The following is a 284,312-nucleotide window of genomic DNA, read 5'->3' as shown; positions in this document are numbered from 1 at the left end:
TCCCCAACTAGCGTAATTCATGTGTGCATTTCTCTAAACTATATTACACATACAGTTAGTGTGAACAAATAATTTAAAACTGATTCTACCAAGCCAGGACTGAATGATACCCAGGTCCTGAAATCTGTGATGTTCCCACAAGTTACCTTTTGATTAATGTGCGCCCGGCTGTTTCTCTGTTTCATATTCATATCTAATCTCATGGCCCATAAACTAATAACAAAAGGCTCGTATTATTTCATCTGCCAGACTGCCAGGAAAAACTGCTGTTTGTGACATATCCCTGATTTATGAAGTTAAAAAAGTTCCTGATTGAAATATTTTATTCCCCCTCTTAATGATTTTCCCTAGCGCTTAATATTTGTACAGGAGATGGATATTAATTTATGTATTTATTATCGTGATATGTTTGGTAAAGTAGGGGTTCCTACTTTATTTGGTCTTTTAAAATAAATATCCCTGCAGTAGACTACTTCATATGGACACGTCTATGTATGTTATAATCATGTCCACTTATGAAAAACTGGTATATTATTTTATCAGTAAGTATGTTATCGCTATTAACAGACAGGGGAATTAGTTGCAGGTCAACATCTATAAATACATTATTGCTTGTGGTTAAGAAAAGTACAAATCACAGGGGGGGAAAAGGGCAAAAAATGCTTAATGTACTTAAAATGAATTGAATCTCTTTTCCGGTTGCGAGGAGAGAAAACATAAAATCGAATTGAATTGAAAGAAAGTGAAGACGTAAGAAAACAAGTGATGGGGTGAGTGGGTTGTGTGTTTGGAGTCCATGTGGTCAACTGGTCAATTTTCAAAGGCCATCCAGCAGAAATCATATAAAAAGGTTATATGGGATAAAATAATTTATATAGCGGGTAGTCACAATATGGCATAGTGTGTACATTAGGCACATATCCTGTACGAGGGTCAATTAAGCAATTAAGATCAATCAACTTTGTGTTTGTTATATATGCTACAGTTCTTATTGGTCGGTGTATTTTCCATTGTCTAACCTACCGATGAAGCACAAGACTGACCTTGAAAACAGGAGAGCAATAACACAGGAGCCCCACATTTTATTACATTTATTGAGGGACGCATTGCCTGTCTCCAATTAAACGGATATAAGCCATGCTGCTGTTAATGGCCGTTTTAAATTAATATTATGATTTCAGCATTATTAATTAGAAGAGATACACACGTGACTTAAACGTATAATATTGTAAATATTATTAAAATATTAAGTATGCACTGACACGTATATTCATCGTGATCTCCACATGTTTCTATTTGGAAATATATACAAATCAATAAAGGAAAAAAAGTAGTTCAAACAGGGCTTAACTGCGGTGGCTACCTGTGCCTTAAAATGTGAAAGACTTCATTTTAATCCAACCATTGTTTATATTCAAACTTTTATTTTTTAATATACTTATTATTTTTGTTCTGCCCGTTTTCATAATGAAACGTGAACTATTGAACTGACACATGGAAGAAAATATGACTTGGTAAAATCAGTTAAATACAATATATCGTCATTTTCTAGTAGGTGTCTAATAAGGGTGCATTTTAAACATAGTCTAAGACTTTAATGTATTTAGTATAAATGTTTGAATTGTACGGTATCCATTGTCAAATGATCAGAAAGCAGAAACACATCTGAGCAGAAAATTCAGGAGATTAATGGTGCCGGACAATATATAGCGCCATAAAAAAAGACTGATTGAACGGTATGTCCGCACACTGCCAATCATTATTACACAATAATAAAACAGTGTAGTGCGCTCTGCACTGCTGTGATGATGCTCTCAGAATTGATCAGAGAAACAGTGTCAAAGATTATTTCACAAACTGTGCAAACACAGTGATGCCAATCCGGGCCAAATTACAACGGCATCGGCAAAAAACCTGTCACAATGTGTCAACACAATACAGGCGCCAAATGAACAAGGAGGGCGAATATACTGATTCTACAGCACAGAGACTGACTACTTAAAATACTACCCTCCTTTACTGGCTGCACAGTTTCAATTTCAGCTGTCCAAAAACTATATATTTATATTTGTTTTTTGTGTGGAATGCACAAACTACAAAACTACAAAATATACTATCTAAATCTATTTATCTATATATTTATACATAGACACACACACACACACACACACACACACACACACACAGGCATACATACATAAATACATATATACATATTTAAATTGAGACTACAGCACTAGTATTTGTATATATATGAGAGAGAGAGAGAGAGAGAGAGAGAGAGAGAGAGAGAGAGAGAGAGAGAGAGAGAGAGAGAGATTGTATCTACTACAATTGGTGTAAGTGTGGAAAAATTGATTAAGAAACATTATGGGACAGCTTACATGAAACTGAGGATTTTATTGTGCTTACTTTTTAGAAATGTACCTTGTGTCATCCCATTTTCTCCTGCACGGGTGACGGTGGGAATATCATTTTTTTTTTAATTGCACACATACACATGAAAAAGTTAAAGTGACTTAGGTTGAGATGGTGAATGGACTCAGACATCAAGCGGTTCAGTTCCCAAAATTATACTATACATCTCCCAAAATAGGTGGACTCTGAAATACTATGGAGATGTCTGTATCCCCATGAAATGACATATCCCCTGTTGTTGACACAAGGGACTGCAACTTCCTTGACCCAAAGTTGCCTTCATTTGTCCTCATCTTTAGGAGAATCAATAACAATATATGATCCACATTACAGAGAACATAACAATATATTTGCATGAACTGAAAACACTGATTCAAAGCTGTTTACGTGTCTAATAAGCTTTCTTTGTAACCAGAATTCTGTTCAGCTTATTTTCTTCAAGTTGATATTGTAATATAAAGATAAGTTTCACCACCAGAGGGGGATGCACAATATTAAGGTGGAAATCAGTCAGGAACAAATGTATAGCAGCATGAGGATAACACCACATGGATTAGAAGAGAAAAATGTAAGTAGATGGATTTTGAATAGTCCTAGAATGTCTTTTTCAAAATATATTTCCTTCGTCAGTGTTCAAATATTCAATATAATGTTAAGGAGTTCAATCTGTCAGTTTTGTGAATCAGAGTTCAATACAAGACGGGAAGATTTTAAACCAGAAAGATATGTTACAGAGTAATAATTGATATACTGCTCACATTTGCAAATTAAGTTTATCTGGATTGTACTTTACATGAAGAAACTGTATTGAAATAGTTCGTTTTCATCTAACATTCAGGATGCCCTGGTATTTTATTTCACAGCACAAACATCTAATCCGTCTGACGGTGGCCCGGGTGGAATCCACGGCTTGTAGGGGCCTGGCATTCCAGTCGGGTCGCTTTTGCACGGCGAGCCCGAGAAACCTTGGCCGACTTTGAGCCCACCCAGTGACAGTGGTGCTCCATTAATTGTTCCCCGATCCTTAGGGAATTGGTGCCACAGTTGCCTAATGACACAGCCCAGAATTCAAGCAGCAATCTCTGGACTGTAGGGCCCAATCTGCTGTCCAACTGGAGGCCTTTACTAATTGAACCACCCGGGACTCTCGTGCTCTGGCAATTGCAAAGGTGCCCAGTGAACGCGTGGTCCAAGACAGTGATGTAGCACACAGTACCACTGCGAGGGCCTCTACCATTCACTTACAATCTGTATTGTATATGGATTACAGTCTTATAGTGTAACACTTGCAATGTAGTGAAATATATATAGATGTATATTTTTCGTTTGTTTGCAATTACAATATTGTATGTTCTGGAGCCCGGATTTTTAAGAAATATAGGAAATATATACATGTCAGACACTCAGAGAAGACTTGGTGTGAATAGGATAGTTACTGTTAATATAGATATTTTTTTATTAAATGCTACTCAGTAGACCTTTAATATGATATGCCGCTTCTGGTACTAACAAAAAACAAACAAAACAAAACAGACAAGAATCACTTTCATAATAACTAATGTAAGAGTAAGACTTACTATTGAATTAAACCAAACGGAAATATAATAGATAGGTTGCCAGAATATTTTGTATTCATTCAACTAAAGCAAGATCAATTATTGAGCAGAACAAGAGAACAGGTACAACCTGAACTGGGAGACCGAGTACAATATCTGTCAAAGCAGGAAGACACAACAGTTGAGAAGTCTGCAAAACTCTTACACTGACAGCCAAGGAACCACAGAACAGCCTGACAGAACTCAGAACATGGTTTCATTAGATGTTCCCTGAAAAAGCACGGCAGCAATGGCGCCACACGGGCGCCACATGGGCGGTTATTCTGGAGTTTATCTGTCCTAAAACCTGGGCTGAATGTATCAGCAAGCAGCACTGAGAGATGATGTATCTGAGCTTTAGGTTACAGCGAGAGAAATTAGAAAAAGCTAGACAAAAGTCATAGTTGTTCTGTGAAATGTATTTAATCCCTTGATACACTTACATTGTGTAAATGCGCTTGATTTCCTCTGATTATTAATTGAGACCAGATGGGCTTAATAAGGAGCACATCTGTTCAACTGGGGTGTAGTATACACTGGTGGTCACAATGATGGGGCCACCTGTATGTGTAACTGAGTTCCTACTGTGAAGTGGAAAATTGCACGTAAACAGTGCTGTATGGATGTTTATTAACCATTTAAAAAGCACTATATGCACTACTTAGGTGTGAAGAGTGTGAAGAGCTGTGTAAAATGGGCCCCACTAAGCCAGTCTCTGCACAAAGCATACTTTTTAATTCGGGGTGAGCTGAGTGGAAGTGGAACAGAGCAGAAAAGGGGGCAAGTTTAATAGAAACTCAACTGTTATTTTAAAAGAAAGGCATCTGCTGTAAATCCTTACTGCTGATTGGCTATTAAATGTATGAATCACTACTGATTGGCTATTGGCTATACAGCGACACAACGCACTGTGCGAGGAATGGAATTCTGAACGTTCTATCATTGTTTTCAATCAAATATAAATCAATCATTATTGATCATATCCATACAAAATAGACTAGGTGTCACGGTGGATCGCCGTATGAAATTTGTTGTTCTGCAAGAACTGTAGGAGGAGTTAGTGTTGATCAGAAGGCAAGATAACAATGAAGATCTTGCAAGAGAACAAGACTCGACATGTTCTCACATGATGACTAATTAATTATGACAGTTCATTATATGCATTCATAATTTTAAAAATATATAAAAACAAACCAACAAATACAACAAATAATTTCAGTTCTTATATTTGACTCATACCATTTTGATTGACAAAAGTAAAAACTGAAATCAGTTCTTCTGCCATCGACTTCCCAATTCCCAATGGAAATGCTAGAAAAACAGAAACCTACTAGATATGTTATTTGTGTTATCTTCAATAACCACAGTCTAGGAGGGAATTTTGCAATATATATGGAGAAAGTATATTTCCATGGGCCTGATTTTCCAAATCTTGGAAATGATTTACTAATGAGTAAAAGTAGTATCTTTATTAAGAGTTACTGTAACATACGTATAGCTTATATTTTCACTCAAAATGGTTGACAAAAGCCCCCATAAATGATAATTTTAAAATCTACGAAATGTAATAAATTAAATACAAACTGCTGGCCTTACTCAAGAGTAAGTCATTTTGCAACTTTGGAAAATCAGGCCTCAAGTGTATTGTAATGTGTTTAATTTCTGTAAGCAATGTGTGAATGGGCAGATAACCAGTCCACAACATCACTAAACATTTCTCAGTTTACCCAAAGTTTATGACAAAGACTAGCACAACATCAGGAATACCTCAGCAATTTAGAAAAAGCCATAAACAATCAATTTGAAGGTTCTTGTTCCATCCAAGTTGCTGAACTAAATAAAAATGTTAAGTACTGTGAAATAAACACCTGTAAGTGCAGATGTAGCAGTACAAAGTGTGAAGTATAGTGTGTAAAACTGATACTGTGGGCTAATGTTAACTGTGGCATCAGAAGAATCATTGTATTTTGTAGTAGATACCATAATTGCAATTCATGTCCACAAAAAATACAGCTGTAAGCTACTACACCTTCAAAGGCAATCCAACGGTATTTTAATGTTAACAACCAAGATGGCAGGGTTTGTACAAATTCATTATTAACTTGGTTTCCAGGTGGCATGTGCTTAAATAACTGAGGTTTAGGCCATACATGCTCAGAGAGAATCAAGCCACACTAACTGGTTGTAACCTGTGGTCTACTTTCAGACTCCCTTTGGGGCAGTGATGCTCAGAAGAGAGTTACAACAGAACCAAGGGGACAGCCTGTTGGAAGATTGCCTACAATTGCCTACAAAGTTCATCTGTTAAATCCTCTAAAGTGTTTTCAGCAAGAAATTCAATGTGCATTTGTATGTTGATCATGTTTTGCCTGCTGACAGATTTTGTAACTGGAGTCTTTGAAATCCTGGCTAGAAAAAAGGTGTCTTGTAAGGTTAAGATATTGGCATTTTTTGCACAATGGCTAATATATATAAATAAATATATACATATAAACGTCACCTTCAAGGGACTTCTTTATCATAATTTCTTAAAAATAATAAAAATAATTTGACACCTCTCTGAATTACACCACCTACTTTTATCCTTAACAAACCAGAAAAGGTGTCATACAAGATTTTAAAAATTAAACCAACCCACCCCTTTTCATGTAACATTCTTTAAATCTCAGAACCGTACAGAGACATGGTTTCCTCTGAAACTGTAATGGGCGTTTTTTTTCTTTAGTCAAAAATAATGGATAAAAAGTGACAAGCTATCTGGAGAATCTGAATGCATAATTGATAGGGGGCATAAATTAATATGATTATGCCTTAACTGGGTGCCATTGCTGCCAAACTTACAAAAGTGCCGTGGAATGAAACATGGCTCTATACTTTGAGCTGATAGGCATCAATATGTAATGTATATTATCCAAGTCTTCTCATGTAGACTGCTTATGACAGGTCTCAATGTAATTTGAATTCCTCCTCTCTCTTGCAAAGACATTTTGACTACAGGCAAGGGAAGTGGTCCAGAATTCTAACTGGGCAAGACTGGGTCTTCTCATATGGTCAGAAAGACAGCAATTATTCATGACCCTTCACTGAGTCTATCTTTGTTTTCTCCTGCTGAGAGAATCTGCGAGAGCCGGTAAAATGTTGAAAATGTTTTCATTGGTACTTTCTTTCTGCAGGCTGCCCATAGATTATATCTGAATAAACAGCATCATTCACAAATCATGATACACAGCCATGGGATTGTATACATGTGCAGCAGTAAATTGTTAAAATATAGCAGAGAAATAGTAGAGAACCAGAAACAAAATACGTATTGTTACTGTGCAATGACAATTAAATCATTCTTTTCCACTGTACATGACTGTGTCCACGTCATTGTGCCATCAGGCATGAAGGGGTGTGACACAATTAAAAAAAAGAGAAAAATAAAATAATAAAATAGTAATTAACAGTGAATAGATATTGCTTATTGTTTTATATCAATATGTTACCATCCTACCTTAAAAAAAAAACAAAATCTTTACTTCATACAGAGATAAAAATGCCCAAATACTAATCACAATCATTCAGTCCTACCTTAATCTGTATTGGAAAATAAAACCAGGTGTGTATTTTAATGTTTGGGAAACTCAACTGTTTTACACAATTTCTGCTTTGATTAGAATACCCTCTCCTGCACAAAAGTCTACAAAAATCCACAAAAAGATTGAAACCACATGTTAATTAACATGCTCTAGTTTCCTGAACTATTTTGTGGTTTGTTAGAACTGGTAAAAGGGTTAAATCCATCTATTTAAGAGCTCAGCCAGAGTAGAGTTGTGGTTCCAGACCCTGTCCCTTCTCCCAACACAAGGACGTGGTCATGTCTGAGTTCAGCACGTACCCTGCAACCTCCTCACTCAGACCTAGCAATGCAGGACGGATCTGAAATCCACTCCCCTGTTCCTCCTCTGCGATGTTCTTCACAGCTCCGTCCTGCATGTCACAGTTAAACCCTCAATATTTCCTACCATGTGGACCCTAGTGGTCTGCCCTTTTGTCTGCTGGCCAATGTTACGTTGAGTCACATGAAACAATTATGGTAATAACACAAAAAATAATTCTCACATAAAACCAATACCCTCCCGAGTCCCGGTATCCTTCAGAAAATGACTGGATATAATTCTGGGGTCGATAAGCTACTAAAACCAAACGAGCGAGAGGAATGTGAAGGTGATTTTCTAAATGTAAATGTCATTCTTTCTCATGCCCCAAAGATAAGTCTGTTTGTTAGGGTGGTGAATATGGCAGAGGCTTCAGTGAGAGTGAGATTATACAACAAATAATCATTTCAATATTTTTTTTAATTATGTAAAATGCCATTATTCTTCTAAAACTGTGGGTCGCCTTGGTCTTGCAAGGCTGATCCCTTCAGGGTTTGCAGGTCTCCACCTGCACACAATTTGTGTTTACAAAATGTTACACATAAGATATATTGTTTGCTTACTATCACATTTAAACCAATCTGAATACAACCCTTTTTGTTTTAATACTAATATCGATTTGTTCACAATGACTTTAGAATATGATTTTCATGGGAGTAATGGATATGGATATAAAGCTCACCAGGATTGGTGTGTGTTGGATGTATCTGATGTAAAGAAACATCAATCCACACATAAATTGGAGTGTGGGAAAGTGGAAAGTATTAAATGTACATATTCATAATTTAAAGACTTTGTCGGAGATGTAATCTCCACTGATAGTTAACATAAATAAAATATTATTATCATCATATGGCCATTATGCCATTGTGTTTCAGTTGTTTAAATAATGTCTCCACTGCCAAGCGAAAAGTGTTATGAAATTGTTAAGAAAACATTTGACAGCAGACTGGGATTTGTTTCATTCTAAAAAGTGTGAGGACTGTTCCAATGAATAGACAAAGACAAATAAAGTAGATCTATACTTAGTTCCCTCGAGGTCCCCCAAAACCAGAGCTGTTGCAGTTCCTAGCTTTTAAAGTGATGCTGCACAATCTTCACCAGCCAACACTCTACCCTGACTCCTACTGTCTTCACTGAGTTGCTCTTTTAATTAATTGAACTGTATGAAGTTCTTTTAGGTTTTACATTTTGTATTATTTGTTGCATTTGTGAGTTTGTTCGGTTTGCACAACGTTTCCTATAACCAATTAGGAGTTTAAGAGGTGATTGCAACAAAGATTCCCCTTCATTAAAATTCCACTATAACTGAAGTATGAAAAAAAAGTGTTTAATCAGAGTCCTAGAACATTCAAACTGCATCCAACTTTGTACCAGCCAGCAGCAGCAGCACTGTTGGGCTTGTTAAAGCCTTTGTAAACACTTTCCCTTTGGCCCTTCAAATCACAGCTTCTTCATTAACTCAGTTAGTTTCCCTAACAAGAAGCAAGCATTCCACATGGGCCCATTGAATTAATTAATTAGCCCATTGTTGTGAGTGTCAGTCCAAGTTCCTTTGACAGGGGAATTCTGTCCCTCTCTGGTTGCGATTCCAGCTTGTATACAGAACTGCTTACTTTGCCAGTTAAGCCCAAGCATTTAGAAATACAGAACTAACAGGCAGGGTGTGGAGTGATTTTCTGTAATTACTTGTCAGGAGTCGGATGAAAGAAAGCAACGCAGGGCCCATAGTTAACATTTGTTTTGATGGGCCTCTATTCCCAGTATGCTAAGAAACCATACCATTAACAAAATATTCCCTGCATTTGCAATTTATAATAATGTTAAAATACATTTCCAATACAGAAAAATAATTGATTGTAGGGTAACTGTAGGTCTGTCACATGCATTTATTTTTCCAGAACAATCTACTATATAGTTACGTTTACAGTTTCAATATTTATTTTCAGCATTTATTAAATAACTGTTCTTAGAAACAAATGGTAAATAATTGTATTTATTTTATGCTTGACAAATGTATCCTACAATGTTATTCTCATTCTTTATAATAAATCTTATTCTCAAAATTATACATCTGATAAATCTGAATTTTGTATATTACAAAAGCTGCCCAAACAAATCGGAAGGTCGAACAAATTGTTATAATGTAATGGACTGAAACATTTGCCTCTTTTCACTATTTCACTATTGAGCACTCCTTTGCACTTTTTGAAGATTTTTTTCAGAATAGAAATAATGTGCGCGGATAGTAGTGAATCTTTCTTAAAACTGAATAAATAATATAACCCAGATCAATTCAAGAAGATAGTTTCACACAGCAATCTCAACAACACAGCAACACTCTCTATGTTTTAATTCATGAAACTGTTAGTGATACTCCTTAACATTGTAAAATTAACAGCTTAAATATATTACTACATTGATTTTCAGATTTCAGTATTTTTTTAGTTCTTCTAAAATAATAGAACAAGCAAAACTCTTCTGATGAGAAATTGTATGGGTTCCTGTTCAATTTATTCTACACCGATCAGCCATAACATTATGACCACTGACAGCTGAAGTGAAAAACACTGATAATCTCGTTATCATGGCACCTGTCAGTGGGTGGGATATATTAGGCAGCAAGTGAACATTTTGTCCTCAAAGTTGATGTGTTAGAAGCAGGAAAAAGGGGCAGCGTAAGGATCTGAGCGACTTTGACAAGGGCCAAATGATGGCTAGACGACTGGGTCAGAGCATCTCCAAAACTGCAGCTCTTGTGGGGTGTTCCCAGTCTGCAGTGGTCAGTACCTATCAAAAGTGGTCCAAGGAAGGAAAAGCGGTGAACCGGTGACAGGCTCATGGGCGGCCAAGGCTCATTGATGCACGTGGGGAGCGAAGGCTGGCCCGTGTGGTCCGATCCAACAGACGAGCTACTGTAGCTCAAATTTCTGAAAAAGTGAATGCTGGTTCTGACAGAAAGGTGTCAGAACACACAGTGCATCGCAGTTTGTTGCGTATGGGGCTGCGCAGCCGCAGACCAGTCAGGGTGCCCATGCTGACCCCTGTCCACTAATGAAAGCACCTACAATGGGCACGTGAGCATCAGAACTGGACCACGGAGCAATGGAAGAAGGTGGCCTGGTCTGATGAATCACAAGTTCAAGGTGTTGACTAGATCTCCTAGACTAGAGAAATTCCCTAGATCTCAATCCAATCGAGCATCTGTGGGATGTGCTGGACAAACAAGTCCGATCTATGGAGGCCCCTCCTCACAACTTACAGGACTTAAAGTATCTGCTGCCAACGTCTTGGTGTCAGATACCACAGCACACCTTCAGAGGTCTAGTGGAGTCCATGCCTCAACGGGTCAGGGCTGTTTTGGCAGCAAAATGGGGACCCTGTCAGAGGCTTCTTCCTTCTACTCTTCAATCACTGGGTTTGTAATATACAACTGTTGGGTGGGTAGAAGTTTTGATTAAATTGTGTATTTTCTCAATCCCATCATTCAATCAAACATATAAGTTGAAACAACAGTGATGTCACAAAAAAAATGTAAGATCTGAAACATGACTGGTGTGCCTTGGTAAGGTTTTGGCATCATGACTTTCCTGTTTGTGATGTCACTGTCCTCTCCAGGGCACAAGCCTCCTGCATGGAAAGTGAAAGATGAAACCCAGGGAGGGGCAGGAGAGCAGCAGTGCAATGCAGACAAAAGCTTGGTCTTTTTCCAAAGTTTATGGGCACAGGATTAATAGATATTGACGAAGGAACTGTCAATGCTCTCACTGCTCAATTAGGTCAAGACTTTTACTAAGAACTTCTCCACACTTTTATAGATCTGAAATAAATAAATACATAAATAATTATACGGTCCTATACATTAAAAACGTGCATTCATAACACCTGCAAAACCACCCCCAAGCTTTATCATTGGCCACAGTAAGTTAATTTAGTTAGTTTAGTTTAGTTATATATGACATTGATTTATTTTCTAAGAAAGACTAATAGAACACAGTAATGAGTTCATGTGTGTAAATATTCCATCAAATTAGTTTATGTGTTTAAATGTGAAACACCTGTCATTTTCACCCATCTGTTTTAAGATGTTTCACTATTCTGGGGATAAAATGAGTTGGGGAAAAAAACGGCGTAGCAACAGATGCAGATGAAAGAGAATTGCTTCTGTTCTGCTTTGCTCTGAGTTTTTGTAGCAGTGGTTCCACATGGCCTTTAAAACATCATCACTCCTCTATCAGTGGAACTATTCGGAGGCAGATTAATTTTTTATAAAGAAACAAGCAGTATTAAAATCTGCAGCACAGTTCCTCCTGTTTACCTTTTTTTTAACAAACTCGAGCTTTGAAGCTTTATCTTTTGCTTTTTCATGTTTATGAAACAGGCAGGCTTTAAAGTGGGTGCAAAGGTATTACATTTTGTAATTATCAGGAAACCAAGCTGTGCCTCAAATTATTACTTGTAACAATAGAAGTGCAAATTGCAAACAGTAAATAAATTAATAAGTAGAAATGCACATCTAAATTACTAGAGGTACAATTGGCTGTACCGACGGCTGTTTTATCTCACTTGCACATGCGTCCAAAATGGGGAAAAAGAAAGAAAAAATAAGAAGACACAGTAAATATTATGAAGAGTTATGAATTACCTTTTCCAGCCTCACATAAGATCCCCCCATCCATTAGGTTATCAGAGATGTAGACATTAAAGATTAAACCACAAGAGGAAAATATATATTGGTTGGGAGTGTTGGAGATCTCAGAATGTAAATTGCATATTAGAAGCTTATGCTGCTATCAGATTATATTGTGAAATGTAAACATTTCTTCATTTTAATTGAACGGAGTTTCATAATAGGGTGCTGGGGGGGGGTATTTTAGGGGATCTGCTACTACACTTTGTTACTGTGTTGTTCTACAATGCTCCAGGAGCATATAGGCTTTGTGGGCACCAAATGTGTGTCTGTTGGTATAACCGAGGTCGCCCAATCTGGAGCACGTTAACCATCTGTCCATGCTTACTGTTGGTTGGCACAGGGCCAAGGGCGGGATAGCTTGGCGTAGGGCTTCAATACTGAGTGCTCACCTGCAAAACCAAGGTTGCTGTTAGGAACTTAGAGATCAGAAATGTCTAGGGATACACTGAGCTGTTGAGTGTTAAACTGCTGAATTAAGTCTCTGAAAAGTGTGTTCAATAAACTGGGAATTCAAGAACTGAAAATGGCTATATTCCCTACAATATTTAGGATAATATAATGAATAAAAGCAATATTGAAAAACTATTGCAATGGATTGTGATGCTTTTCCAGTAATGTACAGAATTACAGAGCATATACTACCACTTTTCTGTACAACATACATATTAAACCAGTTTTTGACAAAATAAAGGCAGATGTGAGAGAAAAGAAGATCTAGACTTCCATAGGAAGAGAGCAGTTTTCTCCTAAGATCGTACCTGTCAAGTCCAGTCTCAAGAGTGCACAGCATGTAGTGATGAAGGCTTTGGACCGAGAAGTTACTGAGCATGTGATCACCAATCGCAAATCCTCATTTTCATGTTCTCTTCATCTGCTCCTAGACTTGGATGTGTGCTTTGGATTGTAATCCTGTTCCAACTCATTCTGTGCCTAAACTTGAGCTTCTTAGACAGTGAGTACAAAGGTTTTTGGTACAACATATCCTGCCATGCTTTGAAATCCATCCATCCCTCAATTCTAACATGGGCACTGGGGCTGAAGAAGACAAAGCAAAACAGTCCTGTGTCATCATGCTTCATGGAGGTAAAGATGTTTGTGTCGATATGACATTCACCTTTTTGTTTTGTATTTCATTCAGCGTGGAGAATTTCCAGATGCTGTTTGGTGACCACATGTCTCTCCTTTTTTATGTTGAAAGTCTTTCTTTACCAGAAAGAGTTAGGGGGGTGCAATTCCAGAACCAGAAACACCTCTGTCCCTCAAGGGCTGGCATTACCACCCACTGGAACTGTTATGATGAAGATGGCAACAGCAAAACTGGCACTACTTCCATTTGCTAGAAGAACGTCCCTACAGGCAGACACATCCGCTGTGTATCACTGGTCACCCAATCACATCTCACTACACCGCTGCCTCACAGCACAGGTGGACAGCATCGTCACTAATATCGTCTAATCAGGTCTGACTGATTGGAATGGATGTGGTTTACATCACATTTATATAGCTTAGATACAGGGTGATATGTGTAACCTGCTTAGACAATGAGGTCATTAAGGGCATCGGGGTATGCATGATTATCTAGGATTTGTCATGGATTTCAGGCAAGATGCCATCGAAGAGGCAGGGAGTCGACCTCTTCACATTACAGCCAGTCGCCCCTTTACTTTAAGGAGATGCAAGAGTCCAAAAGACTGTCCGCCAAATTCACTTGCTGCCAAATGTAGCAGATGCTATGGATACCATTGCAACTTAAATCAATGCTATTTATATGATACTGACATATGTAAAGCAAGCGAGCAAAGCATCTACTGAATACAAGAGTCTCTGCTTCCATTTGTCAATGTGTTTCTTTGCTGCTACAGCCATCCTTGGAGATACTTATTTTGGGCAAGAAACAAAATTTCCAACAACTCTAACTAACAAACAAATGAACTGGAAGATAACATTCTGAAGATTGTGCAGAAACAAACTATCCTGTTATGCCCAGTGACTGTAAATACACATTTTACATCTACTTCTAACATCATCATTCCAAGATCGACTGCTTTTGCAAGTGCATATCGATGAATGATCACAGTTGGGCCTCAGTTGACTTGTGATTGACTTTATCGAGTGTTCATTTATAAATCAACGGCATATTATTAAGCTCTTATCGAAGATTCTATCATAACAGTCTACGTTTGCTTGTACAACAATGGACAGGGGAGGCTCAACTATGTTTTTTAAGAAATATTTTTCAACACACCTTTCACTGCATTGTCGTAGTCCTTGCTGCAGCACTGTCGTACTGCTGTTTGTGCTGTGGACTCAGAGTTTTGAAGACACACATTTTGGGGGACAAGTATATCGGTCAATATCCACCCTGGGTTAGTACAGGGATTTTAATGGCGTGCTGCATTTTCCGTCCCTAACAGGGAGGATAGGAAATAAAAGGAATAATTGCAGACTGGATTTAAAAATAAACTCAAATTCAAATAAAATCCTGAAAATGGCCATACACAGGCTTGGCACTCAATCTACTTTTTTGGCGAGGTTAGACTTCAACTTCAATATCATCCATGAAATCCGAATGCAACCCATAATTTCATAGTGAAATCGAACAAAATCAGATTTAGCCGAGCTCTATTTTGATGAAATCACATGAAATCACTCTGGACAAGTATCCAATCAGAAAGCAAGACAGAGTCACATGACAACATCTATTATGCCACAGGGTGGCTTTACTGGCTTACGTTGATACCTCAGTTCTTTCTGGTGCATTTACATAGCGGTAGCTGACCAATAGTATTTACATTTCACTCACACAAGCACACCATATTATATGAAATAATTTTTTGTAACATATTTTAAGAACATATCCAATAGATTAGAATGTTTTGAATTAACATAAATCTTCCGAAAAACAAAAATGAACGGGGTAGTAAATAAAAATACTGGACAGTCCGGTAAAATGCCGGCCGAGTGGCAACCCTGGTAGTCTCGCTCCCAAACACCCTTTATATAGTGTGTGATTGCATCACAGATGATTTCATCTGATTTCACCTGATGAAATCCAGCAATTCCACAGAATCGGATTCCATGCAATCCAACGAAATCAAACACAATTGGATTGCATGGAAATGTCATAGTGTATCACGGCCATTAGAACTCTTCTTGACCAGCAGGGGAAATAGTGGCTCCTCACATCGGACTCAGGTGTGCTGCACTGGAACAGGTAGTACAACTATCATGTTCTAATTTTAAGAAATAATCCCCCCTGTGTATTTTGAGGTTAAAAAAAAAAAGATCAATATTTGTTGTCAGCTAAGGACAAAGATTTACTTGTTGGCATGGCTTTATTCCTCTAAACCCAGCATCGCTCACTAGACTACACTCTGCATTCAGATACACCTGCATCAAATTGTTCTGTACACGCGCTCCATACGCTCAACTCCTGCCCCTGCTCCCAAGCAAAAAGGAGAACTTGCTGACATCTGGATTTGGCTCTTTGCCTTTTGTATTTGCAAGCAACCTCACAGTAGCATCAGAAAGGGTATTTAGGGGTTGATACATGAGTTGTCAAGAGCGGTTTGATAGGCCTGACGTTGGGCGACAGGGAAATGTCAATAGGGTTTAAGAATAAAAAATACAACTTTTCTTTTTTATTGAGCTCCTGTTATGCAACGGGGAAGCCTGAAGGATACCAATTTAATAAGGCCGGTTTTCTTTCTCTCTTGTTACATTCGTCCGTATTCGGAGCGAGGAGCTTGGCGCCGTTCAGATGTGCTGTACGCGTTGGGCTCGCATTCCCACGGGGACCGGCCAGACAGACTTACTCAAGCTTCACTTGAACACAGAAATGAAAATCAATAAACAATTTGAACTTCTCAGAAAATAATTTTTCTCCTCTAATGAATATACAAGCTTGGTTACAGCTTGATTTAAAGGTTGAATTTACTGTGTATATGTTTTTCTGTTCCGTTACAGCACAGAAATAACACATATTGCTGGAGACAAGGCAGTGAATAAAAGGGAAGGTTATTAAAACACATGGCGATATTGAGAGACATAGGCAAATCTTAAAATATGACCACATATGTGAGGGGTACAGACTTCCAAGGTATGGTTATCAAGATGGAGTCATTGTCTTAAGTGTAAGGAGTAAAAATAAATATTAAAATGAACAATATATGTGTGTGTGTTACTTAGAGGTGTGTGAGTAGATATGAGACAACAGATGAAGCCTTTATTCCTCCTCAAAACTGTCTTGTGCCTTTTCAGTATAAGACATGGCCAGGGAGTGTCCGGCTGCATCACAGGGCCTTGCTTTGTCTCACTGACTGCAGGGAAAGTCAGAACAGGTGGGGTCTTCTCCAAGTCCAAATCCTACTAATATAACCAGTGTCGTGAGAAGACAGAACTGCCTGTGAGATGTTAGTTCCTATCTATTTCTAAGCAGCTGTGATGAGGGAAGTCTGGAGACACTGAGCTGTTCTCTCAGTGTAATCTGTCTAAACCTCTTAACTTTACTTTTAGGGCCTTCTGTCTTTGTAAATTCGCACAACTCCAGAATGGGGGATCAACTAAACAAGTAGCTTAGCCGAAGGGAGAGTGGGAAAAAGCAGTAGGCAATATAGCTGATAGATGTGTAATGACAGATCTTTGTGCTACTTTTCGCTGTGCGCAGGTACAACAAAAGAAGGAAGCCTCCTCACAGCACTTTACAATCAGGGTAATTCAACATGATTTAATTTTAATGAATCTAATTCTAATTCTAATTCTAATGAAAACACCGTACTGACAGGTATAAGACTCAAGGGAGAAAATCTGTAAATACTGCACAGAGGTAGAACAAATACATGGATACATTTCCAATGTGCAATGAATTTTTAAAGCACCCTATGGCTCTGCAACTTTGTTGTGTGCCAGGTTGTGTTTCACACCTCAAGGCAGAGTAACATTGAAAGAGTAAAATCCCTTTTAATGCCTGTGTAACACACATTTTTTTTGTTTTTGTTTTTCAGTAATGCCATACAAAATGGAATGGTTGCGCAAAGAAGCTTAATGACACTTCATATTTTATAGGTTAATTGTGCTTTGTTTTCACATTTCAGTTATTCCCTTGTCTTCAGCTGGACCACGTTTCTCTTATTATTTTTTATTATAAGTGTCAACATAATCTTACAGCATTTCCTCTTAGTTTCTGCCTGTTCCGATACTTTTCTTTCTGCTATATTTCATCCTCAGGCTGAAAGGGAGGCAGTTTGAAGGAAGGCTTTTGGCTCTCAAACACTTCGGCTGATGGCCTTCAGAGCACTGTTAACTGCAGACACTCCACACTTCCTCATAATCAGCTTACAGGGAGCTTTGCGGTTGGTAAATTGCACCTGGCAGGCCCAGACTGGGTCACAGAAAAAAACAGAAACCAAACATGACAAACCGGGACTTGTGAAATATTGTAAAATATGGGCTTTTAGTGGACTATACAGTATATAACTTTGAAAAGGTGATGATGCATGATTTAGAAAATTGTGCCTGTTCAGAGAACAAAAGCAGATCAATACTGGTGCCAAGCTGCTATCCACCGGAGAACACTTGAGCTCTGCTTTTGCTTGACTTCAGATAGCACAGGCACTGGGAAGCTAAGCAGACCCGGCCCAATTACCCTCAACAGTGAGAGAGCACCCAAGTCAAAGTCACCATCTTTGTTAGCTGTACAGGCCACCTTACACCAGAGTGCCCCCTTACCTCATCAGGATGCAACTGTAGGTTTGAATTAAATAACAGCAACAATATCAGAGAATTGATGCAGCTGCGGCCCCCTAGAGAGCCACAGGAGCCACTGTTGTGCCACAAGCTTAGGAAACCCTAACAGACTAAAGCCCTCCCACCCCTGGCCATGCTCAGCCAATTGCATGGCTCCTAATCTGTATCATGGCCGTGATTGGCTGTCACGTTGCCCAGGAATGAACCAGTAATATCTGGACACCTGTGCTGCAAGGATTTAAAGGTTGAGCTACAGATACAGAATTGCCCATATTTATATATTTCTCTGTATTTTGATCATTTATGGGGAACTTGGGGGGCATGTTTCTTTAATTTTCTTTCATGTTTTTAAAAATTGCATTTCCTAGGGGGAGGGTTAGCCTTTACACTTTAAAACCTGCAATGGATATTGTTTAATCATCTTTATTTCCTAATTAAGACACAGATAATCTAATCACCAAGCAGCTTAAATGTTTAGCTAATAACCTAAGACTGCTCTCGGTATGCAGAGTGTTTTGGCTGACTGAACTGCCCGATTCATTCGAGAAATGCTCAAAACACACTGAAGGCAAAAGTTCAAATACAAAAACATATTTTGCAAAAATACATGAATGATTCTGAACAATTTGGATGGGTGCTAAAAAAGGGTGCTACTATGGAACAAAACACGATTCTTTCTATTTGGCACCTAATAGTATTTGAAGGCTCTTGAACATCACAAGTAGCCACACAAGTTGGCACATAAGCCATAAGGTAGGTAGAAGTGTCACAAGTAGCAACAGAAAAGGCACTGCTCTATACTACAGCCCTATTAGCTAAAAATAGCTAATCTGTCTTTCATGCTTTATGAAAATATTTGTGTTTCACAAAAAGTTCCCTGAGTGATGTGTTTAAAAAGGGGGGGAAGGAGCTTTAACGCTGAATACAGGCATTCCCTCTATTATTTTATGATTTATAAGAAGACATTCCCCTCACAGAACTTCATCTATTTAGTGCTATTGCAAAGGCAACTCAAAACAAACAGGTTTAAATCGAATAAGAGAAACTCAGCCTACCTGATTCTCTCACCGCATGTCACTCACTGATGGACCAACTTTAAATGGATTGGCATTTCTCTTTTGAGGAGGAAAAAAAAAGAAAATTGATAGAAATTTGATGCGGCCCTTTGACCCCAAGTAAGCACATGTATCTTCTTCTGTTACATAACATACTAGCACTTGCTTACTTTTCAGCAAAGACTATTGATTTTGCTTATTGGCTGCAGTCGAGTCCATAAAGAACAAATTACAAAGTCATAGGTCTGGTCTTGGTAATTGCTGGCGTGGTCATGTGCTTTCCTTTCACAGACACAGGCGGCATTGAGATGAAAACATGGAACCAACGTGTTATGTGTCAGCGAATATTGTTATTAATATATATTATTTGTGTATACAGTAAGGTCAATACATTTTTAGACAGTGACACAATTGTCATCATTTTGCCTCTGTACGCCACCACAATGGATTTGAAAGGAAACAATCAAGATGTGCTTTAAGTGTAGACTTTCATCTATAATTTGAGTTACATCCAAATTGGGTGACCGGTGTAGGAATTACACACATTTTTATATGTGGTCCCCCAATTTTAGGGTCTCAAAAGTATTTGGACAAACTAACATAATCATGAATTAAATTGTGAGCTTCAATACTTGGTTGCAAATCCTTTGCAGTCAATGACTGCCTGAAGTCTGGAACCCATAGACATCACCAGATATTGGGTTTCTTCCCTGGTGATGCTCTGCCAGGCCTGCACTGCAGCTGTCTTTAGTTCCTGCTTGTTCTTGGGGTGATTTGCCTTCAGTTTTGCCTTCAGCAAGTGAAATGCTGCTCAATTGGATTCAGGTCAGGTGATTGACTTGGCCATTCCACTTCTTTGCCTTAAAAAATTTTGGGTTGCTTTCGCAGTATGCTTCGGGTCATTGTCCATCTGCACTGTGAAGCGCCATCCAATGAGTTTTGAAGCATTTGGCTGAATCTGAGCAGATAATATAGCCTTCAACACTTCAGAATTCATCCTGCTGCTTTTATCAGCAGTCACATCAATAAATACAAGGGAACCAGTTCCCTTGGCAGCCATACATGCCCATGACATAACATGCTTCACAGATGAGGTGGTCTGCTTCGGATCATGAGCAGTTCCTTCCCTTCTCCATACTCTTCTCTTCCCATCATTCTGGTACAAGTTGATCTTTGCAAACTCTGATCTGGTCTTCCTGTTTCCTGTTTACATCTTGTGGTAAACCCTCTGTATTTACTCTGGTGAAGTCTTCTCTTGATTGTTGACTTTGACAGATACTCTACCTCCTGGAGGGTGTTCTTCATCTGGCAAACTGTTGTGAAGTGTTTTTTCTTCACCAGTGAAATAATTCTTCTGTCGTCCACCACAGTTGTTTTCCGTGGTCTTCCAGGCCTTTTGGTGTTCCTGAGCTCACCAGTGCGTTATTTCTTTTTAAGAATTTACCAAATAGTTGATTTGGACACACCTAATGTTTTTGCTATCTCTCTGATTGGTTTGTTTTGATTTCTAAGGCAAAACTGAAGGCAAAACGCCCCAAGAACAAGCAGGAACTAAAGACAGCTGCAGTGCAGGCCTGGCAGAGCATCACCAGGGAAGAAACCCAGCATCTGGTGATGTCTATGGGTTCCAGACTTCAGGCAGACATTGACTGCAAAGGATTTGCAACCAAATATTTTAGTTTTAATTTTCACTTTTGAGACCTTAAAATTGGGGGGTCCACATATAAAAATGTGTGTAATTTCTACACCGTTCACCCAATTTGGATGCAACTACCCTCAAATTAAAAGTCTACACTTAAAGCACATCTTGATCGTTTCCTTTCAGATCCATTGTGGTGGAGTACAGAGACAAAATTATGACAATTATGACCTAACTGTATATAGTAAGAAGAAAACTTGTATGCATTAGTCCTGGGGTGCAATCTAAAGGTGCAAGTCTTTCTTCTAGAGGTAATATGGCAGCTTTGCCTGTGGTTCTTCACACTTTGGAAGGTGACATGTACACTTTAGAGATATTAGAGATATTTTTTTGTCCATTGCTGGTGATTGGTATAAATTTCTTTATGTGGAGCAGCTGTGAAGGGATTTTACAAAAGTGTTGCATGAAGTGTCAGCGTAGTGTGGCCCAGCTTCTGGCACCGAAAGCACGGGGACAGATCACATAACCATAGTAACTGCCAGCCGGCCTCACATTTCTACGGGCGAACAGAAAAGTGCTGAAGCAACAACAATCCAGGCACCTTGTGGATTCTTGCACATGTGGATTGGGAGTCCATGTCCCTGTTTTGTGTCCTATTTAAGGTATCACTGCAAGGCCTTCATGCTAAAGCTCAAGAAGGCACCTCAGAAAGACAGAATGGCCCAAATGCTATAGAAGATATTAAAAGATTGCAAGACTTTAACACTTTCATACTTTGTGTCAAACAGTTCCCATGGTTTGGGTCTTAAGAGTCCATCCCACAAAGATCTTACATGTTATATGGGCTCGGAAAGAAACAGCTCAACATTTTTAAATGGGTGTAAAGTGGGTCATCTGGTCAAAAGTCAGTACAGAGACAGGAGTTATAAAAGTTCTCCTTTAAGTTTAATCACAATGCATCTTCATAATTTATATGAAACTGAAATTGTTAAAGAATGTTGATCATATTATTACAGTCCTGCACCTGTTAAGATAATAAACCTATTCTAAGATGGGAAATTCAACAAAATTCAATAGAAAGAAGCAACACATGTTCAAAATATACTTTTTACTTGTTTACAATCATGTCACTCACATGACTGGATAGGCAACACTTATTATATGAAACAAGTAATACAACTAATTATCCATGTCCACTTTACAAACATACAAACAGAATGATTCAAAAAGCTCTGATTTATTTTATTTTGGTTATTAATTTGGATAGAAATCAATGGAAGTGGAAAGACATTTTTTTAATTGCACATTAAAGGAGGATCTCTAATTACTGCTAAGATCCTTTGGGGCAAAATGTCCACGAGCCATGATATAAAAGGCTGTGGTGCAATGGTGAATGTTGATGTGTATTTCTATTTTTCAGACTAGCGTATGTTGTTCGGAGATATGAAAATGCCCAAACTGAGGGAAATAACTGAATTGGGAAGGAGCTTGGAAAGAACTGCAAATGTCCCAGGGTACCACTGGAAAAATACATTACATTTGCAAGGTACACACTCAACTGCCCTAATTCTTAAAGAGAATACTTCAAATATTAGATTATACAATATTATTTACATAACAAGGTAAAATATAAAATAAAAATAATCTTTAAAAGAATAGCCTTATTCAGATATTTACTGATCTCTATGAATAGTGAACAACTGGAAGTAAATAAATCCATCTTGTCGCATCAGTCAGTTAGGAGATATTGGTTTGTAAGGATGCAAAGAAATACTTCAAACTTTGGTTGTTTTTATGATATAGTGCACTTGTACCAAGTAGAGAATGGGAAAAGGAATAAGACTCAGACCAAAGCTGCTTTGAAAAGACTTAAGGATGTGTATGCATCTACCATGTGTCAGGTTCGATGGATCTAACTTTATGGTCATTGAATTATGAGTTAGTGACAAATTCTTCTAAAACCAACGCAAACACACTGGAAAATATTTGGATTTTTATTTCTACAACTTTTGAAGTTTTGCCGTAAAGCAGCTTGTAAGCATCTTAAGCAGTCATTCAAGGTGGAAATCAAACAATATATTGAACCAAGTTTTTACTTTCAGTGCAAATATTCTTTATATTTTCAGGATTTTTCTGTGTTATACTTATTTCTCAGCATTATGGTCAAGCCATTGCGTAAATGTATTGTTCAGTGTAATTTGAATAAAGCATGAAAGAATTACATTTCTATATATAGAAATGTCTCTTTCTGTGTGTCTCTCTCTCATTCTCTCTCTCTATATGTAAGTCTTTCAAATTCTGCTTTATATTAACCTTGAACCAATGGTTTCATTCAGATATATTTGGAGAGGACATATATATATATATATATATATATATATATATATATATATATATATATATATATATATATATATATCACATTCTTTATTACTTCAAAGGGCACACACAGCTGGGGTCCATCTGATTTCAAGTTGGAGTAAAAGTCAGACTAAAGTTCTCTTGGTGTCATGTATGGTTTAATAGGGTTGGATAACTGATCTTCACATCAAGTTGGCTCTAACCCAGCTTTACCTTCATATGGAAGTTTAAACATAGCCTTTGTGCAACGATGTGGATCACCCTCCGCCATTCCCGTTCTCGGGCCAGAAGAAAGTTACTGGGACGCTGGATCCAGGTGGAAGCAATGATCTTCAGCTACAATCTGCACGTCAGCTGAACCAGAACAAGGTCTTTTAATAAGGAGTTACTGACTTCTCATATGCCCAGCAGGCATTCGCAAATTAAAAAAAACAATCTCAGCCTTTCACTCAGGCCTACTATTTCTGTCTTCTCGTGTCTCCTCCAAAAATCCATTAGATATTTATATAATTGTGATTTCATTTCTATTTCACCCTAACACTGCCTTGGTCTGCATATTCGTCACACAGGCCTAAATACAACCGTGAAGTACAAATATAAATGAATGACCATTAATACACTGTAAATGAAAGAGTCTACAGATCACACCTGACACATTTTTCTTTCTTTTTCTTTCTTAATGCATCTTAAAACGTGTCAGATTAGAGCTCTCCTCGGCAAGGTGTGACACTTTTCTTCCAGGGTCTACTGCAGAGGACGGTGAGGACAAAAGTAGCTATGGATACCTCTCAGCAGCCAATGGTGGGTGAGCAGGCAAATGTATCCTCTACAGAATCAAATAAGTCCCAAGGGACCCGACCCCTGACCCGGTGACTGGGATGTGCGGGGGGGGGGGGGCGGGATGCAGCATTTCACTGGTAGACAGACATGATGGAGATATCAGAACCCAAAGGCTCTCTTTAGGGATTTCTCCCCCAGTAGTGTTTGCCTTAATGACACACAGGATCACATGCGCTGTGCTTGCATATCTGAATCGATACCATGTACAGTGCCCTTTTCCCAAAGAACACAAGAAAGGTTACGAAGGAGAGGTCATCCCTGGAGTCGTACATGTCTTATACTCGCGATGCGACTGTTCCCCGTACTTAGAGCAGCTCTTCCAAAGGAGACTCTGTGAGTGATATAATTTGTTCCATACCCTCTCACTGCTTTGCCTCCTAATTCCTGGATCTCCTTACATTTAAAACATTACCCATGTGTCCCCAGGTAACAGTGACCCCCTTGGCTTTCCTGACACCTGTTAGCCTTCCCTGTTGTCAATGGGTAGTCCTGCCTGCTGCAGTAAGGCTCTAGGTCTGCCGTTGTCTCTAGTCGTGACTGCCTGACAGGAAACAGTTTAAACTTGGACCCACCCATTGTCTTAATGTCTCTCGTGCCAGTATGAGGGCCACGACGTTACACGGACAATTCTCAACCAGACATCCAGCAAGAACTGTCATCTGTCTAGACCCCAATTTATGGATAGCAGTGTGAATGACTATTTCTCTTTTTGTCAATGTTCAATTAATCCCCACGTGGTGCAGCCACGCTGGGTGTGTATTGGACCTCATTGGCGAGGGGGAGACTATCACGTTGCTCCCCAGCATGACGTCAACTTGGCCCAATGCTGACACACAACCATGGCACAAATCTCAGGTGTTACACATGGCGCTTGAAGTCTTGTTCAGATCTATTAACACAGTCATCCAGTCAACCAGGAGCAGTTTCTGATCTTTAAGGGATGCAAATTCTGAAAAATAATTACTTAGGTGCTATAATTCAGCTGAAGGCCTCTGCGACCCTTGAAGCTGAGACTTGTCCAGCTTTGTTGGGTTTGTTTTACCAGGTTACTGAACCCGACTTCTGTTTGTAATGTGATTTCCATAAAGCCAGTTTTGCTGACATATATCATTCAGAAAAGATCTGAATGGTACGATCCAGAGAATAACATGACCAGACTTGGTTTAAAATTATATTGAGTGATGAAATGCACATCTGGCTCATTCTGACAGTGTACATTGTACAAAAAGGGGAGAGAAAAACATACGAGCAAATAAATAAATAAGAGAAACCAAGAAACAAAGATTTTTGCCTTTTTTACATTAACTGACAGGTCCGATATGTTTATTTTGTTTGCTTTTTAAGAGTTTAATTTAAAAAAAAATCCACACACCTAGCAATTCATCACCATGTTCTAAGTGCGGAAATTGTATTTTAGATTTTTGTGGTAACCTGCTATTCGCAATTATAAAAATATTTCATACAGTTAAAAATGACTTAGCCAAGAAGAAGTCACAGTCAGATCGAGAAAATGTCCCGAAATAAACAAAATTGAGCAGTTTCCTTATTTCACAGCTATAAGGTTTGATTCCACACTTCAGAACACATCCCCCCCGCATCTACCTGGCGATATTAATATATTATTACTCGCAGATTAAATTTTCAACATGCAGAGGGTGATTTCAAGCTGGCCACTATCTGATGACAGGCAGGGCTGGTGGAGAGCCTTTCAAAAATCCATACTGGCCTCACCTCCATCCAAGTGCTATTGACAGTTGTCACTCTGGATGTGCTATCACATAAACATTTTCCGATTTCTATCTCAGGTTTCCATAGCTGGGTGAAATCCTGTTAACTTCTGACACAATCATCTTTCAGACACCAATACAGCGATGTTCATCCCTGACTCCTGGCAGATTTTCAGAAATGACAGAGCTTTATTTGCAGCACAGCCGCTTGTGAAATAAAAAGAAACAAACAAACAAACAACACAATTCGCATTAAAGAAATGTTGAAAGAGATGGATACTAAAAGTGAAAGAAGGCTAAAGTTTGCAACAGGAAAATAAATGTGACTTTTTTTATAAGTTTTTTTTTTATAGAGAATTCATTTCAGAATTAAATACTTGCTATATAGTAATAAAACAAGAAGCTGATTCCCCCACCCAATGTAAAATATTCAAATACATGACAGCAGCTGTTTGCGTGACAAGAGTGTCACTCTGCCTAATGCAAGGACTGTTTAAATCTGCAGTTAGTGGGTAGGCTGATGTTCTTAGTTGGTCTGGGCTGTATATATACATAAATGTAACAGGAATCAACTCCCCCACTAGTGGCAGGAGGACTGGAAATTGTATAATGCTTTTTTTTTAAGTAACAAAACAAAATATGTGGTTGGCGGTGCATTAATATTGAAATCAGTTCCGAGCTACATGAAAAACATTCCTCCTCCTTGATAGCTTACAGACCTTAGCTAACCAATCAATTAATTCATGAATTAAATGTTATTTGTGAAAAGTTGTTACTAAAACTCAAAAGTATTTATATTTAGACAAACATATATGAAATACAAATTACTGTGGTATTGCTAAAATGTCAGTAGTTTTAAGATAATAATAATAATAATAATAATAATAATAATAATAATAATCATAATCATAATCATAATCATAATCATAATCATCATCTTCGAACTCTGATAAAAAGCTTTTTCCGATTAGGGCACATATTGTTACAAGGCTTGGAACAGAACAGCAAATTGGCGCTCAACTCAACTGTGTGATTGTGTGTGTGCGTATGTGTGTGTATGTGTGTGATTGTGTGTTTCAACCTCCGGAAACACCTCCAACCCTGGTGTTGCTTGTGCCCGCTGTGCTCGAGAGACTGACGTGGGCCAAGACAACGCAGCTCCCAAAACCATGACCTCTAATTAATACTCTTGGCAAAGTGGCCCTTCATAAAAAATTAAAGTGATACATGTGCTACAACACCCACGTAGCCCCAAGCTCAGTTTTGCTCTGGCACCCATCAGGGATAGTTTCCCAGGGGACAGAGGAAAGGGGGGTTGTGTGTGGTTGCCTAACATAGGAAACCAGGACTGGTGATGAAACAGCTAAGACGTCGCTGCCATAGCAAAGTCCTGGGGATCACTGTTCCCCTGCCTCTTGTCAGATCCCATCTTTCTCCATGGCACTCAGAAGATAAGTGTGAAGTGATGGAACGTGTTGATCAGCCAGACAGTGAGAAGACAGCCGTACAAGGATGAAGGGTCTTTTAAGCAGGATACAGCCGTCCCAAAGCTCTTTATCCCAGCCAATGAGCTTTGGCAGAAGGAAAGATTCACGTGGAATAACAATGAGTCTCTGCTCTGATTTTTCTCTCTCTTTCTTTCTTCTTGACTCCTTTATTTATTGTAATTCTGCAGAATTACAGGAATGAGGCAGTCCCTCCACACGAGTGAGTGTAGGCAGGAATTAGTCATAATCACCGCTGTTGGAAAATACATTTTAATACGTGATTGTGCCGCAAAAAAAATCAATGACCATTAGTAAGATGAGAATGAAGAGGGGGGTGGGGGCAGGATTTTAAGGCAGCTTTATTGAATTTAATACAATACAGAAAAAAGACATTTAGAAGTAGCCCTGCTGTAAATCATACATTAGCGGGATAGAGATCTGATCATGGAATAGCTGTCTTGTGATGCTGTTGTCTTAATATGATCACACTAGACTATGTTTCAGCACAGGCTTAAATGAGTGCACTACATCTTACTTTCCTGTATTCAAACCAGCTGCAATGTCTGATGAAAAGATGCAAAGTTTGCCTGAGACTTGCCTTTACACATCTTTGTTTTTTTGATGACTGAATAAAATACAAATATAATGCAGAACAGCATGAAGGCTCACAATTTGTTGATTTTTTATTATTTGTGAAGGTTGGGTTGACTTCTTTACTTGTATGAAACGGTAACACTTTACATGAAATGTCCCTAATTACTGTGTATTTACACTGTAATTACTTGGTAACTACCAGTGTAATTATGCCTATTTACACTGTATTTACACTCTAATTGTGCATGGTTACAATGTTTTTACTGTGCTAGAGTACCACTTCACATTTAGTGTCCCTAAGTACTTTGTATTTACTTGGTAACTACCACTGTAATTGTGCTTATTTACACTGTAACAAGTAATTACAGTGTAAATACATGGTAATTAGGGAAACTTAATGTAAAGTGTTAGCGATTAAACTGTCTACTAAAGACATAACAAATCTACATTGATCTTTGATGAAATCAGAATATGCAGAACTAGAAAACAAAACCATGCCTTTAACTAAGACTAGGCCAGACATGTTGACATCAGGAGAACTTTACAGCACTGTTTCGAAGTGATGACACATTTCTGTGGCTCTCCACATATTTGTCAGTCATATCATCAGTAGACCACCTCACCTCCTGCACCAGTTTATTAAGGGATGCAAAACATGTGAATGTATTCTCTGCAGTAATGGAGTGCAACAATACAGGCAAGTGCATCATTTGGTTTTAGGCAAAAACATGCTAGGGACTCGTAGCTATATTTTGTAGACCAGATAATTGTATTATATTGCAGTAGAAGCATAAAATATTGAAGGGAATAACAGCCACCTCTGGACGTGCCTCCTGCCTGCCGTGCGATTGTGAAAGTGCAGTCCCTGCATGTGAAAGCGAGGTTGCTCTAAGCGCTGCTCAAAGAACACAACAGATGCGGATGGGGGGTTAAATAAGAGAATAAATGTACTTCAAACCACTGACTGAAAAGTTCCCTATCAACATCTGACAACAGGGAACAAACATCCCAAAAAAAGAGCAAAGGAGTACAGCACGTAGTGGCCGACGGGATGTAACGCAAACATGTAATCAGGGGGATGCCAGGAAACTTGAACCTGTCCAAAGAGATCTGCAGCTCTTGGTGTCTAATTGCTCTTGATGGTTGCTGGTCACTCATGCATGGCAATGCGAGTGTCGCGCTGTTTCCTGCCTGCCTTCATTGCTGTCATTTTTAACTCCAGGTGATGAGGACTACATTTGCAGACTGGGTCGGGAGGAAAATGCCTCCCAGACACAATCAAGTATGCACCCAAACAGACGCCAACGCAACAAAAGGACGGTATCACTGCAACGAGAGGCCCTGCAGCCGTCTGCTCCTAATTTGTCACATAGAGCTTCTTTGCTACTCTCTGAAGTTCTGATGGGTATGACAAACTTTGCTTGTCCATTATTGATCGCTCCCAAAGCAAAGCACACTGGATTGCAGTTGGAGGGAGGGTCTGGGGGTGGCATTTTAGTGCATGAGACACTGCTAGCCCCCAGGTCTGCATGAGCAATGCAATGTGTAGACCCCAACGGAAGAGTGGTCCGTTAACAACAGCTGTACCTATTGAAGATGTCCTTCAAAAAGCCTGCTCTGCATTCATTCTGACAGCCGACGTTAGCACAGAATAACATTTCAACGTGGAAAACGAAAGTGATGGCAAAACGATAATTCCTGATGTCATCTGGCATTGAAGTGAAGAAATTTACATTCATATGGATTTTATTTGAGGTTTCTGCAGGATCTTTATACTGTTCCATAATTCCCTTTCTGTGAGACTATATCACATACTGAATTATCTTTTGAAATCCTGCCCCTCCAGATTAAAATAAATAAATAAATAAATTACATAATAAATGACTTATTCAATGTTGGCGATCTTAAACTTACTTTCAACACCAACTTTATATTTTTGAATGAAAGACCTCAGATAACAGGACTGATGTGCAGACATATCTCCGGCTCATGAATTACCTTACAGTAGCTAATGGAAAACAAAACCCATTTTTACCCTAATTAGCATAGCACTAAAAACAAACTGGGGAGGATCACACTAAATCACTGGATTACTCATTCCACTGCAGGCTTTTAATGAATTGTTAAATACAAATGGACAACATACAAGAGACATATCACACACGGCACGGAATAAACGTGGTGAGTGGTGAGGAGACACTGCGCTGGGATATTTCTAAAGGTACGATTCAGCCTTCATTAATTAAGAATATTATCTCTTAATTAGCCTTTGGGATTAAATTAATACTTATAGAGAAGGGGAAACATGCTGGGCCTATGTAAAGAGTATGCAAATTCACAATCCTGACAGCTTTATAGTTAACCGTAAATGGCAAATGTGGAGGAACCTGGAAAATGTGTTAATTTGTACTGATTAAGAAATGAAATGGTCTAGTTAAATAAACTGAAGCTAATCCAGTAGAATGGGAGTCAGACCAGTACCCAGGAAGTATGTCAGCAGATGTGCAATAGCAAACTTCAATCAAACAACAGCAGGGACAATAGGGTTCAATACTATGTGGTAAAAATGTGGAAAAAACAGCTGTGGGAAGTACAGAGAAACACTCCAGAACAACAGCAACAGCAGAAGTTTGACACATGTGCACTGCAGTCACCAGTTTGCATTACATCTGTGTAAATGCACCAAACGGTACACATTTATAATGGTCTCCACAACGTTTTCTGTTTTTTGCACGTGTGTATATTCAGAGCACAATTGTGAGTGTGATTATGCGAAAACTTAACTGTAACCGACTGTTCCCTTTTGCAGAGTGCAGGGATGGTTCATTTCCGATGTGATTTCATGGCTCTAAAGCATCTGCTCGTTTAATGATGACATGACTGTACATGTGCCGAGCCCACGGAGAACCTTTCCACTGTGCTTCCCGATCCCCCTCCAGGCAAAGGGCTGCGTTGACTCGGCTTCCTCGTAAGAGAGAGGCATCGGTGGCGCCTGTAGTGGCTCACCTTCTCCCAGCATTAGTATTCATCACATTTGTAAGACTGAAACCTCTGGAAGCCAGGGCCTTCTAATTAGTTGCAATTGGTTTGGATTCCTTAAGGGCCTTGTGTTTGACTGTGTAACTGTTGCTCACTCCATAGCCTCCAAACGTCCCTGTCAGCTCTCACTTAGGTAACGTGGGCCATTCTCATCAAATCTCTTGTGAAAGAAAGGCTTGAAGATTCAAGGGCCCAAACAACCAGCCCCCAGCTACACTGCACAGCGAACAAAGGCAAGGAAAGGCTATGCCTATTTTTAATTTCATTTTCATTTTTTTTGTGAGAAGTTCGTGGTTTCTGGTCACCTCATCCCCAGGTCAAGGTGAAGTTTTGCCCTCTACTAAAATCTTAAGGCCGAAGGGAAGAGGGAAAACAGACCATGGAAAATGTGGATCGCGATAAAAGATAGGCTTGTCCTTGCTTCAGCACTAGACTTCACCACAATCTACATCAAATTGATCTGCCCGGGAGGAAAAAGAGTCTGTAACATCATGCCATTATATACTGTATACAAACACACACACATATATATATATCCAGCAGAGGATCGATAAAGGCTATATTGCAAGCAAACAAATACTTATGCACAAACCTATAATATTAAAATGAAACATAATCACCTCTAGACAGAAATGTACTGGCTTGATGCTAATCAAATGAGTCCATTCTAATTACTACTTTTTTAAACTAAAATAGCCAATTTCATACGTTTTGAAATATATATTTGGAGAGGAGGTGAGTGTACTCTATGGAGCAACTGTTTTCCTTAATAGAGGGATTACATGTTTGTGTACTGTAAGTGTACTGTCCTGTGCAGATTGTATAGGGGATATATAATGTGAGGTAGACAAGGACATACAGCATTGGCTATTTCAACTGAGATGAAACCCCATAATTCACTGGTACCAAATGCAGTCGGTGAGTTATAGCAATGTCAAATAAGTGAGGGGCAATGCCTGTTTTAAAGTCACTAGTGCGGTAATGTATTTATTTACAAAAAACTCCAATTTAAATCATCAGAGTTAAAAATGAATTTATATATGAATGACAAAGTGATTTATAGGAATATTCAGAACTTGGCGTAATATATTGGTGAGGTGGGTCATAAGTCAGGCTGCGGTTACAAAGCACCTTGTGATACCGGTGGTTTAAATTGCAAAAAATAGATATAAAAAATAAATTAAAAATGTAAGTCCTGGGGAAAAGCCTGGTTAACCCTCCCTAAATTGGCTGTGAAATTCTTTAGATGTCCACAAAATACTATAAACATTTCAGTGTAATTTTTACAAAAACAGATATACTATTAGACAAGGTTTTACTGCAAAGAATAACATCACTGTCTTTTGTAAAATGTCCCATTTGGAATTAGCCAGTTTTCTTGTAATGTGGAAAATACATTGTTTACTGTTCCTGTGCAACTGTAGAGCTCTGTAACTTTGCAGTACCTAATTCAGACAAGCTCAATGAAGCCGTACCAATCCCTTCTGAAACCCTTGTCACAGTGAAAGAAGAGATTAAGTCAGCGGTGCACGACTACACTGGTCTACGATGCTCTTACAAAATTCCCCTCCAGCCCATTGGTCTAAACCTTTAGTACCATCACAGCACAGAAACAGCCAGGTATCTCTCTATAGTGGTGGATGTGCCACCTTTAAAATTCCCTCAGATCCAAATGTCTTTGCCATTCCCTGCTCGCCACACATCTATCACACAGATGCACTCATTGGCTGTCAGATACAAAAACATCCCCGCCTGTGATTTGTGAGCCAGAATCCACATAATACGACGTGTATTCAGGTCAGGAGTAATTAAAGCGTGTCAGTGGTCAAGGAGTGAAAGATATTGTTGTCAAGCGAAGCCCAAACTCAGACACGAAAGTATTTTACTGTTGCATCCTCTTAGGCATATCGGGTCTTATAAATATTAATTTAGAGTACCAACAAGGACAGTAAACAGATTTGGGCATAAAATATCCAGACGGCAGTGATTTATGCCTAATAAAATGCAAAAGTCAGGTGGGAAAGAAATGTGCTTGGCTTACTTTATGACAGGCTATGAAACGAGGGTTTTGGAGAGGCCTGCCTTTGTCGAATACAAGGATGAAAGGGTTTAATACGGTGGGGTGGATTTCGTGAATGAGTGTCGCTGTCACGTTGTCTTTTCTAATGAATGTGTTGGAGGGAATGGCAGGGTTACAATTAATGACAAAGTCTGGCCACAAAAACAAACAAATGGGGGAAAAATGAAAAAACAACTTGAAAATAAGCCAAATACTGACCCACTCCAAAGAGACAGCTGCTTTACATTTTAATAAATATAAAAGATACATAATTGGGTGTGAATTTATTTTTTACTTTTATTGGGAGGACGGTGGGGTAAAATATACAGTTTTAGATTCAAGTATTCACACCCTACTTTTGAAACACGTATTAGTTCAACACTGTGCTCTGATCAGAAACTTTTTCCCCTCAAAACTGTATTATTCCCACCAGCAACTGAATTTTCTTATTTTTTTCCCTGATAGTGAAATTTGTCAACTTGCATAGTGAAAGTAAAATCAAATTAAATTATATAATGAAGTCAATATGCAATTTATCCCTTAATTTTATGGAGTTCTCAAGAATATTGTCCTGCAGACAACACATCCCCGGGACATTGTTTCACTATTGTTCAGCATGATTCAGTTTGCAATTGTTAAAGCATGAAATGAGCTCAGGCCTGGAAATAGGCAATTTCATTGAGATGTTTCTCATTTGCGCTCGCTTTTAATATTAATAATATTTTTTTTATCATGGAGTGTTTGTAATTATGGTCTTACAAAAACCCATTGAGGATCAAGTGAAATCCTCAACTTTGATCTTTTATTAATGTAGCTATCCATTTACATGAAAAACACGGAGGACAAGGTGGAGGCTTGCAAGCATTGTGTTACTGCACTCCACCCCATTTTGCAGTAATGCAGGGGAAAAATGTGAACAACTTTTTGAAGACCCAAAACACACAATCTCCCACACATTCAGACACAGTTTGAACATTGTGCAGCAGTGGGCTAGAGAACATATAAGTGTTTCTGCACAAAGGTGTGAGTTTTGTCCTCTGGCTGTTGTTCAGGCCGTGACAGAGTCTCTATATTGTCTCTATATTGTTGTCGGTGCTGTTGTTTTCCTCTCACAGAACCATTACAAACGCAAATGTTTATAAATCAGTCCCCAGGCCTCATGACAAGATCTTGTCCCCCAGACCGTTTCCGTTCTCATGAATAGCTTGTCCGTACCTGTGCCGCACTCACAACATAAAACCACTCTGGTGGTATTTGTACTCCCTGTGCAGCTTTACTACACCTATGAAACTCAGTAATCTTTAAATGTTCACACTGTTAACATCTGCTCAAAGTTTATTGGTCCCAGCATTCCAGAAAAAAGAAGGAAGCTGCATAAGAATTACATTTAATGGTGTAGTTAATGTTAACAGCGTAATCGGGGGAACCTAACTGAAAATGTCCGCAACTTAAACATTTTCTAGTTTCATTCCTGATACACAGTGTTTGCTGAAATATGATATGTAGAAGAATTCAAAAATATATTTCAAATAGAACTCTCCCAATTGTTTGAAAATTCAAATAAAAAACTAAATAAACGAATCTGGTATATATATATATTTTTTAATATTCTTGTTAGCATTTAAAAAACATATTGTACATATTTTATTACACCAATGTGCAACCTAGTACTAAGTTTATATGCAACTTCTATACTGCTCCTCACAGCACTAACTATAACAGTATAAACTGAATTTAATGTTTCCCATTTGTGTCGTGATTTCATTGATATGTATCAGTTTGAATGCTTTAATCAAAAACAAATGCGTTGTAATTTACCAACGAGCAAAGGTTCAAATTCAATGATTATAACATTGGAAGGTTTAGTGATGTATAGATGGCAAGTGCAAATGGATGTACATTTGTCCTCTCCTATTGTGCAATTTTAATTAAATTATATATATATATATATATATATATATATATATATATATATATATATATATATATATATATATGCATTTTATTGGCACAGCTGTGTGTACAATCTATATAACAGCTGTAAACCTGAATAAATCAGTACAGTTCAACCAAGCATTGCTGTAAGGCTCCAATGTCTACACACAAATGCTACATTATTTTTTTACCTTCTACACAAAAGATTCTCCTCATTTGCTGAATATTTTTGTGTATGCATTACTACTGTACCGTGTAATTATATTTTGTGTACACAATCCATTAACTGCAAGAAAAGACCAGTGTAGAAACACACACCATAAAACTGCTTTTAATATTCTGCATTTTTCTCAAAGTTCTCTGGAAAGAAAAATACATCTGTTACTGAACTGCTTTGTATTAAATGTACATGTGAGTTCGTAGTTTTGCCTGGAAGAAGGTGTGTGGCGTGTGTTGACAGCGGGGGGACAGGAAAGAGAGGGGAGGCCAAGAGGTAAGAAGCAAAGAGGAACACGGGGGGCGCAGTGCTGTGAGCGCCTCCTCCCTACTTGCCCATGGGGGAGCGAGGGAAAATCTGGCAGCACATTTGTGACCATGTCAACGCTGTCAGTGCCACCTGGCATGAAATGGGTGATTGCCAAGCATTACAGAAAGATGAAAGTGAAGAAAAACTGGAAAAAAAAAATAGGTACAATCTCAAATCTGAGGATATTGTGTTTTCCATAGTCCTTACTGGTGGTGATCAACTGATCAAAGTCTATATACTCCTCAGCAGGACAGATGCATCATCAGCCCAATACGGAATTTGGTTTCTGATTTACCGACTCAAATTATTATTAACAAAATATCCAGTCTAAATTGTCAGATTTCTCAACACCTTCCAATCCTACAACCCCAACTAACAGCTGCTATACGAGTCTGAACCCGAAGTGTGAAAGAATTACAGCTGCACTGGCAATAAGCAGTCACTGAGTGTCATCTTGCCTGCCTTGTGTGTACAAATCATCCCTTCTTTCTGATACTGCACTGTTATACAGCGCGGTACACACCGAGACAATTAGGTCTCGAGTACAGCAGTGAGTTCGAGAAGTGGCCTGGACTCTTCTGCCATCAGCGGGAACACATTAAAGACACACAACGACCCCATGGGGATTTCCGTCAGTGATGCATTGCTGATGGGCACTTGCAGCTAAACAATTATAGCTGGTCATTATAATACCTGCCATTGAGGTTTATTTATGCGTGTATGTATTTAAAATCACAGTGTACTAGCTCATTAGACAGCAGGTCTAATCAGATACATATTCGAGTTCTACTGTAGCCTTAAAATATCTTTAGAAGTAGTAATGTTCCCAAGAAAGTCACCAATTGACAAATCATGAGTATTTGCACTGAATTTCTTATTTTGATTAGCTTTCCTTTCATATAATAAGAAACTAAGTTTTAGTACACCTGTCCATCAAAAAAATGAAAAAACATATACATTTTGTTTAGGTTTATATGTTCTGCTTGTGGCCATAATGGATGCTTTATTGATACCTGCGACTCACCTTGCCAAACTTGCTACTTGAAGTTTATGGTTTCATTCAGATCCATGGGCTCATTCTTAAAGAGCTGTTACCAAAGTTACCCTTTTCAACTTCCCAACATGCATTGCAATGACAGACCCCTTAAGAGTCAGGTATTCAGAGGATCAGGTCTTAGTTTTAACTTGCATAAAAAGCAGACTCATAACGGAAGTTGAATTAAATTGCATAAATTGTCCACATGCCTATCGATTTCAGTCTGGAATGAAATATTGACTTGGTGTCAAGCAATATAACTTCAGATCCTTGGCAAAACTGAATCTGTGAATTAACATGATTTCAAAATCACATGTTACAAATAAGTATTGACCCCAATACCAGATACCAGACAGTTTGGTCAGATATTCTGGCAGCACTGAGGGCAGACCGGAAGAGACCAGCCTAAAATGTCATCTATTGGAGTGGTGTCTTCAACAGAGTCTGATTCAAGCTGGTTGAGCCCTGGTGTTATCGGTGTATACTTTTCAATATGGTATCTTGTAGCTGCCAAATTTTAACCAGAACCTTCCTGGAGTTTCTCTGTATTGCTTTATTTTTTAGTGAAGGGAGATCAAATGCATTTCAATATTGGTCAGTGACTTAGTATCTTAACTGAAACAGTTAACTGCTGCTTTCCAAGTAAGTACTCCAGTCCTTATCAAGCTGAAATAAATATAATTTGGAAGGTCAGTATTACACAAGTGTGTGTTTGTCATTTTCTGTAGGGAACCATCTTAACAAAATCCCTTTTTACCCCATCATTGTCATTTCTGGAACACTTTCAAACAAGCTTGCCACAGTTAATCTGTTAATCCAATTATGGTTTACCCACAATATTCCTCTGCACCTTTTCTCACCCTCCCAAATACAGTGACATCCCACAGCTTATCAATTAAACCATTACAAATATAGAAAAAGTCATATTTTAAAGATAATGAAAGACACCGGTCCCTCAAGACACCGGTCCCTCAAGACACCGGTCCCTCAAGACACCGGTCCCTCAAGACACCGGTCCCTCAAGACACCGGTCCCTCAAGACACCGGTCCCTCAAGACACCGGTCCCTCACTTGTTCAACACATTCACTTGCCTCCCTGAGTCCAAAGTGACCTGACCAAGCAAACCCGAGCTCTGCCTTTTATATGTCTCGAGCCATTTTCCTGAGTGTCTGATTGGCTGATTGACAGTCCAATGAGAGCAAAGAACAAAACTGCATTTTCATGCCAGCCAGTCAGGCAGTCTTGTCAGTCAGTCAACCCAGCTCCTTACTGGTCAATCAATGTTCCTCCTACCAATGTAATTACACACACCTTACTATAAGTCTCATTCAATGTTTTCTATATCATTTTTAAAAGCATGTATGCCATGTTAAAGAATGCAAACAAACAGATAGCAGTGCTACTCCTTTACTATAACAGTGTTTATAAACAAGGCATGGTTCAGATGACTTTTTGACCAGAGGGAATTATATTTTTAATTACATTATTATTACATTACACAATTACATTATTATTATTATTTTAATTACATTAACATATCTTGATCGGCACTTTCCCCTCACATTTTCGAATGTACTTGATAATTGAAAACAAATTATACACTACCAGTCAAATGTTTTAGAACACCCCCATTTTTCCAGTTTGTATTGAAATTTAAGCAGTTCAAGTCCAGTGAATAACTTTACAAAAGGTAAGCGGAAAACTGACAGAGGATAAAAAAAAGTTTAGGTTACGAAAAACTGAAAAATAAAGTAAATTTCATAGTTATAAAAGAAGGCCTTTTTCAGGGAACAAGTAATGGGTTAAGAAATTACAGCTGTCCTGCAGCAATGGAAGTAAATTAAGCCTTGAAAGTTGATGCTAACAATTCTTACAGGTGTCACAACCTTTGCGTTACGTACAAACCCTCTGTCTGTATAAAAGCAGTGTTGGGACAGACTGTTACTACACCCTCTGGTAGGGTTCATCCTACAGCAAGATAATGGCCAGAAACATACCTCCAGGTTATGCCAGAACTACCTTAGATGAAAAGAACAAGATGGTAGGCTTCAAATCACTGTCTCCAGACTTAAACCTCAAGGAGCTGGTTTGGGATGAACTGGACAGAAGGGTGAAAGCGAAGCAACCTACAAGTGCAACACATTTGTGGGAACTTCTGCAACAGTATCTAAAAAAGATTACTACTTTGAGTAAAAAATTTAGATTAAATAATAAAAAAAAATGATTCCATGATTTATTTTTATCTCCAATTGTTTATTTGTTCTATGGTTTAATTACATAGAGCCATTAAACTTTCAAAAATTGAGTTTTTTTTTACCAGTAGTGTATCTTTTGTGTCAATGTGAATGTTATGCACTATTCTGCACAACATTTAAACTATACATTGAAATAAACATGAAACTGGCCAGTACAAAAACTGTGTCAGGGCATTTCTGCAGACTGCTGAACATTCACAGCATTTTGTATCAATGGTTCTGGTACGCTGAGGACAAATGCAATACAATCCCCACAAACTCCACTATACACTACTTGGAATGTACACTGTAAAAACCAAAAAAAAAAACCAGCCAATCCAGGGAAGACACTCACAATATGTAACATAGGTCCAAGGCCTCCCTCCCTCCTTGGGTTCGCTGGTGTCCTAGTTTCATTCCTTTCAAGGATGGAGGTTAGCGTCACATATTGAATCGCTCTGTATGGACTTTGGGGGATATCTTAAGAAAGTAAACTGGCCTCATTCCCCATTATGTCCCATGGTGAGGATTTCTACCATATGGCAGGATACATACTCCAGCAGTTGTATGGAGCAATGGCAGGCACAGTGTCACACCAACAAAGCAGCACATATTTCTTGGATTCTTACTGAATCACCTTGCACAAACTGATAACAGATTTTAATTTACATGTATTAATGTTAGCCCTGCCCATACTGTATCAATATAGTCTGCAAAATGTAGCAAAGTGAGAGTAATCACAAAAAAGCACCATATTGTATGTAAGAAAAAAATAAGTAAACAGAAAATTGTGAAAGCTAAAATCTGTACATTTGTCAGTTGTGTAATTCACTCACCAAAAAGCAATCTGCTTTTCAATGAGCTGTACACAAATAATGCGTAAAAATAAAATATAAAAAGGTCAATTGCCAGTTGACATTATTTATTTAGTTACATTATTGCATTAAGAAACTGTCACAGAGAATATCTTCCAGGGTTTCCTATTGGCTGATTGAACGTGCAATGAGAATAACAGGGGCACAGGGGAACGTCCATCCCCAAAACTGGACCCTTTTTATATCATTAAAACACATGGAATATATTTGTAGTCCTTAATCCATACATTAATGATATTTGTTGAAGATATATGATAGAAATTAACCTCACCATATAATTTGAAACATATAATCTTGACTGAAATCCATTTAAAACTCATCCCTTGTGTTTAGATATATGAAAAAGGGTCCAATTTTGGTAAATGAAAAATGTAGGGCTCAAACACCATCTACCATACATTCAACATACATGTTTGTTCCTTATGGGGATGGGGGGGTGGGGCACACAGTCATATGTGGGGTGATGGCAGCAGCAGCTGTGGCATTCAAAACTCCACGTTTGGGCTGAGTCTGCCAACACAGCATGCCAGTCTCATCTGCCAAGCAGCTTGCGTCTTCCTACGATGAGGAGCTGTGATATGATTAATGAAGGAATGTCAGAGCGCTCATTTTTAGTAATGTGCAATGGTACTGCGTGGTTCTTTCCAATGGTGTGTGTGTGTGTGTGTGTGTGTGTGTATAGGTGGTGTAGGTTCAATCTGAGGGGGGAGGTGCTTTTATTTTTTTGTGATATGCTGCACTGGAGGAGCCATCCGATCTTCCAGCCTTGTAAATAGCGGCACAGATGTTGACAGCAAAATGCTTCCTTAATTACCATACAAACTGCTTTACTTGAGTGAACCGTTTAAAGCAGTCTCTGAAGGAAGCTCACTCAAGCAATTCGGCAGATTACCACTAATGAACAATATTTCTCCGTTCCTATTTAGTGCTCATTAAAATGTAAAAGCCTTTCATTTCCAACAGGCACACCATAAATATTCCTTTCCATTGAGTGAATTGTGTAAAGTGGGGCAAATAAGTGGTTTGAGGAGTCCTGGCCAATTTATTATCCCCTGCCTATCAGATGACTTATCGCCGTATGTCTTTTAAAAACAAGTCCTGCAAGTTTCATCAGTGCTGTGGCTCAGAAAACAGAGTAGAGAGGTAAAAAAAGGGATAAGGATTATCTAAAGATTTTCAGGCCAAAGCCAGTCCATATGCAACCAAAAGACAATCAATTACACTTCTGGCAGAGCTTTAGTTAAAGGATTCTAAATCACTAATTGAGTAAACAACCCATTTGTACGTTAATTTATACAACATTGATATGTTGATACTACAAGTTTTCATTTCCAGTCTAATTAGTCTAATTAACAGTTGGAAATTACCGCATTTCAGATGACATTGTCTTCCTTTTTTGGTGGTGTAAGCATTTCTAAACACATTTGTTATGTTTTATTCTGCTTTTCTCTTCCCACAAAAGTACACTTCAAAAAGATTATTATTATTATTATTATTATTATTATTATTATTATTATTATTATTATTATTATGTCGTTTTGGTTGCTAGTAGCTTTTTGATTTGGAGACCCCATTCAGGTGCTTTCTGAAGCATCCTAATCCATCACCTTCCACAGTGTGATAAGGTGGTTTTTTTCCCCACACCCACAACTCTTTGTGTAAAGAAAAGCTTCTAATTTCTTCATTCATCTTAAAGTCATTGTTTAGCTTAACTGTGTCAGATCCCTTTTGGATTTTGAATATCTGAATAACATCTAGACAACTTCTTCTCTATTCAGGGCTAGAAGGGAGACGAGTGCTTTCAAACTATTAGGTATGATACAACTTTAAGTATAAGTTATATAACTATGGCTCTCCAAAATGAACATGGATCTCTAAATGTGTGAGTATTTAACTTACACACAATCTATTTTAAACACTGCCTTTCCTCAAACTTGTTCAGAAGAGGATATTCTTCCATGTTCATATCTTCGATTGCATGTCAGCTCCACTTGGGAATAGCAGAAGTGCGCTGATTTGTATTCCTCTGCTTTGCAGTCAGATTAACCAGACTCCGTTTGTTCATTTGCAGAAGACAAACAGTCTAGCTAGTTCGACCGATTTACCTAACGACCCTCAATTAATATGCCTGGGAAACCCTTGTAACTTCCCACGGTATCTGAATACTTTGGGCAGCCATGAGTTCTATATGTGCCCATTACTGCCCTAAACAGAATAATAACCATGAAACTATAGATCAAGTGGCCAGGATATTTCACACTTGATACTGGGAACTAAGCACAGAAACTTATGGGCCATTATCAAGACTACAATGATAATAACCCAACTGTAACATTGTTATTGTTGCTGCTGCTGCTTTTAGTAGGAGGAGCAGAATGGAAAAAAAATACCGTTCTTGTTCTTGTTCTTAATAATATTTTAACGGGAGTTACACATCCCTGGCAGTCCACTTGTCCTTGTCCTTCTTCCCCCTCGAAACAAAATCAGATTAAGCAGAGACGACTTGTGTAAGATATTAAGAGATGGAAACTGTACAATTTGTTTGTCATAGATTTGTAACAGAGCAAGCAGGCTGGACCGAAATAGGATGTGAGCAAACCGTATTATCATAATCAAACAGACCCAGCGGTAAAGTGCGCTGTGTTCCTTCCTTTCTGATGTTGGGTTTCAAACTGAATTAATTTTGTGATCTCATAAAAAAAAACTTCAGATTTGAAAGGTCTGAGTTCATTTATTTGGAATCCCTAATGCAATAGCATCTAATACTGATGTTTACAGCTGACGTTGTAACATAACACAAACTGTGAAACTTTGAGATGTTGTCTTATTACATTTAGAGGGAAACTGGATTGAATTTGCTTTTGCTTGGTTTTGATAAGGTATGGAGAATACTTTTATGCGCTGCTGTGTTTCCCTGTAAAAGCTGGAAGCCTTCCTTGCACTGTGAAATCTTAGGTGAGAATATTGGAAAGAGCAAAGCAAAATCACATCGCCATTGTCAGTGCAGTAAACAGAGCTACCTTACCTGACACTTCAGTGCATCGAAGCCTGTGCTGTAAATTGTGAACGGTCTCACCTTCCGCTGCCCCTGACTCACCCCACAGCGCTGCTACAGTACAGAAACTGGGCCAAACCATACTCCTTTACCCAGGCCTCTCATTTTTAAAATTTAAACCGAACACAAACAATGTCACCCAGAATTGCCATGTGTAAAAATCATTAGCTCCTAGTGATTGAATAGTGTAGTTGTCCACGTTGTGCCAGTTGCTCTGTTCTTTCCTTGGGCATCTCCTGCTGTCACCACACTTCAGAATGTATTAAAAGTCTAAAAACGAGCAACTGTAAATACCTATTGCCTTGAGATGCGTCTTGAAGGCAGAGCTTTCTAAAATCACTTTGCGCGGCGTACGTGCACTTGACAAACACAACCTGTCAGGAGCTTAATGATAATTTACAGAGAGCAGTAGAAAGTAAATAATCATCATCTTAAATGGGCCATGATGAATACATATGGCAGAGCATACTTTTTGTTGTTGTTGTTGTCGCTCTTGTTGAATTGTTTTCCTTGAATGTTTGACCGTAAATTAAATGTGCTGCTAGTCACACGTCTTTTAGGCAGGAAAATAATGTGGTGCCTTATTTGTAAAATACATATAAACTGAGGCATCTGTTATGGTGAAATCTTACATCTGTTAATCACTCCTATGTCGCAATGTTGAAGCTTTTAAAGTGGTTACATTCTAGCCTATCATTTATACTGTTCTATTCATGTACGAGAATAAATGGAGCCAACTTTTAATATTTTTTCAGATGTTTTCTACATGTCCTCATGCATTCACAATATAGAGTTCCATATTATTTCTTGCTTTCCCTTTCAGGTGTGTTAAACATTTATTATGCATGTAATTCACTTAACAAACCACTTTCTCTTAAATGCATGTATTTGGCATGTTTTGAATAGTTCCTTTTCTTTTTTCTTCTTATACTCCCTTTGCCACAGATAAATTACTAACAAAGCAATAACAACTGCAACACAGAAATAAATAATCAACTCACACTTGATTTTAAGTGACTTTAAAACAATATAATTTATCTGTGATTCTTTGAGGTTAAAGCATCATAGGTAATTTAATGTTATGTGGTGGCTATCCATGATCATGTGTTCATAGGTGAGCAAAAGAAGGTGCCTAAAATAAAGCCATAAAAAGTTTGGATAGATAGATAGATTTTTAAGGTGGAAGTGATATTTTGTTAATTGCTTCCTTTAACATAAAAATATCTTAATGACACCACAAAAACTAAATTGTATATGTTATTTTATTGAAATCCTTTTAAAATATATTTCCTACTAATATATATACATACATATATACATATACATATACATATATATATATATATATATATATATATATATAATTTCTGGACTGCCCCTACTACTATTATTATTATTATTAAGCATAGATTTATATATTAAGCATAGTGATATACAAAGATCATTAACTTTTTTATTTTTTATTTGTATTTATAATTATAAGAACTCGAAGAGCAAAGGCAAAGACGTCACTCAATGAATTGATTATGATTGCAGAAACATTGAGTTGTACACTAGATAATATAACTGACAATGTGTATGTTGTTTAATAAAATATACATTCAAGGTTTAAACATTCCTAAAAATAGCATCATTTAAAATGAAGCGTCTAATCATTTTTCTATTCAGAGACTTAGCTGTAAATGCAGTACCTGGATGTACGAACCCTCTTGTTTAGCTTATAATCTATCCTCTTTTTAATTTATATGGGGTTGCATATAAAAACTATACAGTATTAGGACAATGGCAGGTTTTGTTCTAAATGGGGCCAACTTCATAAGATTTGTGATCATACTGCCCATCACAACTTAATTAAACACACCAAAACCTGATTAAGGACATAGTAGTCTATTGCATTGTATTTTTTCCCATAAACTATAAGATTCCAGATATTTAAGGTGTGTACACAACAAACAGCGGGGCTTTCATTTCTCAGTAAAGCAAGATGACTAATTGACATATTTCCTGACGACGTCTGTGACATCTAAATCATCCACAAAACAGACCAACTGCTGAGGGTGTATTAACAAGCATTTGAAAGTTTGCATAGCTGAGCTCCACTTGACGAGCCATAAACTGTAGTTTCTGGAGCATGTTTGAAAAGGCCAGTGCATGGGTCATTGGGATGAACATCGATAAAAGGTACAATATTGCCAAGAAATGTGTGTCTGTGAATGGGGAGGTGGGGGGGGGGGCTAGAGAAACAAACATGGCAAGTGAAAAAATTGCAATCCTCACTGTCAATTCGTAGCAGTCTCAAGAGGAGACATCTCCCCTGTCCTCGGGAGAATGTGGATGGAGGATGTTTAAGGGAAGAGCCGGAGTTCGTGTTGCCTTTAGTGGTAGGATGCTGAGGATGGCAGTCCATCACGCATCAGACTGCCTCGCCTGCATATGAACAACAGATTTGTCAGCATGTGACAGCTTGACAGCCAGGCTTCCAGCAGCTTGTCCACTGTTATTAAATCAGTACCTCGTCTAAGTGTATAGCAAAGAGGCAATCTACTTCCTCCCTCTTTGTACAGGGAGGTTTCCAGTTAAAGCCCGCACAATTACCTTTGGGGTGCAATGCCAGCATGCCGCAGAAGGGACGCCATCACGAGCTTCTCCTACCACTCTGGGCTACAGCTCCTCCTGTCTGCTCTGACGGCTCTCTGACTATCTCGCTTATTTGTCTGGTGGCAAGGATGTCTTCCATAGGTTAGCTGGTAATAGACACCTCCAGAGGACTCCGGTTAAGAGAGGACTCTGCCGCCGGTTCAAAGGGACGTCATTGTCACGGACTGTCCCGCTCCGAAACGGTCAAACGGGCAGGGGGACTGGCAGGGGCGATGCTCCACCCCACCTGTGCTACAGTAACCAGATGAAAATCAAAGCAGGCAGATCTTTTAATTTTTATTTCATCATTACATACTTTTTATTTCATTTAAAATATTTGAATTTCATATTTGTTTACTTTTGGTTTGGATTTCCATGCTTTCCAACCAGGTATAAAGAACAACAACGACTTGTCACAAGACAAAGATGGCTGTACTTTATGGTAGTTAAATCACTTTGATTTACAATTGGGGCCAAATCCCTGTAGTATGCCAGGTGCCGTTGTTATAAGTGTAAGCCATGTAACCTTTGATAGACTATTCTGTCCATTTAAGTGAGAGTTTAATCTGAAGTTAATCGAATAGAAGCTCGGTGGCAATTAGATTAGGACTAATTTTATAATTTACCCGGGCAGACAGGCATTCGTCTTACGTATCTATTTATTTAATCATTCTCTTTTTTGCAACAAATATCTTTTCTTTTCCCCCCAAATTAATATGACTGTACTGTGATTCTGTCACATCGGATCAGTAAAGAAATACATAATAAATTCAGATGTGAAATGCAATAAAACATTATTGATTGTAGTGTTGCTGCTTAACACCATTTTGACCGACTGGATGCGCCGCATTCGAGCCTGGGAGACAGTTTTTGGCTTCATTTCTTCATTGATAGAATGAAAAATGAAACAAAGCAGTTTCTGGTTTGTCATATTATGTCTATTAAAAAAAGAAAAAGAAAAATGTGCCCCCTTATGTGAGAGTATGAGCTGCTTTTTTTCTAGTAATTAGTTAATGTCAAAGTTCAGTCTGGGCTATATTATTTTGCAATACCCAGTGTGAAAATGTTAATTGCACTTATTTTTTAAATTTGTTTTCTCTGTTGTAGAGGGAAATGTGAGTCACAGTCATCGTTGCCTTGTATTTTCTTACCACAATTCACGTAATTTTAACATGTTTCACAGACTCAAGCATCTTGCAATCTGTTGAGATTTTTTTGCGTCTCTGGAACACAGCAAGTATCAATCCATGTCTTTGCTGTGTGTTGGGAAATGTCAAACAGGATGCTTTTTAAAAAAATTCTGGTTAATCTTTTCAATTTGTACTTCTAAACTTGGACTAAACCATTTTGTTCATTTGGAGTTGTAGACTATAATTCAAAGGTGATCCTCTCGTCGTTTATTAGACCAAAAGTATAAAACGCATCACAAGTCAAAGGTCTGAAACTGAAGTTTAGTGTCTAAATAGCAGTCTATGATTTGATTGCTTGGCACTTTTGCATGTCGCCCACATTCGATCACAGGAGACAGAGGTGACGTGAACACCTGTCACTGTGCCAAAAGTAGAGAGATTTTCTGGAAGTCTTTTGTTATGCAAAGCAGGTTAATTGAACACACAGGTAGGGATAAAATCTGCATATCACTACAAACATAATACTGTATCAAAAACTTGTATCCATGCCTGTATTACAGTCTGCGAACCACTATTGCTGGATGTAGATGTGGACTTTTCATTGAATTTGTCTTAATTGAATACGACGAAGTCTCCGCTTCAATATAAACATAATATGTTGGGGTGCCTTTAAACTAGTCCACAATTGCAATCTATTTGTCAGGGTGTTTACCTTTAGGTTTTAAATGTGAATAACAGAACTGTCTGCAGTTATAGGCCAAGCAGAAATCGCCTACTTCTTAACACTAGGAACATCATATTAATTATCGATGCTCATTTAATTGTCACATGCTCATTTAAGAGAAGGCTTTACTTAAAAACAGACTGCATAGTTTCACTGCCCATGCGATAAAAATGTTGGTCTTTCCTACAATCAGACATAATCTGCCATTTCTGCTGTTCCCTGCTCTGCGATAGAAGCAAGCAAATGCTAATGGGCTGGAAAGTAAGTGAAATTAGTGGATTTGAGCAATGAATATTCTTTTACCTTCTTAATTCAAGTGAAACTAGCTTTGGCTGAAGGGAGAGCTTCACTGTGATATGCACACACAGACGACTGTGGAGCTAAGATGATGAGAGCCTGCGTGTACAATATATTAACGGCTTTTAAAAAGAAACGGAAATTGTGTTAATCCGTACACATGTAATAATCCCTTTAAGCGGTGCTGTTTTTGTGTAATAGACTAAATTAGAACCTGATCTCATATGGGTAGAACATGCCCAATTGCATTTTGGCATGTTAAAGGTCCTTCACTTAGACTTAAATGGAAGCAGGAAGAGGGTGAAATTGTCTTTGTGGGAGTTAAGAAGAAATTCATTGCAGGCAATCATCATTTAATATCCAGCCCAGACTTTTGGAACATGTGCTTTCTCGAAATGATAAATCGAATGAGTTCACACCAGCAATAACCTCTCAGAATGCAAATGAGAAATGAAGGAGCATTAAGACAAAAGAAACATTAGTGGAGGCTTGTTCAAACCCTCAAAGACACACACTCACACTCTCACTCCCACGGCAGGTTTGAAATGTAATCTGAATGTATGCTTTTTGATAACCTTGTCCAGACCTTCTAGACCATGTTCCTGTCATTGTCCAGAGCACTGAAACTGTACAGTTATTCTGTTGAATAGCGTTGTGGTGCCTTACACCAGAATGTGAAAAATTAATATAAAAATAACACCAAAGTTACTGTCACGAACAACTGGCTTGACTTCCAGTCCAGTTGACATGCCACATTGGGGGAGATGAATCAATCAACAGTTCTGTGATATTCTTCATCTATTTACAGTCTTTTTCATTAGCAGTGTGAAGGTTTGTGACTCTGATCAAATATGTAGTTTAATTTACAGTAAATCAAGCTCAGTCAAAGACGATGAAGGCCAAATGTAGTTATAACCCAAAATTTAGACTCAAGTGAGACTCAAGTGAAAATCTCAAATTTGTGAATTCAAATGAAGAAAACTATCATCCTGGATCTTCATTTGCTTACACATTTGCGTCAATTGTGCATAATGTAATTATTAAAAATGATATTAAAAAAGCATCCAGGACTCATAAATGGCTAAGCATCAGATACCAGAAGCTGATGATCTGCCGTTTATATGGAGCAATCAACCAGGACATCTGATTGACCCATGCAATGACAATATGGAATTAAACTACATCGTCATGCAAGTCAGTCTGAGGCCGGTACACAATTTTTTTTTTTTTTTTTAATTTGTAATTGAACTTTGAACCTTTGTTGTGTATTTCAGTGAGGATCTCAAAGTGACCAGCCAATCAGTATTACTGACGTGAACACAACATACCATTACAAATTAGAGGGACATTTAATTATTTAATAGATCGTGCTACAGAAAAGAAGATTAAGATGCATGTGTTTCCCCCCCCCCTCAAAGTTATATTGTTTTAAAGTAAATTAATTAAATAATTAAGCCACACTATCAGTCTACAGAGGGCTAAGACCTAATTTGTATTTACAAAGATTTGTAAATGTTAAGCTTTCAGGAGAGAAACACTGCTTTTTGAAGGTTTATGCATATCACATAATTACATACTTTTTATATTGATCACAAATACAATTATTACAGAATCATATTAGAAGAACCCCTGCCACCATATTCAAATAATTATATTGTGTACCCATAGAGGTCTTTGATGCATTTCTTTCAACATAACACTCCAGTATATTTTGATTATTGTTAATCAGTCAGTTAATATTTCTATACAGATCTAAACAAATATATGGGGTAGAATTTGTAGTATTTCACCAAACAGTAAACATTTTCAACACATTTTCATCCTGTAATTCCAATCCCAATCTTGACATCCAAACATGGAAAGTGTTCTTGGTTGAGGAAGGAAATACAGAAATTATGTAATGAGTGACTGAACAGACAAACAATCATTGTACTCCTATCAAACGTATCGAGTAGACCTTGTTTAACTTTCAGCACTGCACCGTATCTATTAATCCTGATTGATTTGTAAATTGCCTGCACCCAAAACAGTAATACATCCAAGAAAACCAACTGCGGCAACAACAACAAAATTAACTCGAACTCTGATGCATCAAGGTCTGTTCACAGTAACACGAACATTGTCACTGATGCCAAAACTTCACCCACAAACGCAACAATTTTTAGCTCCTGCCCTGCTGAGTGCATTGCCACTAATTGGTAATTAAGTCTAGACTCTCATTATCAAATTATTTATGTATAAAATGTCAGCTACACAAAGTATTACAGGAATCCAGTAGTCTGTGATGAGTCTTGCGTATTCTCGTTGCATAACTTCAGTGACTGTAGACTGTGTTGCTTGTAACACTGTGGCACTGGGGATACCCAACAAACTATCGCTACACACTTCTCTATACCGCGTTTGTTTTGTACTTAACAAACATATACAATATTACATCCTAAATATAATACCTATAATATTAATAATATTATTAATAATAAAAAAATCTCAGTCTGTAATGTGATTTAAATTTTTTTAAATCAAGACGGCCATCATAAACATTTTTGCAGAAATACATGAATAAAAAACAAACACACACACACACACACACAAACCTGTCTGCTCTTGCTAACACAAAGGGTCTGAACTGAACCTCTTCCAGTCAACTCTATGAATTTTAAGAAGCTAAAGATAATATTCAATCTCATCACCACACGTTCTTCACAATAAATCAGGACAGTGACAGAAATAAAGTTGGAGATTTACAACTCATAATGCGAGTAACCCTGAAACATAAAGGTGGCCCAACCTTTTGCCTCCAGTTGTTTTTCTGCATATCCCGTGACCCTTTTGGTTAGTATAATCGCACAAAGGGCAATAAATAACTAAATTGAGATTTGCTTTTAAGATAATCACAATCTATGAAATCCAATCCTATATCCTATTTACGGGGAGTGTTAGCTATTCGAAATTAAAATGAGTCTTTCATCCGTGAGTATCATAAATGGGTATTTATCAGGATTATAGGATTTTGCAGCCCATCTGAACATATAAACCCGGCTGCATTTCCTCTTTCCCTTTTTTTCCTCTCTTTTTTTTTTCTTTCTCTCCGCTAGGTAATTACCATGCAACGGTAACAAAAGTGACATGTTTGAAGAACAGATAAAAAGACATAAATTGGCCGGTAATGGTGATATTTCCTCATCTTCAGAAAAACCCATTTATTCTCCCTCTCAACAAATCAAGGCACTGTCATTCGCACTCATCTCGTGGCCAGAGGGGCCTCAACAATTTCTAGATGTAAGTGAATACTGGAATGCAGATGAAGCCTACTAACTAAGGCATCTGGTCTTTGGTTTCCACAATTTCTAAATCATCTATAATGGGGGCAGAACCTCCAGAGCACTAAAAAGAGCATGCAGACATGCTGGACAAACTGTTAATTTTTTCCTGAAGAAGCAGCTATATCGCACATCTGTCACTGCTGTGCAGACAATTACTCACATAGCAGAAAAAAAAACATGAAAAAAAAAAACACAGGAATTCCGCTGCCTGTTTCTCGTGCCGTTGTTAACAAAGCTACGCGGGAATGATTGCTTCCTCTGAGCTGGATGCTTCTGTCAGTATTTATTGACTCCTAATTGTTCATTCATTTATCCGGTTGTGTTTGTGTTTGTGGAGTAATTAAAAGCTATCATGGCTTTTACCCCATACCATTCGTAATTAATACACTAACAACTGAGAAATCTGAATTCAACAATTAACTGTTTCTCTCTCTCTCTCTCTCTGTTAGTGAATGTGGTGTTCATGCTTCATTCCTGTTTCTGAAGCCACATTATTCTTCAACTAACACAAAGTTCTCCCTCTCTATCTCATGGTGGTAGAAGTCTCCTACTGAAATGAACATCTTTTTAACCTGACCCCAAAGGTATGGGTGACGTTTTCACTACTGAATTGTACCAAACCCGTTTAAAAGACATTTTAATAATGGTCTGCTTTGTGTTTGACATATATCTAGCACACACCAGAAACCAATGTGTCAAATAAGACAAACAATTATTTATTTAGATTGATAAGTAACTTATGATTAAACATCAGCAAAATATACTCAAATATATCAGGGTATATAATAATATTATTTATTTATGTATTTAAAGACACTCATGGTGTATGAAAGACACTTTAATATTTTAGAATGTGATTTAAAGTGAAATATTTATTCTTGTGGTTTCAATCCAACATCATCTAAATCTTGTTTTGAGAGTAATTTGTAATCTTTTCCAGTTACAAATCTCATATCTGATCCCCCTCAGAACGGTTCACGACTCCACAAAATGGCGCAGTGGACTCCAAGTGTCTGTATTTACATATCATCCACTTTCTTTGTTTCTTTTTAATATATAAACGAAAGCTTCCACCCCCACCACTTCTGCGGGATGTACAGGTTAATGACACTAGAGAAAACCATAAGTTGCCCAAATATTGACCTAATGATTCTCACCTCACAATTACAGCTGAGCTCCATTAAGACCCATTATATAGCTTTTCAATATTAGCATTATGTCAAACACGAATGGGTCTGGCAGGCCACACATGAATGGGTTTTGCAGTGCTTGATTAGTACTAGTCTAGGATTAAGGCCTTTGAATACGTGCCGAACATCTTAGTCAAGAAAATAGAAAAAAAACAAAGAAGGCCTGGCTCGTGTGATGTTCCGTAAATGAGTAGTGCGGCTATATTTATTTAATAAGTATAGTATATTTACATCTTCATAAACTTTACTAACCCATTAATTTGGCCATGCAAGTAGCAGCCAAGATTCAGGGGGTGCCAATACTTATGTCTGCAAATCCACATAGATAGAAATATGGTCTGTCCTCTGAACGGCAATTTATCTGGAATTGAATTTGTTCATTAGCGTTTTGAACCTTGACTGTCTGCTGATTTTCTGCTGCTGACACCACGAGTTCTCTCCTGAAGCACGGTATGATGTGAATGACAAAATGTAAAGATTGGGTTGGTTAAAAAAAAATAAAAAATTGTAATACTATATGAGGATGAATTTGAGGTGAATTTAGATCTACTGTTACCTTCATGACAAATGTAGTTGATTCATATCTTCGGATAATCTGCATTTGGTTTAATTCTATTTTATTAAGCATTACGTGAAGGAATCTGATTGTTTAATACAGTAATTGGCCAGCTTTCCGATCTACCATGGTCCAGCTAATCACAATCCAGTGTGTGTGCATTACCCGGTTGTCTTGAAGAACCTGGCCTAAGTTGAAGGTTAGGTGAAGCTTTTTCTAAACACTCCCATTGAAATAGTGCTGCCTGACCAGAGGAAAAAATTCAGCTACACTAAGTATGTCAGGTGTGCAAAAGTAAATGAGCCTTCTCGCAGTTGGAGACCGGCAGAAGGCGCTTTCATGGTCCACTTGTCAGTTGCATATCTATTACAGCAAATCAGTAAAATAAATGAGTGGTTAAAACTTGAAGTTCCAACAGAATGCCAAATCTCTCTAGGCTAATTCTTGTAGACTCATCTCCGAGCTCATCAAATATGCACAGTTGATTATTATTACGAAAAAGGGACAGGAAGACATGAGCATTCAGAGCCCGGTCTCTCGGCGTCACGCAGGGTTGACGGAGTGCTTTTCCTTCTCGGCTGCTGCCACGTCTCTTCCCGGTGACATTCAGAGGCGAGACGTGCGCTGAGCAGGCAGATAATTAAGTGTTTGGGACAATATTTGATCTGCAATCATTTTTGGGAGATAATTAAACTTTCAAATAAGGTGGTGTGATTCCTCTTGAATTAATATATGAATACCACAGGATTAACACATGAATATGTCATGCACTGCATCTAGGTTTTGATGTCAATCACATGTATAGGAGGGTTAGAGTTCATGTGCTCAACATCAGAAGTCAGATGATGTGCATGAGGTATTGATATTTTAATCATGTGGTATTATATATTAATTCATGAGGAATAACACCACCTTATTTTAAAGTGTTACCAAAAAAGATAGGCGAGCAAATCCTACTCTTCACAATTGGAGACCAAACTTAAGGCACTGGCCTAAACACGTTGTCAATGTTTTGGTGTGTATTTGCTTCCAGAGCACATTTCAAGGGTCCTTTGTGACCCTTTGGTGTCATTGCTGAGCATTAATCATGCTAAATAAGCAATCCAGCGTTAATATAAACCCCAGCCAAAATAAAATGGAATGGCCCAAAGAAATATGCAAATCTCCTGCACCCATGGTGTAATGTCTGCCTTTGGCCTGATCATCTGTATCAGGTCCTGTTCAGATATGGATGGCTTGCATCTGGTCCATATTCCTCTTTGTTGCTGCTAAATTACATCTAGGTATAAGGCTGCTCATCTCTGGGCCTTCGGAAATACTTCTCAAAATAAAAGTTTGAGAAGAAACCCTAAGGAGAAGGGATGTCATGATGTCGTAGGTTGTTCATTTTCTAAGAGACTCTGAGCATTGTTTTTAGCCTTGACTGCTGCTGAAATAGTTACCTAGTAGGCGTAAAGTCCACCCTCACAACGAAGAATGCGCTGAACAAACCGAATAAGAAGACAGGAGCCAACGAGACGAGCTACATCTGTAAGCATCTCTTGGTTGCTCCGCCAAAGAGGGGGATAGATTTGGAAGCGGAGAGAGCTTAGGGGCAGTGATGCTCCCTGCGTCCAAACCACCTTGAATGAATTATCTACCCGTAACTGTCCACAGATAAATTACACTCCACATTTTTTTCGGCGGACAATTTTTTGTATTGGCCTGCAGCTGTATTTGTCGTCATTTTTTTCCTTAATTTGTTCTGGGTGAGTGAACCCCAAAAGTTTCCATGTACGTCAATGAGCATCGCCCCTTTTAATCTCCTCTGCATGCTCCTGCTAGTGAGGGGTCAGCTACACCTCTTCGAACAAAGGAATGGAAAGCTCTCCCTGTATCCAGTATGTCGCTGCTCTTCAAACATGAGTTAATAATGCAAAACACTACGTCTCTGACGGCTCCGATAAATCTGGGCTCCAGCCTCCCGTGATGTCTCGCTTTTAAGTGCACGGAGATTGTCGCGCAAGCCGAAACGCCAAGACAGCGCTGTCAAAATAAAGCACTTAGCACAAATAAAAAATAAAATCGGCCCAAGGAATTGTTGTATACGAGTTTAAAATTAGTTTCATTTCTGTTGATGGGTCTCATAAAATCATAAGTGTATACAGAGGCAATAAAAACAAAATACATTACCTTTTCAGTAGGGATAATTTATACCCCCTTTTTTTTTTTTTTTTTTTTTTATCAGCACAAAGAATTTAGTGCCAAGTCTATCTTGGTGTATCTCAGAGTGACAGGTGATTAATGGCGGTAAATAATGGAATATGAGGCACAATTTTTCTTCCCCACACCTGCCTGCAGTGTGACATATGCAGATCTGACTTGGAAGAAGGGACAACTGTTCCCTGCTCCATCACCCAGGGATGCGCTTACATTTTACACCTGCAGTGGGAGGCTTTGCTAAAAGGTCTCCTGCTTGATTTCGCATTGTATTTGTGGGAAACAATGAAAAATAATGGTTTAAAAAAGCATAACACAGAAAAATTAAGTTTGCAGTCTGTATTCTGAACCCTTAATGTTCCTGATAGAATTCAGACCCTTCTATGGCAAAACAGGGGCTTCAGTTGTTACCATTTTAAACACTGGCTCTTAAAAACGGTGTGTAGAAATTAGGCTAAGAGATAATAATTCGACTTTTTGTCTTTTTCCAAAAGGCACACACTGGCGTCAGCATCAACCATGTCCAGTTACTCTTTGACTTGAATCAGTTCAGCCATTCTCAGCCAACTGGACTTAGAATAAGCTGATAAATGTAAAAAGTAATTTACATTTGCAGTAATAAACCTTAAATTAAATGGACATGATTTATCAGTTTCCAGTCATAGCTTGAAATACAGATGGGCTGCTCCGGTGGAAAAAAAAAGTGCCCAACATCCATTCATTTGTTGATTCTGTAGTATTCGATGTAAAATGAATGGCACACATTACTTTACCTCTTGCATAACTACTGATAAACCTTTACTGTTTTATGCCTATCAAATAAGGTCCTAAAAATATGTTGTTACCAATGAGTTAAGGTCACCCAGACAGAAGACTGCAGAAAAATAATGAATTTAAACTGTAATACAAGTGTAGAGTGTAAAAGTATTTTAGGAATCTGCCTCTGGTAACATAACTGACATCTGACCTAGAATTTAGCGCTTAATTGAACTGCTGTTGTAAATGAACAATGTTTTTTCTCTAGTCAATTTTCTTGAGTCAAATGTCATCAATCACTAGCCAGGAAAGTAGGGAAAGAGAAGTATGGCTCATGAATATCCGTCTGCATTTTGAGACCCACAGACACCAGCTATATTTCTATCCCTCTTAATGACTTACATTAATGAATCATTGAAGAATGCAAATGATTACTTTAAAAGGAGACATTACTCATTTTTAAAAATGTGTTATTATTATTGATATTATTTATTGTTTTTAATGCAGCACTTGATTTTTGGATAGGATTACACCCCACCCACGCCTCTCACTTCAGAACCATGGCTGGTCAACAATACATTTTCATTTTCTTGCAACATTTCATAACTTGTTCCTTGCAGGAAAATACTCTTAATTCTGGTATTGGTATCAGATTTCTCCATTTGTTTTCCCAAATTATAAAGCTACAAGAATCCTTGGGGTAAGACCTAAACAAAGTACAATGTGCACAACAAAATACCACAAAATAAACTAACAATTAAACAAAACAGGAAGTTGAAATATTTAAACACTCAGTTTATATGTCAGTTTGTCTGAAATACAAATGTTTTAATTACAGATGTCAATGGTTGATATACAGAATAAACTAAAGATTACAGCTGATGGAACAGAGTTAAAACAGGCTGTATGAACCTTTGCGATTGACTTCTGTAGGGTGTAGAGTCCAATATTCACAATCCCCTGTTCGTGATGTCTGTCTTTTTCAATATATTTTCTTTCCATTGGTCAGCTAAACAAAGACAGAGGTCAAATAGTGCAGCTAGTATAAACATATAATTCACTGAGAAGACTCAATGCACCCACCTTTGTTAGGTTTGGGACTATTCCTCTCTGCTGATCCTCAAAAGACCGGAGGGGATGGACGTTTAATATTTTAAATGGATACGGAAAATACTTCATACTTAGTTTATATTAAATGCTCCTGCCATAAATATAATTGTGCATAATGTTAAGTGGGATGGTACTCTTCAAAGTTTGTTCCTGCTGTCATTTCCACGTTCATGTCTGCTGAATTATGCCACTGCACTCTGACTGACTAGTTAATTACTCGAACAGGTGCCTGGCTCGCTATCACCTGATTACAATTCAGACAGTGTCCTTTTAATGGAAAGGGAATATTAAAAATGGCGTGATTGGTCATCAGGTCTGTGTGATTTAATTGAGAAATGGACATGGATTAACAATGCTAATAAGAGCTCTGAAGGCAGGTAGGAGCAGCAGAAATAAACATGGACAAATGTCAGGCCTGTTTATGGAATAGGTGCGCTGTTTGTGTCTCATAATGTAAAATCAAAACAATATACTCGTTAACCAATTTAAACAAAATGTACATCACTAAGTATGATGTCTAGGATTAAGCTTTGTTTTCTCTGCAGTAGTGTGGATCTATATACACATTAAAATCAGCCACACTTGCATACAAACACTGATTACAAGTTGGTTCAATTCAACTTGCTGTTCGAGTCAAAAAGGAGCTGTTCAAACAGACATTATTGCATTTTTTGGTTAAAATCGGAGACATACTGTTCATAAGCACATATATCAAGTGGCTGAAAAAGCACACACAACACCAGCCTGTAGCACATGTGTTTGGATCTGTACCCCAGCCTGGCTGTTCTTAAGTGATAGTGGTTACTTTTTACATTCATTAACATCCACAAATCAAAACTATTCAAACATTTGTACTGAAACAACAAAAACAACAACAACGTCGTCATTACAATCCTGTGGAGTATTGCATGTTATGAAATGCTACAGACGGTCTGTACTGTCTTTCTGTGTTCATCAAAAGTCTCTGATGAGCAAGGAGGTAGCAAATTAAAAAGTCGATAAAAATAAAATGTGCTTGGTGACAGACAGCCAAAAAAGCAGGAAATAAAATAAAAATATCCTTGTGTTTTTATTATTATTTATTTATTTATTTATTATTTTATTATTATTATTATTATTAGGAAAACATTTATTCGTTATTAAATTCAAGATGATAGGTATTGCACTACTGCACTATTATATTTCTCTCCCCCTTAATCTTGAGACAGAGGGTGATTTTGTACTGGGGTTCACCAGCTCTGCCCCTCTCTGGGACGGCCATATGGCATGCATGACAACAGGAAGTACTAGTGACAGTAAACTTCACGTGTGGTGTACAATTTAATATTGTGTTTCTTTCTTCATTCACATTTCTGATTTCAAAATCAAAACAAAACAATAAACACCACTGCCTACGTATCATATTTGGCATGGTTTCTAAGTTGGCAAATGTCTGTCAGCAACATCTTTTTGTGTCATCTTAATACTCCGATAAAAGCAGTCCTTAAAGACAGTTCTGACAGGGGCTTGGTTTGTAACTGAAATGAAACATTAAATCCACTGACTAATAATTACAATATAGCTGGAAGGGTGGAAAAATAATTGTGATGGATAACATGGTTTGTTATTTATTTGCTGTGGGGATTTTATTGAATTGTATTACTAATGTATTAAAAAAAAAAAGAAATAAAAACTTACCTAAATTCTACACTGTAATTGAATAAAAACCCTGGCTTACTGGAGTTCAATAGATCCCAAATAAGCATGGACAAAGGTGCTCAGGGGGGAAAAAATAGGGAGTAATCAAGACTACAGACAATTAAATGGGTGCATACAGTTGCTACAGGATGACTGGTTTTTGTGTGTGAACCCCCACCCCCAGTCCTATGATAAGAATTCATTCTATGTTTTTCCATATTCCAAGGTCTTATTTCATGACTCCATGATTAAAAGTTATCCCCCCACTCTCTGATATTGTCGCATCAAACCGAGGAGACCCAAGACACCTTGATCTCCGTGGAACAGCTGGTGAGCAGAGACAGTGTAAGTTTTGTGTTTCGAGGTTCACAATCCAACTTGCCGGGGCCGCCACAGTTCTCAGTTAAAGCCGAGCCCCGCCCCCTTCGGCCTCTGCAGGGCTCGAATTGGCTCCGAGATCCCTTTGCCATCTGGGCCCAGTCCCGAGCCCGGAGCCCAGCCCATGCTCTGAAGCATCCGGTTTCCGATGTTGTTCTCCGGGATCGGCAGAGCGTTTTCACCTACAAACCCTGGGATTAAAGAGAGACACAGAGGTTTAATCAGCAGGGGCCTCGTGGTAAGGGAATGGGATAATCTCAATTAAGGTCTAAAGCTCTGTAATTCTCTTAATTCACCTAATGGGTTGTGAGAACAGGCTGTCTCGTCATATTGTGACCTCATGGCCAGACGTGACCTACTCCCGGTGAGGAGGTGTGGAGTTTGGAACCAAGCGGAAGGAAAATAAACACAAATATAGCCGGACACTTGTGAAAATAGGGGGCAAAATCCCTGAATTAAGGGCAGGGGTGAATTTGGGGGGAGGGGGAGCAGGGAAACCTGGTACACCTCAGTCACGACCACAGAGATTTACATGATGGCTGGAGTATTTTCATATGAGTCTCAACTGATACATTTCAAAGGAGGTTAAGCTGCTGAGCTGTAGAACAGTTTACAGCCCAACAGCCAGCTACACAAGTTGACACTCTTTCCAGGAGTGTCGTAGGAGCTGACCACCCAGCGGCCGCACATGCCGCACAAAAGTTAAGTGCCACGCAAGGTCAGGGTACGGGGTAATGTTCTCACGAACACGACGGAAATGAGCTAATTATTCTACTGACAGATGGGACTTTGAAAAGCTTGCGTAATTGTTCCCTTGAAACAGACAGATTTCCAAGAACGGCGAACAGAAATAATTGCTCCTTGAGGATTATTTGTTCAGTGCGATTGTTTGCCGTGCATAGGCAAGAATACATAAAAAAATTTCTCATCTGAAATAGTTCTCTATTCTTTCAGCTGACTTCTGTTTAGATAACATTTCCAGGATTGTGTCCTAGAAGGAAGATTTATTGCAGAAGAGGAATGAATTTAACCCAAGCAGGGGTCACTTCTTATTGGCACCATACAGTGAGTTTATTTAATTAGAATTTATGTATTTCAATTTAAATTGACCACGGCATTAACCACATCCAGATCAGCAGAGACACACAGACCGGGGGACACAAAAGGAAATTGGCTTAAGGCATTCAAGACAGAAAACAGGAGACAAACTCCCCAGCGATGTGGTTGAAGCTGACAATTTGTGAACATTTAAAAATAGACTGGATAGGATCCTTGGATCACTCCGTTATTAATGACACCAAACGAGCACCATGGGTCGACTGGCCTCCTCTCATTTGTGAACATTTTGTTCTTAAATGAGGAAATAGAACTTTGTCAAAATGTTCCTTTAACTTTACTTTAACAAAACCAGAGGAGCTTTTCCAGATCAGCAGGGACACACGCACCCGGGGACACAAATGGAAATTGGGCTTCAAGGCATTCAAAACGGAAAACAGGAAACACTTCTTTACACAGAGAGTCGTCACAATCTGGAATAAACTACCCAGCGATGTGGTAGAAGCTGAAAGTTTGGGAACATTTAAAAATAGACTGGATAGGATCCTTGGATCACTTAGATATTAATGGACACCAAACGAGCATGATGGGTCGAATGGCCTCCTCTCGTTTGTAAACTTTCTTATTTGAGCAACAATTTTACAAAAGTACACTTAACTTCATAGCAAAAAAAAAAAAACTTTATGTTGGACCTCAACTTTCTTTATCAAGACCTAGGTCCATTGCGTTTTCTTACTCAAAGAGGAACTTTTCTCCTCACTGCTAAATTAAATATGAACAAGTCTTGCCTTTCTGTGCTTGAAAGGGACACCGTATCAACTTGCAATATTCCTTTGTACAGTTTAGCACATTTTTCCAGGTTCCAGTTCCTTCATTCTGTTTCTTTCATTCTTCAGTATCATTCCTCATGAACTAGTGTGAATGGACACAGTTTTTTTCTTGAAAGACTCTAATTTGTGCCACCCCCTCCTATTGCTCTGATAGGAAAGTGTCCGTGTCTTTAGCTTCCCAGCGCCATATCAATCTTCCAGTGCCCTCCTAACAAACACGAAGGTTCTGCTGAGGGTCACGCTAGCCAATGAAGCCTCTTTCTTGTACTTTTGTATTCTCCATCGCCCGGCGGTGAGCCCAGCATGCAAGTGCAGAGCGAAGCGCATTCCTATGTGAGACTAATATGCAGAGAGAAAATGCCCTTGTCTAGGACATTGTCTAGGGCACCGGTCTGCACCTCTGGGTTCCAGTTTGACGTTGGCCAGGGGATTAACTTCTAGGATCTGAGCAACGTTGCTGCCCACCAGGTGAGGACACGGCAGAACAATAAGAATGGAGGGAGCAGAGGATACGAGTCACTTAGTGGTCTTCTTCTTTAAAAAAAAAAAAAAAAAAAGATTAGACCTGGAATACATCTTGGTTTGGGGCATACATCACTTGCTACAGTAATGCCATCTCACTTAGCATAAAACAAAATAGCAGGGGCCATCAGGTCAGGGTGGAAGAGAGCCTGCAGGGCAACGCGAGGGGGAACATGTGATCAGGTGGCCGTATGCCTAGTTCTTGTCTGTGCATGCGTCATCGTCCCTCTGCTCTGCTTCCACATGAGCTCACTATATATCTTCTTGTATTGGACAACTAGATCTTCCAGGTAAGGCAAAGAAACGGGCTCCAATTACGACATTTAAAATAAGAATCATAATAACAACAATACATTGTTTTTATGGGGTAAAACCACTAGTTTTGCAAGTTTCTTTCTGTCAAAGTGGGGTCATGCTTTATTCATGGGCACATGGTTTGGAGCGAATGTCAGTGCAGAAGAGGAAAAGAGAAAGAAATGACCTTGAGAAGTATTAATATACATTTGAATGTAGTTGTTTTGATGTATACATATTTGAATATAATAGTTTGAATATTAAAAATGTTTGCATAATCTTATAATGATATATGAATATATGAAAGTATTTGTTGTTTTTTACAGATGTATAGATTTTTTAATAGTGAAATGTGATTAGTTTGGGGGGGAAAAACACAGCAGAAGGTGTAATTTGTAATTGATGAAAAAGCTAATGAGTACAAGGGGTTAACCTGCTTTGCGATCAGGATAATGACTAGGCTTTAATTACGGTTTGCTAGAGTTACATATTTGAAAATAGCTGACTATTTCTGCAGTTTTTTTTTTTTAATAATAATCACATTATGGAATCTGAATCAGTGTGTATTACGTTATCTAAATAGCTGAGTGTGGATTGTTGCTCTTTAGATACTGACCCATGTTACATTCCAACAGAGATGTGAAAAACTTTTTTAAAAGTCACCTTTTTTCATGACCTTCCCAGCAATCCTTTGGGGGTGTGCCCCACATTTTTGGGAACCTCTGACCCCACCTGTCTGATAAGTAACATATGCTGGACCTGTCCTGTGTCCTTTTTAAATATGTGCGTTGGTCAGAAATGGAACAGAAACTCGTTCAGAAGGTGGATTTCAAATGATTGTCCCAAAATACATTTAATTCCTTCCACAAGCTGGAAGTAGATCAGAGGTCTGGAGCTGCTAGGGGCAACACATCTGTTTAATCATCCTGATGTAAAACAGCTTGAAGAACAGATTTTTAAATTACTCACTATTAGAAAAGGACTTAAAAAAATTGCAGGGTGTTACTTCCTCTTTTTTTGTATACTTAGTGTTTTTTTATGAATTCTGATAAAATGCTCATAAGGAGCTTTATATATTCAACAAGCATAAGTGTTTTTACTATAAATAAAAAATGGATTTAAAGCTTTGCTGGTCAATTGTACACACACAGTGATGGCTGACATGAAGGGGACCTGTCAGTGGTGCTTAAGTGAGGCAGCGTTTTATTTTCCAGTGGTTTTACTGCAGAATTTATAATTTATAAGTGACACTGCATGCTTTTTACAACGCAGCTATATCATATGATTGGGCATGCTATGTGTATATACAAAGAACATAAGAAAAGTAGCTAAACTACAACACGGTAAAGGCTATTTCTTCATCAGATCCCAACAACTCTATGTGTAAAGAAATGCCTCCTCTTTTTCAGTCCTTAATACAACAAGCTTAAAATATGTTAAACTGTCTATTATGCCATTTATCTATTTTTTTGTTTTTTGACATGGTGACCAAAAACACAATGTTCTAAATTAGGTTCCACAAAGGAATTTTAGAATGTTATAATAACGATTTCCTTTGATTTGAATTCTAATCTATTGTCTAGTCTTCAAAATTGTTTACACTTTATCTAATTATGCTCACTTTGTAGGCAGCACTAAATGTTCAGCGTATACAGACCTGAAAAACAAGTGAACTCACTCTTAACGTAAACCATAATTTTCTTAAGTCATTTATAACTCAGTTAGTATAAAATACATGGTAACACTTTACATTAAGTGTCCCTAAATACTGAGTATTTACACTGTAATTACTTGGTAACTACCAGTGTAATTATGCCTATTTAAACTATATTGACGTTGTAATTGTACATGGTTACAATGTTTTACTGTGCTAGGTTAACACTTTACATTTAGTGTCCCTAATTGCTGTGTATTTACTTACTATAATACTGTAATTATGCATTTATACAAGTAATTACAGTGTAAATACACAGTAATTAGGGACACTTAATATCAAGTGTTACCAAATACATTAAAACATGAATAAATAAACTAACAAACAAACAAATAGACAGCAAACCATTTAGCTTCCCATGACCAGGATTACAGACATTTTGTCTGGATGAAGACGATGATGGACCAACATTGGTTCAAGTTAAGCCTCACATGTTTTACATTAATAATACAAACATCTGCTACCTCCAGCAAATCTAAGAAGAAGGCCGGACCAGATCCTATTGTCTTGGACTCCCTTCATTCAGCCTCTGCAGCCACCGTCCTCACCGATATCGATATCGATGTTGCTGATGCAATTCACTAAGCATGGCAACGGGCATCCATCCCAAATATCAACACACTGCACATCTGGCCACTTATATTAACAATACAAGTGTGCAAAGTTTTCAACTCAAGTCTGTTCTGGAGAAGAGCCAAAACCAGGGCAAGGGTGTGCTTTTCCTGAAATAAATTGGATTGATAAATGGCTTCCCGGTTCAACCAGCTACAGTGTGTGAAAGTGCTGGTCCGGCTGGGGACGGAGATATGACACACATGCACGTTGTTGTGGTTAGCTTGTACATCTAGGCCAGTTGTTAGATGGATGATGTACCACGGGGATAACATTGTGGTTTAACACCTGAAGTTTCCAGTGGCTCTGTATCTTATCCTCCAAGCTGGTGGCCGTAGCAGGGAAAGACAGAAACCACTGTGCCACTGGGTTCACAAAAATGCCTGCCTATGCCATTGTGGATCATACAACAACAACAAGCAATGAACTCAGCAGCAAGTTAATGATTATCACTCGTCCCATTAGTCTCATTAGTAGCGCAGGGTATGAACTACTGGTGGCTACAGATCTTAAGCCTCCAACAGCAGACAACAGTAACTGTGCAATTTATCTAGACAGACATGACCATATCTTCTGGGACACGGAGAAATCTTTCTCAGTCGGTTTTCAAGGTCTGGTGGGTCATTGTCATGTTAATTTCATATTAATTTAAAAAGGCTGCCAAAGACTGTAATTATATACATGTACACACACATATGCACATTAGTATATAACATACACATGCATGTGCACTCGGAGCCTAGTTTACATACATAGCGACTGAATTTACAAAGTTAATGGGACAACAGAGCAAAACCAGAAGACAGATATTCACAATGTACTTAATAATGTACCCTCACTCTTAATGGCATCCAGTTCCTCCCAGATGTGCTCCATGGAACTGAGATCAGCACTAAGCAGTATGTATATATATATATATATATGTTGTAACAAAGTAATAATCAGAATGCTAGCGTGACCGCATAGTCTATGACAAACCTGTTATTTAATTTTACATCACTCCTGGCTGGTCTAAATCCCTTAAAGCTCCTTCCTAGAAAGATCTCTTTACTCTGGTCATTTGTGTGTGTGTGTGTGTGTGTGTGTGTGTGTGTGTGTGTGACCTCTTCACCCCACACCCCCTACACTGCCTCCTTGCCTCAGCAACAACGTTCTCCTTTCCATCCCTTGAAATATCTTCCCGGCTCTCTAAGGAAGGTAATTCACTTGTGTAATTGGCTCAAGAGATGAAAATCTAGTATCGGCCTCTCTAGCCACTAATCTATCCAGCTGACTGCAAGCCTAATTGGCAGCTTGTTTAGTAATTTGGATCCTAAAGTGGTTTTATTGATGTTGCATAAACAGCTACATAAAGGGAGGCCATACATGCAGCTTTTGTTCAACGGCTGATGCATTTTTTTAAATGTATTTGTTTCAAACTGTATCATAAAAATGCTCAAGCTAAGGCAACTACATTTGAGCTCTATAATTCTTGATTGGAAATGTATAAAAAAAACTAAAGGAGGTTTCTCATTTTGTGAATCAAAAAAGGATCCTTCTTTAACCGCCTCAACCGCTTGCCGTTATAAACCTATTAATTGAAATATATATATATATATATATATATATATATAAATACATTTGAATGATCCAGCATTTCATTGGACATAAAAACAAACATGACATCAATGAAAGGTGGAGACTATTGGATGTAACATGCCCCAAGATCGAACTAATATACTCTGTATAACTTGGAAATAAAAGCTGGACTAGAATGGACAAAAGTGGAGATTGGGGACAGCTGTAACACAGCCTTGAAAATAAGAGGACTTTACACAAAGCGTTGCAGGTGCATGCAACAATCTACCTGGTTAGGTTGTGAGAGACAGTGTAAGTAGTTCCTTCAACCTCGAGGTTATTGGAATTAAAAAAGAAAAAAAAGAAAAAACATGTGAACATCAAATAGTTAAAAGTCACTGTCTGCTGGAAGTTTTGACAACTGCGACTCATCAGCCCACATTACGTACACAGCGAAGCAGAACTGATCCTTTAGGTGAGAAGGAGTTGATTTGCATATCAGATTTCACATACGGAGTCTTAATGTCTCCACCTCACTGACCAATTAGGCCTGGTTAAATGTATTTGAAATAATGAGAACTGCAGGCAAATTTCTAATAAGGCACACCTACCAACTGTGCTCAGTTTTGAAGGAATATGTTGTGGCTGGTGCAAAATATGTGAAGGAAAAATTATGAATTTCTTATCAAATTTTTGAGGTCATATTTAATTGAATGGCATTACAATCATATTTAAAACCAAAAAATTCGCAACGGGGCTACACTATTTTCACTTCAGGTATAACTCCACTTCTCGACACAAATAATCAGTTTTCTTTTTGTTGCCATTTCTGTTAAAACAACTCATTGCTTCTTGGGCAACAGATTGTTATGCCGACTATAAAAAATGAAAGCACTGCAACACCACATCACGTTAAAACTTGAACACAATGCCAATGGATTTATAGCGACACATTTGTCGCACACTCACAACAAAAGGTATGCGCTGTCATGAGCCTATAAGGTACACCACTAAATTAATTAATTGATTCACGCATGGATCATCAGCACCATCTCTGAATGGCTCCGAGTGGTAATTATAGCAGATGGAAGTGCTAGAAATATTAATTTGTGTTTTCAATTCACAAATCATTAATTTCTATCCATATTTCTACCCAATAAACAGAATTCCAGTGGGTGTCTGAAGTTGTATGTACTTACATGTTTTTTTCCTCATAATATTTCCCCACCCAGATCCATACAGTTAAAATAATTATTGTGGTCCCATTATATTTTAAATTTAAAACCTCTTTACAAATAAACTGTAAACATGTAGGAAGCCAATACATATGTATAATACCAACCCAGTGTAATCTGTTGTACTACATCGGCTGTAGCACGAGGCACTTGATAAGGCATTTCCTGATAAGTGAACTCATTCAACATTAAGTTGGGTTCTCTGAAAAGATGTGCATCAGGTAATCCTACACACACACATACACACACACACGTGTTTACAGCTACAGTAACAAAATTGATTGATTGATTGATTTTGAAATCGACTCTAGCAATATTCATTTTATTTAATCGACACAGTCAATTTAGCAGTGCCATAATGACCCGGGTGACAAAACGCTGGCAGTATTCTACAGGAAACCCACATATATACTTTTTTCCTCCCCTTTCAAGAACACATACAATGATGTTATTCCTGAATGATTGTAGAGTAGTGAGCATCAGCTTAAGGGTATGAGATGGAATTTATGGGGAACAAAACAAAGCAAAAATATCACGACAGCCATATCTTCCATATGTTCAGAGGACCAGCAAACCTAACACCACCATCAACAATGGATAAAGCTGTTCAGATTGAATCAACATTTTGACTCACATCCTTTTGGTAAATTGTCATTAAGGCCTACCAACCACTACACTGAGATTATGAAATTGATACAGTTGGACAAAAAAAAAAAAAAAACTTTAATCCAAAAGTACATTTTCTGAGCACAAAACCATCCAGGATGTCTTTAAAAAAGGACACAAGGTGATTTATCAGGTAACACATTCAACATCTTCAGCTGAACTGTAGACTTGAGGTAATATTGTGGGCAAACAATGTCGACAAACTGCGGCACCTGAAATTGTGTGCAGTGGGAGTGGCTTTGAAAGTAGCAGACCTGATTGTATCTGATTGACGTATTCTGGGTGGGGTGGGGGATGATGCATTGCCCGTTTGTCCACAATACCTTATAAACTATATTTTTCTTAAATCGGCAAAGGTTGGAGTAATGTAAACACATGCTTAACGAGACCATTCCAAGCAAATTAATGTGCTTCACGAAATGCGGACTTTAAATGCGAATGTTTTCTTGTTTTGCCTGGGAAAGAGGTGCGTGTCAATGACTCATATTTAGAGATGCATGAATTTAACACAAGGAAAAAAAAAAGAAAAAAGGAAAGAAAAGGGAAAAATCCTTTTAGTAAGTGATTTATAGAAGAGTGATGGGGGAAACATAGATCACTGAAGAAGGCTGACAGCAGCTGATGGGCCATATTAGGAGCACTAATGGCGTCAGAACAAAATGTAACCAATCTTTGAACGCCTTCAACCATGCAATATGCCTAATAGAAACTCAAAAACTATCTGCCTGTCAGGAAAGGGAGGAGAGAGAGAAAAAAAAATCATCAAAAGGTGGATGTCAGTTATAAATTTACCTGTGGTTGTGCATCCCCCTAAAGGTGCCGCCTTCCTCCGTCTCTTGATGTCCCCTGTACAGAGCGAGCCGAGGTGTACGCTTGTTTGTCTGCAAATTAATTTGTAAAAGGAACTATTAGCGCAGGGGGAGAGGACGACAGTGCGCACACAGGCGGTGCCAGCACAATCCGAGCTTAAATCACAGCACAGTCAATGAAGACAGTGCGGCATAATAAAGCCACCAATCTTGTTTATATCAAAACATAATTATGTTGGCTGACAAGTGCTCAGCGTCCGAACCCCCAGCATCATAAATTGTTACCCGCGTGAAAAATATAAAAGGAATGCTTTTTAATTTTCAAATCTGGCAATCTCCCCTGCCTCATAAAAAATCAAGACTGTCACTTTTGACAGGGAAATGGTTAAGATTAATTATCTAAAGAGTCGACAAAACAGTCAGTGAAAATATCAATAGGTTACTAATGCCTCACTGTCAACGGCACCTCGGCGGGACCATCACGGCCTGCTTCTTCACAGGAACATCATGAAAAATCACTCATAAACAAACCCAACACAGAGAGCCCAGAAGCTAAAATAATGTCCCATCAAATAAGCAAAATGCAATTGCTCACGATAATATTCAGTACAAGAAAGAGTGGCTTTAGTCGATCATGTCAGCAAGTGTACATTACATTGATGTCTATGCAAATTCAAAATCTATATAGAAATGTTATGAAAGTAGCCCATCATTTACTACTATTCAGCTGCAAAGATATTGATGTTGGCCTCAAACCCTCAGTGCTTTTATAATCAACCTTATTAAACCAACACACTTTTTGTTTTCTTCCAAATACATCCTATGGTTCTTCTTGAACATAATTGTATCACTCCGAATAATCAAATATCTATGCTTTGTCAGAAAAGCAAGTGTGCAACACATAGTAAGAATAATTAATAATGAAACACAATACGTAATACAAGAAATAAATGAGCACAGTATGGATGTGTAAAATGCCCCGGTCTGTATACGCCGTCAGTAAATAGCTCTTCTACTTATTTCGTCCGCTGAGCATTTTGGATCCTGAGAGGTGTACGCTCTCAAGTAATGGCCTTCATTGTGCAGGCATTGTAATACAGCACAATCTATCATACATCTGAAACCTCGACGGAAATAAAAAAATAAAGCATAGCATGTTGATTGGTTTGTAATTCAGTAAGTCGGCTTCTTCAGAGATCCCATTTATGCCTACTGTATTTATGTAGGCATTTATTTATTCTGATAGGAAGAAGGGAGTTGTGTGCCTCCATTAGTGTGTTACTGCAGTTGTTGACCCCCCCCAAATAAAACAACAGAGGCAAGCAAACAAAAAAATAGCATATGAAACAAACAAAACAAGAAGCTACTACACCAACAAATACATATTGCTGTTGGCTTGCATCCCTTTGTGTATTGGCAGACGTTCGACAAAAGACAACAAAAAATTATTTTTGGCTCATAGACAATAATACAACGATATTTAAGTTAATTCAGGGTTGATGAGTCCCAACCACTCAATGAACACCCAGTTCCCATACATTAGCCATGACATTTAAAGTCTGAAGAACAGTGGGGACCTGGTGCTGGGGGCTGGATGGAGTAGACATCCCTACCGATTACTCCAGACACCCACTTGGAGGATGGGTGTGCAAGAGGTTGACTATATCCCCCAAAGGGAGCTACACACAGCTGTGGCAAAGTGTGGAGATGAACCTGGAACCTCCTGGCTGTGAGGCTATCTTCCATGCTGAGAAGAAACTGGGTGAACCTCTTGGGAGCCCCCCAGTGGGCAGTTCTTATCCCAAGCCAAGGAGGAAGTCTGGTATCTTGCCGCCTGTAATCCTGTTTCACACGAGGCCTAAATCATCCCCATGAAACGGCCCTGGCTTTCCCACAGAAGTCTGTTTCTCCACAACAGAAGTTACCAAATTAAAAAGCAAATCCAGAAATTAAATAAAAGTCAGAGCAAACGGACAGGGAGTTTTGCTCAAGTCATTTGACACAGAATCGATTATCTGTTATGCTGCATTGAGATATCTACCCTATTGATCAGCAAGATTAAGGTACTCAAGCGGGCCCCCTCCCCTTCCCAGTACGAGAGGGAGTTGCAACAAACAGCACTAAGTAAGGACTACTTTGTTATTGTTGTCACCCTCCATGTAGCACACAGCAGTTACTTTTTAATTTAAAATCAATGACAGTCTGAAAGGCAGCCTTGTTCCATCAGCATAAATGAACCATTCGTCTTTGCAAAGAGCAACACTTTGATCAGCAGCCAAGGTGAGAGCTGGATCCCTCCCCCCCCCTCTTCTTCATAAAGCAAAGACTTCAACATCACATGCTGGAAAAAAATATATGGCCTGAGCTTAGGGAAAAGGCTTTTGTGAGAAATGTACATATAAAAAAGAAAAAGAAAAAGCAACACTGGCTGACAAGTCTGAAGGCCAGAAATATCCTGGAGGACCAGAAGGAATCAGGTTTAAAGCTTTTTCTACTTTACTGATCCTGATTAATAAAGGCACCCTTAAAAACAAGGAAAGACTTTTACCCACAGTTTCTAAACACAGATTTCTGATAAAATACATTCAAATGGGGGTAAATCAACAACTTCACAACTTAACACACTACTTGCATGATATCTTGTAATTAAAATCAAATTGTCTCAGCCCATTGTTCTAAATGCAATGTTGTAACTTTATTTCTGACTAAACTTTTTCACTCTTTTAATGATCAAGAAGCTACCTGGTGTATAAACTCTGAGTTTACATGTGGGGCAAATTCATATAATCGTCTTCCTAGAAACATTACAGATGGTAAAAAAAAACTGTTTCTTGCTTGGTGGAGAGTTGTGCTTTATAGATGATATGGTTTGGCTTTTGCCTATGAATTACCTGTATTTGCTTCCTTAACAAAGTCTCAATAGTTCTTGGTTGCAGGATGTGTTTTTTATTAGTTAATATTGTAGTATTTCACAGCCAATGAACTTAACAGTGATACAGTAGTGCTTCTCTCCCTCTGTGGCTTTGGGGTGTCTAGGTTTTTCATGATGAACAAATGTTAACATCTGAAATAACAAATATTGCTCTTTCACTGAAGTCAAAGGACCCCCCCCCCCCGCCTCACCTTCCACTTGACATATTTAGACAGACAACCACAAGACTAGAGAAATTGACAGGTATGGCACCAGGGACCTAAACACTAGACATATTTATTTTTCTGTCAATTTCTGACATATCTATTTCAAGTGTATTACTTATGTGTCTTGTGTGTCGAAGACTACTATGCATGACAGCAGCAAATGGTGCATCAGAAAAAGGTTATATGTTCATGGGTGTTGCATAGCTTCTGGGGGGGGTATGCTTTCAGGTACGGGAGAGAAGCCGACCCATAAAGGCTATGGAGGACAGGACTGAAATGAGTTTTATTCAAAAGGGGTCATAAGCTAAACAAAATTGACCGAGAAGATTTACATACAACAAATGCATAAGCACTAGTATATCATCCGATTCCACGTTGAAAGCATAAAACACTAAGCAATAATATTCAAAAACATCTCCGGCTACTTAGAAGGGCTTATTTCAAAGGCTTATATGCCACTGGCGAAAATGTGGACAAAACGTATATAGTATAGTGAAAAATAGGAAATACAGGCTACAATGTTTAGTCTAGGCTTTGTGTGAGAACATTGTATAAAAAACACTGCTTTCACGTTTTATTACCGATAAAAAATAGTTCCTTCAAAAATCAAATACACAAACATAAATAATAATAATAATAAATTTACAGACAACACAAAATATTACTTTTAACATCATACATGACTCTGATGAATATGGTAATCAAACAACAATGTTGGGATAAAAAGCAAACTTCCTTCACTTGGTCCCAAATGCTCTGCTTTGTATTGTTACCAGTGAATCGATGCTAACCCTGTCAACGATGGGAGTGCACAGGAAGGTCGTGCGATTCCAGGAAAAGCACACATGTATTTTTCATACAACATTGTCCATTTTTAAAACCAAGTGGTCTGACCTCTCAGGGTGTGCTCCAGTTGTCCCCATGCGAAACAATATAATTCTGGTTCCATTACTGTAAATATTCAGCGTTTTACACATGGGAGTGAAAGGGCAGGAGATCAACTCAGTAGTGCTCAGTGTGTACGAAGCCGTGCATCTCTCATTTAAAACGGGGGTGTGAACTAACCCTGGAGGTAAGGTTAGATACCTTGGCAACCACCAGTTTGAGAGAGAAAAAAAGATGAAGAAAAAACTACAAAAAAAATTATAAAATTAATGTCAAAATCCTGTCACACACATACGAGTAGGGCAACAATGCCAGACACAGCACTGGAAAAACAAAGGAAAAAAACAAAACATATTTAGACCTCCAGTCAGATAATATAGTCTTTCTGTAGATTATTAAAATGTATGGGCAAGGCTGACCCTTAATTACTCATTAGGTCAGCAATATGTTTCTTCCAATTTATACAGAGCAACAAAAAATTACCACTGGCAGCTTTTTTTCTTTTTCTTCCCCTCAATGTTTTCAGTATATTAGGATCTTGCTACAAGCCAGCATATATAAATAGTCTGTAGATAGCTCACTTGAAAGACCTGGTATTTAAAAAAGATAATAATGATAATGGAAAGAAAAAAAAGTAGCTAAGACTGCATTGCCTGAAAACTTGGCTTTTGACGCAGTGGTGACAAGGACTGAAGCTACTGATGTCAATTGGGATAATGCTGAAAGAAAGACAACAGGTACTTGTTTCCCGGTCAGACGGGTTTACAAAGAGAAGCCTGTCAGTGTATCAGGCCTACTCACAGCCACCCTCTGGTTATAAGCTGTTCCCAAGCAGCCTCCGATGAGCCGAGGAGACGAACAGATGTGACTATGGTTCCTAGCGTTTGGCAAGAACACTCATCGTCAAGGAGAAACATATAGGCCTGGACAGGGCATCAGCTGTACGACGGTGCAAGAGCCCCGCGCGTGTCAAAACAGCAGAAAGTTGCGAAGGGGAGAGGGGGGGGGGAATAAAGAAGGAGAGCCAGACTGGTGTGATCACGCACTAGCTGGCCAAGACCTCCTGCTGTCAGAACCGATTAAAACCCAAAGGGAAACTGGAAATGCACAACAAGGGAAAGCGAAGTGAAGCTAAGTGGTTGCATAGCTGCTGTAAATACGCATTTAGTTTAGGTTTCATCTGTTCCAGCTTAAGATGTGATTTGTATGACCAGATCTTGACAATCCACCTCTCCGACCCCACTCCCACAAACACACACACAAAGGACAACTCCAACACCTTTAAACGGAGCGGCACAAGACTGCAGTAGCACCAATGGTGAAACTGCAGTCACCTCTCCTCACAAAAACAAATATATACATGAAATTAAATATTTAAATGAAATAAACACACTTTGCTTATGGATTCAACTTTTTTCATCTCGATTAACAGAATTCTATATCCCCAATTCTGATTCAACACGTACAGATTTTACAAATAAAAAGTAACCATCCCGACAATACTTTCAGTGCAAATGTCTACAAAGCTCAGTATTTATTATTATTATTGATATAATTTTTGGTGTGGTAGTTCTCAAAGAGCTAGTTCAAAGTAGCAAGCAGTCTATAGAAATAATCAGACGTTTTCTCGGCTTGACACTTTGTTGTTTTGGAGGGAGGTGAGTGAACCTTTATAGAAATCCGCAGTTTTGCCACACCAGATTGTCACCGACTTACATTAATCTTCATTACAAGACCAATGGCACAACTTGTGACCCTTGAAATCCTTGTTACCTTGTTTAGACTACAATATATATATATATTTCAAAGTGCTCTTTGAACACTGGTTTTCCTCTACCTCAGAAAAAAAAAAAAGGGATGATTTATATTATTTATTGATTTAAAAAGAAATGTTACGAATGTAATTATTTAATACAGGGTGTTTTTGCATATTGTGACTATAAACAAAGTAATGTGGGTTTGAGCAAATGTAGTAAATGTGTGTTGCTAAAGTGGCCAAACACCAGTGATTGAATATACCTTTGATTTCTGTCTAGGCTCACTAGAGTAGGTACTGGAGAAATGGTGTGAAATGAAGCCAACAAAATGTTCACTCCTCAACCCACGGGAATAACGTGCCAATGAAATCACCTCCCCCTGCAGCTCCAGAACACATAGCAAGGCATATCACGACAACAGAATTCATGTATGTTTATGTGGTACTGAGCGTCACCAACTATTGTAAATGCAGTTTCTGTGGTTTTTTAAACTTGCATGGTGACCGAATGCAGTTTGTGCAGGTAGACCGAAAAGCAAACAAAAACATTCTGCAGAATCAATAATGAACTAAATCAAGTGGCACACTGCCCAGGATCTTGGACTTCTGCAATAGTGTTTCACATTCAAAACACAATTGCTTCTGAAGGATATGTGTACCATGTGTAATATTCGTTCAGCAGAAGAAGAAGAAATCAACACAACACAACACATGGCTATATTGCACTAGGGTGAATAATGAGCACAAGCTTCTCCTCAGTGGAGACACACAATTCTCAGCTATTCTCTCCCGGCTGCATCATGCTCTACATGTATTAAGTCTCTTCCCCTTTTAAGACAATGCCGAGCTAAATGTGTTGTGGTTGATGTGACACGGGGAGCAAAAGTTCTCTGTATTGCAGACAAATAAGGAGGCTTTTTCTAAACAGTAAGTGACACTCGGGGGAGACGGGGAGCTGGTAGGATCTGTGCACATCTTTGTCTCTTTTGAAGATCACATAAAGAGGAGCTGTAATTTCATTTGTCACTTTGGTGTAATAAAACACAGTGATTTGTATCAGCAGATGAACACCAAAGAGAGCTATTCAGATGTAAATGAAACTCCTGCTCTGTGCCTCTCATAGGCTGATGGCTCCAAACGGGCAAAAACACAAAGTTCATGCCTTACAAATCACAAATGTATTACAATTGAAGTCCCAGTCAGTTATGAAATCACCACATGAAAACTGATGCCATTTGCACACAGTCTTGTATATTATTGTGTGATGCTTTAAGATATATAGCAGTGCTGGTGAATTCTGTAATCTATCACACACACACTACACACACACCACAAAAGACATTTGCAATCTGACACCCTTAAACAGTCCCTTTACTAAATGAAATGTGAAATATACTTTGTCATTAGAAGTTAAAAAAAAAAAAAAAAAAAAAAACTATAGGATCCAAACGTATTTTGTAAAATGAAAATATCTATTATAGATATATAGGTGCAACACCATCCAAGAGGACAGAGATTTGATATATTGACCAAGATGGAGGGGGGGAAAAAAGGCAGTAGGCCCGGCACAAATAGGAGGAAAACTTTTCAGATTCTGAACCTCACAACAGTAGGTTATGAAACAGACATCATAAAGACACTACTTTACGGATCTCTGCGGTCCTATAGTGTTGTCATCAATACATTTAATAAAGGGATGCAATAAAAAGGCAGTGAGGCACAGAGGGTGGCATACAAATAGCGAGACAAACAGTATTTACCTGCTGGCAGTTTTTAATGAGCAGCTCTTCTTGTGCCCTCTGTCTGTTCGAGCGTCCCACAGAAGCTACAGAGAAACAAAATCATCACAGTGTAAAGCAATGGCTGGCCCAGCTTCAAGGCTCCAGTAAGTCCCTACCGGAAGAGCTACTATTAGGTGGCTAGGTCCTCCATATGTATGCTTATTATTAGAGCACTACACCCGATACAAAAGGAGTTAAGATGTGATGGACATGATTTTGGCAGCTAATACCTCCCTAAACAAAACTGCTACTTGTGATTTACATGTGTCTGACTGAGACAAATGTCAAATGCAGTTCTTGTTCTACATTTCTTTATGGTTTGATGTTTAATGTTCTGTTTTCCAGTGTAGCGGCATTTAAAAAAATACTTGTCTGCAAATGAGCATCACAGGAATGTTACAAAAAGGTCGAGTCCATAACACATGACATAACACTTCCTAGCTATTACTAATCACTTTCAGTGAGATTGCATTCTTTATCTTAACTTTCCATGCAGAAACTTTAAAGGGGAATTCGGAAAGCAAAAACATATTTGAATGGCTATATAGATAACTGCATATGCATGTATAAGACATATGCGGTATTTAAAAATTACTACCGTGAATAAAAAGGCAGACTTGTTCTTGATCAAATTATTGTTTTTTTTTGTTAAAGTGCTTGATTTGACACATTAGTGGCTAGTCTGAAGGATAATGCAAAATGGTTGCACTATAACTTCACCAGATACAAATACAGTGAGGGAAAAAAGTATTTGATCCCCTGCTGTATTTGTACGTTTGCCCACTGACAAAGAAATGATCAGTCTATAATTTTAATGGTAGGTGTATTTTAACAGTGAGAGACAGAATAACAAAAAAAAAATCCAGAAAAATGCATTTAAAAAAACGTATAAATTGATTTGCATGTTAATGAGGGAAATAAGTATTTGACCCCTTCAACTTAGTACTTCGTGGCAAAACCCTTGTTGGCAATCAAAGAGGTCAGACGTTTCTTGTAGTTGGCCACCAGGTTTGCACACATCTCAGGAGGGATTTTGTCCCACTCCTCTTTGCAGATCCTCTCCAAGTCATTAAGGTTTCGAGGCTGACGTTTGGCAACTCGAACCTTCAGCTCCCTCCACAGATTTTCTATGGGATTAAGGTCTGGAGACGGGCTAGGCCACTCCAGGACCTTAATGTGCTTCTTCTTGAGCCACTCCTTTGTTGCCTTGGCTGTGTGTTTTGGGTCATGAGACGGACAGTTATTTTGTGTTTCTTCCTTTTGCGAATAATCGCACCAACTGCTGTCACCTTCTCACCAAGCTGCTTGGCGATGGTCTTGTAGCCCATTCCAGCCTTGTGTAGGTCTACAATCTTGTCCCTGACATCCTTGGACAGCTCTTTGGTCTTGGCCATGGTGGAGAGTTTGGAATCTGATTGATTGATTGATTGATTGCTTCTGTGGACAGGTGTCTTTTATACAGGTAACGAGCTGAGATTAGGAGCACTCCCTTTAAGAGACTGCTCCTAATCTCAGCTCGTTACCTGTATAAAAGACACCTGGGAGCCATAAATCTTGCTGATTGATAGGGGATCAAATACTTATTTCCCTCATTAACATGCAAATCAATTTATAACTTTTTTGAAATGCGTTTTTCTGGATTTGTTTGCTGTTATTCTGTCTCTCACTGTTAAAATACACCTACCATTAAAATTATAGACTGATCATTTCTTTATCAGTGGGCAAACGTACAAAATCAGCAGGGGATCAAATACTTTTTTCCCTCACTGTACATGCTTCTGAGAAAGTGAGAATTGTGCCTCCCAAAGTGGTTAGAGGTACAGTATCTCAAAACTACAATCAGGTAACAGAGGAAAAGAAAGAAAAAACACACAATGCTGATAATATGAGGTGTGGCTTAATTTTCTCTGGCTATGTAGAGGTACTTTTTTAAAATTAGTTTTAATGTCTATACTAAAATGAATACTAATAATTTCTTATGACTTGTAAGCCCATCAATACACAGTGAATAACATTTTAAAATGTATCATTTAAGATTGTTTTTCTGCACCATTCTGTTGCACATTACATTACCTAAATGAAAACTCACAGGATTTTCCCTTATACAAACACCCTTTCAAACCTAACTCTTGTTCTGGGTTTTTTCTTTTCCTATTATTAATTCTTATCCTCTTCAGTTGCATAAGGCAGCTCAACCCTTTATGAAGAATGTTGTTTAATTCTCAATATTCACAGCACAAACAAATAATGTACATCAGGTTTGTTTGAGGTCATCTGGACATTTTTTTTAAAGCAGTAAAGTGAATACCAACCATAGCAAGTGAATACCAATGTGTTCTAGTGTTGCATGCAGTGTTGTAATTGTTGTAATTATGACATTAAGTTATAAAAGTATTTCACCGCTCGTCAGTAGGGATGGCAGGCTTTACATTTTTTCCTCTGAATTGAATTGGATGAGACAACAAAGATCTAAAGAACATTAACAATGGCTTCTCCTCTGCACCAAAATTCACTAAAGGTCCCCTCACCCTGTGACCTTGTGCACTTGACCCTGTAGCCATGACAACAACGGACATGCCACGCCACTTGGGGCTACTCCTCAGAGCTCATACTGCTGGGGCCCAACTGGACACAAAGTCATTTTGATCGAATTCAGGCTTCATTCCCTTTCAGGTAGACGAAACTAATGGCAACCCAATGCCCAAGGACTAAACACGAGGCAAGGGCAGTGCCCCCTGCAAGAATAGCCACCCAAACCCATGGAGCCAGGCTCTGTGAGGAAAACCACACAGCAGCATGGGAAATGTCAGAAAAGGGAGCTCAGTGGAAACATGGTGCAGAACCAGCACATGTGTGGTGCTCCACTGAGCCCTTTAGGTGCAGGTTGACCTCCTGCTCTGTAAGTCTCTGCAATAGCTTTAGGAACGCCAGAGTAAATGTCAATGTGTTAAATGAGTCGGAGGCCTGCTTCCACCATGCCAAGATGCTGTCAAGAGCAAGAGTTGTGAAAAGTCACCGCTGGCATCATGGATGCAGGGTGAGGGGTCAAGGGTCACCACAGCTTGAGTGAGCTATGGCACAACATTACCATCACAATTCTGGGCTACACAGAGGAGAACCTATTGGTAAAAGTCCCCAAGCTGAGAGAGAAACACTACTGTGATGACCAACAGATCATCTCAATCAGGCTGGCTTCTGCTTCTCTTCTTGACTGGGCAAATGGAGCCAAATAAAACCATCCCTGGGGAGGACAGGATTCAGAGTCCTGCCTTCACACCCCCTACTACTCAGTGGACCTGAAACAAATGTGGTTTCCTACCTGAGAATGGTCCTTCCTGACTCCATGGCTGAACCAGGGACTATTTCAGAAACAAGACAGATATTCACAGTATTAGGGAGGTGTATGGAGTTTTGCATGAGAAGTTGTTTTTGGTCCACAGAAAACTACAGATTCCTTTTTAAATCAGGACAGGTGGGTCACATTTTTTTTTTTGCTTTAGGAAGGCAGCTAGATTAGGTAAAATATGTTCAGCACTCTGAAGGTTAAACATGTTACTAGTCTGTCTCTACACCTGCTCTCAGCCCTCGAGGGAGCAACACTAGTACAGTCACATCTTGTGTCACACTCCAGATATACTTTGAAGAGACCAGTTAAGTGTTGCATATGTGGTACCAAAGCAGGGCACTGCTTAGAAGTCATCCTGTTCTCTCAGCTGGAGGGTAAAAATCTCTCTCTCTTCTTACATGTCCATTTAGAATGAGAGCGTGTGAACAGGCTTCTGAGAAAATGAAGCTGTTAAGACTAGTTAATTAAGTCACTTTATGAGGTCCCCCATGCCAGTGAAATATCATGCAGATTGGACCAAACTGTTACAGGCAAACAAAATCTGTTCTTGTTGTTAAAACAAGACATAAAACAAACCTAAACAATAAAACAAACTTTTTAAGGACAAAAAATATTACAAAAAAAAAAAGAGAGACATTTCATTATAAACCACTGTTATACCCAAATCTACATCAAATCAATTAAATCAGTAGAAAAGTAGAAAAGACTTAACCTTAACAAAAGCTTGGGTTTTAAGGGGACTCGAACCCAAATCCTAGCCCAGGCCCATGCAAGTCTTATGACATGACCCTCATGTCATTGATACATTTTAATTTAGTGCATAATTTTGTTAAATCAATCAAAATAATGCTCACTAAACAACCTATATGTTACCATTAGAATGTTCCTCTTAATCTAATTCCAAATTCAGCTTGGTAATCACCATATTATTATTATTTAGCTGAGATTTATTTTCAATATAATTGTGATGTATTGCTAACTAAGCATAAGTACTCTTAGGGCCAGATTTAAAGATCCATATTGACACTAGTCTTGGACTGTCCAATGTTATTTTAGATATAGAAGTCCAAGACTAGAGCCAGTCAAAGTCTATGAAACCAGTTATAGTTAAATCCTATTCTGATATCTTACTTAACTCCTCCCTCTGTGTTGTGATGTGCATTAACACTCCCCCAAGTTCTATATTTCAGTTTTTTCTGCCCTATCACAGCAGTTGTCTCTCGTTGTCATTGTTGCCCTAGTGGCAGCAGCTGAGCCGTCCCCACATTTACTATCTAGCGCCCATTATGTCCAACGCTTTTCGGTTTTGCAAGCTCATAGTTGGGTCTTATTTCGTCGTCGTCTTCTTATTCTATATAAATACACAGGCACACAAACACAGTAAATCTCGGGGAGCTGTCCACCTTGTTGCTGCCATGTGCAGAAGAACCCGGTGGGCTCCCAGGGAAATCACAGCCCAGGAGTGGAGATAATAAATAAGATGGAGCAGTGGTAATGATGAGGGATCATTGATGTAAATGATACTCACTCGTGATGATGGGGATCCTGGGAGAACCGGGCCAGTCTCTCATTACAGCCTGGCCCAGGAGTGCTAATCTGGGGGAGAAGAGAAAGGAGAGGGAGAAAACAAATCACTGCGAGGCGACCATGATGTATGCAGAGCTGTCAGAGAGGAAGATACAGTGTGGTCTTCCAAGGGGAGGCGAGATCCCACCTACTGTGGCGAATATAGAGATATGGTTGTAATGAAGAGCTTCAGTAGGGGAATACACATACACCTGCAAAATGGATACCATAATGTGAGTCTACATCACTATTTAAAAAAAGTAGATATCGTAAATTGCAGACAACCCTGAAACATCACCAAACAAACACCTTTTTCTTGAGGAAACCATGCATTTTTTATTTTAATGCATTTCACCTATTACTAATATTACATTAATTTGTCATTTACCACAAATTAAATTCTGTTTCTGAAACACGGAGCACCATTAAACCAGTGAGAGACTGTATTGCTTTAGCCTTGTAAATGTGCACGGAGACACTTCACACCCTTGCAGTTTTCTTGTCCTACAAAAGTTTACTCATGCGTTGGGTTGTAGAGCTTAATCTTATGCTGATCTCAGTAGAGGGTTTTTAATGGTATTGCAGTGCATCGCTGGGATACAGTAATCCATTCTCTACAGGTTGGTGGTTAGAAAGACAGACTGTGCTTATGTCATGCTGCGTTACATGGGTTCATGATCACATTATCTCTTGGTGGACCTGACAGTTTTATTCAGTTTACAGTATTCTCCGTTTGCTGGCAACTTATTTCCTATAGCTCAGGCTGCCGGCAAACCTTTCCATACCATATTAATCTTGTTTACTGACTTATCTCAGTACAAATATCAGAAAACTGGACTTTTTTATCTGCTACAGAAAATAAACATGATGTTGACAGAAGCAGAAGCTATTTTCGAGGGTAAAATTGGTTGTTTACCTGCAGCTGTATTTGTTCCAGAAAAACCTAAATAATAATAAATAAAATACATGTTTGAATGCGGTGTAGCTATACTGTTGGAATTGCACACAGTCGGTTAGTGATGATGGGAAAATCGATACTGAACTGATGATGACGACAAAGAAAGAAGAAAAATAAAGCATATCTGATGGAAAACAAAATCACATGGTAGATGTGTGTATATATATACCCCCCCAGTTTTAGCACATATGTACTGTTCAAAATGAAATACCACATGAACTGTAAATACTGTAATTACCAAAAATGAATATTTCTCCTTACGGACCAGACATTCTAAACCAACATTTGGGAATTCTGACAATGGTTTGACAAGTAAAGTCTGGCCTATTCGTGGACCTCTGTAGATACTGTAACAATATTGGAAAGAAAACATTTAACACCCCTGAAAAACTGGCTGAAACCCTAATCCAAGCTTTCTCCGTTTGTAATTTTTTAAAGGGTCAGTAATTCCTCACTTCCACTCTTTACCTGAGATGTAGCTGCTGGAATACAATGTTGGCACAACCTGAAAAACCTTGTGGAGGGAGTCTCCTTCTACTTGGAAAAGTTTTGTGATGCTGTGTGCCTGAAAAGCACACATGCATATTTACACACATGTATTTTTAAATGCTCGGGAGGTTTTGCACATTCAGATGTCAACTCGCCCGGGGGCTGTCAATATAATTGCTATTCTGCAGCTGATCTCCACAAGAAATAATCATCTGATTGTTCCTGTTCAGATAGTTGACTGCTGAAGAGGGAGTTTAAAGACGCAGTTCAGCCAGACAGCAAGACTGATTGTGTTTATTCCTTTCTCAATTACAGGGGTCCATCAGCATGATGTGCTTTTACTTATATAGCAATTACACAAAAGCATGCAAAATGAGTTCTCATAAAACAGCACAGAGCGCATACATCTTAATTACGCAGTTTTTTTTCTCTGTAGTTTCCAAGATGTATGATATATTGATTTTTTTCTTTTAAGAAAGAATAATAACTTAATCTCATGGTTAGAGATTTTGTGCTTAAGGAGAATCCAATCCGATGGTGGTGATGATTTCAATCCCCAGTTCAGGAAAAAAAAGTTCTTTTTTCACTTACCTGTCAGCCACGACCTTTTCAATTAGCAGTGGCTGGAGGGACACTATGATATGTCTGGATATGTGTAATAGACATTGTAATAGACAATACAATCAAATGCATGTTAATCTTACTGGAGGAATCAATGGATTTTGAATTCAATTTATTTATGCAGTGCTCTTTTTATTCACTTAATAATACATAAAATCTGTATGTTTGTGGTCCATGTGCGCGTTAAATTATTAATGAAATTTAATAAGAAAATTAGAAAAGTTATGAAGAACAAGCAGCCTTCTGGGAAAATCTGGCAACTGTTATTGATTCTAGTGCCTCATTCAATTTCTACTTCAATGATCAGAGTCAACAACATGATCACAATACATGTAATTAAAATGTAATAATAATAATAGTATATTTACGTTTAACACATAGTTAATATGGTAAGGAAATGCAGGATTGAAATTTTACATCGAGGAGATAAATAGAAGATACATTTATTAGGGCAATGTCAGGCAAAATGCTCATATATGATTAATTAATTAAGGCAACAAAGAGGGGTGTGCTTGTCCATCATGATAATTACTCTAAATATACAGCTTGTGTTGCATTTTTCTTTTTGAGAAGGTGAATAAGTTTTCATATAAATCAAATGTTTATGCAGATTTTTCCTTTCTTAGCTTTTTCAGCTACAACAAGATGACTGTGCAGTCGTTTGCAATAGAGATCAGCAGAGTCAACACCGTATGTTAAAACTTTGAAGGCTACAATACAGGTGTCATTTCATTAGATAAAGAAAGTGCTATAAACATGCTGGCTCGACTGGCTTTCCTATTGAACTCTGGTTATAACACTTACGTCAGGGTTTTAATCCAATGAGTTGTTTAATTTCATTAAGTAAAAGGGTAAAATAGGTTTGTTTAGTAAAAGGACGAGTGGCATTTAATTTTCATTCACTACTCCAAGTATTTTACTACTGGACTTTGACTCAGATATGGCTTCTGTACAAACCGTTTCAACTATTTTACAGTACACTTCTGACGACTAAACACAAGGAGTCCTGCCAACACTCGAGACTATACACTATAGCCCGTCAAAAAGAAAATCTAGAGTAATGAAGCAAGCACATCTGTGTGTCCCTGAACAGACATTATGTCAAAACTTGAGACTCTGTAAAAATTCCACAGTGAGGAACAAACTAAAGAAACAAAACTATTTTTGTAACTTAGAAATGAGAACCTGTAACTAGTAAAAGCAGACAGATATATTATGCTTGCAATATATTCTGATGCTGCCTAACAAAATAAGAGATTGTGTCAAAATCATTAAAAAAGTTACAAAAACAAACTTAATATGTGCTAAATAACACATCAAACGTCTTGCACCCCTCAGATCCAGAAGGCTGACATCTATATTTACAATGAAAGCCTTTTGGCTGTTTTCTATAATCCACAAGCTCCACATTTATCATCGCCCGATCAATTGTCCAGACTCCAGTTAATATTTTTTCATGGATAAATCATTTATCTACTTTTACGACTACATGATAGATGATTTTCTTTCTCTGTCTACCTTGGACTACTGTGAGAGACTGGGAAACTATAAATTGCTAATAAGCTTACAATATCTTATTGTAAATTATAAATTGTTTGTGTGGGAAGAACATGTTCCACTGCGATAGGCAAAATAACTATTTTTTTTTCCTTTTATGAAGACTTGCATTAAAGATGTACTTTTTTCCCCTTCAATGCATTAACAGCAGCGTTTGGATAGAAAGGGTTGTTAACAGGATTCTTTTGGAGAGTATTTGGTTATAATCCCTTCCCTTCTCAGCTTCTCTTTTAGCGGAGAATTGTTAACAAAGCAGATTAAATTTTCCTTTCACATTACTCATCAGTTATTTAAAATTTAATTTTCCAGATGAAATTGAATCTCCATTTCTCCCCCCAGCCTAAAGACCCTGCTTGCTGTTTATAGACTGTTGTGCAACATGCAGTGAGTGTCCTCTACTGGTTAACTGAGGGCAACGAGAGGCAGAAGCTGCAGCTGGGAACCAGGAATACTACCAACCACATCAAAGACGGCTTTCTTAAAGAGAGACAGAATAAAACAGGAGGGCCTAGTCAACCCTCCTTGATTTACATAGGGTCTGCTTATGACTGCATGTGCTACCACTCCTCAAGTGTGCTCCTGTGAGGCAGAGGGGGGAAATAACACATTTCGTGGGCAAGCGTTTTCTCCCCATACCTGGCCCTTTACATTGCTGGCCTTGCATACTGCCTTGCCAATGCCTGCCCCAGATATACCATGAGGGAGGATTGAAAAACGGGTATTCTGTTTTAATAATAACAGAACCTTCTCTGCTTTCAACACAAATCAAGCTCCAATGAAAATACAAATTCCCTGTTTTATTGTTTGTGTGTGTTGGTGGGGGGTTCCTCTTCATTTTTATATACAATTACTGTACACTGGGAAGCAATGATAAAAACAACTTATAAGATACATCATTCCCACTCCTGTAGCAGCCTTCAGAGGTGCTTGACCCATCGTGGAAATGTAGAAATACTGCTCAGCTTTATTTTAGTCTCTGAAGTATGATAAAAAGCACCCAGGGACCTCCCATTTGAACCTTTTTGCAGGAACCAATCAATAGAGCAATGAAATTGGACAGATTTATCAAGGGGGTTGCACCAAAGTGTAATTTGCACTATATTTTGTGAAAGAAAACCCCCTTTTTGTTTTATTTAGAAAAAATTGAGACGTATAAAAATGTAACCCTTTTTTTTCTTTTCTTTTCTTTCTTTTGTTGCTGCTCCCCCCCCCCCATTATATTACCTTTAGGTCTTACTTTAAGTGCAAACTCCACTGTGATTAATGGGGTCTCACAGAAATGTAGCCAGTATGGAGAAAATATTTAACTGATTTCTCATGTTTCACATCTACATTAAAAGAAGTTCCTAATCAGCTGTCACTCTTTTAATCTCAATCTTAAATATGCTGCTTTTAAATGTCAGAGCAAATGTATTCAAAGCAGTATTTTTGCAAACACCAATGTTTGCTTCCTTAAAACGTATTTGAATATTGTATCGCATAATATTAAATCTGCACCCGACTGCCAGTTGTTTTATTTAATTTATGTATGCATTGTTTATTTATTTAAACAATATGTCCCCCTAATGATGTCAATATTCACATGTATGTAGAACAGGGGTTCCCAAAGTGAGGCCCTCAAGGATGTTTGGTGCGGCCCCCTAAAGCCAACCTTCAACCATCCCTTTTCTGAAGCTTGACAATTCATGACAATTTTCTGTTACAAAATGCACATGTCATTTGTGAGAGAATAATAAAACAACAATTAAAGTTAATGAATGTCCCCTAACAGAAATGTATAGGAAATCAAATCAGTTATTCATTTTCTACCGTGGCCCCCCCATCCCATGCAACTTCGGGAAATTGGCCCTCCATCACCAGACATTGGGAAACTCTGATGCAGAAGAACTATTATCAAGTCAACCAGCAACACCACTCTGTAATATTTCTCCGTTCTTCACAATTCTGACGTTATCTGTTTTGGCTGAAAACGCACACGCAGGGTTATCTAGCTGACATAGAAGATAACCCTCCATCTCACTTGACACAACTGGGATATGCCATGGCGTCCTGCAATAAGCTTTACTTAATAGCCTCAAAAACACAATGTCTAAAAGGAAGCCCATGCCATACAGTAATAAAAATAGTAAAAAACATATGATTACAAAAAAAAGTATCAAAGCAAAAGTACTTTTGTTGAGATTAAATGCGTTTTAAAATGTAGGGGGAAGGAAAAACACTATTCAAATGCATGACACACACACGATGAGGGAAACTCTCAAAAACCTGTATCGTTTTCAAGGTATCCTAAAATAACCTGGAAATAGCCGTGCAAAAAAAGAAAAAGAAGCAAAAAGTCCACTAAACATAAGCCGGAAGAGAACGCTGAGGTAAACGGGGTTGACTGCAAGCAGTCGAACAAGTCAGGTGAAATATAAGGACAGAGAGAGCAAAGTGAAAGGGTGTCACATCCTGGATGCAGCCCTTGAAGAAATGCGTGTGGAGAATGACAGCAAGAGGGAGAGAAAAAAGGACATACAACAACACGACAATCTTGGGAGAGGAAAAAAAGAAAAGAAAAAAGAAAAAAGCATGTTATGCCGATGCCTTTCTTAAAATGGATTTATAAAAATAAACAAACATTTATGATTAAATATCAAAGCAAATAAAACATAACAAATAAATGAAATGGCTAGCCTATGAATGCCAAAAAGACCCATTTGAAATAAAGCACACAAATCCACAACACTAAGAGAGAGAAGAAGAAAAAAAAAAAAAAAAACATTTTCAGACTGTAGTCATTGTGGGTTAATCTATGATGAAGTAAATAAAACCTTGGTGTTGGCTTTTGCTGTGTGTTAATTATAACAATTCAAATGGGCATACACTTTATTCTGCCTTATAATCTAATTGAATGGGAAACTGATTTTCATTTCATTTCATTTAATAATAATGACAATAAAAATCTCTTTTCCCTTCTCTGTCTGACAAGGGCATTTAAAAGATCACAACAAGCGATCTAAGATTAGGATCAAAAGGTCAGTTTTAATGAGTTCGACAGCAGCTGGATCTAATAGCACCAGGCCTAAAACCATGTAATACAAACATCTTTGATTGCATTTCTATTGTATATACAGGTCATGCACCACGTCATACGCTGGGATGCCACTTGCGTCTTAATTTGTAAATTGAGCGAAATACAAATTACAATCATTCATTCTTTCGGGTGTAGATGACATAATGGCTTCTGGACCTGCAGTTCAACAATTTGTAGAAAGATGTGCCACCAAGCTTCCTTTTTCCTTGGCAACACTTAGAAAAGACAACTGGATTCCCTAAACAACCACTTTCTTTAAGAAGTCTGCAAATATCTTGATCTTGTTAATAATGCCTCCATGAATTAAAAGTCAGATGAGGAAGTGAACATATTCAAGGTTAAAGGCAAATTGTTGGGCCTCAAACTAGATTTGGAGATATTATTTCTAATCTGTTAAAATGTAAGGGGATTTAACACCTGCACTGTGTCTGGAAATCTGGACTTTGGTTGGTAAGAAATCAAGTCACCGATTTCAGACAAATCCTAAACTGAGACCTCGGCTGAATCTAAATTGCAAATGCCAAACTCTTTTGGAACAGTTATTTGCATTATTTAAGCCTCTCATCCTGAAGACTGTCAGTACATTTATAAATGAAGCATAGTTATGGAAGGAAAAAAACTCCAAAAAGGCCTAAAATATTGTACCACCATGTGGAAAGAAGTATTAAACATTCTGAAATCAGGCAGCAAAACTACAAAAAAAAAAAAAAAAAAAAAAAATCCAAAGTCAGATCTATATAGATAGATTAGGCTCTCTAATATAATTGTTATTATTATTATTGGATATATAATTATGTAATAGTAGGGAACCAGGTAGCCAGTGACCAAACACTTTCCAGTCAAATGCATTATAGAAATAAAAAAGTAAATCTTGCTTTCACTTGCATTTAAAACATGTTGATGTACACCTGAAAACCTAATTGGCAAACAACACTACATTTTATTGTAGATGTACAGCTCAATATGCCTGCTTCATCTAATGAAGAAGTTACTATCTAAATACTTTATTTTGAGGAAACTGCTTTTCAGAGTTGTGACTAACCTGTCAGATGCAACATATTGACATGCAATATTTTAAACTAATCACAACAACTCACTCAATTATTCTGCTTGCAAGCCAAATAACTGTGATGACATGTAATCTCGGCGAAACCTTCAGGGTCTTTGGGAATGCTTACGACCACGAGAACACAGCGAGGCTCTGTAACCATCATTTGTGACTTGACAGGCCCAAATCATTGTCAGCAGAGACGCCAAGCTGAGCTTATTTCACACCAGAAATCAAATTCGGATTCAGCCAGTCTCTCTTTTTCCATTAAATTCTTCACGGATACAGCAGTGTGATAAAATACCTCGCCGATACATTGTCATGCTGAGCATAAGCACTTTATTGCTCTTGCATAGCTCAGGTGGCAACATAAGTCGCCTATTTAAAAAGGAGGATGAGGAGGAAAGGGAAAAAAAAAGTTAATCTCAAAGATTTGTCGTCTGTGGTTTTAGGGAACACATATGCATTAAATAAAAACAGGGGTTTCCTAATATATATATATATATATATATATATATATATATATATATATATATATATATATATACACATACAAAGAAAGAAAGAAAGGAAACACACTGGTGCTTTTGTTGTAATCTGAGCGTACAAGAAATTAGTTCTTATAAACATTTACAGGCCTAAGCAACAAACAGGAAGGAGTCACCGTTAAGTAAACGAAACAAGAGTGGACTACAAAAGTAACTGCTGTCACCTTGGAGACCACAGGAAGAAAGAGCACAAAAAACAACCAAACAAAAAAGGCCACCTTTGGCGACATATTTGTAAATTTGTCTTAAATAAACAAAAACAAACATATAGATCTTGCAATATATAATATAAGATGGCTACTATAGATTAAAAAAAAAAAACGAACATGACAGAACAAAACCAAACACATGTAAATATCTCCATACCATAGCTTGTGTACATTATTAAATAAAGGCCACATTCAACGTGCAGAAAAAAAGCAACAACTGGAGCCGATTGCTTTACGGCACCCCTCTGTCTACATCGGAGCAGTCCTCCTTCTCGGAATGACTAATTGCAGATTTTAAAGGACAAGTGCCACCATCATTTTGCACAGAGGCAGGTCAAACTTTTATTCCTCTCGTCCTACAAACAATTTCCAAGCCCCCGCTCGATAAATAAATTTGGTCTCAGCACTCCCAATCAGGACTGGCGCAATCCCCTCAGTAGCAGGCCAATGATAAATGGACTTATTTTCCCAAATCAAACACTCAAATTTAAATTTAGATGAGTTAATGCAAAGGTCAACATTGTAATCAGTTCTTTTGATCTTTATAGAATTTCTGGAGTAATACATAATAAATCTGAAACAAGGCAATTTGCAGCTCTGTATGTGTGGCTGGTAATAAAAATCTTAACGATTAGAGCCTTTATGTACTTAGGGAGCGTTTTATAGTAATAGCTACGGAAAAGGCCTCAATGTATGGGAATGACGGTGACACAATACCCTGCAAGACATTACAGTCAGGTTGTTTACAAATGCTAAAGTGAGCTATAATCTCACTGGCATTACAAAAGATGGTGCTGTTCAGATATGTGGCCTAATTTCAAGTCAACTAAATGTTTTTGCAGACTTTGTTTTGGGCTTGAGTCTCCAGGGAGGAAAAAACAAACAAAACAAACAAAAAATGCGATCCTTTCTATTTGTGTGTGTGCGTTTCTAGTAGAAAATAAAATTAAACATTAAAGTTGGGGGGCACATATTTTGGGAGGGGGTAACAAATGCAATTTAAGATTAAACTCTTACATAAAAAAACCTGTTAATTACACTCAATAAATAATGACTGGCACTAAGCCCATATTAACTTGCGGCTCGTTATCATGTATATTCGACAGACACCTTTATTACCCCCCTCCTCACGCCCCTTCCCTACAAATTCTAACAGAGGGAGAAATAAGGACAGTATGCATCGCTAAGTTGGGCATTAATTAAACATTTTAATTGTTACGGTGAAAGCTCGGTTTCATGCATCAAGTATGTAAATGTTAGCAATTGCGAGACAACATTACAGTGACGAATCTCATCTGTGTTGCCCTCATTTAATAAGCTGTAATGCTCACAAGGCATGCAGTCTGGGAACAATATATTGTACTTTGAATGTCTTGTTGATATGCAAGTCTGAGCACTTTATAGTAAAACGAGACGCACAGAACTCTTGCCAATCATAAGCCTTATTACTCAAATGGAGCTTTAAAAATAAACCTGGCGACTGGAGCATTTAAACCGTCTCGGGAGAATTAGCACACAAATACAGTAGGAAAACTGGTTAGTGCAGTCAATATTTAATTACCGACGAAATATGGCAGAGAAAAAGGAAAAACTTCAAAGATCCCGGGGAAAAAGTGCAGATTTGTAATGTCGACAGCTCTCAGAATATGATTTGCTAGTAGTTGTAGCCCTTCTTTGTAGACATTAGTTATTTAATTGCTGGAACCCTAATGCAAAAACATGCACTGCCAAATTATTAACCTAAAACTAAATAAGAATGAAGGAGAAATGTCCTACCCTCCCCCCCAATCCAAGAAAATTAGTTTAGTTTTATTGTTTTAAGGAGGAGTGACCCAGTTCTGCATTAAATGCTGCAAATCAATTTATTTAGGAGGCTATACAATTTGGACTCTGGACACAATCGCTGCTGCCTGAGTAAACACTACTTATTTCCAAGTGGAGAACAAAGCAGAGGAGGGAAGGGGGGGGGGGGTTGCAACGTCCAATGGAGAATTTCAGCTGGACAATGATGAAAAGTCCATATGTTAGAGTGCCACCATAAATTATGTCGAAACGTATGGTTAGGCCGCTAAGGGGCTTCCAAAAATAGGCTGGGAACAGCTCTGGCTGTGTGGAAACAAATTGCCCAAATTTCAGCATGAGAAATCTGGTGTTCTTGACATTCATGTTTATATAGCTATCAGGGCTCTGAGTGAAAGCTATAAAGAGTATCAGCCGCACAGCAGAGTACAAGGCGAAGCTATTCCTTGCAGACTGCTCAAACTTTCAGGAATCTGCATGAGGCTGGGGCAGGGGGGGCAGAAGATTTATTGTGGAGGAAAACACAATGAAGAATGGGGATTCACGGGGTACGAATTTGAGACTTTGGGGTCAGAGATGATGAGAGGAAGATCTTTTGGGATGTTCTCGAGCTCCTGTTCGGAAATGGGTTGTGAACAATAAAACAAAACATCCAAAACAGGAACGTATACTTGACCGCTGTCGTTTTTTTTTTCTTCTTCTCTTCAAATACATCACTTTGGGAGCAGTGAGATAAACAAACTGAGAAACATTAGAAAAGTCTTAAACCCCAGAGTGTGCAATTTTTGCGTCCGTGTCAGTCTAAAGTATGGGTGGAAGACCAGCCCTGGTATAACATCATGTTCTCCGAGAACTCTGTGATAGATCTGAATGTCTAAAAGCTTTTCATTTAAAATATTCACCCTTGGCGTAATAGATAAGAAGCATATTGATGACATAATGTTGAATGTCAGAGCTTTAATGTACATTGGCTATTCCATATTGTCCCACAGTGAGGCGAGATCTGATACCTGCCCAAAATGACAGACAGCTAAGACCTGGCAAGCAGTTGGATAGAAAAAGAAAAAGAAATCCCATTTACAACATGCCAGATGGGACTGGCTGGATGCTTCATCGCAAACGACTCATCCTTCTTGGGGCCTGCTTGTCCAGCTCTCCAGTAAGCCCTTGGCAGATAATGATGGATATCAAAGCTATGGTAAAGTGGGTGACAACAGCAGCCTTGTTATAGCTGCCAGTCTTCTTCTGCTCCTGTCATTATTACACATTGAAGATTTATTTGAGTTTATTGCTGTACGCTGGGTACCGGCCATTTGCAATTCATCACCTGCTACGGAAGGTTCTGGACAGTGGCTGTGGCTATAATTGCCACCTCCACCTGCCTCTGGAAATTATGACGGGTCACTAACTGGGGCAGGCCTCCTGCTAGACCACCCCTGCACATCAGGATCGCCATTTGGTGGGAAATAAATCAGTAGGTAAACAAACAAGAAGAAGAATATAATAATAATAATAATAATAATAATAATAATAATAATAATAATAATAATAATAATGACAACAAAACATACTTCTGCAACTTCGTCTTGTTGGGGGGGGGGAATCTGATACTTTTAGGATTAAAATGAAATACAAAAATTACAATAAAATAAAGTATGATTTTCTAGACAAGCCACAATGAGAGAGACAGAGAAACAAAATCAATCAAAACAAAATGAAAAGAGCAACTTCCAACTACTGAGACAGGGTAGAATGTAGCCCATAAACTATTTATCCAAAGTAATTTACCTTTTTAACTCCCAAAAGCATTAACTATAATGAAATAGAGCCATCCCAATATAACACACCTTTTTTTTTTTTTTTTTATATTGCTCCCTTTTATTTACTTAATTTTCAATGAATATGCAGTGGAGGGATGTGAGACTGTGGTGCTCCTGAGGATTTAACCCAGGCTGAATTAGGGCCCCCCCACTGAATGGAGAGAGAGAGGAGAAACCGGCATGACTGCGGGGCAAAAGCTGCAACATGGGGGTATAGCCTATACATACTGTATAAACATCAATGTAACGCACTCCTGCATTCAAAGCAATTTCTCAGCAGCCTGTACATTCACACACTACCCCAACAAGGATGGGAAAACTGTACTGAAATTACAGGCTTATACACAAGTTAAATTTCCATTTGAAAAGAAAGAACATTACATATATTTTACTGGCATTATACCTCAGTCACTCTCATTAAACTATTATCCCTAATATGACTGCCTAGTGTGTTATCACGGCTCCAGCGCAGGAGATAAAATATCACGATCTAGTAGCCATAGTTTCCCTTCATAGGGACGGGGATTCTGTTAGTGGATCTGGATCAAAAGGCAATGTTTTACTTAATGGATTACAGGCCGCAATCAATAAATACAGAAATAATGGTAGATATACAATCCAAAGTGGCAAAGGCAGATAGAAGGGGGGGGGGGGGAAGGGAGAAAAAGAAAAGAAGAAAAGGTCCAAGGTTAATCCTTTTCTAACCATCACTTAAGTTAACTGCTGATATCAAAGGAAAGAGGGAACATCTGTTACTTGGTAAAATAACCCTTACTGTATTTTCCGTTGAGAAAGGGAATACATCTTAATACCAATCTCCTGTTTATTGTGATTCTGTGTATGTCCATTGCATTTCAGCACGGATTCCATGTGACCCCATACTATATATTTATATTTACACAAACACACGGCAGCATATATTAAAATACGCTTCCTTTTCCTTTACTACATTTGAAAAATTCTGTCAGGAGGCTTTTTAAAATCTTTTCACAGTGATAATATTACTCCCACTGGGCAGTAGTTTGTACTATTACAGTTTTATTGTGAAGCGAACGAGTCCCACTGGGTTCCGGGCTGATATAGTCTTTCTCAGGTGTGTCTTTAGCTCACAGTAAAATCAGGCGCCTCTCTAAGGCCTGGTCAAGGCAACCAGGAGGATTTAAGGCAGGGGTTGCTTCCTTTAACTTGCTTTACTTCTCTTCTTTAAAAAACAATATGGTGTCCAGTGACTGTATTCTACAGAAGTAATTGATATTGGGGTCAGTGCAATTCTGTTCCTCATATTTAAATATATAGTTATACACACACCCTACAGCAGGCACTACATTTCGAGATTATTAGAAAACAAACATGCTCCCGAATCTTTGATTGATTCGAAGCTGTTCCTCCAGAGCTGGTTCATACAGGGCAAGGTGTTCAGTGATGCTCTATTGCTTGACTGTCACATATCCCATTGTCTTTCATTTTCATTTTGTACAGCAGGTGGTTGCAGTACCCAGACAAGGCTGTGATGCAGACCCTGAAACTTGCTGAAACGAACAGTCAAGTTGTTTGCAGCGTCTGTGAAAGGTCTGCTGACCTACCTCACTGTTGTTGCACTTCCCTCAAGCAAAACATCATATAAAAACAGTCCAAAAAACAATGCATCATTATATTTACTTATGCATTTATTCGTTTTAGGTGACAATAAACCATTTGAAATGTGGCCTAAATGATTTTTAATTTCTAAATTGTACACTCTATACGTGTGGAAGAGAACATAACAACCCAGAAAGTTGTGCATTAAAATGTTAAACGCTAAATGTTAAATGTTAAAGAGTATTGCATATTAAGTTTTAAACTTTAAATAATATTTTTACTCTTTCTGTGATTTGGCTGAATCTAAAAACAAAGCTTTACCCCACAGTTCTTCCACTAGTATATTCAATGCATGAACATGTCTTACTTTCACATCACTATGTCCGTTTCTGTAAGAGGGAGGCACTATAATATAAGAGGGAGTAAAGAGGGAGGCACACTATAATAAAACTATCAACCTTTATCCCACGGAACAGAACATTTTCTCTTTGAACGAGTTCTTAGTTAAAGATTGAGGAGGAAAAAAAAAAAAACAGAACTAAAACAAACAAACAAAAAAAGATGGATAGCCGTACATAATCGGTTGTCTCCTTGCAGCTCAATTAGCCCTCATGTAAAACCGAAGCATGTAAGGAGGAATGAGGTTCTGACATTATCTCAGCCAGCTAGATAATTACACTGCCTTCATTTAACAGTAGGGCAACACGACTGTAGCAACAAATTAACTCGGCTCCATTTGCAATTCATGGTGTGTTTTCTCATTTAATCCCATTTGTCTTACCACTAGTGAACGCTTCCATTTATTTTTCAACTCATGCAAGCACCCAGTTTGACGCCCTGCATTATATCATTATTGACTCTGTATGTTGGAGTTCAGCTGGTGACACTTGCTCTTCCAATGATCCTAAAAGGCAAATTCAATCACTTACTTTTATTTTATTTTCTGCCATTAAATTACACATCTGAAGTATAGCAAGTCTTTTAGATGGAAAATTCAAACCGTGCCAAATTCTCGTGTTTAGTCATTCTTTTCGGTTCCCAAACACCAATTGTTGTTAGATACGGATTCATTTGAAAACAGACATCTGTAGGTATTTCTTGCTTTAAAAATAGATAAATACATCTTTCCTTATGTCCAGAAAGAGAACTTAGGAGATGAGAACAAGAGCAATTGTATTCCTATATTTACTTATTAATGTATTAATAATATAAATCACCATAATAAATCATCATAAGTAGGCCATCGTAATTAATTGGCCTTTAGAGATTTCAGATGACAGGTAGACTCCACTGGAAACCAGGAACCCATCACATTTGTTTCCATATGGTTTGAATGTATACTATTTATCATGTTTATTGTTTCTAATACCTATTTGTTTTCTTAGAAGTTAAATTGCGTTTGTTTACCGTAGGAGATGGAAGTACGGGAATTGATCTCGGCTAAGTTCAATCCGTATGGATGAAGGTGACAGATAATAAAATAGTGCATCTAGTCAGCAGTTGATTAGATGCATTAAACAAGTACCCAATGAAGTTCATGAAAATATCCCATTAGGGTCCTTCACGGTCAATAGGGCAGCCTTGTTAGATTGGCTTGTAAAACATTGGATATACTGTCCCACACTGACCACAATTCAATGGGTCTGGGCCAATTTTCATACAAGATAAGTCTCTTCAAAATTGTAACCAATGACATCTAGAATACAATTTAGAATACCAAAAAAAAATTGGGTTTTGGTGGTCAGTGTTTGGGAGCATTGGGGGGAATTCAATAGCAGTTTGGCACAAGTTCAGAAAAGTTCTCTTTCAGAGGATGGCAAAAACGCCTCCCTCTCCGCAGCGTGGAAACGATCTTGACGGCACTGGTATCACTTTCATCCTATTGAACCCTTATCCGGTAGATGTCCTCTCTTACCTTCCATACTCTCTTTGTGTGATAAAGATTAGCACGAGCAGCTAAAGCATTTGATTGTATGACCTGATGCGGCTTATTTGCAGACTGTATTGTTGCAGCAAACTAAGGAAAGTTGCATTTAAAGCAATAAAATAATCATGGTCACAGGGAAGGGCACAGCGGCCGCATGTCTCAATGCAAAACATAATGAACCGCCTGACAAACTAATTCTTAAAAAAATAAATGAAAGAAAGAAAGAAAGAAAGAAAGAAAGAGATGGGCTTTTTTATTCTCTTTTCTTTAAACCTTTATGCTTTTATCCCGCTTTTAAAATGCTCTGTGAATAAAAATAAAAATTGGAAGGTCACCTTTATCTACAAGAATGGATGACCTATGATAACCATCTTTTGATCCACCTTAAAGAAAAGAAGATGTGGTTACTTTGAATTATTTAGCCAACATTAGCTGTAAGCACATCAGAAAAATATAACGCTGCTGGGGAAGAACGGTTGATTTTGTCACAGCATGTTTTTGTGTAACACTTAGAGCTTCAGATATACAATACATACATAAACACACAGCAATTGCTTAAAAATACATTCAAACTCTTGACAGAGTAACTTCAAGCAGTTTTAGCATAGAAAATTCAGACAGACTATCAATAATTTTACATATTCAGTGAATTTTCATATTTTTAGACAGACAAATCTATATAACGGTGATATATATATATATATATATATATATTAAATAGTGTAGATCTCCCCGTTTATTCCCTGGACCAAATATACATCTCCCACATGCCGAGAACACGCTCCCGAATAATGGAATTTGAAACCTATCCAATGTCTTGCCTAAATAAATAGGCCTACATAAATAATAACATTGGCTAAAATATAAAATTAAACAACTGTAGTGTACAAAATTTGGATCCTGATCTATATTTCCAGATAAAACAATATAAAGTAAATGGGGAAAAATAAATGTAAAAAAATCAGATTGTCTCCCTTTAGTGTAAGTGACTCTTAAGCGATGGCGTTTAGATTTATTGGCATAATTTACTGACCTCTAGCGTGTGGATCTGAGGGGCAGTGCGCGCGACACGGGGGGGTCAAGGTCAGCCAGTTTTAGCTAGGTCAGGTTCACACTGTCTACTCCTAGTCCCTTTTGCATTCAATTACAGAGTCACCTGACGCTGAATTAGCATGACAACCTAATTTACCTTTTCACCCCCCCCGTTGGATGGCGATCTCCCTCCTCCCCGCGACTCAGGACACGGGAACGAGTGCTGTCCCGGGCAGCGCCGGGGTCCACAGACACGTATTAATTATTGAGGAATTTCACAATTACTGCCATCCTCTTGTGGAGTCTACAGGGGTACAAAAAACCACTCCATCACCACAGAACTGACATGGATCTCTCCTACATTAATAAGCAAGACCTTCAAGCCTCTTCAGATTGTTTTATGTACAATCAGACTTTCCCCAGTTAAAAATACAAAGAAAAACTAGCGAATGCAATGGTTCAGATGGTTAATATTGCTAAAATTAACATCAGTAGCCAGTGCTTCGTATAAGGAGCATGGAAAGTCACATGAGCTTTGTTCCTTTTCAACCAAAAGACTATCCTTATTCAAAGTCACTTTATCTGTACAGTACTCACATGGCACCAGGGAGCTCTATTGAAATTAGCATCCCACTGGAAAAGGGCTGACAAGAGTTTCTTTTCTCCCCCCGCACCCCTTCGCTAGACAACGGAAAACGGAAAAGTGAAATAGTTTCTCCCACGTTTTTCTTAAAAATACATTTTACAAAATTGTAGATAACAGTTAAGTACCTTTCAGGATGGTTGTTTGGGAGCAGAGGGGGCGCGGATGTGTAAACTCATAAAACTTAAGCGTTTACTTATTTTAGTATTTAAATAATCGCTTCATTTTTGTCTTTGTCCGTTAACTATCGAGGTGCGATTTGTCTGGGTTCATTAAAAATTCAATTTAAAGTCTATAAATATAAATAAATGACCTGCAGTCAGCCCGTCCCTCACAGAAGTTGTAACTGGTATGAAAATCAAATCTATAATCCTTCACTGCAGACAGGATCGCATCTAGTAATGGCAAGCCAAATAATTCACATGCAGAATTGAATCTCGCGGAATTAAATGAATTCAGTTATAATGGAATGAACGCGCGACTTGAAAGAATTGCTTACAATTGCTCATACATGAGAAAAAGATAGCTAAGTCTAAATTAAGATGTTAGCTGTGAAGTTTCCAATAGGACCTTGACACGACTGTTGACCTACTCATGACATGATCACACCAGCGAGGATTTGGAATTCTATTAGTATTACCAGAGGAAGGAGAGAAAAAAAAAAGGGAAAAAAAAGTCAGGGAGTCATCAGGAAAGCAAATCTATAGCTTCTACTCCATCAGCCAATTACTGTTGTTAAAGTAGAATTAGATGGGTATTGACAATGTGAGGGGGATGGGGATTAAGCAGATGACAGAGTGCAAAGCTGCCAGTGCTGGCTGCATGGTGGAAGAAAGGGTGCTTGAGAGAGAGGAGGAAGGAAAGGAAAGGAAACAAAGTTACTGTAAAAGGCTTTGAGTTTTGTTACGTGAAAAACAGATCATTTCAAAGCAATGACATCTCCTCACTGTATGGACTTAAAGCTAAATATACCACCCGTGGTCAGTTCATTTTCTGGATATCGTCCCCTTTTCTCAGTCTCAGCGACTTCCACCTACCACCAAATACGGTCATGCAATTGACAGCAACGCCGTGCATGGCCCACACTTGAACTGAGGCTTTTATTAGAAACAAAGACCCTCAAAAGCACCCCTGGGTGTGGACAGAACACTAGGGGAACTGACAACTTCGATGGATTTCCACACGATTTCATATCCAAACCTTAACGTTGGCATTTGCCACTGTAAGAGAATCCTATTACCTGCCCTATTTGAAGATTGTGTTAGGAAAAGAGTGCCTATTTGTATTTTACTTTAAGAGGAAACTTCTGGAGACCAACTCTCTGTGCAAACATGCTTCCCTCTTCTGCCGTGGCATGCACATCATGATCCAGCACTGCTTGCAAATACAGGCAGCCCGACTTGAAATTCATAAGGAATTTGGGGCCTTGAACCCACTCAATATGGAGGGTTAAAGGTTGGGATGTTAAAAAAAAGATGTCCTCCAGTTATCTATTTTTGAAAACGGGATCGTTGAATACTTTATGGAATATATGAAACTAATTTCTTTCCAAACTAAATTCAATCTTCAGCGTGAGGAAATTGATTCCCCCCCATCAATACTCAGTTGGCTTCCCTGAAAATGCACATCTCTCCACAGCACTTCGGTGTGGAAGCCACCCCGTCACTTAAATAAAGCACATGGGTAGTATAAACCCTCATTAAAAGGAGGTTAACATAGGCGAAAGGATGAGCCCTGGGCAGAACCGATTGTGTGTTGTGAAACTACCAGTGCATGGGACATATCTATGGAGTCAACATCTTGAAGACGGATAGACCACAACATTATGGCTTCCAAACCTCCCAAAGGGAGTCCTTAATCGGTTGGAAGTGAAGTTGTAAACTTTGTATATTCTTCATCAAATCCTGGAGCCCTTGTAACATGTTATTTAGGGGAATTTCCATATTTAATTCTTTCCCCAATTATTTTTTTATTCCCGTTTCAATTGTTAAGGAAAGGAGACCAAAAAAATAATTGCGTATTCTAAACAAGGTCTCACCAGTGCATCACACATCTCAACAATAACCTCCCCAATGATTTAGTACAGGTTATGTGAAGTGTAACTGAGAAACTTGGGTCAATAACCCTTCATACTGTATATCTTTACAGACGTATGTCATTCTGCCCCTGTGTCAGAGGTACACAGCTCTAAGATGAAGTTCGGTTTTAGAATCAAGTTGTCTGTCATGTTTTTATGGGGAAGGACCATTCGGAGTGACGAGAGGCCGTGAAATAAAACAAAATATATAATAATAATAATAATAATAATAATAATAATAATAATAAAAATGAAGATGACTGGGGGGCGGGAGGGGAGCTAATATAAACTATGTTGAAAAGCAGAGGGGAAAAGTCACAGAGTAAATCCAAACAAATCCAATGAATTTATGCCTGGCTGGCAAATCTTTACAAGTTATTGGAAAAATTGCCGGCGTCCATATTGACACAGCAACTTGTAAATCAATACATTGAGAATGAGCAATACATTTTAATTTAAGAAAATGCTCCAACTCAAGCAGTAAATCCATGCAGTTTAGCACACACAAAACATCCAAAAGGGGATGGGCAGCTGAGAAATCATTCTGCAATAGATCAGAGCCGAGAGTGCACACCCACATATACATGCATAAAGCATACGCCACATGCTTAGTCGCTCATTTTACAAAGATAGCAACATTAATCTTATATCAAGTTCACTTCCTCCCCCCACCACCCACCTAAGAATGACCCAAGTCAGGGACATCCTGAACAACATGTAAACTTTCGAAACTAGCACCGAGATTCTCAAATGATCTGTACAGCCACCGTACGTTACAATAACATCCGCAATCACAAGCTGGAATCGTCTTTTGTTTTCGGATAGTAGAGAAACAGGCTCCTTGTTGTAGGGGACTAAACACATTAACACACTGTCCGTTCGACAAAGGTAGAATGCGCGTTGTTGACGCTTGATTGATAGAAACAAGGATGTGAAGTAAAGGAGCTCATTAAAACAAAATGTATCTTTCGAGAACAACTGCAGTTAAAGTGGTTATTGATAGGGTAGACAATCCACACTAACAATGTTAACACTAACTAATTCTTGAAATTATTAAGAAGGCAACACCTTCCAAAAACAGACATCCATGGCATACAAAAACAAAACGAATACAAGAAAAGGTTTATTGTATTGTATTCTCCTTCCTAAGCTTAACAAGAGGTTTATTTGCCATGCTTCTATGCTCCATGAGATCCAATCATATGTTGAATTTGAAAGTCTGTTTGAAGTAGCACCCTGTACATCGAAAGAACAAGTAGAAAACAACACCAACTATGAACAAGCATCAATCAGTGGGACAAGTTAAGAAAATGGCATAACCCCTACTACCCACAAATATGGGTGATAACTTCTAAATAAAAAAATAAAATAAAAAAAAAGGCAGAGGACATCCTAAGCTTTGGGCCGCTCTCAATGCCCAGAAGAATTTAATCATGTGCCTGTAACAGAAGAATAAAGCTAAGCGCTTGGTGACATGGAGGCTAGATTAATAAGTGCCTTCCACAGAAATGTTGCATGTGATTTTCCTACACTCAGGCTGGCGCTGGCTTGAAAGAACCACCTCCCATGGCTCGAGACTCTAACATTATCCGCGTTTAATGGTAAATAAACAGTGGCTATAGAAACCCCGTTCTCAGGTTTACGAGGGACGAGCATTTTAAAGTATAAATAGTCACCACATGGCTGACGGATCTAGTTCACAAACCAAAAGAGTGCAAACTGGAGAAGTTGTAGATGGTGGATTAAGTCATATCATATCAAAGGAAGGAATGAAATGACAGCTGAAGAGGGAACTTCACAGCATGACTGGAGGGGCTGTTTTAATGCTCAACCAGCAGGGCTAGGGGCCGACAGAAATGAAGCCACTTGAAGAGTTGGCTGTCGCTTCCTCCATGTGCTGAGGTTGCGTTTACACTAAACAATGGTCTGTGACGGAGGGGTGGGGGGGTGGGGTGTAGAAAGAAAAAAAGAAAAAGAAAAAAAGAAACAGGTTTCAAACTGCGATTAACAACTGGTTCAGCTGAGTTCCAAGCTGGTGTGGATAACAAAAAGGCCGGAATTCTCCAGCTGACTGCTCGACTGGCGGACTAATGCATTAACCCCTTGGTGTCCGATGCGTGTTCTTTGTCTTTTAGCTTTCGGTACCTTCTCTGACGGTATTCTTTTAAGATGAGTGCAACACAAAGTTATTTTACACAAAGCTATATTATATTATAGACTGATATGTAGCCCAACCATGAAGAATGTAACTAAAAAACACTGTAGCAATGGGTATATTCACAAATTGGTTACTCCCAAAAAGGCAACAAATGAATAAATTCAAATTCTGATGAACAATTATAGTCATTGGTATATTATTTTAACTTAAAACGACACTTAGAGGCACTAACGGTCCCAATCCTACCATATTAGAGCAAGACAGCCAGCCAGCATGTTTCATGGCAGAACCTAAATTTCAGTTCTTGCTTAATGGTGGCATCCAGTGGGAACAATTGGAAGTAAATGTACATGACTATGTAGACCTTGGTTAATAGATTCCTAGTAAGTGTAACCATATTATGAAAAAGAAATGAACAACCACACAAAAAATAACTAATGAATGTATAAAGATATAAATTAAGATTATATTTTCTGTCACTGTCAACAACTGAATTGGGTCCTTTCCCTCATTTAAGCACTGTAGCTAAACAAAAGTAACATTTGGAATAAAGTGTTACATAAAAGTCAGTTTCAAAACAAACATTTGTGGGGGAGTTATATGTGAGTGATATGTTGTTTTTAATAATATATATTTTTTTTAAACATAGAATGTACAACCAAAAAGTAAAAAAATAGACAAAACCCATTCCAAATACCACCAATTCTGAAGAGTATTAAATTACTACTTGTGTCTACTGGTACAAACTCTATTATGTTTCTGTTGCTCTTACGTATATAAACATATAAAAACCGAAAAAATAAATCCACTCATGTAAGATACAGTATGCACTTGATTTTTCTTCTCATCGTTTTATGTTATGCTCCTTTACAACCTGTACTAATGTGGGTACAGATTACAAAGGAAAAGAAAAATGAGACAATCGCAGAAATCCAGCAATTTGCCACAGCCTAAGAATGGGAACTGTATCTTGGCAGGGTAGTTTAGACTAGTTTTTTTAGAAAAACAAAGCAACACAAAAGATGGTGCTCATGATAATAAATTCAAAAGCAATGTACCACATATCCTTTTCTGTCAGGATCTGGAAAACCAGCTGGGCTTAAATAACTATGATTTCTCTAGCCCCCATAAGCGGAAATCTTGCTCACAATATGCTCCTTCACCAGACACATTCATATTGGCTTATTTCTGCTTTTAATGCTTCTTGACCCATAATTATTTTCTCCCTGTGCAAAAAACTAACACACAAAAAACACCCAGTAAGGCAATAATACATTTGTTGTGACAAAGCAGGAATCACACTACCAATAAACCCATGGGGCAGCCTAAGAGGGCACCAAGTCCATCCCCAGTTACTCTGTGGGTAGATTATTCTCATCACAGTGAAGAACAGGGTTGGGTACGGGGGACAGTTTCTGGCACAAACGCAAGCTTTAACAGAAAGGGGTGGCAATTTACATAAGAAACACACACACACACAAATCTCCATACCTATCCTGAATGTGTTTTTTAAAGCTGCTACAACAAATAATATTTTTTTAATGATTTTCTGTATTGATAACCACACGTGAAAACAGGTTTTAAATGCAGCGCACAGTTAAAAAATAAAGGACAAACCTAGTGTTTATTAAGCACATAAAAAGTTAAAATGAAACCCCGCCATTATCAATTTTATTTCGCTTTTGTGGATGATGAATGGATGTTACATGGGGTTCAATTATAGCTAACAACATAATATGAAATTCACATCAGCTCAATTGAACGTGTTGCTTGAAAAGCTATGAAACATGAATTAATGACAGCTATCACGAGGTGTTAACAAATTAACTCACTGCAGTAACTACAATAAACATTTATCAGGAAATTGAATGGTCAAATTATTAATGCGCCTTTTTCTGTCACCCAAAGCCTGTAGTCGCTGTCTTCAGGTTAGTAGGGCAGTCAAAGGAGTGAATACCTGTTAGATTAATTTCAGAGGCTGACTGTTCATTATCACAGTCAGTCAGGGAAAATTATCATATCAAAAGCCGTCAGACAAGGGAACGGAATGAGTGGCACCTTGAAATGACAGCTTCAAGCCAAAAAACCCTTTACATGTTTAAGCTATGCACTGTAACACATGTATTTTTTTCTTAAACAGGACCCCCCCCAACCCCACATTTTAGGATTGGAAGAATGCAAATATCTTGCATGAATCATTTCTTGGGAGGTTTTAAATACTACTTCTACAGCCCTGAAAATGGGACTAGGCCCAGAATAAATGCATTTACCCTTTATTTACCTAAATCAGCAGATAAAGGATGTAATAGTATGATTACACATGTTTTTGGGTTGACAGATTGTCTTAAGGGAACTTTTGTTTAAATTCAAACAAAACACCCCAATCCATCTAGGGTTTGGACATCTTCCTCAAAAATTTAAACTTCACATCAGCTATTGTCTTATGCAATGTATTTCCAATAGGTATATTTTACTGCTATTTTACCTCAGTTAGTCCCATGAAATGACTATCCCTTGTAGGACCATGTGGCGATGCAGCAGAGCTCAAAGGAAGGAGATAAAATATTATGGACATTCCAATCTGTTTGAATTTTGCCGTTCCCAGAGGAAATTTTTGGCAAGACGGAAAAATAGGCGTTGGATGTTATTGTGAAGGTTTAGGGATGTGCAGTGATTTTTGAGTGAAGGGTTCATTTTTCAATGTGACAGAGACTCTAAACACATTCCCACAATAAACCACATTATTTAAATCAGAAAGAACAACAACAGGTTTCTGACACTACTGCGTTACCAGTTGCCTGACCTTAACATCATTGTAATATCAAAAGATAAAAATAAAAGAGGAAAAGTATGTTCTGCTGACTACAAACTAGGCTGCACTAAGGCCCAGCAATGTACAGAATTAACTATGTAGGCTACTCTAGGTACCGCCAGGGTAATTTTGCAGAGGTTTTGTCACTTAAACAAGTCAAACTGAACCCAGACAGGAAGATAGGCACTTACCTAAGCCAAGTAGCTGTTAATAAAAACAACCATTTATCCTGTAGTAGCTCATTGGATCACAAGAGTTTTAGGACACAGACAATAACACTAGAATTTGGAGTAAAGGGTAAAATAGGCAAAGAATAATAGCAGACATCCACTAAAAAATGAGTAAGTGAAATTTCTATAGAATCACAACACATTAACTTTTAGACAATCCCCCAAATTATACTTTTGAAGCTGGTTTATCCCGAGTTTCCATACATTATAATTAGTAGACCTAAAAATATATGATGTAGATACCATAATAAGTTATTTTTAATTCATTATACTAAAAACAGTCCAAACACTCCAGCATTCTCGACCATATTGACGTTATTTTTAGGTAAACTGATAGCATCAGTAATTAATTCCTGGTCTTAGATGAGGAAAACATCTGTTTTCATCCTGAGTAATTAGCATAATTAATGAACGCTAATCAATCCAAACAAATGATTTTTTAACACCTAAAATAAATCACAGAGAGATCCCACTTACGACTGACCTAATATGCTTCCAAATGGGCAATTGATCAAAAGTAAATGAGACAACGCACGACAACAGGCCTTATTTTATTTCCCGTATCTACAGCACAACCCACACGTTCTGCAGGGAAAACGGATACGATCAGAAATGATCATATTTGTTTTCAAGAAGTTTTGATAGAACATAGAACAAATGTCTCAGGCATAAGCAGTGAAATACCAAACCATTACAAGACAGTAGCATTTTTAGTTTCTCACCCTAATATGAGAATTGTTGGGGAAGCGACAACCTATGTTGATAGAATTGGGGCAGTCAACATAGGGCAGAAGTTCTTCACTGGGCTTTGGGTGCATTGTCCAAGCAGAAATGCCATGTAATTTATCTTGAACCTGTGAGCACTACAGTATTATTATTTTTTTTAGAGGTCTCACTCAAATCATGATCCACTTTTCCTAACAAAAACTGGTTTGGTGTCAGTCAGAGCTAAGATAAGCTCTCCAAGTTCCCTCACTATCTAGGCCCTTAGATACAGGAGATGTTGTGTTGTGAATTTTGTGGGATAATGTAATTTTAATGTCCATCTCTGAGGCCTGTGCAGAAGGGAAAGGGGTTAAAAGTAAAAGGTTCTTCTCATGCAGATAGAAGAAAGACATTGGACGCTGGAAGATAGGTTAGTAACAAAACAGTGGGAAATTCAAGGACTGCCTCTGTAAGGGACACATCATGCTACACCAGGCAAGTTACTTAACTTCCTTTGGATACTTTGGATAACACACAAAACCGATGCCCTGTTGTAAACAACTCGAGGGCAGCAGCTGTTTGAAGCGTAGTTCGCTGCTTAATCTCTGTAAGTAGCTTTGGATAAAAGTGACCTTCTTGATCATAATACTGATTCTGAATCTCCAGCTGATAACCAAGTCCTAGCTTTCTTATCGTGGATCTTTATTTTCTCTTTCTCAGCAGCCTGGGACTGGTATTATGACGTTGTTAAGAACAACACAAGCACAATTCGAAAACGGCAGTAGAGTGTGTTGTAATCGTTCTCCAGTTGGCTGCCAATCAGGTGGAATTGAAATTCATAAAAGTAATATTTTTTTCACTCTCAAATAAGAGCCAAGGAAATCAATTTTGCTGATTCTGTTGAATGGAAAGAACACTTAAAGGCCCCTTGATATACTGAAAAAACAAGCATTAAAATCATCACCACATTTTTTAAAATTCTGAGTATATGACAAAAATCCTCCCAATTTCAAATGCAACCAATGCTGAAGATTTGGGTAAACCAACAGTATTTATTCTTTTATTTTTATATGGAGAAATTACTCGGATAAAAGTAAAAACACTCAACAAGGAGTTCAGATTATTTGCTTCACTCAGTTAACAGCGGATATGGTTCTCTGCACTGGCTTCAGCTCATATTTTCATCAGTATCACATGAATATATGCATTCAGAGAGTATCATTTTCAAATTGTTTTAATGTTAAAACAATGTTTTCCCATTCACTCACACAAAATGTATTCTGTCATTCGTGCATTGCTTATTTTAAACACTACAGGGGCTTCCACTACAGAGTGCAAAGTGAAAATAGAGCGGAAGCATCTAAAAAAAGAAGAAGAAAGCCCAAAATAAATAATTAAAACACTTTTTAAAAATCACATGCTTCTGAAGTCCAGTAAAAAACCTGATACATTACCTATTAATGAAAACAGAATGATTGGTAAAAAATATACACCCATAAACATCCCTTCAAATATGCCTGCTGGGTTTATGGTGGAAAAAACAGGCCACTGGGAATACGGTATAGTACCTAGGAGCCATTGTATATTGCTGTCAAGTTCTCTGCTGGATGGGTTAATCAAAGACTCAAGGGGAAAGGTACTATCTGCGCGCCACATTGCCATTTTTTATTGATTCCATTTACGCTACAACAGTGGGATTCCACTTCTTTAACTATTAAATTGGCTCAAAATAGATTTTTCCATTTTACACTGCAGCAAAAGGGAAAACATCAGACCATAACAAAAGTGATATAAATGTATCAAAAAACAGATGAACAAACATTGTGGAAGATTTATTACTCACATTTTAATAAATCCAAGAAAGATGAATTGATTTTGGTTAGAGGTATAAGCGACAATTTATTGGGTGGGAAGATGCATTATTTTCCAATTGTTATCAACCTACAGTAGAGCTGATTTGTGTCCTATTGCATTTTATGGAAAAAGGGAGAGGAACTTTCAATGATTTAGATTAAATGTATTAATCAAAATCAGCCACTGTGAACTATATATCTACAACTTAAGAAGATTTTTGACATTTAATTCTGTAGCAATATTTTGGCTCTACACCTCTCTTTCCAAATCCAATTGCTGCTACAGTTGGGAGATCTCTCAGTTTTAATTTTATGAGGCTTAAAGTAGCTTTTAACCATCCATGCAGCAAATAACACAGGATTAGAAATATTTAGTGTTTTCCTACCCCTTAACAAGGATAATCCTTTTGAAACTGAAGTGACCTTTGTTGCTTAATAAGATAGTTATAGCTCACTCTTTAAATTAATGGTTGGTAATTGCAGAATGTCTCAAAGCGATAACTAGGGGGAACAGGGAAAAGGATTTCTTTAACAGTAGACTCTTCTCAAATGAATATTTAATTTGGGGCATTTAGCAGAAACATGAACAGTCTTCATAGGGCTTTGTAACACCTTGCAATTTCAAGAAATTACACATAGTAAATCACCAAAAACATAGATAGGAGGAGACTTAATCGGTCAGCAATCAATAGAGCTCTTGTAAAACATTAAAACGCTATCAATTGTGTCCCTAAGCACTATTTCTGCCCAAAAACATATAGAATATAGTATGTACACACATGCACACATACATACATAAATGTACATAGGGGGAGGTGTGTGGGGGCAGTTGTTGGGGATGAGATATTTATTCAGATCTCTGCGAGGGTGTAAATATTGTCTGGAAAAACAACATTTTCATCAAATATGTTGGCAAATATATTTAAAATACAAAACTGAAATATAACAATCCACCCCTGAGTTAATACTTCGCTGAAGCAGCTTTCACAGCAATTACAGCTGTGAGTCTGCTGGGATAGGTCTCTACCAACTATTGTCACCCAGAATTGGCAGTATTTGACCATTCTACTTTACCAGTACTGCATACTTCAAACGAGATTTAAGGTAGAGTTTCTTGAGTACTGGCTTCCTTCTTTTTACCCTACCATACAGGCCACAGTAGAGGAGTGCTTGGGATATTTTTTGTCACATTCACACTTTGTCCAGTCTTGGCCATAAAAGCCTGGAGCTCTTGCAAAGTTGCCACTGGCCTCCAATAGATATTCAAGGCTCTTGATTTTATTTTTTTACACCCATCGCCTGATCTGTGCTTTCCAACAACTTTGGCCCAGAGTTCTTTTGAAAGCATGGTTGAGCTTTGGAATGCACTACCCAGCAGACGGAATGTACAGGAACTGCTGAATTTATCCTGAAATCATGTGAATCATTACAATTGAACACAGGTGGTGCCAACTTAACATGGTGTCTGATTGTGAGGGAGATTGCTTACACCTGAGCTAAATTTAGGATTGCTACTACATTTTAATACATTTTCTATAAATCTGTAGGATATTTATTTCACTTGGAAGATGTGGGGTAGGTTGTGTAGATGAATTAAAAACATTATTTTAATTAATTTGAATTCCAGGCTATAAGGCAAGAACAATGTTGAAAGGGTATGTAGACTTTCTATACTCACTGTATATCAATCTATCTATATACTATTGTTTTCCACACAATTTGTTGATGTCTATGGAAGTTTCCACAAAACACTTGTGTCTGCCATGAATATGTAACTGTTTAGGCAGTATGGTTTTTGACATATCAGTGTCAAATTACTATATTTTTTAATCATTTGAAAGCACAAAAACACATCTTCTTAAACAACAGGAAAAAAAAAAAAATTACAAGAAATGCAAACATTCTCCAGGTTCCATAAGAAAAGTATGTGGAGTGGTTTTTGTCAGTATAAGATGGCTATGCATCAGCTCCTATAGTATGTTCAGGAAAACCAATTGATCTAGTAAGCCAGGTGTAGGAAAAATGAATACAATCTCCCACTCCAGTCCTTCTGTATATAATTTGTTGCTTCCAAAGTTTTGAAAAGTAGTCCTACTCTGGGTGTCTCTGTGTATACAGAAACCACAAGATATCAAAACATATTGTAACTGATAGACAGTAATGTCAAACAGATTTAAAACAACTGCTCTGGGGTCATAAACAACTATAATGAATGCAAAAATCTAAATGAAGCCAGGGCTAATCAGTTTTGCAAATGGAAAACTAAGATTCAACCTGTCATGCTTTGATGGTAGCTAGAACAATTGAAATACAAAATCAGAAAAATAAAGAGGTTACTCGGGTACTGTGACATGTCTGAAATTATAATGGCAGCAATTAAAAAAAAATGACATACGTGGCACATGCATACACACACACGCACACACAGGGAGTGTTAATTTGAACAATAGCACAGATTATTTTCAAAAAGAATCTCTTCTAAATGCTGACGAACAACCCTTTTGTGCTACAATGGAGAAAATCAATTTACCTTGCATAAACACCTGTGCTCCAACACTGTGCTTTGTTTATTTGATAGTTAAATTGGAGAACTTTGTAGCGAGAAGTAGGCCTTTAAAACGCCACCATAGTTAAGTCACATGCCATCAGTCCCATGAAAACTAATCTATCAGTTGTAATAGCTCCTATAAAACAGCACCAAGAGATTGCAATACGCCTAGAAAATAGGCTACAAATCCAGGCAATGCTCAGGCAAGCAGTGAAGCAAAATAAAAATAGGGAGAAATGGGATCAAGGGCTAGATAGCATGTACCTGAACCATGACCACAGCGGGGGAAAGTTCACAGGCCAAGGTCTTTACGAGACGCTCGCACCTCGGCTTGGAGAGAAAAATGACTGTGCTGATGAGCAGGAGCAAATAAACCTCAGTCCCCGGCAATTACAGTCAGTTTACAATACAGATCCAAAACCTCTGCCTTTTAAACTAACTCTACTACAAGGCATTTGTTTAGGTGTTCGTTTTTACCTCCACAACTCAAAATCACACAGAAATAGCAATACGACTAAATAATTATCTTACTGTGGCTTAATATGTAGATATACATGTAGAATACATAAGCTTCTATTGCAATTGAACTATCTATTATTGAATCATTGACACAGATATGTATATAAATACACAAACAATCACATGCTCACAAATACATGTACTACACTTACATAGAAATGTGATCTTCATTTATTTAGAACTCTATATTGGTTGATATTTAGAAACCACTAAGAAAAAAAAACATTTATAATTGTATGTACAGGGTTTCAGGGCTTACATTTAGTCAACATATTTTATTTTGATATTTATTTATTCTAACTGTAAATTTACATATTACAAACTAGGATGTTCTTACATTTCCCTTAGTTTTATTGGAGCTTTTACAGTATTAAATATATGTCACAATAGTTCTGCATTCTTTGGTTAATTGCTATTATTTTCCAAGGCAAATTAGCCTACTTTTTCTTAACCGCTTCTGCGTATGTTGTGGTTCCAATACATCTTAAGCAGATTCTCTGTTTGGCCTCCGGATGTGTCATAGATTGACACAGTCTTCAGCAGGGCGCTAATATTCTTGGTAGATACAGATAATTGTATAACAGTTGTATATCACGTTTGGGGAAGAACAGCTGCAATTCAACACTCAAACCCATATCGGGACCCTCAATGGAGAGTTAACTTGCTGCACAAAGTGGTGTTTTCTTGCTGACCATCATGACAAACAGAATAAACACTCACCCTTCCAGAGGACTGCTGCGCTGCTGCTTTGCTTATCGAGGAGGGCATCCCATGTAGACGATTCAGCCTGGCTTGAAATCCTACGGACAAAAAAAAAAAAAGATGTTGTATTCATTCATGATTTGAGAAACATAAGCAACCATTATATCAAATAAAATAAATGACTACATAATAAATAAATGAATCTCTTTGGTCCTGAGCAAATAAAAAATTCAAACCACCTGTCAATTGTAAAATGTTGTTTCAGGTAGAAGGAATAATCCTCTTTCAAACAAAAAGCCCTCATCAAGTATTGGAAATGTAATTTACTACTGCCGAAAAGTAGATAAAAGTGATATCTATTTACCTATCTATGTATACAATAAATAACAGGGAGGAGGAATAATATCAAATTGAAATCAGTTGACTTTATAATTGATAAATGTAATATTTAATAAAAACAAATAAAATCAACGGGCCATCAAAATAAAAGAAGGCAATTACAACTCTCTCAAAATTTTGCAGCTCCAATAAAACAGAAAAGTGACAATAGAATGGTGGGGGGAGTGAGTGAGCGAGACCGAAACCTGACCTCATTTCACTCTCGCGTGCGAGACTGACAGGCCAACACTTCACAGTTCGTGCTAGGGCCATCAACGGCCAACACTCGAGCAATCAAGCTAAAGCCCTTTCTGAGCCGAGGAGCAATGGGCACGCACTGACCTCCCCGGGCATCCTCCGACATGAGGGGGAAGGAGCCGCTCAGTATACTGCTGAAGACGGGGTCAGACAGCTCCTTCTCCAGGTCCGAGGAATCCTCCTTCTCCCACCAGGGCACGACCCCGGCGATGCCACAGGCCCCGCCAGGCTCGCCCTCGTAGAACCAGTCGCTCTGCTCGTCGTCACCTGAGTGAGGTGAAATAAACCCCACAAGACTGTTTGGCAGAGAGGAAGCACTGCATTCGATGGAGGTAACAGGTGTATTTTCTTCACTATCGTTTTGTTTTTCTCTCCCATACAATCCTTTCTAAAACACACACGCACCAACAGGGAACAATAACCACATGAACTAAATATGTAATCATATAAAGAACTACTGGATTAACCCCACAAAAACAACAGGACATTGTCTACAAATTGTATGTATCAAGCAAACAGAACAATGCTTTAATATAAACATGCATGTGATTTTTATTTTTGTAAACGGGAATGGTTTAATTAGAAAGGTTTGGAAATAATAACTGGATGTCAATGTTGATGGTAACAGCAAAACTAAAGTGTTCTTACCAGTCAGAAACAAGAATTGATAACTGATGAAGCAGCCTAGTAGTATAATTAATGCAATTTAAAACTTTGTAATGTGATCTGCAAAAAACACTCTCTAGCCTATATTATGAATTGATAAAAAATGGTTTGTATTTATATTATTATCCCAAATCAATGGCTGTGCTGTTACTGTGTTTTGCTGAGCTTTTTAACTTTATGCACTGGACTGAATTTATCATCAAGTTAAAAACACTGTTTTGTACATGAACATGTTGGACAGGATGTTTTCATATTTGAGTTCTTCTGCTCAGATGGCTTTCTAACATTGTTAATCGTCGTCGTATTAAACCTCTCGCTTTACAAAAGCTATGATTAATAATTGAAAACATTTGAATAAAACGCTCACGGCTGCCATAATGTCTAAAGCGCACAGATAACTACATATGGAGAGACATGACTAGAAAATGGATGATGTTTGAGCTGAGGTGAGATGATAAGAAAACAAAGACGACAAAAAAAGCTGCCCAACTAGTAGCTCAGTAGGTCCTGAAAGCGCATTGCACTTCAAACCCCTGATCTCATTCTATTTATTCTATGATCTGTTTAGCCAAGTCATAGACACATAAACGGTATAGAGGTAGATAAATCTATGTTTATATAGCACTTGAGAGAATATAACCTTGCCTCAAAAATGGGAACCACCAGTAATTACCTTAAGACTCAAAAAGTCTGAAGTAATTTCCAGGCTCTCTAAGCTACACACTAAATCAATGATTACAACCTTTATCCAACCTTAAAAAAAAAAAACAAAAAAAAAAAAACAGTTATCAATTCATGTACTCAATATCTTTGAATGGAAAAGTATTTCCACAAGGCTGCAGTTTTTGGCATCAGACGACTTCTAAAACAAATCACAAATGGTCAGGCAAAACTACCAGCTTGACTCTGATTGTAAGACATTAAGATTCAGTATTTATCCCCAAACTGAAGATTAATGCCTCAGACTCACTACACGCTTCCACATTGCTCAGAAACGTGCAGCACATGTTTCTTATTGTAAAGGTGCTCATTATATAAAAAAAGAACAGCTCCAAAACACAAATCAGGCTCCTGTAGGGAACCAAAAGATGCAAAACTATGGGGGGAAAAATACTTAGCAGCTAATAATAGCATATCATTAACATAATTTTGTTATTTGTGTGGAATTTCAAATTGAAAACAATCACAAACAGATGTGGCTACATTACATTAATCTTGTTACATCAATTAAGAACCGGTTTTGAAAAAGGTGGTTTCAAATAAAAGGTGACACCTGAATCAAGAGTGTTTTTTATTTATTTAGGTTTAATGGTTTGAGATTTAGAGCAAGATTTTGTTTTGATTATTTTGTTTTTGTTTATAAAAATGACGACCACAACATGAAAAAAATTAAAACATGCTGGTTTAGACAAGTAAATTCAAATTAATATTTGCGAATCTGAAATTGTATTATAGAAAATTCAGTGATGCTTCTTCTGAAGTTACAGGCTTGTTTTTTCCTTAAAACTTTAAACCTGGAAACAAGTTTATGATTTATTTTCATTCCAAAATCTACGTTTACCAGCTGATGCAACTGTGTGTCATTTAACACTCTGTAATTAAGAGCAAGAGGCAAGATTCGGTTCTAATAAAAAGCTTGCATTAATAAAGAAATCAGTTTAGCTCTTTTTAAAAGCATATTAATAAAAGCGTATTAATATTCCCTCTGATTCAAAGTGAATAGAATTGCACAGGCCTGTCAGAAAAGACTCATGGGTATTACATTATTGAATATGCGTGTACCTGTATACACATTCTTATTACTTATTTTAAATGCTTTTGTGTAATTCTGGACATAAATGTAAAAATGGCCTTAAAGAAGACAGGAGTACCTTGTCTGCCCTCATCATTGGTATACAAGCCACCATCGCTACTGTTGCTGAGGCTGCTGGTTTCACTGTAATAACAAAAAGAGAGAGAGGGAGGAAGAAAAAAAAGATCAAAAGAACAATTGATCTCTGAATCGTAAAATTATAAAGAAACAAGCTAGAGCTCAGATAGAAGTTAAGCCAAAGAATGATCGGAGTGGAATAAGATGATTTTTTGGGGGAGGGGGGGGGGGGAGAATTGGACTGCAAATATCCTGTTTCCATTTACTATAGAGCATATTATTTTTGGCACATAAAACTGCGGGAATCTAATGGGACCCTGACAGTAAGCCAGATGTGACTGCAGCAAGGCGCTGACACAAATGATGCATTTTATTATTTGCCTCCATCAAATGCTCACTGCTCCTTTCTTACGCTGTGCAATTCGGCTTGATCCCAGAAACACTGCTGCTCAATAAAATAGGAAAAACCTCAATCAAAAGCAGGCTAAGCCTTTCTTCAGGACATGAAACGGAAGGGCCTGAAGCTCTTATTACTTTCCTGAATAAAAAATAAAAAAAGCAAAGGAAAAAAAAGAGGGGGGAAAAAAAGAAAATTTGCAAATATACAAAGGCAGGCATTCCTTAAGTTACCTAGAAGAAGAACATAAGATGGGGAAACAAGATTAAAAAAAGTAGATATACACATGCACACACACACACACAAACAGATCAACAGACAGACAGACACAAATACCCTCTGGTCAAAACTGCACCAGCTATCCCTATGTATAATGTATTTGGTCTTCATAAAATAAAGTGTTTAGCAAAGCAAAAAAATAGAAAAAGAATGTGAGTTTCCTTATTACTGTAAACTTGGATAAAGTTGAATAATAGTGAAAAAAAACTGGGGGGAAAAAACACGTAAGCAGGTGATGAATTTCCTGCTGTGACAATGAAGCCGGCAGCACCAAATGCCCTTCTTCATGGGGCACAGGAGCAGAAGGTTTATCAGCCCTTTCATTAAAATTGTATATCTAATGGATTACCGCTGTCTCTAAGCAATACGGTGCAAATAATGATAAAATACCCCATATTAAATAATTTTACACGATACTCAATTTATTACCTTTCCTGCAATTCAGGATAACTCCTAAAGATATAATTTTCTTTGCAACACACAATCACACTTTCTAACCTTTAAAATATATATATTTAAATAAATAACATTCAGGGGTTAAAAGCACAGCTTCCTTTCGTTCATTTATCAAGTGATACAAATTAAATGTGTTAAAAATATATATTATAATTTTAAATGTATGTACTGTGTATATATATATATATATATATAAAGGTTTAGATTTAAAAAAAAAACCTTAGTAATATTCATATTTGTCATCTTTTTCTGAGGTTTAATTTTTAATTTTGACATCCTAAATATGGCTAATCTTTGTGTTTCACAATAACTTTAAAACGTAGCCTTCACTTACAAATCCCTGTCGAAAAAAAGGCAGAAAAACTACAACACAAGAACCGTCTTCTGAACATTTTCAATTAAGCATTCCCCAGGTTAAGAGTAATCCATTTCTACAAGGGTTAATGTGTGAAAGGCAGATGTTAAACAGCGGCACATCGAAACCTTGCATAAACAGATTTTTCCACTCCCGCCTCCCTCCCTCCCCACACTGGCATCGGGAAGGGGAGAAAAAAAAAGAAAAAACAGATATATTTCGTTGGTGTCCAAAGTTAATCTCAAGCCTGCCTGCCCACTGTGTAGCATTCTAAATCAAAACAGAATTAGGGCACATGCTGAAGTGTAAACATGATCAGGCTTCACAGACCCTCCAGGAGACATTTCATCTGGGTGGTGGAAAAATGATGACTTACAGCTATCTGTGTTGTCAAAATACTACTTCCGAGGCAATTACCATTGTGCTGCGCCTGCTGCCGGGGCCGGATGAATGGGGTCTCCTGCCCAAGGGTCATGCTTTCCCCCATATTTCTAAAGGCAAGCACAGGTGTTGCAGGACAGAAAATTGGTCTGTGCCTGTCAGTGGTTATCTGTATTGCCGGCAACCTGCGGCCGCCTCATGTCCATGCCAAACACACACGCTGAATATTTGACTGGGCCATTGGGTTGGGGGGGAAACTGATAACTTTCTGACGAGGAGCGATAACGTGTTCCGCGTTACTGACTGAAAGTTACCGAGTGGTGACAAATCAATCGCCAAGTGCGCTATCTGATCCTGTCAGTCTTTAAAACTGTCAAACATAACCAATAAAACGCCTGCAAAGCATGCTGCACACTACTTAGTCTCATTAGGAGGCAAATTATGATAAGTCCATTATGAAATGGCCAAAATGTAGGACTAGGGAAAGGAGGTAAACAGGGCAGTCACCAGAAATATATATATATATATATATATACGGACTAAATTCATCTTAAAAAGCAACAGAAATTCAGAAGCAGTTTCCTTGGAATTCATTTGCAAGATTATAATTAAAAAGCGATTATAGTCTTGTGTTCTCTTTCTTCCAAAATCGGTAATAAGCTTGTAGTGCAATGTTTAAAATCTATTTTAGGTAATTAAAATAAACAATAAACATAGTAAATCACAATTGTGCTTCTGTCTGAAATGCAATTAAGCAAGCACATTTGTGTAAACGTGAAATATGTTCAATTGTTATCAAGAGAGAATTCCTGCAGACTTTCATTGTCCTTTATTATGTATTCTAAGCACATGAACATATTTAATTTTGTTTCCTCCCTTTTAGCACCATCCAGTTTCAGACACTGGTGTGAAGGCGCCACTCCGGTGATGACATGATGACAATCACACTTAAGACAACGAAGAGAAGGAGAAAAAGGGAAAGCAAGAGAAGCAAGCAGATGAGGAGAAAGAAGCAGCCAGAAGCAAGAAGAGGAGCAATTAAATTAGTAACCACCTGTCACTCATCTCTTCGTCCGAGCCCTTGTGCTCTTCGTAGTCCATTTTGTCTTTGTTGGTCTGGCCGTGGTCCTCGCTTTCCACCACCACCCCTTCGTCCGCCACGTCTGGCCCCGGTCGGCTGGATGCCAACTTCCTCTTCTTGATTTTGCTCTTGCCTACTTCCTTGGCCGGTCCTTCCAGATTATCGCGACTGCTGCCCTGCTGTTGGGCGAGTGGCAGTATGCTGGCCACCTCAGCTGGCGGATCCACAGCCATGCGTTTCACCTTCCTCCGCCGGCGCAGACTCCGACACGCCAAGCTCTCAGCCGCCGGGTCTTCGTGCCACAGGGGTCTCTTGGCACGGCCGGCCTCCAGCGCCGAGGGGTGGCGGCGTTTGGCCCCGAGGAGAGGATCGTCTGAGTCGCTGTTGTCCTTGCCGTGACTTGTGCCGCGGTAGTCCTTGCTGTGCTCCTCGGGGCTCGACTCGGAGCCCTCGCTAAGATAGTGGCAGGGCTCCCAGGGGGGGTGCGCGTTGTCCGAGCGCCGCTTCCGTCCGCGCCGCTTCCGGGCCTGGCGCTTCAGCAGGCAGCCCACCGCCAGCGAGTGCTCCCCCATGTCTGCATAGCCCCCCCGGGCCTGCTCCGAGCTCTCCTCCAGCGCCGACACCAGATCGTGGACCAGCTCGTCCATGGTTCTATGAAAGTGCCTGGCAAAGAGGACAAGAGCACGAGAGTCAGCTGGTGACCTTTAACCCCTTTTTGATGTCAACAACTTCCAAATCTAAGCAAGTCAAAAAACTGTGGGATACTTCATATACACATTCTGGGGTTAAAAGTCTGTTTTTGGCCCTCTATGTATGAGAGTGGGGGGTGTGAGCAAACTGGGGGGCTCACAAAGACCTATAGACTTCTTACATTGCCTACTCATCCTACTTCCTGGTTTCAGAATGTCACCTGACCAACCGCTAGTGTTGTGCTGGTCAGGTGATATTCTAGAACCAGGAAGCAGGATGAGCAGAGGGACAGTCATTTTAAAAACATTTTGCATATGGATTCTGTTTGCTTGTGTTTCTGTGTTTTGTCCTCATGCTTCTTTGGTTGTTTGTGGTTTCACAGGGAGGCAGAGGATGGTTAGGCTTAAAGACCCAAGTTTTCTTTTCGTCTTATTTGTCTGTTGTCACCTTCCCACAGTAAATAATAAATCATCCCATTTCACATCACATCACTGCTGCTGTGCGTCTGTCACCCCAAGACCCCTCCTATTTCAAGAACATTGTGTGTGTGTTACAGTAGGTGTATGTAAATGTATTTATTTTTATTTGGGCGGGGGGGGGGTAAATCATCACTGTTTAAACTCTGTATGGCTACTGTAAAACACAAAACATCTTTATAGCAATAATAAACGGTGAAAACTTGAAAATAAATATAAATGCCTGAAAGGGCATCCGGGAGCCAATATGGATTTTATGACACTATTACAGATTTCACAGGCAACAGCACACTCTAAGGGTAAGTGTCACCTGTGACTGCACAATTGTGTTTCCAGGGTTTGTGTTACAATTGCAAAAGTGCTAAAACAACAGATTTTGAGAGTATGCCCCAACAACTTGCATTACAGTACGAGAGAGAGAATGGTAACGAAAATCCTACCCATTCTCTCCTAAATACTGTCACATGCTTCTTATTACAAACTCAAAGGTAATATTAATCTAATATTTTACTGTAAAACTATAGCCAATTATCTGCATGTTATTCTACTGCTCTTTCACGGCTTTGTTTTTATCACTGAGAAAGATATAGCCTAGGCCTAATGTGATAAACTTATTTTTTTTAACATTAATTTCCTTCATATGTACCTGTGCATAGGACAGACTCCGGTTTTTCTAAATAGATTGATACTGTTCTACGCCAGCATTAAAGACAGAATCTAAGATATTCTACTGAAAAGTACAGGTGATAAACATACACCAAACCCTAAAATATCAAGGCTATACACTACCGAAAATTAAATTAAAAACAGACTAGACAAGATACGCAGAACTGTGAAGCAGGAGCACAGAACGCAGGCTGTGCAGATGAAAGGTGGATTGATCAATGGATAGACTAGTAAACAGATACAAAATATTAACTGATAGCATTTAAGGCAGCCTGAGTGATGTGGCTGTCATCCGTTCTGAACATGCCTCCATCTATAAACTCGGCTCAGGCATTATACAATGCAGATGTTTGTCAAAGCTGTACCATAAAACAACATGCTCCGTTGGCATCCAATTGACAGCTGTTTTCTGTCAGATTGACGTGTGATTTATGTTATGGAAAGGAAGATCTTGTTTAACAACAAAAAATAAAAAGTGAACTTTGTACTGCAAGAACGACAACTAAAAATATTCTAATATATTCAAATATACTGTATTTTTCTCCCCAAATACAATTTTAGGTGACAGGGTTAGAGATTTTAAAAACAGAAAATAAAAATAAATAAATAAATAAATAAATTATATATATATATAAATATAATGAACCGTGCTCCTTTAAAATAACTCCTTTAGCTAAGAAAAGGGAAGAAAATAAAATGCACTGGAGGAAAATTGTTAAAATGTCAAGCCTGATGCTGTCTGCTGGACAATTTGGGTATTCAAAGTATTTAAGAGGTATTAATTATTATTTTGTATTAAACTTTGGTTCTGTGTATCATTTTTATATAAGAACTATAAGACGAAAACAGATTGAGGGGAAAAAAAGGAACACTGCATCCCAAGAAGAAACTTCCCAAATAAGACAGACACAAAGTAGGCTAATCAAATACCAATAAAAACACAATTCTTTCATTAACAGGCTTGGATACTGGGTTAGCTGTGGTAGTTCACAACTTCAGAGATGGCGGCTGCAAAGCTTGCAAAAGCATGCTGTCTGTGTCCTCACACAGACCTCACAATTAGCAATTCAGATGTATTTGAACTCAAGCGTAATTAATGTGGGTCACTGGTGGCTGTTCAAGGCCTAGTTCTACCTTCGTTGTTTGGTTGTCTACTACATGCAACAAATCACATTCAATTTGCCAAAGCTGCTTCTAGCATGCAGGCTAGCCGTGCTGCTGTAACAGTCATTCATGCACAATGATCCACGTTTCATCAAATTAAACTGAACATGACAAATAATGGTGTGATCTTAAGACACATTCACAATAGGAATTTGACATTCTATTTTTATATTGTTTTGTAAGCATATATTTGATGAGCACACATTACACATGCACGTTTGTAAAATATTACACAAGCTTTTCCATTCTCCTTAGGAACACCGAGGTGTGTGAGCCTTTTAGGAGGACAGGGGCAGTCTTACTTGCATACTATTTCTATGGTAATCGCTCCCGTGCCTCTTGATAACCTACATTTACCCCCCACCCTCACTTCTACATGGGGTTTAATGTGTTGCAAGTTCGGCATCTGCATTAACATTTTTTATTTCTGACTTGTCTAACCGCCTTTGAGAGTGTACTTGACTTGTGAACCCACCTTTTGCGTTCCATCAGTCCTGCTGAACACATCCACCACAATAAGTGTGAATTTCACTGCCAACTGTAGTGTCTGACTTTCACTCTGCCTCATGGAACACAAATTGCATGTCCTGCCACACTGGGGTAAAAGAAGAGGAAAGGGCATTTATATAATCGGCAGATCTCTATTGGATATGGTTACCAGAGTAGGGAGTGGAGAAAATAAATATTATGCATTGGATGTGCCAAGTAAATTATACCCTCGCAGAAATTAATACAAGTTTGGTAAGGGTGCCTTTTACTACAGAATGGACTTTTTTTTTCTCTCCACATTTGCATTACTGATTTTGGAGACTAACATCATATTAGTCAAATTAAAAATCAAACTAACTGTCCTGTTTAAACTGTGCTCCCATTAACAACTATACAATGATATATTATCAACAGAAATGGAACAGGCCTCCCTCAACAGGTAATAAATTATTCTAAAGGTCATGCGCTCAGAACAAGCCGTTTTCGTTCCATTGCTCAAGGGAACCACAACTGCCAGTACAGTATGTATTGTGTTATTTTGGACAACAGTGCAATGCCAATATTGCTGGAAAGTTATGGTGAGAACATTTACACTTACTAATATGGCAACCGCTTGTCCACTTAGTAACACAACAACCACTTCACAGAGCTTAGAGTGTAACTCCATCCAAGGAGAAAATAACTTTGGAAATATTTAATGGACTACTCAGATCCTGTGTGTGTTGACTGGTAAGCCTCCACAGCTTTTTTGTTTCCCCAATATAAATTTAGCTTCCTGGCTACATATGAGAATAACTCTCAGTCAAAAGAAGAATGTCCAGTCTTGAGTATTTATTTCACTATTAAAATAGGAATCAATTGCTTTAAAGTATTTTGCTTTCACACATACATATTCATATATCATTTCCGAAGAACCATATACAGCTCTGGAAAAAATTAAGAGACCACTGCAAAAAATTATCAGTTTTTCTGGTTTTACTATTTATAGGTATGTTTTGGGGTAAAATGAACATTTTTATTTTATTCTAGAAACTACTGACCACATTTCTCCCAAATTCCAAATAAAAACATGACTGGAATGGAATGGCTGCCATACATGTAGAGATGCCGATTTAAGAAACATGTGCAGTGGTCTCTTCATTTTTTCCAGAGCTCATACAAAACGAGACATGACAATCCCTAATTTTAGACTTTTTGGGAGCCACTCTATGCAAATTGTTCCAGGTTTTCCACCACTACTCCCAGTAGCATTGTCATGGGCCAGCATTTCAAAGCCAAATCTTAGGCAAAACACATCAGGGACATTACATTTTGGTTGCATGTGTAGCAGAATATGTATCTCTGAATGAACTGTTTCTAAGATTGTTTCTGACACGTTGGGTACTATTAGTTCACAGTTAGCAAACCATTTAACTCTGTCTCGGTTTTCTGTTCCTCTAAAATCCCACACTACAGAGAATCTCACCCATTATTATACGATCAAGACAGATGCGATACTTCAAAGCACATGCTAGACATGGCAATCACATATTTGAAATGATAGTATCTGCATCTATTATTTAACAGACTGAATTATTCTTGAATAACATATTTAAGTATCTGCGCAATATAAGTATTCATGTTTCTGTTTGTGTGTAGCAATTGTGTTTCCCAATCAGAGAGAAAACAAAACAAGAAACAACAAGCGCGCTTCCTGTTTCTAAAACACGTGACAGCCCCAATAGGAAGCGGTGCGGTGGTGGGAGTAAACTGTGATCAATAAACAGATACACTGAAAACCACTGCTATTGTTCACACTTGTATACAGAAAGCGTCGATTACAACCAGCACCCATCTGCGTGTCTGTCCAATTATTATTTCTAACAATGTGTGGCTAAGGCTCTCAATACGTGTAATCGCAGCCGCCTGAACAGACACACATTCAAATTGTCACATTTCATCAGCTGGGGCAGACTTTGCCATCATAAGAAAATAAGACAGTTACATAACAGGGCTAAAAATGTCAGCTTGCAAGAATAATATGCATTCGTGTACAAGAAACTGGGATCGTGTCACACATATTGGGCACATAAACAAAGCTGACTGTCATCAAATGTCACAAGAAGTTTTGGACCATCAAAACACTCTTCAAGTTTGAAAACCTTCAGTTCGCATCCCCGACGGAGGAAACACCCGGGATTTGGCCGAACAACCCGGGCCCAGACTAATCTGTGCATCTGTCAGAAACACACAGATGCAACTGCACGGCACAAGTGACGACTGCCTCTGACACCGGCACAGGTAATCCCACCATATTGTTCACAAGCACAGCTGCGCTCAGTGTGTCCGAGTGGAGATCGCAACTTACCAGCTTGTTCCCGCTTTACCGAAGCCCTTTGTGTTGGCTGCACGGAACATCAAAACCCCGGAAGACTAGTTATTTACAAGTAAAAACAAACGTGAAAACGCTTAAGGGAACCACCATGTTGGTTCAAAAAAGTGCACCGGAAACGAGCAAAGGAACCGGATGTAGGAATGTACCATACGAGGAGGAACTACACAAAGAAGGGATAGGCTTTTTTCATCGATATTTTTGTCATTTCTAACGATTTATTATATATTCTTGCATCATTTTAAAATGATTGTTTAAAGGTATACGTGCCTGCCCGTTAGTTTCGTGTTTTGTGTTGAGATGTGTGATACAGTCCCCCCCTGCTTTTGGTGCCATGCTCCCGTTTCCATAGAGACGAGTGTAAACGCTCAGGACCATGGCCAGACTCGTGCAGCTACACAGGCGCATTGAGGGCGTTAAACACGAATATTTTAACAGGAACAGGTAATTATTATTATTATTATTATTATTATTATTATTATTATTATTATTACTATTTCGTGGCAGACGCCCTTATCCAGCGCGACTTACAACATAAGTGCAATACAAAGTGCAAGAATAGTTGACATGGGGGAACATTCAAAATACATTTACTTGCACTGATATTAACACAATATTGTTATATGTTCGTTATTAACACATAATTGTAGTCCAGTCATTTGTCATCTTGTGGAGTTAATTTACTAGTAGAACACGAATTATGATAATAAAAGTATAGTTACCTTATTCATGTATGTATGTATGTATGTATGCATGATTATGTGTGTGTATCTATGTATGCGTGTAAATATGTACTTATGTATGTGTTTGTGTGTGTGTTATTATTATTATTATTATTATTATTATTTATTTCTTAGCAGACACCCTTATCCAGGGCGACTTACAAAACATAAGGCATTATAAAAGTGCAATACAGTATAAAATTACAGATCACAACATATTACAAGTTCAAAATGTATGTATGTGTGTATGTATTGTACTGACAATTCCTCTAACCTTCGTGGAGGGGGGTTCAATACACATTACAAGGAGCCCAACCCAGTGCGACAATGCATAGAGGATCTTAGCAGGTTCTTTTAATTTGTGATGGGCAGAGTGAAAGTGGAACAGAACGTAAAAGGGAAGAAGTGTAATTTAAGCGTTTAAAAAAAACTATTTAATTAAAAGTTGCAGCACTTCTCACCATATCTTTTCAGTAGTGTTGGCAGTAGTATAGTACTACTAGTAGTAATAATCATAATAACTACTCATGCAATGGAAATAGCACCCAGTGGTAATTAATCATAACTGCTTTCATATGCAATACGTGCCTAATAAGGAAAACAGACAATGTGTAATAGAGGACAGACAGAAAAGTGTTAGACAAAACATATGGAGCTTAAATAGTGCCATAGGGGACAGAGGTGTCGTAGGGGACAGACAAAATGATAATTTTGCCTAGTAATCTTAATTGTTTCAAGTTTCTGTGTTAGTTACACTATTATAATAGGCTAGAACTGTAATATACTGTAGACTAAAATACATTTCTATCTATTGTTAAATATTAGGGTACAAGAATGTTTGCAGTGGGAAGCATTAATAATAATAATAATAATAATAATAATAATAATAATAATACAATTACTACTACTACTACACTGTAACCAGATGGAGCTACACTGAAACTGGTGGCCATCATTTAAATACAGTAGCTATAGTTATAGCTTATTCTGCAGTAATACACGGCTCAAAACATGAGTGCAGTTGTATGATCAGACACAATACCAGCCTTGCGCTCTACGACCACAGTCCACCAGGTTTTATAGGTTCTGTATATCATCAACAGCTTAAGTCCTGAGAATAGTGTTAAATTGGTCCAGTCAAGCAAATAATGAGTTTAATTAAGTAGTTAAGAACTGAGGTTGAACTAAAATTAGAATGCCATGAATCCCCCAAGGACCAAAGTTGGACATCTCTGGGTTAATTATTTGTGGTTCCGACAGCAATGTTGGAATTGATGGTTCATGGGTTCACTGTATATTATGTAGCTGATAATAGTCAAGCCACACAGATCAGATTTGTGTCTCTTTGGTACCTAAGCCATGCTGGGAGAGAGTGAGCTCATTGTGAGTAGTGTGTGCTGGTTTTGTAACTACTAATATATATATATATATATATATATATTTTTTTTTTAAATCCTTGCATTGCTATGAATAGTACACTTTGCGGTCATATTTATGTATGCCACTCTGCAATATCTAACCTTGATACTACTTACCCTACATATTAATTTAATATTCCAGCAGCTCCATGTTGAAGGTTAAATCTCATTGGACAACAGCACCCGACCAAGTAATAGGCTGCATACAATAATTAATGATTGTTAAGAACAACAACAACGGCATTAATAATAATAATAATAATAATAATAATAATAATAATAATAATAATAATGTATTATGTCTGTATTTCCTGTGATCCACTTGCACAAAGTCCAATGCAAAAATATTAGACTGAAGTTACAGTAATAATGTCTGTAAATATTCATACATTAAGATCTTTGCCACGATTTTAGAAATATCTTCGTATTCACTGTAAGCAATGTCAATTACCAATGATTATTAAGCCAAACTTCTATACAATTTCTTTATCCATGTATTTATTGAATTATGTATTTATTGCAGGATTGCTGAGGAAAACAGAAGCAAAGAAAACAGTGCTGCTATTCAGATCCAGGCCTGGTTCAGAGGATGCGCAGTTCGAGCCTATCTGAGGTGACACGTTGGTTTACAGTCCTGTGAAAACAGCTTTGGACCCTATTAGATAAAGATACAGTCATAGGTTTGGAGAACTAATGGATGCCTTCTTGCATCATCAGTGTGAGAGATGTATCTTCATTAGTATGATGATCATAATCCAGAACATTAAAGGGCAGCACAATCAGTGCTTTACTTATGAAACAATTCTAGTGTGTTATGTTTGCTTGGGTGTCAACGTTTTTTTGTTTATGGCAGAGCAATTGGGTTCAAAGAGTAGTTCCATGCTGATACACCCAACTACCCTGAGATTGAAAACTCCACTCAGAGCTAACACACACGTTTAAGTTGCAATTTAGCTGAAAAATGGCAAGCAATAGATGTGTGCACATTTTATCATGTTTTTGTTGTTATTTTTGGTTTTGCTTATATGAAACACCTGGTAGATAGTCCTACATGAACAATGCATACAGTATACTGTGCACATTAACACTTTTATTAAATGGAATGTGACAAGTGGCTTCTGCATTTCAATAAAAAACATATTGAATATAAGTATATAAATCAGAGCCTTATAATTATTTTAAACAGTAGGGGTTTTAAGTTAAGCATAACGTTGTATGAGGAACTTATTTTATTAAGGAACCAACTTTTTATCAGTTACACAATTTAAAAAGTAAATGGTTACTTCAGCTTACTTTAATCAGTCCTATAGGTATCTTCCTTAATCTTTAAAATGCATTCAAATGTGTCCTTAGTAGTAGATTATGAGAATACCAAAGCTTTTCCCAAAAAATATGATGTATTCCAGAGAATATGAATTTAGCACGTAGAATTTAAATAAGACTCTAGATTTCAAGCAGCAACAGGATTGGTAATGAAAACAGAAGATTTCTTGCTGGAGTCAAGCCAGTCTGGTTGAGAGCTGGGACAGGTTGCTTGCATGTAGTCCGATTTCTCCATTATTTGTTGATCATCACTTTGTATCTGCAAAGAGCATCTTCACATGACTCCTTCCCATGCAATGATTCTACTCATATATAACTCAGCAACTGTTAGGCATATAATCCAGCCAGTTTCTCGCAATCCCTTGTAATCCTTGTAAGGAATTTTATTAATTAACATAATTTAATCTTAATCCTACGTTACACACTCTGGGAGGTTCGAGACTAGGTGTTCTGACCTTTCTGACTTTTGTTCGTGTGTTGTGCTGTATTGTATACCAGGGGTGCACAACTCCAGTCCTGGGGGGTGACAATGCCTTCTGGTTTTCATTCCACCCAAGCTTATTCAATGATTTACTCGCTAAAATGAATCAATTATAAACATTCCCTCGTTGATTCAGAAAAAATCCAACCAATACACCCAGTCTTCCACTGCCCCAGCTCAATGCCCATTCTGTAATTTTTAATTTAAACTTATTATAGTAAATATAGAGATTGCATTAGGGAAACGTTAATGCAATTTGTGACACTTCATAAGGTACTTTAATACCCCTATATATATATATATATATATATATATATATATATATATATATATATATATGTGTGTGTGTGTGTGTGTGCGTGTGTGTGTTTGTGTGTGTGTGTGTAGCATATAAGGTCATAATAATGTATTGTATTTAAATTCAAGTTTCAGATTAGTTATTGGGTCACCAGTTCTTAATGAAATTATGTATAAATACCACAGGAATAACACATTAATACCATATGCAGTTCATTTGAGGCTTGTGTATGTGATCAACATCAGAACTCAGTGGAAGTGGATGAGGCATTCATTTGTTATTCCTGATGGATTCATTAAGAATTGGTGCCAATAAACATTAATTAATTAAGAATTGGATCCCATTATTATTAACACTCATTGAGAGTACAAAATAAAATGTACAAGAAACAATTACATTATATTTAATATTACATAATTTACTGTGAAATAATACCACATTGTGTATGTGGTTTTGTAGTACATGTTATTCAGCAAATAATGACTCAGTTTAAGTCTATGGCAAATGTTTAAAGGAATTTGTAACACTAGAAAATCAATGCTCTAGCCTGGAATACAGTAACCTAGGAGCAGCACTTAAGGGGCTCAAATTGTACCTAATTAACCACTTAACACATTAATCAATTAACCAAAATCATCTAAATTAACCTACTGTCAGGAAGTAGGTCTGACCCTACAATATGAAGCTTTTTTTTTTTCACAACTTTTAATGTATTTTCATTTATATTTCTGCAAGTTTAAAGAAACATGTATTCCATGATTATGTGTGCATTTTGATGGCAGTGTCAGTGCAGGCCATTTAGATGAATGCATAGTGTAACAATACATTGAATAGCACCTAGGCCTGGTCCCTTTAGGCATACAAATCCCAAATCTGTGAGTCCCTTGGTCTTTCCAGAAATATCTCCATAGAAAACGTAAAATCCCACATGGATATTTCAATGATTTTGTGTCCCTGTGGTTTTACTTAAAAAAAAAAAACGGAAAATAAAAATCTATTATGAGTGTTAGTGTATAATTTACTAACTGGTGCAATGCTGCCTACTCTGCTTTTGAAACATAGTATTTGTACATGACAGCTGTACAGTTTTAATGCATTATTACAAATATGGCCTATATACTTGTAAAAATGCGTGTAAAAGGCACCTTGTTAATGCTGGGAGATTCTTGCCTGCATTTGTTTTGAAAGCACTCCCTCTACAGTTTAAAAAAATAACAAGGCTAGGTTCTAAACCCTGTATATGACTGATGGTCAATCTGCTTCCCAGCTTTGATGTCTTGTTTTTTAAAGGAGATTCCTGAAAAGAAATAGATTTGAGAATATAAAATATATTTATATTTTAGTGCTTGTCTTTTGTCCTGAAAGCTATCGCCAGAATCAAAAGAATGAAGCCACATAAAGCTATTAAAAACAAAAAGTAAGTTGCATTAATTTATGTTTATTTTTTGTATATTCTACATCAGGAAATTAAATTGTGTTGTAATTAAAAATATATCTATATATCCTTATCACTCAGAATTTTAGGTGCCATGATTTATTATAAAAAAATCTATCCAGTGTCTCCACTTTTGAAGCCTTAAGATTTCTTGCATGCATTCTGCATTTCTGGTCTCTGCTCGTCTCTCTTATCTGTCAAGTCCAGCTTGCAGAGACTCAATAAGTGATCGTTCTTGGGACTGCAATGGGCATACAGCCCGTGCAATTTACAAAAATGTTTGCAGTCGTTCATATGTTGGAGGTGAAGATTGTTTCACCAGTAGCTCAGATTCCAAAAGGCATTGCATGCCCTAGTAAACTATGGCAGATCTTAACTGCGCATTGCTTAATTAATTCTGTTTTAATTAAAAATCATGATTTGCTCCCAAAACAAATCCCCCCCCAAAAAATATGAACCGAAGATGTAAAGTACATATCTGTCAGACTCTTACCTCAAGACTAAGGCCACTATTCTAAAAAAATGTTGTGGAGAATAGATGCAATTTTAAAATGTATTTTAATTACTGTTCTTACAGACATCTTTGATACTTAAATTAGAGAACAGTGAGCCCCAAACCAATGTGCCATTTTAATTCAGTCATTTCCCCAAAGTTTGTTTGAATGATTTCTCTGGGTCATAAGAAGTTCTATTCATTCTATACCATATTCTATATCTTGATTGATGTTCTTCATATCTTGACACAGTGTAGGTTATCTTGTTATAAAGTCTCACTTTAAACTCTTTCATGAAAAGATACACAAACGTTTTATTTTGAAATCTCACATGTAAACCTTGATTGCATAAGAAATAATAATAATATCTATAATTTTATTGTTTATTGTTAGATATTTCCCTTTTTAGTAATCACATTCTATGCTTCTCTTCACATAGCTATATTACTTTACAGAAAATACAATTTAAACACTAAATAAAATTGATTACAATTAAAATTAATTAAAATTCATTAGTTTGTTTACTTTAGAAAATACTTCTAACATGCTTTCCTACATTTATTTTTGTGCAATATCAGCTTGCTAAGTATATATACAAATTAAGAAGAGAACAATGCCTTATTTTTGTCTATTGAGGTTGTTTTTCTGCAAATACTATGGTTTATATATAATTACAGATGAAGAAATAAAGTGTGTGTATATATAAATATTTTCAGTTTGTACTGCTGGTATACTCTCAGCTTCATATTGTAGGGTCAGACCTACTTCCTGACAGTAGGTTAATTTAGATGATTTTGGTTAATTGATTAATGTGTTAAGTGGTTAATTAGGTACAATTTGAGCCCCTTAAGTGCTGCTCCTAGGTTACTGTATTCCAGGCTAGAGCATTGATTTTCTAGTGTTACAAATTCCTTTAAACATTTGCCATAGAATTAAACTGAGTCATTATTTGCTGAATAACATGTACTACAAAACCACATACACAATGTGGTATTATTTCACAGTAAATTATGTAATATTAAATATAATGTAATTGTTTCTTGTACATTTGATTTTGTACTCTCAATGAGTGTTAATAATAATGGGATCCAATTCTTAATTAATTCATGTTTATTGGCACCAATTCTTAATGAATCCATCAGGAATAACAAATGAATGCCTCATCCACTTCCACTGAGTTCTGATGTTGATCACATACACAAGCCTCAAATGAACTGCATAAGGTATTAATGTGTTATTCCTGTGGTATTTATACATAATTTCATTAAGAACTGGTGACCCAATAACTAATCTGAAACTTGAATTTAAATACAATACATTATTATGACCTTATATGCTACACACAAACACACACGCACACACACATACACACACACACACACACACACACACACACACACATATATATATATATATATATATATATATATATATATATCATACAACTTTAGTTAATATATATTTTAATGATTACAACAGCAAGCCAGTACAGTGTATTTATAGTAATTAAACTCTTAGTTGTGATGTACGTCATCCCCTGTGTTAAGCTGCACTTTTCAATTACAATTCATTAACGGCTTCGGGTCACGTACTTCACTTCCTGTCCATATGACCATTTAGGTGTAATAAAAACATAGGCTAAAAAGCTTATGAAAACAGCTTTTGCTGTATAAGCAGACAGACTGACATGTGGGCAAAAACAACAATGCATCTCTCCATAAAATAAAATAAGATAATTAAATTAAATTAAATTAAAAATAACATTGTCAATTTCTAATGTAAATAAATCCTGCTGATAAATAATAATAGTCATTCAAGCAGTGCTAATGTCATATTTATTTAGTTTTAGTATTGAAATGTAATATCACAAAGAAAGTCCTATGCATTCAGCGTATATTCAGTCAAGATACAAGTCTAATGCATTTCAAATATTTATTTCTGCTTTTCAATTAACTTTCATTGTGATTTGGACACCTGCTGGATTTATTTTCCATAGTATTTACAGTGATTTAATGTTTACACTTAAATAATGTATTTTTAAAATCAATGTATTGACATTTTATAGAATTTATTTTCTTAGCATGGTTTGCATCACTAAACTAAACTCAGTGAGTGACATAACAAATTTCAACAAATAGGATAATATATTTTAAATTGACATAACATTCACATAATATGCACTTTTTCTAAATTGAAAATTGTGTATTTTTCCATAATAATAATAATAATAATAATAATAATAATTATTATTATTATTATTATTATTATTATTATTATTTTATTGTTAATAGAAACTGGAATATAAAATCAAATTAGCTGACCTAGAACATATTACTGTTTCATTCTATTTTATAAATACATTACTTATTGTTCCCCTATTGGATATTGTCTTGGCGATTGTCCCTCTAAACTGGCCTCTAAAGTGACTTTTCCTTCAATTAAAACCCCATATTCCCACATGAAATTAACACCGAATAAATAATGGTCATTAGCAATAATTTAATGTAAATGTGCAATTAAAATAAATAGTCACCAGTTGTGCTTCTAGTTAAACATTATTTAGTAAACCAACTACATTTCTGAAGTGACAGAAGTACTTCATGTAAAAGTAATGCACATGATGAGCTTTTGAAAACTGAACAATAACAATTTAAGTAGACTGCAAACACAAAGACAGTATTGATCTAAAAAGGGGGACTGTACTAGGTATTTAATGTTATTTTTAATGTATATAATTGCAATGTATTTTACCAGGAAGAAAATGCTAAATTCTACCATGTTACAGAAAGACAATAATACCTTCCTAGTAAATGTACCAGATAGTTGTTAACACAAGCTGTTAGCCTCGTGTCATGTTCTGAATTCTGCTATTAGCAAAATAAACTAACAGCAAATTTAGCGTGGCAGTATGGCTTCTTACAGAATAGTATTTCATGCAATAATGTTGCAACGTGCTTCAGTAGTGCAGCTATACAAAATTCACGAAATACACAAAATTGGACTATAAAATATTCACAATGTTATTGGTTTTGTTCCACCACAGTGAAAATAAATCTGATGAGTACAGTTACAAAAGGCTGCTTTTTGGGATGACATCCTAATGTCTCCTATTGCTGTTGCCAAGCAGCGAACAACTTATATTACTGCTGCCCTGTGGGTATCTGACAGTTGACATACAAAACATCCATCCCTCCTAACTCACTTTGTCATGTGAGGTTGTAGTTTGTTTGTCTTTCGGTACTGACAAATACGAAGTTAAGAAAATCTTTAAAAAAACATAATACCCTGACCACACCATATCATTTAGGCTATCTGATGGTTGCAGAGGAACGTTATAGGCACATAGCACATGGCACATTATTTTGCATGAATATATACAGTATATATTGTGAGATGTTTACTTTCACTTAATTAATTCTTCATTCATATGTTTTCTTATTTGGTTTCTCTGGAATTTTGGTATATCAGTAATATTATTGCACAATGTTTTGATCACATCATCTGAAGTCTACACATTTGTGTTTTAAATTTGTGTTCAATTTAAAACAATGCTGCCACAATACTATTCTTGGCTGGTTCTGTCAGTAGTGTGTTGGCATGTGTTTACAGTTTTCTATGGATTTGCTTCTGTTTTGAGAATATCCCACAATGTCATCAATACTGTGTAGTTACTTTTATCCTTGCAAAAAATCAAACTGGACACAACAAAGAAGATATTATTTAAAACTCTTTCATCTTCGGTGTATCTTAATGCATTTTACTCCTAATTTAAGGCACATAAACAGAAAAGCAACCCTCATCCAGAAGAGATGGCGAGGCTACACCGCACGAATGTACTTTAGGCAAATGGTAAAGGTAAGGGGCCATCAGCTGACTGCATGTCTTTGCACTGATGAGCAATGGGATGCCTCCATTTAAAGGTTAGACAGTAGCATTTCAACACATTAATTAACTTCTAGCCAAGGTCGTATTCAGTGGGATGGTCATAGGTTATATGGCTAACCTACTAAAAGAATGTTAATCTGCTGTATCCATTTCTTGGTTTGTTATATAAAACCTAGTGTTATTTGTTTCGTTTCCAAGTTTGACAGATACTCAAATGTGTTCGACTACGATGCCTATTACACTGATCTAATTCATAGTGTAACTGTCTAAAAGTGCACCCTGCTGATCTGAATGTTGATACATTGTTATGATGTCATTCTCGCCCTGATGACTTCATGCATACCCAACACTGTCCATGATTGGTCAGCTGCACGCCCTCTACTGGGTAATTGGTTACAGTCGTCTAGCTGATACCACTGAGAGGTTGTTAACATCTTCACTGCAGTGTACCTCTTGTCATTGGGTAGAGTAAATCCTCAGAGGGCAATACTGCTATTTTAATTGCTATTCCAATCTATTTATAAGTGATCATCAGGTAAGCAGCAGTCAATGAAGTGAGGAAAATATGGTAAAAATATAGTGTGGGTGGCAGAAATAAGACCTCTGACTGGCTCAATATTTAATACATTTGTTAATTTTGAAGATTCAACATTACAATTGAAATACTGCTATCTACCATTTTCATATTGAAATACTTATTTCCTAGTTTCAAGGAACATACATTTTGATAGAGAACACCAACACATTTGTTTCCATCAGAAATTCCCCTTTCCAGTCGGACTATTCTTTTATTTTTATGCTCTGTTTTTCTGTACCCTCTTTCCACATTACCTTCCCATCCCTATCCTTGCCTATTGAAATAAAATCTGGAGTAACCGAGCTTGCTCCAGTCAGTGGAGTGTCATTCATGGCCAGCTGATTGCTTCACTTGACCTTGGTGATTTTATGCCTGCCTGTAAATTAGTGAGCTAAGGCAGCAATTTATACAGATGCTGAAACATATGGAAATATATGAACTTAGGTTTTCCCCCCATATGTTTGGCTTAGACATCCATATGTTTTTGTTTTGAAGGCAAGTACATCTTATTTTTTACTTGATTGGGCACAATTGAGAAAAACATAGACTATAAAGTATGTGGAGTCACATAGAAGTACAGTGGAGGGCACAGTGTGAGACTGGTTCACAGTATATACATACATTTATGTTGCATACATTAGATGCTTTTTAATAAACTGTAAAAATATATATATATATATATTTATATATATTCCTACTTCATGCCATATTCTGTAATGTTGAGTTCCAATGAAAAAGCCTTGAATTCTCAAAGAAGCTTTCACCACTTAGCACTGCTTGCTAAAATGCTGGCAGATGGTACTAAAGACCCTTGTCTTTCATGACAACCACTCATGTAACAGAGTGAAGCAAATTTGAAATGCATAAGAGGCTGTTCTCTGCATTTGTAAATAACATATTGCCTCTAACTGCTTCTTAATTGCACAGATTGTTGATAAATAATCCAATCCCCGCTGCTCTCCACAAACAAGTCAAATAATGCTAATTATTTATGATGATATAATGTTAAAATGAATATTAAATAAGACAAAACTGTAAAGCACACTTGGGAAGCAACTGGGGATGTAGTACATTGCAGACTTGGTTAGCAGACACTGTTTCACTTCTGATTCTAACTCCCAACTCCTTGTAGGATTTAGAAGAAATGTACACTCTCTTTGATTTTTTTTCCTCTTCTTCTTCCGTGTCTTCTTTTGGAGGGGGGGGGGGGTATTATTAAACCAGACATCTTGAAATATGAATTCCTTTTATGTTTCTCACAAGTTTCTCCTGAAATGTGCTCCAGTGAATAAATCATACAATAGTACGTGTCATCAGCGCGTGTGAATATTCTTGCCTTTGTTAGTCTATTCTCAGTGGAGCGCCATTGATTATCAAACTCAGCGGAGAGCATTTTACGATCATATATCTCCATTAGCTTCTAGCTTGACTACCATAGATTTTTCTGGTCTAGTCTGCATTATGTATTAAGAAGCTTGTCTCTTCAATGCAAAGTCTGAGTTCCTCCTCTCTCTTTTTTTCACCTCTGCTTCTGGGACTTATCATGTATTATGTATAAAAAGACTTATCTTTTATATGTTCAAGAAAAGATCGGAAAGTTTTGATATAGGTAACTGTAATCTAATGCTATCTTCTCTTTTTCTCTCGATTCACAGACAGCATATTTTATTATGAAGATGAATTTCTACAATGAGATGGCTGTCAGGGTAAATATTTCTCCACTTGTTAAACAAATGAAAAGTCAGTTGTGCTTTGAATTGAATTTTAATATAACGAGCAAGCCTAGAGAGCATAGATTTGGTAGGTATGGTGGCTAAATAAGGAGGTAAATGAATCAGAGCTAAGAAAATAAGTTTCATTGTGGTCTACGATGTACTTTAATTTATATCGCTCCCTTATATAGTTACATCTTACTTGAGTGCCCATATGGTTCTGTAGTAACTGGGACACTGAGACAGGGTGGTATTTCAAAGTTACCTTCAAACGAAAGGAAATTAATGGGTAAATTAAGGATTGCACCTTTGCTAAGATGAATATTGGTGCTTAATTACCCTGCATAGCAGACAGGTAGCACTAATTTGCTGCCACTGATCAAACCAAGTGGCCTGTTGATCAAAGTAACCAATTTGTTGGAGGATTAATTTAAATACCTTTTATTATAAAATAAAAATTATAAGATGAAAAATAGTGACTTGAACATATTTTTAACTGCATATAACAAACACATTATTTCTTATGATAATAGCTGTGCAGGATCATTATGTACAATTTCTTAATTTAGCTAAGTGGAAATGTTTAATGTATTACTTTTTTCCAGTTTGAGAGTAACTTACAAATTCCATCCGGTCTTAATATGTCGCGGGGGCTAAGGAGCTATATGATCATTAGACAACCTACACCCCTATGTCCCTTCACGTTCTCTCCAAAAGAATCCACTTTGATTATCACTTTCTGATTTCTGTAGAAATGAATTCTTCATAAGCTATAAATTAAAACCTTTTTACATTTGACGGACACCTTGGCACATTTACGAGGGGCGCCGATTGTATTCAGAATCATACGTTTTATAATTCCGTACAGCTTCTTCTCTCCCCAGTGACATTATAAAAGATGATACTGCAAGATTACCTTTTTACGAGACCAACAAAACTCCAACTTTTATTGTAGAATAACACAGCAATTCATATTATTTCAGTGTGAGGGTATGAGACCTTGTGTAAGTCATACGGAAACTTAATAACTGAAGTAGATCATGAGGAAAGATTTTTTTTTATTCACAGTGTTCTACACGTCCAAAACAAACCTTGTTAGCATAAGAACAGTCAGAACAGTCTTATTATACACAAAGTATGACAGTTGTGCTGGCATTTATGGATGGTGCAGTTGGTAAGCTGAAAGGGCAACGGTCAAGTCAATCTATTAAAAAGTCTATATCTCAGCATAGCCACTTGCCATGACATATTTAATTTCACTTATAAATGGCACAAGGTACAAAACTAAATGAACAAAAAAAGATAATCAAGCTAGCATATTAAAAGCGCCTAGTTGTTTGAGACAAATTATCTGATGCATATACAGCTCTGGAAAAAATTAGGAAACCACTCCAAATTCAGAAATCAATGTGAAGTGGTCTCTTAATTTTTTCCAGAGCTGTATATTATGTTTGCCTTACTGTGCCTATGAACTATTATCTGTGCATACACTGATCAGCCATAACATTATGACCAATGACAGGTGAATAACACTGATAATCTCGTTATCATGGCACCTGTCAGTGGGTGGGATATATTAGGCAGCAAGTGAACATTTTGTCCTCAAAGTTGATGTATTAGAAGCCGGAAAAATGGGCAAGTGTAAGGATCTGAGCGACTTTGATCCAACAGAAAAGCTACTGTAGCTCAAATTGCTGAAAAAATGAATGCTGGTTCTGATAGAAAGGTGTCAGAACACACAGTGCATCGCAGTTTGTTGCGTATGGGGCTGCGTTGTTGCAATGGGCACCAGAACTGGACCACGGAGCAATGGAAGAAGGTGGCCTGGTCTGATGAATCACGAGTTCAAGGTGTTGACTTGGCCTCCAAATTCCCCAGATCTCAATCCAATCGAGCATCTGTGGGATGTGCTGGAAAAACAAGTCCAATCCATGGAGACCCCACCTCGCAACTTACAGGACTTAAAGGATCTGCTGCTAACGTCTTGGTGCCAGATACCACAGCACACCTTCAGAGGGCTAGTGGAGTCCATGCCTCGACGGGTCAGGGCTGTTTTAGTGGCAAAAGGGGGACCTACACAATATTATGCAGGTGGTCATAATGTTATGGCTGATCGGTGTATAGCTTTCCATTTCAGTAATGAAACACTTCAATGAGGCCACATTCACCACTCAATAAATAACTTAATCTTACCTGCTTTCTGGGCACCACTGTTCAGAACATTTTGCAGGTCTGTTCTTGTGTTAAAGCATTTAAAACCCAGTTATCAAAGGTAAATGTGGTCCAGATATATGCTGTCTTATGTAGGAGGCACACAAATAGGTCAACTTGTACTTTAAAAGTCAGTAAAATACCAATGATATTTTAACACACAAATGTTTCACAATATCTCCATGACAGAAACAGCTGTCGTCAAACATTTTCACAACCTTCCTATGAACAATCTCATTCATGAAAGTGGGCTGAACAATGATTCAGCGTAGAGAAAACTGTAAAGATGCCAGTTGACTGTATGAAGACAGGGGATGTGTTCACAATATGCTACCTTATTAGGCATTTAGTGGCTATATATGTATCATTAACTAGCATTTGAGAAATGAGGATTCCCAAAATAGATAAAAAACAAAACAAAAAACAAAAACAACATCACGGTACAGCTTTATTTTTAGCATTGCTAATTAGGCCTTGGGTTATTCAGTTTCTTGCAATGTGTTTGGGTATAAGCATAATAACTTATTATCAAAGCCTAATACAGCATTTTCAGGAGAATCCCAGTAGCACCCATAGTAATAAACTTTTGAGTGAATCCCTGTTCTACATACTATGAATATGTCAAGGCATGGTTTTCTGTAGTTACCCCTAAGCCAGTTCCACATTTTTGAAGGACATCTCCCCCTATTGTTTTTGTAACCTCCCTACTCAGTCTCTGTTTCTGTTAATTCATTATTTATTTTTCCTCTGTAATTTTTATCATTTACTTTTTTCAAAGGCCATGTATTTTTTCCCTGATAGAAACCTGCATCTACAGAGGTCCTTAGATTTTCATGCTACCTAATTGAGGAATATGCATCATTGATTTCTCTACTCTAAAAGGTCACTAGGAACTTGGCTTCTGAGCCTGCAATTACTTTATTTAAAATGATCTATTGAGTGCTGATCAATTGCAATAATTGTTTTATACCAGCCATTGTTTTAATCTCCTAATTAGTCTGAAGGACATCTGTTCTTCTCTCTTTGGGGCAGTGGGATCAGTCAATTAACTGTTTGCTCACAAGTGACTTTACACCTTTAATACTGTTTTACCATCATTTATAGGAAAGTGATCTGAATGTTTGGAATTAACCTGATGTATGTATTTTGTGGTGTGAAGTGGAGTGTCTTTAATGGGTGTCCCTACAAATGACCAGCCCTGCTTGTTGCTATAAACAATAGCTCATGTCCCATAAGGAAAGTATACAGTTGCCAGAATTGTCTTGAGTTTAATTGAGGTGCAGGTTAAACTATAGAGAGAACATTTTACATTTAGCAGATAAATAATAATAATACAAAAGTCTTGTATTATAGGTTGTTTATGTCAGTGGTCCTTATATGACTGAATAAAGTAAAGACACACAAACAATCATTTATAAAAACTAAAGACTAAAGGGATTGCATACCTAAGGGAGCAGATAATATGGACAGTTCACACCTTAGTCTTATTATTATTGAGTCTGGTAATTGACTAATAGGTATTATTTGAGAGTTGGCACCCTTGATCCCCACACACGCTCTGTAGCAGACAGGTAGATTGAAAAATCTGTCTGTCAATGGGGCTAACAATGAATACAGGTCTTGAACACTTCATACAGACCATCATTTAAACATTTCTGACACTTTTTTCTTTTTCGATTTTTCGATTCACCATTCCCTTCTATTATTTTTAAATGTATTTGTTTGCTAGATATCTTTATTACATGTGAAAAGTCTATATTGTTTTTGTTATTTGAATCATTAATGTTGTACTTTGCAGGGTCTAACACTTAATGCATTTTTGTTTTGTTATAGTTTACTTTGGCATTTACATGTATTACCTATCATCATACTAATGTGTTTGCTTTTAAAATACATTTTAAAAGTTTATAAATGGGGAATAAAAATAAAGATTACGATTGATGCTGGCAATATTAGGTTGCTTACAGTCGAAACAGTGCCCCCGTCTGGTTTGATAAAGAAGGCCTGGTCCGACTTTCTTGAGGTCGGGGTCAATCACAGCCCACAAAATCGTTTTGCTAATTTCTACTAAGGTTGGTTTCAAACTATAATTAAGCTGCTCACAAAATGTGCTGTTCTTCAAAAGTGTACATCCTTCAAAGCTTTATGTGAAGTAAATAGCTAAAGTTGCTGTTTTCTGACAATACTTCCATTTCCATGTAGATGAGGTAGGTTATATTTTGGTAATGCACCTTGATTGTGCCAGTATTGTTCCTAAGGGCTCTGTGTCATAATGTCACATGTTTGAATTAAAGGGCAGTGTATGTAGACTGAATTACGGAGGGCTTATTCTGATCTACGTCAAGTTACTGATTGAACCTGTAGACAGTTTTAAACCTTATTTAAAATGTATACAGTAATGTGTGAATGTTTTTTTTATTATTATTATTATTACAATGCAACAAGTGCCAGAGTACCTGTAGAATTAAAGACACAAAGACTTGAAAACTTATCTCCATCATTCTTATACAAATATTTACTTCTTTCAAACAAGTTATTGATATTTCATATTTATTCTTTTCACATTGCTCCGCCCATAAAGCCTCAGTTATCACTTATTATTTCAAATGTTAGATTCAGATTAATTAGCTTGCACTGTTTGGACTTTAATTCTAACGCTACATATAATACATATTACACAAAGACACAAATTACATGTTGCATTAGTCCAGTCTACAGCAAAAACAGTTGCTAATGATTTCACATCTTTGCTTTCTCCCATTTCTCCTCAGATTCAAAAAAGATGGAGAGGCTACTATATCAGAAAATATGTACATAATTACTATGCAAGGAAGCACTACTTGGAAGGCCTGACATTGATGAATGAAAGAATCAGGTAAAACTACAATATTTTAATTGATATACTTTATATAAGTTAAACCTAGTGCACTGTGTTCAACTGGGAAACAAAGTGTCCAGGCGTTTCACACTGGATCCTTCAATACACAGAGAAGAAATTATCTATTAACTTTGAGTCATCCTAATTATGGACCTGTGAATCTTTCTTTATCAGGATATGTGCATCCTTTACAATATGAAAATAGTTTATTTAATCAGCAATTGTAAATCATTCCAAAGTCTGATAACAGATTTTTATTTGACTGGGGACATAAATTGAACACAAATCCTACAAGCAGGTTCTCTGTGTTTTAAATTGTGATTGGTCTAATTTTCTATTTGTGCTGAGCCTGTAATTAAACATTAATTTAAACTAAATACATACTTTACAGTATTTAAGAATGGAAATTGCTCAATGGACATTAAACTGATATGAAATCAGATAGGTGTGCTTGAACTTAATCAACTTTTCAAGACAAATTAATTGCATCTCACAAAATCTCACAATTCAGGACTGCACAACTTTCCTCGTATACGTTTGAGTGGGACTCTGCTTATATATTGAAATACTTTTGAACTACTTTTTGAAGTATTTCTAGCATATAATGTTCCTATTATCCAAAGTCTGCATGTTTCCAGTGAATAGGCTATGCAATTTTTGAAATGTTGTTATAAGGCAACTCAATCAATACAAATAATACAACTAAATAATAAAACAAAACAGAGAAAACTATCATAACATTAAAAAATAGTGTAAAATGTGATGGAGGCAAGAAAAGGAATTGAAAAGCATCAGATTGTTGAAGGACAAAGTTTCCTGTTTTCAAGATTTTTATTTGTTTTATGTTGAGTGCGTTTCATTGGCGGTGGCTTTGTTATCAAACAAAGTAATGAGGAATTTCTTGGATAAAGAAGAGGTCATGTAAAATGCAGACTCTAAAGAAAACAGCGTGAACATTCTTGTTCTAATTGATTGGGTTAATGAAGCACATTGTGTCATTCTTCTTTATTTACAATTAATCTTGACTTGCTTTCAATATATGTAATTACGGCATAGAATGCCTGGCTGGCAGTTTTGAGAAAGCAGCACCTATTAACCTTTGTAAAATGTCAGCATTTAACTGTCTAGAAAGGAAAGAAGATGCAGTTATCTCTTACCATACTACCTGCTAATACAACTTCTGTAAATCAGCAATGGTTACTTGAGGAATTAATGCAGTGCAAATGCTAGTGCTAGAATATATTCTGGGCGCTTTTACAAAGATAAATTGATTTGATTAATTTAAAGGCTGAGTATGCAATTGGTAGACATGTACACTGGTAACCTCTAGCCTCCTATGTAAAAACTGCCCCAGGTTACAAGCAAGCGAATGATGTTATGAAATTAAAAATTAGCCACCGAGTTAACCGAGTCCTTGCATTAATAAAACATACTATGCTTGGAGGGCAGAAAAAGATGCCATCTTTTATTTTTGACAAAAAACTTAAACTAAAGTCATATTTTTAATGTCACCAATATATTTTGTTGGAAAATATCTTAGGGCTTTGGCTAAAATTAAATGTAAATTTGTTAAGTGCTCCTTGGATCAGTGATTTTTTTTTTTTTTTTCTTCTCAGAAGTAGGCAAGGCGGTTCCGCTGTAATGATTTTTGTCACCTATGAGTTATTTCTTCCCAGACGCAAGCTGTTGTGTTGAATGTGTGTCGGCTTTGTTATGTAGATATGTGGGAATGCAGTTAAGGATCCCTCTCATCCCCATTACATTAGCTGTAATAAATATACATTAATTTTATTTTTTATTGTATCCCGCACTCTGCTTAAATACTTACACAAAAAGAGAGGTAAACAGAAAGCAAATTAACGCTCAAGGTCAGACTCTACGAAAGGAGTGAATGCAGCTTTATAACTTCCACATTTCGCTTTCATATCCAAAATACAAGCAGTATGTATATTGAATTGTCAGTGCTTTAAGTGTCAGTCTTAAAAATGAAGTGTAAATAAGCACTTTTGTACAGTGAGTGGATGATCAAGCACTTACCGAACCAAACCAACACAGTGGAAAACAGGCAGAGAACTTCTGTGATAAACACGAGACTGAATTGTTTATGAGATGAGGCGTCTTGTATGAGCATTGACATAACACATGTAATCGGGCTTCAGAATGCTTTGAATGAGAACATCGCATAGGCGGTTTGCTTTCCCGTGTGTCCCATGCATGAAGACATGCATGGTTAAGGCAAGTTAATTTACAACAGTATCGCTCTTCGTGGTTTCAGTAACTCAGAGATGTCTATTGATTAAGACCATTAGGTGGACAGAGTATCTGACCAGAGGAAGAGGTCAGACAGCGCTAATCTACACTGGGTGGCACTGCGGTGATTTAATAGTTAAGTGGGGTGTGAAACTGGGATGTCATGTAAAAAAATCATAATTTAAATTAAAACAATTCAAATAAGGTTTTTTGGAGAGCAGTACCAACCTGGTGCCTAAAGACCTTTCACTTTGACTTTCAGGATTAGATTACATTGTACAGGATACATTCAGAGTAAGATCTGAGAAGAGTTAGTCTGTTTAGCCGTTAATCACTTGTTTATTTAGTGCTTGCAGGGGTCATCATCAATTAGCGGCAGATTGCATTTATTTAAAATATTCTCTTTGTGTTAGACTCCAGATCACCCCGTGACTGATCAGTCACCCTGTAAAGGTCTGTCTGCGTGATTTTAATCCATGTTCTCCTGTCGGACCATAAATTATTTAAAATTTTACTAATGGTTTCCATTTAGCTACAGCAACCCTGCGTAGCATGTCAATGAAACCGGGCCGGCTTGAGATGCATTTCAGCAGACTTCAGCACTGGGCTAAGTGTGCTGTAAGCAATAAAGTATTTTCTGGTACCAAACTATCTGTGTCATTTCATTACAGTTGGCATGCAATATGTTGGTAGGTTGACTGTGTTACGATGTCCATCTTCATTTAACTATCCCCTCCGAATCTCTTAATGAAGTTAAGACCTGAGTTCAAACCTGTAATTCTGTGGCAAGAGTTTGTGCAATGTAACAATTTATCACTTGTCAAGAAGACACTTTTAGTTTCTGTGCTTAATAAGGGCATCCTCTAGGCTGAGTAATTAGAAGTGAACGGTTTGCATATTTACTAAATGCGGAGTGTCATTGCCACCATGGCCTGTTGCCTGCATGAATTATTTCTCTATCTGCAATAAACAGCTGGGTAATTATTACTGCCATAATCAGATAAATTCCCTCTGTAATGTTCTTACATGGCAAATCTTTTAACTCATCCAAAGCTGAGGAAAATTTATGGACTTCAAGTGGTTAGGCTACTTTTTCACAGTTTTGTGTCCCTTTTCAAGGACATCTGAGAAAGGGAATCCATTATAAATTAAAACCTCCTTTAGGTTCATGCGTGTGTCTTCTTTACTAGGTGCTGGAATAACAATGATCTTTTACTGGGGAATCACAGTGTGCGCAGGAGGTGCTGGCTGTGTGAGCTTTACACCCTGTTACATTTACCTTTCTTACACCTGTGGCTAAATTAGAATAACCCCCCTGACTTTAAATTAAGCACATTCAAGGTAGGAAAAAATAAATAAAATAATAATGTCATTACATTTATTATGGGGTTCATTCCAAGGCTAACAAAGGCTTTAATGGTCCAGAACTCTTTTCCAGCCATGTCTTGAATTATTTAATTGGACCAATTAAACACCCATCCAGGTCATACAGTAATTAATTATTTAGTAAGACCAATTAAGCTGTAGTGGAACAGGCCTGACAGACTGGATTCCCCTGCAACCCCCACGTCCCCCTTACTGGAGGAAGCTTCTACTCAATCGACAATTAAAAGATGAATGCCACAAACTGTGGGCTGCATCCACTTTCTTAATTATTCTCTAATGCTTGTGTTTATATTTCAGACTTGTCAAAATGTGTATCATTAACCCCGAGACTTGACCCCAAATGCAAGTATTACAGAAGAAATCAGACATTCTTCCCCAAAACTAAACTCCAACTGCAATCAATTTTTCATATGTTATTTTTATTTTTAATATTAATAAAAGCAATTCCAGTTTCGTCACATTATTCTAAACTATTATTATGTCGCGCTGGTAGTTTTCATTTGAACTTTCAAAATGATTCACCATATGTGGATATTTCTAACTTGAGTTAAAGATCAATTGTGTAGCCACGTGTACACACGTGAACAAACTTGCCTATATAACCCAGGTCTTGCTTAACAGCTAAATCTGGAGAGAAAGGACAAAGAGAGGTCATCAGTGTTACCAGCTCCCATCTCGCCCTCCGAAATGGACAGAGCTAATGAGGTTTGTGTGGTACAGCACAAATCCAGAGACACAGATAGAGATCCCTTCAATGGAAACAAATTTGTTTGGCTTTGCTGTACTACATAGCAATTAATAATAGCTCTGAGATATGGGTTAAGAAAGGTCATTCTGCTAGCATGCCATACACTATACAAACAGGTCAGCAGCTGCAGAAGTTGCTCCGAGGCCTGGGAACTATGAATAAACTAAAACAGACTATTTTCTAACTTCATATTCCATATTAATAAGCAATTTTCAGAAGGTGGATGGTAAAATGGGGCCAAGCTATTCTGCATAATTCATTTATTTTGCAATTTAATCCTACATAAGAAAAAAATTGCACTACTGCAAAAGTAAAGCATGGTGATTTTTAAATGTCAGTGTGCCAGGTTCTGCAACCTTATAGAAAATGTGATATTAGTATTCTCTTTTGGTTAGCGGTAATTGAAAAACTGAGAGCCTTGTAAAACTGCTTGATGAGCAGAGGCTCCTTTTTTTTACCCCTCTGACTTTCTGAGCAATTGAACCACCTTTACGTTTTATTTTTTTTCCTATTTTGATTATTTTTTTCCACTCATCAAAATCATAGGAGGAACATTATACTTCTAAATGTACCTGTTTTTTCCTACGCCAGGGTTTAAAGGCATAAACTCATGTTTCAGATTACATGTAATGTCTCAGGGTGACAAATTGTGAGCTTTACAAAGGTAGCTTCTTTTGTGCTGCCGTTTTGGTGAAATTAGAAGGATGGGTAGCTATAATAAATATAATTCTATCACATAAACTGTAAGAAGATCCCCTCACACCATGAACAAAAATCTGAAGCATAAGCTAAGTAAATTCCTCAGATATACAGAGGTTATAGCAAGTATTCACCCTCCTTGGACCTTTTCACATTTTGTTATATTAAAACCTGATGTATTTAAATGTTTTTTAATAAAATAAATAAAATAAATAAAAAATAATTAAATAATCATTCAAATTAAATAAGTGTTCACCCCCTTTGCTATGACACTCCTAAAGAAACTCAGGTGCAACCAATTGAACGGATTCTATCTGTGTGCAATAAAAGTGGTTCACATGATTTCAGATTAAATACACCTGTCTCTGTAAGGTCCCACTTTCAAAGCAAAGATACTACCATGAAGACTAAGGAGCTTTCCCATTAAAATAAGTGTACTGCACTTTGATTCCTCACTTTTTCTTGATTTATTTCAACATTCAGTGCATATATATTTTTTGTTTTGTTTGTTATTTATTACATATTGGTGTACTGAATTAAAGCTTTCCTTCTGAATGCATTTGCGTCTGTGGCATGACCATTATTGTCAGACATAATTAGGGGATATTTTATAATTAGCCGGTAGCTGATGTGTTTATTACATGATTATCCTCCAGGTCAGTTTCACTGGAGTTGCTTGATTGACAGCTTTAAGTTTCATCTTTTTGTGGGAGCTCCTCAACAGTACTAAGAGACATTTGAGCAAGATTGCACTAGACTGCATTGCATTAGCCTCCAGACGTCTGCATAGATCGCCTCTTAGAAATCAACTGTTCAAACTGACAAAGTGAATTTGAGTCAAACAATAACTTAGGTATTTGATAATTATCTAGTCGTTGTAGGTTACATATTCCGTCGTATACTTCAGTCATTCACAATATACAGTAATTGACAGCATTCACAGAGAGGTTACTGTGGGCTGGAACCAAGGGAAAGACTTTCAGAACGGACACCGGGTACAGTTCCTCAATTTGACTTTTCGAACCTGCACTTGCTGAATGCCTTACTAGAGACTGATGGCTTGAAGCAAAATAGAAGGGGTCATTAGGAAAGTATAGCTTAGAGGGCACTGAAAACCAGGAGTCTTGTAGGGTTTCTTGCAGGCCCCCATCTAGACCTCCTGTGGGGGGGATTCTGTGGCCAGAATCAGGGCAGATCAGTCATAGTCAGAGTTGGAACCAATGGCAAATTTAAGGTTACATTTTTTTTCTGCAAGAGAGCTTTGGAAATGTAAGCATTAAGCTCTGGAACAAAATCTCTTTGGTGGTCTTTCTTATAATACTGTCATGACAACATGTAAGGAAGAACCCCTTCATCGCAGAACACTGAGAATGCTTTTGGAACCTGGGGCTTTAAAAAAAACAGCAGTGGAAATTAAAGGGAGTTGAATCACTAGGCCTCTGTACAACTATGGTTTAGTTAAAGCCTTGTCATTTTTTTGACTTTTTGGGTATTTTGGGGATGATAGATGGGCCCTAGTGATTTCAGAGAATTACATAATTAATAATTAGATGTGAAAATAACATGTTGCAATGTTATAGTGCTTCCGTAGCAGTATTTAATCTTTACATTAAGAATACATGTGGCGGAAATGTGTCAGGTATCTGTTCTCTCTTGCAGAAAACAGCTGGTGGAGTTTGCAGACATACAGAAGAGCGAGAGGGAACGTATGGCACTAGATAGAGAAGAGAGAAAATTGGTTTACCAAGCACAAAAGATGCATTACCTCCTCAGCACACAACAGGTTAGTAGAGCATCCTTGAGAACTTTCTCATGTAGACACTTTCCTCTCAGTTTTCAATTTTGCTCTAGCTTCCAGCAGAGCATTGCCAATTGGGGCCAATTGCATACAACTATATTAGTTTAAAAAGTTCCTACGAAAAGTTATATATATTTCTGCTTTAAATTCCAATAACAAGCACAGATTTTCAGTTACCATGAACTGGGATCAACGCTGTTTTAGAGAAGTGTCCGCCATATTTGTAATTTTCTTCAAGTGTCTTAAAACTCCCAGAATGCATTGCATGTTTGACTTAAAGCAGTTTAAGGTAAGACTGTTCTATGCATCCATTTTAACTGAGTGTCTATCATTAGTATGACTTTTTTCTAAACTCTGTACGCACATTCCAAACAGATAGATTGCGATTTATCAACACACAGCTTTGTGTGGAAATGTTCGTGGACTCATGCAGATCTATCATTACCTTCTGTTGTAATCATGGTACTACAACAGAAAGGTCTAACCTCTTTATTTCTGTACAAAGACAAACAATCACTAAAGAAAACCAATTGTAAGAAAAGCCAAAATACACAGGATAATCAGATTAGTATAATTACAAATCACATTCTCTTCCAGTTTAAAGTGGTGTTAAGGTAAAGTTCACCAAAGAAATTACATATTTAATCAAAGGAAAAAAATATTTCCTTTCTATCCCATATTGGTGGTGCTGTTGGTTTATGAGGCTGTTTTGTGAGGACTGTGTATAAAAAACATCAACAAAAAGACAACATTAGCCAGACCTGCCAGCGTGTCATGCTTTAAAACTTCTCACTTACGATAACTGAAGAAGTAGGTGGACAACTAGAAAACAGATCTAACTGGAGCTGTGAAAAACTCTTTCAGGGTTAACAAGACTGTTGAAAGAAGTTCATTCAGAAGCGGAACAGCACCAGCTGACAAATGATCATGTTTCCTTTTAGTTCTCAGAGAGAGTAATTGAATGTAGAATATCTTACTAAACGCTGGACTGTGACAGCGTGTTAACACTGACTATCTCCTAACAGCAGGGCAATTATTTGCTGAGTGGGATTTTTATAAATCCCCTGGCAGTAGTATGTCCTGATAATTATGATGAAGTGCGCTGGTCAGTGTTGATTCAGCAGTCCCATCTCCAGCAAATATTTCATTTGCCGCTCTCCTTCATGCCTTTTCGGTCATTACATTCCTCTTGCCTCTAACAGCATTATCCATGTCCTCTCCGTGTGCCGGCTCTGCTCCCGGTTACCATACAATCACACAATAGCGGTGCGTGCTGAAGGTTTATGATCGCCGGGGCAAGCAAACATCACAGGCACGATGTCCAGAATCTGACAGAGACAATCAAGATGTAATGGACCTCCCAGTTTCTTGAACAGTCCCAGTCATATAATAGCCATCAACATCTTTTTTTTAATGTACATGTAATTATTTGTGTGGTCAAGGAGCCAGCTGTTAGATTCACTGAGATCACCCCCCCATGTGATAGGATCAACCAATCAATTAAGCCAATCAAGACTAATTTATAAAGCCACTTTCACCAGTTGCCCTCTTAAGGAAGTGTAAAAACAAACCCTACAGGAGAGCTAGGAGCAAAAGCATTAAATATTTGTCTTAAATGGATAAACAAAACCATTATAGTTAATATCAAGTTAACGACCCTCCTTAATACTTTATTTGTATAGTAATATTTTAATTTGTAGGAGTAATTATTCTGCTGAGCAGGAAAATGTTTTGATTAAAAGAGAGGAAGAAATAAGGAGGGGGAATTCACAATATTAGATACTATGATGGTGGGATTACAGCTTTCTTTCATTGGGTTGATTTCTTTGTTTGATTGGTCAACATTCAACAGGTGTTGTCCTCTGTGCCAAACTGTGACTAATTATTATTATTTTTATTATGAATAATAATTTTAATAAAATTGTATTATTATTTTAAGAATTGTAGGGTGAACCATTGTCTATTTATGAGGATGTTCAGCTTTATTTTGATACTCTCTTGGTTGGAAGATTAAAACAGAAATCTCTCCACCTACACTGCATGCGAAAGTCAGAAAAATAAGTAATTTACTGGATGATCTGCTTCAGATTTCCTTTTAATCTCTACTTTATTTATTTTTGAATGGTCATTAATTTTTATGCCGTCCCTCACCGTCCTAATTATGAAGGAGACTGTGATTTTATGTATCAAGAGAGATAGAGAGAGAGACAGAGAGAGAGAGAGGGAGAGAGTGTGTGTGGTGGGGGGTGGGAGAGGGGGAGTCAAATGATGGATGGATGTCCACACAGGCTGGTTGAAAATATTAATGTTATGCTAAGGATGACTGGCTAACAATCGGTGCATTTGCCTGTGAGCCCGACCTTACACAATTAATATTCCAGGTTATGCATGGACTGCTGTGATGATGAGGGAACAGAGATCACAGCCAAGCAAGACATATATATATCTTATTGTGAACCGCACATTGTGAAAGACAGCTCATAGGTATTTCAGAAGGAAAGGCCAAGAAAAAATAAATAAAAAAGCTTTTTCACGGCAAGTCTTCCATGTTCTGTGGGCCACCAGTCAGCAGTGTGGCCTGCTGCAAAGAGGGCAGGAAGAAGCTATTAGCAGGGGGCTCTCCTGAGATTTCCCCTCCTCCATTGACTTTGCTCTTATCGTGACATTTACTGCAAAGTAGTGGTGTGCAGTCTGTTTTACAGGTACCACGTATTTCCTCTAAGTCTTGATATTGTTTCTAAGGGGGGAAAAAATCCTCTGAAGATTAAACTCTTGGCTTTTTTTGTTTTGTTTTGGTGATATCCCCTCTAAAGAAGAAAAAAGAAAACTACCTAAATATTAATGCATATATAGAGATACAATAATTAGTACAACAATAGAGCTTGTGGGACATTGATTGTTGCCCAGTAACCCAAGTATTATAAAATGTTGAACATGTAGACTAAGAAAAGTCTTTATTCTTTATTATTTATGAATAAAATCTTGAAAAACTATGGAAACTTATTAGTGCCACAGAGAAAAAATAATAATTGTTGTGTAAATACAAGATAATGTTGCGTTACTTCACAATAATTATTGTGTTAATACAAGATAAGTTTGCTTCAAGATTCAGATCATTCAATAGGATCAAGAATACTTTACATTTTTTCTTATTTAGTGGTAGGGGGTTATACTTGAAGTATAACGATATGGACTTGGAAATAAACACAATGAAAAAAAAAAACCTACAAGTTGCATATGGTCAAATATGCTTCAAACATTAGTTTTAATAATTTGTAATCCACACGTACATATGCCTACAATCTACTTACGGCAAAGGTTTTTAAATAACATAATATTATCTAGTATCAACGCAATAATTATTCTGAAATAATGCCATATCTCGTATTAACACAATTATTGCGAAATAACACGCTATTATCTAATATTAACGCAATAAATATTGTGAAATAATGCAATATCATCTCGTATTAACAATTTGTTTTTTTCTAATATGCTTCCGTAAAAAGCTTTATTAGAAAGAATATAGACTAAATATAAAGAATTTGGTTAAAACAAAACATACAACTGTTTCCCTTGATTTATGTAGGCCTATAACTTCTATAATACATAACTGAACAAGGATGCAGTAAACGGGTAACATATCTATGAATAGGTGCCGTAGCTTTGAGAAGAAATACAATATCTTTGTGATTACAGATTTTGTTTCCTTCTCTCCCCCAGTGCCCTGGTGTATTCAACTCACCATACAGACCTTTCCCGGATGAGATGGAGCTCAGACTGCAGAGTGTCAGAGCTCTGAGCCCGGCAGCAGAGAGCACCCGGCGGCTGGCCCCTGCCACCCGGCCCATCACACAGCCTCTGCCACCCATCCCCAGACAGAGACCGCAGGTGATTAAGCCATAAGGGGGCTCACAGTACTAGGGGTAGGAAGGAACAATCATGGTAAACAGCTCAACCAGCAGTTATACTGGGAGAGCAGTACTTGCAGTGACACTAATGGGTGTTGTGCCTGTTCATACTAAGTAGGCTGCAAAAACTCCCATATTTTATACAATCATTTGACTTGTAAATGTGTACAATCAATTATACAAATATATAGAATAGTGGAATTAGCATATTTATTAAGGCTTTGCATTGTTTTGTTTTTGTTGTGCTTGTGAGATTCAATATTACTATAATTAATATCCTTATTTATCTTAATACAGAATGCTTTAGAAAATCTCCCTTAATTTTATAGGCGTGTGTGATTCCCCATTTTGTTCTAAGCAGCCTCTATTATTCCATAAAAAGCGCATGGACGGCCATTAAGCTATTGGTCGCCCCAGTTTATTATGGATTTTTATATTCTTTAGGGAAGTGCAGTGTAGTTAAACAGTCTTCCAATCACACTTAAGTATTGTTGGGATATATAGATGCCCAGATAGCTAGAGAAATATGTCTATCAACATTACACTCAGACGTTTATTAAATGCATGTCATTAAGCAGCTCTCAGCAAGGGAATACTACAGCTTTTAAAATAGCCTTAATAAAAAATTCTTTAAGTACCTTCAAATCTAGCATGTCATCTTGTCCAGCTGTGAAAAGTATTTGATGATACGTATTTGCCATTTGTGTTATTTACGGTCCATGACTTTTATGGTAACTGGTTCCTATTATTGGTTTCTATTAATGTAAAACATAAGTGAGCAGAAATGAGGCGTGAATCATTTCTTTTTATTAGAGCCAGTGTCTTCACTCAGGGCTGGCGGAGGCTCCAGCTGTGCCTTGTTAGTGGGAACTCATTAAAAAGGAGATCTTTCTGAGTGTGCGACTTGCATAGGATTGCGTTACCTATTTACATTCCCCACCTCGCAAAAGCCAGGGTCCCATTTTCCCAACTGGGAACAGTTCCTGCGAGATCTCCTTAATGCTGCTCTGCTATTTGATAACTATCTCTTTGTGATAGATGGATTATATCTTCCCCATAGAGAGCGAGGGTTTTTTCGGAGACGCTGGGTGCTGAACCATTGTTGATAGTATCAAGGCTGATAGCCAATTCACCTGCATGAATTAAGCGCCATGATACTTAATGCCTGAAGGTCGAACTCAAAAATGAAACTGGGGAGAAAAAAAAGCAAAAAAGTAAGCTGTGAAGTGACACAGCATCAAATATTGTGAAAATTCAAAGCTCAATCTTTAGAAAACTGCCTATCTATATATCAATCTATCTATCTATCTTTGTGACTCTCTCTCTAGATGTGTGTGTGCTCTATTGGAAGGCAATTGCCTTTGAATCATGATAGTAGATTTTCCTTGTTAACCGCATCATCTCTTCGAAACACTCTGTCTCATGCCGTTAACTTTGAGTCCTTCAACAATGTGTTTTGTATTCACTTTGTCAACGGTACACATATCCTACACCAACATATTTTATACTGTGAAATCCCTTTCTTTCAACGGTGTGACTGTGGTTGTTTTCTTCCACAACACTGCACATACAGGCATGAAATTGTCTTATTTCTTGGTCTTTTTTGTGGGCCTAAAATTTCAATCACTCCTTTACTGTATACAATTTAATTGTGCTCACCTATCAGTACATTTACATATAGGGTGACATTCATTTACACTGATGTAAACAGATGGAACAGCGTATGTTTGACTGCTAAAACAACTTTCTCCTTTCCGCTTAAGTAGCCTAATCTTTTGTTTTGTTGTTACACAATGTACCATTTACACATTGCAGTGCAAAGCTACAATATTGAATATTTTTGAATACAATTATGTGCTCTCTTTATTATATATGTATTTGTCCATATTACACCAGGGAATGTTGTTTCCTAGCTTATGTTTTCTCAAAGTGTTGCACTGGGATTGATTCAATGAATTTCCTGAATTTTAACTTGGTATATGAAAGCAGAATGTGTGTCCATAATGATTTTAAATTATATTATGTAGTACAGTTTGATATACTCTGAGTGTCCTGCTTGTTCAGGCAGAATTTGTGACACAGTGGATGTGTATTTATTTTTGAAGACAATTAAGCTAAACATGTCCTACTGTCTTGATATAGGCTAATTAAAAAAGGCTAAAAGATTTTGGACATTAATCTCTTAGTGGAATCTATTAATTGGTCCAAGACAAGTTTTGCCATTATATGACACTGGGAAGCCTTATAATCTTACCTGAACCCCACAGATTTACAAGCTGAAGTCCAGCAGAAATCCACTTATACAGACCTAAATCTCCTCAGGAATTGAATAAAAATATTGACTAAAGAGGAAAATGTGCAAAACCGGCATGCTTTCAGTCTAGACTGTATTGTTTTCCATCTCCTGCTCCAAACATTGCAGTTAATCCACTACAGTACAAGAAAAGCACTCTGGTCTTAAGACAATATTAAGTAATTAAGAGGTTTGAACAAAACAGTATCATGTCATAGACTAACTTATTTGACATTCCAGAACAATTTTAAAATCAGTCATACTAAATACTGTACATCTGTCTGATATGTACAGTACCAGCATTAATCTTTAGCTATATGGATCATAGATTATGTTTGATACTGGTACTTTTTTTCTTCTTTTTTTTACTAAACCAGATTTGCCTAAGGGACAAAGAATCAAATAAAAACCTTATCTCTGACAAAAATTTAATATTTGACAAGATGAAAGACAAAGACTTTGAGAGACAGAGACATTGCTACAGGAAACGAGAATGCTTTCAGTACACTTCAGAATAAATTGAAATTGTAATAACATTATACTTTTCTATTTCTTATTCTTACTTTGGCAGAGTGTTAACCTCCTACATATAACAGAATAGAAAGCCAAGGTATTTTTAAGGACTATCCACATAATTTGCCAATATTTACAGAGGGATAATGATATGTATTCTGTATAAAGGTATCCATTCTTTAAACATCTTAGCTTAGGTACTGTTCTAGTCAGTTATTTTTGTGAGAATGAAACTGGTTTTCATTCCCTGACCTGAACAAAACTAACCAAAGCCATGAAAAAACACTAATTGACACAAGCTGCTTTCTATTTTACAAGTATACATTTTAAGTAATGAAGAATAGACCCTGTACTTCCTACAAAGATTTCCAAACGGTTTGAACAAGCATCGTATCAATGTAGTATAAAGTCCAAAGGCACAGGAACGGATTTTATGCTGCAATGCCATTTCAAATTCAAATACATGTATATAATTTTTTAAGGTTTTAACTATGGCACTCATTGCTTTTCACATTAAGGGAAAAAGCAGCTCTTGTCATGAATCTACTCATCAGACATGAATTTACAACTATACAACTTTGTGGCCTATAAATGTATTTCCTATGATTCCACAGGGTGCACATATTCAGTTGCCTAGAGCTGGTGTATGTATCCTAATGTTCTGAATTATAACTTTACATATAATATAAGCTGACTTCTGAATAATTAACATATACAAGAGAGAACCAGAGAAGAAAAATCCTAGACCTAACATTAAAGCTATTGTGGGAGCTGCCTTAAAGAAACTGGTCATGTGAACTTACACAATAATTCAACTTTCATATGAATCTGGGTGTGAGCAACTTGGTAAGGTAGGCAATACTTTATTGATAGTAAATTCCAGAGGTGTCTTTTAAAAGAACATGGAAACATCCAGCGTTCACTTCACATGGACACATATGAGAACATGATACTGGCATTATACCCTGTGTAAGTTAGGCTTTAAAAGGGTTGGATGATGATTTTATTGGAGTTCCCTGGAACAGCAAGTCACAATATGTTGACATCCAGTAGCAGCTGCTGTAGCTGCACCACAGAGGTGATTCGAGGGGAGCCTCTGAGGATCAGATCAGGGACAGCTCTCAGGCCTGACTTTCAGAAACAGACATGCAATTCAAGTAACAAAACCCCTGTTACAGATGATACATAAAATCATCAAATTAAGTTACTATCATTTTGTTCTTTAAATTGACTTTTGATCCTTCCTTTTAAAGTCATGGTAACTCCCCTCCACCTCCCCTTAAAAGTCAACTGCATAGTGCTTCTTGAAAAACTTTTTTTTTTTTACTAAAAAGCAGATTGAATATTAACATTTTGGGGCATCCATTTGCTTTATTGCACCATGGATCTGTACCATAAATGATGGATATACAGTGAGGGAAAAAAGTATTTGATCCCCTGCTGATTTTGTACGTTTTCCCACTGACAAAGAAATGATCAGTCTATAATTTTAATGCCAGGTGTATTTTAACAGTGAGAGACAGAATAACAGCAAAAAATCCAGAAAAACACATTTCAAAAAAGTTATAAATTGATTTGCATGATAATGAGGAAAATAAGTATTTGATCCCCTATCAATCAGCAAGATTTCTGGCTCCCAGGTGTCTTTTATACAGGTAACGAGCTGAGATTAGGAGCACTCTCTTAAAGGGAGTGCTCCTAATCTCAGCTCGTTACCTGTATAAAAGACACCTGTCCACAGAAGCAATCAATCAATCAGATTCCAAACTCTCCACCATGGCCAAGACCAAAGAGCTGTCCAAGGATGTCAGGGACAAGATTGTAGACCTACACAAGGCTGGTATGGGCTACAAGACCATCGCCAAGCAGCTTGGTGAGAAGGTGACAACAGTTGGTGCGATTATTCGCAAATGGAAGAAACACAAAATAACTGTCAGTCTCCCTCGGTCTGGGGCTCCATGCAATATCTCACCTCGTGGAGTTTCAATGATCATGAGAACGGTGAGGAATCAGCCCAGAACTACACGGGAGGATCTTGTTAATGATCTCAAGGCAGCTGGGACCACAGTCACCAAGAAAACAATTGGTAACACACTACGCCGTGAAGGACTGAAATCCTGCAGCGCCCGCAAGGCCCCCTGCTCAAGAAAGCACATGTACAGGCCCGTCTGAAGTTTGCCAATGAACATCTGAATGATTCAGAGGAGAACTGGGTGAAAGTGTTGTGGTCAGATGAGACCAAAATCGAGCTCTTTGGCATCAACTCAACTCGCCGTGTTTGGAGGAGGAGGAATGACCCCAAGAACAGCATCCCCACCGTCAAACATGGAGGTGGAAACATTATGCTTTGGGGGTGTTTTTCTGCTAAGGGGACAGGACAACTGCACCGCATCAAAGGGACGATGGACGGGGCCATGTACCGTCAAATCTTGGGTGAGAACCTCCTTCCCTCAGCCAGGGCATTGAAAATGGGTCGTGGATGGGTATTCCAGCATGACCCAAAACACACAGCCAAGGCAACAAAGGAGTGGCTCAAGAAGAAGCACATTAAGGTCCTGGAGTGGCCTAGCCAGTCTCCAGACCTTAATCCCATAGAAAATCTGTGGAGGGAGCTGAAGGTTCGAGTTGCCAAAGATCAGCCTCGAAACCTTAATGACTTGGAGAGGATCTGCAAAGAGGAGTGGGACAAAATCCCTCCTGAGATGTGTGCAAACCTGGTGGCCAACTACAAGAAACGTCTGACCTCTGTGATTGCCAACAAGGGTTTTGCCACCAAGTACTAAGTCGAAGGGGTCAAATACTTATTTCCCTCATTAACATGCAAATCAATTTATAACTTTTTTGAAATGCATTTTTCTGGATTTTTTTGTTGTTATTCTGTCTCTCACTGCTAAAATACACCTACCATTAAAATTATAGACTGATCATTTCTTTGTCAGTGGGCAAACGTACAAAATCAGCAGGGGATCAAATACTTTTTTCCCCCACTGTATAAATGTCAGTGCTGAGAGGTGGCTGACAAGACGGTGTCTGCACTTTGTGTTATGTGACATATACAGAAAATGAAACCAGCATTACCCTTGCCTCTAAAACTCTCTCTCTCTCTCCCTGTGTAGCGCAGAAGTGCATGATCTACTCATTGAGTTACAAAAAAAGTAGATCACTCACTTACAGTATTTCTCTACTGTGCACAGGGACACAGAGAGAGAGCGAGAGAGAGAGAGAGAGAGATTCCTCTTGACCTAGTGGGACCCTGTGAGCCCGAGAGTTATCAGTGAAAGCTGTATTAGTCCTCTCCACAATGTTATAGCTCCGCCATATCACTGTGTAATAGAGCAGATGGCTTGGCAGCAGATTTTAAAGTTCGCTGCTTACATCCCACCTACATTAGTGCAGGAGCTGATTGGGAGAGCATAAAGAACAGAATTGGTGACCCCCACCCAAAACAAAACCCACACCATATATAGCAGTACAGTCATTCTTAATTTGACCTACAGCTAATTGACTAAATGCATTTTCTTTTAATGCAGACATTCGAAAACCCTTTCAATATGTGTGTGTTTACGTGTGTTGGTCCCCATGTGACTTGAGTTAAAGAAAGGAAAGACAACAGCAGGTGATAAAAGTGTACAAAATTGTTCTACCCTTTGGCACTCTGTGGAATAGGATATAAAACAATATAACAAAGGGTCTCCTTCTCCAATACTTATACATAAATAAATGGGTCTAACATCCCCTGTTGGCTTGCCGACTGCATACATTTCTATATGGTAGCATTGATTTACAGGTGAAGACTGCAGCCTCTGCTTCCAAAAGTGAGCGTTTCCTCAATGCCCATCTATCAGGCAAATGTTATCAACCCATCATACTATTTGCAACGGTGCATCAGGAGAAACTGCTTTTATTAATAATTTAAAGAAAATAGGAGTTTGTGGAGCTTTCAGCAGCCTCGTGGGCTCCCAGTGTCATCAATAATGTGTCAGAAAGACCCACAATAAAACATTTACCTTATCCTGTACCTGTCAGGGGCCCTTCCGAGATCCCGCTGAAGTATTGCAGCAGCGGTACAAGCCTCTGGAGCCAACCTTGCGCGTGGCCACATCAATCACGTCAGAGGAGGAGGCCAGAGAGGAGCAGAGGCGGGAGGAGTGGAGGGGCCGCGTGAACGAAGAGCTGTGAGTTCTTGTCTTGGCGTGCTCTTTGCCCCCACTGCTGCTTTTTGGTTGCTTTGTATCGTGGTCTGTTGGTTTGTGTTTTGCTTTATCAGGTGCTTCTCGAAGACTATTTTATCTTCCCTTCAGGACCAAGAAAATAAATACATGGGGGAAAAAAAACTTCAAGAAAAACATCTGTCATTTAGAGGCCTGGGTTAATTTTGTGCTTGGGGAATTCATTAGGGAGTAAGACTGCGGCCCTGCGCTGGCACGGTAACTTCCGGTGGACAGACGTGACAAGTACGGTGGACACATGCATGATATTTTGTCAATTTGCTTATTAGCTTATTAAATATTATTATAAAAAGGAAAGAGTTGACTTTGCTACAGTAATAGCTACATGGTTCATGTGGCCTATTCCAAGCTATGAGTTGTACAAATTTGCTAAGTTTATTAAGATATAACGACATATATAGTTTGTTTTAGTTTTTTTTACTCATGCAGACTTTTCCTGATACATGTGTGTGGATTTTTGGCATGAACTCATCAAGCAGAGAGTAAAGCACAGAAACCAGCAGCACCATTCACTGCACTTGATTTGATTACAATGTGACTCAGTAGATACAAGGTCAATAGAGAAGATGGAAAACAAAGTTCATTTTTTCCATTATTTTGGAATTGGAAACATTTGGGATCCTATAACGATGAGTGTGATTTCTGTGCTGCAGATTATTTAATCAATATTTTATTTCAGATAGAATTCCTTTCATTTTTTTAAAATGTTTTTGCATTTTGTCCAATTTCCTGAGCTAATTTAGATATCTCAGTTTTTGAAGCAACATAACAGAAACTATCATTATGTGTTAAGATCATTCCCACAAGGCACTGCCAGGCAATATGGGATTATATAAATCTTATACATTTTCAATTACTCACTTTCCTTTTTAACTGGATATAGAGATTTTCCCTGGAGAACAATATGTGTAAAAGATCAATATCCTATGCCTGGTCATATGTTTTATTAATATGTGAGTAAAAAAGAATATATCATTGTTATCCATTGTTACCATTTGTTTATAGATTAACCCATTTAAAATCTGTGGTTAATTCAATACATAAATAAAAAACATTGCGTAAACTAAAATCTTCCCCGATAAATTATATTTATCAAAATGTACTTGGAGCAACTAAAATCATATGCCACATCAAATAATGAGTGATTACTGAAATTACCCAATATCCTATTTCTAATAAAAACATTTAATCTTAACAAATTCAGTTAAAAAGAGAGAGAGAGAAAAAAGAAACTTGACTAGAATATAATTATAACAGGGGATTATCATAATAACATTTTTAGACAATATTTATTTAACAGTACCATCTCTGTTTAAAATCCTTCCATTTATTTTAATTACTAGCACAGTGTGCAACATTTATTAATCAGCACAGCCTTTTTTCAACTTAAAACACTAAATTAGCCAACCCCATTAACACAGAGTACTCCAAACAAGCTGTAATAGGAGAGGTAGTTACTGTGCAAATCGTATTATACATTTGGGTGCTCCAGGGCACGTTTAAGCATGATTAGCCCCTTTTGATGCAGCATTCGTTGCCTTCTTCCAGCTAATTTCCAGTGGAAATTTTCAAAGAGGTACCTAAATTTGCCTCTTTTTTCTCTTTCCCCAGCTTAATTTTTCTCTAATGAAGTCCTGGCACTCCATAAAGCTTTTGATGCAGATAATATTTTGGCAGATAATTGTGATTTAAAACGGAGAAGACTTTTTTCTCTTTTTTCCTGGCTGAAACTTAGAAGTATAGTGGCGGAGTTTCAACACACAGCACTGGGCCTTAATGACAGAATTTGTTTAGAATACAGACGGAAATCTCCATTGAACCCAGTGTTCTAATTATATAAAGCAATTAGCTCAGCAGACTGCAATTTTTGATTTTTCTCCCCATCTTTTTTTTTATTTAAATCTACTGGAAATTAATGGCTTGTGATTTTGTTAGGGTCTGAAAGCTTCTTTGCCACTTCAAAGACAAATTATATCTACCCCCAGACTACTGTATATTAAACATTTCTCACAATTCAGTCTTTGTATCGTATAGTGTCGAGATAAATGTTTTGAAACTGTCTGAACTGTGTACATAGGTTAAGGACAAATCTGTCTTATTTTAGGGATAAACTAAAATAATGTCCACTCCTTTGTTAAACATTACAGCGTGGTATACATATAATAAATTAACCTTTTTATCCCCAACATGTATTCAGACTACTTCTACTTCAGAATATTCTTCAATCTCCATTTCAGAGTTTACCTGATGAATCATTTACCTGATCATTTGACCTTATCAAATGAACATAAAAAATGTTTTCTACTAGCCCCTGCCCAGTAGTCTACTGAGTTGAGTTTCTGAGGTGGAGGATAGTGACTTCAGAAAGATGGAAACCATTGTGATTTTGTCTGTGTGCCCCCATCTTATCACGAGCAGGATATATCTCATTGACCTCCTGGTAGCTCTGAATCAGTGCTCATTCTTCACCAGGATACAGGCACCTATTTTGTAAATGTCAACTGACTTATAAAGATGTTTTCTTAGTAGAAAAAAGGACATGTAGTACATGTGTCCACCATGTTAAATGTCACTGTAATTGAAAACCCAACATGACTAATACGATTTTACAGTGGCAGGCCGATAAGCTTTCCATAACTTTGAATACACTAGAAAGGATCTCAGGTTTGGACCTTACACTCCCTTGCACTGATGAAGGCAAAATTAAAAACGTTTTCTTTGTTTCCCCCTGTTTAAAGCAATTATTCATATTCTCTGCATTTTATGGTGGTTTCTTTGCTTTGATTGTTGTTACTTTGGTTTAGTTCTTGTGTTGTTTGTTTGTGTATTTAGAATTCATCAGTGTTGTGGAGAATTAAAAAAGCACCACCAGTTTGTAAGTCAGTGCTTTGATTCTGCCTGCTGCTTCCTGCCATAAAATGAGCATCCCGCCATTTTAACAGCTTGATGTATCTGTGCTTCACATTGGTCATCATACGACAATCACGCTAATATGTCTGGATTCATTTTTTAAGGAGGTTTCAATGATATGCCAAAAGGGCCTATTAGCAACCCTTTAAAGTCTCGCAGTAGATCAACTGAACTGATCCTTTCCCTTTTTGGTTGAGGCTTCGTATAGCAGTGCATGGTCCACTCAGCCACTGATCCCTCGTGAGAAGTCAAACTTTCCTTAATGGCTTTGAATGAATAAAAACTACCCTATTAAAATGCAATTCAGAGGCAATGAAAGCAGTAAGTGAAACAGCCGGCTACCACCACAACCATTGTGTATTCTGGGACATTGGGGCCACATTAATTTTTTTCAGTGATGTCCGTCCCATGTGCACATTAGCATGGATTGCTCTGTAATCTGTCTTGCAGGAGCGGCCCTTGTCTCCAGTGAATAGGAATGTCTGTGCAATATTGTATCATTATTTAAAGAGCCAGTGCCTTTTTATGCCCGTTTTGGCTATCTGTGTGTGTTTCGTGTTTGTTTGTTTGTTGCTTTTTATTGTATTTATGTATTTAATTTTCAATTGGGTGCTTCAAGTTTTCTTTGACAAAAGAATATGTTATCTGCTTGCAAATACTGAGAAGAAAAAAATATGTACTTGCCAGAAAGCTGCTAATGTCCAATGGATTGTAACTGATGTTTTTTCTAGTTATAAACTCTTTTTATAGAAAATGTAAGTACTTAAACAACTTTTCAAACCCAATTTAAGAAATACAAAACAAAAATCCCACTGAGTTAACAACTAAATACTAATGATATTTAAATAAAGTTATCTTATTTTATTATTTTCATTACAAACACCAACAGCTCAACAAAAATATCAGCCTTCCATCTTATGAAATGTCTATTTGATTGCAGCCTTTGATTTATCTTTTTTTTTCCAAGAATATTACTTTGTATGTACAAAAATAAGTAATTGCCTTATTGTTGTAGTGCCCTTAATAATAATTGTCTACAAAAACACAAATCGGTCAGTATTTTCTTTTCTTTTCTGAGAAGTATTAACTGACAATCAAAGATAAGTTACGTAATGGTCTCTCTGTGTTACAGAAGTGAGAAGGCACCGTACTACAGAGTAATCTCTGTTTGTGTGCCAAGGTTGTTGTTTGTTTGTTTGTTTTCTGATGAGCCAAGCCAAAGCCCTTTGGAATTTAGACAGCCCACACAGACACCTCTTGTACCATGTTGGATAAATCTTCCCCCCAGCAACGTGTCTTGGGTGCAATTTGCAAAATCAACCTCCCTGTAATTAACATCTGGCACTTTTCCTAAGTAACAGCTATTTACACTGAACATTTTTCCCAACAAACTGCCACTCTCCCATTTCAGTCCATCGCAAGAAAACAATGGAGGGAAGAAGTACAAGTGGTTACAACAAAGTATTTGCTGAGGACAAGATGGAAAGAAAAAGTGCATTTAATAAACGTTTGCTCTGTAGCATATATATATATATATATATATATATATATATTATATAACAATTGACTGGTACAGATCTAGAATATGTAATCAATTAACAAAGGCCTAGGTGATTACATTGATTTCATGTGGAAAACGTGGCCAGGTAGCAAATAGATTTATAATCAAAATCAAAGGAGGTTCTGAAAAGTAAACAACCAATAAAGAAAAACGGCACAACATTTAATTCTGATTGACAAATCATTGTGTGTTTTGGAAGTGGTGGGTGCATTTAACACTGGCAAACCGCACCCAATATCTGGGATACTTCTAGAAATGTCTGTTTCGTCAATACGCTGCTCTCAGACTACACAATGGAGTGTATCCCCTCCACTAGTATGCTAGATTATGTTATTTTTTAATAAGTAGTATCTAGCGGTCAGTGGGCGCCATTATTTCAGTGTGCTTTTGTTTCCCCCCCTCAGGTTCCGCCCTTTCTCTAACACACACAAGAATAAGAAATACGAGGGGATGCTCCACACCTCAACCAAGTTTGAGCAGGTGGCCTTTGGCAGCAAACACTTCAGAGAAGAGAATGTAGACAAACTGAAGGAAAAGAAGGTACGTTCCAGGTGCTGTTGTCTTCTGTCTCATCTAGCGTCATGGATTTGTATCTCATCCCATAACTCTTGGAAGGCCTTGTATTTTTGCTCTAAACACGTATATTTCTTTGTTGTTGTTTTTTCAGTGTTCATATGATTGCTGTTTTTACATTGGATGTAAGTCTGACAGACCAGTATGAAACTACAGTATGATATATATATATATATATATATATATATATATATATATATATAATCAAAGCAAAACATTCCAGTACGAGTGAAAGAATGAAAATAAAAAGTTCCAGGTAAATGGCAAATAAAACCCTCTCTCTTTGCCAAGCGGTAGGTAATTGACTGTGTCTTTTTCAAAGGGCTGTCATGGATGAGGGTGCTTAATTACCTCCGAGCAGCAGGCACTACCCTCTGCTTCGAGTGCTATTGCCCAGAAAAACTTCTAGTTGAATCAAATTTTGAAAATAAATAAAAACCTAGTGCTGACAACAGTCGTACGCTTTGTTAGCGAGGTGTGTTTTACAGGCCTACGTGGCATTTAATTATGACTTGTGCGGCTTCAAAACCTAAGAACACCCCCCGGCGGATTCATTTACAGAGACTAAGCATATTGCACAGAACATAAAGCTGACCTTTACTGTCTGCAGCCTTCGCAATTGGGTGGGATGGGGAAGCCATCACGTATTTAATGTGGCACAACACTGTCTGCAGAAACTTGGGTGGGACTGTGCACACGGCAAGCCCATCGTGTCTGTGATTGAAGCTGCTGTCACTGGCATCTCGACAGTAATGAACATCCGGCTTAACGACCGTGGTTACGATTATCATAATTGATGTGCAAGTGCTAAGATCGTTACTGGACAAATTTACAGTGGAGTTGGCTTCAGTTTTTGGAGTTAACTGTACTTTTCTTCCAGCCCCAAACAAGAGGAAAAACGTTGAACCTGTGGTTACATGAGGGCTATATTAATATATTAAATGGGATATCTGGACAAAAGCATCCCCTGGACTGGGGTGGTACATCTTGCGTTATGTGGTTAATTGAGTTGCCTGGAGGAAGGAGGTTGTCTGTATATCATACAGGTCCACAATCCCTTATCCACGATTCCGAAATTCGAAAAGCTCTGAAAAGGGAATGGGCATGGTGTCAGTAGAATCAAGGTCACGTTCGTGTAGTGCAGATGTCCGCAGTTCTGCGCAGATCTGCAGAATCCCAGCGATCCCATTGGGGAAGCAGCGCAACTGTGCAAATCTGCGCTACAAGAACACGACCCTGGAGTTTTGAGAGTGTGATCGTTTCCTCTAAAATAAATACAAATATTTGATCAAAAAGACAGTTCGATAAAAACTAGTTATTTTATCTATAATGTTACTGTTATTATTATCATCATTAGCTATTATACGTAGACTGATTAAAGAGAAAACAATAATAATTAGTAGCTAGGCTACCGAGCAGTTGATTCAACTGGTTCCTAAATTACAAGTAACCATTCATTCAGTACTTCAGTAAGAAACCTGCAGTCTGGCAGCACTTCAAATATAATGAGAAAACTAAGAAAACATCAAGATACTAAACTGAATGTGACTACAATATGATTGGAAAAAAATACAACGATTTAAGTGACATCTGAAGAGTGAAATCAATCAAAATCCATTTGTGAGATTTTTGTGTTTATTTATTTCTTAGACAAAGCTGTGAAGGATTTGGAAGTAAAATAATTATTTTGAATGTAAGTCAGTCCCTGATTCTTATATATATTTAGAGTAATATGTAATATTTGAATTTAATATACATTTAGGTCAATATGATGAAATTAAATAGCATGACTAAAATGTGACTAAAACTAATGCAATATAAGTTGACTAAAACTAACAAAGATTTTAGTAAACTTGTCCTTGACTAAAATGTGACTATATCTCATATTCATAGACATTTTAGTCGACCTGATTAAGACTATGACTAAATAAAAAAAACGATGACTAAATGAACAAATGGCTGTGTCTCAGCACTCCTAGCAGTCACACATGCATCAGGTGCTCTCCGATATTGTTTGCTTTTTTGTTTGTAGTTTTATGTTTTATTGAATGTACATGTTTGAAGTTTTATTGTACATTCACTGCAAAAACTATGAATGTGTTTGCATACGGGGTTCTGCTACAGACCGTGCTGCAGTGTAATACACACTACATATACTGTACTAACTTCATGAAATCCCCAAAACACAGAATTCCAAAACACATTTGGCCCCAATGGTTTTGGATAAGGTTTGGATAAGGGATAACCTGTATTCCTCGTGATGAGTAAACAATTTAACTACTCTACTTGTCTCACTAATGGTGGCTAATCTATAAGAGACACTATGTCAACAGTCAAATTAAAAGTTATTTTGAATAGTTGTATACAGTGGTTTGACTTTGCTGCTCAAAATAAAACACAAAACAAAACAAAAACATGATTTTAAACTCCCATATCCCTTGTGGCAGTACTGTGAGCACTGAAGTAATGTCACATGGAAGTTAATACAATACGTCAGGAATGCTGAACGCTGGGATTGATTATTCTCCTAAAAGATGCTCCTCCCCCAGAATGTCACATGCTTTCAGAGGAAGACTGCCTGAAGTCAGTGCCTCTAAAAAGTTCCTTTCCTGTGCATGTTTTTGCATATTTTTTACTAGGATTCAACTGTCAAACATCTCCAGTAGGGCACTGCCACTATGCTTCACAAAGGTATTCCCTAAACACAGTGGTCATAATGCTCTTGCTGCAACTACTAAAGCTACTACAATTTTCACTATTACTGATGTAAGAATTTATCTATTTACATTCATTGGCAGTTGGCTTTGATTGCAGTTTCCATTTTCCAACTTCTCTCTAAGTTTAGAGGTCACACTGTCTTTCTTTTCCATTGGGTTTCTTCCTCTTCATCTTTCACCACAGCTTTCTTGCAGCCAGAGCGTCATTAACCTGCTGCAAAGCAAACTCTCTGGCAGTAATTAGTGTGGCACAACACACAGCATGTCAAAATGTTCCCCGTTTGAGTGGATTAGTGCTCCCTGATAATATTGCCACAAAAAGAACTTTTTTAGCTTCTTGGGCAGCCTCCCGCGAGTCACAGTAGGGGAAGCGCTGTTGATCCATAGCATATCAATATCAACAACAAAAACATATTTCATAAATAAATAAATAAAATTAAAATTAAAAGCCCACAGCTGATTTATGCTAAATCTCTTTATTGCTGCCACTGATGGGTCTCTTTTGATCGTATTGGGCCCTCTTGTGTTATTCGTGGGTTCTGTCTCTTATTCTGAAAAGATGTGCCCTTTATTTAACCCTGGACTTCATAGTAAAAATGGAGACTCTTATGTTTTTATAAATGGAATGTTTTCCTTTACAGAGTTTAAGAATAACTGTAATACAATTGATGACTAGATTACTACAGTGGATTAAATAAACTGGAGTTTAGTTTGAGACAGTTGAAACTTTAGAGGTTGATGAATGAGTTTAAGAGGTTTTAAAATGAAATAACAATAGTATTTTCACTCTCTTAGATGTGATGGGGGTTGTATTGGATCAGTGAAAGACTTTGACAGTGACACAACTATCACACTGACATCATCTTTTGCAGGTTTTACCCAATTTCTTGCAGTGGATAAAATACCACTTCCAAAATGTTTTATCATATTTATCATATTTATATTTTGTCACATACAAAAGCGACCATGTGAAAATTACAGTTTTTTAACTCTTGAGAACAATGCAATCGATATGGAAAACATAAAAATACTTGAATTTAAGTTTAAGTTATTATTATTATTATTATTATTATTATTATTATTATTATTATTATTATTATTACTCAAAGATTGGTTATTATATAAGAGGCAAAATGTCATATTTCAAAAGTGCATGCAAACTTCTCCATTTAATCTGAAGCTGGTTAGCAATTATGTGCAAAAGGTTTGTCAACAAATAGTTTTTATATTTTATAAAAAGCAGATTTTCAACTCTTTAATTTCTCTGTGGGAAAGCGGTGTCCCTTGATGATATTCCTAAGCTTTGAAAAATAAATTGATTCTAAAGAGGAAATTAGATGGTACTTATTACACTGTCTAACTAGTAATCCAGTGTCATTTGTCTGTCGCTTGATGAATGTCCTGCTTTTGACTACCTTCCTTGCTTAACAATGAGAATTGCAAATCCGTGGCACAGCACAGAAACCTGCCTTTTAATGAGTCTCCATTGCCCATCAGTTTTTTTGCATTGACTCAGAGGAAGATAATGATGGATATGGTGATTTTCAAGTGCATTTCTGATTAAATTATACCCATTCCTTTTTTATTTTTTTATTTTTGGTTTTGCACCTTAAGATTTGCTTTTAACATGTCTTTACCTGAACACAGCTTTTTCATGATTTATTTAAGTTGTAAATTGAAAGGAAACCGGTGCACGAAAAATTATGAAGGGTACAGTCACATTTCTAGTAAAATTAGCAGCTGATATTTCAGAGCTTAGCCTCTCACATTGGTCAGACTGCTTTAAGTGGAACAGTTAGTGCACGCCAGGATGAAAACTTCATTTAAGCAGTCCTGTTTGCTTCCAGGCACAATCCCAGTGCTAAAGTCTGTAGACAGGACTAGATCCTTGTGATAAATTATTGCAAGGACTAGGGACTTTACAGCTATGTTTGCATAGTAAATGTTTTTAGAGTTTCTACAGAAATGTATCATCCTATCATATGTCATAAAAATAATGACACCAAATCACAGTATCACCTTAAAATTCACATAGATGTCATTATACATATAAACTATTCAACGCCCAAATATTGATTGATAAATAGACAGCTTGCTACACTTTTTGCATGGAAATTGAATGGTTGGTTAAGTACTTGTGAACAGAACATAAGTAAATCTTTCAGTTCTTACATTAGTTTTCAGAAACCCAGAAATGGTCATTTAGGAAAATGCTAAACATTATAAAATATACTGTTTTTGTTTGTTAGTTAGTTTGTTTGTTTGTTCACCCTGTCATATTCCAATGAGTAAAGGGTTAAACTCAAGCTTGCATACTAAGGTGAATTTTATTCAAGTCTGGGTTAGCCATCCTGCCATGTCACAGTCTTGATGCTTAAGAGTAATGCAGGCAGACAGAGTGACAATCACGCCGTAGTCTCCTATCCACTGTAATTAGTCTGTTAGTTAATGCAGACTTGATGAGGGGCCCTCATCAACCTCTTCATGCTGCCGAGCGAAGGCCCATGTTTTGATGTTTGCATTATCACCACCAGTGCTAACAAATTGAAACACCAGGCTAATTACAGCGGCTAATGGAGTGCGTGCCGTGGCCACGGCTCGCCGCAAAGCCTTTCCTTCAGCTCGCATTAGGGTTTCATCAATCACTGCTTTAAACTGAGGCAGAACCACTCCTAGTGCCGGCTATGTTTTAATGTTGGTTCAGTAATTGCTTTTTTCAACCCCCCCACCCCCCCAGAACCACAGCTTAGGCTATTATTTTGTTGATGTTTTTTTGTGACATACATATACACACATATATATATATATATATACACATATATGTGTGTGTATATATGTATATATATATTTAGTAATATGATTTTTATTATTATTATGGGCATCATTGTGAATATAATTATGGCTATAAGACTAGTGGCAACCTGAATATTTTTAATACAATGATTCTTTGTTACTGCCGGCTCATATTAATCATGGGCTAGATAATGCCTCACAATGATAAATCTGATGTATGAGGGGGTTGTCCAAATGTGAATAATATTTATAATGAGGAATAAAAAAAAAAAAAATGGGAGTGTGGATATGCAGGGTTTTGCTGTGCAAAGTTTCAGTAGCCCATCAAAGCCCTCTAGACCACCCTGCATGAGTGCCAAAAAGGTAATTTACTTTAATTATTTCAGTGACATAATAGAGCTCTTACATATATAGTTGTACTCAGAAGTATTCACAACCTTCAGCTGAAACTACAGGGAGCATGGAAATCAGTATGTTATAAACTAAGTGCACTGTTATCATGATAATAATGAAAATGTTGCAGACATAATTACTTAAAATATAATAAAACCAACATGAGTTTATTATAGCCTGCATGCCGTTATTTTACTCTACATTTACATTAGGAACAGTATTAGTTTATCGCCATCTGCAACAGAGTAACGGTATACAGGTATAAGTATTAGTATAGGCTGTAAAATATATTTGTATTATATTATCATCTGCATATGAAAGCATAGCTATTTGGATTCGTTTGGTGACTTTGCTTTGTCTTGTTCAAACTGCCTGACAATCTTGTCTCTGTTCTTCATCATTGTGTTTATTGTTGTTTCTGGTGAACTCCATTGTTTAGATGCTTGAATTCGTTTTTTAAATATGAATATAATTTATTAATTTATTTTCTTGCTCAGTGCTGAGTGCTTTCCTTTTGTTGTTGTTGTCTTTCTTTTACTACAGGAGGCTAACGAGCGTCTTTGCTGATGTTATTTGTGCTAAACTCCCACCTCTTTTTAATTTTTACTGTCCCCGATACTGTTTTATACAGAAATAAATTCTGCCCAGAGGATCCTGTAAACTTTTGACTCCCACTACATTGATTTATATGCGGAGTGCCGAGCACAGCTCAACAGGGCTAAACTGATCCCGACATGGCTGGTTTTCCCCAGCACCACATGGGCACTATATACTGGTGACCATCACTGTAAGTTGAGCACTCGATTTACTGCCAGTCAAATGGTGTGGGTGAAAGGATGTAATGTAATGACCATAGACAAAATATTTCACCCAATCATCACCAGGCAATAAGCAACAACTGACTTGACAATGTCTCAAAGCCCATCATTTTTTCATTTGTAAATAGTTATGGACAAAATTGAATGTTTCTAGATGACAAAGTATGTATATCTTGAGCTAACACAAAATTGAGTCCTCATGCAGATATGTCACAAGCCATCGTGGGCCATGGGAAACAATTCATTTGGAAAGAAAAACAAACAAATAGGCCACACCGGCAAAAAATACAGCAACAACAGAAATCCTTTTGTGGCCTATTGAGGGTGTTATGTATAGGAAGCTGACTTTGTGTGTCTGTCTTAAACAATCATTGTTTGTGTTTGTTACTGAGCTTTAGCACTGGTTCCAAGACTATTCCTATGCCATTACAAACGTAGGCAATGACATTTTGCGATTGTTGGAGCAATCCATATATTTGACATACATAGCATACGGAATGAAATCTGTTCAGCATATCCTTTTTGAATCTTTGCATTTTCCAACGATAGCTAAGAAATTAAGCTTTCATGTTTGATATAAATCAATAGTCTATTGTGTTTCATACTTTCAGTATATGATCAGAAATGTCAGTCATCTGTAGAATTGTGTTTGTTAGTTTAAAAGTAACAAGGGATTCATTCCAGACCAAATTACATACACTGGATAATAATCATAATAATAATAATAATAATAAACTATATAAAGTTCCCATATTTCTCATGTGATGATACACAGTTTTTTTGCAGGTAATTCTGTGATTGTGTTTTCATAAAGGCACTTAATGATTTGTAATGAAAAGGTCCGAGGAGACGTCTGCAAATTAAACTGTGGGTTGGAGTTTTATTCATAATTTCTTGTAAGGAAGACACAATCTAAGCCTTGTTGTCTTGTCAGGATCGTCACAGGAAACGTGGAATTAGTCAGAAACACAGTGTGCATGCACCTTGAGTCATCTGCACACAAATAAAGGGAAAATCATTCTAACATTAATATGCTCTAACAGGTAAATGAGCAGTAACTCCTAAATCAATTTCTCAAGAAATAATAGCATCCTATTCTTCGTCTTACTGTCTGATATTAAACGTTTTTTATGGGTGCTTTTGATGTGGTCTATAAACCAGTTCTAATTTTGTGACAGATCATAATATCTCCAGTTACTCATTCCATCTTCAGTAAAATGCCCCTCTACGGTTGTAACTACAGTGCGTGCAAGGATGGTTTCGAGCCAGTAGTAGACCGCAGGGTTACTTCTGAGAAAAGAACCCTTGTATTTTGTTTTGAATAAAAAAGGATATGTAAATTCAACCAGTCAAAAGCAAATACAAAAGCAAACTAAGATTCTTTCCTCCCGACATTGGTCCTCCAGATGTAATCCCATAATTTCTGGGATATAGAAAAGAATACATAAACAGGGAAGAAACAATTGAAAACTCCACTTAAAGCTGCAAATGCACATTATGCGTTATGTTAAAAGGGGTTGGTTGACAAATGAAATGGCTAACCTCTGTTGATCCAGCGAAGAGTGGGATTAAATGAATACCTTTGATGTCTATCTATCTCGCTGTAATCTTTGTGTGGGGATTGTGCATACTTTATCTGCATGGTGTAACGATTGCCACGATGCAGACAAATGTGGTCATTGCTTTTCATTATCATAAGGCCGTAGTAGACGTAACCAGAGAGCAGGCCATAGCAAATGGGTTTCTTATCGACACTGATGTAAATACAAGAGCGGCCCGGTGACTGCCTGTCGTTTCATTTGGCTGTTGTGTTGTGAAGGTGGCTGTTAAAAGTACTCTTGACTGGTATTGATGTTTTGAAAGAGTATTCTTCCATTTGCCTTAAAATATCAAATCTACGATCTAGTGATGTGTTTTTAAGTGGATATTGGCAGCTTGGTTAATGGTCAAGTTTAAAAAAATCTAAATATTTTATTTGTTGATTTGGCAGAAAAGGCACGCCCCATACCATAGCTTGTAAAAGGAGGACACATTTGACAGCCTTTATGCTTCTGAGACAACTTGCTCAACAGTATTTACGGTATATGAAAAGGAGTCAGTTGTGTATTCAGGCACAGGGAGATATGAGCAAGTCAGTGTGTCGAGTGAAGAGGAACCACGCTGTCTGTATATCACTCATTCCATCCAAACTTCTGGCATATATGAAAGACAGACAGAGAGACGGAGTACACGGAAGCAAAACAGATATGTATTCATTTAATGATTGGAGTGCCACTGATTTTCTTTTTCCTTGTTACTGAACAAAGGAATCTAATCTTGACATTATTCAGACTACATTTTATTGCGAATTAAATTAGATTGCAATTAATGTTTTTTTTGCTTTTGCTTCAGAAGATCCCCTAATAAAAAAACATGTTTTAGCTCGCACCCTGCTGTGAGAGTAATCTCATGATGTTTTTTTTTTTTTTTGGTATACTATTATCTGGTGCACTTTAGAAAAAAGTTATATTTAAAAAAAATGGTCTGAGATTAAAGAAATTCATATTTCATCAGTATAGTTTGCAAGGACCCAATTGGGATGCTTTTGTGATCTTAGCATCCTTCTGATGGTCATACACTGTAAACTATAAAGCAAAAGAAATACATTGCCATATAATTAATCTCTGCTTCAAAATCACCTAGATAATCAGTCTGTCTTGCAATGGGAGTACAAAGCCTAGCATGTTCCTTGAAACAGACTGTTGTTTTTTGTTTTTTACAGACAAGATACTATTAGTATTAATTAGTATGGCAGGCTTCACTTCTGCAGAGCCTACTTCAGTTTGAAGAAGAAGAAGAAGATGAAGATGAAGAATTGCATTTAAATAGTGCCACACCTCATCCACTACTGAAAGGTGGCATCCACTGAGGCAGCCATTCTGTGCCAGCTTTTCAACTCACGACAGATAAGATGGTGAAGTGTGAAATGATCCCCTACTTTTTGGGAGAAGTGTATTATTATGTTGGTGCCTTCAGACTCAACATGGATTGACGTGAAAGGAATTGACAGCCAATGGACCTCTTTAATAGAATTGAACACAACCCCTAATTGGCTGTTGTTAAAGGGTAAATACTCAGCATGTGTACCTTCGCTTAGCAGCCAAACATGAGTGACAAAATAGAAATAACTTCTACAATAATAATTGTAATAGATTAAATTGAATCTCTACCCTCCAATCTAGGCAATTACAAGGAGAAGTGATTCACATATTTAAAATCCTGAATCCTGGGATGGACAAAGCCTCAAGGATTAATTCTGTCTTGGCACTGGAGGCCACACATGGAAGTAAATATGGTGTGTTTAGAATTGAAAATATGATCGTCACACAAAGAGCTGTGTGGACCAGCTTCCCTGCCAGACTTTCTCTCTGGGTTCCTTCATGGAAGAAGCTGGATAAATGTTATGGCTCTAAAAATCACACCGTAACGATGGTCTGAACTCTCACCTCGCATACATAACCTTTCTCGTGTTCTTGTGTTTTAGCTGGGTTAATCTGAACCTCTGCAAAGACAGGGGTAGTGTTCTGGCTAATGACGTGGATTAGGTGAAGGTCTCTCCCTTAACAGCGTCTGGGCCCGGCGGTGGGAATTAAAAATTACAGGGCCAACTTCTTTCAGTTGCTAAAATAATGTAAACTCATTTCACTAGGGCCAGGGTTGGTGTCAGGGTGCCTCGATGCGAAAAGTGCATTGGAAGCATTAGGACTTGACAGGGCCCTTCTCGAAATAAGTAAAATTAATGGAGCTCTTTTCATGTACGACAAGGCCGCGGCACCCCTTTCATGCTGCTTACAGTCAGTGAAAAGTCAATACTTTTTTATTACTTGATGCTGACCTACATTCTGCACTACAAGTGCTGGCCCCACTAATTGGTTTCAATTGTGAAAAAACTTCATCCCAAAGAACACAGGAGCAAATAAATCAATCTTTCTCTTTTTCTTTCTTTCTTTATTTACTTTATTGAGGAACTTTGGAGAAGGGATAAAAGGAGCTGGGAGGCTGTTAAGTTTTCCTTGTTAATGCGTGTATTTTGTAACAGCCCCTGTCAGTGCACATACAAAATGCTAACTGCTGAACAGGACACTACGGCATTTTGTAATTCTCACACACGTTCCGAGTTTATGGTTGTCTTTGTTTCTGTAGTGATCCTACACTCTGTCCAAATTTGCTATTTCCCTACTGTCATTTGTTACTTAGTGGCCTGAAAGATGACCTTAATGGCTATTGTTGAACTAGACAATCCTCTTGTTAATATCCTGGACTGCCCTGGATTCTCCTCCCATGGCTTCTGTATGGCAGCTTTATTATGAAATGCTATCGTCTAAAATAAGTATCTGAAAATGCTTTGTGGCATAAACCGACATGTTTCAACACCAATGTGTTCATTGGGCCACAGCCTTAGTGCATATTTGATCTGACTATGTTGGTTTATGCCACATTTTTAATAAACACATGGATATACACATGGAAATACACTCATATACTGTTTCAAAAAGATGTCACCCATGATCATCACTTCACTTCCTGTACTTATAATTCCTACACATCTATAGAGTAAGCAATTTAATCAACCTGTTCACATTGTGTGCAGACTTATCTAAACATGCCTTGGATAGTTTGATGGGGGAGTGCAGCCATAAAACATAGATGGGATTGATATCAAATCAAGTGAGCTCGCTGCCTGTTTCCACCTCTGAGACCAATTAGAAGTACTCCGTTTTTTGCATTGGAGTGATTTTGTAATTGCTGAGTATTAGTGACAGTGATTACTGTGAATCCAACGAGCATTAAGAGACACAAAGCCTTGAGGACGTCACAAGACAACAGACCTTTCAGAGGCCTGGTGTGTCTGCGCTGCGTGTCCAGCAGGTCCTATTATATTAGCATATGACCACGGTGATGATGATTATTTCTGTTAATACTATGTTGTCTACTGCTGCTGCAATGTTGTTGTTTCTCTTATATGGTGGTATGTATTAGCCCTGTATCCTAAGTAAGTGGGAAGCATATCTGTAGTGAGTGTGTTCCCAACTCAAACTCTTGAACCATGCAGGTTCCAGTGTCGGTACAGAGCAACATAGTTCCTGATTTGGTTTCTGCTGAATTTCGCAAGTGCCGATTTTTATTTTTGCAGTTGTAGTGTCAGGAGAGAGCAGTGTTTACAAGGACAGGCGATCCCCTCACAGGGCTTTCACAGAACTATGATTGTCATAGTTCTGGACACTGACTGACAGAGGGATTGCATGAAGGCCTAGGAGCAGAAGATTGTTACTGCCCCAGTCTATGACATTAGTTTGTCCTTCCTTAAATACATTTTTTTTTTTTTTGTCTTGGGAAAAAAAGAAAAAAACTCTTTCCATGCTTACTTAAATTCTGATTCCGCTTTGTTCCTGGAAACATCATCAACATGCTGTATGGACTTGACATATAATTACCAGCCTTGTAAAGGTTATACATTTTAGACAAAATCGTTCTCCTGGGTGGTCATAATTTTGCTGCCCACACCTAGGGAGTGCCACGAGGCCCTCCGTTTCCACAGCAACTAGGCCAGTTATAAAACCTGAATCCAGTCCAACTAAAAATATCCAGACTTTTCGCAGCAGTGTAAAAAGGAGGTCACGATTACTGTTGTGCCTCATGCATTCATCATTAACAGCCTGACTGGGCCTTGTAAAAATGTATCACAGCTATGATTAAGAGGCCCAGTTAGTTCCACCAGATACATCTCCAATGAAACAGTCAAGGCTTGGGGTTTTGGGCGAGACGTAGATGGAACCAATAGCCCATTCTGAGAAGGTCCAGCTGCAACTCTGATCAGGTGGATTTACCAGATCCAAAAAAAGGTTTTCAACAAAATCAAAGTCCAAAATGTTGTCCTGTGTGGATTTCTAATGCCATGTTTGCCTCAGACAGAGTACGCTTGTGACACAGTGAGAATTACTGTACATTGAAACAGGTGGAAATATCTTTCGGAAGCTTTCAACCAGCAGAGAATCGATAAAAGACTGATGATGATGATGATTATGATGATATCTATACACAGATACATAGTTATAGTCAAAGGAAACTGTCATTATTACTACATAGTAAAAGCCAGTATGATAATATATCTATTATATATAGCTAGTAATGTACTGTGTCTTCCATAAATATTTTTAAACAAATAATGTCTAAAGCTATTATTATTTTGTATTCAAATACTAACTTGATTTTAAACCTAATTTTGGAACCCAGTACCCGTAACAGCAATAAGTAAAATGATAAGATAAAATCAGAGTGTGGCAGGGCTCTGACATGCGGACCGTCAGGAGGCAGCGTATTTCATTGTGAGCGGAATCGTCTCCCTAATGAATGAGCAGGGTGTTATGTAACGTGGCAATGGCAGCACGCTCTCTGCCACTGGCACTCAGGGGAAGTTTCTCTCTTGGTGGCCAATTACTCAAAGATAATGGAGTTATGACATTGGAGGGAGTCTGTATAGCCCTTTGCTGACTGACTGCAACAGCAATGCACACATTTTAATCCTGACTAGTTGTGCAATAATTTCATTCTATAACAGCATACTTAATTTGTTGTTGTACTTACTGTAGGTGTTAAACTATCTTTCTTTATTTCTTTCTTGAATTAATTAATTAATTCAAAATGTTTTGGAGTCATATTTAATTAATTTACACAGTGTAATAATCATCCAAACAAACTAAAACACAATATAACAATATACATTGACACAGTTTATTATCTATCAAAGTATTATTGGAGTAAAAAATAGGACACAAAATGTCACCAAGCAGATGATTCTAGCTTGTCTCTGGCCTTCTCAGATTTGACATTATGAATCTTTATCCAACATCTTCATTCATTTTGATGCCAGCATCGAGACATGGCTATTTAAATAATACAAACTGATTTTTGTTTTGTTCTTGTTTCAGCCATTCAAAACTCTGTTTACCCCAGTGCACCTCTTCGACACATATGGACAGATGTATTCCAACGCTGGAAATGTTGTGTGAGAAGCATTTCCTATTGCCTCAATCAGTATATCACAATAAATAAAACCCTACAGTAATGTTTTCTCTCCTTCATGCACCTGTTTTCTCTCTAGAATCTCTTTAATAGTTTAGTTTTTGAGTTATAATGCCATTAGCTATATTTGTACATTAAAATAAAGATTGCAATCACTTCTATGATTGAATGTCATAATAATAAACAAAATCTTAAAGGACTGCATTCCTGAAGTAAAGTTAAATTATTAATCCTAATTCAGGATTCATTAACACCCTGTAATAAATTAATGTAATGTATACAATGATACAATTAAAATAAAATAAGCCTTTGTATCAGTTAATCATCTTCATTTTTGTAACAACTGTACATTGTTTGAATATGTGGTTTATACATTATATTAAAAGTAAGTCCATCTGTGCTGTTGATGATATGGTGCTTTTCTAGTATTTACTTTCTACTAATATAATGCATCATGTCACGAAGCTGGTGATTCAACTAATCGAGGAGAGGAGAAATTGCAAACATTTCATTGTCTTCTTTGGAGTTCTCAAAGAGCACCTCTGTGATGAGCTTGAACAGCAAATCAGCAAGAAACCATTGAGACAAACTTCTCTCCCTGTACTAGAGACACTGTGCATGGCAGGAACTGTGCACTGTAGGAGGAATGGGAAGAGGACTGTAGGTATAAGGTAGGCCTACATCCAACAAAATACATTGTGAACAGTGTCAGAACAGGTAACCTACATTTCAGTATGCTTGGTATGTACTAACTCCAAACACCATCATGTTTTCAAGCAGAAAGTGTATCTATGTTGTTGTTGCCATTCTGACACGAAACAACGGCAACAACAGCAACAATACATATCTGCTCTGTCAGATGGCTATTCCAGTCACCCAAAAAAAAAAAAGAAGGCTTTTCCGGTTGTTCTATGTTTGAAAAGTCAAGGATGATCAACTATAATGAAGATCTGAATAACTTGCATTTGATGCAAGGGTGGGGGGGGGGAACTAAAGAATTAAGTATTGTTTAAAAAGATTGCTTTATCCCACAGGATATACTTTCAAACCTGATATAGAACATATTAAACATGCAGGAGAATAGAAAGTATGTGAGTACGGTATCCCAGGATTATTATGATTTTTTTCTCTGGAATTCAACTAAATTAAAAAAGTTTTTCAAGCCGTGTTGCCACAGAAAATAAATGTCCTTTAATTTCAGTGAGTGGAAGAAAGGCGAACCCAGGTTGATCTCTCTTCTCCTAGAGAGATTTAATTTTCAACAAATAATTCTGAGTGCTTTGTTCTGTACAACAGTGGCTACACATCAGCATCCCACACAGGGCCCTGTTGATGAATCAAAAAAGCAACAGTAATTTGTAGATGCAGGAGCTATCTCTTTGATTGCTCCTGTTCTGGGGTAGTCCATCACTTCACAATAATTCACCCGGCGCTGACTCTTGTCTCAGAAAAAACGCATTTTCCCATCAGTCCGATTAGAAACTGTGTTGCTTTATCGGATTAATCTCCCCTCTCTCTCTCTCTCTCTCTCTCTCTCTCTCCCTCCCTCTCTCTCTTTCTAACCATCCCCAACCCTCCTCCAACCCTGGCAAAGTTTGACCCCCAACATAAAGCACAGCCCAGCCATTACAGGGTGTCCAGGCTTGACTTGACGCGAAAATAACTGAACTTGAAAGACTGCACCACCTCGCCAAAACAGCACCTGATTTAGGAAACCCTGTTCAGCTTCAAAACTACATTACAATAACTGATATCAATATTACCTGGATCACTTTCCATGATTCCATAGCATCTTTAAGCCATCCCAGTGGCCAGTTTAACATCTTCACTCGTGCCAAACGTCATTGTGCTAAACGCAGGTCATACAGAACGTGGACAACTAAGTGTCCAGCGATACTGTCCTCTAGTCACATCTACCACAACCTGAAACCAGTGGGTTAGTGGTTTTTAACAACATCATTCATATTTGCAGAATCAGGGGTCTGCAGAAGTCACACGTGTCCTCTTACTTTGTCCTTTCTCAACATCATCTGCACGGCGGTAGTTATGTACGAATCTCCATGTCTCACAGTGCAGGCAGGGTAAGGGTCAACGTGTATGCAGGGTCTTTGACATCTCTCTCCTATATGAACACCCCACCAGATTCTTTCTGCCTGGTGACAATAGCTTCCTCTGTGCCCAAGAGGAGAAATGAGCACAAAGCTCAGCTGCAAAGTATGCGGAGACAAAAAAAAAAAAATTAAACCCGTTTTTTAACAAAGAACAGCGTGTTTTTAACCCTGCCAGTAGCAATGGGTTACCTTGGAATATCTGATCCTGAAGGCAGAGGGTTTGAAACTAGGCTCCATGGGAATGTGCCAGGAGGTGATAAACTGTTGTGTTGGAGACAAAACACATTGCTCATCTGAGATTGTTTTCCTGTAATTATATAAATAATCTATATATGAATTATTATGCAAGTTATGAATCTCCCCCATCTTTCTGGATGACACAATTTGCAGTTCTTCTTCCTGACAACATTTTACTTTATACTTTAACACCCTAGATATACGTAGTTTGTGTTTGTGTATGTGTATGTGTGTGTTTGGGTAAGAACGTATGTATCTTTTTTATTAACTCGTTTGGATGCTCTAGAAAATGAATCACTTTATGAGAACTGAAAATGCCTGACCATAGTTTATAAAGTGATAATGCATAAATATTATGATGATGATAATTATTTGTAGGTGCAGAGGATTTTAAACACAATTAGTATTTATATTGTTTATGCTTTTATTTAAATATTGAAGAGGTAATATTATAGGTTTCTTATTGGGGTCAGTTTTCCATTCATTTAAAACATAAAGCTTGTCTGTTAGTCTGGGTTTATTACATTAGTTTCCCTTGCATGCAAAAATGCCATAAATCAAGCTTTATGTCCTGAAATAATATAAAGCTCACCTTTTTAAAAATATTAAATTGTACTTGTTTGTGTAATATACTTTTCCTCACACACTTTAAAACAGAATCAAATTAGGTTAAATGCTCACAATATATACAGAATGGGTACAATTTGTGGATTAAAAATTCAATATGCTGAAATTAGAAACACGTACCTGCAAATATCCCATGACAACCTTGGGTTCATGGCCAGTAGAATGACACAGAATGTCCCTAAAATAAATCCTGAAAAGTAGCTTTATTGATGCCGATGCCTCGTGTAAATGCAAAGTATGATTTCAGTTCTTCGTACACATAGTAAGATGAAACAGGTGGAAGAGAAATTGCAAAATTTGTTTTTAATAACAACCAGAATATAAACGACTCTGACATGATTAAGACTGCTAAACTAAATACAAATACATACAACAATCAAAAGTAATACCAATCGTAAAAATCCAGTCGTGAATAATAATACAGTCACTGTTTTTCTTCTGTGAATTAAAGGAAGAGCTTTTCATTTATCTTCTGATCACATCAGAAACCCCGGTCAGCTGTTCATTCAGTCTGAGAGAGTAAAGCAGCTGATTGCAGTAGCTTGTCATGCAAACATAAGTATTAGTCTTGGCAAAGCTTAGTAATGGAGATGTTAATTTCTTTCAATTTAAGGGAAAATGTAAAACCCTGTTATTTCTCAGTGTATCCCAGGAGTTGTGGAGCACTTTAAGCATATACACTATTCACTACACTATACACTCACACATGTCTTGCATCAGCTGTTAGTGTGTGAGCAAGATGTATCAATTCTTCTGTAGTGGGAAAAACAATTTAAAATGAGTTCCTCGTGTTCATCAATAGTCTAGTTCTCCTCTCTCTTTTTGTTTTGTTTTACTCTGTGTGTGTCTGTGATAACTTGGCTAGAGCTTGCATGGCAACAGAAGCCATAATTTCCCCTTTGGCTAGAAGCACTACATGTTAATCAGAGAACCTGAAGCAATGAGAAAAAAGAAGGGAAAAAAAGAGGAAAAAAAAAACCCACTGTCATTTAAAGATCATCAAAAGCCTCTCTCTCACCCGCTGTGTTTGCCTTTCCCTGCCTCATGTCATTTAGAGAGATCAATTTGTGATAGGCTGTCCAGGGAGGATTCACCTTGGCTCAAGTTGTGCCGTGGCCCGGTGCCAGATCTGCAGAAGCGCAATTGCTGGGACAGTGGGACGCCGCCTGCTTAGCTCTCATGCAGACTGACAGCCATATGCAGGGAAAGCGGAACCAGAATGGAGATGCTGAACAAACTGGGCAGGGGGGGAACCCGGCATGTGCTTTAGGGTGGAGGCTGGGAGGCAGTAAGGAAAAGTGAAAACGCTGAAGTGAAAATCATAACGATACTACTTTTTCTTAAAGATTGGGGAGGAAAATCAATAGCAGTGGAAATGGTCGATTACAAGCTGTGCCTGCAAAGAGCAACAACAACAATTTTAACAAGGATCGGTTGGGCTTGATATGAAAACTTTCTGTGGTCTGCCTTTATTCATTTTTCCACTTTGCATATTGGGTGCATAAGCCCCTTTGTTTCTGCTGTTCTTTACACAACTGCGTACTTGCGTCTCATTGTGTCCAGCTCAGCTCTGAATGACGATATTGGAACCACTTTTTAAACTTAAAGGGATACTTCAGTATTTTGGCATTTAGCCTGATTGTTTACTCACCCAGAGTCATACAAATCCAGGGAAACCTTTTCAATTCTGTGCGTCCAGTCTGAAGAAATGTAAATGTAATCGTAGCTGAGCACAATTGATGGTCGCAAGACTCTGACTCTCAAAAGCCGGCTAATAGATCTTTTAAATACTCAAAAGCTTGGCCGTTTGTCATTTGTAGTCTTAAAATACTATAAATAGTAAATTAATATTTCAATAAATTTGTAAATTTACTAGTAATCGTAAGAAATTAGTTCCTGATTTACGGACTGCTTTCGGTTCTGCCTGCATCCAAAACCGCATACTAGCATACTAAATAGTATGTAAAAACAGTATGCCACCATTAGTAGTACGTCCAAGTACACAGTATGAATATAATAGTATGTGAAAAATACCTGGATGACATACTGCGTCCGTTTTGAAAACGAAGTATAGGAGCACTGGACACTTTTCAATCCCATAAGGCCATATGGGAAAAGGGGAGCATGTCTGATGTGCTTATGCCATGTATGAGAAATTGGTGGATAACTCCGTTTCCAAGTGTAAAGTAGCAAAAACTGTACAGATGGGATAGCTATGTTAAGAATGATTTATGAGTGTAAATAAATAGTCGTCAGAAATGTTTACTTTACCGTGGTGTCTTTTGACTACAGGAAGTTGTCATTAAATCACAAAGGGAAAGTTCATAACGGTGCAATTTCATTACATAATTAGTGCATTCCAAATGCATGTGTTCTGTTAATCTACAACTTGTAGATTAACTTCTGCAGTACATACTTCAGTGTAACTTTAGTGCATAGTATGTAGTATGCGGTTTTGGACGCGAGCAGATCCTTGCACCGCCTCATCACAGCTGATGAAATGCGTAGTTTGGCGAGATAGTTCCAAAAGAAAAATACTGTAGCGGGGTGTGTGGTAGGGGCGTTAAAACACACCACAAGACAGGCAAGGCGGGGCTGAAGACAGGAGTCTGTCCATTTATTCCAAGTTCCCAGAGGCTCCTGGCTGTCCAGGACAATGAGTTCCAAAAACAAACAAACAGTTCTCTCTCACAAAATCCCTCATCGGGTCACAGGCCAGGGTCAATACAGGGGGTGGTTGTCGTCCAGAAGAAATGTCCTTATCCTTGTCCTTTTGCCAACCAACTACTGAGACAAATGAATGGAAAGATTTCATGATTATATTGCCCAGGTCTGATGGGCTGCACCTGTGTGTAGTGTTGATTGCATCAGCCATGGGGTGTGTCAGCTCTGCTGCGCTCTGGGAATTTCCACATCCCTGTCCGTGGTCCTGATCCTGGAAGTACTGCCGACCTCCTGCTGCTGTCCATGGTCCTGTTGCCCAGGAAGGAGCGAAAACAAGCAGCACATAGCAGTCATCTATGACCCGCCCGCTCATCCTACTACAGTATGTTTAAATACATTCATCAAAATACTTTAGATTTTGTATGGACTTGTAGAGAGTACTGTACAAATGTGCTCCACCCAGCTTTTGAGTGTCCGCTTCATGCGACCGTATACTTCCATCGAGTGTGCTCAACTAACGAAACGATAAATTCAAATTTCTTCAAACTTGATGCACAGAATTAAAAAAGGTTTTGATGGATTCGTATGACTTTGGATGAGTAAACAATCAGGCTAAAATGTCAAAATACCGAAGTATCCCTTTAATGAATGTGTTCTTCATCCCTTCACTTTGACTAATAAGGTGCATCTATCTTTATATATTTTGGCTATCCAGAACATGGATGGAAGATGCTTTATCTGTTCTATTTTAATGTGGGTTAATTCTGAGGAAAGCTATTTAAACCTATAGATCTGTGACAAACAAATGTCATGGTTTTTGTCCGCTGTATCACACATAGGAAGAGGGGTGAGCAGTCACTGGGAACACAGTCCAAAAAGGCAACTGTAGTTTGCCTTCTTCTTTGTATGAAATGCATAGAAATTTAAATGAACACAAGAGTACAGGTAACAGCGTCTGGTTAATATTTTAAAAGTAGATCATTAATTACTATAATTCCAGTTCAGTTCTTGGCTTTTTCCCTGATTTGATGCCATATATAGAAAGAGACAGAGAGAGAGAGGCATATTTGAACTTCATTTCAGAGTTTCATTTATACAGTGAGGGAAAAAAGTATTTGATCCCCTGCTGATTTTGTACGTTTGCCCACTGACAAAGAAATGATCAGTCTATAATTTTAATGGTAGGTGTATTTTAACAGTGAGAGACAGAATAACAACAAAAAAATCCAGAAAAACGCATTTCAAAAAAGTTATGCATTGATTTGCATGTTAATGAGGGAAATAAGTATTTGACCCCTTCGACTTAGTACTTGGTGGCAAAACCCTTGTTGGCAATCACAGAGGTCAGACGTTTCTTGTAGTTGGCCACCAGGTTTGCACACATCTCAGGAGGGATTTTGTCCCACTCCTCTTTGCAGATCCTCTCCAAGTCATTAAGGTTTTGAGGCTGACATTTGGCAACTCGAACCTTCAGCTCCCTCCACAGATTTTCTATGGGATTAAGGTCTGGAGACTGGCTAGGCCACTCCAGGACCTTAATGTGCTTCTTCTTGAGCCACTCCTTTGTTGCCTTGGCTGTGTGTTTTGGGTCATTGTCATGCTGGAATACCCATCCACGACCCATTTTCAATGCCCTGGCTGAGGGAAAGAGGTTCTCACCCAAGATTTGACGGTACATGGCCCCGTCCATCGTCCCTTTGATGCGGTGCAGTTGTCCTGTCCCCTTAGCAGAAAAACACCCCCAAAGCATAATGTTTCCACCTCCATGTTTGACGGTGGGGATGCTGTTCTTGGGGTCATTCCTCCTCCTCCAAACACGGCTGTTTGAGTTGAGTTGATGCCAAAGAGCTCGATTTTGGTCTCATCTGACCACAACACTTTCACCCAGTTCTCCTCTGAATCATTCAGATGTTCATTGGCAAACTTCAGACTGGCCTGTACATGTGCTTTCTTGAGCAGGGGGACCTTGCAGGCGCTGCAGGATTTCAGTCCTTCACGGCGTAGTGTGTTACCAATTGTTTTCTTGGTGACTGTGGTCCCAGCTGCCTTGAGATCATTAACAAGATCCTCCCGTGTAGTTCTGGGCCGATTCCTCACCGTTCTCATGATCATTGAAACTCCACGAGGTGAGATCTTGCATGGAGCCCCAGACAGAGGGAGACTGACAGTTATTTTGTGTTTCTTCCATTTGCGAATAATCGCACCAACTGTTGTCACCTTCTCACCAAGCTGCTTGGCGATGGTCTTGTAGCCCATTCCAGCCTTGTGTAGGTCTACAATCTTGTCCCTGACATCCTTGGACAGCTCTTTGGTCTTGGCCATGGTGGAGAGTTTGGAATCTGATTGATTGATTGCTTCTGTGGACAGGTGTCTTTTATACAGGTAACGAGCTGAGATTAGGAGCACTCCCTTTAAGAGAGTGCTCCTAATCTCAGCTCGTTACCTGTATAAAAGACACCTGGGAGCCAGAAATCTTGCTGATTGATAGGGGATCAAATACTTATTTCCCCCATTAACATGCAAATCAATTTATAACTTTTTTGAAATGTGTTTTTCTGGATTTCTCACTGTTAAAATACACCTACCATTAAAATTATAGACTGATCATTTCTTTGTCAGTGGGCAAACGTACAAAATCAGCAGGGGATCAAATACTTTTTTCCCTCACTGTATTCCCTATTTCACACAGGGCTGGATTCAAAGCCACACTTCCCATCAGACACTGAGTGATGCCCTGGAATCGTCATGCAAATCATCGCTTTAATATACTTTGATGCATATTGGGTTACCCATGTTGCCAAGTACTGTTCGTGAGGATCAGCCTGTCATTCCAGACACACGCACATTTAGCGGTAAGGGGGCCTGGGTACAGACCAATGGTTTGTTTTGCAACTTTGAAAATGTGCTGGATAAAGGGGGTCAGAGGTTGACAATCAAGTGACAGGCTGTCTTCACACACTGCGGGGCCACAGCGGGAAGCATGTCAGACGCTGGTCTCTTCCTCCCTCCGTGTGGTCTACCTGTCCACTAAGTATCTGTCTTATCTCTACCTTGAGTGCAGATTGGCAGGCGAGGACTGGATCATCAGCTCACAAAGCCTGAGATTAACAGTTTTCCTGCCATTTGCTTTGCTCTCCCGTAGCCAATTAAGGTAGAGGAAACAAGGCACAAACAAACATGAAAGCAGAAAATGGACCTACAGAGTGATAGGAAAAAATGTACCAGTGTCTGTAGGAAAAGGAAACAGAACCCTTAAACAGAATGAAAGTAAAACGGTAGATAATACTATTCACATAATTGATAAAACAGAAAGACAAATTAAATTATTATTTAACAAATTGAAGCAATTCAAATATATGTGGGTATTTTTTAAGTGGAACTTCATTCCCATCATCACAGAATCGATAAAAAATGTACCTTTGGTGACAGGTGTTTAAAATAGATTGACTCCTTATATGGTTTCAAAGGTCCTTTAATTTCTACTTATTTTCCATTACTGAGATGTCACGTCCTGCCAAACTCTGTGACTGTTTTCATCCTCTTAGATGTCCATTGATTGAACCCATTATATATGTATGGCATTATATAGATGCATCCTCAAGACAAAAATAAAACAATGCATCTTTTCAAAGTTTCCAAAGTTCATGGTTTTATTAATTCACGATGCATAATTATTTATAAACACTGAGCTGAACAGACGCCATATTGCATGAAAAACAAAATCTAGATTGAAAAACAAGAGTTTATCTATATCTATATCTATATCTATATATATTGGCTAAAAATATCTATATTCACCTCCACAATATCACAGCGCTGTTCAAACAGCCCAGATATTAGGAGTGAGTGAGAAAAGACTAGGACATGGGTAGGTGCTGGCCAAATAATAATGGAAGTGTATAACATAGACCCTATGAAAAAGTTATTTGTCTGCCTCGTGAGTGACATGACTACCCACACCCAGATAACTGGTGACCCAACATATTTAGTTGTCCATTTACCATTTCTGATACATGAATCGGATACCTGATGCCCAGTCAATAGAGCTTGCCATTTTGACCCTTTTCGTTCCCCCCAGCAGCAACGGAAATGTCATGCTTTGTAATGTGTTTCTAATGTGCTTGTAGCCATCAGCTGGAAACACATTAGAATCGTTTCCCCTTCAGAATCGGAGGGGTTGAGGAATGGGCCAGATGTTCCACCAGATGTGCCAGCACATGAATTTGATTTTATAATTACATTTCAGATGCATATTGAGTGTGGGCAATGCAGTGTTTCCTTAAGAAAGTTTGAGATCTGTGCTGCCTTCGCTGTGTGATGCATAACACTCATATACCAGGGGAAAGATTTACTCACAACATTATTATTATTATTATTATTATAAGAACAGAAACTGAAACAGCAGCTATTATTAATTCTAACACTGGTGTAATTAAATTGATTCTCTTATAACTTTAATGAATTTCACAGAAATTAAAAAAACGTGTTTATAACGGAGAAGTAAAATCCAGTATCCAATGAATTTATACATACAGGCAGATGTTCCATTGATTGGGGTTGTTACATTTATGTAGTGACAGACGAAAGTATGTGGGAAGTTTTTAGTTTTTTAAAGGATGTTGCTATGATGCAATGATTGCTTAGCAGACAGACTGAAAATTCATAAGATTGCCCGATAATGAAAAATCATTAATTTGGAAAGAATATAATTAATAGATCAGAGAGAAAAGGGTTGAATCACTCGACAGAAGTAGGGAATTAGGGAGTTTCCGTGGGGAAAAGAATCCACCTTTTGGAGTTGGCGAGGGTGAAAGATATAGTGCTGGTCTCAAACATATTGCTTTCCGAATGCAATGTGCGCAGGCTGTATGAATCGTCAGCACACATCACTGTCAGAACTGACTGTTCACATTATCATTTATGAAATGCTAACAAGAATCCTATTAAAACTCCACCCATGGGAGGTAATGCGTTTTCCATGTGTGGACCCTCTGGTTCTTTAAGAATTTGTCTGATGACATTACAGCCTCATCAAGAACCCTGGTAGTCCATCAAAGTCTCTCTTCAGAGCACACAACACATGTTGGCCCTGATGTGTATTGCACATCGTAGTGATCCTGAAGTAACAGGGAAATGATACGTCCTGGCACACGCACCCTACACTGTGACCACTTCAGGCTTATGCACTTTACAGCATGAGAAAAAGCTGGGCCACAAAACTCTCCTTCTTCACAGCGGCAGTTAATGAAGATGTTCTAGATTTCCAAAATGTTTGTTACAAATGGGGTGTAACAGCATCCTCTTTGATGAATATAAATCAGAGGAGGTATTGACAAGTGTTTGTTCGGTGAAGTGCATCAAGAAAAGACAGGTGTCTGTCTTTAGCAGGTGTATTGACAAGTGCCTGCCTTTGACAAGTTCCTGATGAGTGACAGGGAATTATTGACAAATGAGATTGCTGACAGGCATTCTTTGAGAAGCAACCTTTTTTTCCCTTCTCCAAGGTAGCAGAAACAGTATAGGTCTTACATGCCAATTGCAATATTTCCTTTTCAGCTTTTTAAAAATATATGTTAAAGGAAGGTTTAAAAAAATTAGGCAAAGTGCTATGGTTTTGGTGGAGCTCAAGAATTTTGTATTATTGTATTTAAAATGTTTTCCCTCCATCTGTCTGCATTATGTTACAAAACAAAACAAAAACAAATGGGAAAAGGCTCACTCAGCTTGGTGATGGATTGTGGCTGGGGAGTTCTGTTCTCTTTTTTGTGAAGAGTCCTACAGGAAATCAAATATGCTTGCCAAATTAAGTAAACATCACATGTATTAATAAACCATGGAATAGATCAGTATAATTCCATCAAATCTACAACATAATGAAAATGTAAATGCCTCCAAATGTACATGCTGCTTGCATTTCAAATGCTTATATTATCAAGCAGAAAACCAGCTCAAACCTACAGGTCCTGCTAATGTTTTTGTTGCATGAGATGCACACTTTAATTAAAAAAGAAAATTCCAGAAAGGCAATTCAGATGTCGACTCATCCTCTGGTTCTGTCCGGCCACATACATTAATGAGCATCAAGACAGAAAAAGCAGGAGTCAATACTTCAAATGATTATCTTAAATGTACTCGTTTTTTAATCAATTCTTATTCAAATATGATGTTACTCGTTTGTGTGCATATGCGTTTATTTATTTACTTTTAAAGTGTTTTTTCTTTCATTATTTAGCACAGATGAATAGAACTTTGAACCATCATAAATGAATGGGTACCGTCCACCTAAATTTCCAGCTTGAATCTACACTCTTTCACTCTTTTAATATGGACTGGTCTAAAGGATTTGGCTTTGGACACACCCTGGCTGAGCATTTCCTTTTTCTGAAGAGAATAACATGCAGTCCTATTACACCTTCATCTGTCTCATCATATGTATGTCCATTTCCTTTTCAAGACAGGTTTGCTATAGCATTTAGGCACTTCACTTACTTGATCTGATGACTTGAAGCAGATGCTTTGATCTTCCAAAAAAAATGCTTGATTATCTGAAATTACAATATTACTCCCAATAATTTCTGTAGTAGTGCATTCAGCCCAAACAGTCTAGAACAGTTATTCCTTTTCTGTCCCATGGCACAAAAGTATCCCTTGGGGAGACAAGGAGCGCCCCCTCGGCTGAGTTTCGTATGCATTTACTAGACAGCAGGGTGGAGAAGTGGTTCTGGAGTCCTGAGCTGGCTTGTGGGTTCAATCCCAGGTGGGGGACGCTGCTGTTGTACGTTTGAGTAAGGGACTGTACTGAGATTTCTCCAGTAAAACATATCCAGCTTTTTAAATGGGTAATTTTATGTAAATAAATCATGTAATACAATTGTAAGTTGCCCTGGAATAGAAATGTAATCATATATATTACCTATTTATTTTTCATAAGCCACATTACCAGGATAGAACAAGTCCACTTGTGTAAAGTTTATTGAACATGTGGAGGGGCATAGCTTTGACAAAACTCAAAAATAAATCAATGGACAGTAGCAAACATTGACATGTCTTTTTCAGTTAGAGTTAGAGTAGAGTGTTAGAGTCAGATTAGCCATAGACTACCATGATCTAGTGTTTGACCTTATAGCTGTGAATGTGCACTTTTATAGTAAACATGTTTGTTTGTTTGTTTGTTTTCTGTTGTTGTTGATTTTTATAGACACACTGTTATATTGGGTGAACGGGAATTAAAACACACAGAGTACCTCTTTCTGAACTTCAGGGGCAGATAAAGGACGTGCACATTTTTATTTTCCTCCCCGTATCTCTTTTTGTATTTATTATCATTCAATTTTCATGCTACAAGCATTTTCTGAGTGCTCCACATGACCTTCCCTGCTCCCTCCCCATCACACACTGACACATCCAGCCTAAATCTGCGTCTTGCATCACCTCAGGAAACTTGTGGCTAATTTCATTATTTCGGAGAGAAAAATGCAAATGAAGCCAGACAGCTGGTGCCTTCCTTGTGGCTAGGAGTGATGGAGGGCCCCGAGGCCTAGCTCATCAGTGGCTCTAATACCCCTCTGCTTAGACAGGCCCCACCAGGGAGATGGTAGGGAGGCTGCTCAAACAGCATGACCAGATGGTTAGAAAGGTAGAGAGTCGGGTTAGAGCTGCTTATTCAGTTAGTCGGGAGAGGAAGTTGTGATATTAGTCACCTGGGCGACGGGGGGACGTGGTAAGGTAGGAAGTTTCAACAGCCTCTGAGCTCTGTCTCACCGGCGCAGTTCGCAGGGAGTGTGGCGGCCAAGTCAATCAAAATGCCCGTGGTTATCAATTGCGTGGCCACTCTGAGGCTTTTCTCTCTCTCTCTCATGCTGTATTTATATTTTCGTTCGAGAGCCACTGCGCCAGGGTCTCTCATCGTACTCAATTAAAGAGGTTGAGCACGGAGAGCAGAGAATGTTCTGGAGTCTTCTGCTCCCGGCGTATCAGAGTACCGCGGCGAAGCTCTTCACCGGCCACACTCGTGCACTTGTGGGGTTGTGGCAAGAGGCCAGCCCTGCTAGATTGATGCTTCCTTGCCACAGGATGGCCAGCATTAACTCAGAGGAAAAGGTTATAATGCTTCCCCAATGTACTGTAACAGTAAGGCTTCCTATTAATAAAGGTTTCCCTTGTCAAACACAAACATTATTTTAAAAATGTCACACAGATAACAATAACAATGTGTGTAATTGTCTAAAATAAGTATAACTAAAAATAAATACAGGCAAGACACAAGTCCCACTTCCCCATATTTAAAACAATAACACACACACACACACACACACACACAGGTATGTTCCAACCTACAACAACCTCGATTTACAACATTCTGTACTTACGACAAAGCGCATAAGCCCCATTATCTTTCAATTTCAACTTACATGGATTCTATCCTTACTTGGATGAACGAGGTCTCCAGCAACGTCTCACTCCAATATATTTTCCGCCTCCAAAAATGCCACCCCTTCACGTGTGCAAGCCAGCCTCACGATACAGAGTGTTACACTTTTTTTTTCCTAGTATCTCTGCCCTACGTGTACATATTGGCAATTGTCGATGTATGCACATAACATAGAGATGCATGGGTGAGATCTTTACCTTTTTTTATTACCTTGTTTGTATTTTATCAATTTCATAATCATTCTTGTACATTACACTGTTTTTATGCAATTTGTATGTAGGCCTACTGTACAGTTTATGTGTTTAAATATAGGCTAACATATGGTTACAACTTTTAACATTTAGCATGAGTTACGACAGTAATGACAACATACGTCTGACCTATGTTCCAATCTGACTTATGACAGGTCAAAGGAACAGAACTGTGTCATGAGTTGGAACACACCTGTGTATATATATATGTGTGGGTGTGTGTATGTGTGTGAGAGAGAGAGTTTACCCCTTACAAAATTCAAAAGTGGTAATCAACAAGTTACAGTTTAATGCATAAACATATACAGCCTAGGTTGAGCCCTATAGTCCAGACATCATTAGTAGAAATCTGGGCTCTCATAGCTAGCTGTGACCTGGTTCTTCTACTGGGTTGAATGCAATTCACTGAGCACTATCATGGGTACTTGGCAGATATTAAGATGCAAAAATAATGTGCTTTTATAATATTAACATGCCACGCTGCAGTTGGTGTTATAAATGGCTTCAGAGGTTTTAGAGTTCAACTTGCCTCAGCTGAGTTTGTCTAATAACTGAGTTATTGATATTAATAAAAAAAATACTACAGTATTATTCTTTGCAATACTATAGCTTCAGTGGAAAAGCATTGTGAAAATAAGCATTAGTGCACATTTCTAAACTATTATTAAAAATTACCATGTTTCTGCTTTAAGTTCAGCTACCCTTTAGCACCCCTAAATAGACTATATATAATGCACTGTAATTGTTTTTATGCTTCAATTAGCACTGAAGTGGCACATTTTATTTTATTAATTTAATATGATTCTTGAAATGTGTAGTTGTTTACATAACTGTGAGTTGCCCTAATAATAATAATAATAATAATAATAATAATAATAATAATAATAATAGTAATAGTAGAAGTAGTAGTAGTAGTAGTAGTAGTAGTAGTAGTAGTAGTAGTAGTAGAGGATTTGAGTAAGCCCAGCAAAGCAATCCTCATCCTCCACAAAGTAAGTTCATTAAACAGGGTCAGACCAGGTCAGATGAGGGGATATCGATGTGTGGATCTGGATGTTATAATAAGATCACTGAAACAATCACAATTTTTCTAAAATCAGGTGGGGTGTGTGTGTGTGAAAAGGGCCACAAATAAATCCCATCCTTCCCACGCAGGCCCTGAGTTTGTTGTCAGAACTTCCATAACCCGGCCCTTTCTTGACAAGAAGAAATGTCTAATTTGTCCACTTTTTTGTAATTTAATTAATCCTTTTTAGTTTTTTTGCAAAGCCACGCAGAATTCTCAGTCTGACCATGAACTCTCTGTGATCTATTTAACAGCACTGTCAAGCATCCCGCAGTTCAGAGAAAGCTTGGACTTGTCCGCCGCGCCCAACAGGCCAGCGTCGCTGGGACCGCAGCCCTAGCAAGAGCCGTCAGATGGGCTGACAGCCTGTCACCGTTAAGAAGCCCATTAATTTACGCACGATATTTGCAACTGTTTGGCATCTGCCACGCTAGCCCAATCCCCTCCCTGTCCCGTCCCCTCCCTTCTCCAGACCAACACGCCATTTATGAACAGACTCCTATTTGCGTTTCATTTTCATCAGGGTTTAAATTTAGCCATCACTTATTTTCAGATCCTGTCAGCGAACATATGGTCATCAGACAAGCGGGAGGCGGATAGGAGAGGGGGTTGGGTCAGCTATGCTAGACGAGTGGGGAAAAAGAAAACGAAATCCTGAATTTCTAATACAGACGGTGTGGAATATGAAACAAAAAAATAAAAATCTAACTGCAATATCGCTCGCCGGCCCCATCAGGAGTCTGGGGTCAGGGAACGATAGCGGAGTGGATTAGGTACTCGATTCGCTAGAGTGGCATCTGAGTACCCCAGGAGCTTCTTGATATATCAAAAAATGATGGAAAGACACAGTTCAATTTGTCCCACTTTCATAAAAGATAATTAACCTGTCAGTCTCAGCACTTTAACAACTTCATTAAATTGGAAGTGGAACAGGAACGGGTGCTGGGGGGGGTGTATGGGGGGGTGCAAAGATTCATCCCAACTGAAGCGCTGCAAGCCTTTTTTTTTTTTTTTTTTTTTTACTAAGCATATGTCAAAAAAATATAGATTTAATGCATATGCATGGTATCTGACTGGCATCTGTACTGTGCAGTGTATTTATAGCTTGGCTCGTAAATAAACTCATTTAAATAATTATAGGATGCTAAAAATAATGCGTTGAGAAATGCCACCTTGAATTAAATAACTCGACTGTTTCATTTGCAAAAAAAATAAAAAAAAGAGTCAATGTAATTTACTTAAGCCAGAAGGGAACAGTATGATTTTCTATGGAAAGACCTTGGTTAAAATAATACTGTATAGTCTTGGATTGGGGTTAAGAGGTTAGTATATTGCAATTGGTTCCTAATCACCTGGAAGATGTCAATTTTTTTCAGGGCTCCTTTTACTTAAGGATGTTGGAGTTGATATTTTCCAAGGGCTTCTTTATTAAGGGGCAATTAACCCTCCAATTCCCATGGAAGCCATGTGTCCACCTCTCCGTGCCCTGCAGCTCTTGAACTGCCCGCTCTGCAGTAAATTTAGAGAACATTTTCAGACATGTAGAGTTTAGCGCCTTTTTTGTTAGTCTTTAGGCCTGCATGAGGGATGACAACACAATCTCCTTATAAGGAACAGAAAACTGGGAGGTTGTACAGTGTCATATGCAGGTGTTACAGGGAGTGAAATTAGGACTAAATTGGCTGCTTAAATATTTATTTTTGATTTCGTAGCCACAGGATTGTGTTTCTAAACACAAACAAACAAAGTGTTCTCAACTCAGCACGCCTGAGGCAAATGGTCATGTGTTGTGCATAACCCAGATGTTTTTGAAAAGCAACCAACAAAAACAAAATACGCCATCCCACAAGACCTTTGCTGTTTTGTTGTTGTTGTTAGCGACATTTCTAACTCATATGGGATTAAGGAGAAAAACATTCAAATCCACAGTGCTTTGGAAACAAAAATGTCACCTGAATTTGCAAATTTTATCTAAAATTCTGCAATATAATATACAATATAATATATACAAACTGCATTGGTATCAGGAAGGCAACTAGGAAGTAGTCTAGAGTCAGAATTATATTCATATAATAACATTTACCACAAAATCCCATTTCAGAAGCATTGTTACAGCAAAGTAACCAAACAAGCAACACTAATGTCAACACACAAACACAAAAATTAGACCTTGTATTTGGTACTCCACATGGCTAATTGAAATATAAAGTAATGCCTTTCTCTTAGTTGGCATAATGTGAGTGTTCCATGGAAACCAAACCCTCACAAAGGAAACACAAGTGGGACCCGGGCCGGGCCTTTTTTTTGCTCTAGTAAAATGTCTCGAGTACCAACGAATAGCCTAAGCCAAAGAGCAAAACGAAGGTCTGAAGAAAAGACATTAAACTTTAAAGGGATGTTCAGTCCTAACAAATACAGATTGAGCTCATTAAAGATACTCCTTAATTTGCAGGAGAGTGTCGCAGACATGATTGAAATTCTTAGTAAGAAATGTTTAAAATTGATTTTAAAATTGGTCAAATTACTTTCTTGAATTGTTACAAGCATGAATACTTTTTTGTGTGTGTGTTTTTAGAAATGGCAATAGGAGACAAAATGAAAGGACATGGCTGCTAAATGTTCATATAAAAACACATATGACACCGTGAACTCTGTATAATAGTTCTTCTAAACAAACACCACATCAATATATCTAACATCCCCTGACAATACTCCTACTTTTAGGGGGAAAAATCTAGTAAAATACAGCAACTAAAAACAACATGAAGAATTCTGATGCAAGTCACTCTATGCAAATGTCAAGCTTTATTATACAGTTAGGACAATAAATAAATACATACATTAATTAATAGATTTTTATTTTCAATCTCTATTGTCCCAACTAAGAAGAAAGATATCTTGCCTTGGGTGGCAATTTCGTGTTCATGGCGGAAGTACAGAGAAGACTACTGTCTGGAAAACCTGGAGGCGGCAAAAGCATGTGGGCTTTAAATACGTCCGTAAATGAAATTATTGAAAACCATTAATCTTATGGCTACAAAAATATGACTTTGCTATTGAACCACATAAAATTTTATTGTGCCAGTCGGTGTACCTCATTCTGCTGCCCTGGCATTTTTTTGCAGGAAGGCAGCTGTAACCGTGGCGCCATGCACAGGAACGCGAACACCTGGCAGCCAGGACTTTTATTCAAGGGAGTAGAGTTCAGCGCCTGGGTTAGGGGCATTGAACTGGTGTGACCGACTAGATACACTCTCCTGCGTTCTCATGACCGGATAGGCTGTCGGGGCCCCGCGAGGTCCCCGAACGCACCTGCCGTGACAGAATGAATATTCAAACGTTTCCAAACCTTTTGGTGAAGGTGAAGGGGGCTTGTTGAAGACATCTCTGCGAGCAGATGGACCCCAGAAACCATCTGCTTGCAAAGCAACTAAATGTTCAATGATGCATTGCAGAATGATTTAGCTTTCAAGGATGCTCTGAAAGTAGTTAGTAATGATGGCATCTGTACTGAGAGCAAACAGTCTCTTTTAGATATGATCTATCACTTCCACCAGCGGTTTCTACCTTAAAGAGGCAGTGGCCCCTTTTTTGCGTGTTATAATTGTCCCGCTGGTGAAAAAAGAAAAAAAAGAAATCTGCATTTAAACATTGCCAGAATGTGTCCCATTTATTCCCAGCTTCAAAGCTATCTGCTGGGCCCACACTTGTGCATCTTCATTTCAAAATAAAAGAGAGAGATACAGACAATGCACTTAACATTTGCCCTATGATCATGCGCGTTTGGCTTTATTGATCTGGCAGTTCAAGGAGGACAATAATTGTATCTGTGAATATTTAATTTTATATTCATATTTCACCTCATTATTAGAATAATATTACAGCCACGTTTACATTTGTTTTAGGTATTCTTCTTGGCCCTCATCCAGCAAAATTACAATCATTGTAATGTATTATGTGTTTGCTTGTTTTTTCCTTCATATGAAGTCATAGATAACTATTTGAATATTACCCCCCCAACAACAAACTTTGTAAATATTTTACTTCTCTCACAAATGCCATATAAACCAATGAGATTGTAGTAAATACATAAACATTAGTCAGAAAGATTTACTAAAACATTCCATGATGCATTGCTACAATACTTGGCATGAATCTGCAAAACCCAGTTGGTAATAATGTCATCTGTGTTTTATTCAAACAGCTGTTTTTCTTTTTATTGAATTGAATATGTAGATTGGATATGTAGATAAGATATTGGCTTGCCTTAAAATATATACAGAAATATAAGTGCAGAAATACAATCAGGTAGCATATTCTTATTTATGGGGGTGAGGTGGATTGGAAATGGAAGAGCATTTGCTTTTAAACACAAACATGGAATCAACAGCTATTAGCACATATGTGTGAATTTAAATTTAAGTTTTTAGCAATAATGTAGTGAGATCTTTAAAGCACTTTAATTTGTTTGAGCCATAAATAGAGAAATAATCATAATTAATGTGGTTCACTTTCTTGGGCAGTTGTATAGTGCTTGGATGGTTTAGATTTTCCAAAGAGCCCACCAACATGGTTTCAATGAAGGTTGTGATATTTTTAAGACTTCATACCATATATCTGTTCTATTTTTTGTTTAGTCCTCTTAATTATTTATGTGTACCATGAATAGCACGTTAACAAGGTGAAGCTGAAACAGATCCCTTTGGGTTCTTGCTATGGCCTGTAATACTGCCAGTAAAACAACAACTCGAAGTTGCCGATCATAATTCTGAGATTCATAATATCTATATATATAGGCACTTTTAAAGTAACAAACAAAGAAATTAATACATAAATATGAGGTATTGATAGACTGCCTCGGCTCCTGCTGTGACCGTATGTAAATGCCTGCTTTCATCACAAGCTTCCAGACTAGTTTTCTCTTAAGCGAGATAAGAAAGATCTGTAACCCAATTATTCCCAGTATTCTGCACTGGGATGCAATGCAATGCAGTCTCCTCAGATGGATTGGTAAAGACTGAAGGACCAGAACTGTCAAATGTGTTTTCCTACTGGCAGAGGCTACGAACCACAAGATCCAAGGAAGAGCTGCAGTTTTGGTGAGAGAAGCACTAATTAATTTAGAGTGAAACTGTTTCTGCAGATTCAGCGTTCCAGTGCCTGTTGCTGTCAGAGCTTGACGTCACATAAATAATCACATATTTTGGCCCATGTCATGAAATTATCACCGGAAAAAACAAAAACTAGAGTTTGGCATGTCTTTCAATGTGCTTTTCCACATATTTAAATATTAAACAACAGCTGTTATCCACCTTTCTAGAAAGTGTGTTTCCTTGGGGGGGGAAATAAGATAAAATTCACATTGTTTTCGTACAGACAAGTTTCTCAGCTTGTAACTCATCTGCGTATGGGACATTTCTGATCACCGTTCTGAGGCTGAAGGTTCAAACATGATAGGCATGTTTATTTCAGTTTCTCCTGGTCCCCAGCCATTGAAAAGTGTAATTAAGAAGGCGTTAGTCAATAAAATCTGCACCACAATCCAGGGTAATGCTTCTCTTATAACATGTCCTTAAGGCCAATCAAAGTCGCTGGCAGACGAAATTAGTCAGTTATGTGTGATTGTACTTGGACCAGAGCTCTCTATTTAGCATGTCTGTGGCCTTCCATTACAGACTGCCTGTGAAATATCTGACTGAAACGCAAATGCCCTTGTCCGCTTTGCCCTGTTTACGTTACCTTCAGGAAGGAAAAAAAAAAGAAGAGGAAAAAAAAAGAAAAAAGCTGATCATTTGCTGCCAAAGTAAAGTGTTTGCAAACGAGAGAAGCCGGGGCGGTATACTCAAGGGCACATTTGTATAAAACTAATGATAGGATGTAAATGGACAAATTTTCTATTTGAAGAAAGAGCCATACACACTCGCACACAGTTATGTTGATGGAGTGCAGAATCTCATTACGGATCTAATACAATAACTGCCGTGTCGATCCTGAGGGGGATGCAGAAACAAGATTAGCCTTATTACTTTATTATGCAGCTCGCGGCACGACTCGGAGTGGACAATTGCATTAGAGCGGTGATGAGATCAAGGAAAAGAATGCTCCCCTGAAATTATTTAATTGATTCAGTGCAAAATTAGCAGGGACAGATTCTCTACACCTACTGTTTCTGTTTAGTCAACTCCTACTTCTAAGGACTGTTCGGGAGCGAGCGCAGAATCGAGGGGCAAGACGGGAGAGGGGCAGCAAGGCTTCACTTTGCTTTTTAGGACAGAAACTAATTAACAGTTCATGAATCTGACCCACTGTACAAGTTGTGCTTGGATTTGGGAAATTGGAGCCTAATTTGTTTCCCGTTTGCTGGTGCTGTGTCAGAACTTGAAGGCTGGTGAGATGTGCCACTTCCAACAGTCAAAACGCTTTGTTTCTGAGTACTTCCCTAGACTCATTAAAGTTGTCTATGTTTTATAACTTTCAGGGTTTTTCTATGTTAAAAACTAACACTGGGTTGGTACTCAGTACAGATTAAAAGCTTTCAGGTAGACGTACTGCCAGCCACACTGAACCGTGACTGTAAAAATATTCTCTCTCTATTTATGTTGTTGTTTTAGATGATTATTAGGAAAATTTATAAGACGAGCTTTGTGAGGAAAACAGAGTAAGATACAGATAAGCACAGTCAAGCATCGTTCTTATAGAAACCAATACAACAGCTTTTGAGCCCATTTTCAACAATATTCCCAACACAAACATTCAATCTTCACAGCATTTTCCCCTCAGGTAATGCTGACTGCATTTTATCTTAAAAGAAAGAAATAAACAGTAAATTTAAACATATCAGTATTCCCTTTCCCTGTAAAACATGTTTAAACAATACGACAGTAGTTCATATCATTTGCTGTTTGGATTGCCCGTGGCAGCTTAGACTTGACCTGATCGTGACGGCATTGGACTCTTCTTGGTTTAAGTGCCAGGATCGTGCTGCCCTTCATGGGCGTTTGAACAGGTAAGTTGGCATTGATCTGCCATAGCTGGTGGGGATGACACTACGGCACACGCCTGCCTGCTGGTACTGTAGCATTTTGACTGGCTCCCGGATAGATGTGTTATTCAAGCATATATATTTATATATACATATCATCATCATCACATCAGCCATATCGATCTGCTGGATGAAAGCCTCGCCAAGGTGTGTCCACTTGCTGCGATCTACAGTTTTCATTTTCCATGTCACACCTGCAAAGTGTATGATTTCATGATGTATGATGTATGATGGTCGTCCTCTAGGTCTTTTTTCATCTCTTGGGATCCATTCAATAGCCTCCTGTGTCCATCTTTGGCCCATTGCCATTTTAACATTTTCACTCTTTCAATGATGTCACATATTTAGATGTGTTAATTGGTTAATTGAAAATGTAACCTCTTTCATTTTGGTTTGTAAATACTTGTGATTGTATTTGAGGTCCTCTCGTGAGTGAGATTTTCAAAACCCTCCCAAGATTCCAGGTCTACCAAACAAAACACAGATGGACCTACAGACCCCCCACCCATCTTCCACCCTACACACACCATCACACTTTGAATGGGACTTACCCTTTATAATAGACTTTCAGGTGGCTATCAGATACTTTGCTATTGTTCTCCAGGCTGACACTATGTGTGCCAGGTAAATGTGATGCTTTGTAATTGGACTACATTCACTAACTGAACTAAAGTGAGCATTGCAATGGCTTTCACCGGGGATAAGAGCCACAATTAAACACAGACCTGCTACTTATTTGCTCTTCTGTGCCACCTACATCTCATTTAAAGCCATCTCTTTAAGAGCTATTTTTAATTCTGTCCTCTGTTTTTTATGAAAGTACTTCTTATCAGAGCAGATCTTTTTTACTCCGACTCCCAATCCACCAGGGGCTGATCCCGTGAAATGGAATAACCTCTGGCAGCCTCGCGCTGCGTGGAGGCGGGGAACTGGTGCATGGCCATCGGTAAGTTATTTTTATTTGATCTTTGCTAGAATTCTGTCATTTTTCCATTCTGCCACAGACAGAGAAAACACTCATTGTATTTCGTACGTTGATTCGTGTGCTTCAGATGGTCTCAAAAGTGGAGCACAAAACCTCCCGTTCGATGTAAATTACGACTTCATTGTGAACATTCATAGTTTCGATTACAGGCACAGGTAACTGCTTTTAACTATTGTTTTGTGATCTCCAACATCTACGCCTTTGATCTGTAGATTATTTAAAATGCTGCATGAAACTATTTTTGCATTTTTGCTACTACTCTCAGACTTGTCACTTGTCACTGAGATGTTAGGTATCCTAAATAGGTTTTCATAAAAATAAAAATAATAATAATAATAGTAATGTTTATGGCCTTTATGTTGAAATTTCCATCTAAAGTTCCTTACCTCACAGGATCATCCTTTGCTCCCATGTAATCTCATCTAGATTAAAAAACAAATAAACAAAACAAAACAAAACAACATGAACTTTTCTCACTTCTGTCAGAAGAGCTATAATTCACTTTTGATACAAACATGGAAGCAGCATTTGTGAGTGATTGTGAAGCAACTTAAACAATACGATACGTGGCAGTGTTGCAAAAGTGCTGTAACTCACAGACACGTGTTTCTACAACTGTTTAACTGATGTGGCTGTAGTGCTTTCCAGTCTTCACATCTTGACACTGTTGTTTTTAACCTTTGCACTTGCGCAGAGTTTGTCCTCCAGGCTGGGGCTGGAAGAACGCTAACCACAGGCACTTTCCTGCATCCAGGTTTGGGAAAAGCTGTTTGTCTAACACATAAGAGTGACATCTGATAGTCAACATGATTCATAATGCTGCATATATATATATATATATATGTTTGTGTGGTTATGCATGTATATACAGTGAGGGGAAAAAAGTATTTGATCCCCTGCTGATTTTGTACGTTTCCCCACAGACAAATAAATGATCAGTCTATAATTTTAATGGTAGGTGTATTTTAACAGTGAGAGACAGAATAACAACAAAAAAATCCAGAAAAACGCATTTCAAAAAAGTTATAAATTGATTTGCATGTTAATGAGGGAAATAAGTATTTGACCCCTTCAACTTAGTACTTGGTGGCAAAACCCTTGTTGGCAATCACAGAGGTCAGACGTTTCTTGTAGTTGGCCACCAGGTTTGCACACATCTCAGGAGGGATTTTGTCCCACTCCTCTTTGCAGATCCTCTCCAAGTCATTAAGGTTTCGAGGCTGACATTTGGAAACTCGAACCTTCAGCTCCCTCCACAGATTTCCTATGGGATTAAGGTCTGGAGACTGGCTAGGCCACTCCAGGACCTTAATGTGCTTCTTCTTGAGCCACTCCTTTGTTGCCTTGGCTGTGTGTCTTGGGTCATTGTCATGCTGGAATACCCATCCACGACCCATTTTCAATGCCCTGGCTGAGGGAAGGAGGTTCTCACCCAAGATTTGACGGTACATGGCCCCGTCCATTGTCCCTTTGATGCGGTGCAGTTGTCCTGTCCCCTTAGCAGAAAAACACCCCCAAAGCATAATGTTTCCACCTCCATGTTTGACGGTGGGGATGCTGTTCTTGGGGTCATTCCTCCTCCTCCAAACACGGCGAGTTGAGTTGATGCCAAAGAGCTCGATTTTGGTCTCATCTGACCACAACACTTTCACCCAGTTCTCCTCTGAATCATTCAGATGTTCATTGGCAAACTTCAGACGGGCCTGTACATGTGCTTTCTTGAGCAGGGGGACCTTGCGGGCGCTGCAGGATTTCAGTCCTTCACGGCGTAGTGTGTTACCAATTGTTTTCTTGGTGACTATGGTCCCAGCTGCCTTGAGATCATTAACAAGATCCTCCCGTGTAGTTCTGGGCTGATTCCTCACCGTTCTCATGATCATTGAAAGTCCACGAGGTGAGATCTTGCATGGAGCCCCAGACCGAGGGAGACTGACAGTTATTTTGTGTTTCTTCCATTTGCGAATAATCGCACCAACTGTTGTCACCTTCTCACCAAGCTGCTTGGCGATGGTCTTGTAGCCCATTCCAGCCTTGTGTAGGTCTACAATCTTGTCCCTGACATCCTTGGACAGCTCTTTGGTCTTGGCCATGGTGGAGAATTTGGAATCTGATTGATTGATTGCTTCTGTGGACAGGTGTCTTTTATACAGGTAACGAGCTGAGATTAGGAGCACTCCCTTTAAGAGAGTGCTCCTAATCTCAGCTCGTTACCTGTATAAAAGACACCTGGGAGCCAGAAATCTTGCTGATTGATAGGGGATCAAATACTTATTTCCCTCATTAACATGCAAATCAATTTATAACTTTTTTGAAATGCGTTTTTCTGGATTTTTTTGTTGTTATTCTGTCTCTCACTGTTAAAATACACCTACCATTAAAATTATAGACTGGTCATTTCTTTGTCAGTTGGCAAACGTACAAAATCAGCAGGGGATCAAATACTTTTTCCCCTCACTGTAAACAAAACTATCTGTTGTCTATACACTGAAACTAAATAATGCTAATTCAGTTCCCGACACCCTCTCTTGCATGCCACTGTTTTCCTGTATGTATACAATTCACATCTAATCTCCCTTTTTGGTTTGTTTCTTAGTTTGACAGCCTTGAAGCCTCCATCAATATACTAAACTCTCCAGTTCACATATCTGAAACATAGAGAAGGCAGCTCTCAGAGGCTGTGTATGGTTTGCTCTTGGTTTGCTGTCATGAGCAAAAAATTAATATATAAAACTTTATAAATTAAACAAAGCAAAAGAATAAAGGGTAGTATTTGGGGGCTGTTTGTGGCCACAGTGTACATCAGCCATCACGCGCTGTGATCGTATCGCAAGTGACGGCTCACCTTGACCAAAGCCACCTACTGTGCTTTTGCAGCCCTGCGTTATCCCCCTGCCTCTGAGGAAAGAGGGAACATGACTGGCTATGACCTTCCCATCTCCTAAAGCGCCCCGCGCTTTGATGTGAAAGGAGCTCCTCCGTCCTGCGGCCCGGCCAGGAGAACAGCCCTACAGTCCCCCAGCAGACGGCCTCCCAACAACCCCCCCCTCGCCCTGCGGCCGGCCCTGGATGGCTCTCGCAGGCTGGTGGCTACAGTATGTTGGGTGTAAAACCGTAACATCACCCAAGTGGTCAAACAGTGGATCAGGAGCACGTTGCTGCTTGCTGTTGCAGAAGGATGATGACGTTTCGTGTGAACGTCTGAATTTGCTACATGAGCAGCCAGCACTCGCTCACACTCATCAGAACCCAACTTGGAAGTATGTTTTATAAATATAACAGTAAAAAACTGGGCAAAAATGTATAATTAAAAATATTTTGCAAACATATTTTAAGGATATGCCACTTTAATTGTCATTTTATTGTCTGTCCTTCTGTTTCCTCTTCTGCAATCCAAAAACAACTGTGGAATTCTTTATTACTGAGATAACCACATTATATCAATTGGTGAATATAATACAGTACATTGGTGATGTTTAAGACCCTTATGAATACTTTATGGAATATTTGAAATGAATGGAAAACTGACACAGATAAAAGATAGATTTTTAACATCCTCTGTACATGCTGATAATAATAATAATAATAATAATAATAATAATAATAATAATAATAATAATAATAATAATAATATGTAGGCATTATTACTTTATAAATAATGGTCAGGCATTTTCAGTTCCAATAAAGTGATTTATTTTCTTCAGCATCTAAATGAATTAATAAAAACAATACATAAATACTTACCCAAACACACACACATATATATTAGTTTAACAACAAAAAATATAGTTTGAAAAATATATTCAAATACAAATATTTATCTAGAAAAAAATGTTGTCTTGAATTGTAAAAAGAGAAGGATCAAAAACAGACTGCCAAGACCTTTGACTTTGTTTTTAGTGATGTATAAAATAAATAGATGAAAAATAAATGTCAAACACATAACACAAGAGCTATACACCTAAACTTCATAATGTGTAAGGTTAAATTAAGTTTTAGAGTATGCATGTTAATTCCATATTTAAGAGTGAGTGTTAAGATACCTCATGGTCCATTAATGAATACAAACAATGCTGTAAATAAAATACAAAACCAGAATCTGCAAGTACTGCAAGTTATATAATGCAATTTCAAAATCCAAAATAAGGGTCTATGATTTTTCATTCAATATCAATGTTTCTAATATTTAAGTTTTTGCTGTTGTTTTAAGTGCTGTTGGCAAATGGTTACAATGACCAGTGTGCACCAGTGTGCGGTGTAATTAAAGATAATAGAAGAGCGGCCAGTGGGCAAGTTAGTTAAACCACGTTTTGACAGTTTAATTTTCTCCTATATTTTTGAAGGGGTACATTTTTATAGTGAGGAAAGTGTGTCATTTAAATGACATGTGGGAAGAGTAGCAGTTTCAGCAATCAGAGATCTTGTTCTTTATTGTTTTAATAGTAGGACTGTATGGGCATTAGCGAGAGAGAGAGAGAGAGAGAGAGAGAGAAGAAGGAGAAGGAGATGGAGAAGCAGGTATTTCTCCCTCTGGCCTTCTTCCATTAAATAAAACACTTGGGGTTGACTGACAGGAATAATGAAACAAATCAGAAGGCCAGTTGGGGCTTAACTAAATTATTACATATTTATTTTTTGAAAGGAAGCTTAATCTTCATCACCCCTGAGCAACTATGTGAATACATTTTGTGCAAAGCTTACTGGTACAGATACAGTATATGTGGATTGAAACTAAACATACCAGACAAACCATGTATCTTTTGTAAGAATTATGAAGTTCACTTTTTTAACGATCAAATAATATGAGCCCTGGTAATAACCAACTAACAAACTATTCCCTGCCCTGGGAAATCATACAGTTTTGTATATGATTATTCAGTTAGCTTGGCTGATTAAAAGTATGTATCCTTCTGCCTGAACCACTTTTAAAATGTTCTGTGTTTTATTTGACAGCAAGGGAAAAATATAAAATTATACATGTATATATTTAAAATGAAAACAACACAATTTGTAAACATATAAACGTCGGATTGTATTACTCTTATCTGTTGGGTTTGAGTCTGAAACTTTTATAGCTACAAAATTCTCAAACATGGCTAACATTCAGTGATCTTGGAGGTCAACGGATAATGTTGTTATTGAGGTTTCCATCACAAAAAAATCATATTCTTTCTTTTCAATAGCTAAGACCTGTCACTTTACAGCAAGCCATCTCAGACATATCTAGTATAATTGGTCACTACTTGCTGTCACGGTGGCTTCTCGTGTGAACAGATTATCTGTCTTATTCATCTAGTCTTACCCAGAAGTGGAGGAATTTATTTAATAATACATATGCTGACTTCTGTTTTCTGTCAATATATAGATTTATTGACCTGAACACAAGTCAAGAAGTCAAGGCAAGCTTTATGTTTTATGTTTTGGGTCATCACCATTTTTATTTATTTTATTCTTTACCTCTCTTCAAAGGTAACACTCATTTTTGTCCACCTGACTCTACAGGTGGCTGCTGTTTTGTCCTATGTACTATGCAAAAGTGGAAGGGCTTTTTAAAATAATATAATCTTTGTAGAAACACCACGTACTCATTGGGGCAACATGCAACGAACACCCCTGGAAAAAGTTGCCTCTTTTGGTTCTCCGCCAATCAGTACAATCAATTCAAAGTCCAACAACATTACCTACTTTAAAAACTAAAAATTAAAAACACAATTTATTCCAAAAGAAATGTTCTGTCCTTCACCAAACTCCTTTAATCTCAAATTCATCTTCTTCTTTGCCTTCCAAGTCTCTTCCAAGTCAAAAACAAGTTTCTTGTTCACAACCTCCAGACCAACCCAAACTGTGGAACAGGAAGACAATGGGTCAGGAAAGGGGATGTGGCACCTTTAAAATTAACAAAGTTGGAAGCAGTTTTGGACAAGGCGGGGAAGGGGAGAGTAATTTGAGTAGTTCTGCTAATGACCTGCGGAGAAGCAGCGCAGCAGTCGTTTCGCTGATACGATGGCAGGTCATGGCGACAGATGTTCCCAACATATGTGGAGAATTAATTACCCACTAGTAAACAAAATCTGTGATGCGGAGAGTCATTTTGTCCAAATTTCTTTCGTTTCGCTGTTATTAGGGGCATAATTTTTCTTGATCATCCAGGCCCACTCGAATGAAAGTGTTCTTTAATGGGCTCCACTGAACGCTTTCAGAAACACAGACGGGGTTTAATTGGGAGAGCTGATTGTCAGGCTGCACAATGCAAAACTGCTGATTATTTAATTGGTTGATTGAAATGCCATGAGCTTTGCCAGGCCAGTTTTCCTACCCTCTTAAAAGTCTGGGAACATTTCCTTAAACTTGGCAAGTCCCAAAAGTAGCAGGAGCAGTGAGGGGATTTGTAAACACTATTGCTTTTTTTTCAGCAAACAACAAACAGTGCTTTGAGGAGGATCACAAGGAGCAAGCTTTTGTTGGGTCACACAACAGATGTGGACTCAGCATTAGACCACAGGATGAGCTCAAATTGTAACTGCACAGCAGTATTGATCTAGTTTTATTGAATTATTACTACTGCTATTACTACTGTTCTTTTATTGTGTGATTTTCTTAGATATGGTGATTGGCCAAACACCTACATCATATTTAGCAGCTGTATGCTAAACTGATTCTGCATTACAGTGCAAAATGGAGAGACCTGACCCGATAAACAATTGAATAATATCAATAGGTTAACTACACCATTTTAGATCTGAACAAAAGCCTGAACTAGCCAACACCAAAATTTCAACTTAGGCCCACACAAATCTATACCCAATATAGTTAAATCAACAGAGCCTTAATGAAGGCCTTCATCTACTGTAATCCGAACCCTAGCCCAGACCAAATTATCACCCTAATGTGGTCGCTAAATTTAATTTTAGTGCGTAATTGAGCTGAATCAATCAACATGTGCTCTTAACTGTTAATAGTCAGTTTTCTGGATATTACTGTAACATATTTAGTTGACAGATATTTATATTCACTACAGAACAAGCCACCATGGTTCTAAATGTATAAGTTATTCTCTCTGATGGTGTATTCCGTTGTCAAATATGGGAGTATTTGAGGGAAGGTCTTCAGATTTATATTTTTCAGTTGGGCCAGGACTTTGCTAATCTGCAGTCTATTGCAAGAAATATTAATCAGGTCCAAGCTGTAAGAAAGACATACAAGGTGACTTGTTTGGGATCAGTCTAGACCTAATCTCTTTCAGGATTGTACACAGCTGAGGGCAATTAATACACACTATTCATTGGTTGATTTTGCATGAATGTTTTTTTTACCTCAAAAGTTCTATTAAGGTGTACATTGAAAGTGGTTCACGGAGAACTTCACGAACAGCAATTTATGAAAATAATAATAACCAAAAAATCAATCCATAAGCAAGGACTCCTTCGAGACTGACATTGTCTATGCACAAATGTGAAACAGGTCTATATATAGGACTCCTGTAAGTATTTAGCAGTCTTTCAACAACGAATGCTATTGATTTTCTTCCACCCTCATACACACCCTCAATTTTACATTAAATTATGGTTAAGAAATGCTTCTCAAGGTGAATTCCATATTTTGATATGAATTCCAATTGGTGTAAGTAAAGCAGATGGGACACGAGTGCAATCAATCCATATCAGTGCAGTCTGACTGCCCCTTAACTCTAAGCCTATCACGATGAGGGGATGCTAAGGTCATCCAAAACGCAGACCAGGGTTGGCCACTCTTTAGGACCTGGTGTCCCTTTGGCCATAAGGCATGTGGAAGACACAGCAAAGATGTGGCAAAAGGTTTTCTGTTTGGATGAGACCAAAACTGAATTTTTTGTCTAAATGTAAAATTACATGTATGGCGCAAAGCCAACACTGCTCATCTCCCAGAAAACATCATCCCCACAGGAAAGTGTGATGGTGGCAGCATCATCTTAAGGTGATGCTTTTCATCAGCAGGGACTGGGAATCTTGTCAGGATTGAGGGCAAGATGGATGGAGCCAAACATAGGACAATCATAGAGGAAAACCTGCTTCCGTCTGCAAGAGACCTTGGATGGGGGCTGAGGTTTATCTTTCAGAAAGACAATGATCCTGAACACACAGCCAAAGTGACACTGGAGTGGCTTAAAACAAGAAGCTGAGTGTCCTAGAATGACACAGTCAAAGCCCAGACATCAATCCAATTGAGAATCTGTGGCTGTTGCTGTGAACCAGCAGTGCCCATCCAAGTTTTACCAAGAAGAATGGGCAACAATTACAGGAACCAGCTGTGCAAAGCTGGTAGAGACTTATCCAAAAAGACTCACAGCTGTAATTGCTGCCAAAGGTGGTTCAACCTTGTATTGACTCAGGGGGGTGAATACTTATGAACACATTTCAGTTTTTTATTCAGTTTTTAATTTTATTTAGTTAACTTTTGTTTCACAATAAAACAAATATGTTGCACCTTCAAGGTGTTGTTTTTGTGGTGTTATTTTATGTACAGTGAGGGAAAAAAGTATTTGATCCCCTGCTGATTTTGTACGTTTTCCCACTGACAAAGAAATGATCAGTCTATAATTTTAATGGTAGGTGTATTTTAACAGTGAGAAACAGAATAACAATACAAAAATCCAGAAAAATGCATTTCAAAAAAGTTATAAATTGATTTGCATGTTAATGAGGGAAATAAGTATTTGATCCCCTATCAATCAGCAAGATTTCTGGCTCCCAGGTGTCTTTTATACAGGTAACGAGCTGAGATTAGGAGCACTCTCTTAAAGGGACTGCTCCTAATCTCAGCTCGTTACCTGTATAAAAGACACCTGTCCACAGAAGCAATCAATCAATCAGATTCCAAACTCTCCACCATGGCCAAGACCAAAGAGCTGTCCAAGGATGTCAGGGACAAGATTGTAGACCTACACAAGGCTGGAATGGGCTACAAGACCATCGCCAAGCAGCTTGGTGAGAAGGTGACAACAGTTGGTGCGATTATTCGCAAATGGAAGAAACACAAAATAACTGTCAGTCTCCCTCGGTCTGGGGCTCCATGCAAGATCTCACCTCGTGGACTTTCAATGATCATGAGAACGGTGAGGAATCAGCCCAGAACTACACAGGAGGATCTTGTTAATGATCTCAAGGCAGCTGGGACCACAGTCACCAAGAAAACAATTGGTAACACACTACGCCGTGAAGGACTGAAATCCTGCAGCGCCCGCAAGGTCCCCCTGCTCAAGAAAGCACATGTACAGGCCCGTCTGAAGTTTGCCAATGAACATCTGAATGATTCAGAGGAGAACTGGGTGAAAGTGTTGTGGTCAGATGAGACCAAAATCGAGCTCTTTGGCATCAACTCAACTTGCCATGTTTGGAGGAGGAGGAATGACCCCAAGAACACCATCCCCACCGTCAAATATGGAGGTGGAAACATTATGCTTTGGGGGTGTTTTTCTGCTAAGGGGACAGGACAACTGCACCGCATCAAAGGGACGATGGACGGGGCCATGTACCGTCAAATCTTGGGTGAGAACCTCCTTCCCTCAGCCAGGGCATTGAAAATGGGTCATGGATGGGTATTCCAGCATGACAATGACCCAAACCACACAGCCAAGGCAACAAAGGAGTGGCTCAAGAAGAAGCACATTAAGGTCCTGGAGTGGCCTAGCCAGTCTCCAGACCTTCATCCCATAGAAAATCTGTGGAGGGAGCTGAAGGTTCGAGTTGCCAAACGTCAGCCTCGATACCTTGATGACTTGGAGAGGATCTGCAAAGAGGAGTGGGACAAAATCCCTCCTGAGATGTGTGCAAACCTGGTGGCCAACTACAAGAAACGTCTGACCTCTGTGATTGCCAACAAGGGTTTTGCCACCAAGTACTAAGTCAAAGGGGTCAAATACTTGTTTCCCTCATTAACATGCAAATCAATTCATAACTTTTTTTAAATGCATTTTTCTGGATTTTTTTGTTGTTATTCTGTCTCTCACTGTTAAAATACACCTACCATTAAAATTATAGACTGATCATTTCTTTGTCAGTGGGCAAACGTACAAAATCAGCAGGGGATCAAATACTTTTTTCCCTCACTGTATATATATTTTTTGTATGTATGTATGTATGTATGTATGTATGTATGTATGTATGTACTCTGAATATTTAAGCATCGCATTCTCACTGTCTGCAATGTCTCTCATGTATCTGGCGAGTCACATGGTTTTGGGTTTAAATCAGCCACATGGATGTTCCCCGATTCTGGGGCTAAAAACACAATTAGTGAAGGACATTTTCCATTCCCAGCCTCTTAGTTATGTTATGGGATCTAGATGGAGTCAAAAAGATGCTTAATTAAAGCACGGTTCTAACAGGCAAGATCTTATATAAATCTGCCTTTGGTTAAATCTGTGTCTTGTAAGTGAAGGCTAATCAAGTAAACTATTCAGTTCCACTGGACTTTTCTTTAATGTCAAATGACAGCTTGCCTACCTTAGGGCCATTTACTGAACTGCTGGAAAATGATCTTTGACATCCATCTTAGTTTGTCTAATGCAGTGTTTATTCACCTTCTCCTTGTGTATTGTATTTTTTTTCTCTCATAATAATTTATCTCTGAAAGGAAAACAAGGCCTGATTGTAACTAAGTGGAGATCATGTCCGCTGCTCGTTTAGATGGGTTTGGCTGTGGTGATGCAGTGGGGCTGTTTATGATTGCTTGGAAAAATTACAACGACTTATTACTTCATTACTTACATAGCCTATTGATTTCCTGTCATCATTTCTTCTGGATAGCACTTCACTGGGAATTTAGAGGCCCTGTAAAGACAGAAACAGCTGTCAGTATTATTTTTCCACATTCATCTGTATTGTTGTTTACAGGAATGATGACAAACTTGAAAGGTCTGTAGTTTCATATTCCTTACATAGAGGCAATTCTCTAATTTGTTTGTACCTCTTTTGTCATATTGGAATTTTTTTCTTTTTTATTACAAATATATTTATATATTCAATATGTAACTTTCATCTGTAAATATCACTGTGGATAATGTAGCTGTGTACTAAATGTTTGCATCGGCAGATACTACAGGGTTCGCTTTATTGAATGACGTCCCAGTGTTTTTACGAGAAGTCATATCAACATATGAATATGTGGGAAAATTAAAGTCATGACACTCACCATTATAGACTCAATGATTGGTGAAACCCACTAGCTGGTTGTCTAAAGTTGTAGCACGGAGAAAAATATTTGGATCATTTTCAAACCTTCGCTGAGAGTCTCGCTGAGTGCTTAAATACGAGATGGGCTGCACAAATATGTATCTCTGTTTTTTAATTGACATCACAATTGACAAAATATCTACAAACAGGCAGAATGGATACCTCAGCAGCTCATCACATGGTGTCTGGAGTACAGGAAGATCTCAGAAAGTCTGTAAGAGATTTCAAAGTTGGTTAGAAAGCTGCAGATGATTACACATGGTGAGGACATGAAGATTGTGAAGTTGAAGTACAGGCCGCTCTGCCTGAAAGCAAAAAGAAAACCATGGCAAAGATAAAATTAGAACGAATGCAATTACCACTTATAAGATACAAATCCACAACATAAGCCTTGACAGCATCACTAAGAGCAGGCATCGCTATTTTCTCGACAACTGGACACTCTGTTCTGATTTTGCTTGTCTGGACCCAAGGAACTCCTCTGACATAAGAGACTGTGGGTTCGGTCACCAGCTCTACAGGAATGATGAAAATTCACAGTGTGAATGAACTAGTGCAGCTTTGCACTGGAATGAGCTGAAGACATCAGCACTAGATGAACAACCTGTCAGTGTGGCAAAGCAAAATACTGAGAAGAGTAATAAGTGTGATGAGATGGAAATGGAGCTGTGGAATAAGGAAAGCTCATCGTGTAAGAACTCCACACTTTGTTGCTATACAATTCTACAGCGACACGATGTCTTGACTGAGGCCTATAACGTCAGTGGCCCGGCCTACAGATTCCTATTGGCTCCATCTCTCACACAAAGTGCCGGTGAGAGAAGCTTCTCCGCTTTGACGTTCATCAAGAACCGATGGAGAAGTAGTGCATCTCAGGAGCACTTTCATGCTGATGGCAACAGAAAAATACATACTTATGAACCTTGATTTCAACTGAGTCATCGATAGATTTGCAGAAAGGAGTGAACTCCTGTGACAACTGCTCATTCTGTAAGGTAAGATTATTATTTTTGTAAATATTATTACAGTGTGGTTTGCTTTCCAAGATGAATGCTCTGTACATGGCATGGCAATGTTGAGTAAATACTGAATAATGAAACAGGTGCTGTTTAAAGTATATGACTTCATTTCATTAATGTATACAGGTTGAGCCATGTTCAGTTATTTGACATTTTCATTTAGTTTAAAACAAATAAATGTACTATTCCACATAGGCCTACATACTATACAATAACTAAAATATGTGAATAAAAATGTACAAGTACTTGTTCTAAGGAAATACAAAACGAAGCACAGAGAAATAATCTGGTTTAGGGCCCGTGTACTTTGGGCCGGTGTACTTTATATGCCAGGGCTGATTTTAGTCCAAGTTTGTCACTGTATATATACAATTATTATGTATAACACGAAAATGATAATAATAATGTTTAACATAGTCATAACAAAACATATGTACCTGTAGACAGATCATCACAATAAACCTAGATATCTGTGTTGTTGTTTTTTTTATTTAGTCTCCAACTTCACATGCAATAAATCAGCACCCCCTGCCCTCGCCCGCCCACCCCCCTCTCTTCCCACCATTCTGGATTTCGGATCACCAAATGTAAATCCATGACAAGGGTATCTATATATAATATTAATGGCCGCTGTGGAGGGTTCCTGTGAGCAGAGCACTCACTGCCAAATAAAGAGTGATCAGAGGCCAGCCGTTCATCCTCCCCGGCACACTCTACATCATCCAAAGGATGAATGTAGCATCATTAGGCAAAAAAGCCAGGCCATTCTCTACAGAAATGGCTAAGTCGGAGGTACCAATCAATCTAGCAGAGACCGTTCCCTGAGATACTGTCACTGGCTATACACAAAACGGATGTGTGTGCGGGCCGCGGTGCAACCTGAAAGCCACGTTATCTAAAGCAGGCTGGAAGAACGCTGCTATTCCTTATGTGCGTCTCTCCAAGCCCACTTCTCATTTTCATTTATTTACAACTGGAAGTGCCCACCAAGGAGAGGGAGGACAGCGAAGGAGAAATGGAGTGTTGTCACTCCGTCGTTGGTGGGGGCTCCTCACTTCCTCATTTTATTGTTTCTGGACGCTCAACTCCCTGTGGGACGCTTCCCGCCGCCCCCCACAGACTGTCTCAGTGCTGTCTGTCCCTGCTCTGGTGGATGGCTGTGGAGTCTTCCACGCCCAAGCCATGACCGTTTCTTCACACCTGTTTGTTACATTTATATCAAAGAGCAATTCTGCTTGTTGATGTTGTGTTTCTTTTCACGAAGGGATCCTAGTTATTAAACTTGGATTTCAGCATACAATACCATCTTGTCTGGTTTTTATTATACAACTGCCAACTTTTGCATTTTATCCCCACTATTTTCCACCAGATGTCTGTGTGATGTATAACAGGAAGCCGTTATCAATAGTACAATTAGGCTGTATTTAGGTTAAGCTCTGTTTCTTGCCTTTTCTTGATATGTTTTAATTTTCAGGTAGCTTTCCTTAAATTGTGGGTGTTTGTGTCTTTATTATTATTATTTGTTTCATTTCTTGGCAGACACCCTTATAACATAAGTGCAATTCAAACAGATATAACAGTGTGGAGAGATCTATTATTATTATTATTATTATTATTATTATTATTATTATTATTATTATTATTATTATTATTATTATTAATTTTGGCACAATTTGGCACCTCAAAGAATGTCATTGAATGCCTTGAGTTGATTATGTAACTGGCATTATTGACAATATTAAAATGTATTTCAAATGCTTAAAGATTTAAAGACTTCATGTTTGCAGGTATTAGATGGACCTTGGAGATCAAACTAAATGTGTAAAACTTACTGATCGTATGTATCTGTAGACTTGTCAGAAAGTAGGTACACTGGCAGACATCTTTACAAGATGTAACATTTTCATCTTGTGCAAATCAGCAATTTGGGGTAGATATTCCCTTCTCAGTTGACCTGCTATAAGAATTGCTGCCACATTCATTACGTTTGTCCAGAAACGCACATAGTTTGGTATTATCTTTTTTCCCGTAGGAGAATATTAGCACTAATAAATGCCTCTGTCAAAACTAGAATAACATCTTGTCTGGGGTTCATTGCTGCCCTTCCCTTATGTTTTTAGTGGAGAAAGTCGTTTAATAGCTGTCAATCTCAGCCTTTCATTTTCTGTGTTTTTATCTGGTGATGAATGTCAGTCTATGGTTGACTTTTGAGTGTGGTCTAAAGATAAATTACAAGTTGTGCAAAATATATTATTCCCATGAGTGTACAGAATACCAGGCATACACTGTTGCACCTCATTGCTTTTGGATTGCAATGGTTTTGACATGTTTCCTTTAATGCATCAATTTATCCAGTTACCATTTTTTACTAATCATAATTTGTTTTTATTTTTGTAATTATTCAAAGTGCAATTTGTTGTTTTTTAAATTGTGAATTCAATTACTATGAATAAGGAGGCTGCAGGGACATCTAGGGCACAGTAGTAAAATTACAATTTTAGAAAATTACAATCTCAGAAAACGCAGGACACTACTTTTATAGTTTGACTCACATATTACAAACAACAAATGGATCTTATAGAACCTAATACAGAATCTAATAAATTTGGCACAGACCATGCTATGTCCCAAGTTATTTATATTGATATATATTTCTTACATTTCATGAACAATATGATTTATCTCTCGCTTTATGCTCCTAAATAAATTTTGTAATGCAAGCTATTGTAACCTACTCATATATTTTTTAATTTAAATGCAAAATAAAACATTTTGTTAGTTTTTTAGTTTCAAATACCTATTTTACATCAAAATATTGGTGCTTACTTCCAGTTTTGTAGTTTATATGATTGCGATTTGTCTTAAAATAGGAATTGTACAGAATAAACATATTGTATTATTTTCATGTCCAAAGTACATATTTTATTGTACACACACAGGAAATAGCAGAAGAGAAATGCAATTAATTGGCAGGATTGCTTACACATTCTAGTCATTTTGGTTTCCATTGGTAATTCCTTGCAGCTACACCCACAAGATAGTCTGCAAACTGTATAAGAAATGTCTAGTGTAAATCACCTCTGAAGACATCAATTATACGAATGCATTTCTACTTTTAACAGGGAGTTTTAAATGTTTAGCCCCAAGGGATCTTGAAAAGTGATCTCTCTCTGATGAATACAGCAAATAGGTGTTGAATAAAAAATAAGGTTCTTCATCAAAAGCGCCAAACATTCTTGTAAAACATCTTTTAAAAACTTCCTTACTTACAGAGAGGAGGGGTGGGGGGGGAGGTGTTTCAATTTCAAAGATTATATCTCGCTATGCTTGAAAACCACTTAGGCAGGATTGCGTTTAATTGATTTCCCTGTTTGTTATGTTAATGCCACTGGCATAAAATGCACAGGGATATTTAAATGAAAAGAAGGGGCTGTCAACCAGGTAGCAAACAGGAGAATGGAGCAAAATTCCTAAATCTGAGTGAGGCTATTGATAATCAATTGAAATGTAGGAGGAATTGAAAAGCTGTCTGATTCTCAATTGTGCACAGTATGAGAAACAATTTGAAAATAATGGTGACTTGAAAACAGATTGCAACACAGTCAATATGGCATCTACGTGAAGGACAAATTACAGAACTACGCCACAGACAGGCTTTGTTGTTTTAGACCTTATCTGGATGGCATGCTACTGACATGCTGCATTGTAACGGTGGACTTTAAGGAGAGGTGTGCATAATTTACTGGTGCTTGTTCCTTTCAAACTCCCTGTAATCAGCACTGCAAAAGAAAAAGGGTCTCTGAAAGAACCAAAACCCCGGCGAGAGAGTCCATTAAAGACATCCGTCCAAAGCAAAGAGGAGGTGTCAGACATTCTGTGGTGTTAGAAATGTGAGCTTTCACTGCTCTGACAACTGGGACAAAACTTCTGCAGGTGAGAAGGGGTGTATGTTTAGCACCGATCGGGTCACATTTGCATCAGAACATAATGTCCTACTAAATATGCGTTAAGTGCTGGTCAAAGTGATGAAGGATTGTGCAAATAAAGCTGGAAAGCAGACTGTGGAACCCATATTATGTACTGCATTAAACATATACATAAACAATTACTGACACATTTGATATAATATTTAAAAATCTAATTTCTGTATTTCACATTCTGTTTATGTCTAAAACCTGCACAACGTCTTCGTGAAGAGGCCTGCTTTGTATTTGAGTTGGCATTGAATTTTTAAGCTTCTTGAACACAGTCGCAGATGTGGTGTAAAAATGACCTCATCTAAACTGACGGTTAATGAATTGGGAGATGAAGATATCGAAAATGAAGAAAGCAACCAGGACTGATGCTCTGAGGGATTATTAGGAGATGAAAAAGGAGATGGTAATAAACTCCCCCTGCGGTGTGATATAATGTCCAGAGTATGTACTGAGCGATAACTAACCAGACGGGACTCGTTTGAATGTTAAACGTTTATGTATACAATGTTCAGTATCCGATATGTAACTAACTGTATAACAATTTTGCAGGTTTTTTTTTTTTTTTACCACGATTGGATTAACTGCCATTACTGACAGCACTAACACAAGACTAATGATTTAAACACAAACCATTAAAAACCTCATTATTTGCATTTGAAGAAACACAGGGTTAAACATGATAAACATGACAAAGCACCATCATTTTATTTCCTGAGTTTATTTTATTTATTTATTTTTTAAATGGAAAAACATGTTGTAAAAATCCAGTAGACTGGTTCATAATGCATATAACGACATTCTGAAAGATTGACGATTCTTCACAAATTCATTGAGTTGTTTTCTTGTAAAATAATAATAATAATAATAATAATAATAATAATAATAATAATAATAATAATAATAATAATAAAAACCAGTTGCAAACTTTCTCTGAAGGAAATGGAAAAGACATACATATATATATATAAGTTTGAACACACAGACATCTCCATATTCTACTGTCTTTAATTGTGCTATTTAGTAAGATCAAATAAATGTATTCAAATACTCACAAATGGCAATTAAGAATCCCTGCAATGTTTGTTTATCTAAGTGTTCATGTTTTGTTTTTTTATGTATGTATTTATAATATGACTATTCAATTAATCATTTAGATACTTTTTTATATATGCTCTTGTCTACCACTGGAATCAATTAGTTTTGATTGAGTTGGATGGGAATTGTAATTATTTTCTCAATGTGTCCTTGTTTTTAATACAATACAAGTATTCCCTAACAGAAGAGAAAGGGAAAATGTTACAAATTACATCCAAGGGATATGTAATCAAACAGTAAAATAAAGGGACTGAATTAATGATTTACAAAATTAAAAAAAGCTAGAACAAAAGCTAGGACAATATAGACATGTTTCAATGAACATACTTCATTAAGCAATGTGTCATATTCTCATAAGTGTATTTTCACCTATATTGAAAGACAAGTGCCACACAATGCTTAAATGATCTGATTTAAATTGAACAACATGCAATCATTATTTTCCATTTGCATTGTTAAAGATGTAACATTAGAGAAATCAATTGATAAACATACATATATCTATTTATTTTATTTCCATTCATACCAGTTTGATCTCTCTTGGATACTCTATTTAGAGCTGTTAATTATGCATGTTGCTACAATATTTAACAATGTTCAACTATATAATCTATAAGGGATACATGCATTAATACACAACTTATTACTGATGCTGATTTAAAGGAATGTTGTTGAGGTTTTTAATAAAGAAAAGTATGTATCATCCAAGTAAATCACATATAATTTTAAAAGCATTTTGTCTGAATTTCCCTTTTTAAGTTTGTAAAGGTTTAATCATATGTAAAATGTATAATTACATTTTATACATAGTATGTTTTAATCTTAACATTTGATAGTTATATCTTATTATTTATTTTGCAGTAGTTTAAATGCAGACCTTGTACAATTTAATTTCAAAAATTGACACAACTATAAATCCAATAATGATGAGGCATAATAGATCAGTGGGCAGCTTTTTATTATTTTGTTTACTAAATCACACAGAGAGAGTTTTCAATATGAAGTGTTAATGAATCAATCTGTTAGTGAACATTTGTATTAATTCGGCATTAACAAGACTCTTAAAAGATCCTAGCCGAGATTTAGTAAGATATTTGACTCGACACCTTTGTAAAAAACTGAAACAAAAGATATCGTTTGTGTCTTAAACTAAAATCTTGGGCATTAAAATTAAATTAATTTTAGTTTTGCATAATCAGCACTAGATGCACAGTTTTTTTTTTTAAATAAGAAGACACTATGACTTCACAAAAATGATTTAATCGAAAGCAGAAGATAAGCTATTGTATTGTGTTGTTTGAAGTTATATATACATATATGTACACAGAAAGTATACCTTAAGCATTTAATATACTTGTAGTTCTTTCAATTGGTTATGGTATTGAGAATATATACTCTGTTTTAATGTTTTACAGAGGAAATATAAATACACTGCAACTACATGTTTCTAGAGCACCAATGAGTTTACAGATACAACGTGGGAAAACAAAGTTCCTCCTTCAGTGACTTGAATGAGGTTCGTCTCGCTGGGAGCTCACCTCTCTCTACTCCGCTCCCCTGCTGCCATCTTTTGTTTCTTCCTGCACTTTACTTTTCCAGATTCCCTCGGCTGCTGCAGGAGTTTCCAAGGAGAAGTCTGGGGGAGGAGAAGAAAGCAGAGCGAGGGAGAGGGGGGGAGGATGAGAGGATGACAGGATGGGGGGCTGGGGGGGGGGGTTGTGTTGGACTTGTTAGTCCAGCGCTGTCCAATTTGTTGAGGGTGGTGGGTTTGATTAAAACAGGGGTCCCTCCTGCTTCTCACCCCTTACATCAATCACATTGATAAGTCTCAGAAAGGCAACATATTGCCTGGGAATGGGACGAAGGGGATATCAATTTCATTGCTGCACTGTTGTCCTCAAACCGAAGATCTTTTGCCATTTTGGTGGTGAAGCTGGCAGCTGGGAGGGAGCTGGGGAAGGGGGGATGTTGTGTGAATGTATGGGGGGTATTTTTTCAATGCAGTGGGTGTTTTCTATAAGGTGTCAACTTCGAGTTCACTGTCACATCTTTTTCCCCTCATAAAAGACACGATCCTGTTGTTTTGTCACTCTGCGTTCGAACACACTGCCCACTCCCTGCATGTCCTAGCAACACAATCCTAGCAGAAGACTGTATTTCGACATGACAACAACACACATCTTAGTCTCAGTCAGTGCAACAAGGACCAGTGCACAGATAATTGTCAGCAGCAAGACAAAACAAAAGTGCATTAAGTTCACTTTACTCTACCTTGTTAGTATTTAAGTATGATGATAAGGCACGGACTAATCAATAGCAATATTAGAGGTTAGGTGTAGGCCAAGGTTAGAGCCATGGTTACTACTAATATAAAAATAAAATAAAGTGGGGCATGCATAAAAACCTTCCTGAAATGCATTTCACTGACCTGTACAAAGTACTGTGACCCAAATTCAATCCACATATTCTAAAGATGAGGACAGGAAGGGTTTTGTAAAGGTAGCACATGGTCAGGTAAAAAGCAACAAGGCAAAACAAACAATACTGTGAAGAGTGCATATATCATGAAATACTTATAATAACATACTTATAATTGTACATAATGAAATTGCCTTTTACAATGCTGAGTTTTGGAAATCTATCACATTGTTTGTTTGTGTGAAATTATATTTTCACACTTTATGGGCTAATATACATTTTTAAAATGTTATGGTTAACTGAAAAGCATTCAAATACATATATACATATATATATATATATATATATATATATATATATATAGCGAGAGAGATAGAGAGAGAGATATATACGCACACACAATGTATAAATGTATGAAAACATTATAATAATAGTAATAATAATAATAATAATAATAATAATAATAATAATAATAATTCCTACTACTATTATTATAATTACATTTTAACAGAGCAATGTTGTTTTCTTAAACAATAACATAACTAAATCAAACAGTGTGATTGTATGTATAATCTGAAAAAATAAAAATAATTGCATTTAAATTATAAATTATAAATTCTACCCAGATAATGTTACCTGGAATATCCTCAATTAATGTGAAATAGTTGATCAGATTATTAGATTGACATCATAAAAATGATTTTTCTATTTTCACATCTAATAACCTACAAAATGTATTTAATAATAACATAACTATTTAGACCGTTATCAAATAAACTACTGATATTAGCAGGGTTGTATTCTATCTTATTTATTAATAATACCTGGTAGCATTTTCCAAATCCCCCCCCCCCAACAAATTACTTTTTGTTTTAATACGTTACTAAAACAGTAGCCAAATTAAGTTAAGATGTATTGTTATTATAATTTTTTAATTATAAAGTATGCATTGCTATATAATTCAATATTAAGCACAAACACACACACACTCATGCACACAAACACACGCACGAGCACACATGCACACATTTACACACACACACACACACATATATATATATATATATATATATATATATACTGGCATAAAGCACTCTTCTGCCTCTAAGGAATATTGAGTAGATAAAGGGTTAATTATATTAAGTCATTCAATTATTGGTCACTTGATTTTTCCTTGTCAGTTTCATTACCTAATTTAATTTTAATTGGCATCGACTGGTGTGTTTTAATTAACCTCTTAAGGAATAAAAAGAGAATGGGTCTTTATTTATACATAACAAATATTCTGTTTTTGTTTCTAAATGTGTGTATGTCACTAATTCCAAATCTGGGCATGGTCATGGTTATGTTTCTATGCATTTTTGGTTAGATGAAGCAGCCATTGATGACATGAGAAAAAATAAGGAATAAATACAATTGATATGTACAAAAAGTATATAATAAGCTTATTTATTTAGTTTTATTTTGAAGTAACTAAAGTTCTGAATGTAGTATGATTATTATAATTTTTTTGATACAGTATTGCTTAAAGGTAATACAACTTTTAATATACTGCTTTCTTTAGTACCATTTATATTCAAATTCTAGAAATACAATGCCTTCCCATTTTAATTATTGGATTTTAAATGTATCCATAAATGCTGCAGCATGCTGGCGTAGTCCGACATCGACAGCCTTTACAACACATTTGAATTCCTTCTCACAGAGTTTGGAGATTTCTCGACTGACCCAATACAGCACTATCTTTAGTTTTAAACCCTCATTACTGAATTAAAAATACATCAGCAGTCCTCTCAATTGTATCCCCCAGATCAGGAACATTAATAAAGGAGGCAAGTGATAAAAAACTGACTGGCACACATTTGCTGGATGGTAACTTAATTTCACCTGAATTACATTCCTTTACACACACGCATGCGCACACACACACACACACACACGCACACACACACACACAGAATGAGAAACATTGACTCTGCCTGTAATTGAATCAAATACTCCAAAAGTGTATGTCAGCACTTTTTCAACAAATTTCCATTGTATTGTCCTTTTCTGTACCTTTCGAATGTTAATGTTACACATTATGGCTTGGTTATATTAATAGCTGAACCTAGGAAGCAGAAAGAAGAAAAAAAAGAAGTGTGGGGCTTTTTTTTTTTTTTTTTTTTTTTTTCTCCCTCCTAAGTGCTAACTTGGGACTTCCTGGGCCCATTGTCATGTCAGCCTGACCAGAAGCTATTCCATTGTGATGATAATGGATTCAGTGTTGTTGGCTCAGAGGTCACAGGGTCAACATAAGCTCCTTAATGGACTGTGAAATAACTCTAACTGCATTAACCTCCCTGGATCACATGGTGCGCCACCGACTTTCACTCCTCGAATCTCACGCGTTTATGGAGACAATACAATTGGATTAAATTTTAATTTGCAAGAACACACCTTAAGAAAATCATAATTGTTCATAATAAAATGTTCAAATATCACAGTTAAGTCTTCACATGCAAGGAGGCAGATCCGTGTTTGGGCACCAGGACTGAAGGAGAAATATACTGTGGCGCAGAACTAACATATAATTAAAGCACTGAAATGTAACGTTCCTTTTTTTTTTTTCCTGGTAAGCTTTAACACGATAGATATTGTATCGATTAGGCAGCCCTGCGCAAATATTTCTGGGTTAGGAAACACATAAGATGTATTTACTGTGATGTGATACTGGAGAATTAGCTGTATTGATTGATATGGAAAAACTCAGATTTGCTGTATCTCATGAAACATCCTGTTTGCCAAAGAAGAAATAAGAACAGGCCTATGACAGTAATGAATAACATAAAATTAAACTTAAAAAACAACCCTTACAGTTTCGGTTTTAACTATAATTGATGCTTACATTTATAAAAACACGTCTCCTGTGTATCTATTTTTTTACAATAATCAAGCTGCTATCACAACCCCTGGCACTGAATTCATGGCATGTTGTCCACCAGGCTCCAGTAGCTGAAAACCCCGGTTGCTTACATTCGCTATAATGTCCCCGACCGGTCCTCTTGCACTGCAATACAATAAACTCTCCCGGGTGATATAGTGCATCTGTCTTTCATCCTCATTCCCATTTACAGAAATCCTGAGCATGTACAGTGTTGTCCTTCTCATTATGACTCGTGAGCAATATCAATGGCCGGCGCGTTGCTGGCACATCCGTCTGTTGAAAGACAGGGCCCCCACTTTACTAATGTTAAATGATGACAGTGACAGACTCGATGCAATAACATAATGCAGCCACCAGGGAAACAAATTACCAAAGTAAAAATTGCATTGTTTCATACACAAACGGGGCGTTTTTCATCCCCTTCTTGGAAAGTGGCTCGTGCACACATTAGACAGGCTCTCATTACTCAAGTGTTGGATTTTATTTTCTCTCACACACAGCATAACTTTATAATGGCAAATTGTATTTTATTATATTATTTTTTTGCACGGGAAGAATGTGAGTTTCAGTAAATGACCTGTATTAGCTTATTGGTTTTGGTCTGGCTTGTGGAGCGCTGTCCAAAGTTTGGCCCAGGATGGGAAGAATTTCACAGAATGGTGTTGATCTCCCCTCGGCAGAATTGTCACATTTCACCTTTACCGGTTTTAGGAGTGGGTGGAATTAATTTGCATTTTTCAAGTACTCTTTCCTGTACGAGTAGTACATTCCCGTCTAAAATATGTCTGTGAGACAATACTTGAAGATTATCATTATGCAAAATATCTATAGACTATACACTTAATTTGTAACAGGCATACACACACACAAACATATATATAATTTGTGACTCCATTATATGTTGGTTTTAAACTAGAATTTATGTGTTTACATCTCTGTGTCCTTTTTGCTTTAAAGTAGAGTCTTCCAATATTGTTCTCTACATCAAAGATCTCAGATATTGATGTGATTATAATACTGAACTGTCTAACGGGGATGAGGAGTCTTTATTAATTTACACAGCCAAGGAATGAAGGCATGCTTCATCAGAACTAAAAGTCTTTTTCTAAAGTAAATTACTAGTGACTCGCCGAGGTGTTGGACTTCATAACACTGATGGAGCACGTTCCACGTGAATGAAGGATAAACAGCGATTAATTTCAGTCAATAAATAACGGTTTGAGGCCCATGTTGAAAGCTGAACAATTACTTTTCCATTTTTCCTGCCAAATGAGCTGATGAGAGAAAACAGGGGATTCGACCACGTAAATCAGTCTTAATTTTGCCTTCCCCATTAAAAAGCAGCCATTAAGACCCTCCTCGCCTCATTTCATCTTCTTCTTGTTTCACTTTTTCAATTTGTGCGAAAGGGGGAGTTCACTCATCATAAAATTTCACTTTGGCTGGCCTATCATTTGCATCTGAGCCAATAAATAGCAATTAGCATTAACAATTAAACCAGAGAGTGGAACCAATTCCTGCTCCCTCAGAAAGCTGATAAACGACCATAGTTCTCTCTGTATGAGACGCTTTTCAGGGAACTTGGGAACATAATGTTCACGAGCAGTGTAATAAAAATAGGGCTGTACACTTTTGCTGTACTACATGCAGATTTATTCAAAGTACTGTATAAAGTACTTCAGAAGTGGCTTACACAACTGAGGCTGGTGTATTACATGAATAAAAAATACATACAGCTACAAATACTTCTATACGTGTGTCTGTATACCTTACAGTTTTGTCTGTAGGTGTTTGCAGATCCATGCAAACCGAACCAAAACCATAGGATTTCATAAGTGCAGGGAAAATACATTAATATTATATACATTAATTTGATGTCTTTATCCTTTAAATGTTTCAGTGTTTACTCTCAATCTTAATGTTAAATTCGGTACAATTATTTAATACATTAAATAATGTGATACAAGTATTTGCCACATTAATTTGGACTGGTCTGTCTATACACAACAGGTCCCAATTTCTTCAGAGCTTCATCACAACCATGTGGCATTGCAAAAGTTTCACATTTGCTTGGGAATATTATTAACACACTGTATCCAGTCTCAGACTCCTCTTTAAAGTGTATAATTGTTTGTCATTTGGTGAATTATCATATGACTGTTTTTCTCTGAATACTAAATGAAACATTTACAAACCTTCAAAAATATGTTAATATCTATTTTGGATATTTGTCGTATTTCCTCAATGTATTTTTAATTTCCTTTCTTTTTTTTCTGAGTGGGAAGTAAAGGAAATCACTTCTTTGTTATATAGCTGTATAATCCAGAAAGATATACCAAGCTAAAAACCTAATCTTATCAAAGCATATTATGGTATAATACTAATTACCAATTTTAAAATTGCATGTGCGTGTGTGTGCATAGCTATGACACCTAACACTAATATAAAAGTGATTTCATATTGTTCTGGCGTATGAATTTATCCATCCATTATTAATCATCCAATAAAAGCACTGACACTGCAGAAATCTGGTCCTGCCCAACAAACCATGGACTAAGGACAGTGGCACCCAAAAGCAAGAGGCAACAGTGAAATTGGAGAAGCACAGAGCTTTTATTAACATTGGAGACCCATTAGAATACTCTCTGTTCACCTTCAGTGGAGCAATAAATGAAGAGAGCTTTAGAGCAAAGGACTCCTACTGTCTCTGTGCTGGTAATGCACAACCGAGCTGTAGTCATGTTGTAACGCTTGTAAGAAACAGATGTTCCTTCCCTGACAAATCTCAGTTTTTGATTTATTATTCATTTGCTCAAATCACAATGGAAAGTCTTCGGCCCATTAATTAAATTCCAAGCAAAATAAAATTTGCGGAAGAACTCATTACTGGTAAATGACTTTGACACATCATCAGATTTGAAGGTAAAACGCGCAACTTTTGGAAGTGAAAGGTGGAGTCACAGGCCTCTCATTCTGCTCGCTCGGCAAAATGGAAAGGATTGTGATGAAATTGTTATGTTAAGCTTGGGACTATATATATATATATATATATATATATATATATATATATAAAAAGAAAAAATGTTCACGTTCAATGGCCAGGGAATCATCTGTGGGAGAGAGTGAAAGCAAAACATTTTTTTTTGTGAATGCTTGCGTGTATATGTGGGATTAAATATTTCACCACGGGAGCTGATGTTGTCTACATCAAGCGTAGTTTTTCATTAAATAAGTAACATTCTTATTCTAAGGATATATAATTACAATGGAAAAATATTTACCTCTCTATAATCACACGTTGCATGTTTTGGTCTCAATCAGGAAGAGTACCCAAAAACCTCAGGAATCACCCCACTGTGAAAATGACAATTGTGAGAAGCCCAGGTAGGGTCTAACTGGGAGATGGCCCGTATTTGTATTTAGTTAATCAAAACAAAGGTAAAACGCAAACCAATTTAAATGTGAGTTTGATCTTAATATAAATGTAAGTCTCTTATTTATTCTGCCAACTGTGTATCGAAACATGCTCTTCCTGATCATTCAGTAAATTTCCTCATTATTATTATTATTGAATGTGAATTACATTTTTTAAACAGATCTAATCCACTCCAGTGCTTTTCAGAAGAACACGCGTCGATAGCCTCTGAAATGACCGACATGTTTACATTCATACATCTTTGAACATTGCATTCTGGAATGCAGTTCTTTGGAGCACAATCAAATTATATTAATTTCATTGTCTCATAGTCAATCGGGGATCTAAAAAAGTATGATATTGATATGTTTAAAACCCTTTAGTATAAGGAAGTGTGACCAGATACCCAATATCACTTCCTTAATGAGAGTGACATACAAGGTATGCCTCTGTTATGCTTCTTTTTTATTCTGAGTTGCAGGAGAGAGTGGGACCCCAAGGACCTTTATTAATTGAGCATTGCTAATTATTTTCCAAACAATTTTAAGTATCCAATTACTATTCGATATGACTTAGCAGCTCAGGAGAAACAAAGACAAGCTACTGGTATCCCCCGAAACTTGTGGTGGCCAGTGTACTCGGCCAACCTAAAGCCAAAAACTAAAGATGAAATCTGTAAGAGAAAAAAGTAGAGAAATTAACACACGGTGAAATTCATATTTCGACACTGAGACGTGGAGATGCTGTGAGTTGAGTCTGAAATCGACTGGTAATATAGATCTTAGCATAAAGAATGTCTTAATTACATATATGATGATGTTGATGATGATGATGTTGATGGTGATGATGATGACGATGATAAGAATAAAGTAAACAACGTCTATAAAATCGAATCTAAATTGAATCTTTGTAAACACTTAAGCATTCAAGACCTTTACTAATGAAGTTTCATTAAATACATTATTATTATTATTATTATTATTATTATTATTATTATTATTATTATTATTATTATTATGATGCAAATAAGCAGTACCAGCTCCTCTTTATACAAATGCAACATTACCAGCAGGATACAACAGAAAAGAGGGATATTTTCATTATGAACTTGCTGGGAATTGGAAGTTGCAGACGATTTCCCCACTAGAGCTGCACTCGCTCGCTTGTAATTAAAAGTCAATTTTATGACTTGACATAAGTTTGATGTGTCTTTGGATGGGAGCAATAATTTTTTAGAGTATTCAATTAAGTGAATTGCATAGCGTCAAAAAGTGGGCGATAGTGAGCAGCCTCGACCGATTCTACATCCTATTTCGAAACACCCATAACTGTTTTGGGCATATCTCTGCACTCCTCAGCTCTGCTCCATTGCTCTGTGAATGTTTCCCAAACTTGCAATGCCACTCTTACACCTGTTTATATTATACTATTTATAAAAGGCACTTTTCAAGCAACTTCCTGCATTTTCTGTTTGTTTGTTTTATAATTGAAGGTCAGTGATTTTCTTTGTCATGATCTGAGAGTCCACACCCCATATACAAATTCAAGGTATTTTAAGGCCGGACAGGAAACTCCGACAGTTCACTTAATGTCCCCAGAAGTATATTCATTACAGGCACTTGAGAGAGGATGCCATCAATAGGAAGATTAAATACCTATTGACTGGCATCAGAAGAGAGTTTGGTTTGATAATCTATTGTCCCTATTCCCCATGTGGCTGCTTTGTTTGATAAAACGCTGAGTGTGGTGTAAAAATACCCCTCTCCCTGTAAATTGCATTCCTCTCCTTTTAAAGCTGCTCTTGCTGCAAAGGAGAATTGAAAGCTGCTAAAATTAAGTGGTGTCACTTCTCAATGACACTTTAATGATACTGGCGCTCAATAAAAGAGATGGGAATGGTTCCTAGCATCTGCTAAAGATAGTCCCTCAGACAAAATGACAAAAACGTCCAAATGACTAAAACTTCCTTTGTTTCAGCCGGTGCACAAAAAACCACAGGGAATTGGCTGGTCTAATTAAGGGGGTCCATGGGGAAAACCGTGTCATTTTTGCTTGGCATCAGAAGTTTGGCACTGAGAAGAAGGTTGGCATCAGCCACCCTGGATAAAAAACAACACCACCACCACAGATTTCTGGGAAGAGATAAGTAAGCACCAAGCAACGGCATTGGCACAGGGAATGGTTGTTGGCATTACTACTGTACCTCATTTCTTGCCATCCTGAATGTTTGTGTGAGCGTATGTGTTGTGCCAGCCCAGGCTGCTAATGCAGGTACAACATGCCTTAATATCGCCAAGCTCTAATATAACAAGGGACCCACAGATCAATTAGGAGAGGGCATTAATTAAAACATCAATAAATACCAAGCGATTAGAATGTGTTTTAAAGCAGTGCATGAGCTAAATGGACATTTACATGACAATTCATCCACATTAAAATTCAACAGCCATTGAAATCAGAGGCTGTAATATCCAGAAAGTGGTGTTAAATTGCAACCTCGAAACTGCAGAGGCTGGAACAGATGATGCATAGGTGTCCCATGTAGGGGGTACTTATAAATGAAAGGTACCAGCTTCCAGAGGACTGCAGTGCACAATGCATTTCATCCACAGGCACCGAAAGAAGAACATTTCTCTAAAACTAATATAATTACCTCTTCTCTCACAATGAAAATATATTGGTGTTAATTACCTGGGTTAATTCATGTCTGCTTTGTTACAATTAAGTAATATTACACCATTCTCAACCAAAGCACAGATTTTTAAATGAAGACAGAATAAAACCTACAATTATTGCCATCGCACACATTCCTAATCATCACACATTACTTGTTAGCTTCCTGCTACCCTGTGGGTCAAATTCTGCAACACACTTCTACCACTTTCTACCACCAGTCTACTTCCATGTCCCTCCCTATTGGCTTACCATGCCTCTCCCTATTGGCTGGCTCAGCCACTCCCTTCAGTCTCTGCAGGTCAGTTAGTCGTACTTGCCCGGTGTCCGGTGTCCAAAGTCCCGGGTCCACTGTCACTACAAAGTAGCATAAAGATGTCACCTTGTCCTTTGGGCAGCCCCTTTAGACAAATCCTGACAAAAAAAAAAAAAAAATGTATAGTGATTTTGTTATTCTTGTAGTACTGTGTATATGCATTATTTGATTCAGTGCAGTATTAAAAATATGTTAGGCTATGTAAACCCATGTAATTCACCTTGGATAAAGGGCTTTGCTTAATGACTTGATCACTTTTATTGCCGTTTAGTTCATAGACAGCAGGAGATTTCAAGGTAGTGTATTATCTTCAAAATAACTTCATGTGGCATTCTTATCCCAGCCATCATTTGCATATCTGTCACTTTTTAATGTATTTGTTTGTGTTGTTTTCACGGTGTATTTTTTTTTCTCCAATCAGAGCTCCCCCTTGCTGTCTCAGGACAGAGCAAAGCCAATAATTAATTGAAATAAGTAATTAATTAATGAAAAGTACACCATTATCTGATGAATCAGGTGAAATCTAATACTGAATTCCCCCAATCTGCAGGTTTTTTGTGGCCATACACAATTATTTGTGCCCTAAAGCCGCCAAACAGGACACAGATGCATAATTCTTATTAATTATTATTATTTTCAAAACTCTATGTAATTGATATTATTATTACTACTGGCTACACCATCTCATTATTATTATTATTATTATTATTATTATTATTATTATTATTATTACACCACTTCTATCAGGCATAAATGCTGAAAATAATGATAATATTAATAATACAGATGATGCTGATGATAATAATAATAATGTAAGCACATACTTATAAAATACTGAAATACATGGTATGTGCAGCGCTACCCTTTCACCTCTCCTGTGTGCTCAGTTTATTATGTGTTAAGTAGGAAAGGGTAAATGCAAACAGTCAGAGCAAACGGATCCTGTCAGGTTAATAAAGCCAGGCATTCGCACAGACTATAGCGGGGAGTGTGACAACCACAAAGAGTGTTAGCCCCAGGACCCTCCATGGCACCAGAGAGGTGGTGTCCAGCTGGAGATGACAGGAGTGGACAGAATGTCAACAGCAAAACGGGTCCCTTCATCCTCACGCATGTCCCCAATCTGGCAGTTTCCCCCCCTCAGACACAATGCAAAGAGACAAGGCAAGAATGTTCTCTTTTTGAAAAGCTTCACATGAACAAGCTTACCGGGCTGGCTGGCAGAAAATCATGTTTTGTGATCTCCAGTGTCACTTTTTATTAATTTTCAATGGCACTGTCTCTGTTACTTTGGGGGTTTCATACTGTATATCTTTTCTTCCCTGTCCCCTCTCCCATCCTCCCCACCGCCACCCGTACCAAGGCCACTAGTGCCACAGGTAGCACACGCGGCTCGGGGGCGTCGTTCAAGTGAACCACAAGGTTGTTTCCCGTGGTGTGAACGGATTACACTGTAAATTGTTCACAAAAGAGAAAATAACACATACAATCGAAGGGAAACTGACCCGCAAAGACAGGCATGTCTGAGGGGCTGTTAAGAGATACGAGGGCATTTAGTAGCTGGTTGCTTTCTTTTAAAAAAAGGAAACATGGAGGGAGATTATTTAGAATGACAGTGAGTCAGTTTCATTCTTCCAAAAAAAAAAATGCAAGAAGTGACTTCTAACAAGGATTTTCACATGTAGATAAATACATACATTTGAGTAAGAACATTTTCCTTGAAGAATATATTTACTGGAATGGGTTTCCACATGATATGAATTTGTATCCTTTGTCTTGACATTTTAAATACAGCTCTGGAAAAAATTAAGAGACTCCACTCCAAGTTCAGAAATCAATGTTAAGTGGTCTCTTCATTTTTTCCAGAGCTGTATTTTAACAGATGACTTAGATACGTTTTTCACTTGTAGTCAATCATATAATGTAGATTGAAAGAACAAGCAGAGAACACAGACATCCAATATACAGTGTATTATCCTTTCTGGTTGTTACATAATTTGAAACTATTTGCGATAGTTACCGTATCCAAATATTGTACATTATGCATAATTGTACCATTTAAACCTGCACTGAAACAATGGGTTAAACATTTTTTGGGGGTCTGCATGTTTATTAACAGAGTACAATATCTGATCAAATGGAGAGGAAGATAAGCTTTTTAATGACACTGAAAAATGTATCTATTGTCTTTTACACATTCTACAATATCTACACACTTATCTCCAACCGCCACTGAATTCTTGGGTGCTGCGTAGAGATGTAATCTTCCCCTGCATTACATAAGCGTCTTCATAGACCCACACTGACATCGCTGCGCAGTGTATATCTCGACACCCAAAATGTGCTGCAGGTCATTGGTCTAGGCATGTGATTCTCACTTATGGTTTAATTGTAAAGGACTGGCTTCACAGTCCCAGATTAATGTAAAGTCTCGGACTATCCAGAGGTATTTTTGTCATGGTAGTGCCATTCGAGGTCTGACACCGTAGAAAATGTGAGGTCCCCGAGTCTGGCACTTTAAATTGAATAGGTGGCTCATTTACATAAAAATAACTGAATTACACACTGAAATAATACTCTGACTGGATTTAATGGTCCAAATGTTTTATTTAAATACAGGTAGATATATAATATATATAATAATAATGATAATAATAATAGCGGCAATGGCAGCAAGCTCTGAAATCTATAAAATCCTGTTCTCCCATTGTTACATAATTTTGACTGTGATTTAAATTCAGGGTATTTAAGGTTGTTATAACATAAAATAAAGTAGTTTTCCAATGTGCAGGCAGTGCACAGAATTATATCTGGAGACTGAAAAAAATCATACAACTCTCTGCAAGGCTTATATATTCCATCAACATGTATTACCAAACATCAGAGAAGGTTAATACATTCCCATAAAATGTGTACAATTTTTCTAATGTCCCACAGGTTATATGTTTCCGTGGCAGCAGTTTACAAGTTCTGATGGAAATATTTTCCTTTAGTGCCATTCGATGCTCATTTGTATTGCAAAGAAATTTATCTCTGCATACACTTGGCGTATAAAGTAGTCAATCTCTATAGGAAGGAATGATTAATTTCTCTCCTTTTCCCCTTTGTGTGTCCAGGGGAAGTATATATTCCTTGGTCTCAAGAGCAGCAGTGACCTGAATCTTGTACCTCCTGTCCCAGCTACAGGATTCAACAGGTTCACAGAAATCCTGGGGAGAATATTTCAGTCACTTTCTCTGAGCAGATTACAAGCAGACAAAACTAAACCAAACTAAACATAATAAATACATGTATAATGAATTATAGTGATCAGTGGATTGTAATTATTCGTTTCACATTTTATTTTATCTACTTAAAGTGGGATTCAAATATTAGCATTTTCTTTGAATATGTATTACCTACCCTGGGCACAAGAGGGAAGGCAATCATTTAAGTAATCATTGGCCTATGACAGCAATAACAATTTTACCATTTTCCCTCAATGATATTAACATTTTTTATTAACCAGCATAATCCCCATAACTACATAAAAACAGAGCGCAAACCATAAAAACCTTTTCAAATCAAGAACAAGGCATTTTTGTCACCCTGGTTCAAATTATATGAGAGGTACAGATCACTCAAAAAGAGTCGTTTGTTCAAGAACATTGAGTTTCTGTTTCATAGAATTCTGTATACAGTATGTCTAATAGAGCTTTTGTAAAACAGTAAAGTTTACAATTGTACAGTAAAGTTGTCAAGTTAACAAGGAGCAACCAAAGGAGCCCAGATCAATTCTGGATCTGCTGTCTTCCTAAATAATCTCAGTACTTTACAGCCGGAGAGAGAAAGTGTGATAGTATTCCCGTAAAGTGAAACAAAGGCAGGTAAAATTACGCTATCAATTCAACGCCACGGCTACTACAGAAGGAGATGTAATAAAACATTATAAGCACTTTCACATTGCACATGATCATATTTGGTAACTGAATATGTTTCCAGCACAGTGAATTGTGGAGGCTGCATGTGGGCTACAGCATAGTTTATATACAGTACAAAGAGCATTGTTTTAAGCTGGATATTTACTCATGCTTTCTCAATCCATTAGGACAGAGAAAAGTTGTTTTTGAAAATGCAGTGAGTGGGTAATGTAGCTCCTTCATTCTCTGCACTGGACATATGCTTAATGAATGGAAAACAACTTTTGTGATAAATCGGGAATGCAGTGGTGTGGATAAACACTCCAATGGTGAATGGTTTCCTCATGCTTATTTGTGAAGATATTTTAACATCACTGCTCTGAAAGTGTTTTGCAGAGGCCTACCTTCATTGAGATTTAAAGTTCCCAAGGTAGTCCCCTAAACTAATTTGGATTACTTAATGGCTCCATGGATTCTCTCAACCTTGGTCTCTCCCTGGTTTAAAAAAAGAAAATCGGGATGAGGGAGGGACAGTTCGTGAAACACAATGCACCGCCTGCGTTAAAAATAGCCTTGGAGTGCTTTCCTTGTCCAGAGGTCAGCGGTGAAGAATTAAATAAATCATTAATGATGTTGCAGATCCAAGCCCTGGCAACCACTGTAACAGAAGAGACAGCAACCCAGGCCTGCCTAATGGATTCCGAGGTATTCAAACATCATGCAGAGTACTGGAAACGACATGCTATCGACGACGATGAAATGACAATTCTTGACAGAGGTTAACGCATCGAAAATACTAAACTTCGGCCGTTCAATATTAACACAAGTTATTACAGACAAATTATATCACAAAAATGACTTGTGAGATATGCAGTGCCCTGTTTCAAAATACATCATCAGATACTCCACTAGAAAGTAGAATTTGAAACAGAAAACTAGCAATGTAAAGCCAGGGAAGAGGTTTGTAGCCTTTTAAGCATTTTATAAATCAAATCAATGGTTTTAGTATATATTCACAATTGGGGAACCAATGGGAAAAGTACACTTATAGGTTCAGAGATGGCAGGGGCTGTTGTTCATGCTGGAGCACGGACTCCGAGGGGAATAAAATGAAACGCAGCCCATCTCAACATCCATATGACACTTTGATGTCTGTAGATGAACATCTCACTCAAGCCTTGGGAAGTGACTATTCGGATGCCAGTACTCTCCACAGTGCTACGGCAGGAAAATACTGATCTTTTTAATAGTTCTGAAATAATGGAGAACAGATTAGATATTTATAATAGTAATAATTTATAATAGTGAAATAATGGATAAATCAGACCCCCCCCACCATCCCCATTTCAGAGTCCAAAGCATCAGCTGTTCCAGGTTTAATAGCAAGCCCAGGTTTAGGTCCACTACCCCCCGGAGGCTCATTTTAATGTCCCTCGCAACTCCCCCATCACCCCTTGGCAATCCATAGCAGCTAGTGGGACCTCTGAAGGCTCAGTACAATTCATATGTATTAAATGCAGTCAAAGTCTGCCCTTCATTCCTAAAAAGAAGACTTTCTTACAAAGGTAGCCCTTAAAACATAAATTACTACCTCCCCCCCAACCCATTAATCTCAATAGCAAGTCACAACGAGCCTCTGAATATATTCTGGGAAGTTGGGATGTCACTACTGTGTACAATAAAAATTGTATATTCATGAACTCCATTTGTTTTATGTCCTTCCCTTTGTCACAGTCCCCACATGGAGCATATGCTTTGCTCTGTGGAGAATAAAATCAAATTTGTCTGTCTTGTCAAATTGTCATCAAAGTGATCGTATCACAATTAGATTAACATTTTGTCAAGGAGTTGAAGGGAGGGAAAATGAGATGGGGAGACATGGCACTACAGGCGTCAGTTAACCCCTCTTCCTGGCACAGACCTAATTCCAGAGCAGTGAACAAATCGAGGCAGGCGCCAATTTAGACCACGGAGAGGTGACATTTCAGCTGGCAGTACACAGGACTGAGCAAAATGTCAGACTCGCAATCCTGAGACAGAGAAAAAGTCATAATACTCCTTCTTCAACAGCAAACGCATTCTGTAAAAGCGAGGGTCTGGACCCAGAATGCAATGCGACAAATGCAGGCATACATGAATATCTCTGGCGCTGCTACTGAGGGAAATCTGAATGTCTGTGTTGACAGTTTATACTATTGTTTGCTTTTAATCTCTCTTTAGACATTGATGAAACCAACTAAACTGATATGGCAGAGCGTAAAGTCATGTCCTGGTAGTCAGTACTTGATGTTATTATTATACAGCTGCAGGAATCCATAACACAATTAAAGACCCTGAGCACAGCGATCAGATTTTACTATTAAGGAGCCCCATGTGAAGTCTGTGGGAATTCTCTGTGGAGACACAAATGGCACCTTTCAGAACATTTGCTCATTATCAATGAATTGAATACTCACCTGAAACGTGTGATAAATGTGACAGTGATGAGTAAAAGTTAACCTGTAACAGTTGTCAGTCATCAGCTGTCGAAAAGGGTAATTTCCTGTGAATTTTTGAAATGTTTAAATTGGTTTAATTGATGTCTTTTTGTTTTGTGACACCTGGGAATTAGGAAGCCTATACAATATTGTAACAAAGCCCTTGTTTTGTATGTTGTTCTGTATGTTGATCCACATTAAATACATTTGACAAATTCCTGCAGAATATCTTAAATACGGAAAACAAAGGATTCTGCAGATATTTTAATTTTCCAGGAAACATACTGGATTTTTTGGGGGGAGCAGGGTCATTTCTAGCATTTTGGGGGCCCTAACCAGGATTTGAATTGGGAGGCCCCGTCTCACTTTTTTTTTCCTGATCCCATTTTTTACAATGACATACGTTTAATGGTTTACACATTTTGTCCCCAGGCTCAGTCATAGTCAGCAGGATCCCGTCATGTGTAGTCTGAAGTCTGTCAGTCAGCAAAGGTCCAGACTGATATTTATTACACACTTTGCAGGTTTAAATAACACTTTGCAGCTGATGAAAGACACATCATGCTGACTTCCCTTCACAATCGGAAGATGTCCAGCAGTGCCCTCAGCTCAGAATTGGCAGAAAACAGTGGGACCCTGGTACACCCATCTACTGTCCAGAGAAGTCTGGTCAGAAGTGGTCTACATGGAAGACCTGCGGACAAAAAGACAGGAACTGGGGTGCAGAAAAATGGCAGCAGTTGCTCTGGACTGATGAGTAAAAATGTGAAATATTTGGCTGTAGCAGAAGGCAGTTTGTTCACTGAAGGGCTGGAGAGCGGTACACAAATGAGTGTCTGCAGGCAACAGTGAAGCATGGTGGAGGTTTATTCTGCAGCATGACAATAACCCCAAACATACAGCGACAGTTATTAAGAACTATCTTCAGCATAAAGAAGCAAGGAGTCCTGGAAGTGATGGTATGGCCCCCACAGAGCCCTGATCTCAACATCATCGAGTCTGTCTGGGATTACATGAAGAGAGAGAAGCAACTGAGGCTGCCTAAATCCACAGAAGAACTGTGGTTAGTTCTCCAAGATGATTGGGCCAACCTACCTGCCGAGTTCCTTCAAAAACTGTGTGCAAGTGTACCTAGAAGAACTGATGCTCTTTTGATGTAGATTTTTCTTCTGTTCACTCACTTTGCATTTAGTTAATTAATAAATATAATCTATTAACATGTCTATTTTTGAAAGCATTCTTACTTTACAGCATTTTTTCACACCTGCCTAAAACTTTTGCACAGTACTATATACACTCACCTAAAGGATTATTAGGAACACCATACTAATACTGTGTTTGACCCCCTTTCGCCTTCAGAACTGCCTTAATTCTACGTGGCATTGATTCAACAAGGTGCTGAAAGCATTCTTTAGAAATGTTGGCCCATATTGATAGGATAGCATCTTGCAGTTGATGGAGATTTGTGGGATGCACATCCAGGGCAAGAAGCTCCCATTCCACCACATCCCAAAGATGCTCTATTGGGTTGAGATCTGGTGACTGTGGGGGCCAGTTTAGTACAGTGAACTCATTGTCATGTTCAAGAAACCAATTTGAAATGATTCGACCTTTGTGACATGGTGCATTATCCTGCTGGAAGTAGCCATCAGAGGATGGGTACATGGTGGTCATAAAGGGATGGACATGGTCAGAATTCTGTTTACACCAAATTCTGACTCTACCATCTGAATGTCTCAACAGAAATCGAGACTCATCAGACCAGGCAACATTTTTCCAGTCTTCAACTGTCCAATTTTGGTGAGCTTGTGCAAATTGTAGCCTCTTTTTCCTATTTGTAGTGGAGATGAATGGTACCCGGTGGGGTCTTCTGCTGTTGTAGCCCATCCGCCTCTAGGTTGTACGTGTTGTGGCTTCACAAATGCTTTGCTGCATACCTCGGTTGTAACGAGTGGTTATTTCAGTCAAAGTTGCTCTTCTATCAGCTTGAATCAGTCGGCCCATTCTCCTCTGACCTCTAGCATCAACAAGGCATTTTCGCCCACAGGACTGCCGCATACTGGATGTTTTTCCCTTTTCACACCATTCTTTGTAAACCCTAGAAATGGTTGTGCGTGAAAATCCCAGTAACTGAGCAGATTGTGAAATACTCAGACCGGCCCGTCTGGCACCAACAACCATGCCACGCTCAAAATTGCTTAAATCACCTTTCTTTCCCATTCAGACATTCAGTTTGGAGTTCAGGAGATTGTCTTGACCAGGACCACACCCCTAAATGCATTGAAGCAACTGCCATGTGATTGGTTGGTTAGATAATTGCATTAATGAGAAATTGAACAGGTGTTCCTAATAATCCTTTAGGTGAGTGTATATATATATATATATATATATATGTATATGACACACTCCTGCACCCCCCTTGGAAGGCGCACCCCACAGTTTGACCAAGCTACAATTCATCATTGATGCTGCAGAACTAGCAGTGTTATAGCATAGATTTTTATTCAGGCAAAAAAAAAAAAAACTCTTGCAGATCCTATTCAACGTAAAACTCGCTATAGATGCAAATACACAGCCAGCAATATTACAATACCTTACTCTTGTGCTCGTCTTTCTTCAGTTTATTGTAACGTTCTTCAGTTTAGTGGTGCGTTCTTGGTCTTTTTTCCGCCATTATAATTTGGTTGCCTCACAATGCTATTTTTTTTATTTATTTATTTATTTATTTTATTATATATTACAGAATGTAATTTATTTTTTATTCATTATTCGTTTTTGCTAGGGGACCCCTTAGCGGCCGCTTATGTCGCTTATGCCCAGAAACGGCTCTGGAGGGAAGTCAGGGATATGAACACACTAAAGTTCTCTTTTATTTCTGTTTCAGGGAGATATGAGGATTTGAACTTTGGTGAAAGGTGTGTAGTGTTTAAATTACAATAGTTTGCTCTAATACATTATCTTTTAAATTAATTGGAAACTATTTGTAACCAGTTCGTAGCTAAGCATGTGTTAAAATCAGTGATATTGAACTCATCAAAGATAATGTATTTCTGTTTTATTGAAGAAATAATGTCAAATGAAAACCATCATGTTTTCAATCTGCTTAGCTTTTCAAGTCTATGTTGTTTTTAAAAAAGTATTTAAAAAGTTCAAATGGGGTGAGTTCTTGCAATAACTACATTTGACTGACAGTGAAAAGAGCTGTTCATTAAAACAGTGTGGTTATGTCAGAGCTCCTCTCACATCCCCTCTCACTTCTCCTCCCTCCTATTCCCCAGCTTGCCACCAGAGGTCATCATCCCCAGAATACTGAACTCAGCTTCTGACATTCCTCAATCACCCAATTAACATCCCAAGTAACCATGTGCACTTCCTCAATCACTCTCTTCTCACATTGGTTGCCACTCCCTACCTCTGTCCCTCAGTTTCCTTAACTTATTGCAAAGCTTTGTCATCAGTGAGCCTTATTATTATCTACGTCCGTCTGTGCCTTGACTATTGTATTCCATTTCTTTGACTACTCTTCTGGATTTCCTGGTTGTCTGTTTGCTCCCTGGATTGACCACTGGACTGTTTACTAACTCTGCCTTCTGGATTTACCCCTTTGGACTGTTTGCCTGGTTTCACTCCCATGATTGAGTCTGTGCTTGGGTTCTCCTTGCCCTGTCCAGGTAACCGTGACAGAAAACTTTGCCTTACTATGGACCCAGCAGCTCCCAAAGATGTGATGACTGCTTTGACCCACCAGGAAAACATGTTGGAAGAACATGAGAGGATGTTGTGGCTAGTTGAGAATACGTTGGACAGGCTGCTCAAGAGACTCCCGGTACAAGCTCCACAACCCCCGAGTGCTCTCGCTCAAGCAGCCGCCCCTGCAGCGGAGCCGCAGGCTGCTCCAGTCCAACCTGTTCAGCTAGCTGTCCCAGAAAAATATGATGGCTCTCCAAGATTGCTGTGAGGGCTTTTTTCTACAATGCTCCCATTTACTTCGCACATCTTCCCTCATCCTTTCCATCAGATAATAAAAGCAATTTTTGCTTTATTACTTTACTTACTTTAAATTTCAAGGATGTATTCAATCATCCAGCAGCAGGACAAGATGCTGGGTAACAGCTGCTCTCGCTACATCAAGGCACCTCTACCACCACTGAATACGCCCTAAAGTTTCGAGAGCAGTGGATGGGATGAGCAGGCACTGATTACTGTCTTTCGTTCTGGTCTATACAGTGATCTGCAAACCGAACTGGCCTGTAAAGATGAATCGCTCAACTTGGAAGCACTCATTCTGCTTGGATAACCTTCTCCAAATCAGAGGAAAATGAGAGCCTGTGGACATGTAGCAATCTCCCCTCAAACTACAACAATCACCCAGCTGCATACAGATCCCATGCAATTGGGATGCATCCGTCTATCACTGGAGGAGAGACAGAGGAGATTTCAACAGCGGCTGTGTCTCTATTGTGGACAACCAGGTCACTTCCTTGAGACATGTCCCTCCGTGAATACTTCTTTGTCCCTTGGTGACGACAGATCAATGTCTTGTCCAAGCACGGGTCCAGCTTGGATTAATACATGTCTTTTTGTCTGAATTGCTAGACTCGGGGTCCGTGGGGAACTTCATAGACAGACAAGCTGTTACTCGTTTCAATATTCCTCTCTCACCATGTTCGTTCACCTCCTTTGCGCCTTCGGGCAGTAAACAATCAACCCATCGGTTCTGATACAGTGTCCCAGAGAACTCACCCCATAACCATGTCCATCGGCCTGCTGCACATCAAACAAATATCCTTGTTGGTAATGGATTCTCCTTGAGCCGTTATTATACTCGGACTTCCCTGCCTCATTCAACACAACCCGGTCATCTCCTGGATTAATAAGGACATTATCTCGTAGGGGTCTACCTGCTTCTCTTCATGTCTCTTCTCACCCTGCAAGATGACACATGTTGAAAGTTCACTCCTGTCTACCCCTCTCGAGTTTCCTTCTGAATACAGGGACCTTGCAACTGTGTTTAGCAACTCGCAAGCCTCACGTCTTCCTCCACACTGTCCCTGGGACTGCACCATCTCCTCTTTGGGGCCGTGTCTATCCTCTGTCCCTTCCAGAGTCACAGCCCATGGAGGATTACATCAAGGAGGCTTTGGAGCTTGGCATCATCCGCCCATCTACATCACCTGCAGCAGCCAGTTTTTTATTTGTCTCCAAGAAAGACGGCGGTCTCTGTCTCTGTATTGATTACAGGGGGCTCAATGCATTAACTGTTAAATATCGCTATCCTATGCCTCTAGTGCCAGCTGCCCTGGAACAACTCTGAGGAGCCAGATACCTCACAAAACTTGACCTGCACAGTGTCTACAATTTAATGCAGGTGTGAGAGGGGAATGAATGGAAAACAACATTTCTCACCACAAGTGGACATGAATACCTGGTTATGCCCTTCGGTCTGGTCAACGCCCCCTCAGTCTCCCAAGCTTTCGTCAATGGAGTAATGCGACCCTATTTGAACCGGTTTGTAATCGCATACATTGATGACATTCTTGTATATTCTCTCTCCGAACATATCTCCCAGGTACAACAGGTCCTGCAATGTCTCCTACAAAATGGTCTCTACATAAAAGCAAAGAAATGCGAGTTCCACAGACAGCGTGTGAGTTTTCGGGGATATGGATTGAGTCCATATGGATCAAAAAAAGGTGAAAGCAGTGACAGAATGGCCTCAACCACACACAGTCAAAGACATGCGGCGCATCCTGGGGTTTGCAAACTTATTGCCAGTTCATTCGTGGCTTTAGCTCTGTTGCCCCTCCTTTAACCTCTCTCTTGAAAGGCTCCGCTCGCACACTACTCTGGACTGAGGCTGCCTGTGATGTATTCGCATGATTGAAGACGCTTTTCATGACTGCCCCCCTCTTGAAGCATCCGGATCCTAATTTGCCCTTCGTTGTGGAGGTGGATGCATCTGAACTAGAGTAGGTGCCGTGCTCTCACAAAGACAAGGACAGCCAGCCAAGCTCCATCCCTGAGCCTTCTTCTGTTACAAACTTTCCCCAGCAGAGTGTAACTACAATATCGGAAACTGCAAGCTTATGGCAGTCATACTGGCATTTGAAGAGTAGAGACACTGGTTGGAGGGCTCCAAACACCCCTTTCTGGTCCTAACTGATTATAGGAATCTGGAATACATACAAGCTGCCAAATGTCTCAACTCTCGTCAAGCCCGCTGGGCTCTTGTTCTTTACTCACTTACACTTCACTCTGACCTACCGCCCTGGTTCTAAAAATGTAATCGCTGATTCACTCTCTTGCCAGGCCCTTGTACAGGTTTACATTATTTAATAAAAGTTGTGTTTTTCTTGTTGCCTGCGGCCTCTCTGAGCCTCCATTCACTGGTGTCAGCAGTGGGATAACGCACCCAGGAGGCTTGGAACAGTCCTACAGGTTTAGTTTAAAATAAATAAATACATAAATAAATAAATAAATAAAAGAGAGAGAATGGGAAAGCGGAGCAGACAGTGGCATCTGCAAAAGCAGCAACAGCAGCTGTCACCCCCACCTCTGGAGGATCCAGGTAGCCTCTTTCCCTGGTGCTCCTGGTGTGGGGAGCTGGACCACTGCTGGTGATCCTGCCCTGACCAGCCACCGGTGGACTGGTGTGGCCGCTGTGAGGTGGATGGCTACAGCTAGGAAGGATGCCCCCACAACCAAGCCAGAGAAGAGGCGCAACGGCCACCCCAGGCACCAATAGCCACCTCTCTACCTCCACCACAACCAAGTTCTCCACCATCCCAGAAGATTTGGGACTGTTTTGTACACCCAGACCGCAACTCTTACGATGACCTTCCCCTAGCCATCAACGCGCTGTCCTGCAGAAATGGGGGAAGTGTTATGCCTGGGAACAACGCCACCACCCGGGGTCCATCAAGGAGACGTCCCTCATGGTGCTGCAGTACCTGGCGGAGGATATGGGAGAGGTGCCATTCAAGGAGCTAGAGGGGGAGGAGCTGCCGACCCTGTCCCTGGAGCCAGAGGGGGAGGAGAGGGGCAGGGCTTCCCACAACTGGCAGGGAGGAGCTGGAGGCCCAACCCCCTGACATTTTTTGGGGGGGACAGGGGCATGCACGGGCTCCTCCTCAGCAGCCCTTGCATGTGCTGTTGAGGAGGAGCCCAGTGGATGCGTGCCCGGTTGCCCCAGCTAGAGCCGTCTGAGTCCCCAGCGACAGAGGGGGACGTCCTGCCGCTGCCGCCGCCCGAGGATGACACGCCCGCATCGCCTGGGGTCCTCAGCCAATCGCCGCCCATGGATGACACCTGGGGTTTGCAAACTTTTTAACCTATCTCCTGAAAGGCTCCGCTCGCACAGTACTCTGGACTGAGGCTGCCGGTGACACATTCGCCCGATTGAAGACGCTCGGGGATGACACGCCCTCTGAGGCGTTGTTCCCAGGCATAACTGCCCAGGGCTGGCAGCCTGCCTGGGAATAAAGTGCCTGTGTCGTCGCTGCAACTGTGCCCTGAGGGGGTACCACCACTGCCACCCAATGCCAAGGGGAGGGAGAACCCCCGGACAGGGAGTGGGACCATTGCCTCACCCAGGGTCACAGAAGAGGGAGGACAGTGCCAGAGTGTATGACCCTGGGGGAGGAGGTGGTGGTCTTCCCGTTCAGGCCTCCCGCCCTCCCCTTGGCATTGGGGTGTGACCGATGGTGGGCTTCGTACTTTGTACGGGGAGGGGAGGTGTATGGCAGGGAGGGGGTTCATTGTCCCTTCCTGCCTGCTCATGGACTGCAGGTGGTTGGGGTGATTGTTCAATTAAGGTCAATCAACCCCAGCCACCTGCTATATAAGTTGGCCTCAGCCTCCCATTGGGAAGCTGGGGTGTGGGAGGTGGTTTGGAGGAGTTAGTGTAGGGAGTTTGGTGGTGGAAGCAAGTGGATATTTTGTGTGTTTCCAGGTTTCTTCTTGTTATTCCACAGTGAAGACATTGTCCATCCATGTGTATTTTAGTTTGTTTGTTTTGTGTATCATTTTGGATGGCCCATGTGCCGGTTTACTTTGTTTATTTAATAAAAGTAGTTTTTTTTGTTACCTGCGTTCTCTCCTAGCCTCCATTCCTGGCCACCCCACCACAGGTCTTCATTACACTTCATGTGTGTGGACAGCCTTTTTTAAAGCATTGAATATCAACATCAGTTTGACTTCTGGATATCAACCTCAATCTAACGGACAAACAGAACAAACAGAACAAAATCAAGAGATTGGCAGATTTCTCCATTCATACTGTAGCACCGCACAAATGACTGGAGTTGGTTTCTACCCTTGGGCAGAATATGCCCAAAACTCCTTGACCAGTTCTTCCTCCAGTATCACACCATTCCAATGTGTTCTTAAATACCAACCGCCTCTCTTTGCCTGGGATGAAGAACTCATCGACTTCCCAGCAGTGGATGGCTGGTTTAATCGCAGCACAGAAGTTTGGACTGCTGCTCACATCCGCCTCCAACAAGCCATATCCTGACAAAAGACTCTGGCAGACCGTCACAGGCAACCGGCCCCTCAGTATCAACCTGGACAATTGGTTTGGTTATCCACACAGGACATTCCTCATTCACCCAGTTTACATTCCAAGTCAACATGGGCACTTCCTCAATCACTCTCTTCTCCCATTGGTTGCCACTCCCTACCTCTGTTACCTGCTTCCCTCAGCCCCTGTATATACAGTTAGGTCCATAAATATTTGGACAGTGACACAATTGTCATCATTTTGGCTCTGTACGCCACTACAATGGATTTTAAAGGAATTTAGGTGTAGACTTTCATCTTTAATTTGAGGGTAGTTACATCCAAATTGGGTGAACAGTGTAGGAATTACACCCATTTTTAAATGTGGCCCCCCCACATTGAGGGTCTCAAAAGTATTCGGACAAACTAACATAATCATGTCAATCAATTAAATTGAGTTTCAATACTTGGTTGCAAATCCTTTCCAGACTGCCTGAAGTCTGAAAACCATAGAAATCACCAGATGCTGGATTTCTTCCCTGGTGATGCTCTGCCAGGCCTGCACTGCAGCTGCCTTTAGTTCCTGCTTGTTCTTGGGGCGTTTTGCCTTCAGTTTTGCCTTAGAAATCAAAACAAACCAATCAGAGAGATAGCAAAAACAATAGATGTGGCCAAATCAACTATTTGGTACATTCTTACAAAGAAAGAACGCACTGGTGAGCTCAGGAACACCAAAAGGCCCAGAAGACCATGGAAAACAACTGTGGTGGATGACAAAATAATTATTTCCCTGGTCAAGAAAACCCCTTGACAACAGCTGGTCAGGTCAAGAACACCCTCCAGGAGGTAGGTGTAAGTCAACAATCAAGAGAAGACTTCACCAGAGTAAATACAGAGGGTTTACCACAAGATGTAAACAGGAAACAGGAAGACCAGATTAGAGTTTGCAAAGAAACACTAAAGAGCCCTGTACAGTTCTGGAACAACATCCTATGGACATATGAGACAAAAATCAACTTGTACCAGAATGATGGGAAGAGAAGAGTATGGAGAAGGGAAGGAACTGCTCATGATCCGAAGCAGACCACCTCATCTGTGAAGCATGTTATGTCATGGGCATGTATGACTGCCAAGGGAACTGATTCCGTTGTATTTATTGATGTGACTGTTGACAAAAGCAGCAGGATGAATTCTGAAGTGTTCAGGGCTATATTATTTGCTCAGATTCAGCCAAATGCTTCAAAACTCATTGGACGGCGCTTCACAGTGCAGATGGACAATGACCCGAAGCATACTGCGAAAGCAACCCAAAACTTTTTTAGGGCAAAGAAGTGGAATGGCCAAGTCAATCACCTGACCTGAATCCAACTGAGCATCATTTCACTTGCTGAAGGCAAAAGTGAAATCAAAATGCCCTAAGAATGAGCAGGAACTAAAGACAGCTGCAGTGCAGGCCTGGCAGAGCATCACCAGGGAAGAAACCCAGCATCTGGTGATGTCTATGGGTTCCAGACTTCAGGCAATCATTGACTGCAAAGGATTTGCAACCAAGTATTGAAACTCACAATTTAATTAATGATTATGTTAGTTTGTCCAAATACTTTTGAGCCCCTAAAATTGGATGGTGCACATATAAAAATGGGTGTAATTCCTACACTGTTCACCCTCAAATTAAAGATGAAAGTCTACACTTAAAGCACATCTTGATTGTTTCCTTTCAAATCCATTGTGGTGGCATACAGAGCCAACATGATGGCAATTGTGTCACTGTCCAAATATTTACAGACCTAAATGTATATCCCTCAGTTTCCTTAACTTATTGCAAAGCTTTGTCATCAGTGAGCCTTATTATTATCTACGTCCGTCTGTGCCTTGACTATTGTATTCCATTTCTTTGACTACTCTTCTGGATTTCCTGGTTGTCTGTTTGCTCCCTGGATTGACCACTGGACTGTTTACTAACTCTGCCTTCTGGATTTACCCCTTTGGACTGTTTGCCTGGTTTCACTCCCATGATTAAGTCTGTGCTTGGGTTCCCCTTGCCCTGTCCAGGTAACCGTGACAGATTAGGGTGGTGGTTACAATTCCCAGCTCTTCATCTCTATACCTGAAGTCTTCAAGGACATGTGGTTGTCATGGTTTTCCTATCTGCTACTTGTATGGCTGTAGGCCAGATAGCTGCTGTATACATATTTCTGTGTTTGTGTAAATTAAAACTGACAACTTACTTTTCTTTTAATGCTGAGTTTTCACATTTAGAAATGTCAGAATATGGCCACAAAAGAAAATGACACCAATTTCTTTCTTTTTATATACCTTAAGGAATTAGAACGTTTATTCACTCAACTTTACAAGACAACAAAATGTTGAGCAGTTTCCTCAGCACTTCACGGTAGGAGACGTTTATAGGTTGTGAATGGCTGAATCAAGACTGGTTTTCCTCCGGGGGGGAAATACCAAATCCCACGCTTGTACAGAGCAGAGAAGCGCAAAGTTATTCATTTTGAAAAGTGGTGGAAAAAGTCGCAGAGAATGTGTTTAAAAAAAATATTAATTAGTTCCACAAAGGCACTGATAGAATACTTTATGATTATTTGGCCAGTGCTGAGTGTGCATATGTATATTTGGACCTTACACCCTCTCTTGTTCCTCTTCTACAGCAGTGTATTCTCCTCGCAGGTTTCAGCACCTCCCTAAGACACCTGTAGACAATTCTGATCTTGTTATACCTTCATTGTATTCACTGTAACATGGAGATGAATCTGTAAGGTGATGTTGTAACTGTGTTAATATTGTGAAGACATATAACATTGTATACTAGTGATGGTTAAACTATGCACTTGGATAAAGGCATCTGCTAAATACAATATAATTATTATATAATGAACTGTATGCTTTAATTGGCAGACATCACAATGTCAATCAATAAGTTTTGAACAAGACTGACCTCCAGATGCCACATACCAGAACAGAAATATGGGAACCCGGGGATGGATGACCTTGGCCCCTCTAATTCAGTACATTCCTTTCTATTCCTTTGTCGTTTTTCCAACAAAACCTAAATTATTTACAATCTAAGGAGCAAAGTCAATTCAAAAATAAAGGGAGTATTAAAATACATGACATACTGGTTCCATTCTGCAACAGAAAGAAATGAAAGTATCACATTTGTCGAACCCCAAAAGATGGTGCGCCAGACTAAAGTCGCCAAAACCCAGGCTAGAGCTTGAGCAGTCCAGGATGGACACAGATCTTCGTGTTTTTCTATTGATATCTTTCACCTTTTGCTTACCCTACTGGAAGCACTTTTCAAAGGCAAGTGAAAGTCACAGGACTGAAATCTTGGTTGGTTGTCATAGGCTGTGTATATGGACTGGAACAGAAATGAGAAGTGAAAGTGGCATTTGATAAAGGGATAATGAAAACTGAAACATATGACAAAAAAATCACATAGGAGAAAGTGTTATAGATTTTCATTTCATTTCATTTTTATCTGTCTCTTTAGTTTCCTCAGTTTTCTACACACACTTTTTTTTCAGTTGGCCCAGCATGTTTGTCAGCTAGTTAAATGGCTGTTCGTAAAACAGAGTGGGATTAAAAAAAAAAAAAACATATCCTGCGTTAACTATGTTAATATCTGTGCCCAACTTGTCTTTCCCAAAACACTGGAGACAACTATGCTGTTTAAAAGGGGCGTGTGATTAATCAAAATACATAATTGACTGATTGGCTAACCAAGCACAAGACAGCAATTTTCCTACAATCTCATGCTGGCCAACCAGTCAATGAAATCTCCTTTGTGGCAGGGAAAATATGACCAGGCCACAATATAGTGATATAGCCATAGATATCAATGCAGGTATAAACTAGCCATTATTGATGTTCTTTGTATTCATTATGGACAATGTTTGAAGTTCAATAATTTATTAAAAATAAATTAAAGCTTGAGTAGTGCAAGGTATTAGTGAACAAATATAGGCTTTTCCTTCAAGCATGTCTAGAAGAAAAGTAAAATCTCTACCCAATGTTAAAGATACTAGTATGTCTGTAATATCACTTTATTTAAGGAGCAGCCAAAATAAGCAGACTAAAAACATTCCATAATAAATGGATCAGAAGATATATTTTTGGTAAATATGTAGACATCCAAGAATATATAAGTAAAATAAAATTGTAACTTTTTAGATAACTCTGAATTGCATTAGGTCAATGTTAAAGTTATTATTACCTTTTAAAACTGTTGGCAGTTTATATTTTTTGGTTTTATGAATTTACTGGGCTTTATTACAGTTCACTGCATATATTCTGGTGATCACACTATATTCTCTGGCCTTTAGAATTTGTAATTTATTTCTTAACATGCTTTATTATTAGGCCATTTCAGCTTCCAGAAGGTTATTTTCTTTGTATGTGTGATATAGCTTTCTCTTTTTAATTAAATTCCTTCTCATGGAACTAATAAAATAGTTATTGACACTAAAATAAAAATATAGATCCTTCATTGCTCATTATGTTTAATTTCCTCAGGTTGTCATATATTGCATTAGATCTCGACTTTGGAATTATATAATTCACAGTCCCCATTTCCAAGAATACAGAGGGACAAATAAGACCAATATTTTAATAGTGTATTTGATTTTTTTCTATGTTTTGCAAAGACTCTCCCCCATGTGTCATATCCTTGTTTGTGAAAGCGGCCCTCTCGAAGTTTGGTTAGTAATGCAATACCAACAGCATGATCTACTTCCACACACAAATGCATGTAGTCTGTTGATCTTTTATAAAAAGAATATGTGGGCTACCTCGCATAAACAGATACAGAGCGGCCTGAATTAAATGTGTCCTTCTGTCGGATATATCCCGTCTGGAGTTTGTAAACTAGTGAGTCTGCATTTATTCCTTTTGAAATGGAATGGAACACTTTTTCTGTAATGAGCAAAAATGTGTAAACAATAGGCACGTCTTTTGTTTGAAAGCATCTTTCTTGGTGATATGATCAGCTTTTTTCTCCTTATAAATATATGTAACATTGTAGAATGTACAAGTGAGGCTTAATATTTAATCTTTAGCATGCCTAGTGTACGTCTTTACTGCAGTTACTGTAAACATTTTATATTTCCACTGTACACACAAGGAGCCACGGAGGTGTGCTGATAAACCTATACAACACTTGTATTACACCTCTACCCCTATATAATGTGATCCTATATAACATGAATTTGGATATAACGAGTCATCTGCAAGTCTTAATTAAAGTTATAACATTGACAGTTTAAATCCATTGATTATCTTTATTTTAACCTTTTCTATAAGTAAAATCTCCAAAATGTTTTCAAACTATTTAATAGTTAATTTCAGATTACTTAATGAGTAATGACTTAAAGGGATACTTCAGTATTGTAGCATTTTGTCTTACTCACCCAGAGTCATATGAATCCGTGGAAACATTTTTAATTCTGTGCATCCAGTTTGAAGAAATTAGATTTTTTCTATTTGTTAGCTTAGCATGATTGCTGTAAGTCAATAGTCACAAAACACAGACTCTAAAAAAACAGCTAACAAGATCTCTGAAAAGGTCACAAATCATTTTGATTTGATACCACAGAAGTTTAGCAGGGCGAGATCTATTTTAATGCTAATGCCTATGCGAGCGATAAACGGAGCAAATACAACTTCATCTCTTTTATGAGAAGTATAAGCTTGACTAAACTGTTTTGAAGGGGATCTTTCAAGAAAATCAGCACATCAGCACACATCTTACAATCCACTTATAAGTCTTCTGTGACATCCTCTATTATTGTCACTTTTTATGTTCTTTGTCTCGCTAATCTAATATTATTACAGTATTTACAGCTTTAGAGAACACTCCTCTGAGATACATGTTTCAATCAAATGAACTCTGTTGGGAGATGGCTGCTTAGTTACTTATATAACATTACAGGGGCATCAACCAGCACTGTGGGCATAGACTTGGTGTTTTAACAATAATCACATTTAAGTAATATGGGGAGGCTGAGGCAGAGTTAAACACTTTGGTCCTCAAATGCTAGAATTGGCCATTATTGTTGTACTGCTGGCACACATTTCAAATCTAAACTTGGGGGGGAGTGAACTGTGATCTTGTCTCAGTCAATCCTGTCACGCCAGTTTCTAGCAGTCCTAAAACCTTGCTGCCTTCTCCCAGAGAAGTGAGGAGTGAGTTTCTGTCCTAATTAGGGCATCTGTTCAGAAAGTAGAGTGGTCTCGTTTTATTGTGCCCTGCTTCTGAAATAGACTTCCTTTATTCCTCTAAAAGGCAGCACTCTCACTGGCCACCGCCATGCACATCCACTCAAACAACTCCTGACACCTTTTGGAAAATAAAAATCAGATGCGCAATAATTCAAACAATGTTACTGGGCATTATCTCAATAGCATTTTCTTGGACTTAGTCTTGGACTTATTTTTATTTTAATCATTTATCCCTAAATTTATTTACATGAATGGACATGAATACAAGACAAAATGTAACATATTTGGGAAGTATGTAGCAGATGGGGAAGACATGTAATCAGCATATCAATTATCCAAATGTAGTCCTATAATTATAGTACAATTTGAGACAGGAAAGTTTCTTATTTTTAAATTGCCCCTCAACCAAATGGCAATTAATGTATAAACAGAGCATTCAAACTTTACTAAGATGTAAGTGCTGCTACCAATACAGCAGTATGTTATGTAACTGAAATTAACAAATGATCAAAATTAGTTGTATTTCAAAATAAATGTGTACATTTCACAAATGTTTAATGTTTTAATTGTGTTTAATGTCCAACACATTTTTGGGTACTACCCTTATGGAACAAAATATATATTTAATATATAGTACAAGTTTGGGACCCTTATATTTCCCATATGCCAGAATTGCCCCCTTTTTGTATATTTTAAACATATAGGATGTATTTAAATATATTTTAGTCTGTATATTTATTTTACATGATGGAAATATATGGTGAGGTAAATTTTTATAGTGTATTTTCAACTATTTAAAATAAATATATGAATTACAGACTAATACATCTTTAAAAATATCCCATATATTTTAAATAGGCTACACAAAAAAGGATCAATCATGGCATATGAAAAATAAATATTTGTTTTGTACAGGTTAAAAGGGTCTCAAAGGATCTGGGGATTATGAAGGAAGATGGCAAAGCTAAAAGCTACAGAGTTTCTACCAGTAGGAACTGTTTAAAATAATTCAAAAGGAAATTTGTTCACAAACACATTGAAGGAAACCACGTGTGTCGCCAAACTCTTGTCAAAATTATTATTAAACCTCATTGTCTTTTACCACTCTAATGGATGGTAAGAATCTACCACACAAATCTACCACCTATGGAGAGGTACAGTTCAGTACGGTAGATGAGAAGTTTTACTTAGTTCTTGAAAGTGTATTAATCATTCCCCAAGTAGCATTTAAATATTAAAAACCTGAAGGGAAATAATTCTATCCAGATTTTGTAATGTTTTTATAGCTGAGAAAAGAAAGAGAACCATCTCATATTCAGTTTTCTTTATACCAGTGGAAATAAAAGTGACATTATTCTATAAATTACAATTTTTTAATCTCCAAGTTAAAAAAGATGTTGGCCCATTAAACCTTTGCAATTAAATTCCTCCAAACTCCCCCTTAAAGCCATTAACTGCAATATCTAATTAAAACTCAAAAAGGGAGTCATCTTTGATTGATAGGATCTCTTTTCACTATTTTGCATTTTAATGTTCATTAATAAACTTTTATTGTTTTGCTAATTATAATACCCCCTTTAGATAATGACTTCTTGCAGTTTGTTATAAAAGGCATTGGGCTACATATGCAGAGTAGGATGTTAGACAGCTAAAAAGAACTTGTCTGAAGAGCTCAAGAGCCTATCATTGTTTTTCTTAAAGACAATCTTTATTTCAAGCAAACTGATAAGCCTCACAATTTATTACAAATAACGCAGCATAAAACCTTCCAGGCAAGGTTTCCAGTAACAAGCAACTCAATTTGAGCCCTTCGGGAAGTGTTTTGATTGGGAAATGGAGTTCTTTGTTGTGAGGTCAGATTTGGGGGTCTGATATTGCAACTCAAGTGGCTTGTGTTTGCTGTAAACATCTGCCTTACTATAAACAGCCACAATGCTGAGTTTTTTAAAAGGGAGTGTACATTGTTTGACAGCCACTCCGTACACGTCCAAAGCGAACGCCAGCCCTTTCTAAACTCATTGCGATCAGCTGAAATCCTTAGATGTCCCCAGGCTTTAAGTGAGGCCTGTCGATATCAGTTATTTAAAGGAAAAGGATGACATTAAAGTTGTGTTGAGAGTGAAGCCAAAAGAGAAAATATTCCCATTGTTACTTCAAGCTTGGAAAATGGTTTGGGCAGTATGGAAAGGGCTGTATTTATTTAACCAATTAGGGTTATCAGGTACAGCAGAAATTCCTGTTTAGCTTAAATGTAGTGTCTGAATGTTAAGTTTGAGGTTGTAAGATCAAATGACCAACCTGGTAAAATCCTCACAATAGCATAATAATCAAACAAATACAAATAAACAAGCCAAAAAAAGCCTTTTCTCTGAGAGTCGTGGAGCATGGTAATTGTGAGTCACACATTATGGAATAAGTGGCTTTTCTGAGCAAAATTATATGAATTCATGCAGACAGCAAGAAAACACAACAAAACACAACCAAAACAATCCTAGTGATAAAAGAGCAATTGTGGAAATTAAGCATATGGACATGAAGTGGTGTTAGCTGTGCATGTACAGCACTTATTCTGAATCAATGAGAACTGATGTGGTGGAAAAAATAAAACAGCTTGTATTTCCATCTACCTAGTCAAGCACATTCACAGGATCCAGTGATTAGTGCAGCAGCACGACCAGTTCAGGAATCAAACAAAAATGTGGTTCGGAAAAAGCTACTGTTCTCTTAAAACAACTTCCTTCACAACTGTTTTCTGTTGCGCTTCGTTTGAAGGGTTAAATCTGATGGTGTGGTGCATGCCTTTGTCCGGTGACGCCACTATTTATTTATGCTTTTATTGAGCACTAAATCTTTTCTCCCACAAATACACCCCACCAAACACACACACACACAGAGTCACAGTCACACAAGGCAAAAGAACACGGTTGTTGACCAGATTGATCACGGGAACAAATCTGCCGGTTGTAACCTTGTTTAATGATATGTTGCTGGGCTCAGCACCTTGCTGGAGCTGTGATTCTTCACTAGCCGCGGCCGCATGATGGATCACGGTGGGAGGCTGATAGTGCAATTACTCACTGACACCTGCACTAGCCTGACACACGTCCCCGATGGACACATCAGCCAGCCAGCTCGGCCCACTGGGACCCCAAACAATTCTGCACACCAGCAAATAAAAGTTCTGGATCAACCTCCCAACTTCTTTTGTAGGGCATTTTCTTTTATTTTTTTCCCCCCCTACAATACAAACTCCCAACGTCTTTTTTTTTTTTCTGCTGACGGTGCTCTTCAGAAAGTGCTGCTGGGCGCCTCCTGAAAAATACCCCCAAAAATCTGGCATTTTTGTTTTTCATCAATGGATCATGTTTTACTATGAAAACAAAACAAGAAAGGTCGTTTCACACGTGGTTACCACAGAGATACATATAGGATAGAAAAGTCATAGCGTACCATCATTGTTACGGATGCATTTTTTTCTGATATGATTTTGAATGAGATGCAGTTGAATTTTAGATTGTTTCCTAACTTTGAAACATATTTTTGTTTAATTTGCTATTGCTTAATATGTTTACAGGTTGTGTGTCAGTCTGGAGTCTCGTACATTGTTTTTAAATAACAGATGTTCTATTTTTAGCAATTCTTCCACAGATAAAATCAAATTTTACAAGTAACATTCTCAGAATTAAGCTTAAGCTGAGCTCTATGTGTGCACGTAAATGCAGATGTATTTCTCATTGCCAGATTGGAAGTCTCATGGTCATCTCATCTTGATTAAATCTTTTCTGGTATCAATCTTCGTGTCTAGAACTTCGCTCATAAATAATTTCCTTGTTCTATTTCATTGTTCTGCAGATCGTTGACTGAAATCTAATCTGCAGACTGAAGATGACTTATTGAATAACCCCTGTGATTTTGTCCACAGTTGCCAGTGTAGATCAAACCTGCAGAAAGCCTTCAGACATTTACATTTATCTACTGATGATAGTTTGTAACTGCCGTGCATGGTGTTAAAGATATCACTGGCTGAGATTTAGATTTTCTGATCAATGTGCAAAATTAACATGTTCAGGCTGGTTAATTTCAGACAGTGACACACGTTTGACTTAAAGCAAGTAGTAATGCTTTAATACATAGTCATAATATATACTTTAATAACAAAAAGGTTACATTTCCATGAATCTCTCTTTGTACTGCGTTTCAATGGCCTGTACTGAATGGGGTGTCTACATGAGCGCAGGAATAATGACTATCACACAAACTCAGTCTGAGCAGCTTGTTTTGTTTGAGCTAATTACAGATGAGCTGAGACCAAACTGAAACAAGATCAATTATCTGTGCTTGAGTTCACCTTTAGTTGGCAGTGCTGACTTCATGACAAGCACAGATTGCTTCAGTTTTCTATGCAGCTTAAATGGGTAAAAAGAAAAACTGTTCATCTGTTAATATAACCAATTTTAAGCCAACTTTAGGTGAAGACAAGCATCAACATGGGAAGTGTACATGAGAAACAAATCAATAAAGTGAGGGTTCGGGTAGGAAACTCACTTAATAGCTGAACTGTATTTTGGGGGGTTTAGACTTTTGACTTCATCTGTCCTCTTACCATTGTCTTTCTTGTTCTATCCCATCAAGCAAGCCTGTGTCACCTCTATCCATAGGAAACATATGACTCTTGATCCTACTTTACCCCTGAACCATCACCCTGTCTCTTTACTGCTTTCCTCTCCAAATCTCTTGAGTGACTGTTAGCCAGCAATCCTCTAAAACCCTTTAGAGTCACTCCAGTCTGTCCTGCTCTAGGACACTACCTCAAGCTGAACCTTTCAGAACCCTCCTCTTCCTCTCCATCCACTGATCTTTCCATCTCCACTTTTAGCTGCCCATCAGAGGTATGAATATGAGTAATTAAATGCGAAGAAGGAATAATAAGTAAAAAACTATATTAATTATAATAAACTGTACATTCAATCATTTTCTTATTATCTATATATTAAAATATGATATGTTTTGCAGCTATCCTTGGGAACGTGATGTCACATAGGGAGCCCCTGGAGTGAGATTCACCCACCCCACCATAAAATTCTGGCTTAGCCAATGGGTCTGGGTCTGTATATTTTTTTAATCTGTTCATATGCTTTTTTTCCTTGTATTAAAGTATCTTAATGTATTAAATTGTTAATCAGAACATAAACATCAATTATATTACAGCCATCTAGGGACACATTTGGGAAATATATTTATTAACTGAATGTGATGTGCTGTAGTTATTTCTGACAGATATCAATTCATTATCACTGGAAAGAAAGAAAGAAAAAATGCTGACATTTAAAAACTAACAGAAAAAACGTTCTTTTCAGAAGTGTCAAGTTTTTGTAGTTTTTTTTCCTTTTCTTTCTACATAAGGGAACTGCTGATTTTTTAAAATAGCTCTCTGTTTCTGGGAGTGTGTGAACTTCTGCAGCAATTTGCAAAAGGCCTAGATTAACTACTGATAAGACAAACCATATCTGTGGCCCCTGGGAGCCTGTATTAATGAGACGTGACTGTGTGTATGTTGATAAATATGTGTGTCTGGGCGTATTCTTCAGAGACAATGCAAAAAAAAAGTAGTCAACCATAAAACTATTATACCCTTCCCCCTACCACCCATGTTCACATATTTGATTAAATACCCCAGATTTACAGATACCTGTTGCTAAAAGATACAAAGATAAAACATGCAATGATGTGCTTCTGTGCCTATTTATAATGCTTATTTATATTATTTATTATATTGCCATTCTGAATATTGTATTAAGTGATTATGTGCATCATACCAAAGTGAAGAACACAGCAAAAAGTGAAACTCATCTTTCACAATTGATGAAAATGATCTATTTAACTATTTATTTATTTTTCATTTTATTTTACATTTTAGCATCTGTTATTTTATATCCCCACAATTCAGGAGTGTCATATGTCAACTTGACTCAACCTAGGTACCCCTGTGTTTATGCCTGCAGGGACATACACAGTTAAAATGCGTCTCCCGAAAGATGAACTGCCGAGCCACCTGCTTGTTCTCAAACACCGCAAACATCAAAGCTTTAGCACCATGGGGTTGACTAATGTAGCTGACACCGGTGACATGGTGGACTCTCAGCAGGCAACTGTTGTGAGACAAGCTGAGGAGACTGGCCAGCTTAAACCCACCCAGCACACTGACGCCTGCACGCCACCCCAGAGGGAATCCTAGTCACAATCCACTATGACACCATTTGGACCAAAACTGTCTCTGTCTGAACTATAGGCTTCATAGCAGAGGCTTTTATTGGTTGAGCCACCCAGGAGACAATCTACTTCACCATTACCTAGGCTTGTGCTCATCTGACCAGTCAGATGATGGGACATCCACTGAGTCCTCCGAATAGTCCAATTCAAGTCTTGCTCAACTATACAGCAACTTTCACAGAGACCCAGGGAATTCTGTAAGCTCTTCACAAGCCAGTATTGCTCACACAAACAAGGGTCAATATAAATGAGCTTTATAAAATAGAAATATAGTGTCAGGTTCAGAGTATTCCTTCCAACATCAGTGACTGGACTGAATGCTTCCCATATCATGCATCCATAGGGAAGAGAGACAAAACTTGCTATATGTGTCCAACATATTAACCAGTCATTACTGTCTTTAAAAAAAATGCAATCATTTATTACTAAAATATATTTAATTACATGTTTGAGGTCCATCCTGTCATTAATATGCAAAATCCCTTGATTTTTAGTGCCAGTGACCATAATAAATACGTAAATAAATGCTCTCTCCGCTTTCAAGCAGTTCTTATGGGATTAAGCTGGTCAAAAGGTCTCCAGGTAAACCTAGTTGGGGCACAGCAACATCCAATGCATTTATGAGGCCTCAGACACTGTGCTCTTCTGCCACATCTAGGTGGGAATAAACACCACTGAGTTTTTGAGAGCACCTATCTCCTGAGAGGCGCCTCTCGTGGCCAGCGATGCTGTCAGACTGACAGGCCCCGTCGCCGCGATGCCCGGCTCTCCCAGCCTCCACAATCCCAGTCTATCAATCAAGGCTGGATAACTCACCATGGCTGCACCTGTGACAGCGAATGATTGAGTAGAGAACTCAGGCCCGCTATGCATGCCGCCTTGCACATTTGTATCCCTCAAGGAGGGGGCAGGGAAAGAGTCTGGGGACCGAAAAACACCCCCACCCCCACCCCAAAAGGAAACGACAACCTTGTTTGTATTCCTATTTCTGGAAATAAGCCATTTTGTTGTTGTTGTTGCATGTTTTTTGGACACTTTATCTGGGTTGCACTTGAAGCTAACTTCATCACGCTGGAGACATATGTACTTAGTTAGAAACTCCATATAAAGACAATGTGTTTTTCATGAACTTACACAGTCACATCTGTGGCAATTGAAAAGAGGAAACTGATGTCTTAATATGGCCTAAGGGCTGAGGACCAGTAAAAACAAAATAGCACAGTGTTTTGCTGTGTTATTTCTCCTTTATGACTCATCTATAACTGTATTAAAACATGCCTTACATAAGCAATACATAACTTATCATTTGTGTATGTGATATAGTTTATATTTATTTATTTATTCATCTATTTATTCCAGTGATGTGGGTGTTTTGTCCTGAAACACAGCTGTAATATTTGGACATTTTTGCAAAAGTACATTAATGGTTTGGATTGTAAGGGCTCCCACAGATCAGAATGTTTGTCAGTAGCACGGTTTATAAATGATCAATAAACCTTTATAAGGTATGATTTATGATTACAAATATGCTCCCAAAACACTTTATTTTTTATTTTTTTATAAATGATAAGTCACATATATTATAAATGGTTATTAATCATTTATAAATGGAATTATTAATGGCTCCTAACTGCTATATAAACTATTTATCAATCATTTATTAATTACACTGTATAATAAAGTGTTACTGGTTTGTCTCCTTATGTCAGAGAATTTGATCTTACCCATTCAGAAACATTTGGTATAGAATATGTTATTCAGGAAAGGTCTTCCTGTCACTAAGCGATAGGGAATACGGATAACTACAGCTCAGTGGGGAAAAAGGTATTCTTCTGTAAGATATTGTTCTGATCTCTATTCCAAAATCCATTGGCATCATTAACTTAATTTGTATCAATTAAAATATAATGATTAAGATTATTAGTCAGAATTGTAAATGTATTTGTGTGATTAATCGACATTTAATTTTATTTAATTCAAAGGGATGTCAAAATATGAAGTAAAAACAAATAGACACTACAATGATCAGTTTACAGGAGTAGGGCTTGATTCAAGTCTTTGTGCCCAACCAGAAACAGACAACAGGTGTGAGCTCCAAACACATGTCAAGTGGTGCTGATAGAGGTAGTTTCCATATATATACATTTATTTTCCTTCCCAGGTTTCTGTTCATATCAGCCTTACAACTGAAGCATTTCAGACTGTTGCCTTTCTCTGCCTTGATCCTGAACAGACAGAACTGTGTTTTAGTGGGGGGTATGACTATCTTTCTTATATATCCTTCTTTTCTTCTTCTACTTCTGCAAAGTAATGCAATTCAATGGATAGCTTGTGTGTTTCGTTCACTGAGGGTGAGTGAATAATGGTGCTGCAGGAGTTTAGGTTGTGTTTGTTTTCAGCAGCTGAGAAAATACTCCATGCAACATGTAAAATGCTGGCTCCTCAAACCTCCTCCAAATTATTAGCATACAGTAAGGCAGGAGTTTTATGCATTTCTCTTGACACAATACAGCTTAGAAAGTACACTCAACTCTTGAATAACTAGGCAGTGTTACGATTGTTTAATCTTAGTGTGTTGTAGGTGTGTCAGTTGCAGAGTAAGGAGATGAGGTAGGTGTATGTAAACCTCACAGGCTGTCACATATCATTTCAGCCCGGCTCAAGCTCAGCCGTGGAGGTGACATCGTGGATAAAACAGTGTGCAGTTGGCACCGGAGGAGTGATTGAGAAAGTACCACCCAGCATGCAGCAGTAACGAACCCAAGACCAGGGAAACTTGAGGGCTATAAACAACGTAATGGTTATGGCTGTCAACAGTGTTATAATATTATACAGGACTCGGAGGAATCCTGTGAATAAATGTGGGAAAGGCTCTGGTCTGATTTCAAAGTCTCAAAGCCACAGCAGGTCACTATCAGAGTGAATATTATAGCAGCCTGGGACCGAGGCAAATGAAGTCTGGTGATTTCGCAAGCTATGAACTTAGTTATACAACGTCATTAATGTGCTTCATCTGCAAATGGGAGGCTTGTATAAGGAAAATCCACACACATGCGGCCGAGTTAGAGGAACTGTGATGTTTTGTTTGGGTTTGTTTGGAGAGGGCACACGTGTGCACAACGCCTGTGTGGACCAAACCTGCCACTGAGAGTGCATGTGGCAGACAAGTCCCACATTTCTTTCCAAACCCTGTGAACTTGTTAACAGCTCCCTGCTTATGTGTTTTATTCCTAAGGTAACCTGTTAATAAACACCTGTGATTGCCCTTTATCGCATCCCGCCACTTCACCCTGAAACTCCTTGCCTTTAAATGGGCCGAGGGGCCGATGCATCGAGTTAGTTTGTTGTTACACATTTATTCCTTCCTTGTTAGTTTGTTTTTCTCCCTCCATTTCCATCATCATTACCCTGAAATATACTTGTTAGCAACTGGTGAAAACAGATGTTCCTTGATTAGATTTCATGCAGAAACTGGTATTTGGGTGCAGAAATTTCAAAAGAGTAAATAACGTGACATAAATTGAAGTTTAGTGGTTAATTACCATTAAATGGGCCACTTAATTGGGCTAGAATGCAATGAGAAAAACATCCATATTTCACTTAGTCTTCATTAACATGCCTTGAAGCACATGTTTTATTTATAATAATGATGTTTAATAGCAGAGAAGTATTCCCAGCGTCCACGTTCGCGGCCGGATTGCCTGTGAAACAAACAAAGAAACAAACAAACAAACACAAATTGAATAAAGATTTTTAATAAACAAGTGAACAATTAATGTTTCTGCAGCTGTAAAGGACGGCTTTGCATAATTTGTTCGTAGAAAGACCTTTTTGTGTGTGTGCGTGCAAATGACTGTGAGAACTTCAATTAACAATCAAAGAGTTGAACAGTGTGCGAATGATTTTGATGCGTCTGCGGGGAAAACTATATCAGGAAACCATAATGGCTGATATTTAAGAGGGAACTTTGCTAGGAATCGCTAGGCCGCTGAAGTGGCCCCCTTGAAGAAAGCACCTGGGGGATTCCACCATATGTTTAAGCTTTGTCTTGTCCTACAAAGTTAGCCTGTCCTTCAAGTGATTTGTCAAAGGGGTCTAACTGTGACAGGAAGAATATGTGCTGTTTCAAGAGGGGTTGAGAGAGGAGGAAGAGAAAAAAACTGCTCCTGGCTTTTTCAATAGCCAACCACTGAACTGATTATGGCATAATTGAGGCCGTAAAGCCGTGAGATTATCCACCTGGTTATGCGCTAAAGTCGCTGTCTAATAAGGCAAATTAGCAGCTCCAGCCTGCACGTTTGGGCCAGGAGCTCACCTGATTAATGCAGTTTATTGGGAGCTGTTAAAAGCATTAACGGAAGACATGCTCTGTAATTCGTCATGTTTAAAGGCTGGGAAATTAAATCTCTGCAAGCAAATGAGAAGAGATAAAGCGAAATACTCTTTTAGAGGTTACAAATTTGCAAGCTGGTTTTCGAGAAGCACCTGGAGAATTGCCTTCATCTTCCTTTAAGTGGTTAAATTGAAAATAATTGCCTCGACTGTAAACAGAATTGAATTAAAGGACAAAGATACGTGGGAGAACAAACAATGGGAAATTGGTTTTATTATAGGGTTAGCAGTTGTTGTTTCTGGAAGCACAATAAGATTAATACAGTTGCTAAGTGAGGCAGCAGCACAGAGACTATGCGCTCACGCCACCTTCCCCAGAAATGAACTTATTGAAATGCTCCTCTTATAAAAGGACAAGTGTGCTTTTATATGCTTAAAGTATATATTACTAATTCGCTTTTTTTTTTATGTACAGAGCAGTCGAGTTTCCACCATTGTTCCTTGCAGGGACTGAGTAATGTGTCAGTCCCAAGTGCCTCATATATTGTTTCTCAATGTATGAAAAGCAAGTGGTGAAGTGAGGTAATGTGTACAGAACAACACACTGAGAAGAGAGAGAACTGGGAGAGATTAGTACTGACTCATGAGCTGTTAATTAATAATAATAATAATAATAATAATAATAATAATAATAATAATAATAATAATAATAATTATTATTATTATTATTATTATTATTATTATTATTATAATATTAGATGAGGTGTAACACAATGTCATGCTTCTGCAAAACCAAGTTCAACACACTTTTCCCCCTTGTACTTCGATTGCACCCATGAATATCTAAATATACTCCTTATCTGATCTCTGTCCTGCATTAACCATGCATGCATAACTTTCTTATTCTTTATCATTCAAGTGGCCTCAGCAAAACATCACCATTTAGATTAAATTAATTAATTTAAATAAGCTTGATAGTCAAAGGTTATATGGAATGTCTTGTAGAATATTTGTAACACAATGCACAGTACTGTACACACTCATCTGAAATATCAGTTTTATTTTTGTAAGTATTTATATGTAATTTCAGAGCCTATAAATGTGCAGATCTGAAATAATGCCATAGAGTGTCAAATAGGTTCCCAGCATGCTTGGTTGTGTTGTTGTGATATAATACAATTTTGCAACATGAATTGACATAATCACGTGTATTTAAAATAAATAAATAAATCTAAGTCTGCAAATGTAAAATAGTCTGCTGAATGTGGAAGATTTAAATATTGAGAGATGTAGAAGAGTGTGGGGCTAAGTCTCACTCAGGGTATAATTTAGAACAATTTATAAAACATATAATTTGCATTTAATACACCCAAAGTGGTTAGATAGGTTCATGCCAAATCAATTGGAAGGCAATCTGCACATTTGAACACGACAGCTTAAAGGCATATGAGCAAAGCCTATACAGGCCAATAAACAAGGTATTTATTGTTAGATTATTCCACCAAAGCAAGCCTGTCCCCTCTCACCTTTGCAGACATGTGTTTTTATATAGGAAATTCCTTTTTAATTTTCAAAGCTAGCTTTTGAGATGGAGGTGCATTTAGTAGTTTTAATTAAACCTGAATTACAGTTTGTTTGTTTGTTTCTACTTACCCCTAAAGCTAAAAAATTGCATACTAAACTTTACACACTGTGACATTACCAAAAAACTGAATTCATTTTTCAACAATGTTTTTTTATTACATGGGAATTATGAATGGCATAAATGTGGCATTACAAATATCATAACTATAAATGTATTGTATTAACATGTTACATATAATGTAAACATGGATGTCTCTTGCCCCCTCTCTATATAATTTTTTTCATAGGTGTATTTGGTTTAAATGTAATTTTTGTGGATAAGTTGTTTTGTGACATAAAATAAAGAATCAGAAAAAACGTATCTGAATACTGACAGGAAATGTGTTTAAATATAAAACTCATAGCTGAAGCTTTGAACTGAATTAATTGAAGGTTTTCCAGAAAATTATTTGTAAAACATTTGTAAAAGGCTGTTAAACGGTTGGCTACTGTATCCCCCTACTCTCTCCTTTCTTAAAGCATCACCTACACATTAAAGAGGTATAATTAATTAATGAGACTTACAATTATTAATTATATTCTACTCTCCTACAAAAAAAAACTTTTTGGAAATAAGATATTGTCAGATTTAAAACATTTTGAAAGACGAATCTTTACAAATACAGAATAGACATACATATTTGTATATAGAGTACAGAGTACATATTTGTGAAAATAATCATAGACTGGTTGGGGTTTGTGTGTTATGCTCTGTGTTCTTTTCACAAGTATGTTGCTTTCTTTTCTAATCATAATTAACTAGTTAAAAGCTGTCTTATTTCAAGTAAAACAAAATGCAAAACCTGTAAGTATATATTCATTAAAATGTAGGAAACAAAATCATCATAGGATTTATGATATGGATGTTGATCTTCTTTTTCTCTTTTATGCTTAGTTAATAAACAATCAGAAAACTGGAAGAGGAAGAGAAATCAACCAACCCAGCAAATTACTAAAAACAATAAAAATAATATACAAACCTTTTTTTATGCTTGTTGTGAACTCGGTCTTGCTGACTCTTCCCTCGTCTCTCTTAGATCATCGTTGTGTGCAAAAAACAAAAGCACCTTTACTTGCATCTCAAGGACAGAGGTAGTCCAGGTAGATGTGTTTAAACATGTGAGGCGTTTTGCAAGGTTAACAGCTGATATAATCTATAAGAGCTGCATTTGCATAGAGCCTTATATTTGAATATCAACAATGTATACATGCTCTTTGAAAAAGGAAGTTCCTGCTTTGATTCTTTTGGAGATGTTGACAGGTTATCACTTGCTGTTGTTCTTTTTGTCTCTTCTTTTCAGGAAGAGTAAATAATACATTCATTAAAACACTGTCAGAGATACACATGGCCTTACTGTATACAAGGCATATCCTATATATGTATGCAGACACCCAACAGCATATATATATATATATATATATATATATATATATAGTATTATAGTGCTCTATGAGTATGATGGAAAAATGAAAAATGAGTTCTTAATATAGTATGAAACAGATATTTTGCTTGAATTATTATGTAGCTTCACAGGAATCAGAATGAAATGATCATTATACAATGTATATTCTACTAGACTCATCAGTATTGTATATAATATTATTTTCCACATACATATTAATATATTGATTCACATTTTATTAATTGGTATTGCTATACAATATAACAACAATTCAATAACACACTTACATCAATTTAAATTACATTACCTACCAGTACTTGTATGGGAATTATTTAATGATTTAAAAATAATAAGACTTTTATGTATTGATTGATTTATACAAACATTGTGGGAAGCTAATATCATTATAAATACATTATTATTATTATTATTATTATTATTATTATTATTATTATTATTATTATTATTACAGCAAATCATTCTGTTCAACCTGCAACAGAAGGGTGTTAGATTAATGCCAATTGCCTGAGATGCAGATCAGGTAATTTCTTTGCAGTCTTGTCTTTGTGAAATGCAGCCCATTGAGCTCCAAGGGCGACAGGAGTGAGACACATCCGAACAATTAACTGCAGCATAACTGCGCAGACTAACAGCATATCCCGTTTCTCACCATTTAAACAATATTGCTAATTGGATTTTTCCAGCCTCTGTTTGCCGAAGACTCCCGTGACCGAAAAGCAGCGCCCTGTGATTATTTCACAGTAAAGTGCGCCACCTGCTGGACAGACGGGAAACCAACACCGACTTAAATACGTTTCCAAGATGTGAATGAATTACGTTGTAAATGCGTGATAAATCAAACCTTGTACCATAATCATGAGGAGAAAAGGGCGTCTGTCCAACGAAGAGGAATCAAATCCATCAAGAAGGAATACTCGTGTTAAAGCAGTCTCACACAAAAAAATACTTATTAAAGACAACATGCAGATTAGCAAATATAAAGGCACCTGCAGTTGTAGAAGTTGTACCTTCTGTTGTTCATTATCAACTGTGTTGCCAGATGATGTTGATGGAATAATCACTGTAGCTGTTAAATATCTTTCCTGCTTCATACTGTACTTTGATTTACGGTTTTACTTCAAATAAGTTTTGGTAGTTTTTGTTATTTTACTATAATTCATGTGGTGCTTTAAAACGAAATACAACATAATAATACAGGCCCCAATGGTCGAATAATGTACCATTCCATTCATATTGAATGGACTGGTGTGAGTGTCTGTGATATATCAGAAACTGCCTCAAAAAGCTCCATTCATACCATACGCTGAAGCAAACATGAGCATCTGTCTACACATATATAACACAATGTCATGTGCAATGAAATAAATAGGTTACTTTTTCTTTTCAAGTAAAACCAGCTTTTTGAAATGAAAGTCCAAATGTACAGATCTATAACTAATATACCCCATAAAGCTGCAGTACATTTAATTCAAATAATAATAATAATAATAATAATAATAATAATAATAATAATAATAATAATAATAATAATGTGTGACATTATTTTTCAATACAATTGTAAATTGCATGACTTCAGTGTTGTTACATTGTTTACATAATTTGTTTATGAATGCCTGGACAATTATTTATTTAAAAAACAGTCAACATTTTATCACTCAATTTTTTGTTTAAAGACAAAAAGACAAATATGCTGAAGAGAAGTTATTTTAAATTCTGTCTGCCTGTTCAACTAACATTGCTACATCAGCACTGATAGGCTGGTGCTGCCATAGAGCTTCAGAAATGTACAGAAATGATTGTAAAGACAGTTGTTGTGTTTTTGCTTTGTATTTGATTTGTAATATCCTGTACGTTTTTGAACAATCATTCACTTTTTTGTTTGTTTGTTGGTTTGTATGTTGATAAGCAGGAGCTGTGCAGCTATTTGTACTCATACATACACAGTTCATAAATAGTATCACACAGGAGACGGCATGCTATAATGTTTGTAGAGTTTCAGGACAATTCTGAATCATTTTTCCAGCACCAGCAGTACTGTTGGACCTATACGTAATAAGGCAGTGAATGCCAGACAATTAAATTATACAAAGTCTGCATTTTATGCTTTCATTTTTCAAGCAATCCTTTTTTATATAATCCAATTGAGTCACTCAGACTAATTTATTCTGAATAAATAAAGTGGACTTTTAAATGCATGCAATGTTTCAAATCAAGATCCACTGAGTCCTAAATTTTTTTTTCATAATTAAAACAGCATGTTTGCTAAATAAATTGTATTGTTATTAATCTTGTCAATATGTGTAGTATACTGATAAGAAAGAAATTGCATTGATAAGAAGAAACAAGTGAGAATAGAATGTAGATTACAATGTACAGTTTTGATATCTGAATTTAAAGCAGATATGGATTATTTATAGTGTTTTGTCAAGAATTAAAAAAAATATATAGACTGATATAATATTATAAATATCATATTTAGCTTTGATTGCTTGTTTTAGTTTTGGTATATGGATTCAAATATATGAAAAGTAATTCCAGATTTGTAATTCCAGATATGTTTTGTCAGAACTATAATTAAACATTGTTGTGATATTTTACCAATAAATACATGCCTGTAATTAAATATTATACAAACATGAATTGTATATATATATTAAAAAAGCTTAGATATAAATAACAAGCAACATCAACCAGTTGTTAATAAATGTAAGAATTACATTTTCAGTCAATGAAGAGTAAAGTATGTTGCAGCTGTTTTAAATTTCATAACCAATCACTTTCCTGTCTTTATACAAGTTGGGTGTTTAAGGGTTGTTGTTGTTTTATTCCTAAACTGAACAGCTGTTTAAAGTGTAATTTATAGTGTATTTTTCACACACAAAAATATTGACTGTATTATATGGTTATTCAAAACTATTATTATTATTACTAGTAGTACATATTGTGTGTGTGTGTGTGTGTGTGTGTATATATATATATATATATATATATATATATATATATATATAGAGAGAGAGAGAGAGAGAGAGAGAGAGAGAGAGAGAGATATCACAAATAAATGTCTGTGGCTAAATATCATAGTAGGGATCATATCAAAGAATAAAATAGATACAATTAAAATAAATTGAGTATTTTTGTATTAAATTAAACATATTAAATGTTTAAACCCTTACCTATTCAAATTAAACAATTTAAGGTTGTCATAACTCTCTAAAATATGTATAATTTTCAGTTTGGATAACCTCAAGTTACCTTGGATCAGATAATAATAATAATAATAATAATAATAATAATAATAATAATAATAATAATAATAATAATAATAATAATAATACATTTCATTTCCATCTTCTCTTGTGAAAAGAGTGTCTCTTTTTACTGGATCTGTATGTTTTATTGAATCTGACAATTTAAAAAATATATAAAATCAAATTAAATAAATTAAATAGTACCAAGATTACAGATAAGTGGATGGTATAAGAAAAAGCAAGAACCAAAGGATTTGAAAATGTATTTGTATTTTTTTTCTTCCCTGTTATATTGTTCAAATATTTTCTTCCACCATGATTATTTAATAATTCTACTCTGTTTAAGTGTTTTTTTTATTGGTTAGAAAAAGGTTGTTTTTTTCTTCAGTTTTTTAAAATAAATATTGAGATATAAATATACAAATAGCTCTTGTGGAGTTCAATTTAGATTTGCATTTTCACAAATGTATCTGACAAAAATGCAGTTTTGTCTTCCATTTCACAAAGATACCAATTTAGAAAATAAAGGTGAAGAAAACTCATTTATTAAACATATACTATACAGGTTGTTTGGGCCACTAAAATAAAAATAAAAGGATTGTGCAATGCAAACTGAAACACACAAACATACTCATCAGTGAACGATTCCCTGCCATCGCAGACCATCTCCTTCCGCAGACGAACCCGCCACACACAGAAACAGGGGTCAGGCTGGCTGCCCTCTGGCGTGTGCTGCTGTTGTCCGTGGGCAAGTGCTCCCCAACGTCCCATTTGGACCTGAACCCAACTGAATTGCACCATCTCCGTGAAGCTGGATTTCAATAAGCAGAAACGTAGTGTCTCTTCCCTTTGCTCTCACTTATTCATTTTATTTACACATTGTTTCCCTTCAATTCACTCTCCAAGCATGTTCATGATAATCTTAGAAACCAAGCACTTTTCAAGCAAAGGCTGTAGCATCTTTGTCCCTAATAAACTTGTTGAAGCATTGTATGAAGACAGGCTTTAGGAACGAGTGAGGCAGGGGCTTAGCTTGGTCTGCCTACATTTTGCCTCACCGGGCTTTCATAACATGTTCATGGAAGAATGTTAATTGGAATTAAAGAGGAAATCCCCCTTTCATTAATCTATTTCCAATAAGCCAATATGGTGTTTCTTACAGGCAGTTGTGTGGGTTATTTATAAAGGGGAAAAGGCAGTTTTAGTCAATTGAGACACTACAGACAAGTACAGCCATTTCTAAACTGTATAATACTCTCTCTATTACGCTATCTGGTGGGACTTTGAATCTATTATTACAATGTCACATTTTGAAAGAGTTTTTTTCTCTCTCAGTAGTATGTATATGAGTTTATGCAGTGAACTATGAAGGACAGACTGTTTAGAATATTCAAATATCACCCGTTAAATGTTTTACTGCGACTTCTTCCCCTGTCGCTGCTCCTACTCGTGTCTTGCCGTTGTAAGGCTCTTGATGTGTAATTGTGTGGACCGACTCACCTGCATATTTATCAGTCATTCAAAATCGCCCCTCAGGACAAAATATTTTGACAAAGCTATACAGGATGTGACAACAAACCACTCTGAGTAATGATATTAACGTTTTTCTTTTGGAAGACGGGTGTTGATACTATCTTCTTGGGATTTATTCAGATATTGTGGCCTTAATACATCCATACATAACCTTAGAATGTGTTTGTAGTGTAGTAATATGACCACCGAAGGAGACTGGGGTGTGGGAATTATCTGCTTCCATTAATGCAGTGTGCGATTATAGTGCAACCAACGGCTAAACACAAGTCCAAACAGTTAATACGTATCATAAATAGATATAAATGCACCACATATATATAGAAATAATTGTAATTATTTTCAAACTTCACACAAGCAGTATGAATTGGCAAACAGCACCCCCTATTGGCTGAACTGGAAAAGTAGCTATTCAATTTCATGAAACAATGAAAATCAAACATTATAGCATTATATTAGTCATTCGATATCTTTAATTATTTTGAAATATAATAATTACTGTATCATATACTGTATTCTCATTCTAAAAAGGAGGGAAATGTGTCAGTAAAATCAATACATGTATATTTTCATCCTCTTTTCTGGTTTTTAAAATCAGTGCAGGCCAGCATCAAATCAAATGTTCAAACCACCCACCACTAAGAAGTTAAAAACACAATCCATGATCTTTGGGTTTGCATCTTCTGTCAAACCAGGAAGTTAATTCAGTTTATGTGTCTCTATTTTATAAATATAACGAAACACTTCAAAATATAGCGTGGCAGAATTACAATGTAATCCATGCATTTCACATTATTCAAACCCCACAAAATTCTCCCTCCGGTGTCAATCAGAGCCAGTAATCCGACTCATTATCAATTACAGATCTTGTCACTTGGGTTTGGCAGGGAGGTCAATGTTTAACTTTCATCTGACACTAAAACACACTACAAATACAAAAATAAATAAAAATAGAACTCAGTTGGGTAGATTACATTTCAACAGATGAATACAGTTTTTATGATTGTTTTTCTCTGTGCAGCTGAGAGGACATGTCAATTCAGTAAAACAGTAAAAGAGGATCATAGTCTAAGTAATAATGTGGGAAGAATGATAAATTGGTGTTGAAACTCGACAACAATGGGAATTATGTTTAAAGTACAAATCTACTCAAATAAAGGTGGAAACTAACATGGGATACTGGAACATTCAAACTGAGGGACGGTCTCATGCCTTACTTGTTTGTTTTCCTTTTTTCCCGCCTGATTGCTCAGTCTTTAATTTGGTGCTTGTAGAACCATTGGGCAATAGCAAACAGAGCAACGTTGAGATTTATGATTATTATTATTTTAAGATGAATTGACGGACTCGGCCGCTCTAGAGCCCAGAGACATTTACAGCGAGCTGACATTGGTAGGCGATCAAAGATGATTGGATTTTTCATCAATCACAGTGATCTAGGTTGTTCGGTGGTCAGAGGATGGTTCGTTGTTGATCCGCTCTGGCGCTCTGGGGCGAGGGGGATAACAGGCTTCTCCCCTTTCCAGGCCCTCTTGCCGGCATCAATCAAGCGCCACCTTGCCGAGCAGACAACATGGAGTTTAATGATTGGTAGGCTTGCGAGCCCAGCGTCCCCTCTGGATCTGGTGGGTTATTTTCAGAGTGTGTAGATATGTACTGCAAGGAACTGCTCCTGACTCCCATTAGTGAATAGCCAGACCTTTTTCTAATCGAATACCCTAGTGGTTTGATATAAAACACCAGCAACACCCAAATCTGAATCCTGTTACCTGATCGAGAGGCCCCTGAGAACACAGTAAGGAGTTTCTATGCAAATAATTAACACTGTGCTTATATATATGTTTATATTTGAGCTTGAGGAAGTGTAGCTGTCAGGCATTTCCACAGACTCATCTATAGCATATCTCCCCTTAACCGCAGACGTCAGTATCTCATAACTGGCCTGGAAAAAACGGTGCTTCACAGGACTACATCACAATTGCAGGGACCTATGATAAAGAGATAAACCGTGTCTGGAGTAATGGCTGCTCCAAGCGAGGACTGTGATATAAATAAGCCCCGCAATATTGATGCTCCGTGGGACTCAGAATAAATTGAAGCACCCCTCGAAATATGAGCGGAAAATGATACACAAGACCCTGTGACAGGCGCAGGTGGTAATTTGTTTGACAACATCGTGACAACTCTGCTGCAGAAGGGGATTGAATGCATGGCTGTTTAGTGTTGACATATAGAAAATTACACTGATTTAAGCAGAGTAAAATATACATTCAATATATGCAGTTCATATATGTTCTATATTATTGCCACCATGCTTTCATAACATCCGGAGCGGGTGCTTAATAAAATCACATCAATAAAGTGACAGCTCAGAACAGCAGCATCCCAATCCTTAGAACCTGCCACTCCACTGGTGATGCAAAAAACAGCCCTCATTACATCATTTTCAGCCCTATGACACAAACGCTGAAAACATATCCATCTGGCAACACCAACTATTACAGTGCCTGCCCTTTAAAGCACAGCTGTGCCAACAAATACAGCACCAGCCAGCTCCAGCATGACATATCCCATGACAACGCCAGACGTCATTTGTAGTCTATCATCCGAAAAGTTGTCCATCAAGGACATTGCACATTGGACCCTGCATCAGATACAAGCCTTTCCCCTTCTTGCGCTGGTGTGTGTCTCGCAAGCTACGCCACTGTTTACCTCCTCAACTTTACAATGATTTAAAAAAAAACATTGCGTGAATGCATGGTTCAACATTATTGATTTGAAAGTGCATATAAATAACATAGGTCACTTTTGTGTTGTTTATCTGTGCTTAACCACTTCCTAGGAGAATTCTAGCTACATCAATAGATACCATTCATGCCCAGCTCCTCCACGATAGCTTGCCATATACTGAGTGTCTATGTTTATTTGCTTTGCTGTATTTCTTCATTTAGACACGCAGATGATACGCATTTCCATCCATCCACGTCTTCCTCTCGTTTTATCATTTGTCATTTTATTGCAGGTAAAATTGGATCAAAACAAACTTGTTTCGATTCCAAAATTGACGAATTACCGTCGCATGACAATTACGGACTCACTGTGCAAGATAAGATAGGGAGGCATATGCTCGTTTCTTTCTCTTTTCATGCACGTACATATTGGATCGAGTGTGCAAAGACCTTTACTCATGATGACTGAGACATAAAGCTAAACAATTTACTGGAAAAATAAAACAAAAAATGAGTGTGCAGAATCCATTCTATAGCCTGGTCTCCAAAGCTGGTTATTTTATTTGATTTTACTGCCCCAGAGGGCAGTATACAATTGGCTGAATACCACTGGGGTAGGGTAGGTAGAACCAGCTGGGCAATCCTCGGTTCATCGCACACAAGCGACCCTGTGTGGCCCCTCGAGTGCCTGCAGGTACAGATTGACATCTCTTCCTGCTGGATCAAATCCTCCCATTGGTGAAGATTAGCTCTGGCCTTTCAGGGCTAACGCTCCGACGAATGGCAGATAGTTGTAATCGGGATCTCTTTTGTTTTAACCCTTATTATGTTCCTCAAATGTCCCAGAGAGCTGAGGCCCAGATTGCGCACATTATTCCTGCAATGAAACTAATAATCATAATAACAACAATGAATAGAAAACAAAGCTTTTCCTTTTCTCCTGCAGACCAATAGAAATATGTATTTTTCTGACCTTTTACTGAGCTTTTTTTCAACAATTAACGGGGGGTCAAGGTTTTGACGTTAGCTGGGCTTTTTTGACTTCAGGAAGATTGTCAGGTGACTTCTTAGAAACAGTATACATGTACGTGACCAATAATTATCCTTACCCTTGATGCCTCTATGCTAGAATCCCAAGCTAGAATACAATTTCATCAGTTTAAAGCTTAACTGACATTACTATTTTACAAGAAGTCTGAAACTTCTTTGTGTTTAGCCTGGGGTTATCTTGCTAATGACCCCATCGCAGGAAATAGATTGGAGCCAATCTGAGTTAATGTGAAAGTAAGACAAATTTCAATTATTCTGCAGAGTGGCCCCAAGGACTGCAAAATCTATCTCTATCTGCTCGGACCACTGCCATGACGACTTGGTAACTTTAAAGTATATATACCTTTTAATTGAACTTTTATTATCATTGATTGCATTGCATTAATGGTCTTGTGGTTTTTAAAATACACATATAATAGGATTGTTAAAGAGTTTTGTGTAACACTGTACATACGGCTGTGTAAACTTTACATATCTCCAGATTCTCCAACATAAAATGATTTGATTTTGGCGCGGTTCTGAGACTGACAGTTTAATTCACAAGAAAATATAAAACGTGGAATTAGATACTGAATTGGGGATACACGTCCAGTCACCCGGAGACTACCCAGCATCAGAGAAAGTTCCAACAGAACAATAAATTGTGAAACACAAGAGTTGTTGGTTTTTATCTGGTAATTGCAGCTTATTTAGAAAAACGAAAGTTAAAAAAAAAAAACGTTGCTTACCAGCTTTACAGGTAATGGAAATTTAAAAGCTCAGGTATTACAGTCAAGCAGATATGGCCACCTTGAGTTTCTCTCTCTCTCTCTTCCTTCTTATGCATAAAGAAAACAGCTTGCATTGCCCTGCAGGTAGGAGCAGCCCCGGTTTTCACCTTCACTTTTACTCCCAGCCCTTCCCCTGAAGATCACTCCGCACAGAGAAAATAGGCATCAGGAAATGCAGGCATTGGTGCATGGCCTGCTCAGGCTTATTAAAAGTGGAAGGAGGCAATATTTCACCCCCTAGAAATATAAAAAAAGATAGACAAGTAAAAGAGGCTAATCCATCTGATGAAATTAGCAGGCAGGGTATGTAGCTGTTTGAGATGATGAACGAGGTTGAAATAGCTACACAGGCCGATATCCACTGGGATAATTACTCCAAGCTCTCGGGCTAAAATCTGTCGTGGAGGAACCAGGAGACTTTGATGGCTCTATTTCAATGGGCTTGCTTATGAAATACATAGTAAAAGCTATTAAAATTGAAATTGTTCTAGGGTGGTGTTCAGAGAGTAGGCTATTGACCCTATCAGACTGTGTTTAATAAGGTGCACAGCACAGTATCTTGGCTCTCATGGGCAGAAGGCTTGCCGTTCGCCTCTGAAACTCAAGCTGTTTGAGAATGCAACTCATGCTTCAATTTCCGTTTTTTTAAGGTACTGGTAACATTGGAGCGATTGTTTAATAATTTAACTTTTTAAAAGAATTGGAGCATGTATTTACGAACTATTGCTCCAGTTGCTTCAGAAACATTCAATGTATTGAAGAGGGGAAAGAGATTTACTGTAGGAGTGTCTTGCAATTGTTCACATTAGTTTAGCTAATCTAAAAGTATAGGCTTGTTGGATTCCAAATAACAAACAAAAACGATAACATGTTGACACGTCACCAACTACTGCGTCAGAGGAAGTGTTTCATCCATGCAACCCCATCAGAACAGGTCTACTGATTGCGGTGTTTCGCTGCATCGGTCTTCCGAAGATATAGCTAATGAAACGTGAATGCCATTGGGCTCTTCTTTCAATTAAAATGGGGATCAGGTTAAATGAATGAAAAAGGTTTTCGTTCTGTTTCACTTGTAATGTGCCATCATTATATATGCAGCACACTGTCAATATTTTGATCTGATGACCCTGAATTTAGTTACTGGTAGAGAAATGCAGTTCCTTGTTAAACCTGAGCTGCTTAATCTCTTTTATTTTTCTTAGCTAATGCAGTTTTGAAGTGCCTCATTAACATACAGTATAAGTGATTGTGAAACAAACAAGCAAACAGGAAGTTCACCAGGAGACCAAGCTAAAGCTGAATTAACGATAGACCAATAATACGTGCAATCTGGGTTCAAGAAACTGAACACTGAAGCTGATGTGAGAGAGGCATTGAAACCAATCTGAAGTTAATGTACACTCAATGCATACAAATGTCTAGGTTTAACAATTTAATTTGGGTACAGGTGTTATGATAAAGGGACAGATATGGGAAAAAAGAACAGACATTTTTTCATTTGAAATTTAAGTTAACATATTCACTCTTTCTTCCACCCATTAATATCATATTATATTTTATCATATCATTTACAGGAAAAGTGCAATAATTTAACAGTGGTTTACATAAATTAAAAAAGATCCTAATAGAAATTTCCACGAGTCAATTTGACTTGCTCTTTCTCTCTCTCTCTTTTTTATCACTCCATTCCTGGTAACAGAGAGACAAAGGATCTTCTGGGTTTCATTATGAGCTTGCAGTGACTGAGCCAACTGTTGCCTAGATTAGTAAAGATTCATATCATATTTGGTCACTAATGCAAGAGGGAGGTCTCTGATTGCTTGGGTCTCTCTGGGATGTAGGTTGGAGGCTACTGGTTTAAGGAAAAGGAGGTTGAAAATGTGCAGATACATATTGTTTTTATATTACACTTCTTGCATTTCACTCAGAAGTGGAGACAGAAGTGGAACTTCTCACAGCATAGTTCAGAAGGAAGTTCCCACCTATCAAAGCAAGCAGGATGTATAATCCCAAATGTGCACCGTACATATGTAATCTCATACATGACTTTTATGAAAGATGTCCGTCTATCACTTGGTCTGCTTTACCCTCTTGTAAATATCCCCCCAACCCTGGCGCGGTCAGCTTCTTATGGTTGCCTCATGGGGTCTGATAATTTCTCAGTATTATATTTATAAATGTTATATTCAGAATAGTGTTTTATTCTCATTTTGGTTTTTCGTATTTACTTCTTTTGGTGGAAATTTTCCTCTATGTGTTGACTGCAGAAAGCAGATCAAATAATTAATTAATGAGCCAATTACTGAAGACATTATAAATTACAGCTTGCTGTGGATTTATCACCATTAATAATGCCACCCACAACTTGCTGAAAACATCTGGTTGAAAAATATATCAACTGAAACAAACTTAAGAAATGTGTATTTTTATATGTGTCCAGTGCGGATAAAACAAAGCAGTTTCACTTCCTCTATCTTTACAACTCAGTCCTGACTGAGCTCAGGGGCAGGACAAGCCCAACACTGCTCTGTTTATTACAACAGGCGCTTTTACACGGCCATTTGATCAGGACAAGCTGTCAGCAGCCCCAGGGATCTTCACATCAATATGCATATATTAAATTAGTCCTTTAGAACACGGAGCTGTACCAAAAACTGTTGTTTTATCTCGTTATGATTTATTCTGACAAGTAAAACCAATGCACTGGCATATTTTTTCACAATTGGAGTATTTTAAATAAAATACAATTATATATTTTTTGCTAACATAGAATAACAAGCCATTTAGTGTTAATTTTCACAATACTGTATTCATATAGGGGCAGTAGGGACATGTTCTCCTATCTGCTCCACTGATGTGAGGCTGTTTGTCTGCCACCTGCCTCTAAAACACACTGCCGCAGTGCATGCCGGGACTTGAGCCGGTCGAGCGTTTACACTGCCACAATCAAAAGCTCCTGATGCGTTTGATCTGGATCTGTGCCATCTCCCTGAGAGGTGCATTTGATCCAATTGCGGAGCGTTTACACTGCCATTTCTGAACAGGATCAAATTCTACCAATGCATCTGGTCTGGATCAGAAATGGCAGTGTAAACGCACCTAATGTAACTGGGCTCAAGATCAAGTTCAGAGCCTGGATTCAGGAATGGATCATTTGAATTTGTATATAATCAGCCACGGGAAGCAGACTGATTGGGTGACCACGAGTTACCAGCATACTGTAAGTGAGAGGATTAAATCTAGAAGTAAGTAGAAACATGGCAGAGCACTGTAAGTGCAAACTGCTATATGTCAAAAAGTCGAGGACTGCCTGTAGTCTAGCTACACTAAATACAGTATGTACAAACAAATAATAACTAATAAACAATTAAATAAATAAGTAATCATATTTTTTCATGTGTTTTAAATAATAAGTTGCCTAATTTATTAACAAAATTGACTGTCAGACATTTTACAAAATTAGAGGGATGCATGTGTATCACCCATTAAAATATACTCAGTATTTCCAGTTCTATGCACAGTTGTGGGAAATATGCGATGAGAATACTACGTTTTGTTGCGTTTAGTTTTTTCAGCCATGAGAAATATCTGGACACAAGTCTACTGCTGGCTCAACTGATAACAGGAATATCGAATAGCGGTCAGCGTTGAATATCGAATAGCGGTCAGCGTTGAAATAAAAAAAATGAAAATATCATGTAAAACACTAATCATTCACATAATAAAATATATTAACATTGCAGCGACCTCAGGTTTAAAATCCACTAACCATTTTTAGATTTTTATTTTTTTACTGTTGATTTTCCTTCTTTTTGTATCTCAGAGGTCCTAGCTTAACTCAAACAACCCTCTTTCGTTTGTCTTTAGGCACCGAGTTCTCCCCAGTGCTGTGCTGTTTACCTGCCCAAGCGCTTTTGGAAAAGGTGGTATAGCAAATGTTAATTGGAGTCTTACTGCAAAGGGACTCCTAAAAGGTGTGAAGGAGGGGCCTGATGTTCTGTAGGGTTTCCTCAGGAGAAGGAGCAGGAAACCCAACCATGCATTCACTGAAGACTGAAGGACCTCCCTCTCCAGGGCAGTCTGCAATCCACAAACTTTAGAAAGGCGAGTGTGGGCACAGAAAATAACAGCACATTCCCATCATGCATCACGACGCACAGGTTTACTTTAATCTCGGTCAAAATAGTTTTCGTCACAATGTGGCCACTTTGGATTTAATTATCATCTTTAAAAACATTAATTTCCAGGTAAGAACATCACCAGTGCCATGATTCCTTATGTGGAGTTTTCAGAAAACCAATGTATTCAGACAGCTGGCATCAGAAGATTCATTTTCTTAAAACAGCACTTCTCTGTGTTTACCTGGCTATCTAACCCAGTTAGAATTCAGATACCTTCAACTGTACATGAATTCCAGTTTATGGGAAATATACTGTATATGCAGTAGTAACCAGGATGGGAAATGACCCTTTAAGTAAGTATCTAATTGTTCGAATTTTAAGATTGTATACCTCTCAGTTCCCCAGCATATGTCGCCCCTGTAAAAACTCATTATCTTCTACATTACCGCTTTATTTTGCATATACAACTGTACATTCCCAATTGATTTATAATTATAACTGATAATAATTACAACCCTAAACAAATTCAACCCTACATGTTATTATATGTTTGTATATAAATACCATTACCAATACCTTATACAACAACAAAGGGCAAATTAAGACTACATCAAAATGAAAATTAAAATGTGACTGCCTTGCTACACTAATTGTATTTAATCTTTACATCATGAAATAATGCTCCAACACAAATTCCAAATTCCACAATGCCAATTTACCACAATTAGTTTTGCCAGTATAATTTGCTAAGCACTACCTTGAAAGTCTAAGGGCCGGATTAAATCAAGACTTTGACCCACCCGCTAGTAGAAAACTACAAACCTGTACATTATACATTTATGATTAGAAGAAAGGGTCAAAGTTTTGATTTAAACCGGCCCTAAGTCTTAGAACATGTCATGTCCTGATGTTTACTGACAAATTGTCTCACATAGATAACCAAATATTTGTAGCCAGACAATTCAAAGTGCCTGCAACACAGCCGGTGTATTTTGTTTCGACGTTACCTTTACTTCAATCTCATTGGAGAGGCTCTATTGATCTCTTAAGGCTTTTGACCAAGTAACTGTTTGAATGTATGTGTGAATTACATAGAGCTACAATTATGAGGTCATTGACTTGTAGAGAGCACCAAGGACCAACATTGGGCCCAGAATGTTCCCGAACAAAACTGGAAAATCGTTTCACTTAGTGTTAAAATACAGTTCATATACTGTATATGTTTAGAAAGCTTTATTTACTTTGTATCTGGACAATTTGTACATTAACAGTACATATCAATATGTATATGGTAATTTGGTGGTTTGTGTTTGATGGCCCTTTAAAGATTTATAGCGGGGCGCCTCAATAAATGGACCAAATATTCCATGGGGGAGCTATTCTTGTTTTGTTTATAAGCCCCCAGGCTGCTTCTCATTGTGTCAAGGAGCTCCACAGAGAGGTTAATCTAGGCTGACTCCTATAAGCGGGCTAATAAATTATGGCCCTGCTTATAGCGCACATCGCTCGCTTACAGTTGGTTCACCGTGGGGCCCTACAGCATCGAAGCCATTTCGGAGATATCCACGTGTAAAATAAGTTCTCTTCTCTGAAGCCAGTTATTATGCTCACACCAGGGCTAAGTGAATCATTTTCAAATCAGTCAAATTAGTGCCTTCTAAGCGATAACCAGATCTCTTTGTTACCTGAATGGTAACACCTCATTGGGAAGTGAAATGTTGTATGACTTCAGTGTCATGAGGTGTTTTTTTAATTTACATTTAATCCCAAAGTGATGGCTTGAGACTCCTGTAAATGACAAACGATCTTAGTAAATGAGAGTTAAGAATAAGGAATAATTTACCCTTTGTACTAATGTATCGCATTTGCATAACATGGAAGACGTGTTTCCTGATTCCATACACTTTTGCAAGTGTCTGGATTAATGAGTTATGAAAGTCCCAATCTCAGCAAGCACTTCTGGACTGGAGCTCTACCTGCTTTCTGAGCAGAGGCGTTGAACAGGCTGAGCCGCTCAGAAGTCCTTTTCTGATTTCTGTCTCATTAAATGCCTAAAATACTTAACATAGCTCTGCGCACGGTAGCCTTGGCACATCAGCATGTGACATTCATCTCTAAAAGTATTGTCATAATCTGAAGTGCATTCTAATTCTGGTGGATTAATGGCCTGACCTTAAGGTTTCCAAATGTGTGGGGAAAACTCTCAGGGACAGATGGGATAAGAAGCTCTGTGCTCATAATGGAGTGCTCTGCTCAACTGTGCCGGTCTCTCTCATGGAAGTAACCGCTCAGCCTAATTGCTACAAACTTTGGTTCACTCTTTTCTTTTTTCTCGTCATGGTCAGCAAGTGATGAGGTTTAGAAAATGGGAATAAATATTTGAGTAAATGCTGCAAGTGGAAATTTGAAATCAAAGTGGTATACCTGAGTAAGAACGCATATTATGAAACTCAAAATTCAAAATTTCAAAACAACAACATAAATCATGAGTCTATATTTGAGTGAAAGACATCAGTGCTGGTTGAATCTGGGCAGTCATAGCTGACTGTGACTGGGATTCCCCACAGGGTGATGCACAATGGCTTGAACACGGTCAGGGTTCGGGGAGCTTTAGTTGGCTGGGTTTTCTCAGCTTGATGAACAACAGCAATCGCTGTAACTGACCAGGCCCCTGTGGTCTCACAGTATTCTCAGCAAAAGCAGTTTCTGGCCTACCCACAATTCAACACTTCTGCTGATTGCTCGGTACCACCGGGTGGTTTGGCGGCACATACACTCACCTAAACGATTATTAGGAAACACCATACTAATACTGTGTTTGACCCCCTTTCGCCTTCAGAACTGCCTTAATTCTACGTGCCATTGATTCAACAAGGTGCTGAAAGCATTCTTTAGAAATGTTGGCCCATATTGATAGGATAGCATCTTGCAGTTGATGGAGATTTCTGGGATGCACATCCAGGGCACGAAGCTCCCGTTCCACCACATCCCAAAGATGCTCTATTGGGTTGAGATCTGGTGACTGTGGGGGCCAGTTTAGTACAGTGAACTCATTGTCATGTTCAAGAAACCAATTTGAAATGATTCGACCTTTGTGACATGGTGCATTATCCTGCTGGAAGTAGCCATCAGAGGATGGGTACATGGTGGTCATAAAGGGATGGACATGGTCAGAAACAATGCTCAGGTAGGCCGTGGCATTTAAACGATGCCCAATTGGCACTAAGGGGCCTAAAGTGTGCCAAGAAAACATCCCCCACACCATTACACCACCACCACCAGCCTGCACAGTGGTAACAAGGCATGATGGATCCATGTTCTCATTCTGTTTACGCCGAATTCTGACTCTACCATCTGAATGTCTCAACAGAAATCGAGACTCATCAGACCAGGCAACATTTTTCCAGTCTTCAACTGTCCAATTTTGGTGAGCTTGTGCAAATTGTAGCCTCTTTGTCCTATTTGTAGTGGAGATGAGTGGTACCCGGTGGGGTCTTCTGCTGTTGTAGCCCATCCGCCTCAAGGTTGTACGTGTTGTGGCTTCACAAATGCTTTGCTGCATACCTCGGTTGTAACGTGTGGTTATTTCAGTCAAAGTTGCTCTTCTATCAGCTTGAATCAGTCGGCCCATTCTCCTGTGACCTCTAGCATCAACAAGGCATTTTCGCCCACAGGACTGCCGCATACTGGATGTTTTTCCCTTTTCACACCATTCTTTGTAAACTCTAGAAATGGTTGTGCGTGAAAATCCCAGTAACTGAGCCGATTGTGAAATACTCAGACCGGCCCGTCTGGCACCAACAACCATGCCACGTTCAAATTTGCTTAAATCACCTTTCTTTCCCATTAAGACATTCAGTTTGGAGTTCAGGAGATTGTCTTGACCAGGACCACACCCCTAAATGCATTGAAGCAACTGCCATGTGATTGGTTGGTTAGATAATTGCATTAATGAGAAATTGAACAGGTGTTCCTAATAATCCTTTAGGTGAGTGTATCTTGAGTGCTGCATGTTAACTGCTAACATTACTCCCACTTCAAGCACGGTAGCCATAGTGGTAAGCTAGTTATCAGCTGATTAAATTGTTGGATGAACGGATGTGATGGCAAACACATACACATTTTTTGTGTGAGCTATTTGTCAGTGTGTACCTCATTTGTTATAATAACTGAAATTCTCCCATGTAAGGATAAGAGTAAATGTGTCCCTTTCTCTAAATCCCTTTAGAACACATACAAAACTATATTGTACTTATCTACCCTGACACATTACTAATCATTTGTCTTTATTTAATTGGGTCTTCTTGCATTGGCCATCATTAGCAGTAGATGTATTATTGAATTAACTATTTCCCAACTTTATTTCTATTCAGTTTTGAATTTTCAGTTCACCTGCAACTGAATTACTGATTTGATTTGTGCATCTTCTCATATCAATGTAAACATATTTATAAAATGAAAGCAATGTGTATCCAGAACTCCTAAGGTCCGTATGACTTTCACATTATGATGACAGCAATATGTCAGAAAATAATCATCCTGTCATTTCACCCAGGTTCTGTTTACATGCATTCGTTATGAATCTAAATTAGATCTAATCACTGGAACTGCACACAATGGTTGTTTTCTGACAGTCACATTATCCCCTAATTTTCACACGGCCAGACTCTTCACAACATGACGCCTATTTCTCCGGGAGTGCACTGTCCACCACAGAACTGAATCTCTATTATCTTATTTCCACTGTCACAAATAGAGGGCATGACTCCTCACCCATACATTCTTTCTATTAAAATGCGTTCTCCCCCTTTTTTCTTCCCCGAGTAGCTGTATAAATTATAACCCAGGATGGGGATGTTGTCCCTCTAAAATATTTGAGGCCTGATTTATTGTTGACTTTGAAAACACAGATCAAAAACAAAAAAGAGATTGAAAATATAATTAACTCCATTACAGCTCAGTCAAATGGAAAGAGCCGTGTCACCTGCGCTTATTTATGACAGCACCAAATAGCTCTATTCCCTTGCCAGTTATTGCTGTAGGACAGTATTGGTTCTGAGGCACAAACTCCAAGTGAAATAAAAACAACCTGCCAGGATTAATGTCAGTAGATCATTTAACAGCTACACGGCTCGTACATGATTGCCAGGAACCATTTTGCGTTAGAGCTTCAGTCTTAAAGAGGTAGAGAAGTGAAAGCTGTCCAATCGCTTCTCCAGGCACTAAATCAGAACCAATATCATATAACAATTTATGAAGTGAGTCAGGTTTGGGTTGGACATGTTTTCCAACTGTCACATTTCAATTCACATTAGGAGGAATTGTCCACACGTTTATAGATAAGTATGAATGCTTCTGCCGTTCTTGTTAAAAGCAGACAAGAAAAAAGAACAGGAATCACCCCAAAAATAAATAAAACAGTGCAAGGAACTATGTACTCAAAACTATGGGACGCCAAATGTAAAACAGCCCACACGTTTTCTCTTTTTCACAGATTTAACTGAAATATTGTGTGTTTTTCCAGATTTAGTAAATAATTTAGCAGTTTTTTTCCCCACATTTAGAAGCATTTAACTTTTTTTTAAATACTTCAATAAATGCTAAATCTCTGTTTTGAAAAATAAACATTTAACTTTGACTAAATATTTAGCTAAATCCTAAATATGGGCTTTGCAAACGAAACATTTAACTTTGAAATAAATATTGAACTTAAATCTTCAATCTCTGAGTCACAAAATAAATATACAGATTTTAAATAAATGCTTAGTTTAAATCTAAGTAATTCTAAATCTGAAAAAACACACATGATTTAAGTTATATCTGTGAAAAAAGACAGAAAAAAAAGTGTGTGCTGTTTTACATTTGGTGCCCCATACAAAAACAAACAAGCTGAACAGTAATTGGTGTGTATTACAGAAATAAAATGAATAGGAGCAGTATTCCCTGGTTTTGGGTTTGTGTGTAGTAATAAAATTGGAGATGTATTTGAGATGATTTACCATGGTTATAATCACAGTACAGCTGCCACTCATGTATGATTCCACATAGTCTATGGTGCTCTGAATTATTTTGCACTCAAGTTACAAGTTACAAAGA

At 37.8% G+C, this 284,312-nt stretch overlaps 2 protein-coding genes across 4 annotated transcripts; one reads left to right on the top strand and one right to left on the bottom strand.

Annotated features, from left to right (window-relative positions):
- Positions 1-56,099: 56,099 nt before the first annotated feature.
- Positions 56,100-123,592, bottom strand: LOC136718725 (G patch domain-containing protein 2). Of its 3 annotated transcripts, XM_066696547.1 has the most exons (11): positions 123,442-123,592; positions 121,081-121,200; positions 117,583-118,272; positions 114,662-114,726; positions 112,209-112,391; positions 111,507-111,586; positions 80,541-80,608; positions 78,986-79,025; positions 75,646-75,710; positions 68,090-68,178; positions 56,100-59,002 (listed from the first exon to the last, which is right to left on the bottom strand). In XM_066696547.1, the coding sequence occupies exons 2-11, from the start codon at positions 121,110-121,112 to the stop codon at positions 58,833-58,835; spliced, it is 1,482 nt and encodes a 493-aa protein (XP_066552644.1). In that variant the 5' UTR covers positions 121,113-121,200; positions 123,442-123,592; the 3' UTR covers positions 56,100-58,832. The 3 variants fall into 3 exon arrangements, with proteins under 3 accessions (XP_066552644.1, XP_066552572.1, XP_066552720.1); XM_066696475.1 differs by lacking the exon at positions 121,081-121,200; XM_066696623.1 differs by lacking the exons at positions 68,090-68,178; positions 121,081-121,200 and having other exon boundaries at positions 58,850-59,002.
- Positions 123,593-123,818: 226 nt separating this feature from the next.
- Positions 123,819-177,926, top strand: spata17 (spermatogenesis associated 17). The gene is made up of 10 exons (XM_066714841.1): positions 123,819-123,909; positions 126,129-126,218; positions 133,410-133,491; positions 135,754-135,804; positions 140,793-140,896; positions 147,642-147,765; positions 151,504-151,671; positions 158,524-158,672; positions 163,602-163,737; positions 177,460-177,926. Exons 1-10 carry the CDS (start codon positions 123,842-123,844, stop codon positions 177,538-177,540), a joined length of 1,053 nt encoding a protein of 350 aa, XP_066570938.1. The 5' UTR covers positions 123,819-123,841; the 3' UTR covers positions 177,541-177,926.
- The last annotated feature ends 106,386 nt before the right edge of the window (positions 177,927-284,312 follow it).

Source organism: Amia ocellicauda, chromosome 1, assembly GCF_036373705.1.
Source record: "Amia ocellicauda isolate fAmiCal2 chromosome 1, fAmiCal2.hap1, whole genome shotgun sequence".
NCBI classification, from domain to species: Eukaryota; Metazoa; Chordata; class Actinopteri; order Amiiformes; family Amiidae; genus Amia; species Amia ocellicauda.
Note: the sequence above shows the minus strand (reverse complement) of the source record. Positions and strands in the feature narration are given on the sequence as shown.

Coding starts and splice junctions, on each gene's coding strand:
- spata17 (XM_066714841.1), top strand. CDS start 123,842: ATGGCCAGACTCGTGCAGCTACACAGGCGCATTGAGGGCGTTAAACAC. Junction 151,672..158,523: donor TCCCCAGACAGAGACCGCAG/GTGATTAAGCCA, acceptor TGTACCTGTCAG/GGGCCCTTCCGAGATCCCGC. Junction 158,673..163,601: donor GGCCGCGTGAACGAAGAGCT/GTGAGTTCTTGT, acceptor TCCCCCCCTCAG/GTTCCGCCCTTTCTCTAACA.
- LOC136718725 (XM_066696475.1), bottom strand. CDS start 123,491: ATGTTCCGTGCAGCCAACACAAAGGGCTTCGGTAAAGCGGGAACAAGC. Junction 114,727..117,582: donor GACGAAGAGATGAGTGACAG/GTGGTTACTAAT, acceptor TTGTTATTACAG/TGAAACCAGCAGCCTCAGCA. Junction 112,392..114,661: donor CAATGATGAGGGCAGACAAG/GTACTCCTGTCT, acceptor CACCTCACTCAG/GTGACGACGAGCAGAGCGAC.